Source organism: Periophthalmus magnuspinnatus, chromosome 19 (assembly GCF_009829125.3).
Source record: "Periophthalmus magnuspinnatus isolate fPerMag1 chromosome 19, fPerMag1.2.pri, whole genome shotgun sequence".
Classification (NCBI taxonomy): domain Eukaryota; kingdom Metazoa; phylum Chordata; class Actinopteri; order Gobiiformes; family Gobiidae; genus Periophthalmus; species Periophthalmus magnuspinnatus.
In genome coordinates this window covers 4,816,196-5,097,026 of record NC_047144.1, presented here as the reverse complement: position 1 = coordinate 5,097,026, position 280,831 = coordinate 4,816,196, and the positions used below count along the sequence as shown (strand labels likewise).

At 39.2% G+C, this 280,831-nt stretch overlaps 27 protein-coding genes across 43 annotated transcripts; 13 read left to right on the top strand and 14 right to left on the bottom strand.

The window, feature by feature from the left end:
• The first annotated feature begins 6,366 nt into the window (after positions 1-6,366).
• fscn2b (fascin actin-bundling protein 2b, retinal) lies at positions 6,367-15,057 on the top strand. The gene is made up of 6 exons (XM_033984432.2): positions 6,367-6,459; positions 7,178-7,904; positions 12,820-12,976; positions 13,365-13,486; positions 13,550-13,717; positions 14,779-15,057. Exons 1-6 carry the CDS (start codon positions 6,367-6,369, stop codon positions 14,982-14,984), a joined length of 1,473 nt encoding a protein of 490 aa, XP_033840323.1. The 3' UTR covers positions 14,985-15,057.
• A 1,218-nt stretch (positions 15,058-16,275) lies between these two features.
• faap100 (FA core complex associated protein 100) lies at positions 16,276-21,627 on the bottom strand. Its single transcript, XM_033984441.2, has 8 exons — positions 21,349-21,627; positions 21,149-21,267; positions 20,257-21,077; positions 18,766-18,922; positions 17,717-18,584; positions 17,532-17,642; positions 16,856-16,939; positions 16,276-16,539 (listed from the first exon to the last, which is right to left on the bottom strand). Exons 1-8 carry the CDS (start codon positions 21,502-21,504, stop codon positions 16,408-16,410), a joined length of 2,448 nt encoding a protein of 815 aa, XP_033840332.1. The 5' UTR covers positions 21,505-21,627; the 3' UTR covers positions 16,276-16,407.
• Positions 21,628-21,930: 303 nt separating this feature from the next.
• Positions 21,931-23,308, top strand: birc5a (baculoviral IAP repeat containing 5a). Its single transcript, XM_033984440.2, has 4 exons — positions 21,931-22,097; positions 22,318-22,427; positions 23,017-23,134; positions 23,202-23,308. The coding sequence occupies exons 1-4, from the start codon at positions 21,990-21,992 to the stop codon at positions 23,292-23,294; spliced, it is 429 nt and encodes a 142-aa protein (XP_033840331.1). The 5' UTR covers positions 21,931-21,989; the 3' UTR covers positions 23,295-23,308.
• Positions 23,309-24,317: 1,009 nt separating this feature from the next.
• On the top strand, positions 24,318-28,060 carry tmem235b (transmembrane protein 235b). Of its 2 annotated transcripts, XM_033984438.1 has the most exons (4): positions 24,318-24,495; positions 24,561-24,641; positions 24,773-24,910; positions 27,831-28,060. In XM_033984438.1, the coding sequence occupies exons 1-4, from the start codon at positions 24,318-24,320 to the stop codon at positions 28,058-28,060; spliced, it is 627 nt and encodes a 208-aa protein (XP_033840329.1). The 2 variants fall into 2 exon arrangements, with proteins under 2 accessions (XP_033840329.1, XP_055085642.1); XM_055229667.1 differs by lacking the exon at positions 24,561-24,641.
• Positions 27,504-32,555, bottom strand: LOC117387058 (uncharacterized protein C16orf52 homolog A-like). The gene is made up of 3 exons (XM_033984439.2): positions 31,890-32,555; positions 29,514-29,726; positions 27,504-29,352 (listed from the first exon to the last, which is right to left on the bottom strand). The coding sequence occupies exons 1-3, from the start codon at positions 31,993-31,995 to the stop codon at positions 29,168-29,170; spliced, it is 504 nt and encodes a 167-aa protein (XP_033840330.1). The 5' UTR covers positions 31,996-32,555; the 3' UTR covers positions 27,504-29,167.
• Positions 32,556-32,705: 150 nt separating this feature from the next.
• On the bottom strand, positions 32,706-36,539 carry LOC117387056 (cytochrome b-c1 complex subunit 2, mitochondrial). The gene is made up of 14 exons (XM_033984435.2): positions 36,446-36,539; positions 35,851-35,925; positions 35,628-35,777; positions 35,383-35,447; positions 35,257-35,313; positions 35,009-35,133; positions 34,803-34,900; positions 34,664-34,721; positions 34,487-34,582; positions 34,065-34,264; positions 33,812-33,892; positions 33,358-33,434; positions 33,076-33,229; positions 32,706-33,006 (listed from the first exon to the last, which is right to left on the bottom strand). Exons 1-14 carry the CDS (start codon positions 36,476-36,478, stop codon positions 32,923-32,925), a joined length of 1,353 nt encoding a protein of 450 aa, XP_033840326.1. The 5' UTR covers positions 36,479-36,539; the 3' UTR covers positions 32,706-32,922.
• Positions 36,540-36,788: 249 nt separating this feature from the next.
• Positions 36,789-37,853, top strand: snu13b (SNU13 homolog, small nuclear ribonucleoprotein b (U4/U6.U5)). The gene is made up of 3 exons (XM_033984568.2): positions 36,789-36,982; positions 37,132-37,252; positions 37,413-37,853. Exons 1-3 carry the CDS (start codon positions 36,980-36,982, stop codon positions 37,673-37,675), a joined length of 387 nt encoding a protein of 128 aa, XP_033840459.1. The 5' UTR covers positions 36,789-36,979; the 3' UTR covers positions 37,676-37,853.
• A 933-nt stretch (positions 37,854-38,786) lies between these two features.
• Positions 38,787-41,303, top strand: crym (crystallin, mu). Its single transcript, XM_033984689.2, has 8 exons — positions 38,787-39,009; positions 39,184-39,334; positions 39,411-39,473; positions 39,893-39,994; positions 40,085-40,268; positions 40,843-40,964; positions 41,030-41,114; positions 41,194-41,303. The coding sequence occupies exons 1-8, from the start codon at positions 38,840-38,842 to the stop codon at positions 41,253-41,255; spliced, it is 939 nt and encodes a 312-aa protein (XP_033840580.1). The 5' UTR covers positions 38,787-38,839; the 3' UTR covers positions 41,256-41,303.
• A 79-nt stretch (positions 41,304-41,382) lies between these two features.
• LOC117386818 (ras-related C3 botulinum toxin substrate 1) lies at positions 41,383-45,018 on the bottom strand. Its single transcript, XM_033984180.2, has 6 exons — positions 44,679-45,018; positions 43,691-43,762; positions 43,366-43,483; positions 43,002-43,064; positions 42,762-42,921; positions 41,383-42,681 (listed from the first exon to the last, which is right to left on the bottom strand). The coding sequence occupies exons 1-6, from the start codon at positions 44,711-44,713 to the stop codon at positions 42,551-42,553; spliced, it is 579 nt and encodes a 192-aa protein (XP_033840071.1). The 5' UTR covers positions 44,714-45,018; the 3' UTR covers positions 41,383-42,550.
• A 5,762-nt stretch (positions 45,019-50,780) lies between these two features.
• LOC117387744 (cytohesin-3) lies at positions 50,781-81,453 on the top strand. The gene is made up of 13 exons (XM_033985291.2): positions 50,781-51,107; positions 62,508-62,590; positions 62,793-62,857; positions 63,645-63,711; positions 63,848-63,966; positions 66,893-66,973; positions 67,861-67,973; positions 70,239-70,387; positions 70,517-70,628; positions 74,780-74,856; positions 76,365-76,436; positions 76,512-76,666; positions 80,259-81,453. The coding sequence occupies exons 1-13, from the start codon at positions 51,089-51,091 to the stop codon at positions 80,329-80,331; spliced, it is 1,185 nt and encodes a 394-aa protein (XP_033841182.1). The 5' UTR covers positions 50,781-51,088; the 3' UTR covers positions 80,332-81,453.
• Positions 81,454-81,544: 91 nt separating this feature from the next.
• Positions 81,545-89,616, bottom strand: usp42 (ubiquitin specific peptidase 42). The gene is made up of 18 exons (XM_033985288.2): positions 89,368-89,616; positions 87,698-87,941; positions 86,843-87,049; positions 86,653-86,763; positions 86,411-86,510; positions 86,266-86,333; positions 86,125-86,195; positions 85,966-86,048; positions 85,771-85,882; positions 85,543-85,683; positions 85,343-85,443; positions 84,985-85,144; positions 84,284-84,904; positions 84,132-84,208; positions 83,021-84,058; positions 82,726-82,955; positions 82,588-82,658; positions 81,545-82,515 (listed from the first exon to the last, which is right to left on the bottom strand). Exons 2-18 carry the CDS (start codon positions 87,930-87,932, stop codon positions 82,498-82,500), a joined length of 3,444 nt encoding a protein of 1,147 aa, XP_033841179.1. The 5' UTR covers positions 87,933-87,941; positions 89,368-89,616; the 3' UTR covers positions 81,545-82,497.
• A 107-nt stretch (positions 89,617-89,723) lies between these two features.
• eif2ak1 (eukaryotic translation initiation factor 2-alpha kinase 1) lies at positions 89,724-97,780 on the bottom strand. Of its 3 annotated transcripts, XM_055229856.1 has the most exons (16): positions 97,619-97,780; positions 96,591-96,742; positions 95,619-95,786; positions 95,392-95,528; positions 95,220-95,260; positions 95,040-95,139; positions 94,874-94,954; positions 94,707-94,800; positions 94,579-94,627; positions 94,130-94,502; positions 93,793-93,901; positions 93,592-93,698; positions 90,747-90,861; positions 90,573-90,652; positions 90,172-90,405; positions 89,725-90,003 (listed from the first exon to the last, which is right to left on the bottom strand). In XM_055229856.1, exons 2-16 carry the CDS (start codon positions 96,661-96,663, stop codon positions 89,884-89,886), a joined length of 1,881 nt encoding a protein of 626 aa, XP_055085831.1. In that variant the 5' UTR covers positions 96,664-96,742; positions 97,619-97,780; the 3' UTR covers positions 89,725-89,883. The 3 variants fall into 3 exon arrangements, with proteins under 3 accessions (XP_033841181.1, XP_055085831.1, XP_055085830.1); XM_033985290.2 differs by lacking the exon at positions 97,619-97,780 and having other exon boundaries at positions 89,724-90,003; positions 96,591-96,969; XM_055229855.1 differs by lacking the exons at positions 96,591-96,742; positions 97,619-97,780 and adding an exon at positions 95,900-95,982.
• LOC129457208 (ankyrin repeat domain-containing protein 61-like) lies at positions 91,595-93,920 on the top strand. Of its 3 annotated transcripts, none has more exons than XM_055229859.1 (5): positions 91,595-91,816; positions 92,046-92,140; positions 92,254-92,431; positions 92,643-92,847; positions 92,922-93,571. In XM_055229859.1, exons 1-5 carry the CDS (start codon positions 91,802-91,804, stop codon positions 93,521-93,523), a joined length of 1,095 nt encoding a protein of 364 aa, XP_055085834.1. In that variant the 5' UTR covers positions 91,595-91,801; the 3' UTR covers positions 93,524-93,571. The 3 variants fall into 3 exon arrangements, with proteins under 3 accessions (XP_055085834.1, XP_055085833.1, XP_055085832.1); XM_055229858.1 differs by having other exon boundaries at positions 91,595-91,899; XM_055229857.1 differs by having other exon boundaries at positions 91,635-91,899; positions 92,643-92,843; positions 92,918-93,920.
• Positions 97,374-101,373, top strand: pms2 (PMS1 homolog 2, mismatch repair system component). The gene is made up of 15 exons (XM_033985012.2): positions 97,374-97,595; positions 97,673-97,815; positions 97,902-97,988; positions 98,055-98,157; positions 98,237-98,420; positions 98,520-98,687; positions 98,769-98,866; positions 98,942-99,041; positions 99,111-99,195; positions 99,280-99,432; positions 99,505-100,324; positions 100,394-100,561; positions 100,641-100,741; positions 100,827-100,996; positions 101,068-101,373. The coding sequence occupies exons 1-15, from the start codon at positions 97,582-97,584 to the stop codon at positions 101,209-101,211; spliced, it is 2,538 nt and encodes an 845-aa protein (XP_033840903.1). The 5' UTR covers positions 97,374-97,581; the 3' UTR covers positions 101,212-101,373.
• A 175-nt stretch (positions 101,374-101,548) lies between these two features.
• Positions 101,549-105,531, top strand: rsph10b (radial spoke head 10 homolog B). Its single transcript, XM_055229817.1, has 16 exons — positions 101,549-101,682; positions 101,746-101,821; positions 101,922-101,990; positions 102,059-102,232; positions 102,299-102,384; positions 102,616-102,736; positions 102,807-102,983; positions 103,050-103,146; positions 103,384-103,484; positions 103,559-103,748; positions 104,262-104,379; positions 104,454-104,533; positions 104,603-104,751; positions 104,819-104,923; positions 104,989-105,090; positions 105,421-105,531. Exons 1-16 carry the CDS (start codon positions 101,549-101,551, stop codon positions 105,529-105,531), a joined length of 1,890 nt encoding a protein of 629 aa, XP_055085792.1.
• A 460-nt stretch (positions 105,532-105,991) lies between these two features.
• Positions 105,992-110,850, bottom strand: dlgap5 (discs, large (Drosophila) homolog-associated protein 5). Of its 3 annotated transcripts, none has more exons than XM_055229638.1 (19): positions 110,761-110,850; positions 110,157-110,406; positions 109,884-110,071; positions 109,712-109,786; positions 109,568-109,607; positions 109,417-109,494; positions 109,240-109,338; positions 109,059-109,127; positions 108,941-108,972; positions 108,597-108,844; positions 108,364-108,525; positions 108,208-108,296; positions 107,974-108,134; positions 107,651-107,752; positions 107,337-107,559; positions 106,670-107,265; positions 106,441-106,597; positions 106,246-106,295; positions 105,992-106,144 (listed from the first exon to the last, which is right to left on the bottom strand). In XM_055229638.1, the coding sequence occupies exons 2-19, from the start codon at positions 110,392-110,394 to the stop codon at positions 106,043-106,045; spliced, it is 2,709 nt and encodes a 902-aa protein (XP_055085613.1). In that variant the 5' UTR covers positions 110,395-110,406; positions 110,761-110,850; the 3' UTR covers positions 105,992-106,042. The 3 variants fall into 3 exon arrangements, with proteins under 3 accessions (XP_055085613.1, XP_055085614.1, XP_055085615.1); XM_055229639.1 differs by having other exon boundaries at positions 110,157-110,403; XM_055229640.1 differs by lacking the exon at positions 106,246-106,295 and having other exon boundaries at positions 110,157-110,403.
• A 328-nt stretch (positions 110,851-111,178) lies between these two features.
• On the bottom strand, positions 111,179-118,885 carry ccz1 (CCZ1 homolog, vacuolar protein trafficking and biogenesis associated). Its single transcript, XM_033984966.2, has 17 exons — positions 118,725-118,885; positions 118,103-118,177; positions 117,931-118,027; positions 117,763-117,860; positions 117,560-117,653; positions 117,387-117,467; positions 117,260-117,307; positions 117,081-117,164; positions 116,317-116,492; positions 115,109-115,190; positions 114,967-115,028; positions 114,380-114,491; positions 114,106-114,139; positions 113,906-114,023; positions 112,073-112,231; positions 111,831-111,958; positions 111,179-111,714 (listed from the first exon to the last, which is right to left on the bottom strand). Exons 2-17 carry the CDS (start codon positions 118,114-118,116, stop codon positions 111,659-111,661), a joined length of 1,443 nt encoding a protein of 480 aa, XP_033840857.1. The 5' UTR covers positions 118,117-118,177; positions 118,725-118,885; the 3' UTR covers positions 111,179-111,658.
• A 566-nt stretch (positions 118,886-119,451) lies between these two features.
• pvalb9 (parvalbumin 9) lies at positions 119,452-122,049 on the bottom strand. Of its 3 annotated transcripts, none has more exons than XM_055229554.1 (5): positions 121,817-122,049; positions 120,697-120,764; positions 120,338-120,470; positions 119,940-120,049; positions 119,452-119,712 (listed from the first exon to the last, which is right to left on the bottom strand). In XM_055229554.1, exons 2-5 carry the CDS (start codon positions 120,755-120,757, stop codon positions 119,687-119,689), a joined length of 330 nt encoding a protein of 109 aa, XP_055085529.1. In that variant the 5' UTR covers positions 120,758-120,764; positions 121,817-122,049; the 3' UTR covers positions 119,452-119,686. The 3 variants fall into 3 exon arrangements, with proteins under 3 accessions (XP_055085529.1, XP_033840456.1, XP_055085528.1); XM_033984565.2 differs by lacking the exon at positions 121,817-122,049 and adding an exon at positions 121,203-121,471 and having other exon boundaries at positions 120,697-120,757; XM_055229553.1 differs by lacking the exon at positions 121,817-122,049 and adding an exon at positions 121,219-121,471.
• A 502-nt stretch (positions 122,050-122,551) lies between these two features.
• Positions 122,552-124,392, bottom strand: LOC117387140 (parvalbumin alpha). The gene is made up of 5 exons (XM_033984564.2): positions 124,266-124,392; positions 123,863-123,928; positions 123,340-123,472; positions 122,985-123,094; positions 122,552-122,887 (listed from the first exon to the last, which is right to left on the bottom strand). The coding sequence occupies exons 2-5, from the start codon at positions 123,921-123,923 to the stop codon at positions 122,862-122,864; spliced, it is 330 nt and encodes a 109-aa protein (XP_033840455.1). The 5' UTR covers positions 123,924-123,928; positions 124,266-124,392; the 3' UTR covers positions 122,552-122,861.
• A 2,167-nt stretch (positions 124,393-126,559) lies between these two features.
• On the bottom strand, positions 126,560-127,351 carry LOC117387142 (parvalbumin, thymic-like). The gene is made up of 4 exons (XM_033984566.2): positions 127,254-127,351; positions 127,034-127,166; positions 126,819-126,928; positions 126,560-126,674 (listed from the first exon to the last, which is right to left on the bottom strand). Exons 1-4 carry the CDS (start codon positions 127,312-127,314, stop codon positions 126,646-126,648), a joined length of 333 nt encoding a protein of 110 aa, XP_033840457.1. The 5' UTR covers positions 127,315-127,351; the 3' UTR covers positions 126,560-126,645.
• Positions 127,352-128,554: 1,203 nt separating this feature from the next.
• LOC117387136 (uncharacterized) lies at positions 128,555-138,543 on the top strand. Of its 3 annotated transcripts, none has more exons than XM_055229549.1 (7): positions 128,555-128,716; positions 128,947-129,034; positions 135,469-135,770; positions 135,861-135,960; positions 136,861-137,440; positions 137,738-137,825; positions 138,018-138,543. In XM_055229549.1, exons 3-7 carry the CDS (start codon positions 135,764-135,766, stop codon positions 138,197-138,199), a joined length of 957 nt encoding a protein of 318 aa, XP_055085524.1. In that variant the 5' UTR covers positions 128,555-128,716; positions 128,947-129,034; positions 135,469-135,763; the 3' UTR covers positions 138,200-138,543. The 3 variants fall into 3 exon arrangements, with proteins under 3 accessions (XP_055085524.1, XP_055085523.1, XP_033840452.2); XM_055229548.1 differs by having other exon boundaries at positions 128,555-128,834; XM_033984561.2 differs by lacking the exons at positions 128,555-128,716; positions 128,947-129,034 and having other exon boundaries at positions 135,402-135,587; positions 135,719-135,770.
• Positions 138,544-140,283: 1,740 nt separating this feature from the next.
• On the top strand, positions 140,284-141,611 carry bhlha15 (basic helix-loop-helix family, member a15). The gene is made up of 2 exons (XM_055229551.1): positions 140,284-140,395; positions 140,948-141,611. The coding sequence occupies exon 2, from the start codon at positions 140,978-140,980 to the stop codon at positions 141,530-141,532; it is 555 nt and encodes a 184-aa protein (XP_055085526.1). The 5' UTR covers positions 140,284-140,395; positions 140,948-140,977; the 3' UTR covers positions 141,533-141,611.
• Positions 141,612-142,288: 677 nt separating this feature from the next.
• Positions 142,289-150,637, bottom strand: tecpr1a (tectonin beta-propeller repeat containing 1a). Of its 2 annotated transcripts, none has more exons than XM_033984560.2 (24): positions 150,553-150,637; positions 149,458-149,690; positions 148,968-149,150; positions 148,683-148,805; positions 148,494-148,613; positions 148,066-148,240; positions 147,891-147,991; positions 147,708-147,809; positions 147,470-147,612; positions 146,711-147,303; positions 146,327-146,472; positions 146,072-146,227; positions 145,814-145,963; positions 145,570-145,727; positions 145,257-145,487; positions 144,816-144,912; positions 144,649-144,728; positions 144,491-144,547; positions 144,250-144,424; positions 144,003-144,138; positions 143,807-143,899; positions 143,578-143,684; positions 143,388-143,507; positions 142,289-143,291 (listed from the first exon to the last, which is right to left on the bottom strand). In XM_033984560.2, the coding sequence occupies exons 2-24, from the start codon at positions 149,680-149,682 to the stop codon at positions 143,142-143,144; spliced, it is 3,621 nt and encodes a 1,206-aa protein (XP_033840451.1). In that variant the 5' UTR covers positions 149,683-149,690; positions 150,553-150,637; the 3' UTR covers positions 142,289-143,141. The 2 variants fall into 2 exon arrangements, with proteins under 2 accessions (XP_033840451.1, XP_055085518.1); XM_055229543.1 differs by having other exon boundaries at positions 149,458-149,695; positions 150,553-150,610.
• Positions 150,638-151,567: 930 nt separating this feature from the next.
• baiap2l1a (BAR/IMD domain containing adaptor protein 2 like 1a) lies at positions 151,568-175,913 on the bottom strand. Of its 4 annotated transcripts, none has more exons than XM_055229546.1 (14): positions 175,634-175,894; positions 173,881-173,956; positions 173,713-173,799; positions 163,838-163,899; positions 162,811-162,882; positions 162,152-162,286; positions 159,242-159,394; positions 158,666-158,809; positions 158,018-158,135; positions 157,706-157,922; positions 155,801-155,860; positions 155,306-155,423; positions 153,038-153,078; positions 151,568-152,814 (listed from the first exon to the last, which is right to left on the bottom strand). In XM_055229546.1, exons 1-14 carry the CDS (start codon positions 175,682-175,684, stop codon positions 152,739-152,741), a joined length of 1,410 nt encoding a protein of 469 aa, XP_055085521.1. In that variant the 5' UTR covers positions 175,685-175,894; the 3' UTR covers positions 151,568-152,738. The 4 variants fall into 4 exon arrangements, with proteins under 4 accessions (XP_055085521.1, XP_033840907.1, XP_033840908.1 ...); XM_033985016.2 differs by having other exon boundaries at positions 151,569-152,814; positions 155,306-155,447; positions 175,634-175,913; XM_033985017.2 differs by having other exon boundaries at positions 151,569-152,814; positions 155,306-155,447; positions 157,706-157,919; positions 175,634-175,913.
• A 1,098-nt stretch (positions 175,914-177,011) lies between these two features.
• tmem130 (transmembrane protein 130) lies at positions 177,012-180,136 on the top strand. Its single transcript, XM_033985163.2, has 8 exons — positions 177,012-177,070; positions 177,144-177,220; positions 177,302-177,473; positions 177,547-177,692; positions 178,019-178,103; positions 178,238-178,440; positions 179,522-179,628; positions 179,939-180,136. The coding sequence occupies exons 1-8, from the start codon at positions 177,063-177,065 to the stop codon at positions 180,077-180,079; spliced, it is 939 nt and encodes a 312-aa protein (XP_033841054.1). The 5' UTR covers positions 177,012-177,062; the 3' UTR covers positions 180,080-180,136.
• Positions 180,137-183,803: 3,667 nt separating this feature from the next.
• On the bottom strand, positions 183,804-188,754 carry nptx2b (neuronal pentraxin IIb). The gene is made up of 5 exons (XM_033985162.2): positions 188,159-188,754; positions 187,314-187,533; positions 186,558-186,802; positions 185,934-186,113; positions 183,804-184,741 (listed from the first exon to the last, which is right to left on the bottom strand). The coding sequence occupies exons 1-5, from the start codon at positions 188,594-188,596 to the stop codon at positions 184,511-184,513; spliced, it is 1,314 nt and encodes a 437-aa protein (XP_033841053.2). The 5' UTR covers positions 188,597-188,754; the 3' UTR covers positions 183,804-184,510.
• A 4,349-nt stretch (positions 188,755-193,103) lies between these two features.
• Positions 193,104-263,579, top strand: trrap (transformation/transcription domain-associated protein). 2 transcript variants are annotated; one of them, XM_033985377.2, is made up of 71 exons: positions 193,104-193,149; positions 193,695-193,874; positions 194,164-194,213; positions 194,294-194,404; positions 194,573-194,677; positions 194,762-194,845; positions 195,579-195,635; positions 195,729-195,854; positions 196,154-196,231; positions 196,480-196,568; positions 196,875-196,971; positions 197,351-197,489; positions 197,796-197,874; positions 198,550-198,784; positions 199,051-199,387; positions 199,469-199,761; positions 199,827-200,018; positions 200,093-200,258; positions 200,822-201,078; positions 201,163-201,363; positions 202,481-202,632; positions 203,808-204,007; positions 204,201-204,418; positions 204,530-204,727; positions 204,868-205,128; positions 205,218-205,379; positions 205,457-205,553; positions 205,648-205,769; positions 208,125-208,295; positions 208,377-208,445; positions 210,110-210,229; positions 210,749-210,868; positions 210,968-211,132; positions 211,210-211,391; positions 211,466-211,664; positions 214,396-214,524; positions 215,980-216,246; positions 216,326-216,532; positions 219,641-219,799; positions 220,295-220,432; positions 221,337-221,447; positions 222,241-222,387; positions 224,924-225,137; positions 225,264-225,392; positions 225,943-226,092; positions 227,141-227,340; positions 228,452-228,573; positions 229,774-229,987; positions 230,145-230,324; positions 230,451-230,597; positions 230,692-230,811; positions 232,448-232,735; positions 232,801-232,938; positions 233,100-233,212; positions 233,331-233,466; positions 236,161-236,352; positions 239,157-239,352; positions 239,939-240,057; positions 240,156-240,302; positions 241,480-241,580; positions 243,177-243,378; positions 246,298-246,459; positions 248,819-248,909; positions 249,448-249,653; positions 250,682-250,943; positions 256,787-257,012; positions 257,569-257,786; positions 258,936-259,120; positions 259,237-259,440; positions 261,387-261,581; positions 262,603-263,579. In XM_033985377.2, the coding sequence occupies exons 2-71, from the start codon at positions 193,775-193,777 to the stop codon at positions 262,885-262,887; spliced, it is 11,532 nt and encodes a 3,843-aa protein (XP_033841268.1). In that variant the 5' UTR covers positions 193,104-193,149; positions 193,695-193,774; the 3' UTR covers positions 262,888-263,579. The 2 variants fall into 2 exon arrangements, with proteins under 2 accessions (XP_033841268.1, XP_033841269.1); XM_033985378.2 differs by having other exon boundaries at positions 193,113-193,153.
• Positions 263,580-280,831: the final 17,252 nt, after the last annotated feature.

Sequence of the window (280,831 nt, the reverse complement as noted above, 5' to 3'; positions counted from 1 at the left end):
TGTTAAATCTGGGTCACTCTTACATTTTTCTCTTGAAAAAGATTTGGATCTGCTTTGCTTTAGTCTTACCCGTGTGTGTGTGTGTCTGTGTCGGGGTGTGTGTGTGCGTGTGTATGTGTGTGCGCGTGAGAGAGAGAGGTGAGCAGGTATTTGTCACATTGTAGGGACTAAAGTCTGTACACACTCCATTCATGTGGACATAACTCCCTTACGGGGACAAAAATCAGGTCCTCATGAGGTAAAGCCTCATCATTAGATCAACAACATAATTTCAAATGACGATATGAGTTAAAGAAAATAAGGGTCAGGGTTCAGGTTATGGTTACGTAATTATGGTTAAGGCTACGGTTGTCTATAGATAATGAATGCAAGTCATTGTAATGTCCACACAAGTATGGAAACTCAATGCAAGTGTGTGTGTAAAAATATGTTCTCTGGAGCAGTATTTTATTGATCAAAATTCAATATTTTGAAGTGTAAATATAGAGTAATAAAAAGTGCTGAGATATTGTGTTGCACAATATTACAGAATTTTAAGGAGGTTATTAGTACTGTTAGTTATTTCATGCAAAATATTTGATATATATAAATAAATATATATAGTGTATGTGTATATATATATAAATATGTGTATGTGTATATATATATATAAATATATAATGTGTGTGTGTGTGTGTATATATATATATATATATATATATATATGCACACACACACACATACATTTTTTAAATAATTTATTTAGCCTACATTTTCTAACAATTCACCAAATGTATTTTATTTAATAAAATAAATAATTTAAGGTCTTCTGTGTTTTCACGGGTTTGCTTTCTATAATGCATTTTATCTGCTTGTTTGTTTAAATTTAAAAACTCAATTTAAATTTTAGCAGTAGAAGATTTAGGATTATGAAGAAATCACATCTTACAATTGTAAGCTTGGCTGAATCTTCTGTTTTGTCAACATTATAAATACAGCTTTTATTATTTTCCATTTCCAGACTTTATTTTGTGTTTAGGGTCAACATCTTTGACAATCTTATTGCTGCTTTTTGTGAAAAGCATTGATGAAATGCTTGGACAGCAGAAAGATGGACATGTTTGTCAGGACTGGAGCCAGGGCAGAGCATAACAGAGGTAGCTCACACATGCACTTCAAATTCTGATAGTAGCCAGTGTACTCTTTTTCTCACTGAAGCAACCATAACATTTTAACAGTGCCAATAGAGGCTGTAAACTTTAAGAGCTCGGGGCGTAAGCTTTGCATTAAAAAATACTTTTAGTATAAAATAAGCTACTACCATTGTGGTCCTGCTGTTCTTTCTTTTCTTCTTTACATTTAAGGCATGGCTCAAACTAATAAATGACGCTGTTTGTTTGTTACAAGAAATCTGGGCGAAAAAGGGTAAATGCTTATGTTAGACTAAAAAGCAGTAAATCATGTCCAAAACTATTCATTTCAGCACTCCTTAAATACAGCCCGCACGGTCCTTCACAAAGCTACAGTAAACTGGTGGTGAATGGCTATTTTTCCTTGGGAAAGTGTACGGTGCGTGGAAACATAGTCAGAGGTGTGGGTGGGTGAGGCATGCTGTGTGCAGAGAGCGCAGCGGCGGGACACTTTATAAACGGGACTCAACACACAAATGAGGAAACAAAGATCGACACAACGTGTAGAGGAACCTGGTGCAGAAACAATGAAACCAAATCTGCTTGTCCACAGTCTTAGATGCGGGTTAAATAAGTACTTATCGTATCTCTGGGTTTTGTGTCGCTCAAAGCTTCGCACGGTGCGAAATGTCAGCTCTGTGTTCATGCGCCTCCATTAAATGAAGCAGCGGCGGCAACGCGGCTGCCGCGCGAGCCACGGAGCTCGCGAGAGGGATATTTCCTTTCCTCGCGGACGGAAAAACAAGTGGAGGAAAGAGAGGAGGGGCTGCGCGCGGCAGCTGGGCCAATAAAACCAGCAGCTTCTCAACAGGCGGGTCTTGGCCGAAGGACGCTCAAATGAAGCTCCGCGGCCCCACGTGGGATGTGAGAGCCCAAAGACAACGAGCGGGCTGTGGGCCAATCAGGTTTGAGCAAGGTGTTAATCTTGATCCCGATTGGCTCGTTGTTTTTCACGCTCACTCATCACGTTTAGTCCGTTGTTATTAACTCTTTCCTACCACACAGGAAGGTGCTGCGCTGCCTATAAATCACACACGGCACTGTAATAGTCAAATGTGAATTAATAAATGATTCAGAGGCGGTTTGTTTTTAGAAACACGATACATCAGTTAATCCGGACTGTTTCAAAGAGTCGTTTCAGAGACATTGAAAGAAAAAGAGATGGTAATGCACTGAACTACGTTGGAGCCCACGAGGCGACCAGCGCAGATCCTGCTGCAGCCTTTAAACCCTGCAATGCCCTCATCATAATCAAATCAGCATGCACGGAAACCTATGGGATTAAAAGCACATGAGAGGAGCATGCATGCAGTGAGCTATAACCACATTCACACATCCAGGGACTAAAAGTGTAGGGTCCGAGTGGCTTCTGCCCGTCTCCTCTGAAAGCCACAGAGGCATCTAGGCTCAAATGAAAATTATTATAACACAATGCCCCGCCCGCCGTTTGGAATTTAGTCCCAAGCTTTACAGCTGATAAGACTTTCCTTGTTTGTTGGCGTCATACAGTTTCTCCAAAGCACGGGACATTAAAAGCAGCCATTTTAAATAGCACTAAAGTCCTCCCCTCCTACGCTCTGCAGTCACACAGGCACCAACACTGACACACCAAGCATCAATCTTCTCTCGCTTTTTTTGAACCTCCAAAAAATATATAGGCAGTGTTCATATAAATGAGTTATACAAGAAGGTTAGTACTGCCCCTAAGAGGTGGCTTTCAGAACTGCACATAGCGGCGTTTGGATGGTCCATTCTTTTATGGCGAATAAGCGAATATTTACTATGTTAGCACTAGAGACATAGATCAGTGGACCAAAATATTTTTTCTTTCAGCAAAACTACTTGACAAGCTATATTAAAAAATAAGGATAGATATAATTGTTTTATGGTTAATAATATGTTACAGAACAGTAACCATTTAGACCTCTTTTAAGAACCCCTGGGGACTCTATGTGAAGCTTTTGGGGCTTAAAGTCTGGGTCCCAACCCAGAGGTAGAGAATCACAGATCTGGACAAGAAATACATAAACACTGTCTAAGAAGTAAATGCAGTGCTAAAAAAACAAGGATGAACCACAACCCCAAAGGCACATACCATTTATTCAGTTCACAACCTTTAAATTGAAGCAACTAGATGAGAAGACAAAAGTAAGAACTGAGGTAAAAACATAGCATGGGCCAGAAAACAACCTCCAATCTGTGTGTGTGCGCCAGTGTGTGTGGGAGGGGAGGCTCCCAGAGCAGTGGGGCACTGTGGGGTATGAGGGAGCACCCCGCAGTCCCCAGTAATGGCAGAATAGAACTTAATAGGGTAGAAAAACGCTAGAGGCTGTTAACTTAGAAGCGGTCATTTTGAATTGGCCATTCTTTTCTTCACTCACTTCTTTTCTTTCCCATCCTTTCCCACAAACAGCCACTACATCTTAAACTTCCAGCGTTGTGTCATTTACTATCTCACACTGTCCCTTCCTCGCTACCTTGCTTCCTTTTCTTTCCCTTCCTTTTGCATCCTCCCTATTCATTCCCCCTCTCGCTCCTCCCTCCATGTGTCTCCTTGGAGGAGGTGTAATGATAGCTATTTGAGTGTCATCAGAGAGCGCTGTAATGGCTTCTAAAGCACCATCCCACGGTTGCCACGGTGAACCTGGCATAGTCGCCATCCCAGAATAAGGGAGGGGGGACTAAAACAAGTGGTAGGCTACGGACAGGCATCAGGGTTGAGGCAGCACAGGAATATGAAGTCACTGACGCAGCCCCTGGGGTCTGCAAACAGCAAGCTAATGATGCGTGGGATAGGATACATATGACAACTATAGTAATAGTGATAATAGTAATGAAAATAATAGCAATCATAACCATAACAGTTATGATTTTTTGTTTATAGAGTAATGTGCATGTCCTTGCTTCTCTGCTATTTGGTTGTGTGTGTGTGTATGTGTGTGTCGCTTTTACATGCTCGTATAGCACTGAATGCTATGCATTTATCTTACCAGGATGGCACAAATGGCAAGAACAGACTATTCTTACTGGCAACAACAAAGAAGTTCTTCGTGGTTTTCAGATTCATATTTTCTCATAATATTCATGAAAAAGGAATGGTAAATTGTGAAATGAACAGTTAAATGCATACATGTCACAATCTTTGGCATGTTCAGGTGATTTCTAATTGTTTTAGTGTTTATGTGTTATCAGCCAAGATATACTGTGGGAGAATTTTGAGTGACTTGACAATATTCAGATGTTATTATGGCATCCATCAGAAATGTTCTAAACCATGCCTGTAAACGTCAGGTTCAAGTACTGCACTGAAAGTGAATGGACTGTAAAACACAGATACAGTTTCTGTTCTTTTTTATTTTTAATCAGCTTTTTTGCAACCTTTTCTGAATAATCTTTCAATAAGTTCATATATTTACTACTAGCCTACATGCAAGTCTAAAGACCATATGACCTGCTGAGGATGTTATATTAGCTTAACATTTGCTTAACATTTTGTGCAACCATTCAAATTGCAAGTTTGATTTGATTACAACTGAGCAATATCAGTTTAAGGATTACATCAGTTATCCAAAAGGTCCATCTGCATTTGAGTCTGGCATTTTTTTAATAGCGTTTGTCCGGCAGTTCAAGTCTGGGTCAAGTCAAGTAAATCTTTGGCTGGCTGTTTACGATGAACCTCAGGACCCTTTATTGACCTGCTGTGTGCGCGTGTGCCGTTGACTTAAGTGTTGCTTTGGGTCAGTGATCTTGTGCATGTTTCTACCCTGCGACAACCTTCTATGTTTGTGTATGCGCGTGCGTGTGTGTCAGAAGGCCAGGGGAGGAGTGTGGGGGGTCGTAGCATCGTAGAATAGCCAGGTTGGAATGATTGGGTAGAGAGGATTAGATGGATTCGGGAAGAGACACGTCTGTTTACCTTCCAAAGAAGTCTTATAATAGGCTGATTGGTGGGGCTTGATTACAGACATACACAATCCCCCCCATATGTTGATTGCTTTGTTATTGTTGCCTCTAAAGTCACCTGCCATCTCCGCTGTGTATAAAAGTCGGACTCCCTGGGCTAGCAGACACATTTCCCATTAGGACTGACCCAGAGAGAGCTTGCAATCAGAGAAGATATGTAACCCAAGACGCAGCATAAACAGGTAAGAGGAGCTGAACTGGCCCAGAGGCGCAGGGAGCGATCCGGTTACCTCCCGTGGTAAAGTGTGTGCATTGTAGGGCTTGTATTGTTACCTGTGCTGCAGAAAGAGGCAGGAACGGAGAAAGGCAGGATTATACACATGACGGGTTAGAAAAAGAAGACAAGAAAAGACAGGAGGCGATGGGAGGAAAAAGCGACAGGGAGAGGCTTAAGATTACATACCTTTAGAGTTTGCTTTGGTGGTTCATGTTGACTTGAGCAATTTGCAGGGCAGATGCAGATGCTCACTTATCAAACTGTCATCTGACGGGGCACCAGGCTTGATTCTGGAAAAAGAATAATAAGATATCGTGTGGGAATGATTTTTACCATTCAATAACAAGCAAGAAATGGAGTGAAGCCGGACAAGAGAGTGAGTGAGCGAGTTGGGACAGAATAAAAGGTAAGGCTGGAGAAGTGAAGATAAGCAGTCAACACACAAAATTAGTCTACAGGGAAAAGAAAGCCCCAAAAGTCTGGACTGAGGAGAGATCAAGGCCGACTAGAGTCTTTGCTGCCTCCAACCTGATTAAGGAGAGGAGAGGTGGTGGGGAAGGGGAGCGAGCAGAGCAAGAAGAAGTAGTAAGAGAGAGAAAGAGAGAGAAGAGAATTACAAGAGGACGCCTGGTGAAAGAAGCCTCTTAAATCTGGGAGCTTGGAATTAGAGCCACAGAAAACTGCAAAGAGGAAGCCCACAAAACCACAGTAAGTAAATTAGGAGGCTGTGTGGCTGGAAAAACGTGTAATGAAGCCATAGGTGGGGGAGGGGATTTGCGGTCATTCAAAGTGCTTTATATATTGTACCTTATTGGATTGATTTCCTGTCTGTAAGATCTGTGCATGTCCACATCCTCCATGACCTCACCTGCTTACCTTGGCTTTTCGAAATATGATTTACGTTGGGTTCTCAGTGCTCTGTAAAAAAAAACAAAAAAAAAAACACCAAAAACTCTTTTTCACTTATTTAACAGGAGAGGAGATGTATCTATCTTCTTTTCCCTGTTATAGGTAAAGATGCCTGCAAATGGAAACCTTCCACTGAAGTTGCAGTTTGGTCTGATAAACCACGAGGGTCGCTATCTTACTGCTGAGAGCTTTGGCTTCAAGGTTTGCAATAAACAAAATTAATCTAACTGGCTAGGAGTAATTGTTTTTTTTTGTTTTTGTTTTATTATTATTATCCAGAGGCAATGAAAGGAAACACACAATTAATAAGAAAAACCAACATGACAAAAAGACTCATTTCACTTGATGTAGAACTTAACAGGTTGGAAGAGTGGAAGAGGTTCTAACTCAGCCCACTCTCTTTTTGTGCGAGTTTCTGTCACAATAACCAATTTTCATAACATTTAATTATCAGTTTTGCTAGAAGATTACAATTTAATTATTTCATTAATTATTTGGAAAGGTCGTTATTCACTTCATTTTAATCCCAGAGTGTCAAATAGAAATGTCCTAAACTATGAGACAATCAAATAGAAATGCCCTAAAGTATGAGACAATTGTGTGGCAAAAAGTGTGTACAGTATTCAGTCGCTATCCAAATGTCACCCAAGCAGCACATACTGTTATTTTGTTCCAAGGGCACTTCATGATCATCTACATGACAAAATATGTGGCTGGATGTGACAGGAACACTACCCAGGGTACAAATCTGTCAAAATGCTGTGTAAGGACTGAATAAAATCTAGATATCATTGCCCCCAAAACCTCTTATTACTATGCTTAAACACTATTAAAATCTAGAGACACCATTAAGTAATTCATCCCTTCTCTTGTCAACAGTAGGAGATTTGTGAAAACAGTCCTTTCTGTGTTTGTACAGGTAAATGCATCAGCGCCCAGTCTGAAGAAGAAGCAGGTGTGGACTCTGGAGCAGGACTCCCAGGACTCTCAGGTGGTATACTTGCGCAGTCACCTGGGTCGCTACTTGGCGTCAGATAAGGATGGCAAAGTGAGCTGCGAGGCCGATGGACACAACTCAGACTGCCGCTTCCTCATTGTGGCCCAGTCGGACGGCCGCTGGGCGCTACAATCCGAACCACACCTGCGTTTCTTTGGGGGCTCTCACGACTACCTGTCCGGCTTCGCTCAGTTTATCAGTGACACAGAACTATGGGCTGTGCATTTAGCCTTGCACCCGCAGGCAAACTTGCTGTCCGTAGCACGCAAACGCTATGCCCACCTTTCCATGGAAGATGGGGAGATTGCGGTGGATATGAACATTCCTTGGGGGGTGGCAGCACTCTTGACCTTGGTCTACATGGACGGAAAGTACTGCCTTAAAACCTGCGACGGTCGATTTCTTAGCAACGATGGTAAGCTCTTGAGGCAGAGTGGAAGAGGCACAGCATACACATTAGAGTTTAAGTGTGGGAAGCTGGCTTTTAAAGACTGTGAAGGGAAGTACCTATCTCCCATGGGACCCACGGGTACGCTGAGGTCTGGACGCTGCTCCAAACCCGGCAAAGATGAACTGTTCGACTTGGAGGAGAGCCATCCACAAGTGGTTCTGACAGCCGCCAACGGTCGATTTGTCTCTATAAGACAAGGTAGGAAAAAAAAAGACATCAGTGACAATAAAAATTACTGAAGAAATAACTTGAGTGTTTGGTTAAATGGGTGGAGTGGTCACACCAAGTCTTAGATAATTCAAGTGACCTACACACATACATAATGAAGTATAGGGGTTACTACAGTTACTATGGCACCCACTATCAGGAGGGCTTATGCATAAAGAACTATAGCGTGTACCACAAAAGAAATCTGAGCTAACCATTTACAGGAAGCACAATACCAAAGTGGACATGCTCAAAGAAATTGCCTGCTCTCAGCTGATTACCGTCTGATAACACGGGCATTGTAATTATGGGTAATGTAGTGAATCCAAGTGACATCACGCACTGAGGGGGAGGGTCTTTCATCAAACTCAGCCAAGATAAGAATCAAACGCCTTTCCATATCTCAACTGAAACATGGGAAGTTCTTATATTGCAGACCTTGAAAACTTGAATAAAACGATTATAGATTATATTACATATTAAAAACTGCCTAACAAATTCAGTAAACAGGGTTTCACATGAGTACACTACACTAGTGTATGTCCACAAAAACTGCCCAGACTTTCATCACATAATCAATCATAATGTGGTATCTTAAACACCTTAATTTCCTCACAAGTTGCTCTTAGTGGTTGGTGATAATTCTGTTAACATTCTGAGCCAGTGCCCCTGGGCTCATGGAAACAGCTGCTTGTATCATATATACCACAGAACAATTCTATGTTGATACTATATTATGTATTTACTCGACTGTCTTTTGATGGAGCTGTAGGGGAGCGTTATTTGATCGGCATGCAGGCATGGTGGCACAGTCGCATGCTGATGGATTACACCTGCTACACAGCAGCTTCAAAGTTATTTCTTGCCGACAATAAAAGTACAGCTGGAGTGGACAGTATAAAACATGATCATCTCCACGTGGCAGTTGGTGATCCCTGTAAAATGGAAGGGCTTGCAGAAGTTTCAGTTGGTCAGTAGTTTGCTTTAGTGGTCTGATACGAGACTGGATTTAGGGTAAATTCAGCCACACTAAAGTGCTTGTCAGCATACTTGGCCATGACACCCATCTGTAGGCTGCACATTCTTGTTGGCAGGATCGAGTTACCGGAGCACTAGGTCCTGTAACAGAATCTGTCCTTGCTCATTGTTCCTGGTTAGCACTGGGAGCTGCCGGCACAAACCAAATGATGGGAAACTCGGGGAGATGATTAATTGAATGGACGGAGAGATAAGGCAGAGTTAAATACATAATCTTCCTGATGTACTATAATGTACACATTTAGTGCTCTGACCACACGCAGAGAGCACACCCGGCCTCTTTCTTTCCTCCAGCTTTCTCCCTTTCTCTTTCTCCACTTGTTTGGGGCAAACAAAAGCGTTATCTTTCTTCCACACACTCGCCCACACACAACCGTACTGTCCTGCTGCGGTGAGTGGTGAGGTGAGGTGTGATGAATTATTAATGCAGTTGGCCCCTGTTCCTGGAAGGCTAGGGGGAGTCTGCTTTCAGAAACCCTAGCTGCCTCTCACCTGGGGCCAAAGCGCCTGCCCCGCCGAGTCCCCTAATCTAACCCACTGACTTCAGTCCTATCAAAATGGTGCTGCAAATCAAGAGAACGCACTCAGGGAAATGCAAAAGGTTGAGATAACAGAAAAGTAAAAAATGAGTTTGCGTTTGACATACTTTTTGAACTAACAGGCTAGCTTGCTTTGATAAAGGGGCAATGTGGAAGTAGAGAAAAGGGAGGATAGACTGTAGGATGCATTTCGCTGGGCTATAAGACAGATATATGTGACAACATCGGAAACAGGTGAACATTTTTTCACCCCAAAACTTCTATGTCCTCATAAATTAGTAGTTAGCTGCTTTGCTGGTTAAAACGAGAAAAATAGAGAGGAAGGGACAGAAACCAGGTAAAAGGTTACAGGAGTGAGAGTGTGTTTACCGGTAGATACAATGACACTCACTGCTTCATGTTCGTTGTCTCTTAGGCGCTTTTGTTAGGGTTAGCAGCTCTTCCAGATCTGTCATCACAATTCTCGTCAACTCCCTGTTTTTTTCTTAAGCCCAAGTGCTGCACTCTGCCCTGAAACAGCAAAAGAGCTGATAGTCCCACACAGAAACTTTCCATTAAAGCACATGGGGTGTCACACATGCACACACATACAAGCATTGTGTACAAATAGGATGAATGCATGGGCAGAGGCAGGCAGCCTCAAAAACAGATGAGCGTAAAATGAATAAAAGATTAATGAAAAAAACACCAGCTGTAGTTGTGAAGGGGTGATGGAATTGGTGAAAAGAAAGAAAAGGAAGAAAATGAGGGACAGGGGGATAGTGGCATCAGCTATCCATTAATAATGGATGACAGAGCCATGCATGGTTGATGGATTAGTTAGGCCTGCTCCACTTGCAAGCTGCAGGTAGGACAGCACCAGAAAGTGGAGCTGGTCAGTAGGTCTGCTGCTTTAACTTAACTGTGATTATGGGACAACATCTAACAACATCTGATAACACGTGTTTCACCAACCTGTGTTTCAAAGATGGTCATCAACATGTCCATTGATATCCTTCACATTGTGGGTTTGGGTTTCAGCGTATCCAATCTCTTTCTTTCTGTCATGTGGTGCTTTCTCTTCCTGCGTCCTCCTCTCATCTGTCAGAGCAGGCCGCGGCAGGGTCCCAGCTGAGCCCTGTCTGAACATCATTTCTGGGTTGAATTAGTGTGAAATGGACACGTGGAATAGGTAGACAAAGCATGACATTGAATTGGGATGAGAGAGAATGAGAGTGATAAGCCCCCAGGCATAAGAGCAGGACGAGGGAGACCCAAACGTGCGCTTCAAATGCACAGGAGATCAATGATACTTTAACTAGTCACACAACCTTATGATACCAGTTTATCAGGTGTGAGAAAGAGGTGATTAAAGCAGCCCGCAAGCTTAGTTACCATGACATCTCTGTCACACTTTTGTTTCTTTGACAATTTAACCGAAATGCAGCAGAGGCAACTCAAAGAGAACGACTATGAGGAGATTGCTTTATTTTATCATGATAAGCCTGTTGAAATGAATTTCAAGTTTGCTGCAGGTGGCACATTGCAACTATAAAGGTGATCTTAAAGACTAGGCCTATGTGAACTTGAAAGGAAAAAACACACACTATTAGTGTTTGGGTAGGACTATGCTACTGATCACAATTTAATTGCTATTACAATTATGATTCCAATTAATAACTGTTATGTCAAAATTTGATGGCTGCTCGTTTCTGCCCCTGAAAACCTGGGGTAAAAGGCAATCCAATTTACAAAACATTTTCTTGAAAAAAACATAAAAAACTTTACAACTAAAGGATAATATAACACATTTTCCTCACTACTTAAAACTTTGGCAGTAACAAATATAAATGATTTAAATTAAGACCTAAATAATTGTGATCTTTAGTAACAGCAACTGAAGATTTATTTCTATAATCAAAACACTACTTATTAGCAGTGCAAACAAGGCCTATTCACATTCAAACTATTGAAAGTAAACTAATAAGTAAAAGCAAATTTAATACAGAATTGGTGTCATTTTGCCAGATAGATACTCAAGTTTACTGTACAAGACTGTACACCCCTCCCCACAGACTCAACCCCCCATGGCATGACTGTATTGTTAACCAGTTTCTATAGTAGCACCAAATCTCCTCTCATTTATTCACAGAAGTCCCCTGACAGCCGTGGCCTATAGACCGTTACCATGGCCTGTTCACCCTATCAGTCCTCATTCATGACCACATAAGCTTAAGGTCTGAGAGGGGCGGGTAATTATCTGTACGTCCCGCTAAGTGTGACTACAAAATCCTCAGGTTCTTTCCTGTTTCTTTTTTCTGTCTTTTATTGAGAGGGATTGAAGAATTGGACGGGTAGCACTCACAAGCTGATTATATGTGAGGCCTGCTGTGCAGAGGGCAGATTGGAAGGGCCAGAGGTGGAGCCACTGGGAGCCTGGAGGGCGGGGGTCAGCAGAAGGAAGGAATGTAAAGAAGAACTCGCAAAAAAGAAGAAAAGTGCGTAGTGGATTCCTATGCTGGCGGATTACTGTGGGCTGCATCCAATTTAGATCTCTGGCACTATCTTCCTTCCTGTTCTTTCATTATAATTAGAGATTTTTGTAAACCTCAAGACAAATGAAAAGATATTACCAGAATTGTATATTTAATCAGTAAAAATGTAATCGCCCTAGAGATACCAGTACAATGCCAAGTGCAGATCAAGAGCACAGTATGAGACAAAAGCACTTAAAAAAGACCAAATATCTGTGGATCAGACGTGATTATCAAGTTGTGCATGCTGGGCCAGGCTAAATGCAACTATATGCAACCTCATTAGTGCGCTATTGTCTGTTTGGAGCACAGGATGGAGGAGTTTGCCAAAATATAACAAGATGGTTTCATTTGGCAAAGACAAAATAATAGAGCTGGGTCCCTCAAGATTCGATAAAATACACGGCTCACGATACAATAATGTCACACTACGGCAATACCAGTGATAATAGATATATTGCACATGATAAGCTACAATCTTTTTTTTAAATTGAAAAAAACAAAACAAAAAAAACCAAAAACATTATCAACAGTATTTCTTTGTTAATCCTCTAAATGCACAGTCTGCTAATTAAATTCTTAAAATAATGAATATGCCAAGCACATCCCATAAATATATTTACTTTCTCTAAATAAGCATCTCAATTGTAGCCACTGTGCAGTTTTGTGAAATACTGTATCCACCAAATAAGTATCATGATCACAATTTTTACATCCCTACAAAATACCACCACCACAACAACAAACCTGTTAATTATTGAGTCCAGCACTGTTTAATGCTGTATAATTAATGACAGGATACTTTGCATTTTCTAGGAGTGAGTCTTTCAGCGAACCAGGAAGATGAGACGGACATGGAGACATTTCAGATGGAGATCGAGAAGGAGACTAAAAAGTGTACGTTTCGCACCAGCCAAGGAAACTACTGGGCTCTGGTGGCTCATGGAGGGATCCAGAGCACTGACTCTATTGTGTGAGTAAAATAGACCCCAAGTTTTATCAAGCAATATCTCATTTTATATTAAATATAGAATGCATTTCTTTTTTTCTGAGATACTTTTAAACACATCCTTTTTAAATTCATTCTTCAGATTTTTAAATATTACTAGAACAAAATTAACAAGTTTGTGAATTTATAGAAATGAATTTGTAATTTACTTCTTTTAAGTTACTTCTGGTTTTTGATAGCAGTAATAGCACAAAAATACATATATTTATATATTTCAGTTTATTGTGTTTATCTTCTATTATTTCTTATAAATTACTACGTTTTGCCAGCCTATTTTATAGTTGTTGTTTGTTTTTTTTTACTTTATTGAAATAGATTTTGAGGTATTAATCCATCTCTGATTCCAATAAAGGTCAGCAGATGCAATGTTTTCAGTGGAGTGGCTTGGCCAGAAGGTGGCACTAAAAGCGAGCAATGGAAAATACGTCTGCACTAAGAAGAATGGCCAGCTGCTTGCTGTTAGCGATTCAGTGGGTAAGTTTTGGATTTCCAATGTCACAAGTCTTCAGTTTTAACATTGTTGTTGTTATTGGTCAGGTGAGGATGAACTTCTGTCTATAAAAATGATCAACCGGCCTATGCTGATCTTAAGAGGACAAAATGGTTTCATCTGTCATCATAAGAATTCCAACACTCTGGACGCCAGTAGATCTATATATGACATTTTCACACTACAACACAGCAATGGGGCATATCAGATTAAAGGTAAGGGACATGCAAATTATTAAAGTGCAATGTTAAAGAAGACACGTGTTTGCTTTTTTTTCTTCAGGTATTTAGTATACTTAACTTAAAAGTACAGTATGTAGCTTTCTGGAGGAGGAGTGTCACTTGCATGATTCCATGGAAATAGAAATTAAAACCATACTTCAGAGGTTTATGCCAGACAGTGCCAACATAGACATAGAACATTTTAAACAAGCAGGAAGACGCTCTTCTCAAGACCAAATAAGGGCCAGGTTTGTGGAGATACAAGCAGATTAGGAACGCATGTGTTTTAGATTGCTTTTATTTTAGAAATTTAGTAATTTTTCTTTTAGTAATTTTGTATTTTTTGGCTAAAAAGTTACATATTGTGGCTTTAATGATGGTCAGATCATTATTTTACATTTTGTTCATTATAAACTGCAATATTTATCTAAAAAGCCTTAAGAATGGAAAGAGGTCCATTGACTTGCCTCCTCTTCATAGAGGCATTTCACCATAGCAATCATTTTCTGTTACTTGTTTTTACTGTAGAAAAATGGCTACGTGACATTTTTTAAACCTACATGTATGACTTGATTTTATATTTTTACAAGCACGTACAGAGAAGTGGGTGGAGGTAGGGGATGTAAGGGGAATAAGAGTTGTTCTAACGAGTCCTAGAGTTGTAAAGAGAGGCAGGAGTTTATTTACCATCAGCCCGGGACCCGGTGACTTGAATACTCAACATTGCACGTTAGTATATGCTATTCAAGCCTGACTATCCTTCCACACAATGTTGTTAAAGAAGGACAAATTCTGTAATAGTTGGATGAAGCCATAGGTAACCACAGAGAAATCTCTGCAATGAACTAGAGGTGTCCTAAGACTATGCAGGGGATGCAGAATTCTACAAAGAGAACAAACCTCAAATGTAGGACAATACAGGATTATTAAAACAACCATGAATCAAAAATACTAAGTAAGATGTGGAACCACAGTAACATGGTTGAAAGTCAATTTGACATAATATGTGTCCTTAAATGATTAGTGCAGATTACTCACATAATCATCCCATGCAGGTGTGTCCGGTCAGTACTGGTACGTTAACAGCTCTCTTGTGGTGTGCTCCGATGGTGAGGTCCCTGAGGATTTCTCCATTGAGCTTTTGGAGCGTGGGCGTCTGGCGATCAGGGGCAAAAACGGAAAGTACCTGCGTGGGGACCCAGGAGGACTACTGAAGGGAGATGGACTAACGCTCAACGACTCTGTCCTGTGGGAGTACTAGTCAAAAACAATGGTTAACACATGCATACATGAGGACTGCTTTTTGGATGCTCCTGTGGGGAAAATCAAGGACAAGAATATACCAAGTAGCCAAGACAATGAACTTAAAATGTCAGTATTTTATAAATGAAAATTTGTGAATTTCTTGAGTTTGATAAATCTTCCACCCTTTTGCATGACACAAAGAATAAAGACTGTATGACCATGTCTAATATTTCAAAGCATCATTGTGACTTACAACTATCTTGTTTCCTCTCACCTGGATCATGTCTTACAACAGGTGTAATGACACTCGTCAGTGCTCCAGTCAAACCTACAGTGAAATAGGGTGTCATTTGAGACGCACACAGTTACCAGGACAAGTGAGGTCAGCGTTTAAAAGCATTCATCAGGGTGGTGTGGCTGTCTGAGTACCATTATGGCTACAAAGATGCTTGAGTTACAGGTTGAAACAATAGAAACTTGTTCCAATACTTGCACTTAAATCACCACCATGCAGAGGCTGGACTATGTCTCACTACAACTACAGATTTACATTGTTCCTTGGTGATCATAGACTTGAAAGTAGATGGATATTATTCAGTTCCCAGCCTGGAGTCAAAAATGGGTATATATACATGGCCAGTAAAAATAAAATGACAGGGATAATCAGATAACCCAAAAATTTAATCTGATTATTGGACAAAAGATATCTGTTCATCAAAAAACAGTGGCAGCTAATCAATAGACTTTAAAATAACTTTTGTCTTTGTCACATTAGTTTTCCCTTATTTTTCATAACTTTCCATATCAAAACCTGCACAATCAGATGTGTGAACAATCACAAAAAAATTGGATTACTCACATGTGGGACAAGTCCTTAGCTGCCCTGTTACTTTCAAGGGTTTTCAAGGAAAATGTTTACAGCCTTAAAGGAATAGTTAATACTGCTAAATGCATGTTCTTTTATAGCACTGAGTGAATCATACCTTTTTTTATTTTGCAAACAATTTTAGTGCAAGAACATACTCCGTACTTAATCGTTTAATTGTATTAATTGTACTGTAATTACTGGATTGCAAATCAATGTGCCTCATTATAGAGAATATATGTTAGGAGTAGTTGCTTATTTGTCTACAAAAACTAAGGTCACCTGAGGATTGGCAAGGTCTGAGGTTTTGTGTAGGTAGCACCTGTGGTTCAAAAAACATGTACATACACAAGTTGTATGTCGATGTTCACCTGAAACTAGATCTTATTGGATCATAAAACCTATAATAAAAACCTATATTAACAGAGATAAATATTGCTATATAGTGCAACATCTGATCATTTATTGTTTTACAATGCAACATACATTTATGTTTGCTGAAATGTCAGGTATTAAAGGATAAAAACATTATAACATTGAGCAACACTTAAGAGTCACAAAGTCCTTTGTGGGTTTAAAATATGACCAGAGGATGTTGGCGCAGGTCCTGGTACACCTTCAGAAGTGACTGTGTCACATGGCCTGAAGACACGGTCACACCAACCACCCCAGAGACACGACTGTCCTGGACCTGCTGCAACAAGCGCTGAAAGGGGATATTACATAACACTGAAATAAGAATGGATTATTTAATATGTAAATCAAATAAACAGATGCATACAAAGGATGCATACATCCAGATTGTCACAATTTATAATGATGTTTAAAATAATGATAAAAATTTTTAAAACACTTCTTTATTAAAATTAACATTTAAAATGAACTCTATAAGCTACTTCATGTCAGTGTTAGTCACTGTGTCATCCTCACATTCATAATCCACTAAAGCATGTTTTTTTAATTTGCAGCTATATCAATATAACTGAATAGTGCCGTTTCAGTGGTAGGAATAAAAGTATTACCTCTGCCCGCAGAAATTCTGGTCTTAAGTCTAAGGTTTCTGCTCTCAAAGCAGAAGTAGTCTTGGGTGCCCTCTTCACCAGAGTCTGTAAAACACAATAATATTATAATAATAATAATATATTCAACATGTTTTTAAAGTATTTGTCCTGGCTTGAGGTCTAACCAAGCGTAGCTCAAGATCTACAGGGGCTACTCCTGACAGGTTGCCCCTGCAACACTGAAGAACGAGTCAAATGCAAAGGACAAATTTCCCTATGGGAACAGTAAAAAGAAGCTTATCCTTAACCTGTCGTAGACTTTGTTTGGTCCTGTCCTAGTCCGGCTCTAGTCCCAGGCAAGTCCGGTTTTAGTTCTGAATAAAGATCAATTTTAGTCCCAATTTTGATGTGGTGTATATACACAAGTCGCAACATAAGATAATGCATATATTTGCATATTAAAGACAATCTACCTTGTCATTGGGTGATCTTGTCTGACCTTGTTGCTTTTTGTACAAACAATGTGTAAAATGCACTTTGATTACAAGTAATATACAAGTACAGGTAATACACAAAAAATTGTATATTACTTTTATAGCTAACAGTTTGGAGTTTAAAATGCTTCTTTCAGTTTTATGTTTCGTGTATGTGACATCATTTTCATTGAAAGGGTAAGTGCATAAACACTTTTAAATACCTGTATCCTGTCCAAGATGGCATGGTGTAATCCACACACTGCAGCCAAAAAAAGACTCTCAACCTGGACCTCCACAACTTCCATGGTCTCTGTTCCAACTCCAACATTCACCTACAATAAAGTCAATACTTTGACAAATTTAAATACATAGAGGTTAGAAATAAATAAATATACCGGTAATTCACCTCCTTTGTGATCAGTTTAACCACCTGTCCATTTGGGCCTTGAGCATGAAGCACAGCAGTGTTTGGTGTTCTTTCCCATTGGTGTCCTGTCACTCCTTTGTGCGGCTCAGACAACAGCCAATCCAGAAACGTAGCACAGAGAGTTGGTGATGTCTCCTTATTTGCGTTTTTTGACACAAGAGTATGTATAAGCAAATCCAGCGATATCTTTACACAAGCTGAAAATGGTTTGTTGTCCGCTTTTTTAACCTTACTTTTACCTTTTGACTTTAAAAATCTTTCTACACTGTTCATTGAGGAGTTGACTCTGGTGTGAATAGCTATATTTTTCTCACTGAAAGATGTTGTCAGCTGTAGTGCGTGTAACCAGTCCACTGCCAATGTGTTTAATGGCAAGCTAATGGTACTATTTTGCCCTTTTAATAGACTTGCTAACTGCTTCTCATCAAACAGAGCCTTAAGTGAAAAAACTAACACACAGCTAATTGTTATGGGGAAAAGCTTATCATCTGCTGCAGTTAAAGGCAATGTCACTTCAAATGTCTGTCCCGGATTGAGATTGCAGAACGGGAAAGAATAATTAGTGGATGCGTTTTGCTCTTGTGAGGAATCTGACAGAGGATAGACAGAGAGGTTTAGAGTCCAGCCTTCTTGTAGCAAATAAGGACTATTGTTTTCCAGGATACATGTGAGGTGTAATGAGTCCTTTTGAAGCAACCTGGTCCATTTGGCTGTAGCGAGGCATCTGATTGGCTGCTCCACAGTTCCTTCAGTTTTATTCAACAAGAGAAAGCTGACATTCACTACTTGGTTTAGGTGTCGCAGAATCTGGTTTTTCGATTTAATGGAAGTTTTTAAGTTAGATGCTCTGTTGAAGAAAAAAATATATAATTATTTTTCAAGAGAAGACTTTAAACATTATGGCAGCAATTGTTTAATGTGACCTGGCCATATATTTATGAGATATTAACCATAAACCAAGAAAAAAACATCTACATTTTAAGAGTTTATGGCAAATTCTGACTTATTCTTTTGTTATGATTACATACCTTTCACAAATGTCACCAATTGCAGAGAGGAGGTCCTTCACACTGCGGCCCGCCTGTGTTTGCTGTTGTGTTGATGATTCTCCATCTCCTCCATTTTCAGGAAGTGTAATGCTCTGAAGTTGCCCTTTGGCAGACAAACCGAGCAGTTCAACTTTCCCTGAAAAAGATTTTGAAAAATACACGATAAACTACAAGACGGCTTTTCATGGGTTGCTGTGCCACTGGAAATGTGGATTAAAAATAGAATGCAATAACACCAAATTCAAATAGAGGATTTCAAAGTGAGAAATTCTCCCATTGAAAGAAAAAGAGACCCAATACATGTTGGACTCCACCAGGGCTTTGTCACCGGTTGTGTTCATTATATTTATGGACAGAATTTCTAGACACAGCCAGGGTCCGGAGGGGGGGGTCCGGTTTGGGAACCACAGGATCTCATCTCTGCTGTTTGCAGATGATGATGTCCTGATGGCTTCATTGTGCCAGGACCTGCAGCGGGTACTGAGACGGTTTGCAACCGAGTGTGAAGCGGCTGGAATGACGGTCATGGTTCGACCGGAAAAAGGTGGCTTGCCCTCTCCAGGTGAGTGGAGAGTCCCTGCCTCAAGTGAAGGAGTTCAAGGGTCTCGGGGTCTTGTTCTCGAGTGAGGGAAGGATGTAGCGTGAGATTGACAGGCAGATTGGTGCAGCATCTGCAGTGATGCGGTCACTGTATCGGACTGTAAAGAAGGAGATGAGTCGAAAGGCAAAGCTCTCGATTTACCAGTCAGTCTACGTTCCTACCCTCACCTATCATCATGAGCTTTGGGTAATGATCAAAAGGACAAGATCACAGATACAAGTGAAAGAAATTAGGTTCCTCCACAGGGGGGCTGGGTGCTCCCTTGGAAATAAGGTGAGGAGCTGTCACACAGGGGAAGCTCAGAGTAGAGCCGCTGCTCCTCCACGTCGAGAGCAGACACCTGAGATGGCTTGGGCATCTGTTCTGAAATTCTCCTGGATGCCTCCCTAGGGAGGTGTTCCGGCATGTCCCCCCGGGAGAAGGCCCTGGGGAAGACCCAGGACATACTGGGGGGACTATGTCTCTCGGCTGGCCTGGGAACGCCTTGGGGTGCCACCGGAGGAGCTGGAGGACATTTCTGGGGTGAGGGAAACCTGGGAGTCCTTGCTTAGACTGCTGCCCCTGTGACCCAGCCCCGGGTAAGCGGAAGAAAATGAATGGATGGAAGAAAAAGAGACAGCATCCCTCCACTCAATTAGGAAAGATGTTCTTATGTTTGGAACAATATATGAACAAAATGGGCGCTATTTTGGTTAATGTGTTATTAATCAAGTTATAATCACATCATTTAAAAGTCAATCACTGTTTTTCAAAAAAAAAAAAAAAGCAGAATCATTTTGCCAATTTAACACCTTTCTTTCTGTGATGTAAAATTAAAGAATCAGTTGTCCTTCCACTATTCCACAACTGCTTCATTTTGAATGCATTACCTGCAGTTTTGCATGTAGGTTTTGTAAAAGCAATGACTCTACACACATTCAAACTGGTGGGACTCGGAAGGCTATTGTTGTTCATCCTTGCTCTCTCCTCAATCAATTCTTGACCACTTTTCCCAGTTGACTCCTCTGCCAGGTTGATTGACAGCAGATCAGAACCAGTGCTTAGATACAGACATCTCTTATCCACACAGGCTGACATAACCTTTCCCGGCACACAACCTTCGGTGAAACTAACTTGTCTGGTGTCCTCCTCTGTGGCTCCTTCACATGTCTTTATGACCACCACTCTGCCATGTTCACCCACAGCCATTAAGCTCTGAGCGCACGGTGGTTCCGTTTCCATGACGACAGATTCTCCAATAAATACCACCGGCTCTTCTAGGCTGTGAATGATTCGAATTCCTGGGAGACGCAGAGACAGAGAGCACAAACGTCCATCTGGGAGGCCACATAAAATAACTGGAGATTTGATGAGGGCGGAGTCGATGCCAAATAAAAGTTTGAAAAGTGTAGGCTCCAAGTGGCTTTCTGATAAGGCTGATGAATCGCTCAAATGTACACACTCCATCACAGGTCTTCTCTCATCTGTTCTATCTGAAACTGCCGGTATACTAAATGAACTAAGCATTTCAAGGACACCAGGTTTCTCTCTTGGTTTGTTCACAGTGAAAAACCAGGATGTGTCTCTTCGGGATAGGGTCACCAGTGCTGACCCAACTGTAAGAAGACATAACACTCCCTCTTGTCTTGTAACAAGGTGATCTGAAGTTATTTTGAGCTCAGTTGGGCTTGAAGAGTCAATGGGGGATAATCTGTGTAGATGATAGAAAATATTAAAAGATTACAGGATTTCTAAACAAGTTTGTATATACTTTATACATACCTGAACAGCTCATGAGGTAATTTGATGCCATAAACTGCACTCCTGCAAGCCACAAAGAGATGCTGCTTGTCCTCGCTCTGAATCAAGTCATTAACTGAAGTGGGAAACTGCAAGATGCCCTACAAAATACATTTCTAGTTGTTACATTACAATTCACAGATATGATAGAAACGACTGTTATACTGTTAATTGCAATTTACCGTGAGTTTCTTATCTTTTAGGTTAAATATATAGACCTCCTCAGTTCCAGTGTAGATAAACGCATGCCCTCTAGAGTCCTGCGTAATGCCTGATGTGTTCGGTGTTGCCCAAAAGCCAAACTCCGCCAAAGTCTCAACAACACATCGTCCCGACATGACAATCACGAAACATTAAGTAGACACTTTCACGCGTGAAAAGAACAAGTTAAAATGCACACAGTTAAGCCAATGCTGATTGTTGACACCGCAGCATGGCACGAAAACTTCCGCGCCTCTTCCGGACCAATAATCGTACGGACTACATTTCCCATGATTCAAGGCGTCTCACACGCACGATAAAAAAAAATATCATTGATTAACCGGAGAGACATGATTTCTCTTATGTATTGGTTAAAAAGAGAGTACTCGAAAAAATGTAAATAAAAAATACAATACAAAAATACAATAATACTGGCAGTTTTAGCTTGGTGTCACTGGAGGGCGCACACACAGATGAACTCACATAGTTGTACACGAAGAAGACATTTTGTCCAATCAGAGCAGTCAAAGAAAGTGTCCACAGAAATTTAAAAACGCCGTGTAGCATAGCGAAAAAGCTAAACGTAAACACGATTATCGGCCAAAAATACAACAGCAATACAATGGATATCCGCAGTGACGAAGACCTTAAGATGTACTTTTATGAAAACCGGTTGAAAACTTTTGAAGGATGGCCTTTCGACGAGGATTGTGCGTGCACCCCAGAGAGTGTAAGAAGTATTTAACTTGTGTAACGATTTGTCAGCTAGCTAAATCAGTATTAACGTAACCCGTCCGCATATGAAAGAGACCTCAACTGTACTTAGTTTTATTAGTCATATTTACTTACATCTGGTTTGTAACATTCAAACGCAAAACAATGTTGTGCCTTGGCATGCTTCATCTTCTACAACGATGAAATGAAAATTTTATTATTATTTTTTTTTTCAGATGGCAAACGCAGGTTTCATCCACACTCCTTCAGAAAATAGCCCAGACATTGCTATGTGCTTCTTCTGCCTCAAAGAACTCGAGGGATGGGAGCCAGAGGATGACCCAGAGTAAGGAAGACAATCGTTATGAATATTGGGGAATTGGAGTTTGTCGCTACACAAACTATTCTATGACCAGTGGGCAGATGGCAAATGGTAAAAGAATGCAGCAGTTAAGGATGCAAACTGCTTGACTTGGCGTTCGCACAAAATTATACTGACCCTTTTGTTTGTAATAAACAGTCCTTCATGAAAGGACTGTTTTCTGGCTCATTTTGTAATATACTGCCTTGCACTTGTAATGCGCTTTACAGGCTTGTCAAAGCCTCTCAAAGGCTGTAGTCATTATTCATTGATTCCACATTTGGTGGCGATAAGCAACTAATGTAGCCACAGCTGCCCTAGGGTATACTGACAGAAGCGAGGCTGCTAATCTGCGCTGTCGGCCCCTCCAGCCATCACTCATGCACACACCACATTCGTACTAGGCAAGGTGGGTGAAGTACTTTTAATATTGTTGCAGCTAATGCCAATTTATGTCGCTGTACAATGTGCATCCCAAAACAATCGGCATTGGCTTAATTCACTGACACTTGCTGTTATATAGCAATAAAAAAGTGCAGCATTTATTTAAAGGATTTCAATTTTTGTCTTACAGAAAAGAGCATAAATCTCATTCACCTTCCTGCTACTTCATCTCCTTGAAGAAGAAAATTGAAGACCTTACAGTAGAGGAATTTTTCAAGCTTCAGAGGGAGAGGCGCAAGATTATTATTGTATGCAATCTGATTAACTTTAATGCACTAAACCAAGTTCCATGTTACTGATGTCTTTCTGTCACAGAGCAAAACCTGCAATGAGGCCATCAACAAGTTTGAGGAAGCTTCCAAAAAGCGGAGAGCCGATATCATCAAGACAGCTATGGATGAAGAGTGACCTGCTGTAGAACACTAGTGTCTGATGCTTGTTTTAATGTTTTAATGTGTGAATGTATTTTTATCCATGTCTTTAAATATGTCTGACTTTTTCTGTCCTTTTTGCATTAAATATTTTACAAATAAGTATTTCCTATTTTCTACAGCCTGTGAAAGTCTTGGTTCAAAATAGAACAAAGTCAAACAGTTAACATACTATGTATATATGGGTCTTATTCTTTTTGCAAACACATGTGAAATGAAAGCCAATTCTTGGTACATTACTGCATTTAACTTTTGTTTAAAGTCGTTACATATGATTACAAAAATACTGGTTGTATGGGTCCTAATATTAGGGCAATATCTATGCAGGCCAAAACATTTTTAATAATTAAAGTGGCACTATAACTTTCTGGTGGAGGGCCTACTGTCAAACCCCAGAGATTTCTTGATCTGGGGTGTACCACAACATGACATTAAACTAATCTATCTTTGGAGACGATGCACATGATGCCAATAGTCCAAGTTACAGGTTAGGGATTTCAAAATCCTTTGGCAATAAAGAAAAGAAGAAATGCACCGTGGAGCAATCTCATGCAAAACATGAAGGTGGCAGACCCTCTCCGAGAAAAGTTACATAGTTTAAAATATTTGTGAATCATTAATTAAGAGCCACTGCATTGACAAACAATTTTGAAACCTTACTTTGTTATAATCAACTGCTGTTTAGTCAGTTTATACCCGCATGTCACTAGGCGAGAAATGTATCCTTGTGCGTAAAAGTACGCGCCTTCCGAATGCAAGTCCCTCCTCCCCAAATCAGAGTTCAGTCAGAGTGCTCTCATCCGCGTGGCATCTCCCATTTATTCACTATAGAAGAGTCTGTCCTTTACATATGAACCCTTTTCAGAAATCTCAACGTACGCATTACCTTTATGTTTCTTTATTTTTCGTTTTACCCACCTGGAGCGGCAGACACACGGATTGCCAATTACGCACAAGGGATACAGACCGTTACGCGTGAAGAACTGCGCACACGTCAATTATGAAGGTACCCTTTGGTTATTTGGTAATTGCTGCCGGTGTCTGCGGGGTTCTGAGTTTCACATTCTTAGCCACGGCCCTTGGAACCGACTATTGGTACATTATTGAGATGAATCAAGTCAACACGAGCGACTTGGAGGACATGAGCTCCCACTCTGGGCTTTGGAGCATCAACGAAGGTACCACTTCACTTCTGTCTTTTAAAAAATTCAAATAATGACTATTTTCTCTATTTTTTCGTCAGGTGGTAAAACGCACACGGACTCCATCGACTCTTTCAACACAGACTATTCCAAGTTTTCTGAAGCGGAACTGCAGATGCTTAGTGAGTTTCATCTTGTTGTTAATTTGTGTTGCAACTGTTCTCTCCACTGGTTATGACACTAATTAAGTTGAATTATCAAGACAGACATAACTCCGCAGCTGCCCCATAACCCATATGTTCTCCGCACACAGAGATGCACAGCGCCATCGTGGTGCTCCTGCCTCTCAGCCTGGTTCTGTTGCTGCTCGGGGGCATCTGTGGATTGGTCAGCTCCCTGGCCCGTAGCCCCATCCTTCTCACTGGGACGGCATCCTACTTTTTCATCTGCAGTAAGTCTCAATTCATTTGCACATCCATTACCCAAACTTGTCATGCGGTCACTCTGCACTCAGAGGTGGCGTAATTGGCAACGATGAGCCGGTTATTGCGCACAAATATTAATATACAAACCAAATAGTGATAAAACGCATAGACATAGATGCAAATTATTGTATAGCATGATAGAAAATACCACATATCCACTTTTTTTTTCTCTGTGTGCAATAAGCAAACTAAGAAACTGGTGAAAATATTTTGATGTATTGTGTTAATAAAAATCGAATGAACAAATAAACAGGAGTAGGGGAAAGAAACGACTCCCCGAATCCCTTTCCTCGCCTCAATCAGTATTAAATTAAGCCGGGTCCATTACTAGGTGGCACAGATGAGGATGAAAAAGCCTGGGTACACTCAGACGCTAATTTCTTGCGCATATGGAACTGTACAAAGGGTCTTCTTCACACATATGTATTAGTGACATCAGAAATGCAATGGACATGATTATTAATAGAATTAGAAAAATGCATTATGCAAAAATGTAAAGCAGTAAGACATTTCACAAGGTATAGGGCTAATAATCAAGGTTTTTCCACTTAATAAATGCTTTAATGCTCAATTTTACACTTGATGACATATACAGTATAGGGTATGTAGCATTGGCCTTGGCAGATTTAATGGGACGGAGGCTATGCAGCTGACCTCACTCCCCAATCAACCTCCTGAGTCCAAACAGAATGCGTTTTATCACTAGGCAGGGTTGATTGGCTGTAAGATTGGGCCATATTGGGTAAGTATGCATGAAGGTGCTGTGTGTAGGTGTATTGGTTTTTATGTGTGTTGAGTATGCTTCACCGATCACCACCGCAAAGCTTCATTCCGTGCGCATCAGATGAAAAGTGAGAGTTATTATTGGTTTGATGTGAGGAACAAGCAAGAAGTCAAATTGCTTCCGCCACATTTATCTTTCGTACTCTGCAAACACACAGTTATTGTACAGGAATATCACATTTTAGTAAGATTACTATATTTGCTATGTTGAGCTGTGAGTAGGTGTGTATATAGACTAATGTTGGGGTTCAATCCTGGCCGGCTCACACCATTTAAGAGGGTCACACTACTTATTTTGCTCAAACCCCTGATAATTGAATTATGCATCTTGCAGCAATATTACTTCAAATATTACTTTGAGCTATATTACTCAAAGTTTATTACTTCAAAAACTTATCAGGCCTGACTAAATTCTTGATGTGGGAGAACAAACATGCAGTTTAAACAGTTCCATTTTAGTCTCCCGAATGGACAGAACATTTCCTAATCCCACCTGACACTAGGTTCATTGTTCCCAAACTGCATTAGCAGCAAAAACAAGACTTGACTTACAAGACTGTGATCTTGTCATAAATCTAACTAAATTAACAGTTCAACAGCAGAGAAAAGGTACACTTAACCTGTTTATCTAAATGAAGGGAATGGGCAAACTCAGTTATCAGTGTCACGTCTCGTCTAAAATATAGCTATATCCTCTACTTGTCAGTTTTGCTTTTGAGACAAACCTGGAATCATGAGCATGCTCTAAATACATTTGGAGGACAGCTGTTATACATACTTCCACAGACAGTTAAAATAACAAGTGTAAGTGTCTGTGGTAATGAAATAAGGCATGTGCCTTATGACCTCCTGGTGATTAATAAACACCACTGAACTGACTCTTTTTGGCCTTCCTCTAATGGACAGCACATGGTAATGTGTGCAGTAGGATGAAGGCAATGAATTAGATTGTCATCTTGTGAACTTGTTGACTGTCCAGCTTCTTATTCACTGCCAACTCCGCATGAGTTTTGTTCTTTTCCTCAAGTGTTGTTTGTTTGGCTTTAATTATTGTCAAATTTTTTGTCAATTTTTTTTCTCACTGCCACTGCAAATCATCTTTAAGAATTCAAAAAACCTGACAGAAATTACATTTTAGGTCAGATAATTTAACCTATTTATCAGAGCTTGAGGTCAGTGTAAAGTGTACACTGGTTTGTTAGCTACTGTTGTTGCCATGTTTGTCGATGTTGTTGTATGAATAGTGACTCGTTGCTATTATTAAATCTATGTTGTTAGAACCAATACATCCAATAACACCAATTGGCCACATGTACTATACTCACCCAGGGGTGAGATCATAACAAAATGATTATTAGTTCCGTCACAGCTGCCTCTGAGCACCACTTGAAACTCAGGGCAAGACATCAAAATTAAAAGGTTACCAATGGCAACTGTATGTAGCTGCTGAGTGGAGTGTGGGTTATTGTGTTTTTGTGAATTCTCTGATGGATGTCATGTCGTAATATGCGTCAGTCTCTTCCAGTCTCTTCCAATGTGAAATTTTTCTAGTAATGGCTTTTTAATAAGAAGATCCTGCCTGTGAATATTTCCGCAATGTTATTGCTACAGCAGCACATTTAAGCAACATCATTCTCATTTTAAACTAACAGATTTTCTTGTAAACGCAAATAATGAACAGTTATCTTTACAAACGCTGATGGGATTCTATGCTCCTCTGCACGCTGGAATCTATTGCATTCATCAATAAACATCTTCACCAATTGAATCTTCATTAAATTGGAATAACTTTTATTCATTCCCAAGGGGAAATTCTTTTCATTACAGACATGCAGCCGATCTAAAGAGGCTAAAGAGGTTATGTGGACAGTTGATTTTGTTTGTCATTTTCCGAGATGAGATCTGGATCAGTGTCCGAGACTTTTAAAGGACTCTACCATTTAATGTTAGACAGTCTGTCAAAACACCAGCCTCAAAGATTGAAAAGACTAATTATGATTACTGTGTACAGTTATGTCTATTAGTATTTAGTTTTATAGTATTACAGTAGTTTTTGTAGTTATTTATCACTTAAGATTGTTTGTTTCTCTTGCATCTATGCAGGCTTGCTGACACTGAGTGGAGTGATCTTGTACATAGTGTACTCATACCAGGCGCTGGTAGAGACAGAGAGGCTGGTGGGGCAGGAGGGTCTGTCCTATATACGCACGTCCTTTGGATGGTCTCTGGCTCTGGCCTGGCTCTCCTATAGCTTGGAACTGCTCACAGGGGTCCTGCTCCTGCTCGCCGCACGCACACCCAGACTGAGGCACAGCAGCCCCTCTCTGGCCTGACACAAGGCAGAAAGCTAAGAGGGGACAGGTAAAACACATGTGATCCAAAACAGGAACCACAGCAACTCAGCACAGCCAATGAGGACATTGTAATACACACACACACTCTATTAAGTAACACCGCCCTGTGGTGACTTACAACATGTGCAGAGCTGACTCAGCCTGACTCTGTGCATGTTCTTTAGAACATTTAAAATGTATCACTTTAACTGTTACTTAATATTGACCAACAAAATCCCTGTAGATTAAACTGTATACAATGTAATGTCACATATAGATTTAGTACAGGATATGTCAAAGTAATTTGTTTCTGAGGCCATATACGGTGAGTAATCATCTCACATTATTCACCTGGTTTAGTTTTATCTCTGTTAATCAACATCATGCAGTATCAGCAGCATCGCCTGTACAGCATTTAGAAATACTGCTACAAAAGTTATTGCAGTGGTTCTCTCACCTGCTGAGTATTGAGTCTCTATTTGTTGAATGAGTAAAGTGTATATTCCTAACAAACACAGAATAACCATGAATGTCTGTGACAAAGCCAGATTTGAGAAAATTCAGTTTGACCATAGATTTTCATTTTAATGTGCCAAGGTCATTAAAGTGTCTCCATTAGCATCAGTTTCTGTACAAGTTTACAAACAACTTTTTATGAATATAAGGCTTATAAATCCCATTTATCCTCATGGACCATTCCACACTATAGCCACTCTTCTTTGTCGTCTAAGGTTCTTCTTTGTTTTCTAAGGTTCCATCACTGCCACTCTTCAGAACACCTATGTACATACGTCAGAGCTGTGTCTGTATACATTATGAATCATTTATTGTGAGGCAATTTTGGTCACCACTGCTGATTCATTAATAAAAAAAAATACAGAAAGGAGAAACATTTAAAAAGTAATCTTTTGTTCCATGTTACAACTTAAGTCACTTGTTATGCTCAGATGCAAACCATTTGAATGGTTTGAATGTGTATTCTTGTTTTGAGCAGTAAGTTTAGATACTTCTCAGTTATGCAGTCATTTCAATATCAGCAGTACAAAGGAGTAATCCTGCATTTAGGCTGGTCCTTCTCTCAAAAACAAACAAAAAAGGTGTATGACTTCATCCTGGTAGGCACACCTTTCCAGCAAACAGCAGTCCAACTATGGTGAAAAATATGGACAGGACGAAGAGGACGTAGGAGGAGCCCACTCCAGTGTTGTTGGGAAGTTTGTACGGCTGACCTCCAACCTCACTGATGTAGAAGCCAATGGGGAAAATGAGAGCCGCCATACAGAAGAGCACCACTGTGACAAAAGACAGAAAAATGTGTTTAGTGTCAATTTCAAAACAGAACATCAGTTACTGCTCTGAGTTTTGTTTTGCAGTTTTATAAAATGACCTTGTTTAGCTGAACAGAGGTCTTCAGACTGCTATGATCCTGTAATGTAAAAATGTGTCTTCTTACTTCCTGTGAAAGCGATCCAGCGGGCGTACCGCGTGGCCTCGGGGTGCCAGTGGGACATGACCAGGAGAGTGCAGGTTAGAGTAAGGGAGATGATGCCCATCATGATGAAGAAGAGTGTGGTCAGCCACTCTGGGGGCAGCTCGGGGGGGATGCAGATCCTGTCCCGCCCATGAATGGTCTGGCACTGCCGCGATAGTCCAACAGTTAGTGAACCTGTACAGAAAGGGATACACGTGAGTGAACTCGGGTCTGAAGGAGTAGATAGGCTGCTGTCAACAAGCATTACAAAAATAAACTACTTTTAAAAATACTTTAAGATATAATATTCCAACAAAAATTAACCTCAAGTCCTCTAACTTCAGGTGCTTAGGGAAGGGACATTTTAATTCACTAATTGGTCTCTAGGGTTTTGACTTTTTTTTATCTTCTCAATCTCCCACACACACTTCTAGAGTAGCCTGCCCTTGAGCGCCCATGTGACCATGGCTTGTTCGTGGCAGCCAGTAGGTGTTAAGGAACTTGTTGGTATGGAAACAAAACTGACCTCATGTGTTTTACAGTGATGTGTACCAGGTTCAGAGAGCAGCTAAGAGTGTGCTACTGGCACTGATGATGCCCTAATGGGAAATACGGCTGTATATGTTCCTTACATTTATAAAACCAGCTATTGCACTGCAATTCCACTCTAATCAGGTAATACTAATGAACTAAATTAAATTCCCCACGCATCCTTTTACTCCTTTGTCTGAATGCTTTTATAGAATTATCTTCAGTGGACAGTCAGTCAAGGCTCACCATTTTAGGGATTTATAGAACATAATGGAAGAAATTAAAAACAGTCATAATCACAAAGAGACCTCAAAAAGTAGTAGAGGGACTGAGGATGACTGAGGCTTTAATTAATGAAAACTGATTCAAAATAACTGCATATTACTAATGGGTCCTTGTTTGTACTTGTATGGATGTTCTCAGAAAGATTGTATAATTCTTTTAACCAAATAAAGTCAAATTAGCATTCAGCATTTAAGATGACAGTATACATTATTATCTCTGTAGGGACCTGGCCCAACCTGTCAAGAGCAGTGGGTGAGAGCAGTGAAGCATCCTCTCCAGATCTGAAGGCATAGTTTCAGCCAGGAGTACTTAGCATCGTAGGTGTATTAGATATGTGGGAGCATCCAAGGTCCACATAGAAAAGCCCCATAGTCAAAACTCTGGACCAGTGGATGTTACATCAAAGGAATGGCCGCGTAAGGCCCCATCTCTGGACAATGCTCTAACTCTCCTGAAAGTGAAAGGGCTGACACAGAGACATTGTGGCTTGGGAATCTGTGCTGCCGACAGTTCTGATCAAAACATGTCTGACGAATGCAGAAGAGGGACAGTCACAAACAGACAATGATATAAAGTTGTACTGGTAATAGCCACAGAGAGCAGGATGATATTGGTCACGAACCACATCCTTACTGGACTGCTCTGTCCACCTCCTACGCAGGATATCCTGTTCCCTGCTTACAAGCTTTCATAAGGAGGGTGGGGACAATGTAAATAGTACATCCATTTCCTTGCATATTCCATATCCCTATCTTGTTAGTCCAGCCTTCCCAAAAACCACAGGCACTTACTGATCAACGTCGCCTTTTTGAAGTGTATAAAATGTAGTCTGAGGTGTTACACTTAAGCATGTATTCAGTCTTTTTTGTATATTTTTTGATAGGTAAATATGGTAGTTGTTGTGTGAATAAGTTATTTACTAGTGCGGGGCTGATAAAGTAAAACCCTTCAATAAGTTGTCCTGTGGCGGCTCTGACAAGGTTTAAGTCTCCAGGAGGCAGCCATTACCCTCTCAGGGGCCCAATTACAAGTCACACCTCAGTCTTAAACAACACTTCCTGGCTTAAGGCGATTATTTTCTGGGTAATTAAACACAGACTGTGAGGCTTTTAGTGGATTAATTTCATACTGTTGGTGTTTACAATGTACAAAACAAGGTCATTGATGCTAGAAAAAACATAGGTCAATTCATCTATACCAAGATTATGGGATTTTGGGATATAGGTATTGCCAAATGATGAAAAGAAAAGGGCAAATTCTTGGATCATACATCAAGCATGTGAACTACATGTGAAGCAAGTATTAAACAATATTGTAATATAATAAAAGTTATGAGTAACAATCTAGTTTCGTTTGTGTTTTTTGTTTATTTTGAAGTAAAACCTACAAGTAATTGATATTTGGCAAACAGCCTGGAACTTTTAGACTAGACTTCTATACTACTAGAAAAAACAACTATGTAAAATACTATTCAAGGAGGCATCTGTAAAATTCACAAATAGGCCAAAAAAATAAGAACTGACTCCTGAATTATGGCATTACCCGCAGATTTGCCAGTGTTGATCCAGTCTGGGTTGGCGATGCTTGCGATGGCGAAGATGTCTGCAGCGAGGAAGAGGCATCCTGAAATCACGGTGAGTTTATCCATGACTGTGGCTGCAGGGAAAGTGTCTGATGCCCTGGACGGGACATTGAACCCAGTGTTCCCCTGACGCACTTGTCCCACTACCGTGAACACCTCAACGAAACTCCCAGGTCACTGTTTAGCATCGCTGGCTCGGACATGTTGACATAAAGAGTAAAATGTTCACCCCTTTTAAGTTGTTGTCAAAGCACAGACACAAACAGAGCTGGGAGGCGGTCGAGCAGAGCTGTATTATGCCTGGTGGATTAATTCCCAGCAGATAAGACAGATCTTGCATTTAACAGACTTATTTCCCAAACCTAGAGAATACGCGGAGCATTTTTCAGCACATCAGGCCCGTCATGCTAGCGGCAGAGCACTTTTAGAGTTTTTAATACGTCCGTGTTGCATCGTTTTTTAAAAATGAACCAAAAGCGGAAAGATAAGGTAGAAAAAGTCGCTGAAGTCTTGGAACAGCGCTGATGGTCTTGTTCAGTACAGCTCAGCAGCGCAGTGGAAACTAAACACTGACCAGTCCAGTTCACGCCTCCTCCATCATTGTTCTAGGCAAATCTCGCGAGACTGTGCGCGATTGAAGCGACGTCGAGTTCTCAGAGTTGCCCAGTTTAGTTTTGTTTACATTGTGGCATTAAAAACCTTTGATAGTACCTTGTGGCATAAATACACAGCTGCAGTTTGTATATTACTTGCACCTAAGAAATTTAGCACCAGACTAAGATATAATTTATTTCTTTACATCAGATATACAGTAAATGTGGACAGAGACATGTAAAGAGGAATACATTTGTAGAATACCACAAATAGTGATGTTGAGACATTCCTTTGAATAACAGCACTGCTGGGTATTATGTTTGTAAAACATCTCTATTTTGATGATAACAAAACACAACCTATTAAATTTTAAAGGAGAGGAGATGGACAATGAAACATTTAGAGTTCATCCACAAATGGAGTATTTACAAGGTTGCCACTCGAAGCCATAGTTTTCTTGCCAGAAACAAAGGTCTTTGCAGCCTGAAAAGAAAATCGATTAAGAAACTTGGCTTCAAATACAAATGTGATAAGAAATGTAAGAGGTCTTACGTTGGCAACGTCGGTCAGGGAGACATTGTCGATATTTTTAGAAATTTCCTCAGCAGAGCTGTATGATCCCACTGCCAGTGCCTGTGTTCCAATAGCTTCGAGCAAACCCTCTGAAGTCTCCAGGGACATCAGGAACTGTGCCTTTAGCTGAGCTCTGCAAATAGTATGTGAAGAGATTTTTTTTTCTACATGCTCATATAAACAAAAAACATGAAAAGAATAAGCCCCGTGATTTAAAAAAAAAAATCAAGTTAGTGTTTTCTCTACATTTCAAAGACTTACTTGGCTCGAGTAAGATCTGCAGCTGTGACTCCTCCATCTGCAATAGCCTTGACTTGGCTCACAGCAGCCTTGAGCACCTGCAAGGTGGTAAGTCACATGTCATTCTCATGCATTACAAAATAGGGAGGCAAACAATAAACTTACAATTAATTTCCTTGAGGCTGACCTTAATCATGATTGCATCTTGTGTAATCTTCATTGGCCCATATTTAAACATTTAACTTTAAAATTTTAAATGTTTAAATCAAATCAATACTACCAATAGCCTTTTTTTTTTACATAGCCCTATGTCTGTGTAAAATCCAGTTCTGTCAAGTGGACAAAAAGTTTTAACTCTGTGAATTGAATTTTCTTTTCGTATACCTAGTCCCATAACTGCATACAGATTTTAGTTCCAAAATGTGATAAACACCCATTCACTCAAACATATGCTTAAATTGATAGTGATACTCACATCGCGTACAGCTGCAGGTTGAGAAATGGTGTAAACTCCGAACAAACCAGAGTCTGTGTAGCTCACATTGAATGCACAGACCTGTTGAGGTAAATGATTCAGAATGAATAATGGAACATACTCTGTAATAAAGTCACAGATGATTTTGCATAATGGACAATCATAACTTTATTCCATACAATGCAAATTTCTTGGACAAGGCCCAGTTGTGTAAGCAGTAATATAGATTGAAGGTAAAGATAGAAAATCTCACGTCAAAAGGGTCTGTGGTGGCTTTAGCTACTTCCTGGCACAGTTTGCTCGAGATGTTGGAGCCCCTCTTGACATGAGGTCCTGCTCCCAGTAAATGCTGCAGCACCCCAAAGGACAGTGCATTACTGCCCCCTGCAGCCGCCCCTTCAGTCACCACCACTGAGTGCACCAAGCCACTGGTATTGGGAAGGCGAGCCTCACCTAGTTAATTGATTTAGAGCTGTTAGTAAGGGTGCCACATAGCACCAAAATGCTAAAATGTGTCACAAATTTAAGGATAGGAACATAAATTTAGTCTCAACAGCACTTGTGTCACATCCTGTTCTTAAAAGCCTTAATGATACTAAGACACTTAAATACATCAGAATGTATATAACATTCTAAGATCCATTGCATTTTCATGATAAAGCAATTGACACTCACCCCCGCGATATTGAGCTTTAGCTCCCACTGTCCCTGCACCACTGCGAATGTTCAAGAACTGTTCTCCAACTTGTTTCAGTATACCGTGATCCACACCTGTTGAACATCATTCAAACACAGGAGCCATTGAAGATAAAAACTAAACAGATTCCCAACTCTTTGTGTAAATGATCTTACCAAGTCCAACAAGAGCCATCCTAGCACTTGTGAAATTATTCTGCACAAACTGGTGCAGCTGGTAAAGTAAAAAATAAAAAGATTAATACTATAAATATAATTTATCTCCAGAAGAAAGTTGACATTGCAAATCCCTCACATGGTCAGACTGGATGTTTCCAACCATGTGGTTGGGGCAATACAGGGAGTTACATAGGGCATTCTTGTAGGCAGCATCATGCAGACCTTCAACTACTCCTGTCAACAAAGTCATATGTATTAACACATTAAGCAATATTTGGATTAAATTGATTAAAATGGTCATCTATAATTTGTAAATAAATGCATAAAATAAATAAAGACTACCTATCTGAGGACTGTGCGCAGCTTGAGCCTTGTCCATCTTTACCCTGGAAGTGAGCTCAGACACTTCCCAAGGTCGAAACTCAGGGGCAGTGGTCACATTAATTAAATACTCCATCACAGTGTCACTGCAGAGCGAAACAACTGTTATTAGCAAGTAAAAGGGTGCTTAAGTGGAAATGGTAAAAAATGTCATGTGTCCTGTCAAGCTCCGCAAGCAAAAAAAAACAAAAAACAAAAACATAAATTACATGTCATCTCTCAAGCAGTCGACGGTGTAGATCATATTTTCCCTGGTTGATATGACACTGCAGAAAAACACAATTTTAAATAATAAAGTTTTACTGTATGTAAATAAATTATTATTGTTAACAGACCTTAGACTTCCACCCACTGCTTCAACTCCACAGCATATCTTAAAAGACGATGCTCCTTTTGTAGTCTAAAAAGTAAATGATGGCAAAAAGTATTATGGTAAAATATCTTGCAATGTCCATTTATGAAAAAGAATATGTATAGAATACAATGTAATTTCAGAGAACATTTGTGTGTTAAGGTTTAAACAAATACATTCATTTTCTGTTTCAAACATAAAATTATACAGGACATAGTGATTGTATACCAGACTGGCGGCAAGGCGGAGGAGGTGAGTGACTCCTAAATTGTCCGGAGTTTCATAACGACAGCCAGCTTTGATAAACACTCCAATCTTTGATGCAGGGGAGTAATTCTCTTGTGATGCAATCACCAATCCACTAGGAAGCTTGGTGACCTGAAGAAACAAATAACATATTCACTTATTGTGTTAGTTTCCCCAAACTTGAAATATCCAAGAGTTAACTGACCTGCACATCCTGTGGTTGGAGTTTGACATGTTCAGCCTGAACCTTTCGAGCCGCCTGCGCAGCGTAAAGCCTTGACTGCAAAAATAGCTAAAAGTCATCTCAAAGTATATATTATACATACATTTGATTTGATTTCATTTTTCATTATAATTAATAATAACACTCTATGGATATGGATTAGTTTGTGGCCGTCAAAAGTCTCATAAACACAGTTTTTCACTTATAAAATGAGACTAACGTTATACCCCATACCATATGATAGTGACTGAATTTCCCCACTATCTTAACACTGCTAACGAGCTGCGCAAACACGTATAGTTTGGTCATAGGTGTTTTTTTTATGGATTACATGTGTGTAATTCCTTTCCACGAAAATCGATCATGTCTTTAACCACAAATGTTGCGGCAGTAAGCAATATATATCACGTTTTGTTGAGGCTATGGGGGTTAAGTCAGGTTACGGGTGACCGCTTCCTTGTAGCTCCAGTTATTTGTATAAGCCCTGAATTGGCTACGTTCATATCACCCGCACTCTCAAAGCGTAAAGTAACGTGTTTACTCTTATCCGGACATGCATAAATGTTATAAGTCTTACTGATAACTGCGATATTCCCCGAATCCCCTTCATCTCCCCTCTCTCCTTCACTCAGGACTGTGGAGCAATATGGCCGCTGAAAGTGCCCTACCCAGCATTCTGTGCGCGCATGACGTCATGAACGCTAAACCAAAAATAATGCGCCCTCTAACGGCTTTCCAAAGAATTTTCCACTACCATATGATTAGAAAGTTAAAACCTAATGTAAAAAATCAATAAATAAACTTATAACCGATATATACACTACCAAATGAACTAATACACGTATAAACCAAACACTTTCTGACAAAACTACATTCATGATAGAGCGCGGGACTTCCGTTCCATTTGCGCATGTGCAGTGTCCCACACGTGGGGTAAACGTTTGAACGAACTGCATGCTGCAACAGCAACAGACTTAATCGGGCTTGTGAGAATAAATTGAACATTTTACTATTATCTCGCCTTTTCTTCTTTCCCAGACCGCTTGGAATTAATTAGTCCTCCGTGAAGCATTTCGCCGAGAGGGCCGGAATATCTTGAAGTCGAGTGAAAATGGTAAGTGAAGCTTTGCCTCATCAGCAGCTAAAAGTAACCATACGGAAAAAAGAAATGTGATTAATTTTGGGGAACTATTATATTCCTTTTGTCCCCTTTCTACATTTGTAGTCTTATGCTCTAAAATATCATGTTTTTGTTATATTTAGACTGAAGCCCTAGTGAACCCCAAGGCCTACCCTCTGGCCGACGCTACTCTCACCAAAACCATCCTGGATTTGGTGCAACAAGCTGCAAACTACAAACAGCTCCGAAAAGGTGCTAATGAAGGTGAGCCAACTTTAGCCTAAAACTTGTATGGCTTTATTCCTAGATAACTCGCTGAATAACTTTTGAGTTTGTCAAACAGTTTGTATGCACTATATTTTGCATTAAATGTAACTGTATACATCTCCTCGTGTTCATAAATGTTTTGTTTTTTTATTTTCAGCTACTAAAACCCTGAACAGAGGCATTGCAGAGTTTATCGTGATGGCTGCTGATGCTGAACCACTGGAGATCATCCTCCACCTACCTTTACTGTGCGAGGACAAGAACGTCCCATATGTGTTCGTGCGCTCCAAGCAGGCCTTGGGCCGGGCCTGTGGGGTGTCTCGTCCCGTTATTGCTACCTCTGTGACCATAAAGGAAGGCTCTCAGCTCAAGCCACAGATTCAGTCTGTCCAAACCGCTATTGAGAGACTGCTCGTGTAATTCCTTTTTCCTGTGGATGATGACCACGTCTCTTCTGGAATAAAGAGACAATACCAAAATAGACCTTAAGTTAAATACAGCATATGGCTTGGCATGATGGTCTTTTATGTTGGTGAATCAGGTTTTTACTTTGTGTTTCATTTTGTAGTTTTACTGTTTGATTCACAATAAACATTTTTGTCAACTTGTACAAACCTTTTTAAGTACAGTGTGTAGACATAGAATTACTAGTTTGTATTTTTCAGCACAGTCAAGGGCTCTACTTGGAGACAGACAACTCAGAGTTTCACAAAACAGGTTTAGAGCAGTTAGAAAACTCAGATGGTGAACCTCGAGGTTAGCAGAAGACCCAAGAATTTATCAATGGATCCTAGAAAAGAAGATTCACCATGGCAATTGTAAACCACAGGACCCTTCCATTTTGAGACACAAGAAGTCGTGACTGGATCAGTCAGGTTTATACATGGCTCTATTAAAATAATGGGTTTAATATAAAATAAATATGTAGGGGCACATTGTTTTATCAACTTATTACATTTTAGTAGAAGAAGATTCAAATAATACATAATTTTGCTGCAGCCTACTTGGACAAGTTTATGTGTTGAGTACAATTCATACACAAAGTAATTGAAAGTGCTTTACAGAATAAGGACATTAAAAACACAATACAAACAACAATAATCATCATAAAATTAACATTAAAAGAGTACAGAATAAAATTATTAAACTATTATTATGAAGTTTAGAATTACAGTCTTTATATTCGATTTCAGATTTTAAATTAAATTGGCTACTTACCATTTTTTTTTTTTTTTTTACTTATTTGCTAATCTAAGATATTGAGAGCTGTGTATCTCAGAGTTTTTAAATGTATCCTACATAAAGAAAAAATTATAAGTGTAAATTAATTAAATTGAATAAAGTATGATCCATGAATGATTTGCATTTCCCAACATGCTTTAGTGCAGAAGAAGATGGGTCATTAGAGTAAAATGTGTGTAATTTCAGTCTAAACGCCTGCGCACTGGCTGCTTGTTCAAAAAAAACAAATATTTAGGGAGGTCTACATTTTTGACACATTGCCAGGATAACTGACCATACAGCCAGTGCTTTCAACTTGCGGGAAAACCGGAAGTCTGCTAGAGAATCAATCCCAATAGAAACATGGCCGAAGCTCCACCTGAGATCATTTGGGAACATGAAGTTCGCCGCTTGCTGCACTATGGTGAGCTTATTCCGCGCCTGGAAACGGCTTTGGGCAAATTCTCCAAAAGGAACAGCGCGGAAGTGATCCAGCCCGTGCGCACCACTGTCCCTCTGCAGAAACACAGTGGGTCTGTAGTCCAATGTTGGCATAATATTTCTGCAATGTACAATTACTAGTCTAGTCACTCTTTTTACTCCAGTAAAATGCAAGATATTCGAGATGGACTTTGTTTTGTTCAAACTGCGTTACAGCCTGCAGAAGATCTCACCCGAAGTTAATCAATGTCCAAACACTTGCGCAGGTTTCTCGGAGTGATGCCCTGCTACATGGAGAACGACGGAATCTTGTGTACAAAGTTGGTGAGCTTCTACAAAAGACCGGCTGGGTCCACTTTACCATCAACCCAAGCCACTGTGATGCTCTTGGACCCTGAGTATGGGAATGTGAAGGCAGTTAAGTCTGAGTGCATTCTGTTTGAATCACAATATGCGCCATAATGAATAACTAACCACAGGTTACAATGTGCAGGTTATGGATGGAGAAGTTATCACGTTCATGAGGACAGCCGCAGTCTCAGCAATCTCAGCTAAGGTCTGTCCAGCCAAAATAAAGTAATACAATCCCAGCCAGGGATGTACCCGCGGTACTGCCGTTGATTGGATTATTTGGGTAGGCTCATTGTACTTTATCAATACATCCTTATACATATACCTGTTAGTTAGTTTATTTCTAGCCATAGAACAGTGAGTATGCTATAGTACAAGTATGTAATGTATAATCTATAATAATGACATTTAAACAAACAGCGCCGCGTGCTGACGTCACCGGGCCGTTGTGCAGGTGTGAGCGCGCGCTACACGTGCACAACCGAAACGATTGAAACTGGTCGTATTTTTCATGCAGCCATGTAATTGCACACTGTACTTTTACAATTTGCAGCACAAACTACAAGAGTACAAACTCATTCCACATCTGTACAATACTGTCTTTACTAAATATGTGTTTTGCAGTTGCTGATGCGCCCTGATGCAGAGGTGCTGACAATTTTGGGAACAGGAAAACAAGCCAAGAGTCATTACAATGTTTTCACAGAAATCTTCCAGTTTAAGGAGGTGCATATCTTAAGGCATCGACAAAATTAGTATTTAAAGAACTCTTAAGTTCAAACCTTACTCTTACAGTTATTCCTGTCACCTGCACAGGTGCGTGTGTGGAGTCGCTCAGTGGACAGAGCAGACACCTTTGCTGGCTCTTTAAATGGTCCAGTAACTGTTTGCAAGTCAGTGGAGGAGGCGGTGAAGGGAGCAGATATTATAGTGACCGTCACCAGAAGCACAGAGCCAGTACTGTTCGGTCAGTGGGTGAAACCAGGTGCCCATGTCACAGGTGAGACTGATTATAAAAAGGCCCCAAAACAGGATGCTAAGGCTGGGTTCACTGGGGAGCCTACACACACCCATGTTTACCACGCACTACACACACCCATGTTTACCTGCAACTCCTTATACAGGCTGTAGAAATGTCTTCCAACTGTGTCAAATATTGTCTGATAGCTCAAGAGTTGGCTTAGTGACAAAAACACAATTGCAAACTAGCTGAATGTTTAACCCCTGTACATTTTAGAGTTAAAGTGTGTATCTGCTATTAAATTTTTTTTATTTCTTGTTCATTAAGATTGAGAAATGTCCATGAATTATTTCACGTCTTCAGAATCACTATTGTAGTGCAGCAATAAGGCACGACCAGGGTACTGTTAAGTGTAACTCCTCTTTCCCACTTTGGATACATTCATAAACCTCATTTTTAAGCCTCTTGCCTGGAGTCTCTAGGCATATTCCTCCTATGAGTTACCTTCTTCAGTTAGGCCTTGTATTTTTAACAAGGGTGCAGATTTCATCATTAAATAAAATGAGTGATGATTTTGTATAGCATTCACAATTTTTTTTTTCTTATTGAGTAGCAGTAGGAGCATGTAGACCTGATTGGCGTGAACTGGACGACACATTGATGAAGCAGGCAGTGGTGTATGTGGACAGCCGGGAGAGTGCCATGACGGAGTCTGGAGACATCATCCTCTCTGGGGTACTTGTGCCACTTTGGAAAAACAATGTTTATTTGAAGTTGGGTATTTAACACAATTGTTTTAGGTTGAAATTTTTGCTGAAATTGGAGATGTAATCAATGGAACAAAACCAGCTTGCAGAGAAAAGACCACTGTATTTAAATCCCTAGGTAGGTGGCAAACTAATACAATATAATGAGAATAAAGTGGACTACTACATAATACATAAACCCTTTTCTTTAAAAACAGGTTTGGGGGTTGAAGACGCAGCCTCTGCTCAACTGGTCTATGACAAGTGGAAACAATGTTGATTTATAGCTACACATTGTAACATTAAGCTTAGCAACAAGAAATCTGTATGCAGTTTTTCAAAGTGTCAATGTAATTTGTTGAATTTTCTAATGAACATAATTACAAAATAAAAAAACAATACTGTAGAGAATTTTGAAGACTTTATTTACTTAAAAAGAAATTTCTGCATTATACTATGTGAAAATAAAACCACGTGTAGCAAGAGTAAAACAGAGTGTGAAACACTGTTAAAATGTATTTGGATGTACAGCAGCTCCCCAGAGCACCCACTAACTTTGATCATTGCTCTTCTCAAAAAAAAACGTTCATCGATCTGGACTGCAGAGGTTGTATCGCACATGAAGGGGTTAACATTGGGTGCTAATACACATGGTTCACAGACTGGAAGAATACAGTAATAGATGTGGTCAAAATGACAGGTTACAAATCAGCAATGTGATGATTTAAAATGCTTTCTACATAAGCTCCAAGAATAAAACCGGCATACAAAAACTGAAGAGGCGCCTAACAGACCCACCTCACTTTTACATTGTGTCAGTTCTCTTAACATACAGTAGAATAACATGACAATGGGCACAGAGATAATAATGGCCATAATCAAAGCAGTGGCTACAACACTTCTTATTAGTATTTTTTAAGAATACATATTTTTTTACAAATGGTTAAACTCACTTGACAGAAGATTAAAACTATTAAACACATTAGTGTTTCCCATGGTTACTACAGTGTGGTGACCGCTGACTGAGTTTTGGCATTACATCAGTCTAGTCGAGTGAGAAATGTAAACAAATCATCAGCCAAAGATTAGAGACTGACAACCAAAAAGAGGAGAAATTATATTTTCCTAAAACAAAATAATAAAATAAAACATGTTTCATTAGTAAAATGTCTTCAAGGCAGCAGGAATATCTTAGTGTCAAGGACATTTAAGTACATCAAGGGATCTCCTTAGTTATTTGCAAGTAGAATTTGTAACTTTCTGATTTTAATTATTAAAGATAATTCTTGCTTGTTCTCCCTCTTTTTCCTGCATTAACCTCTAAATCATTTACACACCATAATTTTCACCAGGCCTTATGAAAAGTCACTTAATTACAGTTGTCTGAAAGAACAGGACAGACATAAGCAATCCTTTAGTGTGAGTGCTCAAATCTGTGAAGGTCTTTCAGAGTGTCTAATCTACCACTATGTAAGCAAGGACACCGAGTGTGAACTGAAACAGTGGGAGTTATGTCTTCCCTCTTAATAGGCAAGTTTGACTGCAACTGTGTAGCATACTCCCTGCAATTCTCCATTACAATAAAAGGCACTTTCTCCTCTTCTTCTTCATGGGTGGAGGGCAGAGGACTGCCCTGATGGCTTCATCAAACACTGTCTTAAGGCCACGCTGGGTCAAAGCTGAGCATTCCAGGTACTTGACTGCAGCTGGAAAAAAAACCCAAACAACTAGTTAGTTTAGCTGTTCCATTTAGCACAGACACCTAAAAGTATGATGAAGTACGAACTTATTTCTTTCGCCATAGCCAGGCCCTGGGGATAGGTGATTGGGATGAGTTTCTTCTCCTTAAGCTTATCAATTGTGTCCTTGTCATCTCTCAGATCCAGCTTGGTGCCCACCAAAATGATTGGCGTGTTAGGACAGTGGTGTCTCACTTCAGGATACCACTAGAATTGAAAAAAACGGTCAATATTAGAACCTTGAACCATACAAGTTGGTTACTAATACACATAAGCCCTAGTCTCACCTTGGCACGGACGTTTTCAAAGGAGGCAGGACTGACGACAGAAAAGCAAATCAGGAACACATCCTATAAAAAGATGGGATTACTGAATTACTATTATTGATGTAAACGTCAACTTAAACATGGACAGTAAGTAGCTCCTTGTAAAACACTGAGTGAGTCTAACTGTTGGACATACAGAGTCCAACTTGTGCTGCAGACAAAGGAGGCGAACAAGAGATGCTATTCACTTGCAGACATTGTAAAGGTATTGGGAATACAAGTCATTCACTACTACCCAGTATGAATGCAGTCCACAATTCTTCTGCTCAAGCCAGTGTTGCCAATATTGCCACCCCTAGCACAAAGTATCTTATATTGTATTTACCGTTTGTGGGTAGGACAATGGCCTAAGCCTGTCATAGTCCTCCTGTCCAGCTGTATCCCAAAGGCCAAGATTCACGGGTTTGCCATCAACCATAACATTAGCAGAGTAGTTGTCAAAGCTGTTGACACAAAGAAACTCAATAAGCAAACATAATATCAAATTTAGATTCCAATTTATTCCATTCTGCCTTCATTGCAGATTTTTATTTCCTCTTATGCGTTTTTATTGTAGCACTTTGAGACTGTACCTTGAATTGTGAAGTGTGTTAATAATAATAATACATTTTATTCATAGTATTATAAAATTGCATATTTGTCATTCTTACACTGTGGGGATGTACTCTCCGGGGAACGCATTGGTCGTGTAGCTGATGAGTAGGCAGGTCTTACCCACAGCCCTGAAAGTATGTAACATCAGATTAAAAACAAGAACAAATGACAAAGTTATTCATTTTCATTTCCTCATCCTTGCTCAAGACGTCGGCGAGAAGAACAGGCTTGTCATACTGCTAAGCCTTTGTTATGCCTGCCCCAATGTCAACCGCAGTGAAGACAAACATCTTTATTCATATTTAGCTAGTGCTTCTTCATGTTTACAATGTTTTGTTAAGTTACCATTCAAGGCTGTGAAGGATTTCCGATAAATCGGTCTTAATCTCTCTTCCTGGAGCACGTGAATTGTTTAAACTTTTTTACACTTTATTAATAGATAAATATTTGTGGCGTTGTTTATATACAACTTAATCTAATTAAATAACTTTCCATCCAATGTTATGTATAATTTTGAGGCGAGACATTTCACAACTCTTTCACAAGTGTGTACATTATGCCGTAGATTTATTCAGTTCTTTTGTTACACTAATCCTCATTTTGGCGTTAAATTACATCATCTTGTGCGGCTATGAATTCATGCTATAGGATTAAATAACTTGTCCACATCTGATAAAGAACGGGTAAACTGAGCTCTTCTGTGAACACATCGTGGCCTTTTGGGAAAATTAGTCAAAAAGACGGCTAGTATAGGCGCTTATAAGCGGCCATTACGCCCAAGTCATGTCTGGAAATGACACCCTGTGGCCTTATAGACACACCTCACCCGAAGCATGTCGAGAAATCTGTGTGACCCAGCTGGACTCAAAAGTAGCGACAACAACAGCTGTCGGCATGTTGGCATATTATCTGAGCCTAGTTAGCTGCTAGCCAACTGTTGCTAACTGGGTCAGCGTTTAAAAACCCCGTTGCCCATAAAAGTAAACACATGTGAAGAAATTAAACATGTAAGTGATTAAAGAAATGGTAAACATCTGAACTTACCCGTCCCCCACAACCACACACTTAATGGCCTGCATTGGACGGTTCTTTCGTCGGCTTTATCTCAGCTTTCGTCAATTAGCCACAGTTAGCTAAAGGCGGCTAAAGGACCGCTCCTCTGTCGCCTCAAAAGTACAGCGTGAACAAAGTTCAGAGGCCTCGATGTTTTCGAGATATTTTGGTTATATCTCGCGCAGAAAGTGTTGTGCTTGCCTATAGTTCTTCTGAGAAGCCAAAGCGAAACTTCAAAACTTGTAAATCAGAGGGGCAACACCCAAAAATTGAGGAGTCAAGATTGTGGAAAAACGCCCACAGTAAAGGCTGCAGCGTGAGGACTGTGCAAGTCATATCCGGTCCGAGCAGCGCGGAAAACACGTCCTCCTGCGGCCAATACAGGAATTACAACAAGAATTTTGTCAACGCCGCTCACTCAAACTCAAGTAGATGCGTACTGTTAGTGACAAAAAACATTGTTTAAACCCATATAAAACGCATCCTCAGACCCCAAATACCCACTTAATCAATTCAGGCCTATGAAGCATTATGAATAACACGCACAAGGGCCGTATGAAGCTCATGACTAATTAATGATTATCTATCACGGCTATTCTATCTTGAATTTCATCTTTTGGTGGGGTTGTGATGTTCTTGTTCCTTATGTACACTAGAGGGCAGGCTATCTCTAGTGTTAGGTGACAACAGGCACTGGTTTGAAGCACTGATCTGAAACATTAGTAGCCATACAATGCAAAGATGTCAGTGTAAACCCTCAGTCGTTAGTTTAGTTAGGTATTCACTTCAAAATTTTAGTTCAGTTGACAGAATTCGATTTTCTTTTGCTATACAACAAAGGTTTTTAGATAATATTGTGATTTTAATTCAGCTTTGTCAGGGCTTTTCTAGAACATCCAACAGAGAATACACATTATGCCTCATCTATCTCCTCTGCCCTTCCATGTTCTGATATAAGTTATTGTCCTGTTCTGATATGTCCTGTTTAAATATAAAAAAAAAAATATGTGAATACAGTTTAAGTAGAGAAAGCAATTTTACCCACTGCATTTTTATATCATATCAAAATTACTTTCTGTTTCAGCAATGTATCTACAAATTATTCTTAATTTGCAAATATAATAAAGCATATTCCCATATCTTGTCTCAGAGCTTAATTGTATTCATCCCACAATTTTGCTTAATTTTGATTGACAGTGGTTTCTTTCTTTATTTATTTTTCTATTTCCATTGGTTACATTCACACTGGATTTGACAAAAACTTTCCAGTCAGTATTTGGTCGTGCTACAACACATTGTGACGTTTGCTATGTCCTCCCTCTACAATAGTTTCTCAATAGTTTCCTCTTCCAGTTTTGCTCTTCACTATTGTGGGCGCCGCTCTCACCCATAGTGAGAAAGGAAACATGTCACACTGCTTACACATGTGTTTAGATTAGCAAGTATGTGTGTAGGACTGATCACAGTGTCTACAGGCCTCTTTAGCCTCAGCTGCAACCTGTTTATTTTTAGAGAGGTAAAAGTATTCTTGGAACTGTTTATTTCTACAAGAATGAATCCTACTGAGACGATTACCTCATTATGGGAGAAAGGGTCATTGAGTAGTTTAGTCTTTTCAAAATGCTCCTAGAAGTGATGCAGCTAAATGATGGAATCTAATGACTCACAGATCAGCAAGTGCAGATTCTCACGCTGCCATCTGAGAAATTTGTCATGAATCATGAACCTGTAGGTGAGAAGAGAACACTAGGGACTATGATAATTGAGATAAGCTTTTGCCCTCTGACCATCGATTTCAACTTGAGGCAAAAGAAGAACACGTAACAGAAATCCCAAATGGTCACAGAACCATGGAGGAGCACCACATAAATAGTGTGTAGAGTGTAAACTTATATACTAATGGTAAAGATAGGTTGGCATCTAGTGGAATCTATGGACTATATAACTTTTCTAGTGGGATATGCTGCCTGACTTCATAGAAATGTTATTGTTTTGCTTGGAATGCTGTACTGTATTCCATTAAATTTTGCATTTATTCAATTTGTTCCTATTGCTCAAACATATCTTGACAAAAACATGAATGCCATGAGCTGTGTAACCTCTTCACAGATCTGACCCATCCGTGTATCATTCTTGTCTCCATGGAGATAAATAAATCTCAGGAGTGGAGTATCTCTAAAATACTCCACTCTTCATACAATGGAGCATCCTAGGCAAAGCGATAACATCTCCATGGAGACAAGCAAGTGTAAGACCCTCCACCACAAAAGTTGCACAGTGCACCTTTAAGCATTACGTTTGATTCTACATTCTAAATATTCCATTTTATTCATCTGTATGTCTGTTCTTTGGAACTTCACTTCTCACATCATGACTGAACTTTGTTAAAAGCCTTGTACCCCATGGAGGGAGCCTGGGTTTCCTTGGTAGCAGCTGTAATCAGACTGAGCAACATGAGTATGTCCCTGACCACTCAGCACAGCTCAGGGTGAGCTCAACAGCTCTACACATGGGAGACTATGATTGGACATACCCTTCTCTCAAGCGCTCTGCTCCCAATCAAATGACAACAGGTACCAAAGTGCTGTTTCTGCTGTAAAACTAAACATGCACAGTGGATGGTATATTAATACTTCAGTTGTGGATTTGGAGTTAGAGGAGTGATTATTCAATTCTTCACACCAAGTACCACTTAAGAAAATATTTAGCAATCTAAGTACATCAGGTTTAAAGGATAAACTATGTCTAAAATAGGGGCTAACACAACAACCAACAAGTGTATAAAATAGATTCTAAAATAAACAAAGACAAGACACACAAAGAAGCCACCATCTTAACAAAATCCTGATACAGAAAGAACATGCAAACTCCCCACATGACCCAATCCGAGGATCAAGTCTGTCACCTTCTGGCCGCGATCCAGTAGTGCTAATCACTATGCTACCATTCCACCAAACTATGATATGATTCAATGTGCAAATCCCTGAGCGCTGCACTGTGGAGCGCACTGCTCCTGAAGAGGTGTCCCAGCAGCTGGACAATAAAGTGTAACTTAACCTTAAATTATTGTCCTATGATTTTTGTGAATCAAACTGCTCGGCTTTTAGTATTGTGGGTTCAATTTTTCTTAGGTGTTTTCATTATAGACATTGCGTTATATTAATTAACCACTTCTGAATTGATGGGGGCAGAGGTCTAATTGGTTAATGCCCTCTATATCTCGCTTTATTCTAAAACTACTTAGTTAAAGTTGAACTATAGAGAAGTGTAATTTGTTGCCAGTGCAGCTTTGATAAAGAAAGGTTGCTTGATTTCCCATAGTGACATTGTAAGTCTAAGTAGTTCCAAATGTGGTGCACAGTGGGGTCATTGTATTCTCTTGATGAATTAAGTCTTTTTGTCAGATGAAGGAAAATAATTCAATTCAATTATGGGGCCCTTTCTGGTCTCCACCCTGCCTGGTTCTTTTGAATAAAGTGGAAATGGAGCCCCCTTCCTGTTCTGGTCTACAGCTGATACGGGAACTCTAAAAAAAATATGCTCAATGTTCTAGAAAGTCCTTGTTAACAAATGTAGACGGTGATACTTACTTGTCAACTGTCTGATGGCTTTGGGCATGCCTTTTCTGTTTAATGAGATGAGAGGCAAATGAAACTCAACCAGCATTTTTGTAGAGTCACATTTTGTTTATGCCTAGAGCTTATAAAGAGGCGTTTTAGTTCTAATTTAGGAAAAGGAAAGTTTTCGTTGAAAGCAGAAAGAACTATGAAAACTATATATGAGTTTGAGATGAGCATATTTGATGGCAAAGAATAAAGACTCTAAGCATATACAGCCATGGTACTATGTCTAACCATTATAGCACAGTGTATATATTGTAAAGAATGTACATATGTAAGTGGAAGCATCATGGTGATATATTGGGGGAAGTCCATTTTGGTCAAAGAGGGAGTGAGTTGTGAAAGAGCATGACGATACTGAAGAAGAATTGTTATTTTTGTTTTATTGACTGGGTGATGGGAAATGCTCAATTTATTTTTACATGTTGCTATTTATTGTTTATTGCTGTTTTAATAGTTGCCAAAACAAGTGAATTCCCCCCCTTCCTGAGTAAAAAAAGATCATATACAAACTGCACTGAGCCATTTTATGCTATAATCAACCAAAAAACTGTATACCTTTGGGTAGGCCTGTCACAGTAATTACTATATCACCTTATCATTCAATATATGACAGATGGAACAGTAATATTTGGGGGTCAATATTTATCATGGGTACTTTTTCTTGGAAACTTTGTTATTTTTCCTGTTCTACAACTAGATTTGATTAATTATAGATAACTACTGAAGTGTTTCATTTTGCTATTTATTTAGTGGACTTTATGTTTTTAACCATATTATATATTTAGAATAGATACTTGGTGATAATCCTTCTTTAGGATTATTGTCTCAGTGGTATAAATTACTTTCAGTATTAAAATTTATCGCTTATATTTTGTTTAGCAATATATCGCACTTCAGAATGTGTTATCATGACAGGCCTATACCTTTGGGGCCTATTCATAATGACAAACGTAATGGGAGCCTGTGGCAATGGCTTGATGTAACTTCTCCATCACAGTTTTTTAATGTCCTAAAAGGTAAAAGTGACATAACGTGTGGAGGGTGGAGGAGGAAAATCACCTTACATCACTTCCACTTCCACTGGCGTTCTATTGTTCCCCGTAGTGCTGTTCAAACGGGCCCTTTTGCCCCCTCCCTTCCTGGACTGGATCGCATGCTGGATCCTGCAGTGGGTCAGTCGGCTGTGGCCTGTGCATTCCCGTCAGATACAAGCAAACATGAGTCACACAGGGTAGGGACAAGACGGGACCAATCCAGTGGTTTATTTATCTGAGGAGCAATTCTCGAAGATAACCTCATTTCATTATCACTATAGTAACGGGTATGAGGTAGCTGTGAAAGATATAACTCAAAGGGAAATTAAAGTGATGAGAAGTGACCAGTTACTTAGGCATAATGTCATGGGGAATGCTATTGATATAGGGCAATGACCTTAAAACAACCCTTTTCATTATATAATACTAACATTTAAAAGAAATCATACATTCACTCACTGTTTTGTGACTAACTCTTGTCAATTTTACAATAGGGTGACCAGACGTCCCTACTTACTCGGAACAGTCCCAGTTTGAGCCCTGTGTCCCCTGTTTCAGTAGATTCCTCCAAAACTCAGATTTGTCCAAGTTTTATACAAGAAATGTCACAGATATCTCCCTTTTTGGCCAATCTAATCCCAAAAGTAAAGAGGGGAATATATTGTCATTTGTTTAGCTAAAATACAGAAAACTGTGCTTTAAAATGATCATAAGGCACTGACAGAAGTCCCTCAGATTATAAACTAATCCATATGTGAGTCAAGAATGTACAATGTTACACGCTCATTTCACAACTTTATTTAAACCAACCATCCAACTTGGGTGTGTCCCAGTTTTTAATTTAAAAAATCACCCTAGATTATAACAGTGTAAAATAAAAGTTAATGCTAAATTGCAGTCATAGTAAGCCTGTATAATAATGGCAACAAGTTTGTTTGCACTGTGAATGAATAAATAAAACACATAAAACAGGCCTATTCTGTTTGTTATCCTTGTAAACGTATCTAGGCGAATTATGTGTGGTGTATTTCATCTTATATTACAGTAGTCAACTTTAAAAGCCACTGAAGCACTTCCTCTTTCATAAGTATCAGTACACCCTGGCTTAGCTGGTGGTTACTTGACAACAACTCAAGACCACTAGTATTTTTGAACAGACTTGCACTTTGACTCATCAGACAGCATATGACATTATTTTGGACGTAGACATCTTTGTATTGGGGCTGCGTGCTGTTGCGTAAACGGGCCAATAGTGATTTACTCGGACACGGCGCGCGCGTTCCCTTGACAACACTTAATAAACTTGAAGGTTAACGGTCATCAGCCCCACGTGCGCGCGCCCCCCCCCCCTCCGCCACGTGCGCGTCCCCGGGTGTAGGTGTTGTGGGGGATGTTGTGTTGTGGGCGGGGCTTGGTGACGTCGCCCCTCGTTTGCAGCGTAGCGAGTGTTGAATGCAGACAGAGCGGCGGAGGATGGAGCAGAGGCGCACAGAAGAGAGAGAACAAGCTCTTATCCTCTCTCACACTCACCTCAGACACACATTTATCTCAAGAACTATTTTAACCATATTTTATTTTCATTTTTTGACACTGACATCCGCCCACCGGTCTACTTGAGCACATCCTGTCAAGAGCTGCACACCGGTACCGAGGGGAGGAAAATCATCCAAAACACCTCGCGTAAAAAGCTTTGGAGCGTGGTTTTAAACGGACACGTCCTGTTTCTGTCACTGCTATAATCAAAATGGACGAAGACAATCATGGTAAGGATGTTTCGCTCCTCACCTTCATCTGTAGGTTATTGGTACTTGTGAGATGTGGCACTATAAGCAGGAGGATGGGTGGAGAGAGCGAATTGATGGACGTGTGAGTCAGAAGCTGGAGGTATCAATGTCTGTGGTTTTCACACACCTCTAGTGAAAAGCACCGCAGCTGTTATTAATTTGTTATTATTGCATTATCTAGAAGACACACTGTACCATTTGTATGCATACCTCTCCATTCTGAAGCATTTTGTTGGCACTTCTTATCAACAATTTATTACCTGGCTGCCTGACTCCAAAGTTGGTGCCCCAGTCTATTTGAAGAGTTTGAACAGAAGGCTCCACGTGGATAAGATAAGATAACTAGTGGTAATTTATGTGGGACACACCATATATTAACCAAATACTTTTCACACACATACACACACACACACACCCCCACACACACACACACACACACACACACACACACACACACACACACACACACAAAAACAGGAACTGAGTAACGCAATACCAAGTCTGATAGGATACAACAAGGCAAGGAACCAAGAAAAAAAACAAAACATGTAGGTTAGTAGTGTGGACAAATGTTTAACTAACTGGTATTGTGGATTTTGTTCATGGTAATGCTGAATGTTGACTGTAGTAGTACATGTAGGATTAGGGAACCCATGCCAGCTGCAGAGTGCCTTATCTGTCATTTATGGTGGTCAAACTTATTTGTTGTAAGTTGAAAGAACTGATAATGCAAACCACCCCCTAAGCCTTGAAGCCAGTACAGTGTAAACAACAAGTGGCCATTATCTGATAACCGCTTGTCTGTTAAACTATATTCACTGAAGCCTAGAAGACCCTCACCTCAAGTTCCTCTTCTGACTTCCTCAGAACTAAATCTCAATCTTTGCATAAAAACATGTCATTTTCCTTAACCTTTTTAGTGGTTATATTTTGCTGTCCTACTGACCTTTGAAATAGTGCAAGTATGTGTGATTGTGTAGTCAGAGGAAGTCAAATTTGGTCATTGCTATAGGTTTCACTTTGCTAACACTGATATAGTCTAACAGTAAAGTATGTTTTCAGATCCCTGCTTCATTGAATACAAGTGCAGTGCCACGGGATAGGGCCAGTGACAGGATACTGCCGGTCAGTGTGTAGGTCATGTGACAGGATAGAAAAGGAGCACAGATGAGCGCTATATCAGTATATCTGTAGTGCTTTTATAATGGTGTGAGGAATTAAAATAACTTACCGTAAATGTGCATATAATTGTGCTCTCTGATTGCTTGCTGACACTCATGCATATAACACCTCTCTTAACATACTTGACACAAGCACACCTCGATAAGTAGGCACATATCCACACATTTAAATCAGTCAAAGTAACAACCCAGAGGAGCAGATTTAACCGAGTCTGAGTGATCATTCACCTCATTGCTTTTCATCGTATTCAGAGACAAGATGTACGTTGTAACTGCAAAGTGCCTCTGTGTGCTCCGAATGCATGTACTATCTTCACGCATGGACAAAATGTATTAGTCATGTATACATGCCTGGCTCAGTGCACATTGAGAGCCTATTGGAATTAGTTGTGTGTCAGTGCACTAACTAGAACAGTAGAGATTTCATAATACTACATACTTTTAAACATTATTGGAACTGACAGTCCTTCTATAACTTTAAAGGTGCACTATACATTTTCTGGTGGAGAATACCTATTTGTCTCTGTGGAGGTGCTTTGCCCATAATGTGCCAGTTTTAATTGCTAAAATATCTTGAAAAACATTCATTCTTCTAGTGAGTGGAATTTGGTCACACAGTTCCACAGTTACAGTGCCTAAAGTTAAATTGTATTGTCAAAAAGTCTGGTCTAAGCCACCATTATTCTCAGTCTTCAGGAAGCCTGGCCTAAGCCTAGGCTATTTTTGAACCAGTATAACTTGTAAACACGCTTAATATTTGTTTTAATTGAATGGATTTTAATGTAATAACTGGAATGATGTCAAACTGTCAAAATATGAATATTAAATATTCAGTACAGTTAGGATCAAAGACCATATTTTTCTCATATCATGCATTACTACTACTTCTGTCTTATACTGCCTGCAATGTGCAAACTCCTGCTTAGTGAGTGTGAATGAGTATATGTAAAAATATTCCCATGTCAAACCCACCAAAACTCAGTAGACTCAGAATGGTGGAAAAGCACCTTTGTCCGAGAATAACCTTAATCGCATAGGGCCCATTAATTCTACACTACACCTTCGAATCCAACCGCACACTCTGTCGCACTGCATTGGTATGGCACTCATTAAATTGTGTTTGCAGCTCATACTTGGCGCGTCCCAGCACAGTTTACATGCCACAGAGCAGACAAGTCCCGACCTCAGAGAATGGCAGAAAATCAGCAACAGGCGTAAAATGCAAAGTGTTTTTATTAGTCATGCCTATTTTTAGCGTCTTTCGTTCTATAGCTGGATGGAGAAGTGGAAAGAACACAGGAGCAGTGAGCGCTTCATTGGACGTCTGGAAGGCGGCCACGAAACACTAGGCTTTTCTTGTGTTCTGCGAGACAGAATTAGTTAATGCATATATGTACACTGAGTCATGCATTTAGCTTTTGTTTAAAGTCAACGAAAAGTTGAAAGACATGTACTGTTTGCAACTATTATTATCCACTCGGGTGCTAGAAAAATACAAATTTGGGCCATATTTTGTTTAATTGCAGGTTTTTGGAGGGAGTTGGCTCATATTTTCATATTTTCTTGTCTTAATCATATGTGTGTCCCATTTACTTTAAGCAAGTGTGAAAAAAGTTATTAATTTGAATAAATATATTAAAGGTGCACTATGCAACCTTTCTACTGGAGTGTATGCCACCTCTTGTATCTGTTGAATTAAAGGTGTTTCAATTTCTAAAAACCTGGACCTGGTTTCGTCCCCCTCCACCAGAAAGGTTACATAGTGTGCTTTAAAAAGCACATGACTGATCTATATGCCAAAAGCACGGCCATTCTTTGAACAGCCCATTGAATGTCAAGCTGCTTCAGTAAATCAATTTCACCTTCCAATAAAATTAGGTTAAAAAATTCTTGTCACAAAGTGTCACTTCTATCACCCTTTTGCTCCTTTCCATTGTGGATATGATGAAAAAGAAAACTTCTACCACACTGGCATTGTGTAGGAGTGCTGAGACAGTGCAAGATCTACATTTATTTCATAGAAAGTGAATGGGGTAGTCCCTTGACCTGTCTCTTGCCAGACTGATATGTGCACGCAAAACTGAGTTCTACACATTTGAGGATGAACTCTCACTAAAAGCGATCAGAAAATGCAGAACATCATGAATATTTGAATCTGAGTGGTCGAAGCATCACAATAGCCAAAGCTGAAAAATCAAATTTTTTAAAAATCCAGTTGAGAGAAAAGCACAGACATCTTTCCTGTCCACACATATAGAAATACTTACCTTCTGCACGTTTTCACAAACAAAATAGTCCATATTTCACTAATATAGGCTGATGTACGTCTGTCAGCGTCGCCATTTTTGTTTTGGTTCATTTGGGTGTTTCGCCTTTCTACATAAAGCTCACTCAACTCTTAGCTCTGCTTAACTTTATACTGGAAGTCTCAAGATGCATATAAAACTTATTCTGATTCTGACACAACCTCACACTCAATGTCAATCAGCAATTTTGCTTTTGTGTGACTATGGGAAAAGTGAAATCCCTTTCTCACCAATCTTTGAAATCAAGCACTTTCTATCTGACTAGCTTTATTGTGTGCCTTGAATAGCACCTGTACCTTTATATTCACCTTACATCCAAAGCCATTTACCTAATTACCCTCCTCCAACCTTATAGACATCTAATTGTTGTGTAATTATTTGATATCACCTTTCTCACTGGCAGGCATGAAACCTGAGCTGAGGTGGCGTTTTGGAAAAGCTGAAGGCGTTCTGGGTAATTTCTTCTCTGGTCTTTGCTGCGGTAAATGCGACAGGGATTAGTTGGTATAGGAGGACGTTTAGAGTGATTACAATTCGCTCTTTGTTGTGGTGACAGGATGGGTGCGTGGGTGGACACCAGACAGTCACTTGGGAAGAGCTGGGAGGTAAAGTGGTTGGTGCTAAATGACTCGACAGTACTGAGTTCACGATATAGTCTGCTATGTTAAAATGTATGAATTTGAATGGGCTATAGTTTCATAATGTGAAGATCTGAATGAAAACACTGAGTCAGCTAATTAGGTTTCTGTCTATATTGGTTTATTGATCCAAAGGAATGACATGGTTACTTAAGTTTAGGTGTTCACTGAAATGCCAATCATGTTTTTAGGTATGATTGATGGAATTTTGAAAAGAACAGCACTGATGTGAAGTTATGCTTCATTTTGTTTAGGTTTACGTATTGCTTTGTTATCTTTTCATACAAAACAGAATACTGTACTTATATACTTTACAGCTGGTGGATAGATGCCATATATTAGGACTGAATGATTTGTGAAAAATATCAAATATGTGATATTTGTGATATCTGACAAGCAGGTGTGACAAACTGACAAAAAGACTGATATGAACTGACAAACTAATACAAGAATTATATTTCAGGTAATGTTTGTGCAGATCTAAACTACAGGCGTAGCTGTTTTTATGCAAAATAAGACAGAATATTTGGTTGTTTGTGGGAAAACTGTGGTATTTCTAAGATTTTAGCCTTTGCGATTATGATTTGATAATGATTTATTGTGCCTCCCATATAGCCTACTATTTCAATGACAAAAATGTTCACCAAATTAGTGGTACCAACTCAATCTTGTAGGTGTATATCTTATCTAATTCTATAAAAGTTGAAACCTGACTAGAAAACAATAAAATACTCATTCAGCTACAAAGCCACATTTTTATTGCCCTCGTGGCCCACGGCCATTAACCTTTGACTGCTAACCCCTGACTGCTAACCCCTGACTGCTAACCCCGTGGTTTGCCCTTAGTGTGACTCTCTCCATAACGATAGTGATGAATAAATGCATATGGACATGGTCATACATAGACTTTCATGCAAATACTCTGGTCTGTTTTGTTGATTTTGTGGTTTATATTTTGTTAAAGGGACACTATGTATTTGTATATTGGTTGGGGATCCGAAACAGTATATTCTATATTGAAATGAGACTCTTTTTTTCAACTATAAAACTACCTGTAATTGAATAACTGAATATACTATACTTGGAACATTTCAAGCCTTTTCATGAGGTGATGGTCCCTCCATCAGAAAACAAACATAGTGCCTTTGTTAAGACCTAGCTAAGTCTTAATATAGTCTGATTACTCTTGGTTTACTCTGGTTTCTCAATAAAACACTGTAGAAAATAGCCTAGTGAAGTCTAGACTTTGGAAACCTCTTGTGGAACATAGCCTACTTCTCGTGTTATATTGAAACACCTGGCTGTAATTTGTTCAATCTTGTAGGCACCACTTTAGACAAAACCCCTACTATCTCCATGTTGACATGGAAAACGTGTTAAAATTTACCCACCTGACCCCTCTGGTTGCCTGTGCGTTAAAAGAGGCTTAAAAAGTGATTTGGAACATATTCAGAATTTTTTTTTCTGCCAAGATTATGTGCTTGTGGTACAACATTAGAGGATGTGTAGTGCGTTATTCCACGAGACAATGTTGGCTCATCATTGTACTAGGATCAGCCTGCTGTTGTAAGAAGACAACTTGCCTACATATGGATCTGATTAAGAGACATTCTGGGGAGTCTTACCGGCATGTTCACATCACCATGGTACCATGCTAGTGTGCATCTGTGGGAAAGAACACAGTTTGCAGGCACTGTTTGTTGGAAATGGAGTTAGCGTTTTTGCCTGGAATTATTGCCTAGAGCTGTCGAGAAGGGAGTCTCTTAAAACGTGGGACACAGAGCAGATGGTGTACGAACAGAATGGCAAATGAAATCAGAAGCATTTCGGGAGGAGTCAGGAAGGCTATTAAGCCCAGGAGTGTGTTTGGTAACACACCTGGAAAAGCAAGAAGCCGGCTTGAAACAGACAGGAAATAGTTTGTTTATGAAAGAGTGAGGTAGCTGGGTTGTGTATATTGGCATCAGAGTGAATGGAATTGGACAACTCTCTGGCTTCCATCTTGTTCTCACCTAAAATGTGCAGGCCAATATTTAGTTTCCTGTCCTGCTTCATTTTACTCTTTGAATCTATAGATATTTTTCTTATAGGCCTGCATCTTGTTTTGACTAAAACTTGAGTTACCACCAGGTTACTTGTGCTATACCTTCTATCTTCTTCAAAACATATAGTAAAAGCAGCTCTTAGGGTAAAAATGAGACCACTGTGTGCTCTCTTTATCAGAATTCATCAGGAAATTTGCATTTTGCTCAACTGAAAAAATCAGATACAAACACTTTAATGAACTTACTATGAAGAGACTCGCCTTCCTCAGACTACAAGGTTTCTTGATTTCCGATCAAGGGTTGCTGAGGGAATGGCTTGTTCTGGCAAACTCCTTATATTTCACAGGCGCTTATAGAAATACCCAGAGATTCCACAGACCCTGACAACAAATCTTCCTATCCACACACTCTTGAAGTAACTGCCTCTGATTTTGTCCGCCAATCCTTCATGTCATCTTTCTGCTGATGTTTGCAGTCTGTCAGCCTCTCCAAGTCCCTCATTTGTGTTGCCTGTGTACCAGCACCTGCACCAGAGTCGGAAATTGCTCCCAAGCTAAATATTTGTCCTGTGTTGGTATCAGAGAATATCGAGGCTACACAGTATTACATTCATTGGTGTTTCTGTCAGTCAAAATGAAGCCTGCAGGATCCTTCCAACATGCCTGACAGGAAATAATGCTTCAACAATGTCACCTGTCATATTATTTTATATACTTCTATTCAGCGCACCTGGGAACAGTGTTAATAAAGCTGAGGTTTAAAGTGTAAACCTCTTCAAAATATAGGCATGCGAATGTCAACATAAGAGTGCATCAAAACACTGTAGGTTTTGAGATTATGATATGGTATTATATTATATTATATTAGGCTGCATAAATGTAAATTGGTTTATCTATATTGACCATTATGAATGTGAAATATAGCAATTCCAATCAATTCACAATTTCAACTAGTCTGATGTCCAATAGAGTCTTACAAACCCTTTACATTACAAACATATTCAGTGAGATTCTTCTATTAGTTTAGTATTTCATAATTCAGTGTTCTTTCTTGATAAGTTTAAATTGAATCTTAAATTAGAAAAATGAATACAAAATATAAATAAAACTGCAATATGTTTAAGAGCAATCACAATTAGATATAGCTTTATGACATATTCATACAGTAAAGTCAACCAACTATCTTGAAATGCATTTTGACCTTTTAAAGCCATGAGAGTCAACTTGCTTGGTTTATAACGTGGCTTATCGATCAAGATCTCTGGAAAGACATTCTCATCCCCTGAAAGCCCCTTAACCTGCCTTTATGCCAGAAGAAACAACCTTCTTGTGATTCCTACTAAATCCAGTCCCATCATAGATTACCCTGCGTTTGGGCTCTAGCATATGGCAGTACAAGAGACCCCCTTTCCGATCCTTCATTGAATCAAATATCGACATATAAGCTGTGATGCCCAACAGATGTGTGATAAGGAGGACACTGTACATAGAGACCACCTCCTATGCAAACCCAGAGCTCCACAAATGCATCACAGCAAGAGGTAGCATACCAGAAAACTGCAGATTAACACAGCAATCAGCACCCCCCCCAAGAATTCCCTTTTGCGACAGAAAAGCTGGTTCTACTACCCCAAATCTTTCCTCTCACGCAAAGGGGGCTATATGGCTAAATAATTACTGAGCACAGGCCTTAGTGCTGGGAGTAATGAAGCATTTTACTTTCATATGGATGTTTAGACATGCACCACTTACACTTGCCAAGCTTGTTTCAGCCATTTCTGTGACTTAAATAATTTAGTCAAATAATGCACTGACAGTTTTGCAGTTCACTAACATGTGGGTCAATCTCTTTCATACTTTAGGCTAAATCTTCTACCTGCTAATCTGTGGGATTTACAGATGCCAGGGCAGATGTGATTTGTTGATTTTGTGGTCAGTAATACACCAGAGCTTATTTTTCTTCATGTTAATCATAAGTTTTGATTCGATTTAATGTTTTGTTACTAAAACAAATGAATATAGATTTCAATAATTCCATGGATATAAACAGGACAGACGTTTAATTGTGTCATTTAAAACAAAAATAATAACATTTATTCATCCAAACCACCTGCTTTTACTGATTGTTAATGAGATTTGGCTGTATACCTCTCAATAAAAAATAAAAAATAAAAAACACTAGCTGATCATTAACAATTGTAAGGGGGTCTGGATTCAATTGAAATTAAATTAGCCTTATGTGCAATTTAATACTCTAACTGAAATCCACAAATGTAGTTACCATGATTTAAGTGGACACAGCCAATACTCCCCTTTAGAAAAAGACATTTGTCAAAAATGTTAAAAGACTGAGGACACAACAAGGACAATTTTTTTAAGTGACCTATTGATTTTGAAATTTCACCTCTCACCCACACAATCGTCTCTTTGAAACAAGTAGTTGGTCTACATCTCCATTAGTATAGCTTCAGGATTAGGACATTTCTGCTTCGACATATTAAGAGCTGAAAGATTAGAGTCAGCTATCTTTGTGTGCATGTCTGTCTGTGTTTAAAAACTAGTACTATCAGGATTGGGGACACCGAGCAGCTTTGTAGATTAAACAAACTTTTCCTCTGTTTTAGCTTTCTTACAGTGCATATGTCGCAGCATGAGGGCCACCCAGGGTAAAGGGGTTATCTGTTTTTAAGCTTGTCCACTTTAAAAAGACATTACAGTGGGTTAAGTTGCTACTGCACAAATCCCTAGTCACACATACGCAGCAGAGTGGGTTAAAACCTGGAGTCGAGCCAGTGTTAAGTGAGCATGAGATTTTCAGCCCTCTATAAGTACCTCGCTGGTTTCCTGTATGAATGCAGCCTTTGGGAAGTATTCGAACCACGTGTTTTCAATACCTGGAAAATCTTTGACGTTTTCTGCTAGTAACTTTAACACATGTGCAAAGTAAACAGAGTTATAAAATGAAGGCTTTCTTTGGCCTGTTGTGTGTCTGTAGCCTGTAAAGTGTAGCAGCATTAGCCGTAGCGCTGTTAAAGCCAGGGCTGCAGTGGGTGGCCTGAGGACAGTTGTTAGTTTTGGGTGTGAAGAGCAGCGGGGGATTTGGTCTTAAAAGTAGATTTTCAGGGATTTATTTTCTAGGGGAAAATAGCAATTTTGTTCATACCCATCAAACCCCTTAGACCCGATCAACTTGAGCAGCTTTATACGGTGCATCAGAGATATCCTACATCGGATTTAGTGGGATTTCAGTTTTTGGTAATAAAAGTTTTAGAATTAACTTAAATTTAATCTTCATGGTAAATCGCTTTCAGTTCTATATATGTTGTGCACAAAACAGGTTTAAGGAAAAGAAGATCTGTTTTGGTATGTGAGACATGCCTGATGCAACTGTGTAGATCTAACTGAGGTGGCCTTCGTAAATCCACACAAGATGAATTATTAGCCACCTATCAAAGCTGTAAATTTTTGAGGTATTAATGCATCTTTAGATAGCAGAAACATAGCTAATATTTACTAAAAAGCAATGCGTCAAAGCACCATTGATTTTTGCAGATTGTCATTGAGGTTACAATAGTTTTACACATAGCTTGCTGTGACAAACCCATTTCCTGAATGAGTCAGAGAAGGTTGCTAGGAACAATATGTTAATAATGTTATACATAAGATTACACACCTTTATTAACAGTGATCTCATACAATTTTTGCATCAGATGTGATGGTACTAGATTTGACCGAAGAAGCCTGCATTTGTGGATAATTGCAATACCCAACCATTAGCAGTGATAGGATTTTACTAACGCATCGTCTTTATAATGAATCTAGATAGTAATCATCCAGTCACTCCATTAGCTAATGCATTGCCTCGGGGCTAACAGCATCTCCTTTCAATGATCGTTGCACATGCACATTTTGTATATTATATAATCATGATGTTATGGAGAAAATTGGAAGTAGCCACGTGCCATGACATTTGTCTATATTTACACTGAGGCACTGGAAATGTGGTTACTTCAAGATGAAAATGTGAATGTGAAAGGTCACTAGAGGTCAAGTCTGAACAGAAAATCAATAGCTGCCTTAGCAATGAAGACTATAAATTGTTTATGGTGCTATGCAACGTAGAACTGGCAAATGACTCAATTCTTGCAAATTCTTGAGTGGCAAAACCAATTCTTAATCGGTTCTAAAAGTAAACATTCAAATGACTATTGAACATCTGTATTGATCAATCATTAAAACTGTATGCTTTTTGTAGTTAATGCACACTATGTTAGTTAATCCAAACAATGACTTAAACCAGACATAAAATCAAATTCCTTTTCAAATATCAAATTTGTCTTTGTCTCAGCCTATAGTCTTTTCAAAATGTCAAGACATAGTGGCAAATGTGACTTTATACCATAATTCATTAATTAATTCAGTCACTAACAAGATTGTCTTTTTGTTCAGAGCATTGCCCTCATCCTCTTGCTGCTCTGCTTCCATGAAATGCTCGACTAATTTAATTTTCGTACCATAGTTGTCCCTCTTTCCAAGCCACCCAAGGATTTCATCTCTCTTCAGGGTCGAAGCTAATTGTAGACACTGCTTCTTTCATAAAATATAGGACAAAAACATGAAAAACAACCCAAATGAGAAAGATGTTAGCGGCACAATGTAATAAGCACTTCTTTCAGTCAGCTACAGTAAGCTAAGGAACCAAGCACAATTAATTAGTAGCTAATTTTATACTTGCTCCTAGCATATGTTCCGATTCTAAACTTTCAAAGCAGTGTACACTTTTTTTTTGCTGTTTTTTTTTTTTTTTTTAACAACAGCTACAGTGTAATATTAGCCCTTTAAGTACAAATGTGGGAAAAATGTATAAAATATGTTAAAGATTGGGGAAAAAAACATCCTACATCTATCATTCCCAAGGCTGCTCCCAACCAAGATATTTATAGACTGCATCCAATTACCAAATGTGCATTTAATGAAGGAACATGTAATCAGGATCAGTTTTATTAATAGATTTCCCCAAAGGGCTAATAGAGAAGGAGACGAGGGGTAAAACACTTTCATGTGGAATATGAATACCTCGTACTTGACTTCTCCAGTTAATTAAGGCTTTGGTTGGTTCCCTACTTAACTACTTGCAGTTAACTACTTGCGTCAGCTAATCTATTGGTTCCTTTAATATTTAAAAGCTGTATTTTTATTGTATGTTGCAGTTCCTGAAGACCTGTCCATAGAAGAGAGAGATGAGCTATCAAACATCCGAAGGAGAAAAAGGGAACTACTGGATGATATTGAGGTACGCTTTTAGGATTGCACTTTCCTCATAAACTTTTTACTGCTGTCGTCATTTGCATGTGGAAGTTATGCAAACGATTCCTCCATCCTGCTGTTCAACGTCACAATGTGTTGTTGTTACCGTGTGAATGGCGTCGTTTATGTGTTCATCTTTTTTTGCTGCAATAAATGGAAATTGAGAAAAAGCTTTTGTGAACTTGCAGAGGCTGAAGTTTGAGATTGCTGAAGTGATGACGGAGATCGAGCAGCTTACATGTGTGGGAGAGAGGTAAGGCAGTGACAATGTGCAGTACTTACTACAACACTTAGCTAACTAGAACTAGATAATACAGACAAACATGATTATTTTGTGTGCCTTCATCAGTTTGCTACACTTTATCACTGATATTTCCTGCTTATTTAGAACTTTACATTAGGGCTGATGATGCATGCCCAGTGTGATAACAGCCGGACTGTCAGCATCTGTTTTATGAATGTTAAGGTTCACTAAAATACACTTGTCCTGTTTATTGTACAATGAGAAGATATTTAATTCAAGTTTAGAGGTAAATCTAAGCTTAAGAATTTGTTTTAAATGTCTCTATCTGTGATAATTATGACAGCAGCAAAGCCAAATACCACATTATTTAGCTATGAGGATTTGCAGTGTACAGTGTCTATTAAACCCTCTTTATAAGGAAATACACAATTCTGTTCACAAGTTACAAACATGTCCGCTACCACAAAATTGCTTTTTAGTTGTATTATTTTCTTTACTAACGTTACAAAATCCATATATTTGCCTGCTGGTCTTTTCATAGTCAATCAACAAAGTATGACCTGTGAATCTATCAGCCAGGCTTGTTCTATTGCTGAATCAATGAGCTTACAGTTTGTCACTGGGATTCGCACGTATCAATACAATAATGCATTGTGTGAATAGAAATGTATTTTTAGACCATTATGTACTCAATAGAGAAAGAAATATTGCCAACATATGTGCAATACAATAATGAACATGTTTTAATAGGCCTGTTTTATTATTGGCTTATAACTTTAACTTTTGTATGTTCTAGCAAAACCTCACAGAGAAACAAACAGATTGCTATGGGCAGAAAAAAATTCAACATGGATCCCAAAAAGGTAGAAGCAACTTTTATTACTCCAATAACAGCTATAGTGCATTTTATATTAGCAGCTTTTACAATCTCACAATGAGTCTCTGTCCGTCTTATAACCATTTTCTTGATTGAGATGGATGATTGACTGTCTTCTCCAGGGAATCCAGTTCTTATTGGAGAACGACCTACTTCAGCACACTCCAGAAGACATCGCCCAGTTCCTGTACAAAGGGGAGGGCCTCAACAAGACCGTCATAGGAGACTACTTAGGAGAGAGGTAAGAGATGGAATAGTGGCGATTTAGTCCCCATATGTCATTAGCGAAGGACTTTATGGGCTGGATTTATGTGATAAAGAGGGTGGCTGACCCGCTCCGAACATATATCTGGAAAGACTTGACTCAGAAGACTGGGAAAATGAAGAAGGAGGAGCAGCGTGACTCCATTCGAAAGCTTAGACGTGTAATATACATAGTGTTATATGAATGTGATATGTGGGAGTTTAATGTATTTACAAGGTGAAGGTGAACCAAGGAACAGACACAGCGGGTGAATCAAAAAGAAATAAATGGGAGCGCAAGGTAATTTGCATGAAAGAGTTTATTGTCCAACTGTCAGTACTGGACAGTGGGTAGGCATACTAACTAAGGTGTCTGTGTGGGCTGCTGTCAACCTGGAAAATATGGAAAAATATCAGATTGAGATTAGTTCAGTTCACGGTGCATATTTTAAATGAGCATTAACATTTGAGAGATATGAACTGCTAAGCTAATACAAAATTTACATGCATGTTCGAAAATCATTAGCAGGTTTTGTACATATTGAGACTACATAGAGACATTATATTCTGTTGTCTGTAGAGAACCTTATATTACCCAAATAATTTCTGCCTTTGCGAGGCGTATTGTTTATTGTCTTGAAAGTGAAGCATTAGCAAATCAGTCTAATACGTGGGAAACAAAGATTGAATTCTTGAAAGGTCAAATACCTGACGAACTAAACCCATTTAATCCTACAAAAATATTTGCATCCATGGTGACTGCTCTTAATGCATTTTGCACTTGTTATGTCATAATGCACCCCTACTTTTTTTTTAAATCAAATGAATGAAGAAGTTGATGCAAGGCTTGCCATAATTTAGACTTGCCATAGTAAACATAATACATAAAACAGAAGGTGAGAGCAGCTAAGTCTGTGAATGGATCTGACCGTTGAGGAGGAGCACCCTGGGGACCCATGCTCTGCAATAAGCTTTATTCACAGAGGATCATCAAAGGGGCCACCTACCCTGTGGAAATCACACTAAACACAGGCTCGGGCTTCACTTCAAGTAATTACCACTAATTGAGCTTATGCAAGGACGAGGGAACCCATCATTATGCGGCCGACGAAGAGCGAGATGAAGAGGGAAAAAACAGGGGGCAGTCATAAGCAAAGGAGATAGTGAAGTAAAAAAGAGCGAAAAGGAGGAGGGATGGTTGTGGCCTGAGTGGGCGCTTGACTCTTAAATTACCTCAGCAGACACAGGCCACATGGGGAACATCTGTTTGTCACTTCCTGTTTAATACAAGCAGAGGAACACAGCATCACTAAAGCCTGCTCACATGCATTTGTACTCTTTTTAAAAATTAAAAGAGTGAAATTACTAGGATGCCATAAGTTGCTCTGTATTGATGACACCAAATATAAACAACTTTTAAATAATGTCAAAAGTTTTGGGAATAATTATACACTTCAATTATCATCAGTAATATCAACGTCTGGTTTGAATTGAGGTAATGTTTATGAAACACGTTGCGTTTTAAAGTTACAAATTAATAAGACGAGATTATACTTAATACACTACACAATTGGAAAGTGTTACAAAATGAAAATTACTCACAGCTTGCTCCCACTGACTTAAAACATGTATGTTATTGAACTGGTCAGATATAGCCCTATATATATATATAGATAGATAGATAGATAGACATAAATAAATATTAGTGAATGCTTGTCTTATTACTCCTTACACTGCTTCAAACTGATCATTGTGAGTAGATATCCTTATGAAACTTCCAGACATTTACAAGTTTACATAACACAGAAACATTGGCATAAAGCATCATTCCTTCATCGAGTACACAGCCTAGGTAATGTATACAGTCCACAGAGGAGCGTCGGCCTGAAATTAGCTCCGTGCTGTAGACAAGAAAGAGCAAAGGAATATGAGGAAAATCCCCCAGTGTTGGGCCAAATAATCAAAAGAATGTTATTGCAACTTGAGTCTGCATTCTGTTTGTAGTTAAACAGCACACTTTGTACTTTTTTCCTGAGACTCCTCCAAGTCTTTCCACAAAGTTCTAGGATTGAAAAGTTGTTGTTGACATTGTGCCATTTAAGAGTTGAGTTTTTGCATACAACCAACAGATATGTGACAGCTAAAGCATGCGTGGGTCTGGTCAAGCTGGTTTTGATCAGCACTATTCTCTTGAGCCTCTGGGTGGAGAAACATTGTCCAGCTGTTTAAATGTCTTGCAGGCAGCTCTCCTCCGTGTCCGTCCGGAATGAATAAGAGCGCAAACATGAGAGGAATGCTGGGAAAAGGAATTCAGGTTGAGAAATAGTTGGAATAAAAGGAAACATGCTCTTTAACCTGCACTTTCCCTGAGTGAACGCTGAGTTTTGAGTGATATTTCTGTGTATTTTGCTATTTTAGTGTCTTCCTGTATGATCTTCTACTTCCCTAGCCCAGAATAATAACAATGACTTGAAATGAAACTAAACGACATAAAATAGTTACCATATATCCAGGTGAAGATTGCATTTGCCAATGGGCGTGCTTAAACGATTTTGTTTGCTAATATGCAGAAAAGTTTTAGACCACTATATGCAAATCATATACTTCAGAGGGTCACTGATCAGGCATAGGTTTTAGGCTTAGGCACAGTACAGTGGCATAGCCATAGCTGCCCTCTGCATCTTAAAAGAAAAGAAAGGGTAAAAAAAAAAGTTTGATTGACAAAATGTAACCAGTATTAAAATAACTGTGGAAGAAAAGGGAGAAGTGATTCAATACCACTTCCAGGTTTAGCTGTTAACTACATTGTGTCATGGAAACCTAATAAAAAACTTCTACTGAACCAGCATTTTTGAATTAACCGAAACTAGATGCAGTTCAAATGAATAATCTTGATCAACCAATTGTTTTTATTCTTTCATCAGGGATGACTTCAACATCAAGGTGCTTCAGGCTTTTGTGGAGCTTCACGAGTTTGCTGACCTTAACCTTGTCCAGGCGTTACGGTAAGAGGGAACAGCCATAGCAATTAGGGCTGACAAAAGTATAGAAAATCAGATACTAATTGATACTAAAATGAATATCAAAACTAGATACTCATTTGAGCAAGTATCGATACTAAAAATTCACATTAACAGGACAAAATTTGAGCTTTCCTGAACAGTTTTAGGATGAATTTGACCTGTAAGACCTCATGGTAACATAAAGAAATACTATTATTTCATGTTGAAAGTTACACTCTACAACTAAAAAAGTAGCATTTTAAAAATCTTTTATCGTTATTATCTTTGTTGTTTTTATGCAAATATTGCATAAAAACAATAAAGTGTGGGTACTAGACTGGCCTGCCTGCAGTCCAGACATGTCTCCCATTGAAAATGTGTGGCACATTATGAAGCGCAAAATATGGAGGCCCCGGACTGCTGAGCAACTGAAGTTGTACATTCAGCCAGAATGGGAAAAGATTTCTCCTGCAACGCTTCAACAATTAGTGTCCTCAATTCCCAAACACTTATTAATTGTTGTTAAAAGGAAAGGTGATGTAACACAGTGGTAAACATGCCCCTGTCTCAATTTTATTGGAACGTGTTGCAGGCACCAAATTGAAATTGAATATTTGCATAAACACAATTTAATTTATCAATTTGAACCTTAAATATCATGTCTTTGTAGTTTATTCAGTTCAGTATAGGTTGAAAAGGATTTGCAAATCATTGTATTCTGTAGGTTTTTTTAAGTTTTACACAGCGTCCACACTTCATTGGAATTGGAGTTGTATATACCTGTATTATATTTCAATAGGGAACAATAACCAAACTATTTATATAAAAATAAAAACAGCTGCATCCGTTGTATTACTAATGAAAGTTTCACTTCTATTTCTCACTTCTAGACAGTTCCTGTGGAGCTTCCGTCTGCCTGGAGAAGCACAGAAGATTGACCGAATGATGGAGGCGTTTGCTTCCCGCTACTGCCAGTGTAACCCCGGGGTCTTCCAGTCCACAGGTCAGACACGCTATAGTTAACTGTAATCGGTTATTCATATGAGCTGACCCATTATGGCGGAGCTAAGTCAATACGTTCACTGACTGGAAATCTGATGGCTTGTTTTAATGCACCATAATCATTAAACCATTAGTGTAGAGTGTAACTAAGGCTCAACCAGGATTAACCAGATTACAGTGCAGTACAGTGGATCATATGAAACTAAGAACCACCAACAAACACGATAAATGTATTATTTAGAATAGGCTCACCAAGGATGGGTGTAAAGAAAGTAGGAAGGAACAAGACAAACAATGACAATATAGCTTAATTATTCATATGGGCTGTGTAGGATTGTGTTATGGGTCAGTGGAGAAATGGGCTTTCGATTTGACACATAAAATGTATAAATTATGTAAGAAATTTGATTTTTCTGGGGTGGAATTTCTTAGAGATTTCTTAGTTTGCACACACTGTAACGCAACAATTACACAAACAAGCTTGTAAGCCTATTCATGGGTTTCAGCATTTTGAGGTCTTTTCCCATTCAAAAGATATAATATTTAGTTAATCACTATGGGATTTTTTTTTTCATTCTGAAACGCATTGATGCTGAAATGAGATTTTTGGGGTTATAAGACAATTAAAATGACATGTAAACAGCAAAAATCATCTGGTTTCTGATCATGGTCCATCTGATTACTCACATCAGATTTTGTGGTTTACATGTAATTTATGTAATCTTGAATGCCCAGAAATCAGTTAATAATCAGATTTTGGTGTGCATGTGAACATAGCCAGTGTTGAGTCCATCATATAAATTCAAATACAAAGTTTGATTTCTATAGAAGCACTTATTTGACAGACTGTATTTCCAGGCAAGGGAGTGACATTCTGTACATTTAAGTGTGTTTGATTTAATTCTGGTTGTGTGCCACCATCCAACCGCCGCTCCCTTATATAAACTTCAGTGGAGCAGTTTAATGCAGTCTTTGCTTTTTTGTGGTCTTGTCAGTCCTGGGGTACAATATGCCTTTTTGTTGACTTGAGGGTTTGTGTGACAAGTGGGTGGAGGCTTTACACTGTGCAGCAACTGTCAACTATAAAAACATATAATAACAAAGGTGCTTTAATTGTGGCTCCATTTCTGTGGACAGTATTGTGCTCATCATTTCTTGACTGTTCTGACGTTCCTCCCACAGCCCTTGCATAGCGTAGTTTCTTTTTACAGCGCTGCGAGTTAGGCGGTAGACAATAGGCAGCACAGGACGGCCCGCGCTAAGTGTGTCAGTGAGATGAGGCAGACAGAGCAGAATGAATGATTCATTTACAGGCAGCAGTCGCTGGGCCATGTGTGGGTTAGCATTAGCACATAGCACAGAGTCACACCCCACCCCCACCCGCCACGCTCCCCTGTCACATACAATCATGCATTTTTCAATTACAATAATAGAGAGAAATATATACCGTAATCCAGAAGGTGTAGAGTAAACAAAGGACTATTTAGAGCCATTCTTTAAAAAAATACATTCAGTATGGGGAATTATAAATTAGATATCAGTAAGTAGATGCATATAATTTCTGTATTTATCATTTAATTCCAACCACTTCTTTTTACTTAGCTCAAAAATGTCAAATTATGTTCTTCATTATACAGTATGTTCACAATTGCATTCCCATCTATGCAAAACAATTGTAGGTGAAATATTCAGAAAAACAAACATACCATATATACCATTCATAATTCATTCAGATGTATGATTTAATAAACAACTACGTCTCCCAAGTGCAGAGCAGCAAAATAAAAAATTTGTAGAGACAGTTAAAGTCAGAATATAGTATATGGTGTATATTCATTTATATATATAAAAAAACAACACTAGCTGAGGAACTAAAATAATCTTCAATGGACCAAAATGACAATTTAATAATTTCATTTGTTAACCTTTCACCCTCACTCCAGTCTTGATAAAGCTATGATAGCCTATTACAGGCATGGTGTTTTTCAACACCACAAAAACATAGTTTATTTATGCTTTTTGTGATGTTGAACAGCTGTTTTGTTTTTACTTTCCCAATAGCAGCTTAAAAAGTAATCATCAGAGACAGTCAGTTTCATGAAATTATAGTGGATTCTTGCTATTTACTCTACTGCTAGGAATAGTTACACTGCCTGGATTGGTTGTTTTCAGATTGTAGAATATCTCCATTGACACTTAATTACAATCATTTTACCACAGCTATATCTTTATGTTAAATTATATCGTATATCTCTTTCCTTCACAGATACATGCTACGTGCTGTCATTTGCTGTCATCATGCTGAACACCAGTCTGCACAATCCAAATGTTCGGGACAAGCCCCCTGTGGAGCGCTTTATCTCCATGAACCGGGGCATTAACGAGGGGGGTGACCTGCCGGAGGAGCTGCTCAGGGTGAGGGCCCATTCGCGTAGTGTGTTTGTCTGCCCTGGCCCCTCTGTCACACCTATAGCATTACGAATGAGGTATTTCCCCTGCTGTCCTCCCTGCTAATTAATAGTCTCTCTCTCTTCTTGTGTGCAGAACCTTTACGACAGCATCAAAAACGAGCCGTTCAAAATCCCAGAGGATGATGGGAATGATCTGACGCACACATTCTTCAACCCCGACAGAGAGGGTTGGCTCTTGAAGCTAGGTATGTTCACTGTTGTATAAGTAACATTTATAATATTTATTTATCATAAGCTCACATCTGAAAAAGAGAATCTGTTTGTGCATTTTCAATGAAGTGAGTTTTATTAGTTCCATTAGTGCGGGAATAAAGTATGACAAAATGTCCCCCCTCCTTGGCGTACTTGGACAAGACTAAAGTTCAAAGCAAAAAATATATGGTGCATAAAAAATACCATTATCTGTTAAAAAAAAAGAAAAAAAAAAAGACGTGTAACCCAAAAATTTGTAAGAAAAAAATCCGTGTTTGTGTTAGCTACACCAAAACACCTCATCCTCATTTCAAATTGAAAGCTAATTTTGCGCTCAATCACGCCATCAGTTGAGATTATCTGGAAGAACAAAAATTCTAAAAATAAATGCAATCTTGAATACTCTATGATGTTCTAGTAACAACAGAAACCGCTTTTGATTCAGTGAAATGTAGGACATACAATAATTACAACTGAATCCCCCAACAGTTGAGAATCACGTTGTACATTACTGCTGACTATCCCTAAGACAAGCTTGTTATACCGTCATTGAGAAAATGAAGATCTAATTTGGATTTCCTCTTTCAAAACACCCCACATTCCCTTGATAGCTAATTAGCGATCACCAAATGTTATCATAGACATTCAGGAGCTGTTCTTTCTCACCAGATGTGCGCGAGAGCAGTCGTAATCATCTGTAGCTTTAAATCAAATTATACATGTGTTGAGTGGTGTCTATTTTTGACCCAGAAAATTGTCAGCTCTCAGAAATTTTGCCAAAATCAGTTGCTAGGAGACCTGTGATGCAATAACAGCCTCGTTCTTCTCACTGTGCTTCATTTGTGTAACCTGTTTGATTTGGTGTATGTGATTTCTGTGCTTGTCTTTTGTGTATTTTTGTGTTTCCTGCACCGTGTCTAACTTTTCATACTGTCATCTTGTGTTCTGTTTTGTGATGGCTGTTCCTCCTTATATCTCGCTTTATTAGGAGGTAGGTAACGCTGCTTCCTCCGCATCAGAATACCTTCAGTTCATATTGCATTGGCTGACATTCCTCTACTGAGCACATCATCAACAGCCTACACGTGCAGTTAGCCAGTTTTCTGTGAGTTCATTTTGAGGTGATGGGGATAACATCTTAAAATAAATCCAGAAATGTGCCATCTTGCTTCTTGAAATCAGAAGTCATGCAAGGTTATCACTGGGCATTGTGAACATGTAATTTAATCCAGAATAGAGCATAAACAACAATCTATTGAAACCCACCTTCAAGTGCTTATTTTAATGACCAATGATTAAACAATGGCTTCTGAATGCATGTTCCTTCTGCAATTTCGACACACTTTTTATTAAGGAAATCTCGCCTCACACATCAATAACATGCTGATTTGACTTTTTTGACCGGATGTTCAGTCTTGGGTGTGAAACGTCTTGCCCGGGGACACACAATGGTAACATGTGTTTGTGGAAGATTTGCACCGGCTAGTCAACAGTCTATGGCCGGACACTTACCCATTGTGCCACAGTCAGCCTTTTAAGATCACACAAATCTAATTCAAAAATATTTTCACAAAAATACTATTACTTTTTGTTTATAATATTGACCTGGGTAAAAACACATATTCTAAAACTTCGGATCAGGTTGTTTATGTTCTATTGTCTCAGTTTTTCTGGTCTTAAACTAAAGTATTATGCAGTTGCTCTGTAGTTATTCCGTGGTCAGCTCTTCTCACACTGTGTCTAATCAAAAGACCCCTCCTCCTGACCACATCTCCTGCCTCGATCCACTGTCACACCTCAGCTCCCCTCAATGCCCGGCTTTACTCTGCTTTGTGCCAATGTGAATGGCTTGTACCTACCTGCCTCCTGCTTACTGCTGGGGCCCATAGCTTTCTTTCATTTGACCACCTCCTGATGCTTTTCACTCACCTCCCCGCGTCCTTCTTGCCAGATCAATTGAGACCCTAAACCTTTTCCGATAACCAAACTCTAACTCCTGCTCGATCACAGGGCCATTGACTTAACGAGGGTAAGATTTTTATATTCATTAGTAAGGAGCACTCTGCTGGCAGGTCAGGTAATCGATAAGGGGATGGTAAAGTCATTACGCAGCATTGCTAACAGGACCTGGGGTTTCTGCTAAGACTGCAGTATTAACAATGACCAAGCATCCATTATTAAAACATCACAGTTGGGATTTTCCACAGTTATATGTCTGTATATAGTTTAAAGATATATAGTTTAGTTTAAACCCGTTTGTCTCCATACAGATGTCATTGTATTGCAGAGAATTTTCCATATTATAGCATTAAATGTATCTATCTTGCATTTAATAATATTGGCTCACACTTGTAATGTGCTTTTTCAAAGCCTCTCAAAGCGCTACACTATAGTCATCATTCATTCATTTCCACACTTGGTGATGGTAAGCTACTATTGTAGCCACAGCTGCCCTGGGGCAGACTGACGGAAGCGAGGCTGTCAACCACCACCTATCATTTGTGCACACACCACTTTCATACTAGGCAATGTGGGTGAAGTTTCTTGCCTAAGGACACAACGACAGAACTTGGTCCGAGCGGGACTCAATCCTCCGACCTTCGGGTTGGGGGACCAACACTCTAACCACTGAGCCACTGTCGCCCCATATTCATTTACTTGTGTTTACGTTGCTGAAAAAAAAGTTTAAAAACAGAAGTTCTTAGCGGGCGTCACATGCTTGTCTCCATGGAGAGATGCCATACTTTTGGAACATTCTTCAAAAAGCAATAACATCTTCATGAGACAGGTGGCGGACCCTCCATCAGTGACATAATGACATAATGTACCTTTAAAACGTGTGATATTTTGCACTTGGACATAACTACATGGACCACAATGAGGTCCACAGAGATACAGGAGGGATATGGAGGGTTTATTTTCCCAAGCGATTTCCATTGTACTTAAAAGGACCTGAGACATTGTTTTACATCACAAAACTTGTGTCTGGTATCTACATAAATAATAAATGTGCCAGACTTTTAGGGCATGGTATAGCACAAAAATATGGGTCAAGTAAACATTACATATTGATTACATCAGTAACGGCCCCTGCGCGGTGCACTGTCAGCAGCATGCCCTCATCCAGAACATACTGTGCATTTGGGCTGATTTGATTACACTTAGCTGGATGCTCATTTAAGCTCTAACAGTTGAATTAACCCACCCCACTAATCCCAATAATCTACTTTTATCGGTTGATGAAGTCAGAGGCAGATATGGTGTCATGTTTTTCATAAGAAGATTTCCATGGAGACAATTCTTCATGTGGCTTTACAGATGCAGTTTGTTTATTTGAGCATAAGCATAACAGTATTGCTACATAGATGCATTTGAATGAAAAACAGTTTGCCTCATGCTTTTGCTGAGAGCATTTACCAGTGAGCTGGTTGATATGTTTAGAACTTCATAGTTCTACATCTATTCAACTTTTCTGTCGAGAGGATCCACCACAATGAAGATAATATTGCTTTACTTGAAATGTTTCACAATGTGCCATTACATTTTGTTACATTTATTTGATTAATTACAGGTGTTTTTTATTGTTAAAATACCTTAAAAAACATGCATTCTTCCCTGCGCATGGTCACCTCTCCAGAGATATTGCCTGTAACTTGGTGTCAGCTGGCAAGTTTAATGTCATACTTAGGAACATTCGGGCAAAGCATTTGGCAGACCCACCACCAGAAAAGTTGCATAATGTACCTTTTATATATATTCTTAGTTGCCAGCATTTTAGTTCAATACTTTAATAACATGAGATGACGGCTGACCCTCCCCCATTGGACAGTCCAGCGGAGTGTGTCTTGCTTCACTGAACCATGATACAATACCACTACATGTGCTGGAATTATAAACCCAATTCCTCTGTTTTTCTAAACCGTCCCCCCTCATCCCAGTCCCCTCTACCCAGATGGGGCCAGGCTCCCAGGGGACAGCTGGAGCAGGAGACTGTGATTGAGGTCTAATAACATACGGGGCTGATGATCAGGTCCAGATGTGGCACGTGGGACGGGGGGACTGGGATCTTCTACAGGTCCAAAGTACATGAAATATGCAATACCGTTAATGTGTTTAACTCTATGTACTGTTCATGTGTGTGCAGGTGGCCGAGTCAAGACGTGGAAGAGGAGATGGTTCATTCTCACAGACAACTGCCTCTACTACTTTGAATACACCACAGTAAGTACAGCCCTATTCATGTTGTAATGCTTAATATAAAGACACGGTTGCTGCCATCAATGAGATTTTTTCTTCAATTTTATTTTTATATTCTTAAATTCAAGATTTTTGAAAATTCTTACTATGACCAGAATAATGTGTTTGTGGTTGAGTCGAAAGAGCTTTAATTAAAATTATTTTTGTGTGGCACTTGCTCCTCTAACACTGCTACCAATGCCTTGCTCTTAAAGCTGAACCGTGTATTTTATCTTGTGGAGTACCTGCCACCTGCTTTCAATTTGTGGATATGTTTCTGCTTTGGCTTGAATGTTTCATGGCATTAAATGTATCTATCTCCATGGAGACAAGCAAAGAATGCAATAAGGTCATGTTACAAGTCAGATCTGTAGAGAGTTGACTCACACCTATAGTTCTCTGTATTTTTGGCAAAATAGATACCTTGGATGTCATACTGTGTAACATTCAGTGCAAAGCAGTAACATCTCCATGGAAACAAGCATGTGCCCCTCATGAGAAAGGCACTTTGTATTTGACTATACATGCAATGCAATGCTATACAAATTTAGATGCATATTTTCTAATAAACTTGCAGTAAGGCTAATTTAGAAAACAACATCAAATCTTTATTTTATAGATAATTCATGTTCTATTTTATATTACTTTGAAACCAGTAGTTGTGTGTAAATGGGCATCAGAGCTATAGCCTGAAGCAGCCCTCCTCACCAGGCACAGCCCCTTTGACCCAAATGAACCTCCCTCCACTCGAGCAATTAACATGTGGCATCATGGGAAACATCTGTAAAGTCCGCAACTCACATCTGGCGGCACTAAGCCGTAAGCCAACTGCCTCCCCCGAACAGACATGTGGCATCCCTATTCAACAAGACCCCTGCCCCCTCCCCCATGCAGGCAAACAGGCAGCTATCCCGGGGCATTTCCTCCCCACGTCGCGCCCCCTCATTAGGGTGAAGATGACAGGCGGGACAGGGCCCAAACACCTCTGGAAGGGGCAGACAGCAGAGCGCACACTGCAGGATGGAGAGCGTAGGGTTACACTTCCCTCCAGGTGCAGCTCTGATCTGACTGCCACTGGAACACGGACACAAAGGGCTTTTATGAGGGCAAATCATTCTGTTTACAACACACAGATATCTAATTCATGTTGGTTTTGAGTTATTGTCCAGACTTTGATAATGCCAAAATTTGAGCTGGAATAACACTCTGTAATTTTTATTGAAAACATTAAACTGAAAAATTCCCAAAGACAATTTTTTTTGTTTGAAATTGGGTCCAGAACCTGTAATTGTAAATTGTTGTGTGTCTATGTTTATAGACATTTCTTAGTCTGTTTATGAACTCCAGGTAGCATACACCTATAGTATGTATTAATAAAACACTTTAAATACTGCAACTGTATCAAACTGGATTTAAAAACTGGTTTTGCAAAAAATAGTAATGGGAAATTGCATGTATGTATGGATGCTAATTTGTGATTTCTGTGTTTCCAGGACAAAGAACCTCGAGGAATCATCCCTCTGGAAAACCTCAGCATTAGAGAGGTTGACGAGCCCCGAAAACCTGTAAGAACAATCATTTAAATAATAATAATCTGGGCACATAGGGTAATGCTTAACACCACAAATATTTATTTCCAGAACTGCTTTGAGTTGTACAATCCTAACCACAAAGGCCAAGTGATCAAAGCCTGCAAAACTGAAGCGGACGGGCGGGTCGTCGAGGGCAACCACGTGGTGTACAGGATATCAGCCCCCACGCCGGAAGAGAAGGAGGAGTGGATCAAATCTATCAAGTGAGTCTCAGCCGTGTTAGCGCATCTCCATTTACACTGAGAGGGCACTTAGGCTAACAGTGCTCTGCTCCCCTGTGCCACTCTCTCATGTCTGACCTTGACTCTAAGAATGTGGCACGTACACATGACATTGACTGTTTCTCACACTCTGGCGCTGATAACACGCGGCGGTGACTTCTGTTCTGCTTGATAATCTCACTTCCCTTTTGTTAGGGCTTACTTAGACTTGCTATTTACTTCTCGTTACACTTTTAGGAGTGTGGGATAGGTGTGGGTAGTATTGACAAAAATGTAACATATTTTCTGGACTATAAGTCGCACCAGACTATAAGTCGCACCAGCCAAAAAATGCATAATAATGAAGAAAAAAACATATATAAGTTACAGTGGATAGTTGCATTTTTGGGGGAAACTTATTTTATAAAATCCGAGACCAAGAACAGACATTTAATCTTTAAAGGCAATTTATAGTAACAACAATAAAATCGAGAACAACAGGCTGCATATCAGTACAGCACACTAATGTAACACATTTATATTTATTCAGCTACGTGAAGCAACAACTGAATATGTGTTTGGTTTGTTAATGTAAAATATTAACAGTTAATCAGATAACTAAAGCATAAAAACAAACTAACAGGTTTACTCTGGATCTCACTTTAAATAACTAAATCCATTGAATTCTTCATCCTCGATGTTGCTTCTGCACAACTCCCCCAACTCCGGAGATATCTGAAGCGCCACTTCCGTGCTCCTGTCATACTGGTACACAAGCGTAGAGTGTCCTCGCAGTTAATCTTTTCACATATAAGTCGCATCTGAGTAAGTTGCACCCACTGCCAGACTAAGAAAAAAAACTGCAACTTCTAGTCTGGAAAATACAGTATACAGTGGTCCCTCGTATTATATATAATTTAAAGCTGTAAAACCCTTCACCACACACTTTATACACTTTTCTCAGACAGGCATTAACATTTTCTCACATTTCTCCCTTGTTTAAACACTCTCAAAGTTCAAACCTTCATATATTATATCCCTCTTCCTCGTGATTGCTTTACATTTGTTGTTCACGTGACTCTGCTCCAGCGGTATCCACAGAGGCGCCTCTCCGTGCAGAGAAACACTTTTAACTCTGAAGCGTTTCTGAAATTTGTTGGTGCAGAACATTTCATCGACATTGTGGGAGAAAATTTGCAAACGTACAACACTTCAGAGTCACACTCCGATCCAACATTTATGTAAATTTGTCTGAACACATTCTGTACTGTACAGGAGACACGGCACGGAGGAGACTGATGGACAATGGTCTACAGTCCAACAGCCAATCAGGACGCAGAACACAATGCATGTTCATACACTGTAAAAAAGCACAAAGAAAATCTGCGAAGCAACGAGACCGTGAAAGGTGAACCACGATATAGCAAGGAACCACTGTATCTCAATATTTTTTGCATGATCTTGACAACTGAAGATCGATTTTCATGATCAATGCGGATTTTTATTTTCCCCAAATGATGTCATGAGAATTTACTACAAACTCATCCACTACTGTTTTATAACAAACTGGATAAGAGAGCTGTGTTTTTGCAGTAAGTTCTGTGGACTTAAGTGTTCTAATAAAGGTTTATGCAGCTGGCTGGCCTAAACAAAATATTGGCCACTCTTGGAGATTGAACAACAGTTTTCAAACATTTTTTTTAACAATGCATCAGGAATGTGCTAAAGGCTAAAATGAGTCTTTAAATGTCTTGGTTGAAGTTCAAATCAACTAAGACGTGAATGGACCACAAAATAAACTGCAGAAATTTAACTTTATACTCTTGTTGTTGGAAATCCTACTTTAATTACAGATTATATACTCAATGTTCTAATTTTCTGTATCTCCAACAACTATTGCATTATCTCCCACCTATTATGTGGGGTAGGTTTTTACACGTGCTCAGTCCTTGGTGCAAACACTGTGCTCCCGTGAATTGGACGCAGTGGTAATAGATCAGCCTGTCTATTTGTGAATTGTGAATGAGATCAATATCTAACACAAAATGGTATTACAAAATCCTTCTATGTTCTAATGATGGTCCAAAACTCACTTAGCATTGACAAAGTGGATGCAATTAGTTGACATTATTGGAAAGTATCCAGGTGAAGCTAGCCGATTTTGAAAGAGGAGCAGTGTTCATTCTCTCACTTGGGAAGACAGTTGACCTCGATATGACACCCATCCCGTTTGAGAGTCTGGTGTGAAGCAGAGGAGAGGCCCCATGAGTGCGCTGTGCGGTTACGTGCGTTAAGCCTTTTCCTGTAAATGCGTTGATGGCACAGGCATATCAGACGGAGAAAGACCTTGAGTCAAATGTTGACAATGCTGACTGGCCAGCGGTTCATACAAACATACCAAATTCAATGCAAAGTCAACGTGATCCAATAATAGGACTGCTACATTTAGTGGGTACAGTAACCATACTGCAAGTTATAAAATATTATTCAGATTAAAGTAGTTTTGTCACAACACTAAACTTTCAAACTAAGGAAAATGCTCAGTACTTTTTTGGTACCACAGTAAGTTATATTAAACTTTCTCTTTAGACAATTGAGTGTAATTTTCAAATAAAAAAAATTATTTAATATTATCATGAGGTCTTATACTAAATCATTAGTATCTGGTTACCATTTTTTGACAACTTTCGATAGAAGTAAAAGTAAAAAAAATGTATTCATAAAATTTCTCTCATTTTTTCAACATAATTAAGTATAATGTCACTAACTATAAAATAATAATATCACTAGTCTAGATCTACTCTTAAGTTGAAAGAGTAAAAAATATAAAACAGTTAACTAAAGTTGTTACTCCTGCATATCCCCAGCCACCTCACGATCTGCACTAGTTGTCTCTGATTTTAGTTTTAGTGATGGAATTGCCACATTCAGCACCAGATTTAGACTATAAATAAATACATAAAAATAAAGTTTGTAGCTAGGCTGTCCTGCCTCCACTCAGTTTCCATGTAATAGTCGTCTACACTCTGCTGCTCTCAATCTCAATCTCTGAATGATTTGGCAAGCTTTGACTCTGTAACTTGAGGAAAAAAAACAAAAAGAAAATCTACAGTGACAGACTAGAAGACAGGTGAAAATAACATTTCAGATCAAGTAGGATTGAAACTGAGTTAATTGAGTCAGTAAATGTCAGATTTTGGCATTTAGTAAATAATGCAAATGAGTCGCGATAATGGATTAAAAAAGAATGGACTTGTGCACTACTTCAGCATTAAAATGGCCTTTTTAACTTTGTCAAGCCATAAAGCTTAGAATAAAACTGATCATTTTTATAATATTGCACAAAAATGTTTCTCCTTTGTTTAGACAGTTCCACAGTTTACAGGGTTTTTTATTGGCAAAAAAATCTTAGTTGAATCCCCTGCTTGTCTCCATGGAGATAAATTTCATTACAGGCAAAAACAAGGAAGAAACATGAAGGAATAGGCAGTTTTGGACCCTCCACCTAAAAACTTTTTTATTTTATTTTTGTTAATAATAAAATTATATTCTATATACAAAATAAGTGATTTTTCTTCTTGTCCTCTGTCCACAGAGCCAGCATCAGCAGAGACCCCTTCTATGACATGCTCGCCACCAGGAAAAGGAGGATAGCCAACAAAAAATGATAATCCTTTAATTAACATGTCTGCAACCAGCAAAGCCCCTCCCTGTGTGTGTCTTGTTCTGGGGAGAAACGATGGAACTATGTTTTCTCAAGTGCGAAGGTGTTTGGACATCATTTCTTGAAGGAGCTCTTAAGAATGAGAAATGGACAGAAACAGACTGTTTAATAAGGTGTCAATTGAAGCCGAGCTTATTCTGCCCCCTGCTGGACACAGGCGTACTTGCTTCACTGGAAGAAAGGAAATTTGAGTCCACAATTATCTTCCAAAAAGATATGATGCCAGACATTTTTTACTTTTGCCCTTATCGATTAATTAGAAGTACAAAAGCCTCACGTATGAATCAGCTGGTCTGATTCAATCATCCAATAATGCATATGATTTTAAGTGGCAGCCGTTTTATTGCCAGGTATTGGGCTATTGTTTTAGTATTAAACTGGAAATGTTAAGAGACTTGGAATCTGTCTACAACCATGGAATCTGTCACACCTAGTCCAACCCAACTTTTAAGTAATTTATACTGACCATTGTTCTCCGTGTTCATTTATTTTTGTATTTATTTTTTACCAATTTAACAAAGGGCATAATGCATGTATGGTATATATTGTACATAATGTTTTTTCTTTGTGTTCACGTAGCATGTCTGTCATAATGCCGGAGCCTTTACCCGTTAGCCTTTTTAGTTTCATACAGTCGACAGTCTATGAAGTCTGCCTACACTGTTATACCCAGATCATACATTATATTAAATGGGACGCCCCAGTGTGTCCATCAAACATATGAAGGAAATTGTCTTGTTCATTACACACTTGAAGCCAAACTTAACTGGGTGTTCTCAACATGTGAAAACTAACTGCAAGGCTTTTCTTTAAAAGAAAAAAGGTTGATTCAGCCACATGCTGAAAAATGTTTCATAATAGTGTCAAGGTTGTAAGCAGCTTGATCTCCTTCAGAGTACAATAAATACTATGAAGACTTTTTGTAATAAAAATGTACACATGTAAATGAAGTACTTGTCATTTGGGTAAAACAGTAACAAACCAATCATACCAGGTCTTTGGTTGTCAGAAAAGGGAATTATCGTAAAATTGGTATAGGGACCTGTATACATGAGTCTTATTATATGGAGACCACTATGTACATTTTAAACAATAGTTGGAGACCAGAGTACAATCCATTCATTCAATAATAAACAAATGCAACAGAAGTCCAGAAATGTCAAATCTTCAGGTTTCGCAGTATGCATTGTCCATTCATTTAAATTCAAAAAAACACAAAAGAAATTACAATTTCTGGTTATGACAAGTTCTATTTTTAAGGCTTTAACCTTATCCAATGTAGACATCCTGACATGCCAAAATTAACTTTTAACAGTACTTTTCCAACGTTTAAGTTGAAGACATCTAAAAGAAAAAAATGCACATCATAATCAGTAATTTCCAGAAAGTATGGTCAGAGTGTAGATCTAAAACAAGCCAAAATGAATCAACTACATATAATCCTGATACAGGACTGTTACATATAAAAATAACTGATAATACAGTTCAAAATCAACTTCACAGTATTCTTTATGACGCTAGAAGACACAATCAAACTGTATTTTCATTAAAAAGCAAAGATGTGGTCCACAGCCATGATAACTACTAATAATGCTTCTCTTTGTAAAAGTGGTAAAGTAAATGTGAGAGACTCCACTGTGAGAATCTATAAAACTTTAGAAAAAGAAAAAGCAGGCAATGTCCTCAAGTCTGTCCAGGGTTAACATGGAGGTATCCATGAGTGAGCCTTCCTCCTGCCTCGGCACTTGTGTCATTCCTCCATACAGTTCGTCTTCACCCACAACAACTCTCAGACTCATTAACTCACTATAACTGCACAGATATGGGCCTCAACTTTTCTTTAGTCTCACTTGAAGAGGTTGGACACATGATAGATGTTTCAAGTCCTGAGTACCACTGAGCAGCAGAGATGTTCGAGCTCCAGGTGTTTATACAAGTATATATTATTCAGTCTTTGATTTAAACAAATTGTCATATGATCTTTGTTACTTGAGAATTACAGCAAGTAAATCAAGCTATTAAACAAAAGATTAAACTTTTAAAACACTTGTTGTGGTAAAAATACAATTGAAGAAGCACCACGTTGAAAAATGTTGATGCCGCTCTGGAGTTAAAAAGGTCTGACAGTCTGAAATGAGAGAAAGTGTATAAGTAATCATGCTCATTTCAAATCCTAAACTTTAGAAAAGGTTCAACTTACATTGGTAGATTCTAACGGTAGTGAACAGCTGGAAAATCCATGGGAGTCACTGTTTTGGCTGTAGCCATTCCCTGCAAAACAACAGTTAAGATGGAGAGCCCAGTAAAGTGTAAATAAGTATGGTGAGAGCTGCAGTACCTGTGTGACCGTTTAGGTGGCGCTGAGTCAAACCGTTTGAAGGTGAGGGGCAATGGAGGGAAACTGAATGGTCGTACTCTGTGCGCTGACGTTTCTCTGGTGAACAACCATCATGTTTGTTGTCGTCCCGATGACGCTTACGGCTCTCCCTTTCCTGACTGTCATGTCTCCTCTTTTTCTTCTTTTTTCTTTTTGTTTCAGTGTCTCGATCGGAATCCACACCAGAGCTTCTGGAGGATGACAATAAAGAAGTAAAGGACTCAATCAAAGTAGGAAGCAGAACAGGGACACTTACCCACTATCACGGTGTCTGTCTTTGTCTTTAGATTTCTTCTTCTTGCTCTTCTTGTGTTTTTTACTGTAACCACCATCAGAGCTGCTGTCCCTTTCCTTGGTGACAGGGACATAAGTGCGTCTGTAATTCTGCTCATTTCTGGTGGAGGCGGATGCAGATGCAGAGTGTGCGGCTCTGCTTGGCGAGCCCTTGGATCGACTCTCTGTCCCATTGGTTGAAATTGTGTTGTCCTCTTTAGAATAGTAGTCCCTGTCTCTCCCATTGCTCCTATAGTCTCGACTCTCATGCCACTTCCAGCGGCTCTGATAGTCGTCTCTGTAATGGCCATGCCTGCGGTCTCGGTCCCAGTGATGGCGGTAGTGTGAGTGGTGATAATGATGAGCACACCTGTCTCTGTCTCGCTCCCTCGGGTGGTAAGTCCTCTCCCAGCGTCGCTCCAAATCGGTGTCCCTGTAGGAGCGATCGTAGAAAGGCAGGCGGTCCCTGTATGAGCGATGCTGGTCTCTGTAGTCCCGTCTTGACCTGTATCGGTCTCCATCGCTCTCTCTGTCATTACTGCGGTCTCGGCAGTACTTGTCTCTGCTCCACTCGGAGGCATGCACTCGATCCCGATCTCTGGATCCCTTTCTCTCATGGTTGCTTCTGGAGCTGGTCTTGTAATGATTTGGCTCCTTAGCAGCGGTGCGTCCTTCAGGCGCTACAGACAGGCAATTGGTTTCTACTACGTCTTTGCCATCATTCCCAGCTTTGTGTGAAGGAGCCCCACTGGAGGTGTGAGTGGCATCAGGGGCAGGGGGACATAAGGCAGCAGACTTATTGTGATGTGTGGAGGAGGGAGTTTCTCGGGGTGGGTCTGCATCAGTGTTAGTGGCTTCTGGCACAGAGTTTACAGTAGAGGAGGTGGTGTTCTGCTGGGGGGGTTGTTCACATTGAGGGGACACTGTCTGAGCTCTTGTGTCAGAAGTGGAGACGTGGACACTTTCACCAACAGCATGAACACTCTGAGCAGAAGTGGTTGGTGCATGGTCTATGTCTTTACTGTAGGAAAAAAAAAAGATTTAGTTTTGTATACAATGCGGAGATAATACAGCATATTGATCTCTCATTTTACCTTGTGTGACTGTTGTCATGATTTACTCCATTAGTCGAATTATCAGAGGATAAGCTGCTAGAATTACTGCTCGACATCTAAATAGAAAATAAACAATGATTGAAATTATTTACGTAAAAAGCACAACTGTTACACAAGAGCACAAACTGTACCTGATCAGAACTTCCATGTCCATTGACTTTGTGGTGCCCATTATGATGGCCATTTTGTTTGGAGTTAGAGATACAGTGATTGGCTCCATTTAATCGGTTTCCATTATGAAGCACTTTAGTCTCCCCATTTGTGTTCTGTGAAGCTGCATTAAAACCCTCCCCAGTTCCACTGTTACTGATGACACGAGACTTGCCATTATCTAAAGTGCTGCTGTTCTCCTGATCAGACTCCTCAGAGGACTCTTGACTGTACGGCACCAAGAGAGATGCCCCATTCCCCCCCGTTTGGTGGTCTCCGTTGACACGAGAAGTGCCATTGACGTGGTTTAGCTGGCGTGGAATGAAGCGAACATCTGACGGGGCATCTGAGGTAGACTGTGAGGACGAGCTGGCAGCAGAGGACGGCTGACTGTGAGAGGCGGCCGAGGGTGCGGGCCGGATGGGTTTGCCTTGGCCAATGAAAAATGAAAGTTTTTGCCGTTTGTCCTGGTCTGGGATAGTTGTGGGCCGGCTAATGGAGTGAGAGATGGAGGAAGAGGCAGACGATCCGTGACCACTGCTGCTAGGTTTTGAACTGGGATAATCTCTATGAGATCCATTTCCGTTGACATGAAGTGATCCCTGTATGACAAATGGAAACAAGGAAAATAAAGCCAATCTGTAATTAATATCTCTGGACAGTGTAAACTATTCTGAAATACCTTGTTTGGTGGCAGCTGTGGGCCTATGAAGCCCACATTGTTGCTGTGGACAGCGGTATTTATGCGTGGTATTACAACAGGCCATGGGGAGGACTGACCAGGGACGCCAGTGTTATGGTTCATGTGGTTGTAGTCAGCTGTTTTTTTCACATCATTGTTCCTAGTGACAGCAAAGTAAATATACTATTGTTTGAGCAAGCAACACTCAATGACATATGAAAAGTTTAGACAAAACAATCCAGCTGAGCACATGCAAAACAATTTATTTCAAATGCGACACTACTAGGGTATTTCTGAGGCTTTAAAAAAAGTGGATTGGACCAAAGTGAGATGACTTAAAAAAGAAAGAAAAACTCACCTAATATAAAACAGAACATAGGCTTGTTGGTTCAGAACGGACCGTATATCACTGACTGACACAGAGGAGTCATTCATTTGATACCACTGTCCATTGCTAGCCTGGGAAAAGAAATATGAGAGAGAATTGCGGGTAATTAAAAAAAAAACAACTAATTTGTGGCCCAATGGAAATCCAAAATATGTAGAAATACACAATACCTTCACATAACAGAAGTAGTGCCCTGCATGGCAACTGAACCCTGAATGAACCAGCACAGCATATAGTCCATAGGCCTGAGGCTCTCCCTGTGATAAAGACATGTACGGGCGCAGGTCCAGATATTCCGAATATTTCACATCCTGTTTGTATCACATCATATTCAGTTAACAATTTGTTTCATTATGATCACCATTTGTCGGTTCCTTCATTATACCATGAAAATATACCTTTGTAATTTTTCCTCCAGTGAAATTTGCAAAGCGTTTAAGGGACAGGGTAAGCACATTGGGGTTGCGATGGATAGTAAATCTCTTTGAGGCTGTGACCATTTTCTTGCACCTATTGGGAAAAACACATTTATAACAGTACAGATCAACAGATTAACATGTTTCCCTTTTTGTTTTCTCCAGTAATCATCTTACTTTGTACATTTGTACGCATTTTCTCCATCCAGTTGCTCTGGCTTAACAAACTGCTCTAAAGCCTTTGAGACACTGAGCGCCGTCTGGATTAGAGAAAGATAAACATACTAACTGCAATTAAACTAATACATTAAAAAACAGCTTGTTATTCATTGGTACCTTAATTTCCAGAGGGATATCCAAAAAGGGGTCAAATGTATCAGAAACTGCTTTGCAGTTTAAACATTTTACTATAAAAAGAAAACAAACACTTTATATAGGAAAAAATTGAAATTATCTTAATAATGATTATTATTTTACCTCTGGACCGTAAATACCCGCCAAATACTTGATGGATGAAGGTAGTTGCCTGCGTTTGCCTGTCCAATCTACACACAGACACAGTTGAGGTGAGTTTTATGAAAATATACACATGACGACCGCATACACAACTGACAAAACCTACTTAGTTCCAGGTAAACAGGACTTTTGCATAGCATCCACTGTGTATCGCAGAAACTCATGGGCATCCTCCTGGCTTCCATAGCGGAAGTGCTTTGCAATCCCTTTGGAATAACATACTTATCACTAACAAATATTACCCTCAATCCAGGATGTGATATCAAATATCATATCATTGAAATTATTATACATATTTAAATGATGGCAATGGAATTCATCGACTAAATTATTATTGCAAACACTTACTTTTAAGCTCATTGAGGACACCAATAGGTTTAATAACATTCCCAGAGTTTGCAAAAACTTGTATGATGTGGTTTTGCATGGTGCACATCATACAAAAGCCCGGCTCATGACCTAAAGTTTAAACAAATCCAAAAAATGATTAGTAAGACAACAACCAAAAGTGGATTTACATTTGAGCAAGACAACATACATAGTTTGGAGTGCTCCCGTGTAAGCATATAGTTGGCAAATGGAGGTGTATAGGTGAGACACTGCAGGGCTGAGTTGAGGAAGCATGTGTTCCCCATGTTCTGTAGTCCTGCCCCAATTCGATGGCCCTGGGTCCATTTTAGGTTGAGTCGTTCAGGAGGAAACAAGACCTTCTGTGGTAGATCTATGCCATCTCCACTGCCCATTACTGACACAGAAGACATTACAGAGCAAGCCTCAGTTACTGTACATCGTTTCATTTTCCCACTGTCGATCAACAGGTTAAACAACTATTCCTTAATTTAAGTACCAAAGTCACATGCTCAATGATGGATTTCATAATCGCAAGTGAACATCTACTACATAAACAAACACAATAGTGTACCCGTATGGTCGTAGTAATCCTATTTTAACTATGGGATAGTTAAGTGTGACATCATCACAGTTGTTTGGGTCCCAACGTTTTATTGACACAAAAGTCTGAAGCAGGGACCTCCTGAATGAATGCAAGATATATCAGGAAATTCAGGATCATGTTAAATAATATCGGTGGCTGTAACTATTTTGTTTTAGCTTCTTTTTTTTTTTTTTTTGGACCTTTATTTTACTGGGGGTAAATAATTGTATAACTTATGTTTAAAATGTTTACATTTTGAAACGCCTTTGTTCAAAACTCAGGACCAGGTTAAATCACCAAAATGCCTTTATAGAGAATCTGCAACAGCCCCAGATGTAGCCAAAGTAATGACGGCATCATCCCTTAACAACCCAATAGTGTGGCAATATAAGTGGTTTGAAGACATAGCTTTGACACGTGTACAGAACTGAAGTCAGTAGCTGCAGTTTGTGCTCTTACCTTGCTCCTTGGGCCGATCCACACATGTGCCATTGTAGACCGCAGCACCAGGAGTGGGGCCCAGGCAGCCCCCTTGAGCCTTGAGCCGTGGAGACTCACTGGCCACTGAGGGTCCCACTGCCCAGCTGCTGGAGCAGCTGCTGTCCATGCCCACGTCTCCACTGGTGAATGGGGAGCGCTTACACCCGACTGACTCGTAGTCAGACTGTTCTGAGGATCTGTCAACTATGGTCATTGTTCATTGCTGTAAGACAAACCAATACAACTTTAGGCGACAATAGGCTATTCATGGCTTCCAAAGTGATGAAAGTTGATACCCATGAATTCTTCAGCTTTTCACATAACCTCAGTAAGTTGTGCTTGTATATCAATAGTTCAGTTGTACCATAGACTTATGGTAATTATTAATTATTATTATTATTATAATTATTATATCAACTTCAGGGAAGGTTCTTTGTTCTGTGAGGGAATCTTCACTAATTTTCTTTGCATTACAATGAGATTCGAGCATACAATGAGCATAGAGTTTATATTTAGTATAAACAACTTTCATATAGAATTTAGCAATTCAGTTGCATAGAGTAGGTTCAATACGTTATTGTAATATTTTCTGAAACAATACATCGCTGTTCTTCTGTGTCCAACAACTATAGGCCTATCATGATAAAAAAAAAAAAGTTTCAAGCATAAATGTTTCGTCAAGAGTTTGGTGAGTATGGTGTGTGTGTGGTGAGTATGGTGTGTGTAGTGAGTATGGTGTGTGTAGTGAGTATGGTGTGTGTAGTGAGTATGGTGTGTGTAGTGAGTATGGTGTGTGTAGTGAGTATGGTGTGTGTGTGTGTGTGTGTGTGTGGTGAGTATGGTGTGTGTGTGGTGAGTATGGTGTGTGTGGACTATTTTACCTGTAAAAACGTGTCACTGCAATTCATTCATGAATTAACTTTGTTAACTGTGTTGCGGTTCATTCATGAATATTGTTGAATAATCGTGCTATTTTTGCTACAATAAGCCCGGCAGAGACTTGTGCTGGTCGGAAGCACGTTTACTACAGCAGCTGTTCCCTCCCACCTGCTCCAGCACACCACGGCTCACACGGCTAACAGGCGGCGGGTAGGCCTTTAACACGCAGTGTGAAAAACAACAACATGGAGCGTAACAAAATCTCATTTTGTCGAAGATCGAAGCTGATGTGTTGTCAATTCTGCCAAAACTTTTGTCAATTTGAGGTCAGAAAGAATGTTGAGAGGTAACCAGCTCTAAAACACTGGACTCCATGGAAATGCCGAACGGAACAGAGCTACAGCGCAGCTAACTCAGCGCAGCTAACGCTCAGTGCAGCGACATTGATGCTAGCGCTAGCCTGCTCGGCTTAACGCTTGCTGAATGACAAAGCTGGAAGAAATGCATATTTGGATCAAGTACAAGGGGAGTTTAGCTTTATACTTTAACACAAGAACAACGAATCGCGGTGGACTGAGTAACGGAACAAATTGCAAGAGGTGAAAGGAGGGGCTCAACACCGGTGGCTGTGCATACTGCGCTGGTCTTTCCGACATGACAGAGAACCGGTGTAAGGCTACTACAGCTAATCCCTGCCTCTTAAGCCAACTAAAATCTAATTGATGTATACTTAAGTTTTCACTAAACCGACAAGACAGCCGCACACTCACCTGGTATTTGTTATGAACGCCCTAAAATCAGTTGTAAATCCATTGCTTATTTACAGCGGGTGTCCGGCGGTGAACAATGACGTAGCTAATTGCCCACGGGTACATCCGGGTACCTGTGGTGAAAGCAGCGCTCTGATTGGCTGGTTCTGTCGTTTCCTCGTGTGGAACGTGTTTCGGGAACATCTGTACCATGTAACATAGTACGCACCGACCTTTGTGTGCCGTGCAGGAACACGTACTGAACCGGACTGTGTTCACGTCTTACGCTTCGCTACCTTTTATTCAACAATTTTGATGTCCATATAACTAAGTCACGCTCAGTTTATTTAAGGACATCGCGCATACACGTCTGGAATGACTTACTTACCGTTTATTCTCAGGTAAATTGAGACAAATAATGAAATAAATAACCAATACATTCATCTACACACCATGTTCTGTCACAATAAAACACATACAATTAAACAATAATATACAATGTAGGCTTCTATTACACATCCTGTGAGAGCAAAGGCATTATGTTTCATTTGATTCAGACAAGGAAACGTTAGAGCTTTCAAGTTCACTGATTCTTCTCCTTAACTGCATAATTTCCTTCTCTTGCTCTTCCACTTGTTTCTGCAAACCGTGGATCATCTGTTGGCAGAGAGGTGCACATGAGATGCATCATTCATCATTATTAATGATGATTACAAATTTTCAAACACATTTTGATGTTAATTTCCCAATGCTTTGTTATTTTATATTAACTTCAGTCTTAATTTAATTATTTTAATTCTGGGCCATGATAAAAAATACACATACCTCATCTTTATTACTGAAAAGTTCACTCTGCAGAAGCTCTGTAGCACTGGGTCGTACACTGGGGTCTGGATTGGTTAGTTTCATTATATGTTTGGCAAGGATTGGCCATCTGTTGCAAAAGGAATCAGGGATTTTTCCTTCTCGGAGATCCCCAAGACACCGGACTCTCTCCATTTCTGTCCCAAAAGGCTGGAATAATTCAAAGGCCAGCATACCCACACTGTACATGTCGGACTGTAACAAAAACAAGATGAACAAATGTAGTGTATTTTGATGACAGGAGCAGAGAGTTTGTCTGTGTGTAGATTGTGCAATATTTTTTTGTATTGTACTCATGTTATGTTTGTAATCATCAATAAATGTTGCCATAGTGTTGCAGTTATTTGTTAATAAATATTTACCTTTGAATCATAATGCGAGCCCTCCAGTTGTTCTGGTGACGCATACACAAACGTGCCCACACCTGTGGTATGTGCGGAATCTGCAGAGCATGTCAACACAACAGCGCCATCTACATGTGAGTATGGGACCAACTTTGTCTTGAGATTATTACAAGGAAATATGTGAGATATTACCACTGCAGGGAGAACCTGAGTTTTTACGTCCATCCACAATTAGATCATTACAAGCCAGTCCAAAGTCCCCAATCCTTACATGACAGTCATGGCCATGGAGGAAAATGTTTCTAGGCTGAACGACAGTAACAAAATATGCAGAGGAAATTATACTATATATTGATTTGCAATGTTATATTTAAATCAGCTCTTGTTGCAGCTTTTATATAGTCCATATAATCAATATTTAAATTTAAATCTCCAAAACTAATTATTACAATATTATTCGTTTTTGTTATAGATTGGACTACCCTTTGATTATACTAGCAACAGTGCAATCAGTTATATAGAACCTCTGAGAAACTTGAGCAAGGCTAGATGGAACATGGCTGAAGGTTGGAATTAGTTTGGTCTTTCTTCTGCTGTCATCTTGCAGTTGTCTGTGAGATAACAGAAATGGCTCCTAAAACATCCAAGGGATTCCTTATTGACAGCAATCTCCAAAGAATACAATAATATCTAATTCAACCACTAGATTTGTAAAGGCAAGTATGGATACTAGCTTTACTTTGACACATTTCAGAGTACAACTGTTACCTTCAAAAACACACAAGTAGATTGAGTCCTGGGATGACATTTAACTGGCCCATGCTTGGAGCGGTTTTACCATGTCATAACTTAAACATCATATGTTTAAAATACAGTCAAGAGTGAAATGGTTTCTTCTATAATAATAGTAAGTATTTCAAAGGGTGTGTCATTTTCCCAAACTGGCCCCTTCAGATCAAGTTATCAGTTGGGCCAGGAAGCATATCAAACTTCAGCATGATACACTAACTAGGACACTAAAATGAGCAGCATCACAATTTTTTTTCATTTTAATTTAACTGTCATAGGGCAAATCCAAGTAGGTCCGCCCCCAAACCAGAAGAACGAGCTCTCTAACCACCACACACCTGGGAGAGTAAACATGGTATGCGTTGAAGCCACTCTTAGATATGTAGGACAGTAGGAGCAATGACAGTTGCCGCTACCTTACCAGACTACAACAACCTTTTTTTTTGCTGCTATTATGGATGAAGACACTGAAGGTACAGACGAGCTGTCCTTAACACATGGAAGCAACACCTTGATTGAAATATATCATGTTACGCCAAGGAAGGTTTTCTGGAAAGTAAGCCCAAATTGTCGTAAAAATGCATGCTTTACTAACATTATACATGAATAACAGATAATTTGTAACATTTACAGGATCTATAGTTTTTTTACAAATACTATTAATTTAACCTGTCTTGCCTTGTCTTGCCTTGTCTTGCTTAGGCCCTGTCCACCTACCCCCTTCATCTTGCTGCAATGAACAGAAAGCTGGAGAGCATGAAGAGTTTGTTGGCAATGGGAGCAGACATTGAAAAAAGGTTTACAATAGCAGATGCGCATTTCTCATTTTAGGGAAGCGTTATTAGCATGAATTGAAAAAAGGAACTAAAACACACTCACTGGCTTCATGTTTTTTTTTTGTGTGTTACAGGGACAAACAAGGCAGAACATCACTACACTTAGTAATTATGAGCTGGCCAAGCTTACAGAGTTCAACGAAAAAATCCTCAAATTCTTCTCCTTTCCAAGCGATTTTGATGCGTGTTTGTGAAAAGGTAGAGGCCTGTTTACAACTTCTCTGTGAGCATGGTGCAGACATAAATGCTGAGGTAATCAATTTCCAAGATTGAATTTTAAATTTGACTGATTACTGAAACCAAGTTGGTTCAGACACCTTTGAAATAATGAACAAACATTTCGCTACATGCAAAATGTTTTACAATTTCTTATTTAAAAAAATTCAGTCTCACATCCTAAGTGGTTTTGTAAATCCATGTTGGCTCTTGTTGTGTCATTGTATGTTTTGTGGCTTCTTTCTAGGTGACTGGGGTCAATAAAGAGACAGCCCTTCACATAGCAGTGTCCTACTCAGCCCTACCTGCTGTCAAAACTCTTATCCGCTATGGAGCCAATGTTAATGTAATGGACAGCGCGGGAATGACACCCCTACACAGAGCTGCAGGGATACTCAATAAGGACATACTTTTGCACTTGATCAAGCACGGAGCAGATGTCAATATGGCAAGTGTTTTCTCACTATCATCACAAAATATGACTTTCTCCTTCTGTGGACTAAACATATTGCTATGATTTAGAGAGTGATCCAATCTGGGAATACCCCTCTACATATCGCAGTAAACGTCTGGGCGACAATGATGGCCAAACCTAAAGTAGACAACTTGGAGTGCATCACAGAACTCCTGAAGAATGGTGCAGACCCAAACAAATGCAACTTTCAAGACAGAACTGCTTTACAAGAGGCATGCTTCATGGAGTGCACCGAATTGGTGGACTTGTTTCTCAGCTATGGAGGAGACATCAACAAGCTGAACAAGGATGGAGAAAACTGTCTATTCATGTTCCTAAACAGGGGGGTAAAAGTGACAAACAATGAGCTCCTGTCAAAATTGTTCGGGTTAACCACACCGCTCATCTTTCAGAACAAAAATGGCCACCTGCCCTCTTCTCTGATGCTTCCATGTTCTTCCAGATTCAAGGAGCCAATACTGAGACTTTCACAGGAGCCAAGGTCACTTAAAAGCATCTGCAAAGCTTTTATTTACCTCCACCACAATCATAACAGGACGAAGTGGCAACAATTGCTGCCAGCTGTTCTGTATGAATTTGTTTTTAATGAGTGGGACAGTTTAGATGGACTACTGTTAGATGTGGAGATGAATAATAACAGAGCTTCAAGCTGACACCTTTGGTATGTCCTCACCCCTTGGTGGCGCTAATGTTACAGCATAAAACCTTACTGTAGCCTTACCTTAAGGTCCCTGTGCATGATTCCTCTGGAGTGAATGTATTCTACCCCATCAATAATGTTCTTCAGAATGTTGAGAGTACGTTCACTATCAACGTGTGCAAATGGACCTGGGAGCACAAAAAGTCTGCAATGAGGCCCACAGACACAAATCAAAATTTGAAATTGTTTTGCCAAAAATGAAAAACTAGAACATGTATTTACATTCCAAGCAAGGCTGGAGTTTTGGTTCAGCATTTCTTTCAGAAATCCAGTCTTTTAACGAACGCTCACATAGCTGCATCTGAATGTAGAGCATTAGGTGAAACTGTACCTGCAAAGGCAGAAAATTTAAAAAAAAAAAGAAAAACTTTTGAAACACCATCATCTGGGTGAAATTCACATTGACTGGGTCTTGAGTAGACATGTTTTGTTACACTGAGAGTAGATCAAAGACAACAAGGTTACACAACATTTTTGAGATACTATGCTACACACATGTTGTTCCAAACAATGTGCCTTCCTACTTCTAGTCAAACAACTTTCTGTGATTGTCACTCACCTCTTTAATAGTTTTTGCACATTTGTCCACCCTTTGCTGGCACTCTTTGCTACTGCAGGAGCTGTTGCTCAGTTCATTATTGCTGCTGGAACCCTCTTCAAACATAACAGAACTGTCCAGACCCATAGCTGGACATTTTGACTCCTTGATGGGAGACCGTTGGCCAAGAAAAACACAAGGCACATAGTTCTCAGGGAGCTGATGCTTAGGCTTAGTACACAGCACTTGGTTCTTTACAGGAGAAGAAACTAAAGCCTCAGCTGCCCCATTTGCAGAATGCACTTGGTCACTTAAGGCGACAGACAGTTCGTGAGTAAGACTTTGGAATACGATGGAAGATCCCGTGCTATTGTCATTATGATTCTCATGAGAACTGAAAAAAGTACATAATATACAATTAAATATTGTCAAGGTGTCAGTTTTGTATTTAGCACAGTTTCAAAGTCTACCTGTCATGTTGTTCTGGAGACTCCAACGCAGGTAGGGAAGACTGGGGATCTAACAATGATGAATAATGCTTCTGTTATTTGAGTAAAAATGTTAATATTACACCTACATATTTCTGCAGTGAACTTACATGCAGCTGGTTGAACATGCTCCATCCATGCAGTGTGGTAGCCCACAACATTCACATGTTGCAAACTGGAGAGCACCTTGACTTCTCGAAGAACCTAAAACACCATAATATATGAAAATGTTTACACAGTGTAAATGACTTGGCTCCAATATGGAGACATGCCATACCTTCATACAGTCATCTTTTGAAACCTTTTTAATGAGAATCTTCTTAACAGCATAATACTGTCCATCAAGTTTATTCAAAACCTAAAAAGATGTGTTTTGAATAGCTATATTTTAACAATGATTTTTCACAAAGGGAACCAAAGAAGAAACACTGGTAACATAATACCTTAAAAACATTGCCATAAGATCCTTTTCCAAGTCTGCAAACTTCTTCAAATTCACTGAGATATCTTGAAGTCTGTGCTTGAAAAAGCCCTTCTATCGGTCTGTGGGACATGTGATACACAATTACAACATAATAACACGCATATGTGTTAGGAAAGAAAAGGACTAAAAATAAACTTACTTTACAGTAGAACTATGAGTGTTGGTGCCTAGTATTTGGCTCTGTATCAAAATATACAAACAAGCAAAAAATTACCACAACAACAGTATAATAATGTCCTTTTGACTTGTGGGCTACACTTGTGCAAACTTAAATATAAGACACAACACCACCACCACCATAGAGTAATCACCTGTGGATAGAGAGAGGAGCTGGCAGCATGGAGCAGCTCAGTAAAAGCCCGGTTGTGCTGCAGTCTCACTGTGCTGAACTCATCACTTATTGCCAAAGGTGAAAGGAGATTCATAGCTGCCAGCCGCTGTCCAATGACTTTCACAGGCAATACATGCAAGAATTAGTGTGTATTTAGAGGTATCGTATTGGTGTCAATTAGATTTTCATGGTTAGGGCTGCCAGTACCTTTAAACAGCATCCGCGAACGTGTTGGGTTATTCTCATAAACCAAGCATAGATGCTCCAACAGTGAGCCCAAAAGGAGGTGGTTGGGGATAGCAGAGGCAAACTCTTGAACAGATGAGTAAGATCTTCCAGCCATCAGCACCTCTCTGTCACTGTCCATGTCAGAAGCTTCAAAAAGAGCCACAAAAAGCATCATGCTGTGTTTTTGCTTTCATTAGAATATAACTCAAAATACCCATATTATACCCTACATTTACATTTTGAAATAACAAAACCCTTACCTTCCTCAATAACTTTTGCAATCATCTTAATAATATTTTTCTCCAAGTCCATTTGTCTGGCTTTTTGGTTAAGCATATTCAGAGCTGTATCTTATTCCCATTTGTCCACCCCACAATCTAAAAACAAAACTGATCGTGTTAGCACACTTGGGGCGTGCACAGAAATAAACCTTATCTGAGAGATCCAGCATTGAGAGGCCCTCCACCTAAAGTGTAATCGGATGTTCCAAAATGAAAGGCAGAGGTTACCTCATGTCATTAACTAACCAGTGAATTGTTTAGTATAAGAGAAAATGTTCTGATTATCATATTATCTAAGACTCTAACCAACCAATACACTGCCATGCACTGTAACATATTCAACAGAACAATATAAGTGCCTACAATATAAGGCAAAGCAATAGGAAACCTTGACATTTACGTTAAATTAGATTGATTAAAAAATATAGCCTGCAACACTGACATACAGTAAAGTGTACAGTAGTTAAGCTTGAGTGTAAACTAAAAGTGTTCTGCTCACTAAACCAACCCAGCTGACAGGGGGAGGGGGCGTAATCACGTTGTCAAACATGAGCCAATAATAGGCACTTAACTAGAAACTGTAAAAACAAATACATGTGCTCAAACACTATCAAAACCATCGCATTATATCCATATTAGATCAAAGGGGAATGCAAAGAAAGCTGCTTACTGTCAAACTGTACATCGTCATCTTCACTAGCGGAACTTAACAGGCCCAGCGTGCTCTCCACCTCTTCGCCCATGATCGGTCTCAAGAGCCGGGGTCGCAGGAGAAGCTCCGAGCCGCTACCAGAACATTCTTCCGGCTGTAGCGCTCCACTACTGGATGAACAGCTCATTTCAACGTATGGCAGCGAGATTTAACTAAAACCATCACCATACTACTTCAACGTATAAATACGTGCATCCCCCAACTCATAACAAGTTAGCCCGTACATCTTGAATCAACCGAATTAGCCCACATTTACAACTGTTCAACTCAAACATCAAAAGTTCAACCTCTCACGTTGAGGGCCGCCGCCATGACGGTCACGTAATAGGGACCGTCTGCTGTTACAAGACCAATGAGACCACGCAAAGATATGGATACTAATTGTGCAAGATATATTTATAAAGACTATGCTGAAAACACAGCTTTATTTAAGAGGATAAATGCTATGACGCGACAGTGTTTGTCTCTAACATTAACGTAAGAAGATAAGATTTATTCGTTTCGCACAAACTGGCACATTGTCACATATGCTCTAACTCAAGGTCCAAAACGGACCACAGTCCAACAATGATGAAATATTACCGAATTTTGGGAAATCCCTAAAACATCTCTTGTAAAGTACATTTGTATTTGCTGGTATTGTACTATATTGCGTTTATATCTTTGTAAGACATAGCTAGACCTTAAGTAGCGCACAGAAGCTACTTTGCTTATATTTTCAGTATTGTGCATCTAGGACCTGTGCAGAGATCATACTCCTATGGCGCGGTCCAGCTTCAATTTTGTGTTAACTTCAGTTTCCAGGTTCCAGAGTATTTGCTAAAATGCATTGATGTTATTGATATTTAAAGCAAATATGATATGTTCTATGCCATGAGCTTATTTGTTGCGTTCCTGGAGATTAATAACCAAGTCAGTGAGCTAACTATAGTGGAAAATAGTGGATGAAATGTCTGAAGAATGGTAAGTTAGCTGGAGAGCCATACCTTTTCTCTCTCTTGTAAGTAAACTTATTTAAATAAAATAACCTTCCTCTTCAGCACTACTGAGCCTGCAGGAGCCATCAGGGCCATTGACAAACACTCAGTTCATCAGATCTGCTCAGGCCAGGTGGTGCTGACTTTAGCCACTGCTGTCAAAGAGCTGGTGGAGAATAGTGTGGATGCAGGGGCTACAAATATTGGTGAGCAAAAACATATTTCACATCAAAGGTTTTATACTTTTTGTGTGAGTTGCTATTGTACCATTTTGCCATTGTTCCTGTCATAGAGGTCAGATTGAAGGATTCTGGAGCAGAGCTTGTGGAAGTTTCTGATAATGGCAAAGGAGTAGAGGAAGCTAACTTTGAAGGACTTAGTAAGTGCAGTGGTTATTTTTCCTATATAGCGTTCCCAATTTCTAATTCTTTCTTTATACCTACAGCTCTGAAGCACCATACCTCAAAAATAAGGGACTTTTCAGATCTCATTCATGTGGAAACCTTTGGCTTTAGAGGAGAAGCCCTCAGCTCTCTATGTGCACTGAGGTACATAGTATCACACCGCACACTGTCACACAACACTAAATCTACAATCCATAACCATTTCTTAATCATTATCCTGCAGTGATCTCATGGTGGTTACGTGCCATGAGTCTAGCCAAGTGGGGACCAAGCTGGTGTTTGACCATAAAGGAAACTTGGTTCAAAAGTCACCTCAACCTAGACAGCAAGGCACTACTGTTTCCCTGCAGCAGCTCTTCTACACTCTCCCAGTCAGACACAAGGAGTTCCAACGCAATATTAAAAAGGTAAAGTGAGTATATTAATAAATCTGAATGTGAGAACTGTGTAACTAATCTAACATAAAAGCATAGTAATTACAGTAATCAGGGAATATGCATTTTTAGGAATATGCAAAAATGATCCACGTCCTGCAGTCCTATTGTATAATATCAACCGGAGTGCGCATAACCTGCTCAAACCAAACTGGGCAGGCCAAACGCAGCACAGTCCTCAGCACCAGCGGAAGTCAAAGTATGAGAGATAACATAGGAGCCATATTTGGACCAAAGCAGGTTTGATGTAATACTATAACATCCCAGTAATTAAGCTATAAACATTTTTTTTTAGTACTGATTTCTTTGTTTCTTTTGCAGCTCCAGACACTTTTGCCGTTTCAACAAGTATTTCCTGCTGAAAATGTTATGGATGAATATGGACTGAAGGATACAGACTTACCCAAACATCTCTTTGTGTGAGTTAATACATATAACCACATGTTTCCATTGTTTCATTTCTGAATATATAAAGTATAATTTTCCTCTTACAGCATTACAGGATTTGTCTCACGAGCAGACCATGGAGTTGGAAGAAGTTCCACCGACAGACAATTTTTTTTTATCAACAACCGTCCATGTGATCCTCTGAAGGTATCTTAAATGTTATAAAATTTTAAGAGGTATCAAACACTGGGTTTAAATGAAATTTTTAACTTCCAGGTGGCTAAAATTGTGAATGAAGTTTATCATATGTATAACAGGCATCAGTATCCATTTGTTGCCTTGAGCATAACTGTAGCCTCTGGTAAGAAAAGTGCATCATGTAGTAATAATAATAAGTATCTATGTTTTATATTATTATAAATATCATTATTGTATTCTGTTTCAGAATGTGTGGATGTAAATGTCACCCCCGACAAACGGCAGATTTTCCTTCAAGAAGAAAAGCTCTTGCTCGCAATTATAAAAACATCTCTTATCAACACCTATGAGGCCGGTGTCAATAAAATAAGCTTGAACTTTACACATAAACCAGCAACAAGTAAGTATTGTTTTTTTTTTTTCATTTTGTAGCAGTCAAAAATGTATATTTATAACTTATTTTTTTCATTAGGTGTGCTGTCATCACCTGAACCTCAAGTTGTTCCCTCGGATGGGAACTTGCCAGAGTCTGGAGAGGAGAGTGACTTGGTTATTCAAAGCCCAAAGTCTTCTCTTAATTTGGCTAGTCTAAAGGCTGCGTTTTCCAGTCATCATAGTTCAGCTAAAAGTGCATGTGTTTCAGGCAACATAAACAGTGGCCCAACCCAGAAAACACTTCAATCGTTTCTCAAAAGTGGTGCAAAGTCTGCTGTAGCCAATACAAACATAGTTTCTAATTTAAAGACAAAAAAAGACTATGATAAATGCTCTGTTGTTGGAAGAGGTGTGTTGGACAGTTTCAGGTTTGGTAAAGAACAGGACAGCAGAACTGAAAACTCAGTTCCCAGCTGTGACCCCTCAATATCACATAATGAGACAGTTTCTCAAGTGCTGACTGAAAACATGACAATCAAAGTTGAAGCCTGTGAACAAGAAGCAGAAGAGGAAAACAACACATTTGTGGAATCTAAAGCATGTGTATTAAAAGAATCCTGTCGGCAAAGCCCTAATCCCAAAAGAGCCAAAAGAGATAGTCCTGTGGTTTTGACAAAATCTAATGCTGCCTTTTCAAATGAATCAAAGAGTTCTTCCCCATCAACGGTGGATGCCCCGATCTCTTTACAAAGAAAGACAGTACCTGTACAGTTTTCCTTTCAGCAGCTTGAGTTAAGGATAAAGAAGCTGCAGCAACGGGGAGGAGCCAAGGATGAACCAAAGTACAGACGATTCAGGGCCAAGATCAACCCAGGAGATAACCAGAGTGCAGAAGATGAGCTCAAGAAAGAGATCTGGTATGTTTTTATTAGTTGTAAGGAATTTATTTCTTCTAAGAATCTGTTTTCTTTCTTTGTATGTTATAGTAAGGATATGTTCAAAGAGATGGAGATCATTGGTCAGTTCAACCTGGGCTTTATCATCACCAAACTAAACTCCGACATCTTTATGATTGACCAGCATGCAACTGATGAGAAGTACAACTTTGAAATGCTCCAGCAACACACTGTGCTTCAGGGACAGAGACTTATAGTGTAAATAGTGTATAGTTGAACAGAGTTTTGTAATAATGCATGTCTTGTATTAAATGTTTTTATTGTATCTTTCTTTTAGCCCGCAAAACCTTCATCTTACTGCTGTCAGCGAAAACATATTAATTGAGAATATTGACATTTTTAGAAAGAATGGCTTTGAATTTCTGATAAATGAAGACGGTAAGATTGTACTAACCCTTTTAAACTCATAATTTCTTAAACTTTCAATACGATTAGATGTGATCTTGTTTATTCTTTGTGTCAGCTCAAGTAATGGAGAGGGTAAAGCTGGTATCTCTACCCACTAGTAAGAACTGGACATTTGGTCCCGCTGACATAGAGGAGCTCATATTTATGTTGAGTGATAGCCCAGGTGTCATGTGCCGACCATCCCGTGTGAGGCAGATGTTTGCTTCAAGAGCTTGTCGCAAATCGGTATGTACATTTGATCACTGATCATGATTGGTTCGTTATATTTATTTCATACTTTGTCCTCTATTGTAAAGGTGATGATTGGCACAGCCCTGAGTGTCAGTGAAATGAAAAAGCTTGTGGTTCACATGGGGGAAATTGAACAACCCTGGAACTGTCCTCACGGGAGACCAACTATGAGACACCTGGCTAATCTGGACATTATTTCACAAGACTGAATATTAAACGACACCAAAAAAAAGTTGACAGTATTTTTTATTTTTATTTTTTTACGTTTGTACCTTTGTATTAAGATAGCTTTTTTGTAATAGAAAACTAACTTGTAACTGAGATGAAAAGGTGTGTGTTGTTTATTTCCGAAATAAATTACCTGAAATGTGTCTTGGGGCTTTCCGTAGTTTTCAGCGTCCCTCTCGTTGCCATGGTGAGGAGGATACGTGGGAGAAGGGCAGATTGTTCTAGTGCTGTGGCGAAATGTGCTGTGCTAAAAGAAAGTGAACTAACGTACCAAAAACTCAACTAAACACCTAGCCGTTTATTTTAAACTCGTAAAATATGGCGGCAGCAGAAAATATAGTGGATCTAAAAGAAGCTATGGAGCAGCAAAGCGCTCACTGCACTGATCAAAAACAACCTGACATGAATGCTCCCAACAGAGACACTCTACTTTTAAACTTGGTTATTCAAAGGTACGTTTCTAATCCTGCGAATCGTAATATCCAACACAATCGATACGTTTGTGTCTTTTACAGATATGAAGGTGAAACTTTTGAGAACCAGCCAAGTGGAGAAGGAGTCGCATGTTTTGTTGGAGGTCACGTGTATAAGGTATGAAAAAAAAAGAAAGAAATTGAACTGTGAAATTGCAATTATAGACACATATTTCAGATACGCAGCATATTGAAAGGTCATGTTAATTTTGCTCTAGGGTTCATTTTCCAAGGGACTAATGGAGGGACATGGTGTATTCACATGGGCATGTGGATTAAAATATGAGGTAAATATTTAATGCTAACTTTACCTTAATACACTGGCTATTTACTTAATCCATCATATGTTTTACAGGGGAGTTTTGTCAGCAACATAATGATGGGCCTTGGTACATACACTTGGCCTGATGGAAGCACATACAATGGTGAGGTTCAGTACAGCATAAGACATGGGACTGGATCATACTATTGCTCCAGAAATGGTGTGTTGTACAAAGGTCATTGGCACCAAGGCAAAAGACACGGCAAGGTAAGATATATCAAAATGTCTATTCTGAATATGGTTTAGGTATCCTCCTTTTTTTTTTTTTTCTAGGGTGCCATTTATTACAACCAAGATAAGACCAGCTGGTATAAAGGGGACTGGGTAATGAACAAGATCAAGGGGTATGGAGTGAGAAGGTTTGTTATGATTAATTAAATAATACAACATTGATGTTTGTATTTATTTTATTTTATTTTTATTTTTATTTTTTAATTATTTATTTTTTATTTTTTATATTTATTTATTTTTTAATTATTATTATTTAATTATTATTATTTAATTATTATTATTTAATTATTATTATTTAATTATTATTATTTAATTATTATTATTTAATTATTATTATTTAATTATTATTATTATGTTAGGTATCCCTCTGGCAATATTTACGAAGGTGAATGGATGAGAAACCTAAGACACGGAGAGGGGACAATGAAATGGCTTCTGCACGGACAACAGTATGAGGGAACATGGTATAATGGAGTGCAAGTAAGTTAAGTTCATGCTCTTTAGTGTTGTAAGTTTTCTAACGCATAGTGAAAATGATTGACTCTTGCAGCATGGGCACGGCAAACACACATGGATCATAAAGCGAAAAGATGGATCGCGATATTCCCAAAGTAACCAGTACGTTGGGGATTTTGTATGTGGCCAGAGACAGGGACAAGGAACTTTTTACTATGCCGATGGTGCAGTGTATAAGGGAGAGTGGAGGAACAACAAAAAGCACGGAATGGTATAGAAACTCGGGTTAATTTTAATTTTGACAACTCTACAATAAATGTGTGGTTTTGTTTCACAGGGAAAATTTACATTTAAAAATGGGAAGGTTTTCCAAGGCGAGTTTGTGGATGATCAGATGATACAGTTGAGAAATGACAAACCTCTCCCATTGCTAGGTATTATAATTTTAATTAATCTAATCTCTTTTGGCCCTTATTTACTTATATTTAGATCAGACTAATGTCATTTTAAGCATAATCTGAAGTAAAATTAACATTTCTAATAAGCATTAAACAGTAGGGTCTATGTCTGCAATGTGGTCAAATAGATGCATGGAGTTTTTGGTTAGGATTTAAATCGAATGCGTTTTTTCAATCTTCCATCACTGATTATATTTTTTATCTTATGTGTAGCCTCTGATAGCTCATCTCTGCTAGGACCAGACATGACTCTAAACATTGACATGCTTCTGAAGAGCATCCCTGAGAAAAAACGAGATGCAGAACTCAAAGAAGTCAGTCCCTTTTTTTAAGATGGTGCCACTTAAAAAAGCTGCCCACCTGATATTTCATTGCTTTCGTCCTCTAGGTGGAGTTGGTGGTGTTAAGGCACAGCACTGAACTGAGATCCATCTACAGTTTCTACAGCCGACTTGGACGTGCTCATTCCCCGGACAACACCTTCATGCTGTCCCGGATGCAGCTGTGGCGTTTGCTTAAAGACTGTAAAGTCCATCATCATGACATCACTCTGAGCCAAATTGACTTGCTGACCAGATGTAAGGCAATTTGTTTTATGTCCATTTGTATATGCAAAAATGGACAAACGAACATAATTGTCCTCTAAAATATGTCTTAATTATGCTTAATGCAATGGGAAATAATTTGATGGCTGTCTCAAGTAATTCATGAATGTAAACCTGAAGATGGCAAAAAGCAGAAATGTTACTACTGAAAAATTGCTGAAAATTACTTGTTTAATGTTGAACGGATAATAGCATGGGTAGTAAAATTAGTTTATTGTTTATTGTAAGTTGCAGAGCTAATTTACATGGATTTAGAAGTGGGTGGATCATTGACAAAATAACTATTGAAAATCACTCCTTTTGAATATGTAGAACTCATGAACTGATGGAAAAAGGTGCACAATGTAATGCTTTACAATGTTTTTCTCTTTCTTCTTTTTTTTAGAAAAATGTAGAACTTCTACATGAATAAGCTGAACTGAAAAGAAAATAATTCTGTAGTCAGAAATAGTTTCTTTTCTTGTCAGTTCTTCCCTTTTTTTTTAGGTGCTTTAGAGGGTGTCACCTTAACAGAGGTCCACTCGCCTTTCACTGGGATGCTGTTTTGCAAGCTCCTTTCCTGTCTAGTGGTCATTGCTTATCACATTTATCATAAAGACATGGTGTACGTATTGCATAATTATATAACATGGCTGTACAGATTAATTGTAAATATATTTTCATTTTTTGATCCATCAGTTCACAAAGGGATCTTCTAGCGGCTAGCTTTTCCAAACTGATGACAAACGACATCCTACCTAATGCAAAAAATGTAAAAGGTTTGGAAGCTTACTATTATCATTAAATAAGAAAACATGTGAATCCTTCTAACACATTTGTTATTGCAGGTTTTTTGTTTAGGCAGCAGGAACATACAGAAGTTGCCATGCGATACTGTGGGAAGAGCTGGGAGGTTTACCGGGCTTTCTGCACACTTAAAGACCGTTCACGAGAAGACAAGACAATGACATGTCGAGACCTGCTGTTCATGTTTAAGGTGCAACTAACCTTTATCTGGTGTTTGCAAGAAATTGTAAATAAACCTGTTCTTTTACCTTTGCCAGGAATTTCATTTGCTTGATGACAGACTTACTGCCTTGGAGTTCATGAAGGTCATTTCTCAAGAGAGTCGTGACCCTAGCAACACATCCTGTTTGCTAAATCTAGAGGTTATACAAATTGAGTTATGTACTTTTTTTATTTAGTTTATCTAAATACACTATTCTTTCTGTAGATTACATTTCTGGAGTTTTTTGATGCAGTTCTGGGCTGTGCAGAGGTCAAATGCCAGTTGGATCACAATGAAATAGATCAAGGGTTAACCTCACAGACTTCTGTAAGTTGTATTTTCTTCTATGGTTGTCATTTTATATTTTAACTCTGCACAATATATTGCAAACAATTTTCAAATTATAAAGGGTGCAATTATTTAGGTTTGAAGTTCACATAATTCAAACTTGCTTCCCTGTAGTTTACAAAGTGCCATAGTGCATTGTGTTCATGTTTCTCTCAAACGCTTCTGGACATGTTTCAAATGTGTTGTGTAAATGAATGCTAAACTGAAAGCAAAAATCACTAATCCAATTGAAATACTTGACAAGTGAAATGTTATGCTCTGTTTAGTTGCAATTAGTAAATGTATTACTCACATTGTATTATTTATCAGGTGGATGCCTCAAAAGATGCAGCTCTTATTGAAAGTATGATGGATGGTCTTCAATTGAGAGGTTTGCCTTGTATATTCTATGTATTGTCAAGTGTTGATCCAAATGTGTAAAACTAACATTGTAGAAACATGACGCATATTGTGGCCTTATAATTCTTGTTTGTCAGAGTCAAAAGAAGAAAAGGGAGGGAGAGGACTGTTAAAAGTCAGACAGGACAATCAAAAAGTCTGGGAACAGAAGATTCATCACTTCTTCAACAAATTTTTCTTTAATGCATTTGAACAGCATCAGTTTGTGAAAAAAAATATCAAGGAGAAGAATTTCAGTCTCAAAGCACAAGCGCAGATGGTTCTGGCAAAATCTAAACAGCAAGCCTCGTGATATACGTACTACCGCCACCAGAGGGCAGAAGAGGACTGTTTCGTGGACTTAAATGGCTTCATTCAAAATTGAATTAAAGCTTCTACCCTACACCATTTGCCCTGTCTGTTTTGTCAATTCAGCGTTCTCACAGTCACCTTCAAACAATAAATTTAATAAGCATTGTAGCAAACAAAAATATGGTGCATCTTTTTAAAAGCTATAAAAGAACTATTTAAAACCAATCTTAAAAAGTCATTGCTACAAAGGAGGGGTAAAAACCATGAGGTCAGATGGGCAAACAGACTGCCGTATCCGGTCCTTCAGGTCTGGGGTGAACAGAAGAAGAGCTGACTCCACTGTCTGGGTAAAAAACAAAAACAAAAAAAAAGCTCAGCATACATATTCATACTACACAAAGCAAAACATTGTAGAAGATTAGGTGAAAAGTGAAAAAGGTGAACCTGAGGTGACTGAGAAGAAAGAGTTGGCACCATGGGCAGTGATGTGGAGACTGTGAAAGTTAAACATTAAGGGGATAAATTACATGCCAAAAACAGGCTGTAAAATGTGTCACTGGCATCACTTAAACATACTCTCAGCCATTATTCCCAATGAAATTGAGTTGGAGTGACACTCATGGGAGTCAATAATCATACCTGCGTCTTGTTGAGTCACAGATTCCTCAGGTTGACCTCTGGGACTCTCCAGATCTACATCCATTGCCATTGGTGACTCCATGGGAAATGGCTGCCGTGGTGACAAGCTGTCTCTCAGTGAAGGCTGCAGGTATCGCTCAAAATCGACCCCAATGTCCTGAAAGATAATTGAATTACTGCAAGTGTAATTAACATGAAAGCAGTAATGTAAGGCTGGGTAAATCTTTACCTCAGTAACTGAACTGTCTGGTGTGGCTGCCACAAAATCCTGAGTATGTAGGAGGTTTTGCACAGCTCGTGGGGTACAGCTCACTGCTTGGGAGCCCAACTGTTCAGTGCAGGGAGACAGAGTGAAACTCAGGGACACAGAGGGCACTGGGGCTGCACACTCAACTAGACTTTTACAAAGAGTGTCTGGAAGTTGTGGAGTCTGAATTAACTCTGATTTTAAGTCTTCAGCCAGACCCTTCTGCTCTTCACCATCAATGGAGGGTATGGAGTGTGTAGAGTCAGAAACCATGTCTTTGGATTGTTCTGTGGGGTCTGAAGACACATCTTTTACTGGAGAGAAACACAAAGACACGCTGACTATGCTCTGGGGCTGAGGAATGCCAGGCAAAGATTGTTCCACTGGTGCTGGAGTTTTGGTAACAGAATGTGGGGTGGTGAGAGTGGTCATAGGTTCCTGCATTGTTCTGGTTTGAACAGGGGTCTGTACCAATGCCAGGGAGCGTCGAGTTACTTTCCTGGGTGTAAAACAGTTTGAGGATGGACAAGGCTGGGGTAGAACCCTAGCGCTGAGACGACTGGATCTCCTCACTGAACCTGTGACACATTAGTTAGCTGTAAATAAAGCTTGTCAACATCAGCATATAGTACTAACAGAGAGAAACTACCTTGTGGTTTGGCTGGGCTTGCAACTTGGAAAAAGTCTCCATCACTGTCAGTCCTCTGGGCCACTGGCAGGGTGTCCTGTGAGGTCTGCTCTGTGCTCTCAGGCTTCTCAGACTCTGTCGCTTGCTGTCGGGCTTTCATTGCTGCTTTTGCCGCGGCTAGACGAGACTTTGCAGCTGCCTTTGTTCCTGCAGGTTTAGACGGGGCTGGTGCAGCTGCAGGTTTCTGTTCAATACAAAATGTTTTTGGTCGTCTTTATGTATACGCACATCAATTACAGTGTACTCCATGAAAACAGGACTTTCAGCTATGATACCTTTACTACTTTTCTCTGTCGAGGTAGAGGTTTGTGGTCCTCCATCCAGCCCCGGCCTTCTGCCTCTTTGAGAGCGTCAAACTTTTTGTTTACATCTTCAACCTAAAGTTAAGATGGAAAGTTTTATTAATGTATCTGTTTTATCTATTTCAATATTTTCCAGCCCTATGTTTATCAGAATAAGTTTTGACAAAACTCGCAAACTAGGAAATTACATTGGTGTTATGGTTCAATATAAAACAAAAAGTAAAAACTACTATGAAATCAAAATAAGGGCATACATTAAAATAAGGTAAATAAAAACCAGACTTCTCAAAACCAACCTGGAAATACACCATGTCCCAGAAGCCCTGGAGGTCAGTGCATGTTGTGATTTTCTCGCCTCGGCAAAAGTCACAGTCGTCCACTAAACCACTGAACTGCTTAAAACGCTCCTTCATCAGCAGTCTTGCTTGGCCAACAGCTGTACGCATGCAGTCCCTCACTGAATGCAGACCCGAGTACAAAAATAGTTAACTCAGTAGTTTAGGTTTGCTAGAGAAATATTATTGACTTACTTTCTTCTGGTATGGCCTCATCTTCCACTTTAGACTCCCAGTGTGTGCAGAGAACTGTCAGTCTGTTTGTTTCATTGGCAATTTCTGATCTAATGTACAAAAAAAACTTAAGAAAACAACCAAAGAATTAATATGTGTATACAAAAGATATGCAACCTGAAATATGGCACATCATGCTTTGGTTCCTCTTCTTGAGCATCAGCAATGGTGGTGGGCCCTGAAAGAGGTGAGCAATGAGGGGATTTTGGAGGAGACCCCTCACTCTTCTCAGGTTTCTGTTCATTAAATGTAGGAGCCGGAGGAAGAGTAAAGCTGGAGCTGTATGGCACATGTTAAAAGGTTATGTTAAATCCATTTTAATTAGCAATCAGTTAAAAAGTCTGGCTAACCTTGGTGTGAGAAAGGCTTCTGCAGAGCGAGGGGTCAGAGGCTCAAACTTAATGGATGACAGACCATTAGGCACTTGGAACAGGAATCCTTCAGGGGCAAAAGAAGAGACTTTGGGGAAAGACTTTGGGACCTCATCGTCAAGAGCAGGACCAGGAACTGTCTGATCCACCACCATCTCCTCTTCGTCAGTCTGGAGTGTAGGCCTGGAACATTCTTGTTTTGGTATTTCTTTCTCCATCTCAGGTTTCTAAACAGTTTCAATGAACAAAATAATGAACCATTACACAATAGACTAGAAGGAGTTGTATTTAGCAGCCAAAAATATGGATAGGATTAAACTTACAGAAATGTTTTTCTCTGGAACCGTAGTTTTGACTGAATAAAAAATACACAGCATTAATATTAGTGATCTGCTTCCTGCTGTGTAGACAAATTAACTATGTAAAAAAATAAAAAAATACCATCACATTTCTTTTCTTCAGCTGGAGGTGGGGCCACTTCTACCACTTTGCTTCTTGTTGTCCTCACGTCTAAGGATTACATAACAAGGTGTTTAAACACAGATCTTTTCCGGTGTGGTCTTACAATCCATTGGTCACTGAAACCTAAACAATGACACCTCTGACGGCCAGTGGTACATACCTGCACATTTGTCCTTTGGTTTGTCTTTCATCACAGGAGCTGCTGTAACTGGAGGTTTGTTGACAGATCTAGTAGACAACCCGCGTGTGACCGGCTCCGCTAGAGTCATGACACAGACAAAACTGCCATGGTATCCAGGCCCACCATGAGATGCACAAGAGATTTTTTTTAACTTACCTTTTGTTTTACACAAAGATGGGACTGCTTTATTGGGTGCAACACGGCTTCTGGCAGCCCTTTCTACAGGAGGTTGAGCTTTTAGAAAAGGACAAAATTAATACGATTCAAAATAATAAAATAAAATAATAAAAATTTTGTAACAACTTACATTTCTTTCCAGCTGCATTTACATCCTGCATATTCAGGGGCTGAAAACAATTCAATAAGTAGTACATTATATATAAATTCAAATATAAAATAGATTAAATAGATGAAATGTTTTTGGTGAAAAACAAAACATGAAATACCTCACCTTTTGCACCTGCTGCTGCTGTTTCATAGAGCGAGTCACTCTACTACTCTGGGCTGGAGTTGCATGTATTTTTGTCTGATTGAAAGACAAGGGGTAGTGCAAGTTAAACACTGAGGATCACATCTATGAATACTGTGCGATGTGTAAGGTGGTAATTACACCTGCCGCTCACCTCCTTAGCTCTCCCATGGGCAGCTGGCACAGGAGGCAGAGGGCCAATACGCAGTGCATCTTTAGGATGATACAGGCCAGTCTTAAAAACTCCTTTACGGGATTTTTCTCTCTGTTCCTTCTCTTTTTCAAGGGCCTTACGTTCTTTCCAACGCTGAAGCTGCTTCAGTCTTTCCTCTCCAGCCACATCTTTTAAATATGTTGAAATTCACAATATTAAATATTGTACATGCATGAGTATATCTGTAACTAAAAAAACTGACATATGCTTTACTTTTTTGCAGCTGAGTCTCACTTTTCTTTTTTTCTTGAATAACAGACATGTTTGTCACTGCGATGGAGGCATCCAGCGCGGACATGTCCATCTCCTGGAGGGCCTCGAGCTGTCTGCGGGTGTTGACGATGCGCTCGCGGTTCTCTTTCTGGGACTGAGACCTTCTTCGGGACATTTTGACTCTCAGCATTGAAACACTGTTGTCCCGCTGACGCAGGTGAGCAAAGCGAGACGCCATGTTTACCCTCTGCTGATAGATAAGAAACGTGTTATTCAAACTGTTATACAGTGTTTCACAGCAAATATATTTCTGTAATAACACAAGTACAAACCAAACAGCAATCGAGCAAAACCGACAAAAAGACATAAATCTAACTTAAATTAGTCCAGGTCTGATACATAGTAAAAGACGAAATTAAATCTATCAACTGGACAAATTTTATTTCGACAAAAGATTAAATTAAATCTGTCCAGTTGACAGATTTAATCTTGTCTTTTGCTATAGCTGAAATTAGCTAAATTGTAAAGAAAACAGACTCAGGTAAGTCGAGATAACAGTTTTGAGACATTTGCATACCATTTAGATTCGACTCATTTACTTTACCTTTGTATGCCAGTAGACTCTTAAAAGTGATCTGTCCAATAAAGACTTGCTTCCTAACGTAAAGGCGCACGGACTTGTTCCTCAAAGTTCACAACAATCATGGCGGGTGAGTTTTTGAAACTCTCATTGAATGCGCTGATTGGTCAACAGTCACAAGATACTCTGTGCTGATTGGTTTATACATAGTGACGTAAAACATACTTATAAACACTGCCTCCTTGTGGATATTGATGGTATAGATGTTTAACGATGTATGTAAGGCAAATATAGAGGAAAAAAATAAATTAAAAATACACACACACACACAATTTTGACTTTTTAGCTCAGATCTACATCAAAGAGACATGCAAAAAAGGAGAGCAGCTCATCGCAAACTTTTTTTTCAGTATGTATAAATAAAAAATGAGCAGGCCTTTTTAAAGAATTGTTGAAAGTGATGTAATTCTGCAACAGTGGACATACAATGTAATGTAAAGTATTTCATTGCAATACTAAAAACAGTACAAGTGGAAGAAAATCTATTGATCTTCAAATTGGAAAATATTGTATTGTAATTTATTATTGGTGCAGTAGTTTAGAAACCAGAGAATACAATGCCAATGTCTGTAACATTGTACTACTGTGTCAGTTTTAAATTATTTTAAAAATAATGTTGATTTTATTAAAAGAAAAAACTAAACTTGACAAAACCTGCAACAGTGATCAGTTGGCAACCAACAAAATCCTTCTATGTACAAAGCAATATAAAGGAAACATATACAGTAAAAATCTGCATTTGTACACTTAATTACAAGGCAATATTACAATTTTATATTAAATAAAAGCTGAAGGAAAATTTTAATTTCTGTATTTTACAATGCAATTATTGCATTTCATAGATGAGTCCCCATTCACTCTTTCAGTCCAAGAAGAAAATGTTGTTAAACTGTGTTGCACAAAGTCTCTTCACCTCCTCTGAGAGAGAGAAGACAGAAAAGGTAATCAGCAATATTATCATAAAAGTTAACTGTAAAGTAACAATTAACACATACACAAACTCAAATAGAATATATATCATTGTGTATACATACCATTTACTTCTATTAAATTAGCATTCTTCTGGTTCAGGATCACATAAAGTTCTCTCTGGTCTGACTTCTTGCCCACTACCCAGTAGTCTGTCATAGCTTTTACAATAATTTCTTCATCTTCATCCACTCTGTCAAAGAAATATAATCGGATTTAGTTAATATTCAATAATCAAAATTAAAAAAATGTATTTATAAATTATTGTGGTAGATTTTTTTTAGGTAATGTCATGTAGCCCATGAACCTTGCAAAATCACAGTTGATATCTCCCAGGATCTTCATGAGGTCTGGGTGCACAGAGGTGAGGCAGACGCTGGCAGTCTTTCTCATGTGGATGGTGCTTTTCTCTGCCAGATTCATGTGATTGAAGTAGATAAACTTAAACTGGGGTTCTTTTTCTGTCCTAAGTTGCACAGAGATAGAAAAAAAAATCACATGGTTATAAAGTGCTAGGTCTTTCTTTAACACATACGTTTTCCCACTGCAATGCCAAATCAGGATTTAGCCACTAACATTTGGGACAGCGCCATTTATATGCACCAGCAAGAGACGGGTGATGAATTTCTGTCTCAAACCTGCATAAAGGGCGTTACAGTAATGAATCTAGGTCTGCTGGAGGAATACATTTTTTTTTTATTTTGGCTATAGTACGAATTTGATAAAACTATGATTGGACAGTCTTTGTTATTTGTGAATCAAGGTCAAATTGGGAGTCTAGAATAACACCCAAGTTGCAGACTAATGGCTTTACCAGAGGTTTTATTAAAATTTTGGGTTATGTGAGGTAGACCAAATACAATTATTTCAGCTTTTGACTCATTTAACTGCAAAAAGTTAATGGACATCTACTCTTTTATGTCAGAGAGGCAGCTGTGGAGTTGTGCTAATGAACTGTGGTTATTCCTGCCCAGTGAAAGATACAGTTGTTTAGCATCTGCATACAGATGGTAACTGATCTAGTGCTTTTGAATGGGCGTACAAATGGGAAGCATATATATTGAGAATAAAATGGGGTCAAAAATGGAACCTTGGGGAACAGGAGCTGAAGAGGATTTGAACTCAGTACAACAGAGAAAAATTTTAATGTAGGGTATAATGAGAACCAAGATAAAGCTGTGGTTGAAATGCCAACACAGTGCTGAAGACATTTAAGCAGGATGGCATGGTTAACCGTATCAATGTGGAACTTAAATCAAGCAAAACTAAAATGGAACATAAACCTTGGTCAGCTGATAAAACAAGATAATTTGTAACTCTGATAAGGGCTGTTTCTGTGCTGTGGTTGGATCAAAAGCCAGATTGGAACTTTTCAAAAATATTACTATTGTCCATGTGCCAAGTCAACTGAGTGGCAACACTTTTTCGTTAAAATTTTGGCCAAGAAGGGAAAATTGAAAATAGGCCTCAAATGATTCAGGTCTGAGGGACTGAGTGACAGCTTCTTGACGACTGGTTGAACAACCAGGGAAACAACCAGATGACAGTGAACAGTTCATAATGGATAAAATGGATAAATTGTCAAAATTTTCCTTCATGAAACTGGTTGACATAATATTGAGTTTATAGGTAGGAGGATCAGCATGACCAATAAGATCCCTTAAGTTATTTAATGAGATTGGTTAAAAATGGGACATGGGTCAATACACAGACAATGTAGTGATCCTGCAGTGACTGTCTACATATTGTGGTCAAGAGCACTGTCCAAAACCCCACAGTGGCCTTTACTGCTGTGAGATAGAATAAACAATAGAAATTGCTGCCACAAGGGATCAGCAAATATTTTTTTTGTTTCATTGGCTAATTAAAATTAACCCTCGAACTAGATGTGGCTTGCTTCAAATCTGGATATTATATCATTATATAATTATGATAATAATTACAAGATAGAGCCAATATAATGCAAAGCTTACAGGCTAGAAGCCTTTTTTATCAGTTGAAACTGTACACGAATGGAATCTCCCATCCTGTAGGAATACACAAGATATTGCAAATCTCTCTTTGAGTCACTGCTTTTGTGATGAAATGTGAACTGTGAATAGTGAATGTGAATAATGACAGGGTCTGGATTTGGGCTCACCCTGATATCCTACGATTGATTGTGAACTGCTCACAAATATCAGATGCCAGTAAAGTGAGCTGAGGTCCCACTAGGCTGTCTAGCTGCTCACAAAACTCACGAGTTAGCTCCACGGAAGCTAAAGGACATAAAATATAACAACATAGATGTAGAGCAATGGTAGCAGTATATAACACATTACCAAACAAGTCAGCACTCACCACTTATCATAAAACAGGCAGCCGCACTCATAGCCTGAAAAATAGCACACATTGATAGAGATTAAAAAGAAATTCAAGGTCAAAAGAGGTTGGAAATTATATTAATGTGAATGATAAGGATTGTGGCTTGCTTTTCATCACTATAAAATTCAGCTGCTTAATCCCCCCAAAAAAATCCATAATATTGGTGGACCATCTAAGGGTCAGGTGGTACAATGCATTATGGAAATGATCCTGAAAGATGGAATAACCTGGTGAAAAAAAGCATGTTTACCTTATAAACAATCAGGTGTAGCTCTTCATAGCCATCGTCAGCACTGACAAATATCCTTGGAAACCGGAACTTGGCCTCTGGGTCTTTGAAATTGGTGGGTCCTGTCAAAAATCTTTAAAAAAATGTTTTAAGTTGTAGCCTTTACAAGAAGCATTAGCTTGTAACAAAACCACGTTTGAAGCAAATGCAACAGCTATGTAACGATGAACATATATTTAGTCTTATCCATTTGATCTAGTACAAGTAGTAGTATGGTAAACAAAGAGAACAGTGTTCTAACTGCAAATGGAGGATTCCACAGATTCCTCTTATAATCAAGTGATACAATTTGCACAAAGGGTTGCAACTTTGTTGTAAAGTGTAAGTGTGAACTATTAGCAAGCATTTTGGAGATTACATAATGCATTTCTAAAGGCCAAGCACAGTGCTGCATGATAATTATAAGATACGTGCATTGTGATTTGGTAGCTGACGGCATTACACCCATGTGGTGGTACAAGACAAAGCAGCAATGGAGAAAATGCAGAAGTCTACACCACTTCCATCAAACAAGTTTAATGTCCAACACTGCATGTCAAAGAGCTCACCTCCCATAATGCAATAGATTCCCAGTAACCTCTGGCCTTAGAGGAGAGTCTCTCCCAGCCAGCTACAAACAAATTATGTTAATAATGTTAATGACAACATGAGATTATTTCAGTGAAATATTTAGTACATGTTCTGTCTAACCTCAGGTTCAGAATGTCTGGGGAATAAAGAGGTGGTGAGGTACTTGTACAAAATCCTCATATCATCTTGTTCCAGTCCGCTCCTGCAAGTAACCAGGCAAAGTTTAGTTAACACACTCATGTATGGTGTCAAATGCAATTCACTGTAAGGTGCGGTTTTACTACTACTGTTAGTAGTGCAAAAGAACATGACATTTTTTTATTTAATCAAGCAGCATCAAATTGTACGATCCAACAACATGCAATTAGAGATCACAATGCTTTCAAGTAATTTTAGCAATCATATAATCCCCGGTGCTTTTGCACTGATCAGGGAGGCTCATGTGTAATTAAAGACAGGGGACATGTCACACGCACCAGAAACCACAAAGAGGATTACAGCTTGTACTATGTCTGTTTAACCAGCAGGCTAAGGATGCATTTCCACATGCAAATTTTAGGATTTTGAGGTTTCAAATGTGTGCAGTGACGTACAACTACAGCTTAGATTTAAGAAAGGTATTCTTTTAAGATAAGCAGGGTATGTTATATGGAACTTAACTCTGACAATCAGAATCATTAGTCCTAGACCAAACTATTTAAAATGTGTTGCATGTATTATTTATTTTTTGCACAATAGTTCCACCAAGGTTCAGAATCTCTCTCTCGCTTACATACATATCCACAGGGAGAATATATAACACTGTCTGGGTGAATTAAACCGTGGCTTTCTTACCGTGAGACAAGAGCACTAACCTCTGTACCACCAAGTCTTTTATTTAACCATGGCTCAGTCTCAATTTAGCACTAGTCTTTGCTCATTTCTAGGGATCAAGCTTTTTCAGTTCCGATTCCGATGCTATTTATACTTTGACCTTAAGTATATATCAATACCCAATATTAACCATTAACAGTGTAGGGATGGAATTTCCTTAAAACACAGTTAACTTATTACACAAGAGATACAGTTGTGTTATTATTTATCTTTCTTATAACTACTAAAAAGCTTTGTACAAATAAAAGTTCAAATATTATGTTACTTGATCCAGCTAATTTTTCAGTATTGGTGCTGATAGTATTGGTGCATCCCTATTCTTTTTTAAATGTTTTTATTCATTTTACACTGAACGATGTTTCTTAATAGAATACATTAGTGCAAGCAATGCAAAACCAGATGTTTTTGTAGTTGAAGGGCAGGCCTACAAATAGACAAATAAAGAAGCTTCATACCAAATGAGCTGGTCATTGTAAAGAAAGGCTGTGTATTTGATGAGACTGAGGCTCTCCTCCACTCTGTTCACAAATGACTGTATCTTCAAGTAAGTCATCTTGTCCAGTGGGAAGAAGCTGATGCCTCCAAATACATCCAGCAGATCGCAGGACTGCAAGTGGAGAGTCTGCAGATACTGGAAACCCAAGTATACACATAAGGCAATCACAATCAGAGCAGGCAGGAGACAGACACAGGAGACGGAAAAGGAGAAAGGGGTTAGCTTACATCCATACAAGTGCTTGCTTACAGTGCACCAGAGAAAGCTGAGATAGAAGACTGACTGACATGCCGCAGAGACAATTGCATCACACAAGGCCAAACAAGAAGCTCTGACATTCAACCTCTTGATAGGGACACTGCAATGTCCCTCTTCCTCCCATGGTAAGGTTTCATAGTGGAGAGGGAAACCCAGACTTAACTTAAGAAGGGTGTTCCCTAATTAGAAATGTTTTTTTAATAAGCATATACAGTTTTAATGTCTACGGCTGCATTCCTCAGTGGACAGAATCACATTAGGTATCATTAACATTGCCAAGAATTGAGAATGCAGGTGTGACTGCTAATGGGAATCTACACTGAAAACAGATAATGTTATCCAGGGATGCTTGATACAAAGACCTTGTGAAAACACTAGTATGCGATGAAAGAAAGGTTAATTAACAAAATACGCTTAATGTATGCATGCAGAAGGATAGATGGTAAATGTGCTAAATTCCTTTACCCTGTAGAAGAACTTTTCAAGTTTCTGAATCAGCTGCTCAACTCCACCAACTTCCATTGCTCTCCCAAATGTTCCATTGAATAACTGCAACAAAAATATTATATAAGTACATTTACATAAGTAATAAGTACATTTTAATGAAAATATTAAATGTACAATTCAAGCTACACTAAATTTACCTTGTACATACTGTAGCATTGTCTTACAACTGCACCATATACAGTGTCCTACAGAGAATAAAAATGTTGTTGCATCTGTACCATCAATCAAATTAAAATATTTCAAGGAAATTACTTTGCCACATACAAGTATTTCTTCTTCCTGGTATTCTATTGTTGGAGGTTTACCATCTTTGTTTGGCTTTTCAACCATTGGGTTTCTCACCACCTGAGATACACAAATGGACTCAATAGATAATAAACATAGGAAAAGATCAAATATTAGCATGTTCGGTAAATTACAAATATTATTTTTAATACCATAACTATCCAAAAGTTTTCTTCAGGCTCAAAGAAAAACTGTCTGTTTTTCTGTGTATGCAAGGATTTAGCTGGTTTTGTTGGGCAAAACGTCCTGGAACAGAGAATGACCAAGTTTCATTTGAAAACTATATTTGATTAACACTGACATTTTAAAAAGAATTACATCACGCACAAACTACACTGAAACATGAGTTAAATACCTGGTGAATTGAACAATAGCTTCACATAGGCCCACATTTCGTATCTTTTCATTCTTTTCCACATCACTGGGGTGGTAAAATAAAATCTTCTTTTCCTCCTGAGAATAGGTAAATTCTAATTACTAATTAAATAAATGTGAGACAAAAATATATCTAAAAGATGCACACCTCTCCTTCCCGTGGTCCAAATGTGGGATTGTAAACAAAAAAACTAAGCAGAGATGGAGTGTACTGTTTCTCTTGCATTCCTGAGGCCATTCTGGGACTGGGACAAAGAAAACCTTTTGTAAAATCAAAAACTCTCCAGCCAGGATTTATAATAATTGAAAAAGCGAGTTACCTAATCATCAGCATCAGTGTAACTTGAGTTTGGATTTTCTTTCCTTCAAAGACTGTTTGGTTATCATGCCGCAGCCTGTGGAATAAAGAGAGAACATAGTGGCTAGAGTAGCATAACAAACTGAATACTACACTCGCTGATTCATGAACATTTCAACAGTGGCTTGTATGTTTACTATAGAGCAGCACACAAAATGTCTTCTGAAGGTATTGCCTAACTAAGCATTATCATCTGTAAATCCTAAATTACTAATAATTACTACAGTAAATATACATATAGCTAAACAAATAACTTTTATCTGAGTCCATTGTAAAAGTAGACAACATTAACATTTAAAATGCTAAGGCACTCTTCGCCGGTAAATTTCAAGGAGCCAACTCATTTAAAGATGACAAACTCTCTATTAATGTGTAACTGACATTGACTAACATGTTGGGTACATTATGTTTTGAATTATTACCCTAAGACTTTTTAATATTAAATGATCTGCACTGATGTTGACTAGGCTAAGAGCTAACCATAGATGTGCGGCTAACTAAAGATGCTAACAGGATCTGTATGAGACCACATAAACAGATCGGGTGAAAAGGTGCTAAAAGGATTATATGGAGACAACACCGACCTTACGGTAATCCAACCAAACACGTCCTAGTCCCAGCGACTGTATAGCACATTGATAAAAATGCGATAAGTACAAAAAGGCATCAATGAAAGAGACGCCGTATTACTTAACATTATCGACTTCCTGCTTTTGACAGTGCGGTGTTACACAATTAACAACTCGGGTAAAACACGTATTCAAACCCTTTTTTGAGGGTTCCTAGAAAAAAAATGGTTTGACCTATGAATATTAACTTGATGTACAAAAAATAGCGGTATTGGAGTGCTGCACAAAAACAGGTGCTCATCGGACCAGTAGGTGAAGAAAGAAGGATGGCCTCATCAGAGTGCCTCATTCAGAATGTAACTCTAACTTAAACAAAACCTGCAGTCAGAGGTCCCCATGTAGTTACCAGTACCAGAAGAAAGTCATGTCTACAGCATCTGTGGCACAGTTTGAGTCTTTCAACTGTATTCTTTTCAATTACAGTTATTACAATTATTTTTAACTGCAGCATGTATGTATTTCAAAATATTTGCCATTCATTTTCATTATAGGCCATATTTTATTTGGCTTAACAACTCAAAGCTTTGGTTTACCGGTGTGGAAGCATTATGCCATTTAATATTTTTTTCTTCCACATTTGTGTTAAATTTACCCTTAATGAATAGTAAAGAATCTTTACTAATAAGTTTTGGTTGTGTAACAGCGCTTGAAAAGGTAACAGTTTCACAGACAAACCAAGTAATTTACTTTTTGAAATATTTATTGATTTTGTGTTTTGTCAAAGGTGGAATGTCCACAGACACAAAAAGTGAAACACTGTGTAAAGCTGCCATTTTCAGGTGAAAAGTCAATTAAAAACAATTATTCCATAGTTTTAATAGAAAACAAAAGATATGCATGTGTAATTCATTATGAACCCAGAGACTCCAGTGGTTAAAGAGGATTTGAGGGTCTGGAAATGCCATCACCGATTAAACTCAAGACAGCACCATAGCCTGGAATTCTAAAAAAAGAAGAGGAGAAAAAAATAAATACGACTGCACTAGACCATTGCAAAACATTTAGAAATTTGTCATAAAAGCGGCATAATATCTACCTGTGTACCAAAAACACGGAGCAATCAATAATTCAAAACTTGATAAAATGAATTAAACTCTTTTTGAGCTTTCAACCTTCTAGTGTATAATTTTGCAGAGCTCATGTGTACATTGAGAGAAATCAGACACCAACCCTCAGCTCCAATTCTGCCATCATTGTCATCATCAGCTGCTGAGATAAAGCTCTTGGCCTCTGCATCAGTTAGAGTCCGTGCACTGGGGACAAATCTTTGGAGGAAAAATCTGCAGAAAAGCACATGGGCAGTATTTATGACCTTCACATTTGATACTGTCACACAAAGGTAGTTTATGTAACACGAAAATAAAATACAGCTTTGGCAACAGTGGATTATTGCAAGACGGCTTAATGGTGCCATCGTGTTATTACTACGGATTGAGCTCTAAATCTTTCTTCATATCACACAAATACTGAGCTAAGCCAACATACATCTGGGTCAGAAAGGTATCACAATCTTCAAGAAAACCGAACACATGTTGTGTAGTAGCTTTCTCTTAAATGTTTATACTCACTTAAGTTCTGACTCCTCAATGTAGCCACTGTTGTCTTCATCTAGTATCTGGAAAACATTTTTGATCTCCTGAGGCGTCTTTGAGGACAGGCCACATAGCTTGAAGAACTTTTTGTAGCAGAATGAATCCGGGGCTGAAAACATAAATAATGCAGCTCATATATTTTGAGATAGAGCTGAGACACAAAACATAGATTACACGCAAGGATCATAACTAATCAGACAAGTGGTAAATTTTCTCCAGACATTTCTCCAGAAATATATGAATTATTTGGAATTTGGTATTAATAAATGACAGAAGACAAAATACAACTTTGTAAACTGGTCTGTTGATATAACAACAATGGTATGTGTGTGTACCTTGACATTCCTTGACAGCATTGTCAATGGCCTCAGCAGAAAGGATGGAGGTGAGTGACATGTTGATCCTGTAGGGTAGATAAACGCTCAGTAAATTATTCACATCCACTTTCTAGTCTCTTCACATATCATACATGTCTTGACAATGCACCTTTGCTCATCGCTTTATTAGTCTATTGGATTGTGTATCAACTAATCATTTTCTAATGGACCAAAAATGACCCTTGTAATAATGAGCTTTTTTAAGGATGTGAAAGCAAGCATATTTTTCTGCTGACGTTTTAGTAAGATTTTCGAGATGAACTAACTCAAGAAAAGCGTTTACAACTTGAGTAGAAATTTCAACAGACTAGGCCTAAACAACAAATGAGGTGTTAGAAATGATCAATGATATAATTCTGAATGAGGAATTATAAGCATCTATGCTGTAGCTGAGCCTGTATCCATCTCTCCTCTGTCTCTCACACCAAAGCAGTCCAGTCTCAGCGCTGCACCGGGGGCCACAGCTCGTCCCTGACTCACCGGGGGTCGTAGGTTCCTCACACAGGTCCGGAGCAGCAGGTGTACGGCGGTGTGCAGCCCCTTCCAGCGCGCTCCTGCTTTTATACCCAGAGCCCAGGAGGTGCGTCGAAGGATGCTTGAGTTTCCAACCTGTTCACAGATCAAATTATCCCACGGCTCCTTCTCTGGTTTCCCACCTACACACCTGCCCAATTATCATTTAGCCTACGCCTTATATCCGAGCATGGCGCACTGCTTTCTCTCCGTGCCCGAAGGATACACTGTTTTCTTTTTTCTTTTTTTTTCTTTTTTTTTATCCAATCAACTTTTTCTGCGATACAACGCTCCCCCTCCCGTGTGCCCGTCTCTCACTCATTGGCACGCACGCACGCACAGGCCAGGTGTGCCATAGATTAGGCGCATCTCACAATTTGGATGATAAACCCATCGCCTCGTGCGCAGGAGGGCATCTAGTGTAGACTTAAAATATTGGTCCACTTACTTTGCATGCGCCAGTAGAAAATGCTTAGGCTTGGGAAAGAACGCAGGAACCCACATGTTTTAGGTCTGTACTGCTTTATTATCAGGAGGATGCATTATTAAATAAAACTGCTTTTACCTTGAGCTAATCCTCAGTCCAAGGTGAGCATAGGTGAGTGCAGGTGGACTTTACCTGGTCACTATAGCAACTGTCCACTAAATTGATGAGTTTGTCATGTGCAATTGGAGCCTCTGAAATTATCTGACACAGCAGGGTCTCTGGTGAACCCAGTCAGCACTAATGGCAGTAGAAAGGCAGGAAGGACGCCTGTGTAACGAGAACCTGGGGAATAAAATACATAGTAATTAAACAAGATTTTATAAGTCTATTCTGGGACCCTGGCATCATGACTCAATAAAAAGAAAGAGGTTTTTTCTTCCATTTTTAAAAAAGCTTATTGTATGAACGGTTTACATAGGCTTAACTCTTAAGTCTAGGCTCCAGGTTTGAACACTAACGCCCTCTTGTGGTTATTTCTTTTATTAGTTCACTATTTGTTAATTATTATTTTAGTTAGTAGGCCAATGTTTGTAGGTAATTGTTTTTGTGTATCTATCTTTATACATTCCACAATTCACTAGTGCCATTTATTAAGTGATAGGCCAATATTTGAAATTAAATAAGCCTCCATTATTTTTCTTTGCATTATTAGCTTGTTTTATCCAGTGCATCTGAGCTACTGTGTTCTTTTATTTATTTTCTTTTAAGAATATTGTCAAATTATGCCACTATTACTATTGGTTACTATGTTGACCAAATATTACAACATTTGTACCAGTTGGATGGTTATGAAAGAGCAATGACAAGCTTACATTACTGAAAAAGAGCCTTTAATTTAGTCTCATCGTCCGTCCATTTGTCACAAAGTACATCACCTTAAGACACTCACAGCACGACGACAGAAGTGAGAAAGAGAGAGAGAAAGACAAAAGTCAACCATGCTTTACACTAAATCAGGTACATTCATCATGGCAGCATGAAGGGCAGCAAAACCCAGGGTCAAGGGTCACTTGTATAAAATCTTTTGCTTTGTGAGATGAAGAAAGAGTGTTTGAGAAAAGAGAGAAATAACTCAAGTGGTTCCATTCAGAGAATTAAATCAGCTGATGATCAGAGTCTCCATTTAGGACTTGACCAGGGCAGCGAACTCTGTAAGGAAAAGTAGATTAGCACTTTTTATAGTGACCATTTCTGGTTTTTACTTAAATTTGGAGATAAACAAGTTAAGATAAGTATAGTTCCTCACCATCAACTCCGATCTTGCCATCACCATCAGAGTCACCGGCCTTCAGGAACACCTTGGTCTCACCATCGGTCAGAGCCCTGGCTCCGGCAGAGAAGTTCTGCAGGAACAGCCTGAAACGTATTATAATATCAGTTAGAGACATTCATTAAAATTCTTTGTAAGATTTGTTCTGCAATTGGAAATTCACATAAAAAATACTATTAAAGACAGATGGTGTTTTCAATTCCCATCAGACTTTTTACATGTAGCGCTTTGTGAAAGTGACATCATAATAAATTGGAGCCTACAGAAAGAAGATGCCATTGCTAGGACAACTTTGCCTGAGATGAAATGTAATGTAAGAGGTGGTGCCTACTTCAGCTCATCCTCCTCAATGAAGCCACTCTTGTCCTGGTCAATGACAGCAAAGGCCTTCTTGATGTCATCTGCGCTCTTGCCAGCCAGACCGACCTTGGCAAAGAAGTCCTTGTGCTTGAAGGAGTCGGCAGCTGCAAGGAAGCAAAAGATGTTATTAGCCAAACATGTTTCTGTACAGATCCACAATACTGTGTTCTAAACTGACAGACATGCAGATCAGACTAAGTAGAAAATAATTAGCTTGAGGCTTTTGATAATTAAAAATGAAATACATTGTTAGTTCTTAATATCCATGCTGCCTTTTACAGTATTTAAAGCTTAAACTGCGCAATTTAAGCATATTTATAAATAATAAGGAATTTATAATGATTATCTGCTTATCCTCTCCAAGAAATATATTTTGGAATATTATGGAAAATATTATATGGAGTTTAATCAAATGCATCACAAATTGTTACTCTAATACACAATTGTATTAAATACATTGTAAAATGCCCTGTGTCCTAGGTTTTAGGTTTTACCTGAGCAAGCAGCCAGGGCTGCAGTGATGTCAGCATCATTGAGAATTCCGGCGAAGGCCATTTTTACTGTGGAAGAAAGAAAACAGTTCATCAGTGCAAGTACACATAATGAAGCAGGTTTGAATCATGCATCAAAATGTATAATTTCAAGTCCCCATTACTCATGCCAAATATTTTTAATTCCCTTTTTGATTCTTTCTTCCCAAACAGAAGCGTGGTCATCAAATGTAGTCCATTAGTTTCATTGGCAAAAGATTTTTAAGCATCCTATGCAGCCTTGCTTTGGTTCCATTTAGTTCCTTGGTAATTCCAAAGTCAGAAGTAAGCTCGTGTCCTTGGTAAGGTCCCAAAGCCCTGAACGTAGACGAGGCATGAGGCTGAGCAGCTCCTCTGTGACACTCACCTTAGGGTTAGCTCTATGAACTAAAGTGGAATTTGCTCAGATGAATCTGGTCACTGCAGTAAATGTTCTGGTGGCACCGTCCTGCTTATATACTGGTGGAAATATGATGCATAGGCTATGTAATAGACACTGTGGCAAAGCCGTCATTGCAGTCGGTCAAAAAATGTGTCCAGTAGACAGAGCTGTTCTATTTATATGTACATAAATGAAGATGCTTAAATGGTAGGCTACATAGGCTTATGCAAAAGTGCTTGATATTGCATAGCGCTAATAATATAAGCTGCTGATTTGGATGAAACTTCTTCTGCCCTGCTTCATGGACCAAGAAAGAGGTAAATTTTTTTACATGAAATGTACCTGGGATTTAACTATTTTACTCATATGTAATTATTTAATATACTACAAAAAAGCAGAAAAAAAACACTGGGTTTTCAACGTCTTGGTAATGTTAAAATATTTGCTTTGGCAATACCACCAGGAAGCTCTCCTAGCTTCCTAAAATTATACTGGTAAATCAGCATTTGAGTGTAACAGTAGGTGATTGATGAGGTAATAACAAGCTGACTTTACCTCGTCAAGAGTCATCATTAGCCACTGCGTAAGTGGCATGTTTGAAAGGATTTGGCTGACATTCAAACATTAGTCACTAATCAGTCTAATGCTGGAAGTTCAAGGTTTAGTTTAGAGGGATGCTATTCAGTAAGTTGTGTGGATGTGAAGATTTTGACTTCATATACAAATGCACTGTCCTTACAACTTTGGTTATTTATTGAAATGCTATTTATAAATCAATAATAAATAGACAACTATAAAGATAAGTAGACTAGGCCTTTTGATCTGAAAAAAGATTGATAATTATTTCTTTCCACTGAGAAAAAAATATATATTTGATAGATTGAGCTGTCCATACAGTTATTAAAATTATCTGGCTATTTTTTATCATCACCGAAAGATGATAATAAGAAATTACCACCATGATCACATTGGCACCATGGAGTTATGTAGTTACAATGCAGTAATCTATTATATTAACTCACCTTTGCAACTTGTTATGTCCACATTGCTCTTCAGAGGGCACTGTGAGGTGGGGACAGCACTGGTCTTGTGATTTAATAATCCTCACAAATCCTGATAAGCCTTGATATAAGTGCAGGTGGCATTTAATTAGAAAAGCCCTTACACCCAATAGTGTTGACTTCAGAACTTAAGTCCTACAGGAAGTACAACAAATTTGTTCTGAAAAAGATTCTTATGTGGTAAGAAACATATTTTCTGGTCTCTTTTGTTAGTCAAGTGTTGTTTGAACTGTTTTAATTAAACCTGATTATAGCTAAGGAATCATTATTTGGGCGGTACATCAGTTTAATATGTTGTTGAATCCAAATCCACTTTTATTATGCAGCTAAACCATGTGCTTTAAAAGTTGGCTCTGGTCAAATGAGGTCTGTCACCTCACACGACTCAGCCCTAGATACTGCAACTATTCCTGCCCTTCTTCAATATCAGGTTTATGTTACAAATCTCACAGCGGGATGAGACACATTAGATATGCTATGAAGTTCTGTAATTCAATACAGACAAGTGCAAGCCTTCAAAAAATGTATATCTTCAAGTGTTCTTAATGTGCATTTAATTAGACTAAAAGGCGATAGCTTATCTTAGATTAAGTCACACTAAAAGAAGTGCCCAGATGAATCAGAACTATTTTGTATTACTCATGCACTAGTTAAGTGGACATGAAATATAAAGAAGTTCTATCTCTCATCAGGACAAGTCTTGCAATGTCCTGACAGTGAAACTTTACCCTTTCATCCCTGCTCACAGTTCACCTCAGTTTCACATGTACCAGAAGAGCCTTCCCATGAGTACTCACTGGATCAGCAGCACATAACGCCAAAACCTTGACCCACAATGAGTGCCAAAAACGGGACTAGGGTTGACAGGACAGACCACTGATCATTGACCTAGTTATCAACTTTTGTACAAAGAAATCATTTTTACATTACTGTAGACACCGCAAGGTTAAGTCACAAAAGAGGCCATGAAATTCCCCAAATGACACATAAGTTCAGTGGGAGGCTTCCTTTTCTCTAAATGAGTGAGCCATAAGCCCGCTTCAGCTCCTGGGGAAGACACTCTGATCTTAAAATAGCAGCGCAGCCTGGGACTGTCATATACAGGATTACAGGAATTAACCTGGACTGACAAGGAAATCAAGACATTGTACAGAAATAATTATTTATCATTTATTTGTCATCTCTATCAAAATATGGCAGGGGTTTAACAGTACACTTTTAAATACAGATCATTTTTACATGGCTACTACTCAACGTAACAAGCCCACCCTGAGAAAACCATATCCATAGAGATGATGCCAGTCTTATGATGACTTGACCAGGGCAGAAAACTCTGTAAATAAAATAACATGTATTTAGTGCTGACACAGGATGCAAACCTCAAAACAGCTATTGTGAGTTTATATGTACCTGTCAGTTCATATAATAAGGCTCTTTATTGTTTTATATTTTGTAGCTATGGAAAAGCGGAGCATACCTTCCCAACCAATTTTCCCGTCTCCATCAGAGTCTCCCTCCAGAAGAAAGGCTCTGGTCTCTGCTGCAGTCAGAGTTCTGGCTCCTTTTGAGAAGTTTTGCAGAAATAATCTGTAAGATGCAAACACAGTGAGTGAGAAAACAGATAACAGGCACATAATCTACCATTTTGGAAAGACAAAATAAAAACTGAATGTTTGAAGAGTACTACTTAACTGCAACTCGTCTTGTTCTATAAAGCCACTTTTGTCCTGATCCAAAATCTTGAAGACCCCCTCTATCTCTGATGGCGTTTTCTTGGACAAACCCACAGATTTGAAAAACATCTTGGGGTTGAAGGAGTCCTTTGCTGAAATAGAAAAAAACACGGGCAAGAAGTTCACAATAATGTTTACCTCCTAAAACATTGTAGCCACACACAACAGTTCTACCTCACCTTTGCATGCATTAATTGCTGAATTAATATCAGATGCTGCCAGTAAGTCGGTGATAGCCATGATGCTGGTCGGTGTGATGTTGTGTGACTGGTGACCACAGCCTGTTCATGGCTGTGTCAGACACCACCAGTGTCCTTCTGTCTGCTGTCACCTGCAGCTGACCACTTCACTTCACAGTGTGATTTAAAGAAGACACGCATTCGCACATTTGTTTTCCATTGATCAGGCAACAGAACTGCCTCTTCATGATTTACTGAAAATAAAACAAAACCAAAGTTTTTACTGCTGAACTTGGTGAATGGTTGTTCAGCAGTCGCAGTAGTACGATCCATGCAGTAAACAGAATGCTCTCCCGCTGCAGGCTCATATCAAGACTAGAATGCAGTATTGTTTAATATTGATTTGCAGTATCCTTCACTGTTAAGATCTACCAGGGCAAAAATCTAAATAATGGGCTGTGTTGAGTGAAACCATATTAATGGTTAATATTATTAATAAACTAACTCAAGACTGGCTTCAGACCTAACTTAGTACTTAGTAGGTAATCACACATTACGCTAATAAATTGAAGTGCCTATGTTTTCAATAAAGTGTCCCGAAAAGTGTAGGCTTATGTTAGCCTATTTCTGTGAGTATTTGCCCTCTGTTGACCCACATGACCCTGACCGTAGACCTGTTTCCTGAGAGCCTCATGCTAATTGTTTATCTCCATTATGCTAAACATGATTAATGTCTGTGATGCTAATCACACTTAGCTATTTTTTTATTGTGGTGGAGGTAAATTCTATTAACTTAGATTATATGTATGTACTAAAACCTTTAAAATATATTATTGAGAAAATGACTTTTATTTAAGCCACTTTTCAATGCCGTAGCTAACTGAGGTAAGCTAACTTGTCTTGTCTATCTTAGCTAAGCTAACAATGTCTGAATATTCTAACAATTAGGAACAGATTAATAATGTTTACAATAATATAATGTATTCTTACTACACATTTTTAGAGCATTTCAATTGCTATCTATGCACTGCAGAAGATTAATCCAGAGAAAGTTGAACTGCATTCACTAAAACAGTAGGAAAGCTGCACCTGCACTTTACTATGCTCTGATTTTTCTCTTCAGGACAGTAATGACCTCATGTTAAGGTGTTGGTACTGTCATATCAGTTGTAGTTCTCAAATCTGGCCTTGGGTCAGCCTGTTATATAATGCATTCTACAGCTTACACAATAAAATAATGTATTCTTTGTGTGTTTTCACAGGTTTCTTTGGCCTGCGTGAAAGTTTGGGGATTCACTGCGTCACTGTGGTTCAGTCTGGTTACATGGGGACCAAGGAGCAGTCAGAATGACGTACTGCAGGTTTCCTCAGGATGGACCCCAGTAACCGGCCGGAGGAAAGACAAAAACATCCTCTGCTCCCCTCATGTACATGTGCCCCCCTTGGCCTCGTCCAACTTTATGGTGTGAGCCTTGTTTTCAGGAAGATCATGCTTCCTGCATGATGGGGCTGTGGAGGAGAGGAGGAAGAGGGGGATGGGACAGAGGAAAACCCAATTGGCAAGAGGCAGATGTGCATGAGGTGAAAGCTTTGTTCATGATTTGGTCTTAATAGGTGTTTTATATTCGACTGCAGTGTAATCCATTATACTGATATTAATCTTCTTGGTAACATTTAACTTTTTTTTTCCCAGAAAGTGACATTCATCTAATAGTAACTTTAAGACTGGGCCGCAGGTGTGGCAGCTTGGACCTTTGATTTAACTGGAGTGGATTTTATGGGTGAGTTAAAAGGGAAAAAAGTGCTTAAAACATGAGGTAAGTTTGTTTTTAGCTGATACAAATTAACAATGCATTGAATTAGATGGTGTTTGGTGGTGTACTGACAGCACATTTGATTATACAGATTATCTTTGCTTTATTGAGTTATTACTCAAAATCACCTTTCACAGTGGATTTACACTATATTCTAATAGTACTCCTTTAATATATTGCACATGGTGATGCTCTTAAATTCAACCAAGATGCAGTCTACCCTGTAAGCCCCGCCCACTACACCTCCTTTTCATCTCACAGTTCTTTTATAGCTTTAATCATGGTTATTGATTAACCAATGAATCTAGGCATATCTACTACGCTGTAGCATATCATTACATTTAGGACCCTCTGCACTTCACTGTACTTAATGACTGTGGATGTGTCATGTACAAGGATAGGCCAGCCTAAAGTGGAACAAAAAGCTTCAATAATTGATCCATTAATCCATTTGCTTAGAGGAAAGCCTCTCCTCCACATTACAGTAGGACTCCCTGTCCTTGAATTATTTGTTGATGGTCTGCCTGAAGAAAGTCGATCCTTTTTAGCTTGTTTGGAGCTGTTACAGTATCTTGAATGAGATCAGTGTAGAGTTTTTATCCTTTACTTCGGATGTTACTAAGGGCCTGGCCTGATCAGAGTCATTACATTTTGCACTTAAAACGTACATTTGAAATAGAGCAGGCTGGATGAAGACCAGTTGGCTGAGTGTGCATGTGATACAAGAGAGAAAAGTGAAAGGGGTTAGAGGGATTTGGAAGCAGGGACTCTCTTGAGCATTCGGTTTTAAACTCACACTGAGCTAATGGATGCCGACAAACTAAACTATTGAAGTGAAACCTTTCTCAAAATATATCTTGGTAACAGAGCAGGTGCCATTTAAAACACTAGTCCCACTGGACATTATATAAACGTCAGAGTTTGACGTAAACCATAGAGTGCTGTAGCTTAATGCTATAGCAAGAAGTAGTGTGATATACCCTCATGGGCTGGTCTGATTCACAAATAGATATTTATGTATATTCCACTGCCAAGCCCCGCTGTAAACCTCATCACATTTAAGATTAGCCCCTGAAACGTATCTGCTCTTATCTGATGATAGCGCTGTGTGCTGGTGTGTGAAAATGAGAGCTCTGTCAGCGAGCGCTCAAACCCAGCTATTCCATAAACACGTTAAACTTGTCGTAGAGTCCCTCAGCTGTCCTGCTGCCTTCTGTGCTTGTTTGTGAAGGGGTTAAAAGTCAGGGCCACTCTTTTCAACAACCTTTACCACTGTCTTTCATTCACTACAATGCCCAGACCACTGTATACTCCTTTATCTCTCCTGCTCAGATGTCCCATGCTATACCATGTTTTTTGAGTGTCTCCTAGATGCTCTCTCAGCTACATTTTTGTCATGGATGACTGTTTTCACAAATACCTGGCCTAGTTCAGCTTCAGAAAGTGCAGCTAAAACACAGACTGACAGACAGGAACAAGCCTCTAATAACATTTGTAATACTGTGCCAATATAATGGTTTAGTATTGGGTAGGATAAGCATTCAGATGTCATGCATGATGTTTCTCCCTGGCACTGGACAGTTTACAATTAGTTTTATATTATTTTATAGTTAATGTTTGGTCCGAATTAAAAAAACACACACAAAAAAACACTATCAGCTACACAATACTGACTCCTAGTGGAAAGACACTGTTATGTAGAGGGTAAAATGTGTTTGAAGGGCATAACTAACAAAGAAATAATGTGAACAAAAAGAAAAAAGAAGCAAATTGGAGTAAGCACCTATCTTTAGAAGTAGTATTTTGCAGAACACGTCCTCCAAAATCTAGAATAGATTATATAGCTACAGTATATTTTTTAAGTTATGTTTTTGGTTGAGATTTGACTGCATTGGACTAGCAGACCAAATTAAGTGTTTAAGCGCTACAATTTGTTAACTAGGTGGCGTCTTGTCCTGCGAGCCAGCTGCTGAATGTAAACATGATGCAGTATGTAAATCTGCCTTGGATGGATTTTGTTTGTTGAAAGATGGGAGTAGCTAATGACTGTGGGCAACCCCTGTGCTTATAACAGCGGGAAAGAGTGCTCCGCCTTCTCCAGACTGCCCTCCTACATCTCTCTGTCTTCACACCTTGTCTCTCTCTGGCTCTCTGTGTACCTCACACTTGTCCCAATAAGGCTGTTCCCCTTGGCAGCAGTTGTTGCGAGTTTCGTTGGGCTCTGATCCCAGTCTGGAGGGGACTGTACAGCAGGTGGACCCCTGTCAACATAGCCTCATAAATACACTGCCCACATCTGAGACGTAGACAGCTTTTATGTCGTCATATTATAGGACTCTCTGTCAGCAAACACTTTAAGACCCGGTAATCCCCAACAAAATGAACAGACACCTCCACTGCTGTGTGCTGAATGACAACAAATTAGTCTCTACATGTAAAGCTTTCCTGCTATTTGAACTGTCTTAATGGTAAAGAAAACCACCATCTTACCTCCTTGACTAATGTGTTTTATGACTGTTTAAGCACGCACCTTGAACAAATATGTACACCAGTATGATCTCTGTTATGTTGTTGTTTCAGTGTCACCTTTCACCCCTCAGACCCTGCTGTGTTCGCAAACTGGATATTTCATTTCCCTTCTTCTTACCCAGCGTTCTTTGCTGCTGCCCAGTCCTGTGGCGTGGGACAGTGAGTTGAAACATTTGAGTTCCATGTCCCGCTCCTAGAATAAGCCCGATGTTCTCATGTTACCATCTTGTCACGGATGGGTCAGTATCAGTTTGCCGCCCTCGCCTTGGTACAGTGATTATGTGGTTAGGAGAGTAAAATAGTGTTCATAGTTTTCCCAGAATGCACTGTGCAGGTTACATCTTCATCAGAACAGACAGAAAATCTACTGCTACCCCTGTGATTGTTTTTGGTCCTGCGGGCTCTACTACTCCGGGATGTTATAAACTGGAGGCTATTGCGAGTTGCAAAGTAAATAGATGCTTGTACTTCATTTGTTCATGACTGGAATAATATTTTGCTGCAATAGCAGTGTAGCTCTTCTAAAATTATTTTCAATTAACATTCAATTACAATTATTACTCAGCAACTTTGAATTTAACCTTTCTTAAGTAATACATGTGTTTGCATCACCACAAACCTGACTCTTTGGCCTGGAGAAGGTCCTCCTCCTGTTTGTTTCATGGAAAAGTTTGTCCTTTGGCTATAATATACCACAGTATGGAATAAAAAGTATCTGCCTTCATGGAGAATGTTCAAAAGTAACATTTAAATTTTTGTATTTCCATGGAATCATGGAGTTGACTTTCTGTCTCTAGAAAGTTACATACTATTACTTTAAATGCACTTGTATGAGTACAATTTTCGTTACTGCTCTTACCAGTAATTTCCAGAAGAATTTGCAAACATTTGGATAAAAAATGCACAAATTGTGCAAAGAACTCTTGTCCTTGCATCTCGGTGAAAATGCATATAACTCATCTACTTGATACAGTAGCAGTTAAGCTAATGGAATATGAGAAAGTCACATCAATCATATCAAAATAGAATGCGTAAGAAGCTCACATGTACTGCTGGGCCCAGTGAAAAAAGAGTGGGACACTGAAACGCTGTACTCCCTGAGGCCATCCTACCCTAAGTGACCTGTGGGTGAAGGGATCTTGGGGTGACCGGTAATGACCATTAAAGGGAAATAAGAAGAACTGATCACTGTAAGCAGCACCATCTCTTCATCTCTGTCACATTTGTGTGTGGACAGAGAGGGACTGAATGGTAGGTGGCGCTGTGGCTTTCTGGTAACAACATCTTGATGCTGCCTGGGTGTGTACAGCAGAACTCCAGCATCAGTGATTTTGTTGCCAGGGGGAGAACTGTGTCAGCAGGATCCGGCTTGTAAAAAATATGGTACACATTACAGACTAAACTAATACCCTGAACAATACATTACAATGCACTGAACAATACATTACAATAATACATTGAATAGAATTTGACATAACTCATTAATACATTTTTAAATTTTATGTTCTGAGAGACCTTTTCACTGTGTCCTGTGGTTTACTGACGACATGTTGCAGTTGCTTTCTCAATACTCAAGAGGGAGCAATTGGCAACTCATATGGAACCAACCAATCTACAGTAAAGTACACTTGAGGCACACTTGAGAAGTTTTTTTTCTTCCTTCAAGCATTTTTGACTTATTAAGAGCCATATAATATTCATTTTATTTCGAGCAGATTCATGAACACTCATAATGTACATTTAACATACAGTATTTTTCCTTATTTAAGCTTGAAAAGGAAGAAGAAAACTTACTTTCTTTAGAATATATTTTATTGTACATAATGAGCCTAGCAGTAACTATTTATGGTGATCTCAAAACTTTGTTATAATATTGGTAATTTCTATTCCTTTTTAACCCCAGATGGCATTATTCAGAAGATATTTGGCAGTAAATGTCTGGAGGTTGAGGTTAAGGTTTAACTACCGTAAATTTCGGACTACAGAGCGCACCTGAATAAAAGCCGCACCAGCTAAATTTGAAGAGAAAATCAATTTTGTACATATATAAGCCGCACCTGAATAAAAGCCGCAGGTTTTCATATTGTAACATGAGATATTTACACAGAAAGACGGTGCACTGACACGCTTTTTTTTAAACTGTGCCTGAAAATTGGAACCAACACGACAACAACACGGGATGAACACATCTGCAGGTTTAGAAAATAAAACTGCACCAAAACGGAAAATCTGCTTTTATTTCCTCTGAAAACTTTTGTCGTCTTTTGTCGATTCATTGATGTCGAGCTTACGTGCAGTGGCTCTATTTCAGGAGTCTGCAACCCGCGGCTCCGGAGCCGTATGCGCCTCTTTCAGCCTTATACTGCGGCTCTGCGTGGCTGAAGTGTATTTTATTTGTGTTAGCTCTTTTTTGTTGTAGTTTAAATTGGAAGATTATTATGATCTTAAAATAAAATTATATTTTCTTATTTTTCGTTGCTCAAAATAAGCGTCACACTCGCGGAACAATGTTCAAAACAAACACCGCTCACGTCTCACGTCTCACAGACACAGACACAGACACAGCTCACAGTCCTGCGTAAAGAGCCCTGATTTTCAGACGCTGTGCGCACAGGGGTCAGGAGCAACTTTGGCCCGTCCCTAATGACACACTAATAAGCTCGTCCGTAGATGTATCATGAAAATCCTGCTGGAAATCGCCACAGAAATCTATTTGATGTAGTAGCAAGTATATTATCTGCTCTTGTCTCCGCGGTGACGTATCACGTATAACACATCAGACACGACGCACAAAACTAGAGCCACAAGCGAGTGAAAATGAGCCAAAACAAAAGTCTTTGGGGAGCTTTTAACAAAGGGGAAAAGGACAACTGAGGAGCCAGAAGAGGAGACTACGACCTCCAAGAAAAAGAAAGATAAATTTAACAGACAATGTCTACTTAAAATCTGGGTTTGTCGCTGCAGGTGACTCTCACGCACAGTCCGCTCTGCGTAACATGCGGGAAAAGCAAATAAGGCAATGAAACCTTCAAAACTGCTTTGGCACATGGAGAATAAGCACCTGGGATTAAACGATACGCCTTTAGAGTTTTTTTTTTTTTTTTTTGAAAGAAACTGCGGAGCAGAGTAGACATAATCACATAATCAGCGCAGGGCTCCCTCTGATGCAGCGGTTTGGTGAGTTGTATTTTTTTAATGCACTTAAGTTGTTTTTGCCATATTTATCTGCCACGTGTAGAAGGCTTGTCCGTGAAAATAAAACCCAGGGGCCGTTATCCAGTAAAAAATCCATAAATAAGCCGCACTGCTGTACAAGCCGCAGGGTTCAAAGCGTGGAAAAAAAGTAGCGGCTTATAATCCGAAATTTACGGTAACTGTAAAAACTGTAAATGTAACTACAAAATTGCAGATAAGAATAAGAATTCAGAATATATATATATATAAGAATAAGAATTCAGAATATATATATATATATATATATATATATATATATATATATATATATATATATATATATATATATATATATATATATATATATATATATATATATATATATATAGGTCAGCAGATAAGAGGAGCTTAAGGTATTGATTACTTTCTGAAATATTATATATATATATATATATATATATATATATATATATATATATATATATATATATATATATATATATATATATATATATATATATATATATATATAATATTTCAGAAAGTAATCAATACCTTAAGCTCCTCTTATCTGCTGACCTGCTAAGGAACTAATCATCAAATACACATGTCCAATTTAGAAAGTCCTAAAATGAAATTTCCATAGTTGTCCATAAAAACGTTTGCTACTAAGCGTCACCGTATTGTTTTATATACAGCTCTCCTGCATTGCTCCAATCACGGTGTCAGCTGAGATGCATTCAGACAGCTCAGTTATTGATCACTGCCGTGCTATAGAAAGGCCAGCTGCTGCAGCCTCCTGAGAGCATCCCGTAAGGTGAGCCTCCTGTCCTGGGACGTCCAGCATTTCCGACCTTCACTCCTCTGTCCTCTCTCCCTCCATTGCTCCTTACCCCCTCCAACCTCTTTTACTGTCTATATGCCGTGCTTTATATGTTGCTCTTTCAGTGCCCTGGATACTTGGCCATGCTTTGAAGCCAGTTATCTCTGAGAATGCAAGGTAGGAGTGTCCTTGTCTTCTGTGTTGCAACATATTATGCACCACCATGATGCAGCAAGAAATATTTATTTTGGTTCTTGGTTTTGACAGAGTTGAAGCACTTCAGGGGTGGAGCTTGCTTGGTGATTTCACAGGATGGTCTAGACTCATTTTGTAAGAGGAAATGCACTGATGAGGAGATAACCAAAAGGTAAGATTTAAAGTAATTTATGCAGAAAAGCTTTTACAGTCTTATCCCTTAACCAGTGCACCTGTTAAGTGTTAATTTACTCTCAGATTAGCTACAACAGCCTGTGTGCTCCATGCATTTGCTGTCTGCGTGTCCACTGACATGCTTTACGTCATAATGAAAATGAGTCAGCTCTCTCTTCCTGTCCTGAGTCACTTGTCGACCAGTTGCTTGGTTACCTGTGAGCGTTAAAAGTTTCCTGTTGCGTCATTGTCTGCCTGGATGGTCGAGTCCTCATATTTATTCAAGCGTAACAGCGACAGACAAAGGCTGACAAATAAGATTTAGTGTGTCCTGGGGTTTGATGCACACTAAAGGGCAGACTGTAAATTGGAGTGATAAAAATAGGTGAATACTTGGAGCTGTTTCCAATATGGGATTATCTACAGTTGTGATACTCAGTTGTAAAGGTTTATGACATCATGTTTGATTGATTGAACTTTTTTAGTTCAATGTGGCATACAAGCACAAGCCACATGTTTGCACTACAGTCATTAGGCGCTATGGCCATTACAGGTTTATTGATTTTAATACATGTGATTTGTGCCTTATTCATAGACATAAGTAATACACTTTCAATGTTACCTATTTTTAATGTCCGTATATTGGCCATTAAGCCATTCTCAACCACATAGAAACAAGTAACTAAATGATCAGAGACTAGAAAATCTCAAGTTACTTTGTTTACATGCATGTATTAAGCAGCTTAAGCATGTACTGAAGCTGCTGATTTGTAATGCATACAAACCACTGAGCCACAGAACATGTTTGCCTATTTTTAATAATAATAATATTTAAACTGTGATAATCTAATCAGCTTTAAATCATGTGGGGTTTTTTTTTTTGCATTTCTTTACACAGAGATGGCAGTGTTCAACTGTGGATATCTAAAAACCACATGGTCTCAGATGAAAGCGAGCTGCTGTCTTTCTACAGCCCTCATGACAGTGGGAGCAGTTGGAGCAACAAAGGAAAAAAACAATCCACAGTGTGTCCTCTACCAACTCTGGACTCGTGCAGAAATCATCATGCTTTGACACCACTACCTTTCATAAACTCAACATATGCAGACTTGCCCAGTACCACAGATAATGTCAATTATTTCACAAAGAATTTAAACCGCAACCCAAAGGAGAGGATTGTTATACTTTATAAAGATAATTTTTTAGCAAAACTTATCTCTGATGCCATCTACTGTCGAGATGTCTTGCCCATGGAGATTACTCAACCATATCTTAATACCAATATAGAAGATGCAAACAGGCCCGATATTTTCAAGAAAAATAAAAACAACAACCAGAGTCTAAGTGATAATGTGATTGACAAAGATTACTGTGGCAACTGTATTTGTGATGGAGAACTGGAGAAAAAGTCTGGACCAGGAACTAGGAGGAAGAGTGTGTCCTTTGCTGATGATGTCATAGTGTATCTATATGACAAGGTGATGCTCTTGAAAATATTGTCTACAATACTGTATAATTAAAATATTCACTTCAGAACAGATAGAACAGACCAAATCATGCATGCACCAAAGTAATTAGTAAAGTAGATTATAATACTTAGCAATACACAGTTTTTGTGTGTTAAAAACAATCACAATGCTGTAATTAATTTACTATTTGACCCCGCACAATGACTGTGGCTATGTTTTTGAAAAGGTCTTAGAACAGGATGAGAACTGACATAGTGCAGTGTTTTAATTGTCTGTTTGTAATTAATATTATCTGCATATTCCCAGGACAGTCCTGCTGGCAAGTTGCACCCTGAGCCAGACAACTCCAGATCCTCCACTTTTAATCTCTCAGAAATCTCGTTTGACGACAATGGTAATTTTCCAACAGACTTGCTTTGCATAATTATAGTTCAATTCTTTATTCTCTGTAATTCTTTCCATCTGAGACTGTCAAGGTGGGAACACCACTGTTAGCAAACGCTGATGTTTGCAAGCCTTGCTACACTGGCTCTATTGGCTGTTAGCACTCTATTTGCATTAACTTGTTTGTTTGTTTTACCTGCAGGCCTGGAGTGGGAAGATGATTTTTCAGCCTTGGAGAAGAACTGTCACCCACACAAGTACCCGGAATCTTGTCCCTTCTCTGCATCTCTGCCAACTCAAAAGTGGACTATTCCCAAGCCCAAAAGTTTGCCTCAAAGCTGCCTCTTCCTCACACATGTTAATGAATCGGACCTTGAACCATGAGATAAACTGTTTAGTCCAATAGTGAGTTTTTTCATTAATAACCTTCCCCGTCTAAGGCCATCATGCTGTCACCATGGCCCACACTTCCACTCTTGTTTTCCTCTCAGACAAACAGCCTTGGCATAATGGAAAAAATGGCACTTGTCCTCCCCACTAGCTCATCTCCAACCCTCTTTTATGATGACTCAGGCTTTTTAAGAGTGGCCCCCGCCCTGCTCTCTCCCTCTCTGACCCAAATGGATTTAAAACACCTGCCGCTCTTGACATCACAGTTTTCTAAGAGACAGGATCAGTGCGGGCATAATGGGATGCAAGAAGATGTTACATAACTCTGAGGCCACAAAGGGTCATAGTGATCACATGTGTATGTGATCAAGTTTCTCTGTCAGTTTCTGTTCTGTTGTATGAAGAACAGACGCAGAGGCTCGGGAACCGTTCTGTAGCTCTTTATTGTACAGTTGGGTTAAAAGCAGCGTACAGCAAAGTTTAAAGCAGAATCAAATGCAAAGTCTATGCAGAGTCTAATGCAGAGTCTAACAAATTGAGATCATACCAGTGTTTTAAATCCTCCCAGAGTGGGTGTCACGCACCCTGTATGAAAGAAGCTATTGTGAAGATGTGCGAAATGTGACCAGAACATTTTGTAAGTAACTTGTATATTGTTCACAGTCGCCTGCTGCCCCTCTGTGGTCTAAGCCCCAAGCCTAGATAAATGTAAAATATGCAAATATTCAGATGAGTCTATTCTACTCTTACTTGATGAACCCAAGTAATTTTATTTTATTTTTATTTTTTTTTTACCACATTTCATTTATCTTTGCAATAACAAGCTTGCTTTCTTCCATGTAATAAATTACCTAAATGTTTCACACTTTATTCTGCTTTCGGTTCTATGTAAATGTCTAGTCTGCGTTGATTTGTTCAGCTCACACCAAGTATACTTACTGTGGTGTATTTATATTCGCTCAGAAGTTATCACTAGTTGTGGCTAAATAAACAGTTTAGGGCCTGAGGGCAGCAGAGGCAGAAACTGAACAAACTCACAGTAACAGATAATGTTTCCACTGCCTGCAGCCTGCATCAACGCGCTTTGGTTGATTAGATACAGTGGAGCTGAGGAGAGAGAGGAAAGTTGCCAGCACCATTTGTAGTGTTCACACACACGTTCAAGGACAGTCCACTGGCAACAAGTGGAGCTGGGAGCAAGCACCTGTAACTCTGCTGGTGAGGCTCAGTGTCACTTTAAACTTTGCCCAGTAGCTGTTAAGAAAATATAGAGTGAGCAGATTACATTGAACAATCAGGCTAGTGGTATTAGGAAAAGGTAAATATTCTAAATGTGGCAGGACACTTGCTAAAGGCAGTGTTTCAATACTGGTTAGATTTTAGTCCTGTCTTATTGGGTCCTGACAGCCACTTCTGTTTGCGCCCCAGGTCAAACACACTGTGTTGACTCACTGCAGATCACACTACAAAATCCAACATTAGGATCAACCACAAGTCTTAGATATGGTGTTTACTTTGAATTAGCAGTATTTGTGTTTGAAAAGCATCTGTAGCATAACTGTAGCATATAGGCATACATGCTTTAATTAAGGTGTAACAAACTTGCTGCTACAGGACTGTATTCAAATTAGCCAGAATATGTGATAAACAGCAATGCAAACTATGTAAACTGAAACTTTAATAAAATAGTTGACAATGCAATGCATGCAGGCTAGTATTGCTTAAGTGTGAGTGTAGTAAAAAGATCATTGCCTATTAGGGTGTGTTCTTTTTACACAATTTCTATTAATATGATAGGTTTGTATAGGTGGGTAATATGATAGGATAATATGGGTAGCCACAAAATAAAAGAGTGTATGTTTGTCATTTCAACTCTATTTCTAGGCCTATAGGTTTGTACCCTGTTTTGTTTGTGAATGTACCATGATGTACATGTGGCTGAGTTTTGACGTGAGACAGGTGGGAGGGGCATACAGTGTGAGCGTGTGCTGTGATTGGCTGATGAGCGCAACGTGTTCATCTGTCAGTCTCAGGTAGCGCTCATGTGCCACAGTTATCTGCGTGCGTCTTTTACGTCTGCACAGTGCCGCGCTTTCAGCTTCTCATACAACGTTATTTATACTTTTTAGACCCTGATTAATGTGACGCTTTGCTGGAATTATATCAGAGAAGGACTCTTATTTACAAAAGGTAAGTTGTTTTAACCCAACTGTTGCTCCTACTGTCATAAAGAGTTAAAGTGTGAACCTGACTCTTGCACCATTATTTTGTATCAATTTCGACATTGTCTGTGGTTAAATGATGGAAAAGTGCCATATGCAAACCTTATTCTAATATTTAACTGTAGGTAGGCCTATCTTTTGACAAGTAGGGGACTGCTATCTGAACAATGGCAAACAAATTTTACAAACTAATGCCATTTACATAGCCTAGTACAAATCTGATCAAATTTTAACTCTTTTCTGTCATCATGCCCTTAAGAAAATAAAAATACATTTAAAGTAAAAAGCTTTTGTGCTTGCATTTTGATGTTGTTAAGTGTAACCTTGAAATAGGTCCTATCTGAGAAGCTAGATTACCAGCCAACATCATGGAGTTTTCACACTGCATGGGGCTGATTAGATACAACAGGATGCAGACCTGTTTGAACTGGAAGATGCCATGCTTATTTACCAGATTCTGAGACACATGCACAAATATTATGTAAAATGAGTACGTAACCATTGTTGTATTTTATTTCAGATTTGTGGACTTGTCTTCTAAGGTGCCAGGATGAAGTCCAGAGCAAAAGCAGGAAAGCTGTCCACAAGGCCCTGGTCTGACCCAGAGCCTGAGCTGGAAGTAGACACAGAAGCAGAGGCTGTCTCCAGTGAACCGGAGGGCTCTGAGGACTCCTGGAGGGGTTCCTTGAGAAGTAGCGGACCCAAACGCGGTGCAGGAGGAGGTGGGCGGCGGAGGAAGAGGACACACGGCACCAGCTCCAAAGAACGCAGCATCCGACGACTAGAGAGCAATGAGAGGGAACGCCAGCGCATGCACAAACTCAACAACGCCTTCCAAGCCCTGCGAGAGGCCATCCCACACGTGAAGACAGACAAGAAGCTGTCCAAAATTGAAACCCTCACTTTGGCCAAAAACTACATCAAAGCCCTGACCACAATCATCCTGGACATGTCAGGAGCCTGCTCGCCCAACAGTGCAGCCCAGGCAGAGAGCAACACGGCCAAACTGCTACAGTGTTACCAGCAGCACCTGGAGGAGGAGGGAGAGGACGATCTCACTCAGTACCTCACACAAATACAGGACAGCTTCAGCCAGAACAGCTAACACAACGTAAGAGACTTAAAGGTGTACTATGTAATGACCTTTGTGGATAAGCGTCCACCAGCTTCTCGTCTCTGTGGAGATGTTTTCGTTTTACCTGGAATATTTTAAACTTGTCTATCTACATGAAGACAAGCAGGTCATGTTACAGCCCTGTGGAGAGGTGACCCCACTTTCCAACAATTTCTGACCAAAAAAAACAAGATATGCGTTAAAATGACATACTGTGGAACATTATCACAAAACTAATAACAGGCAGTTACATAGTACACCTTTAACAAAAAAGGGCAATACAGGAAAGGGTGATGGGTGGGCTATATATTGACATATATAGTACTTTACCACCAACATGCATTATTTGTCTGGTATCTGCTTCAGACCCAAAACTTTTCGAGAATAGGACCAACATGGAACCAGAGACTGCAGAATGTTAGCAGATCACACTTTAAGACTATCAAGAATACTTTGGTTAAAAAGCCAGTCATTTTATCTCACTGTTGGTTTTACATTGATGCTGTGAATGGGGAAGGGTTGTTCTCATTTTTTTTCTCCTTGTCATCTATGTGTGCTCAGTTGCGAAACCTGCTACGCATACCCTCTAGATATAACTGCTGATTTTTGGAAGGAAATTATGCACTACATGAACCTTACCTACTGAAAATGTATTTTGCCAAATTACAGTCACATTTCCAAGCTTATTCAAACTTTTACAGATATTCGTTTTATTGTATATTTTTAAAGAAAGAATATTACTTGAGGTTTGTATTAATAAAACATAATTTATTGTCAACAGCTCACGTGTTTGCTGTGCACTTGACACTTAAAATTTAGCTCATATTTTTACCAATAACTTGTTACAGAACACAATTATCACAGTTCACACCCTGTACATTTGGAGTATTTACAAGTAGTTGCATTTTGTTATACATGCAGTTGTATAATTTAAGAAGTTGAATTGATTTGTCATAAGATTCCTCTGAATAACCTCTGTAACAAAAATAGAACTTACTAGTAGTCATGCACATTCTCCTGAGAAACTTAACTTTCTTTGAGCCAATCATTGCACTTTGTCTTTAGTCACACACTCGTATAGCACAATAATTAGACTTTTGCACATAGTTGTAGTGGTTTTCCCATCTCTTCTTAAAGCAGGGGTTTTCCCATATTTACCTAAAATGGGCTTCCAGCAGGACTGAATCCAAACATAACTGGCTGTCCCAAGCAGCATAAAGCACCTGTTTAAGACATACAGCCAAGAGGACGCAAGAACTCAGCTGCCTTTTTCAAATGTTCAACACTGGCACTGCTTTTTGTTTGCATTTTTCTTGCTACAGGTTTGAATAAATAAAAGTGATCAGTGAAATCACACAGTACATTTACAAAATTAATATAAAAGAAATCCTAATGTCACATTTGGAACAGATCCCACCCCAACACATTGCAATGATAAAATATACTATTAAAAGTAAACATTGAGAGTGAAGAGATGAAAGGAGGTCCAGAGTTAGATAAAGTCAAAATAATAAAAGTATGAACATGACCATATGACAACAGCTATATCAATAAGGGAAAAGTCTCATCACAAACATAATGACAGAGGCTTGAGGCATGTTTAACATCCCATTGCATTTCCATTGACCTCTGTGCTCCTGACAGTCTCTGGGCTCCTATTAGCTGAGAAAGACGAGTTAGTTAAAGGTGGCATACGGAAGCGAGGTGGATCCATCGCATTTCCTCTGACTGTGATGTGGTCCCATCCTCCCTATAAGCATGGCATGAAATCCGTGATATAATAGGGACAACATTTCATCTGTCAACTAATAATATCAAAAGTACATTCTGTCATTTAGTGCCTTACCCCAATGCCGTAGTCCCAGGTGTGTCCTTTGGGCTCTGTTGGTTGTACCCCGAGCCTGTGACACACTGTCCCACAGCTCAAACTGTGACTGCCCTGGACTTTATCTGCAATGATCCAAACCTAGGAGACAAACCATTTCTCAGATAGCCCTTAACTGTAAAACATGTAAATGAAAATAAATAACTCATACCTGGTCCAAGGGGCCAACACTGACTTTGCGCACATTATTTGAGATGTGCTCCCAAAAAGAACCCTGAGGATAGCTAGGTGCCACGCTCTGTCTGTACCACAGGTTACCTAAAATATAAAAATGCAGACTATAATTTTTGTTGTCAATATTCTAAACACAAGCCCAGAATTAGTAGTTGAAGCAGTCCGCAGTGGGTTCCATCTTAATAAACATGATCGCAGTGAATTACCGTTTTCATCCACAGCATAGACAGATGTTCTTCCTACAGACACTTGCTTCAGCTTCTGCTTGGCTGGGGAAGGGATATGGTACCAGCTGTCGCCTGCAGAGGGAGACATATGCTTAAGATCATCCAATGGTTTAAATTCATGAGAACCACCATAACCAAAATTGGAAATGTAATTTTAATAGTCGTATAATCTTACCTGCTGGATTCTCAGAAGACACAGCTCCTCTGTAGAAGGCTGATCCATCTCTAGCAATAGCCCAAACCTGACTGACAGCTCCAATGGAAACAGACTTAAAAGGCTGATCAGTACCAACATGAAGCCACGAGGATCCCTACAAGAAGTTATACAAAAAATATACAGTTAAAAAAAAAGTTAATAATTAAAAATTAGTAAGCTTTTCTGACCAAATTATAACAAATGATGAGGTAGTAAAGTGCCGTACCGCTGGCGTGAGAGCAGTGACCCCCAGCCGACACAGCACATCCCCCTTGTTGCTTATGGCCCACAGAGGGACCACCTCCACACTGCTCTGGGCGGCACAGGGCAGGATGGACACATCGCTCAGAGGGATGGGAGGGATCTCCTGCCATGGGCCTGTGGTGGTCAGTTTACACTTTCTGCACAATTAAACATTAATTATATTTTACAATCAGCAATAAGGCAAAGTTTATTTTTAATCGTACCTGGCCCACCGCCTACGCCGCACAAAGTCCTTCATTGTTTTATAGCCATGATATGACCTAAAGGTAGAGCAAATACATCCCTGTATTAGTATGAGGTCATGTTTTACATAATAGTATAAAGTAGTATTAGTAAAAGTATTTAAAAGAAAGACTCTTACGCAGGAAAATCAGCAGCATACTGCCAGCCCTCTTTGTCTGTCCCCCCTGAGACACTGTAATCAATTGCCCAGTCTGACACCTTTGAGAGAAAAAGAAAATACATTTCAAAGTGAAAGAAATACCACATAATAAGTTTGTAATTAATAATGAGTGCAGGTGTGCATACCCATGTCCACTGAGGAGAGGGAGGTTTGGTATTTGTTTTGGTGCACTCGTGTAGTCCTGATGCATCGCTCCACATGTAGCGGTCGGTAGGTAAACCTCTAAAATATAGTATCAAAAAGCAAATTTTAAACCATTACAGCCTACAAATTTAATCACCAATATTTTCTAAAAATCACAAAGTATATTCAAGCTTTCTTTTCACTAATAATTCTACTTTAATTTGTAGCACAGTGGCAACAAGACCAACTTGCAGCGACTTGCAAAAACCTGCAGAAAACTTTCAGACACCATCAGTTGTACAGATTCCCTTAAGATAAAATGCTTCATGTTATGATTTTAAGTTGTGTGTAAACTGTAAAGGAATGAAGTTTGATTATTATTGATTTAGTCTATTTAAAAATGTCTTATAATGTGTATTGTCATGGTCAGTAAACACACTAACCTGCTTGTGTATCCAGTGACAGGATTCCACCTCTGGTTTTCATATATAAACACACTCTTCACATCAGTTTGTGTATAGATATTGTCCGTGCTGCTAGCTAATCCCTGAAGGAAGCCCCCTCCATATCCTCCAGTGTAGGCCCAGGCAGTGTGGTCGTAGCCAATACCCCAAACTATTCCAACACTGTTACACTCCACTGTGCGCAAGTGGCCACCAACCTGCCTCCAGAACCTGCACATAAAACATGTTTAAAAGAGATTAATAAAAGACATTTTATTAAACATTTTAAATGCAGTCAATAGTACAGCCTTACATCTGATCACATGGTGTGGGATAAGGAACGGCCTCCAATGCAGGAGACGGTTCACTCATAAAGATGTCCCCTTTGCAAGTGATAGACCAAATGGCCTGCTTTGAGGGAGCACCATGGATCCCTCTAGAGTCACAGCAAGACACACTCAGTAATGCCAGCTGAGGAGAGATGGGCAGGAGAATAATCAAATCTGTCATTAGATTAGATAGAAATAATATGAAGTTGCAGAAAATATTCAGCTTACCCAGTCGTGCATCTCCAGCTCAGTGGCTGCGGCCAGTCTGATTGGCCACCTCTGTTTGGTTCTTTCAGGAGTGTAGACGGCAAATGTGTGTTTGGAGTCATTCAGTACAGGAACCAGGATGGTCACCTCATTGATAAAGGCATGCAGATACTGGAAGGCGAAACCAGTTAAAATAGAAAAGAATGATACAAGATCATTAAAATCTGTTTGTCTCTTTAGACACTTCATGTACTATAAATATAATCACTTAATTATCACCTTCTTCTCTTCATAAAGGTTGTAATAAATAAACAAGATTCCATCCTTGTTGCCATCTGGTCCAGAGAATTGCTCTAAAGCAAATTGAACATCAATCCACTTGTGAGGTTTCCAATCTCTCCACCACTGCATGGTCCCTTTTTTCACCCAGACAGACTTTTAACAGAAGAAAGAAACAAACAAAAACAGAGGTTAAGTTATAAACATGTAAATCTTCAGATATAAATTCTATTCTCATAATTTATCACATCTGACCTGTTCAACCGCTTGCTCATAGTGTCTGAAATTATCGATTTCTCTTTTTGTCCTCTCATTGAGTTGTTCAAAGATCTGCTTTCGCCAGGCTGCCGTCTGAGCTGGAGTTACAGACAGACTCATCGACTGCACGGATTGAAGTAAAGCTGAGAAAAACAACAAGCAGAAAACACATAAACAAATGATACTGTGCATGTGTTTAACTGTAAAAGAAAAGAAAAGCACTGGGATAACAAGTCACATGCAGTATAGATGTATTACAAAACACAATAAAACAGTTAAACTGATAAGATTTTTTATATTGAATGATTGTCTTTTATTGATCATTATTAAAAATGAATGATGTCCTAAAAGGCAAAGGCCTCATTATCCCATTGCACTCACATGATGTGTTCAAAGAGCAGTTGAACCAGTTGAGTTGGGAATGACAGTCCACATTGCAGGCTCCAGCACTGACCCAGGCCCACAACGGGTGTTCATCATTGGTGTATGGATCCTCCATGGCCAGTGTGTATGTGACTACTGAAGACAGGCTACAAGTGTCAGCAGATTCAGCCACTAGGCTGCTCTGTATCTGTGGGGCCTGCCCTTCCTCCAGGTCCACATTGCTCCACTGAGAGCTAGGAGCGCCAGAGTGCGGACTGGGGGACAGGACAACCTCCGTCAGGCTCTCTTCACTTGGGACTGCCTCCTCCTCCGGGACAGAAGCAGGAGGAGGCTGGGCCTCCTTAGAAATCTTTCCAGGCTCTCGGTCCGACACAAGCTCAGAGATGAAGCTATCACTGGTGACCTTTGGGATACGAGGTTTGGGGGTGTCAAGAGGTAAGTCAGATGGGTTTGTGGTGGCATCAACAAGTGACTCCGGGGCAACTGAGCAGACCAGCCCTGGCCCCTCTGTGAGTGCTCGGTCTGGGTCAGACTCAGCTTCACTTGTAACTGATGGAGCCCGCACTTCACCAGTAAAGAAACAGCCAGCACTGTGGGGCACAGAGATGTCTGTTATGGACCACAGTGAAAACAGGAGCTGCTCTGTGCACTGATGCTGCACTCTAAATTAGATCAGTGAGGCCTAAATGGAAACAGCTTTGACATGACAACAATTTGTCTAGGGCTGCCTTATTGGGTTAAGCAGACATACAGTACCTCTGCAGGCTACTAGCACTGGAGTGGGAGCGCTCTCCTTCTCTGGGAACACTGATGGTTTTCCAGGTTTTACCACTGAGTTCACTAGGAGTCACTCCCTGTCGGAAGTACACTGCCCGGTCTTCAGAGCTGATGCCCCACACCTATCAACAACCAAGATTCAAGTAAAACATTCACAGCTACAATAACTAATCATTTGGGTTGAATTCAAGTTCAAATGCAAAATGGGAATATTAACTTGGTCATTGAGTCCAACGTTGACCATCAACATTTCTCCAACCATGTGGATCCAGCCAGAGCCACAGGGATTATGGGAGTTTACGCCACGTCTGAACCAAACCTTTTAAAAAAATAATGTTGATGCGTTCACACTATGGAAAAAAACAAAGCTCTACTGATTATCCAAAGAACTTATCTTTACCTTATTGTCCTTTGTAACAGCCCACACAACGTTTGCTCCCACAGTCACATGTATGGCCCCCGCATCTGGGCTGGGAGAGTCCACCATAGTCCAGGATGAACCTACAAATAATTTTACTCTAAGAACAATGTAGAAATATAGACAATCACATTTTCCCACCCAATAAAGTGCTTACCTTTAGGACAATCTCGTCCAATGCCCTCCCTCACGATGAACTGTCCCTCCCACAGCACAGCCCACACCAGGTCCCCTGGGCCACAGCTGATCTGGACCACCTCTCCAGGGAGTGCCACCTCCTCCCAGCTCCAGCCCTCGGGGTTATGATGGTAGATTCCCTCTCTGAACCACACCTTGACACAAATGAGTCATTGAATATGACAACATGAAACATGAGTTAGCCCCACAGCAAAAATAGATGACTATCATGACATTGTAGCATGGACAAGAAGAAACATAGTGGTTTGAGAGGGAATGAATGTTAGTAAAGAAACCTGTGTAATAGTATGATTTAATAGCATATTTACTTCTCTACATTCCCTGCAAGACTCCCCCAGCCTATAAAAGATTTTTTGTACTATTGAATTCATAGTACAGGAGTTGTACCTTTCCCTGCAGTGACACAGCCCACAGTGACAGGCGTCCGCGGGGCTCCTCACTGATGTCCCAGCCTCCACAGCTGATGTCATTGAACGGGTCTGGTAAAGTCGTCTGCTGTGAGGGAATCTATCAGGATACAGACAGAGGGAAAATAAAGACAAGTCGTTTCATACAGTATAATTAAGTGCACACTACCTTGGCCCACATGTCCATGGCTTTGTATCTTCTGTAGCGCAGCCAGTGCCTGCGACGGACACAGGAGTTCCACTTCTTATCTTTTGTGTAGTTGGCGGGAAAGTCAATGGCATAGGTCCACCCCTAAAACACAAAAAAAAAATCAAATTGATAATGAACCTGCCAGTGTTACCCATCTTCTCTATTAATATATAACATAATTAAGTAAACTTTGGGTTGTAGTTTTGGAGACTTTCCAGTATGCGTGTTTGTGAAAACTAAAAATAGGATGTTTTTGTTCCAAACCTCTCTCTCTGTGGGCTCTCCCTCAAAGTTCTCGTCCACAAACCAGTCGCCCTCCCATTCCCAGCTGCTGGAGGGCAGCTGGAACCCATCTAGAGGCTGGTGTTGCAGGCCGCTCACATCGCTCCATTGCCAACGGTCACTCGGCAACAGCCTCTCGGAAAAACCATCCACTGGGTTCCACCTCTGTCAAGAGATGCATTCAGAAATGCATTATAGTGTATTCTATGATAGCCCATAGTTAGTGTAAGTACTGTTACGGTTTATTACAACATTTTCAAAAACCCCTGTGTGAACTTATGAGTGAGAGGAAGTGAAACATTGCTGTGACAAAATCAGTGAAAAGCATATGTGTGCTCATATTTTACAACACTATTTAAACATGAGCCTTGTGGCATATCGTGACCAGACACCTGCTTCTAATGTGGTTTTATCAGTCAAACCTATGTAATAGGTACCATAGTATATACAATGGAAACATCAGGTAAAATACTTGATTTTCATAGGTCTCCTCCTGGTAGCGCACAGGCAGGTCAGATGCATGGACATTCAGATAGATGCTGTTGTCACAGGCAATGCCCCAGCAGCACTGCTGGGCTGCAGTCACCCGTTTGAATTCCATTTGGGCATTGCGGCACTGGTCCCACTGCTGCCCCGCGGTGGACAGGCTGTAAACCCTCCCATGCACGTCCACGGCCCATAGTAGGGAGATTGGCATGGCAGCACCTGGACTAAAGACAGGAACAATCAAAAGTGTATTCAAATACTATTTATGTCTTAGGATCTATTCCTTTATAGATGTGAAATCAAAGTGAGAGAATGAAACTGAAAAAACTGTTAATTGGCCCGAGTGTGTCCATCACTCATCCAGTGAGCATCAGGTCACGTGTTTGAATGGCACTGGCCAATACACTGGGTCTGTTTTTGTTTTTACAACCCTAGGCTAGACCTACATGTAGTCTACAGTAATCTCATTTTCAATATCATTCCTGTCATTCTGATAAACATGTGCATTGGGACACAGATCTGATATCTTTAGGCTGTGTGTGTTTCTGTTGCTCTTCATTTGACAACACTGCGTAATTTGCAGAGATGCTGTTGTTGCTCACAGGCGTATTCTCCATCACTACAGAGCGTACAATGTCACTGTGCACAGGACCCTTTCCTGGTTCGTTTCAGTCTTTGAAAACCAATAAACATCAGCAGCACTGGCATTTATCAACATCATAACAACATATTACCATAAAAAGATACTGTCAACACGCTGTTTATTACACAACACATAGTAGTGCCAGGTGGTCCAGCTGTAAACAGTAAATTCAATTAACCCACACCACCTCGAGAAGATACATCTAAAAGATACATCTATAAGATACAACTATAAGATACATCTATAAGATTCATCTATAAGATTCATCTATAAGATACATCTATAAGATAGACATCAAGTGCTGCACAACACAGTACATGGCCTATATAAGTAAGAACATTTTAATGACAGCCCGTGGCTTCTTTTTGGTGCAGGCTTACGGGCTTAGCTCTTGAAATAGATAGAGACACAGAGCGAGTAGCATAAACTAAAACCAACCTTGTGTTTCTTTTCAGAAACAGAGATGCAGCTTCGTTTTCATCGAGCGTCCATTTGCGAGCGGGAGTGAATGAAGCTGGAGAGGGCTGAATGTGGGGATCCCCTCTGATTCTCTCATCACAGATACGCAGCTAAAGCAGGAAGTGAGCGGGCTCTTCTGACATGTCATTGGTCTGTGCGACAGCTCCGACTCGCGGAGTCAGGTGCGTCTGGTGTGTCCTGCCCCGTGTCCAGCAGAGGGCGCTCGACTTCTGCTCATCGTTCAGAACAGAAGAGTCATTTAAAGGTGCACTGTTACTTTTCTGGTGGAGGTCAGCCACCTGTAGGTTTCATGGAACCTGTAATGTTTCACAGTATGGCATTAAAGAATCAGTATGTAGCCTGCGCGCTTAGCTTTAAAAAAGGTTCTACAATCACTAAGCCTGAGTTCCCAGTGTCTTAACCTGCAAATAGAGGACATATATACGTCTTCCTCATTCTCAGTATATGAATCCAGAATTCACTCACTGAGCTGCAGAGGCTGCACTTGCACTGACTCATGATTGGCTGCAGGTGCTGGGGTTTATGTTGTGAGGATTCAAATCAGGGAGTTCTTTTAGATTTAAACCTAAACTGCATTTCAACATTGAAACTGGAAATTCAAATGAAAGACTCATGTGAGCCTCATTCTGATTGGATAATTGTCATGAGACCGAAAGACCAAATTATAACATAAGCTAAATAAAGAATTGTGTCCAAGGTTTTGTCAAGAATCAGTGTTAGAATGTGTATGTGTATCTGAGGACACAGGTACATCAAGTTTATGAAATTTTAAATTAAAACCTTAGATACAGTTCCTTTAAACCTATCTGTCTCCATGGAGACAAGCAGATGATACCACCAGGCCAAATTACAGGTCAGATGTGTGGAAAGACAAGCTCGTTCACAATAAGAGTGCATATTTATTCAAGGTATTTTTTAGCAATGCCAACTAGATGCAATTAATGTCATACTGTGGAACATTCCAGGTAAAGCTATAACAAGGCAGGTGGGGGAACTGCCACCAGAAAGGTTACACAGTGCACTGTTAAACAGCTTACAGGCTAACAACAATAAAGTACAGGTTTGTTCATAAATTTAGATTTTATTGAGAAATGTACAATGGTGAACACAGTAGCAAAGTGTGCAAAGACTGATATAGCATATGGAAACTGTTATATTAAATTTATTATAATATGACTGTGAGTGAGTCCTTACTCTTCTTTTTTTGGCATAAAATTTGCACAAAGTCTTTCTCTCATAAAATACTTTTAAACTCAGTATACACATACAACAGTTCTGGGTACATTTTCATTTTTCTCTGTACAAACAATCAGAATGACTACACAATGAAAACAGGAGTGTAATTATTCCCCTCATCAAATGGCCTTTTGCCCATTAAAACATACGCTAAATTTAAAACCAAAATCAGTGAGAATTTGGTCAAAGCGAGCACAGCAGCTTTTATAAATAAAATCATAGACATGTTTCTTTATCTTCATTAACATGAGAACCTGTGGCCCAAACCTCTCTCCTTCATTCTAACAATGTCTTTGTAAAAGAAACACGATATGTTTAATAAAAATAGTCAGGTCAGGAAGACAGACTGGGTGCTACAGCTAATTGTTTTCATCATCAGTACAATGTTTTTTTCTCGACACAGCCACATGTCTCAAACAAAAAAACTAGACTTCAACCTGAGCATCTTTCAAAACCCTTCAAAATACATCATACAAAATAGGTTAAGACTGTCAAAACAGTAAAATAAACCATACAATGTCATTCAGAACCATTTAAACATTTGTCGCCAAATGGTTTATAATGTGCATCAGGAATATTCCACATATGTGCAGTGTTTAATTTTAACACTTAAAATACAATACAATCATCTTTTTATGTTTTCACTTCTGAACAGACTGAGCTGGTGGTGGGTAGGGACTTTGGACACTTGGTGATAAATAGTCTTAGTAAAGAAGATATATGGTGCATTTCTAATAGTATGCCAACACCACATGTTGGCACACAAACACACGGTTGAAACCCATTTAGTCCAGAGCTGACAGAGCTGAAGAGGAGCAGAAGAGCGTGAGGTCTGCTGAGATGATGATCATGATGATGATGATGATGATGGCAAGGTCTCCTGTGTGTTTGGAGGCTGCAGTCCTCCTCTAGTGAATCTTGGGTGCAGACCGATCATTCGTGACCGTTGGTCTCAGCTTCACTGTTGCAAACGGATTGCCCCCCCTGAAGGAAGTACATGAAGTCAAGACATTTCTGACTGATTTGAAGAAAATGGAGTAAGTTCAGTTTTCTTATCCCGTTCTTAAAGAAATACATCAAAACAAATCTGTAACTTTGACGTTAAACAAGTCAAAGTGAATTTATCTTACATTTATTTGCAGTGCTACATGTACCACATTAATGGAAATAAATGGATGAGTAAAGTTAGTCTTGTTAGGTCACTCACCCAAGAAAAGGTGCTTTGGCTGTCCCATTGACAAGAGTTACCTGTTTTGAGAAAATACACAGAGCCCTGGAAGAATTAGTAACTATCCAACATAAAAGACAGCATAAAAGCACCATTGCCCAGATCCTCCACCACACACACACACACACACACCCACACACACACACACACACACACACACCCCTACGCATGCACACACGCACGCACAAACACACAGTCACACCCGCCACACAGCTAGGACAAAGTCATTGCTGCCAGACAGGTTTGATAAGGTGTCTCATTAATGTCCCCCCTCCTCCTCCGAACGCCGCACTGACATCTTGCACACTCCAACCTCACATCGATGGTTTGGAATCTCAACCGTCAGGAAAGGCAGGTTGAAAAACTCCTCTTCACTCTCAACCAACGCTGATAGTCTTATCACTTTTACAGAGCCAAGTGAGCATGGGACCACAGTTAAGTAACAAAGCTATACTAGAGTCAGTAAGTTCCAAACAGCCATTAAAATGTCTAAAAATAAAGGTAATGATGTTAAAATTGCAGTAAGATGTTAGCTTAAAAAGTAAAAATACTAATGCAAATATTCAATGCAGCCTTTACTGAAAATGTAGAGTTTATTTGAACTATCTTAGAGTGTGATAGTGTAATAACTAGCATGTTTCTGTTTTGAGTGATGATTAAAGTTAGTTTGATAAAAACATAAATAATAAGATAGTTTCTGAATATCTGTAGTGTATATGTAACAGTACTTCATGACAAGTCAGTGGCTATGTTTACATATGTACACTAATCATATGATTTTTGGAGTCAGATAACTGAAATAGCATGTAAAAAGTTACATCTGATATGAGTAATCTAATTTCTTTCTGATTTTTCACTTGTGCAGGTTTTGACCAGGAAAATTATACAAAATAAATGGGGCATAGACAAAAATGAAAAAGAAAATGTTTAAGATTTACGGATTAAAACTGTATTTGCAAATTCATTTGCAAATAAGGTTGAGTAACCTATTGTATTTTTCCAAATACAACAGGTATTTTTGATGATCAGATGTCCTTTGTGCATGTAAAACACACCAAAATCAGATCTAATAATTGGGTTATCTGATTATTCTAGTTACCTTTTTTACTGTGGAAATGTAAATGTACCCACTGAAAACTGCCATTCATTTTGTCTTAATCAGATTATGTGCAATTACGGCATTACTGTATAGGGAAATATTAGGTTGCTCAGAGAATGTAAAACTATATAGTTTGCAAGGTGGATGGCAGTATATATAGACTAGTGAAGTTTATTCAATACCAGTGCCCTGAGGCAGCAGATACAGAGGACACTGAGTGCAGCCAGAGCAGGAAAAGGTGATGATGAGAAAGAGAAGGAAGGAGCGTGTCCGGACTCGTCTGCAGCGGCCAGTCATAGTTCAGTGTTGGTCAGCTGATGCAGTGCAATCAGCCTCAAAATTGTCCCTGTACCTTTTGTCCTCTCATGGTTTGCTCAGCCTGTCTGCTCTCTACTCCTCTGGTGTAACATTTTAATATCACTGCTTATTAATATCCTAATAAACACAGCATACTTCCTTTTACTGTAAAAATGGGGAGTGTTTTATTTGTAGTTTACTAAGCGGGTGTGGAGGCTATGACAGTTCAGCATGAGTTGATAAGGATTTTTGAGGCGTGGGTGGGGCAACTACGACATAAAAAAAAATAAAATATTGATATCTTAATCATACAGACAGTGGGAGCATTTACATGGCCAGTAAAACTCAGATAATTAGAATAATCAGATAAGCAAATAGTGTGTGTTTAAAAATTTCAGTAAAAAAATAAAATAAATTGCACAAATTACATGACATATGTCTGTTATTCAGTGGATTTTTAGAGCAACTGACTTATTTTTAAATTCACTACAACAATCTTCAAAACTTGAATCTTTAACATTTTCTATCTTATCCCTTATTGCATAAGAAGATGAGAACAATCAGAAAGAAATAAGATTACATCAGATGTGACATTCATATTTTCGCTGTGCATGTAAAAATAGCCCGTCTTTCAGTAGAAGTACCTATTAACCTAGTAGTTAATAATAATTATGGCCGTATCACAAGGGACATTGAAGTTGACACAAAGAGACCATAAGATGCAAAGATGTAAAGAATTACATAATTAAAGTATCACACTTGCTGCCATACCAGTATTGAACTGTAAATGTAGTTAAATGTGGAACCTGCATAAGACGTTTATGTGTGGTATGTTAGCAGATGTTACTGACCAGATTCTGTGCAGACTGCGCTGAGGTGATCATTGGCGTGGAGGGCAGCTCGTCACTGTAGTCCGGTGGGGGTAGTAGCATGGGGTCATTTTGTTCAGGCAGGCTGACCACACTCCCTCTATGTACAGGTGTGCTCTGATTACTGTCACCAAACATTTAGAAGGTTTCAGAGAAGGGATGCACAGTTTTGCAATTTTTATCTACAATAAGATTTGTAATACATGTTTAAACTGTAAGATTCTGTCTGTGCGCACATTGTAAACAACTCCAAGAAGCATTGACATTTGAGAGAAGACAAAATTATGAACTGATAAACTAATACAATAATCCAATGAACGGAATGTGTTAATAGAGGTCTAAACTAGTTACAAGATTTTCTATAAAAAATACATTTTATTCTTTGCAGAGGATTTCAATTTGATTGCAATATTTTTGTGTAGCCCCACTTCGAAGAAAATCATTTACATGGTGATTTATGTTTCGGTGTTTACCCACCTGTTAGATATGAGTGACTCAGTGTACGGTCTGCAGTACGAAGAAGGAAACCAGCCCCGCCTATGCCAACACAGAAAAGCCACGTTTATGTACACAGTCACTTAAATGGATTCTTCAGCACAACAACAGGAATTATGTTGAGTACTAGCATTAAAAAGACCAACAAACAATAGCCTCCATCAAGTTCAACTGTTCAGCTTTTGTAAATTACATGTGTGGGAAATGCAAGATTTCCTCTCCTAAGACAGTGGCATTTGGTCAAATTCACGTCTGGAGAAATGGCTTATCAGACCAAAGCAGATTTGTTGCTTGGAAACAGAAAGTGAGTTGATTTACACCAGCGCGTTGGTCTGTTTTTTTCATCACAAACTGTCATGTGCTTTGTTCAAATCAAAAGGAATAATAATTACATGCATATACCTTTTTAATAGCGTCCTTTGTGTATTCATATTGCTAGAGTGGGGGAAATGAATTGCTTGTTATTAGATGAGCAGCACATTTTACTGCTTAGCTACTGCATTGTGTCTTAGCAATCACTGCCTTTTGTTGTAAAAAGAAAAAAAAAAACACTTTAGGACAATTTCTTCTGTTCAAACAGGAAATGCAGGGCTGGCAGGTGCAATTGTTGTTTAGCTGGGGGAGTATTTGTGCCAATCTTAAATTGGTTTTAGGATTATTATCGCTATAACACATTATTAAGTGCCATATATTGATAAAGAAAGTATATAAAAAATATTTTAAACTATTCTCTAATATTTTAAACTATTCTATTTAATTTACAATATTGTGAAAAAAACAAAAAAACAAAAAAAAAACAAAAAAAACCATAAAAATCACATTTAGCAATTATTTATTCAACCTTCTGTAGCACTGAATTTAAATATACAGAAAAATAACAAAGAAATGCCCCACTAGTACAAAGAAAAAGATCCCATAGTAAATACTGACCTAAATATCTATTGTTTGTGCAAGTCAATATAGTAATTATAGTGACAGATTTAGTTGACTCATCTGACCCAAATAATATAATGTAGTGAAATAATTCATAATTGGAGAAGAAGGAAAGTTAAAGCATTTGTTTACAGTTGGAGCTTGACCAGGATATGTTACCATGTTTTGAGTTGTGTTCTTAGGTAAGCAGGAGCACAAGGGTTTATGGCTCTGTGTCATGTCTAAGATAGCTGACATATTTCTAAGCATGATGAATTAGCAGAACAAAATATTAACAAACACAAACGCACAAACTTGTACTGCCAGCTGAGAAATGCCAAATATGCCTCTGTGTCAGTCGCTGCATGCTTCCTGGAATGAAAGTACATCTCCTCTATTGGGCGTGCCAAAACTCAGGTTTGGGTTCAGCTAAATTTGCCATTCATGAACTCTGATACTGGATGTATACAGCTAAACAGATATTTTTCACAAGAAAGGAGCAAAAATGTGACTTTACAACATTTAAAAATTCCTACAATATTCAAATTGGGCTGCGGGACAGGTCAGAATTCTGTGGTGGAACTTGTTGTTTAACAGTCAGATTGCAGATTTGTTGACCTATTTTCATGGTTAATATCTCTGTAATTACTGGACATATCCGCATAAAACAAAAAGTGGCTAAAGTTGGACATCTTCTAAATAAAAGAGAAATATTTCAAGACATAAGATTAATATGGCAAGTTTGTGGAACTAGTCCCTAACAAGTAATGACAAGGTTCAACATTAGTGGATCATAATTTTTGATATTTACCGCAAATCTCTCAATAATTTACATAAACCCCTGCTCTCAAGAATGCAAACCAGTTGTTGTAAATAGAATATAGTGTTCTGACCTGTTACATTTATCTTGCAGCATAGTGTTTACAGTGTGTTACAGGTAAACAATAAATGAAATGAATGGAAAATACCACATACTGTCCAGTCTTCTCCAGCTCCCCATACCGCCAGCCATCCTTCTCTTCTGGGATGAGCAGAATGATGATGTCTCCATCATCAAAGCTGAGCAGTGTTTCGTTATTGCCGGCTGTATGTGGAAAAATGGTCCTCACGCGCGGCTTCTGGGACACGTTGATACCTGATGACTGGGACGTAGATCTGGACAGGTTACATTCCCCGAGGCTGCTCTGGTCTGCTTTACATTACAGTTATATCATATTAATATATAGTTACAGAGTTAATTATTGACATATACAGTACCAAGGATAGAAAGGTAGATTTAGTCAGTACCTGAGTTATGGTCTGGCGAAGATGGCAGGGAAAATATTGGTTCCTGGTTGAACATGTTAGCAAGTGGACTGATCTGAGCTTTTAACTGCGGCGCGGGAGGAGGGATATCCATATTGTTCTGAAATAACACAAAAATATTTCAAAAGATGACAACTGGGAATACAGCACTAAGTATATAATCAGTCCTACCCAGTGAATGAGAACAAATTGAAGGAACACGGTTAAAAGCCTCATTGGGTAGTTATTACACTGGTGTAATGAATTGCAGTGGGAGCCTATAATCTCCCTCCCACACAGCAATAAATAGTCTGAGAAAAGGACCGAAAGTAGGAATGAAAAAAGTCAAGATTTCCGGTGGCATGTAGCCAACTAAAGTCATGCCACAACTTATTGTAGCAAGGCACTTATTGCTACTTATTAAAAGGAGATGATATATTCTAATGTCAATAAGATAGTATTCTAAGTGTTGTTTTGAATTACTGTAAAATTCTAGTGAGTCTTGAACTTCAACTAGGCTTTTAGAAGCACATTTTAGCAATTTTTTGGATTACAAAAAATAAAAATCTCATTATTGTTATCAGGAGACTAAAAACATATCAAGTTATTCAGTGTTGTCAGTTATATCCCACCACCAGGGCTAATACTTACTATGCTGTTGCGTTGCATTACGGGTGTTGCTACTGGTGTAGTGGCCAAATGCTCGATCATGGTTGATACTGTTTCAGGGACCTCGCTGATGTCTGAGCACTTCTCCTGCCAGCTGGGGAAACGGTCCAACAAAATCTCTTTGGCCTGAAACATGACAGAGCGCACTAACTAAGACAAGACACTTTTTTGGGTTTTTTTTGGCCAGTTTGCTCTATCGATATATAAGCTTTCATCTGGAACTTACAAAATTCTCCTGTCTTCACCTAAAGATGTTTGATTATTTAATTTAATCAACTTGTATCTATAGATTTATATCGGACAATGGAACTTCAAAGGTAGTTTTCAAAAAGCGTTTTTCTCAAATTACCTCTTAAAGTAGCTCCTACATACACCAAACCATTCAGTCTTGTACCTAACATGATTTTGATGGATCGTACAGTAGGATTTACAGTTTTTCAGATTTATATGTACAAAATATGTGCTATTTTACACTTAATAATTACTTGTAATGCACTTTTTTCTTATAAGAAGTTTCAGATTACAAGATCACAGTGCTGGGTGGAGACAGCTGGTTACCTTGTCATGGAAGTTGCTCATCTGATAGGAGAACATGCAGTGTTTGTCAGCCAGGAAACAGAATCTTCTCTTCTCCTCCAGCAGGGCCTCTCTACAGCCATCAGCAATAAACTTCTGCATGTCCATCTGGCGTGACGAGATGGTCTCCAAATACTGCACACAAGGTTTAAGCCAAATGTCAAACCCACACACACACAACACTCAGCAATAATGTCAGGCAAAATATGAGTTAATTTGGTGTGTTTTTCAACTGATATTTCCACGCTCTTGTTAGTAGCAGTGCAAGAAATTAGCAGAAAATGCGATTTTAGGCAGAAATGTGAATCCCCAGGGTATCAATTAGAGAAAACAGGATTCGCTTTAGTTAGTGACACAAGTGGATGCGACTGTCGGCGGGTCCCCACTGAGTAAAAACTGATTAGAGCCTAAAGCTTAACACCATGTAAATGATTCTCTTTAACTGTAAAACCTCCAAATACATGACAATAACTTCAAAATAAGCAATAAATATTTACATTATATTCACACAGTGGTAATGAAATAAGCGACATCTAGCTCTTCAGTGACTCTTTGACCAAGTGTCTTTATTGTACACCCACTCCCCCATCCTCCCCAGGTCGTCATGGTGATGATAAAGCAGTCAGTCTCCAAGGGCTCAACCGGAAAACATTCACTACTGTCTGTAGGCTGTTCATATCACATTTATATTTATATTTCAAATCATTTCTTTAGCCAAAACATTTTCAACTGTCTATAGTTTAACTTTGAGGGCAGCTAAGAATTCTGAAGTACCATTTGTTTAGCTTTCAACTGTAAGCTACACTGACACAAACTTGTCATGTATTTTCTGTCAGCACAAATGAACTAAGGCGTTTTTTTTTCCAACAAGCCAAAATTTTCAATCTCAAAAACGTGACCTAGACGGACCTCAATTTCAAATAATAATCTTATAGTTCAACAGTTAGGGATTTTTTTATAGCTTTTATAGTTCAAAAGCTTGCTGCAGTCATACATCGCTTTCTATCTGACATTATGACATCATACTCTATAACGTGAACAAAACCTTATTAGTCCTTATTCATTCTTTTCACAATAGTCAGCTGACAGGTGGTAGCAGTGAGTTTTCAGAGCTCATCTTCCAAGGGTTCTAAGTTATTTATAGTTCGGTTTATCTTGGCTTTAGGTCCCATTTTATCAGATCGTCAAAAGCCATTCACACTTCTGACAGCGGATCTGTTTCAACTCATCTTTACAGCGCGGTTTAGCTCCACCACTGATAAAGACGACCCACTGTGTCTTTAAAAGGTGCCATTCAGGTGCAAAGATACCCAGAGAATTGACATAGCAGGGAACACGTGCTGTGAGGAAAGATGGATTTCTTGAGAGAGTTTACAATTGACAGAAATTTTGATAGAAATAGAATACAACATGGCTTTATCCGCTACAAAAGCACGGATGGGAAAGCAAACGCGTCGTGAGGTGTTATAGTGGCTGATTTGTGTTTTCATTTCCCTGTAATTTACAAATCAAATTAGTTTGACAATGAGACTGCTATTTGGAGAAGACAGCAGAATAACCACACTTTGAAAGTCCACCACACCAAGAACCACCTCAAAAAATCTTTCTCGAGTACCATCAGAACTAAGCCAGGTCTAAAACAGGACTATTCCAGGTCTAAACTAGGTGCCATTCAGGTGCAAAGTTGCATCAAAAAATATGACCACATTATACAAACCCTACAAACACAAAGGAGGACAATTGACTCTAAATTAAAACTGCCCTGTGTAACTTTCTCTAAGTGGCACATCACCGCCATGATCTAAACAGAAAGTTAAAACCAAACTTCAGAACATTCTTCATGGAGATAAATACGTTTTATGCCACACTGTGGGATATTACAACCAAAGGAAGAACATTTCCATGGAAACAAGCAGGAGCAAGCCTCTGCCAGACCAAATAAGAATCAGGTTTGTGAAGATGAGATTCCACTCACAGAAAGGATGCATGTTTCTCAGTTTTTCAGTGCAATAGAAACATCCAAACATGCTTTTATTTTTTGTCTGTTGTTGCCCAAAAAGTTACACAGTGGAAATATTAGCACTGCAGTGGATTATGCACACCACCTGAACCACAGTTTGCAAACCACTAAAGTATAACATATTCACTAGAACCCTCATCTCTATAACACTGGCTTTAGTCGTGGTGTAAACTGGCTCAAAAGAAATATCACTTTGCCAAACAATACTTGGAACAGTTACTTGAAACACAGTAAGACCAGACACTTACAATATAATTTTGGCTCAAATATTTTCGCATGCTCATAATACATTGCATAGTTTAGTCAATACTATTTTGTTATTGTTAAACAAATCTATATTCATAACTCTGAAACTCCCCTTCCAGACTACTAGACCGAATTTGTTTTGTATAGTGCGTCATAGAGGCTCCAAAATCATACCCACGCTTTGTAAACACCACTAGAACTTCAAAGTCTCGCTGTTGTGTACTTGGGTTTTAGTGCACTTTTGTTTTGTTGCTGCAGCATTATATCACATCCCAATGCAAATGAGTTGGTCTTCTGAGGCCACATTTCCTTTTGCACATCTGTAAACAGCCATTACTATTCCGCACGCATTTTATCATCAGGTTTAGAGAGGAGCCAGGCCTGACATCTCATCTGTTCTACTAAAGCTACAATCTGCCTCCTCTTGTGCTTTGGGAGTTGAGGTTTAAACAAGTCTGTCATCAGTGATTTGGCCCTTTTATATGGCACTACACAAAGTCAAAATGTGGAATTGTAGCTTTCACACTTGTGCAAACAGTCGAGTGTGTATCATGTGAACTATTCAAACAGAAATCACATAGTTGTCATAGCATTAAAGCATTTTTGTTTCATAGGGCCAGACCCACCTCGTTTTCTTTAATTTCATATTTGTGCGAGTGCTTTCCTTGGCTTTTCCTCCTCAGCTTCTTCAGGTCAGTCTGTGTGCGCTCTAAGGAGTCCTGCTTCAGCTTGTGTTCCGACTGATAGCGCTTAAACGTGGCCTGAACAAAACATCATATTTTTATTTTTATTAGTTCAAGATATTGTAAGTCAGGATTTAGGTGGCAGGACCTTTCACAATACTATATCCACTTATCATTCAATAAACAGCAGGTGAAAAAATTAACTTTTACTTGCAATGGAGGGAAATTTGGAAAAAAAAAAATAAAAATAAAAAAGAAAGATGAGTATTATTATGAAAATAACCAGATTTGAGGAACTAGATTTCAGCACTTTTGTAGTTAATTAAAACCGCAACTCAGTTATTTACAAGCACATTTCTGATGGATTGCAAAAATTGTTTTGCAGTTATTATAGAGATAACTGCAAAAAATAGTATTATTAAGTCATATGTAAATAAAGATTTTATATTTTGTTATTTTTTTAAATTCTACAGTATTTAATTATTGTTTATTTGTTTATTACTAGATGTATTTATTATAATGTCACATTAATAATTCTTCATTTGTCTATGGCCTATGGTTGTGTTAGAAAGCAACTTTTTTTTCATTTAAGAGTTTCTCACATTCATGTACTTGACATCCATCTCCGTCTTCTTCTCCAGCTCAATGATAATGTCTCGGTGAAACCTCTTCAACTGCAAAGGGCAAAAGCAAGACACAAAGTTCACAAGTTCACAGATTGTCACCACATACAAACATTTAAGCTACACTAAACAAAATGCACTTCTGGGTCACATGGCTCGATGGTAACTCAGCGATAAGTGACCCCAAAGAATGTATGATAACATGTTTCTAAGATGAGGAAAATCCACCTACTCAACATGGCGGCTTATATTGGCCTGTTAAAGTTAAAGATTTACAGCTTCTCCCCCATCACTCTGAATCAGATAAGTTGTAGCTGGTCACAAGGAAACTTTAATCACTGAAATATTTCTTAGCAATTCCTTGAGTGCATGTCAGTTTTTGTTAAATTAAGATAGGCACATTGGAGTTTTCAGATATTTGAAGCATTTTAACCCAAGGCAATTAGGTCAAGAATGATTCTATAGCTTTCTTGACAAACTTCCTTTCTCCTTCACAGTGTTATGATGCATTGAGGTTTAAAAATGAAAGGAGTGGGGTCATTAAGTAGCGAGGGTGATGTGCGGAAAGAAACAATAACTGTACATCTAGGGCAGGGGTGCCAAACACATTTTCACCGAGGGCCACATCAGCAAAATGGCTGCTCTCAAAGGGCCAGATACTTATTACTTATTCAAGTTACAAATATTGCATATGCGTTTGCCTAGATGTAAAAATATGGCTGTGTAACTGCGTATCTCCTGATAAACTGAGATTTTAAGACCATCATACCTTTTAATTTACCCTGTCGAGGGCCACATAAAATGATGTGGAGGGCCGCATTTGGCCCATGGGCCTTGACTTTGACACATGTTATCTAGGGCTATTAGCTAACAACGGCTAATTGTTAGATTCCACAGACTGGGCCCTGGCCATGGTTCGGTGGTGATCTACGACCTTATAAGACATAAATAAAGCATGACGGGCTGCAGATGTTTTTGTTAAATTATTCTAGTGGTGAAGACTCACATTTTCCTCCATTTCATTGTAGATTTTTTGATGAGCTTCAGCGATCTCCATCAAAACTACACCTGCAAAACAAAAAAGAGAGATTATTAAACCTTCATGCAAAAATACCTAGATATCAGTAAAATTAGTATCAAAAATAGATACAAAATCATATAAATAGGACAAAGTTTCCTGACTCATTTTTATAATGTTTTGGTGTATAGCAAAATAAACTTTATCCGTAAAGGTAATATTAAAGAAACTATATTACAAGTGAAATTAAAATGACATTAAAAAGTACATTATTCATCATCACTGTGGCTCTGAATATGGTTTTGAATATCAAGCCTTTTCTTTAGTATTGAAATTTAGTTTGTAATTTCAGTATCGTGACAACACTATTATTATTGCTAGATCAATTTAAAGCGGTACTCTATACACCCTTTTATCAAGCCTTGCCATCTTTTCCAGGTCTGCCGGTCGTTCAATATTTGAACAGCTGTCAATAAGTAATCTAAAAAAAAAGCTTTGGCATTGTGCGGTCAGATACAGAACAGTCTCTATTCAGGCTCACAATATAGTAAATAGCAGCCGCATATGACATGAGACAATGGGAGTGTGTCAATATTGTAAACACTAGTGGACAATTGTAGCGTAGCAGTTTATAACGCTAAAAGTGCACAATGGGGCACTATCTGGACTGGAGGTTTACTACAGGGCAACAGTTCTAGTCAAAGTGTACCTGAAACAGCACTTTATGTATATATGGACATGTGACTGTGGCTTTGCAGGCATGTCAGCGGTATGAAAACATTTTAATAAGGTGTTAAAAGGTTAGCACAAATTTTAACTGCCCATGTCAGCACAGGTGAATATGTGAATTTGAAGTGAATTTCCTTTTTAAGCGTCAGATTTCAGATGTTTGACCTATTTAATGGTTAATATCTCTGTATTTAAACAAATGAAACAAAAACTAGCATCTAGTTCAATATAGTTCTAGCAGAAATGAACATGATGGTAGTCTACTATTTAAAAGTGTCAAATTTGAGGACAAAATTTCTAACAAAAAATGATGAGGTACATTTTTTTGTATTTTTGTTTAGATGTCTCCTTCAAAAACGGTGCATCTCTTATAGACTTGTACACGCCCATGCTCTCCACCTGAAGTTATTACATCAAACTCTAGCGCTACCACACCTGACATTCCTATAGGAGCACACACGAGCATAAACAGAGGTAAAGGAAGGGGCGCTGGTGAGAGAGCAGCTACAACAACATTGCCCTCTGAAGGTCAGCAGAACGTACTGGTAAATGAGCCCATTGTGCAGGGAGAGAGAGGGGGGCTGACTGTTTGGACAACCCCAACAACGTGGGCTGCCTCCACCTGCACACTTCACCTTTGAGGTTAATAAGGTGTGAAGTCTATCCGAAACTAAAGGGCTCTTAAATAATACACTTCGTACTGCTTTATGAGGCTGACATGGAAGATTACACTTAAACAATGACAAATTACAGATAAAAGGTTGACTGTTGAGGACTGGGTTTCTATGTAATGGCAAACAAAACATAAACCATATACATATTAACCATTTATAAATTCAAGAAAACATTATTAAAAAATGTTCTTAAAGCTATCACTTTAAAGGTATGCTGTGAAGTGCTAAAGCAAAGGTATTTTCCAAAACAATATATATATTTTTAAAGAGATATTATGTTCTTTCACACATACCGGTGCATAAAAATTGTACATTTCTTGCAAACTGTCCACATGGTACAGTAAGTGTGAATGCATTACTGTATTAGATGCAGTGACAAATGGTTTAAACAATAGCCTGCTTTGTTTAGTCTTAGTTAGTAGGTAGAAAACATCCAAACAATTTTTATAGGAGCCTAATTACTACACTTGATCGTACTTTAGATGGAAAATATGTTGTTCCCTCCCTACATAGATGACATTTAAATGCAACATACAGGAAAAAAACAGAGTTACTCATGATTCACTGGTCCTGTCATGACTAATTCATCTCAATATTAAGTAACTCTACACTCCCACCTTCTTGTTCGTCTTAACTATACTGTAGCTGGAGGCACAAAACGCATTCTAACACAATCTCAAATCCGTGCCACCTGTGTACACTCTGTCACTTTTTTACCAGAGATCTATGTCTTTAAAATTGTTTGCCAGTGACGCAACTGACTTGCTGAGAAAGCCCTGTGCCAACACAACCATGCCTATTTGAGTCATGATAAGACGCCCGGGCAATATTACTCAGATGCCCCCGACATGTTGGCACCATTCTGTACCTGTGTCTGTATGCAACTACCATTTCAGTCCAGCAGTAGACGTAATCGATGCATGGCAGGAGCCTAAATGTTCTTGCTTGAATATTAAAAGGTTAAATTTGACTCAATTCTGGTATTAAGGAAAAGCTTGATACTCTATATACCAAAATTTCAGTACCACAGTGGAAAAAACACCAATCCTGTGTCTATGCAGTCTCCTTTACTATTTCAATGTAATAATCTCAACTGAATACAATATGATGTAACTTCTAGCACAGTCGATCAGTGTTAAAGTATCATTTTGGTTATGTAACAAAACTTGAATACTATTGTAAAGCACTTTGAACTACTTTGTGTACCAATTGCGCTATACAAATAAACTTCCCTTGCGTTGCCTATTGGTAAAACAATACAGCGGTAAGGTATTATCAAAATCACTTTGTACTATTAAAACTAACATGGATGGCGGCTAACTTAGATTGTGTATATCTTGATGCAAAGATTACCGCACTATGCCACCTTCAAGTTATGTGTTATGAACCAGCATTTGCACTTCCAGGGCTAAATCAGGGCTAAACCAAGACTAGAACAGGACTAAACCAGGATTAAACTAGAACTAAATCAGGATCAAACTAGTTCTACATCATTTGCAACTAAACTGGGGCCAAGTTCAAACATGAGCGTGAATGCAGCCTGACCATCCTCTATGTCTGTAACAATCAATTGCCATAACACCTTCTTTAACACAAATTGATGACCAGCTATCACAAACCATGCATCACATCATTCATAAGGGTGGGTCCATAAAACGTACAAACCAAGCCTAGACTAAACCAATAAATCTCTATTTACTCAGCCTCTACTATGACACCGCGTTTTATGTGAGCAGCAGAATAAACTTTGTCTGAACTTTTATAGGCTGTGCTTCCTGGTGCGCTTATATATATCAGACGTAACTGGTGGTGAGTGGCCATATTAGGGAGGCTTCACATCCAGATCAGACCAATGTACCAATGGATGGAAAGCGGAAAGGGAGTCAGGAAAATAGTACCAAAAAGTTTAAGGTGCAATGGTGGATGTCGAACAAAAAACAAAAGGTAAATGATTGGTAACCTCAGGAGTAGGACTGGGTACTGTTGAAAGTACACTGTGGTACTGAGACAAAAGTACTTGCATTTCAGAACATGTTATGGAAGTCTAAACTGTCCAAAGTATTGAAAATCAAACACTAATTGATACTAGTTTTAGCAGGTTTGAGCAGGTACAAAAAAAAGTCACATTCACAGGACAGAAATGAACCTTTCCTGAAAAACTTTAGAATAATTTTGAACTGTATCAAAACAAATATAAGACACATAGAGTAGTATACGCCCATGGACCACTACAGAACCTACCTGGACCACTGAAATAATATAAAAGCTTTAACAAATTTAATGCTGAAATGATATTTTGTGGTATCGGATTCGGTATCGAGTCTATTCCTTAGTAACTGAAATTTTAAGGTCGTGATACTAGTCTAAACTGGTGACATGTAAAGCCCGTCACACACTACACGGTCATTTGCTTGATTTCTTCCCAACTTCGGATAGACATGACTCGATTTATTATCCTTGCTCCTCATGTGTGTCCGAGCAACTCCGAGATGCTCTGTCATATCATAAATACCTAACTACACATCACCACGGAAACAGCCAATAAACTAGAGCGTCGGGGCAGACGGAGTGACGGACACAGAGGTGCAAGATACAAACTCTGGAAATTAATAAAAACTTTATCACACACCTCTCGTAAAGTCATCCTCCTCCATATTATCCATTAGACTAATAACACCCAGTCCACAAAACAGTGCTGAAATCCAGTTCTGTGCTGTTTAAAGAATTTAAAGGTGAGAGTAGTTCCTCATGTGTGTTTGTTTATATTCACGCAGCGAGGATAGTGGTAAAGCTGCTGCAGATTAACGACTTTACTCCCTGTGTCATTAAGCGCTAGCCTTCTCTGCATTAAAAAGTATTTATCTGAACTACTCCATCACATTTTGCAAATAATTATGAAACAGCTTTGACTTGCATCTAAACTCGAAATGCAATGCTCTAATCTTTTGAACACTTTAGAGCCTCAAAGCGAGTGGTTTTACATTAGACAAGAAACAACTGACGCAAGGTGTGTTCACAACTTTAGCCTTTGGTGTGTGGTCTCTTCGCTGCCATATCCCACTGCAATGTTTGCACTGGGAGATTTAACATCTTATCAGACTCTCTTATTGTCTGTGGTTTGTGCTTTTTGTCACACATATAATAATCATTTAAGACTGAAATATCCTGCAGTGTGTGGCGGGCCTAAGACAGGATCATTTGTTGTTTGCAAAGAAAATTTTGTTAAATAATAGCATTGCTTGCGATTTGTTGATAGTGACTTCAATTTGATTATGATATTTCTTGCAACCCTAGTTATGATGCAAATATTAACTATATTTTTACTGAATTTCTGCAAATGCATACAATGGTTCAAGACAATTTGTAACACAGCATAGCACCTGGAAAAGTATCTGCCAGTATAAATATCAGTATCACAAACAGGTAGCATTTAAGTACTGGAACCCAGCAAAATTTAAAGCTCAGCCCCACTCAGGAGTAAGAAGCCTTTATGAAACTTCTTAGGTTGGGTGCAGTTGTTTATGCTATGAAAGATAAAATGGTGAGCACTAGCGGGGGGTGTCTACAGACTAAATAGCAACAAATAAGTAAGTAAAATGTTTGAAGTGTCACTAACGTATCTGTTCCCAAAAGCAAAGCCCGTTTCAGGAGCCATTTCAGAAACACACATCCCAGCAGGCTCTGTGCTATGAATTTTGATCCTTCAGTAAAAAGTGAGGAACACACTCACTTGTTTCCATAACCATTTTTCTCATGCTGACAAGCTTTACAATTTCAAAAACAATTTCGACAAACAGAGCAGAGAAAAGGTGGAAGGGGTGGGGATGGAGCTATTCTTTCTCCAGTCACATTTTCAGTGTTTCAATACCTGCGGCTTTTCAGAGAGCACTGGCAACTCCCTGCGGAGCCCACTCAGGCCGCTGTGCACAGGAAGCCTCTGATTGTACACCCACAAAAACTGCTCCTGACATTTGCCTAGATGGGACATAGGCTCTATCAGCTGCTGCCGTGCACTGGCCATACAGACACTGGAACAATAGACTATTACTCAAGTACTCATTACTCCTGTCAGGCAGCATGTGGTGGAGACTACTGTATAATGGCCATGGTTTCAGTGAATGTAAACTTGTAGAAAGTTTAAAGTTTTCTAGTTTTTAACGTTTCAAATTTGACATTTCAAGATGGTTCCTTAACTTGAATAATTATAGTTCATTTGAAACTTGATTATAGTACAGCGCATACCACATCACATTATCTTAAAGGGTCGGGAACACTAACCATAATAATGTGTTTGATCATAGCAGATTTTGGATATCACTTCATTTTTTATGCTTTTTTTTAATGCAGTTGTTATTATCAAGTCAATTTCAGAAGAAAGTTGGTAATATGTACAGTACAATTGGGCTGAACAATTTAATAGCCCTTTTTATGACCAAATTTTGTTAAAATCATGAATCCATTGAGACTTGAAGTATGTCCAGTGTTGACATTTGAGAGCAGGATGAAATATAACTGCTTAACAAATAAAATAATCCTCTTGCAGCCTTAATGTACATCCCAGTGGTAGATATTTCAAGCGGAAAAGAGCCACTATCTTAGAAACTTTGTCAAGTCAGTGTAAAGTTTATTTAAATAAGCACAGCAGCAAAGGTGTGTGCATGAAGTGAAGCCTGGAATGAAGTAAAAGCCTCAGGTAACTGTGTGAATTCTTCTGCACCGCTGTGTGACGCAAGAGCCTTTTTGGCCATACTGTTCATTGTGTGAAGAGAAAGCTTTTTATCACTTCAGACACCACTCTTTATATGTGTGTGGGCAGACGCCAAGTTTAAAAGAAGATTGCTCAATTCTGTGAAAAATTAAAATGATGTATTCTTTAGTCAGAGATTGGGAAATACGTTAATGTGCATACAACATTTAATTTCAAAAATATAGTTATCATAAATGTATTTAGGATTTGACTAAAATTATTTTTTCTATTTTTTTTTTTCATTTGAAGTTTATAATTTGACGCTGGAAGCAGATATGACATTTGCTGAGGTAATTCCATAACTGTTACCAATCAACCATAATGTTAACAAAAAAATGCCTTCATTATGCGTACATTGTTCCTCATTGTTGGATAAAATTTTTGGTTTTGATGAAATAGTTAGAGGTTTCTATTTTAAAACTCCATTACTTCCTGTATTTTTTGAACATTCTTCTTCTAAAAAAAAAAAAAAAGTATTACTAATAAACAAAATATTTACCACAGGAACTATCCTACCAAACCAAGTAATAATTATAAACATGAAAACCTGTTATATGCACTTTAAGATTGACTTGAAGAGTGAAAAAAACAAGCTGAACTGTATTTGTGGCCCTAGCCTGAGTTTGAGGATCCAGATGGAGGAGTTGGGGATGAGGTGATCCGTGCGGCCTGGGAAGGTTCCTCTGTTTGTTCAGAATGTTTGCTGCTGAACACTGTGGCGCTTGTGAGAATTCGCACTGTCTTGCTGTCACTTATACTCAGCACTCACAAAATGACTGTCAAGAAAGTTCAAGAATAGGCTTCTTTTTAGTAACAGCTTTTTCACAAAACTACTACATTCTATAGTAGATTCCAAGTATGTCAGAATGGGAGAGATCGGGGGAGGTACAGTATTTGCCAGTGCTGAGGCTGAAGATAAAGGACAAAAACCTAATATTAAAAGATTGAAGATGTGTGAAAATACGACTGGACAATGAATCATATTTTAACTAAGATCAAGAGTCAGTCATGTCTAATTCATTTCATTTATCTTTTTCCTTTCTATTTTTCATGAGGTTCTTTTAAAACATTAAAAACAGGTGCAGGTGTGATTATGAATTATAAAATTTTATCACCACATTATTAAAATGCATTAGTGGCACCAGTGTACCTGGTTTTGCATGTCCTTGAAATGTATTCCATTTTTGGAAAGCAAAATAACCAAAAGATTTTTTTCCTCATTTCAGTTCTTGTAGGGCCAGTTTTTTTTTTAAAAAACCAAGACAATCATGAGATGTTGGATTAAAAGTTCCTGTATCAAAATTCAACAAGTGAAATATTCAGGCTATGTATCAAGTAGTCAATTTCAGTAAATTTAGTAGTAGTAAATGTTATACAGTGTTGTTCTCTTCTGAGAGATAAACATGGCCAACCTGTGTATTGTGATGGGTTTTAAATTGAAAGAGTGTATTAAAAGGTTTCACAGTAGAGGCTGAGGTCTGCATTTATATCATATCTCCAGAATCTAGTATAAAAAGAAACGTTGCTTGAACATTTTCTTTTCTGTAATTCAAAAGGATATAAGATTTGTTTCTATTAAAAAATGATAATTTTGATTTTAAACTGTTACATAATTCTGAGATATGTGACTGTTAAAGGATAGTTTTTTGTCAAGCCAAAACCCAAGGTCTTCATAGGTGTTGACTCTTTCAATCAATGTACCTTTTAGTGTAGTGCTTCCAAAAGTAGGGTGCAAGAACCTTCAACTTCACATAAGATATTTGTTTATATTTCTTTATCTTAGTATTAAGCCCACATGAATGTATTGTGTAATACATATTATCTAAGGAGAAAACATTACATATTCTTTAATATGTAGTGTTAAAGCCGAGTGTGATCTTTGTGTGAGAGGTGGCCAGGACAGAGCAGACTATGGGAATGGTTGATTTAGTGCAGAAAGATTTACAGCTTGCAAATAATTTTTTAGAAAAAAATATATACTTTTATTTGCGTTCATGATAATTAAATTTTTTTGGTGAATTTTGGATTTCACAAAAACCTGATCAGCAGAAGAAGCACTTGCATAAAACAACAGCATAACCTGCATATAAATGTATGAGGCTTTCTCTTAAATTACAACCAATCAAATAATTTCATTAAAGTAGCGTGCCCAAAATTGAGCCTTGGGGCACTCCTTTGCTTAAAGTGAAAAAATCGTGATTTAAACCCAAGCTGAACCCCTGGATAGTCCATTTTGGAACCAGTTACATGCAGCTTTTTCAAGTCCTGTGCTTCAGGCGCGTGTGAGCAATTGTCAATACTTGTTCAATCTTGAACAGTCTCTTTAACAATGCTTTAAAAGCATTTGGTTTGGAACAGAGTTCAGACTTTGCAGGAAGAAAGATATCACCCAGCCCTATTTGAATGGGGATTTAAGTAGTGAATGTTCCCTAATAAAAATAAAATGTAACATTATTTAATCAGTTACTGCCAGTGTTTACGTGAGGGGTGTGGCTGGAGAGACCAGATCATTGTGCACTAATAGCAAGTATGGGAAGCATGAACAGTGATTTTAGACTTTTTCCACACTAAAACTAAAATGACCCTTAATTAAGCTATATATACCTATGTCCATTTTGCATTTTAGCAGGTAACAGCATTCCACCTCAGAAAAATACTAGTTGATTTATATAGTTGAAAAAAATGAGTCTGCTGCAGTAATAAAAGCTTTGTTTTTATAAGGTTTTTCATATTCATTTTATTTTAACCCAATGGGATGGACTTGGCTTGGTTCTTGTTACAGATATGACTCTTCCAACACCTGCTCTGACATTTAATAAAATTCTGTTTATTGCTTGTAATAAGTTATTCAATTCCTTATCCAAGAGTGAAAATGGAAACCCATCAAGTTGAAATTGTCTTTTTCTGACATCTGACAGTGAATAGCAGAGCATTATGTTGCTTTGATTACCTGCTGCCTGTACAGACAATTTATTTTAAAAAAAACAACTGTTTTTCATGGTGGACTGTAAACTGTCAGTGAATTGGAAAAAAGGTGGTTGATGAAGGGAAACTGGGAGATATTTTGGTCAAAATATAGCTGCTTCGATTTTTTAGGTGGTAATATAATAACTGAAGATGAGTCATCGCTTGAAGGAGAGACAACCTGGACAACCCTGATGGTGGGAGGAGGTGAGAGTAATTCTGGGTAAGAGCAGGCAGTGGAAAATATCACATCAAACCACCTTATCTGCAGGTTAATGTAGTAACGACAACTATACCAAAATAAAAGATTTGTGTCCAAAAGTTCATGTTTTGTTTTGGTGTGAAATTGCTATTCAAATGTGAATATATCAATTTCCTAAAGGTCCAATATTATGCAAAATTACTGTTACCTCATCAAAACATTCCTGGAGTGTTGTTTCATGTTTGTGTAACACTTTAGTTATTAGTCTGTCTACACCTCTAAAGCTCAAAATGTCACCTGATGATGAGTAGAGATTGGCAATTCAAGAGCTCAAATTATCAAAATGATTCCAGTGAAGCTGTATGGATCTTAAAAACACATAAGGTGGAACAGAGAGATTAACTCCTAAAGCCTATATACACAAGGTTTGTGTGTCAAATGTGTGAATGAAACAAAACACAACTCAAAACACAAATTTTTGATGATGAAATAACATTATAATTCAGAAAATAGCATAATATGGAACCTTTAAACAAAAAAAACTCACCGAGCTCTCTGGAGGCTGGAGACTTGTGGGCATTCTCTCCGATCTTTGAAACAGCATCAAAATAGGTCTTTCCAGCGATGGTCATTGCTACACAGAAGTACAAAAGTTTCAACAACTTGCAACAATCACAAAGCATTATTTGATTTTCTTTTCTGGTAGTTGGGTTACCTGTGACAGACTTCTCGTAGCTCTTGCCAAGGTTCACCAGGTTTCTAAGACCTGGGTTAAACTGTTCCATAACATTCTGGAAAAAATATTGAAGGCAAATTGTTTAAATAAATTCTACACCATAAACGATAATACCAATGCAGGGATGGGTCGTATCAGTTACATTCACTTAAATAACTTTACAGAAATTGTACTACCCATAATAGTTATCGGACTGCATACTTTTACTTCTAGTTGAGTGAATGTTTTGTTAAATAGTGGTATTCTTACTTGAGAAAGGTTTACAAGTCTTCCTTCTATGAATAAGTTTGCAAGTTTATGTAGACAATTTTAAATGATTTGAACATTTGTGTTTCTTGCACTGCTCCTTTAGATATGATTTAGTTTTTGTGCAGATTTTGTGCATTATTTATGGTTTTGTGAGATACATCCAGACACTTATCCATACAATTACTCTTTTTTGAGTAGTAGTTTCCCTAAATACTTTTTCACACTTACTTGAGTAATTTCTTGGACTTCTGCTATGTACTTCTACTTGAGTAATATTATTTTAAAGTAACTTTCGTCCTATGTGAGTTCTATTTTTGGTAACTCTACCCACATCTGTATCAATCTGTACTCTCTGTATCAATCTGTACTCTCTGTATCAATCTGTACTCTCTGTATCAATCTGTACTCTCTGTATCAATCTGTACTCTCTGTATCAATCTCTACTCTAGCATGTATTATTGTGAGTGCGTGGAGGAAACAAAAAAGTAATTTTCCCCCTTACACTGCTGTACTAATAATATCACCATAGAACAATAAAAGTTTCAATCTTTAACTTGGTCTTTTCACATGTGTTAAACAACTCCCTGAAAAAAGGTCAAAGTCCCTCTCAGTTCTTTATAAAGTTGCAGCTATTTGCAGTATGGGCTATACGAGCACACATGGCCAGCCCACCCCAGCCCCTGTGTGTGTGTACATGTGTGTGTGTGTGTGTGTCTTTCTCTCGCTCCCTCTCTCTCTTTCCCTGTCACTATTGAAATGCCTCAACAATCAAGTGTTGTTCAACCTCCCAGTCTCTATTCCCCTGGCACGCCCTCAATAGAACAATGGTCAGGTACGATTCGCCTGGAGAGAAAAAGACCTGGAAAAAGGTAATACAAGGAAAAACAGGTTCGGGGTATTTATAAGATGCCAGTATCAACTCTACTGCTATCAAATCAATACAAGTAAGAAGCATAATTTAAAGTTTTCCAGCTGGCTCAAAGTCCAAAAACACGAAACTCCTTCCTTCCTTCCTTGGTCTTATCTTAATCTATGTCGTTAAGGGCGCTATCACACTTATGAGGTATAGGGGCGTGAAACTGATTAGATTAAAATCAACAAAACACATTGCTATGACTACTATGAAACCAGCTGTTTAAAATACACTGCCAGGGTTGTGAACTGTTGACAACTTTCCTCCCACTTTAAATACTGTACTTATGTATGTTGTAACAAGTAAATAACAGGGTATTGACACGGGGTACATTGTGTTTTAACTTCTAGAAACTACATAAAGCAATAAAGTTTCAGTAGCTCAATTAGGCTGCATCATATTTACAATGGGAAGATTTTTCAAACTAAATGAATAACTAATGTAAATTTTGAGTTATGCAAGAAGTGTGATGTAAAATGCCTAAGCAAAAGTTGTAAGAAAATTTGACAAACTTGGGGGACGTCATAAATAATAAATGTGTATTAAATAGTCTGATTGCACTGGACTCACCTTGTATGTACTTTCTGTGAGCTTGCTTACATCATCTGGACCTCGAGACATGTTGGCAGGTGAATTGGCTGCTCCAACAAGTAGACTGGTGAAAAATGGTTAAAAAAAATATATAGTCTGTGTATAATCCACTTGTTTTTCACTCAAAGTATTTCCCCTGAGCGCCGGTCCTCCTCGTGTGCAGCCTCTCTCCGTGCATGTGGACAGCCTGGCGCACTCTCTCAGACTGGGACTCCCCCGGTGCTTCCACTATCAGCGCATGTTTCCAGCAGATTTAACCGAAAGGAGTCGCGCGGAGGGGTGGGCATAAAAGGCACGAGAGGGGCGGGGGAGGAGGAGGGGGTGTGCCCGGTCTGACGTCACCGCGCACAGGTTACGTCCCAATCACAGGTGCCTCATTTGTGCGCAATGCAAATCAAACATGCTTTTACAGTGATGAGGAGTGTAAATGATTAAACATATGGGGAGACTTTGAAGTAGGTATTCCTGTGATTTGATCATTAACTGGGACATTATGACGCCACCTAGTCTATGGCCATGAGAGGGAGCTGTTTGTAAAGGTTTGTACTGTTTGAAAGTGATAATAAATTAGCCCAAGACGTGTCAGTCAGGTTAGTTTTGAATATACCATTTGGGAGATTTTTCCCTTTGCATTTTATTTATTGATTTAAATATTAAAAAGATGCTAAGGTGATGTAAAATTAAATTTAATATTCAAATAGGCAACAAGAGGGCGGGACAACTTTATTTATAGAGCACGATTATTTTTTATTTATTTATTTATTTATTTTTTGGCTTTACAGAATATAAAATACATTAAAAAGACAATACAAATTGATAAATAAAATACAAAAAATTAAATCATAAAAAAGAGTTCAGATAAAATCCTTCATAACTCTATAACTGCTTTACGCCGGGAACTCAAGCTTTAGATACTAGATAAGGTCTTATAAATAAATGCATTAAGGCTATTTAAGACATAAATTGAAAGATTTTATCACACACATTTTATAAAACACAAAAACTAAACGGTATCCCTGTCGTTCCTGAAGATATCCACAGCCTAAGCCACTGACAGACTCCTGGCGCATAATTCATGAGACAATTGCTCCCTCTTGTGGATTATTTCAGTACCACACTACACATATCTCTTGTATCCAAAGTAGGGCAAACTCTTACATGCGTGTTTCTATCTTTATCAATCTGCACCGTGTCGGTTTGGGTCAGAATTTGATCCAGTATAAAGCAGAGCACTCAAAAGCTGAGAGCTGACCACATGATTGAAACGCATGGTAACAATTTCAAGCCTTTTGAGCTCAGTTTCTCACAGACCAATCAGGAGGCCTCATCACCAATTACTCCCTTGTTCTGTCTCTTTGCTTATACAAGATTGACTTGAATTTCTGCTTTGGTTTGAAGAAAAGCAGATATGGCAAGGTAAAAAAAAAAGTGTTTTCAACCAAACTAGCCAACCAGTGGAATTATTATTTACCTGCTTCTAAATTTGCAGAAATGGTGGTTGGAGTCTGATGCCTGTTTTGCTGTTTATGGGTGTGGCAGATGCAATGGACCCTTTGACAGAATTGGGTATGTAAATTTATAATATTTTTACTATTTTTGTATGAGAAATGCAGATGTTTAACTTTACATATCATTCATACAATACAGAAAACATTGCAGGAAAGCTGGTATTCTATCAAATGGATGGAAATGCTACTTATGTGAGAGACACAGGAGAGCTGGCTTCATATATTCCCACCGAAACCATGTTTGAACTGTTTGATCCTCAGAAGAATTTCACTAACGCCAAGTTTTCCTACACATGGGACTTAGGAAATGGGTAAAGTGATGATTTTTTTGCAAAGTCAAGTTACAATATTTCTTTATAAACGTTTGTTTTGGTTCTGTTGCAGAGAAGTGATTCAGGGGACAGAGCCAGTTGTGAGATATCATTATGCAGCATCAGGAAACTACACACTTAAGCTTAAAGTTGGAGTCAGTGCAAACCAAACTGCACCACAAGTGACAGGGGTCTATTCAATGGATGTGACAGTTCTTGGTATGTAACATCTACTTATGTGTTGTCATCAATCCTATGTATATGTATGTATCTTACACCTCTTAGACACTAGGCATTAGGCAGTGTATGCGAATTAGGCAATGTTTATCTATTCTTTAAAAAAGCTTAGCCTTTTATAGATTATTCACTGTGAGTGACACAAATTGAAATTAGGCCTTTTGAAGTTGCACACTTATGACATAAGCCTATGAAGAAATAATACAATGGGGCTATATTTTAAAATATACAAACTCCAACTAAACATTTACATTTATAATGGAAATTTGAGAATGAAATCATCAGTTGCACTTTTGATTTGTTTCTAGATGCCATCAAACATATTGAGCTGAAGGGACCTTCTGACTATGAAGTTTCTCAGAACAGCAGTTTGGCTGTTCATGTGGATGGGAGGTAGGCAGCAACTGTGAATGCTAATATTAACCTATTTTCTACAAAAGAAACATTTTTGGTTCACTTAACTCATTGTGCTTTTGATTGACCCACATGAATTACACTAACATTGAATGCGATTGCTTTCTTTATAGTCCTCCCATGTGGGTGTGTTGGCGCTTCCTGCCTAACTGTGTGCCTGACCCATACGGGGGTTGCACCCTGACCATGCTGTATGAGAACACACTTTGGCTCAACCACACCTTCACCTCCACCGGGGTGCACTGCCTGGACATCAGTGTCCGCAATGACATCAGCAAACTGCAGACCTCCTTCAGCCTGTTTGTCAAGAGGAACAGTGAGTGTGACGCTCTGCACTTCAGGCACTTTTACTGAGGAGGAAGATGAAAAGAGAAGGATAGAAAAGAAAGCACATGATGGTTACGGCATTCACACCATATTAATTATGCTTAAATACCAAATTTCAATCATTAGACCCGAATGACCACAGGGATTTGTAGAATGAAACTACTTTGAAAATAAGTTATATCAAGTTTACAAAACATGTAAAAAAAAAAACAAGTAGTACATAATATTGTAATATCTGTAATCATCCCGAAAGGCAGCCTCTTCAAACTAAACATTTCTCCCGTGACAACTAGGTATTATTTCAACTGAGAAAATATAGCTATTTTAATTTTAACTGAGAAAATATAGCTATTTTTATTTTAACTGAGAAAATATAGCTATTTTTAGAGTTCACCAGAATAAGATGAATTCACATCTACAGCATGACATAAAATGTGATCATATCTAAGGTAACTCCCAGGTGTTAAGTGACAACAGTATCAATAGTTTGTTTATCTTATGTATGGTATCCCTGAAAGTGATAGTTTTAGAGAAATCTGTTCATGCAGCATTTAAAAATGTTAGTTCCACTTCAGTCTAAGTAAACAGTGAAAATTAAAGCATTCAGCCGTGTCTGAGACCAGGAGGCTGACTGGACTGAGTGTTGCTGTGCTCAATTGATTGCACTCAGCCCATGTGAGATATTGTTCAACACTCTGGACATGGGTTAGTTTCATTGCATATTTGTTCTGTTATGGTGTAAAATGGCTTAAGAAGAGTAAAAAATATTTAAAACTTTAAAATTAGATTTACAAACCAAGTGAAAGTGTCCCTTTCACTTACAACTACTACAGGTCATGTGATGTGTGTCACACAGTATCCAAAATAAACCTTCACAGAAGGTTTGACTAGGATGAGCCGATGGCCTCATTACCCCAAATCACCTTTTATGTATAAGGCTTATTCTTCTCATTAGAGCTGTGCCCACTAAGAGAAAATCCAATCAGCTATCACAACAGAACACAAAGCCTCTTTGACTGTGCTTTCAAATGTTCAAACTAAGGCTAGATATGTTTAATGTGTCTTTGCAGGTAATGCTCACATGATATTTATCATGGCCTGTGCTGCTGTTCTCGTGGCTACTTTTTCTTTCATCGCGGTCATCGCTTGTCGCCCTCGTCGTCTCAGCAGAACACCGGTAACATTTACAAGCTGTATAAATCTGTGTGTTAGCCTTTTACAATACAGTTTAGCTTAGTCTAATATAATTGTTAATATAATCATTTAGACTATTCAAAAGTCTACTTAGAGAAGGAAGATCTTGCAAAATAGAAAATAATATTTATGAAATATGAAATGAAACACTTATTCATAACCACTAAGTTCTGATCTGCATATACTGTACATGAGAATATTATATCAGATTTATTCATAGTATTTTTAATAGTTTTATCTGATTATTTTCATTACATTCAAAATGTATGCAGCAACTTTGTGTGTTTTTGCAGCTGGCGGCCTCCAGTAATGCCATCTTCCTGAAGAGTCAGGAGTCTGAGACTCACAGCCGGATCATGTTCAACTTCTTCAACACGGGCAAAGAGGAGAAACAGCCTCTGCTTTTCCAGTGTGGATCCCAGTACACCTCATAGGTTTAAGATACACCGGTATGGCACAAATGTATCATATTATAGTACTACCATAATATGTCTTCCAAATATTAGAATATTTGATCTATTTATCTAACTGCTAATTGTCATATTGTAAACGATGTGTTAAGTGTTGTTAATACTGTTGCAGGGGATTTAAAGCTACACTATCTAACTTTTCTGGTGCACCACTTGGGTCTCTATGGAGATATTATTGTATTGACTGGAATGTTTCACAGTACAGCATTAAAGTTATCTATCTCCATGAAGACAAGTGACAAGCAAAATGATGCCACTACTAGGCCAAGTTACGGGTCAGGACTGTGGAGAGGCGACCATACTTACAGTAAGAATACACATTTTTTAAGGTAATATTAAGCACCAACAACTGAATAAACGCAAGACTGGTAAGTTTAATGCCACACTGTGAAACATTTCAAGCAGGAGGTGTACCAACTTGCTAGAAAAGTTACATACTGTTCCTTTCAGCCAACTGCAATCAATGTAACTGCAATCAATAAATAAATGACTAAGATCCGTCTGACATTCAAATGCACTCATAATAAATTCATAGTCTCAGTGAAGGTCACATTTAAAACAATGAGTGTCAACACAAGCTCGCAGTGAGGAGGCTGTTGACTTATTTATGATCATTAACAATCATATGGCATCTCAGGTCGAGGTGCTGTGTCTTTGCTGAGTTAAAGGTGAACTATGTAACTTTTCTAGTGAGGGATCTTGCCTGATGTTGCTTTGCCTGAAATGTTCCATGGAGATAGGTTTTCAAGGTATGTCTTTTATCAATACTTTATAATAAGACACCTGCAACTGGATAAATTGAAGATAGATCAGCTCAGTGCGATAGTAGAACATTCAAGACAAAAGCAACAACATCTCTATGGAGACAATAACCACAAAAGTTGCATAGTGCACCTTTAAATGATATGTACTTTTTTATTTGTGTTTTTACTTCTTTTACTTCATTTTTCTAAATATGTTACCAATACAGTATATGAATATTTGCTCACTATTTGTACTTAACTCCATAGAAACACAGAAAACACCTTTATACAAGTAATAATATTGATAAATAAATAAATATACTTGAATACAGCCAACATTATGATACATATTTGTCTCTTTATAACACAAAGTAAAATGTAAACGTTTCAAGTTAGACATCTTTTAATTAATATGTTAAACTTTAAAAAGGCCCTAATGTCTCTGCGCTGTCACCTTGAATTTGTCACCAGTGCGTGTGTGTATACGGCGCGTGTTCAGATCATTAAAGACAGCCTGTGCTCTGTTTGAGATGCCACAGTGTTATTAATATTGGTTTGTCATGAGTTAGTAGATGAATAGCAGCTGTCACATAGGCAGTGGGGAGTGGGCTCTGCTAAAGGAAGAGCAATGACCTTGGACTCCATCTTAAGAATCCTGCACTGAAACTGAAAATAATAACACGTACCTTAGCTTATATAGAGTATGTTGAAATGATGTATGAATTAAATGTTTTTATTTGCTGTATCTTATATAAAAAATAAACAAAAGACACAATTATATCCTCGTTAAATAGCACTTCTCAAATTAGTTTTTTGACATTATACTTAAACTCCTACTTGAGTAATGCATTTTACAGTGTCAGTTTTCTTACTTGAGTAAAGGTTTTGGTTACTATAAGTAAATCTACAAGTGGCAAAAATGTTTACAATGCTAAATGATTTGAACATTTATGTTTCCTTCAGTTTATATTTTTTTGTGGTTTATCATTTGAATATTATTACGTTTATTCATATTTTGTCCTTCAAATTACATTAGCTTTAAATTATAAGTAGTTTCACAAAGTATTTTTTCATTCTTTTTTTTATTTTTTTATTTTTTGGGCCACGACTTATTTTGAAGTAACTTAATTCTTACTTGGCCTTTCCATCTCTGTCTGCACATAATGGGTTTCTTTCATTCATGGCTGTACCTGTAGCTTTTACACATTGCCTATATTACAAAGATGAGAAGATTTCTCATCTTCTGAAAATAAATAGTATAAAAAGCCCAACAGAAATGTGTGCTCAGGAAAGTGATGTGTTATTCCTGACTTGTAAAATGCTATGTATTGGTTCACTCGGGAGAGCAGCAGCCAGCCAAGGTCTTATTTCCACATTGAATTGGTTTCCTGCAGCCAGAAACACTTTATTTCAGTCCCATTTTTATCTGTCAAATATACAATTTGTACTAAAACATGTAGCTGACATTTTTACATTTTAGCGTCACAAAAATGACTGTTTCAGCTTGCAGCTTGGTTAAGATTATTATTGTGATAACAATATACAAATAAAATATTTAAAGGGAGACAAAAGTTGTATGTATATAAGTATATATATATATATATATATATATATATATATATATATATATATATATATATATATATATATATATATATATATATATATATATATATATATATGTGTGTGTGTGTGTGTGTGTGTGTGTGTGTGTGTGGGGGGGTGTGGGGGTGTGTGTGTGTGTGTGTGTGTGTGTGTGTACATATATGTGTGTGTAAGAGATTTTCACTACATATACGTTTTACTGCACTGAAATACATTAGCAATCTAACTGAATATATAGTTGGATGAATCATGTTAGGAGGTGTCAGTCTGAAGGCGTATGTGTGATGTCACGGGCAACCTTTGACCTCTCAGATCTGCTAAGCGTTGCTAATGCTGCCCTGGACACCTGTTGTGTTGCTCTGCACTGTGTCCAGTCTAAACGCTCCTGTCGCTCACCTCAGCGCCCCTACGAGTGCGAGACAGTCCACCATATGCCCACAGCCTGAGCAGCTATGGTAAAACTATCCCATATCTGAAATCCAATCTAAAATGAATACAATATTAAATCAGTACATAGCAGCACATATTGTTTATTGGCGGTACATTTTATTCACATTTCAGGGCACTTAAATGTACTTAAGAAGGCCACAAAAAAGACATTTGCAATAAAAAATAGATCACATTAAGTTAAGACAAGCCTTGTCAAATTCACACAATTTACACCACTATGCTAGGGAATGTACTTTTATCTTAATATATACAAAAATAACATATAGAATTGCAACTGCACATCCAGTATTGCTTTATGCACAGTAGATTATCTGAGTATTCTGTGTTAACTTCTTCATCAATTAGAACGCACTGTGCTTATTGGCCCATGCAGCCATTTCATGTGGACGTCACACTTGGTCCATTATTGCACTTTCTCTTTTCGCCTGCCATGATAGTATAATCAGTTGTATATACTTTCACATTCTGTGGTCATGCCCGTTCTATGTACATTTATATGTCAGTGTTTCCAAATAATATATAAAATGATTTAGTGCTGAGACCATTTGTGAGCCATAGTTTTAAGCAGTATCACCACAATGTTACAGCTGACATTTTTCCACGTGTGTCCATGTCGCAAAGGCAAAGCACAAACACTTACAAAATAAAATAGCCTGTGATAAACGGATGTCTTGCTCCCTCTTAAAAAGGTGCATGGTGTTACTTTTCATTTTCTTCCTCTATCTCCATGGACACAAGCAGATGAATCACAGTTTAGGTCTGTGGAGAGGAGACCCCGCTCACATAAGAAAGCGTGTTCATAAGGTATTGTTGTTGTGTTGCTAGAAGGATGCAATTAATGCCATTCTGTAGAACATCCCTTTTAAAGAAATAACATCTCCATGGAGACAAGCAGGTGATGGTCCGCTCACCATAAACTCACATTGTGCCGCTTTAAAGGGTTATTTGTTAAATCAAGATAGGGCCCCTGATTGTTATTGGCATTAATCCCATTTACCATTAAGATAGATCCATAACATTAGTGCAGACCTATAATCTTTTCCTCCCACACAACACGCAGCAGCGCATCACGTGTCCACTACTGTCTGAGGAGGAGCGTGCAGACAGACAGAGGGCCTCTGAGTGGGTGGGCTCTGGACAAGGTGAGTGCTTTATCCTTGAGGGGCTTAAAGGGTAGTTCTTTTCTCAAATAAAACCTATTATAATTGTCAACCTTCGTCTGGCAGTTTGCACTTGGGTGTCCAGACTCTCCTAAGGCAAATGAGAACTACAGCAAAATGTTTGAACATTGAACTACTGCGCAATCTGCTAATATTAGAACCCATTCATGTGAGCAAAGGTGTTTGAAAAAAAGGTTTTTCTTATTCTTTTAAATTCTGTAATTGAATTAATGGGAAAAAGTTATAACAATACAAAATTTTGACATTGGGACAAAAAAAAAAAAAAAAAAAAAAAAATCAGTTATACAGAAAAAACTATCAAGAATCAGTCAGGAAAATGACCTATCCTTGAGGTTCAGAATGATGAAAAATTAGGACAACAACTGACCATAGATTCAGCGTATAGTACCAATATTAGCGGCACGTATTGGGTCACTTTAAGAATTGGGAAGTCTCTCCTGACACATCTCCAGAGGTCTTTTGAATGCCCCCCTCCCAAACACCTCGACATTACTGGCCAACCACGGGATGATGTTCCCAGGCAGGTAGGTGCTGCAGTTGGCCATACACTGGATCTCGGAGGGCTTAAGAACTCGGTCCCAGATATTGACTTGACTCAGCTCCCCCACAAAGGCCTGTCCAGCATCGAACCGGCCCCCCACCACATCCTACAAGTGGATAATAAAAAGGTGAGTTATGCAATATTAGAAGATAGTACAAAAAAGAATAATTTTTACAAGGTTATGACCAGTTGCGTACTCCTAAGAAATGTTATAATTCATGCAGGGTTATAGTTATCAAAAGTGTTACTGTTACTTTAAAATAATATTTAATAGTGAGGCAAAAAAAAAAAAAAAAAAAAAATTTACTCAAGAAAATGTATAAAGTAGGTCCATGGAATATTATTCAAGAATAAAATAAATATTTGGAGGAGCTATTATTAGGAGATATTATGTACACAGAGTAACCAAATCCTTCACTCAAGTAAGAACAGTGTTACATGGTCAGATATAGGGAGGTGTCTGAAAACAGTGCTGCCACCACTTGTTATAGTACACTTAAGTGCACATTTGACCTGTAATTGCTATTAATTCCTTACAGACATTTAGCTGGAAAGTGGTGTAAACACAATGAACTGTCTAATACTGAGCTTATTTATAGCACCATGTCTCTGTCTCATTGCCTGTTCTGTTCAATATAACATATACTGGAAATATAACATATACGCTCAAATTTCAAATTGAGTAATTCATCTGTATCTTAAGTATGCATCATTATGAGAATATGTTTGCCACACAACCATTTTAATGGAAGCAGTGGCTTAGTTTTTAATAAGGCTCTGCCACCCTCTTATTACTGTTCTAGTTGAATTTCTCATCTGGATATCAAGGTGTTCCATAAATAACACGGCTTATTACAGAAAAGAACTACTTGACATGGCAGTCTGAAGTGTTGGGCTTCAGAGCAAGTCAACAAAATCTGTTCAGAGCAGATTTACATTTCACATTACTGAATATATTACTGAGTTTTAGAATGTAAAAGAACCATTATCACAAAATGTATTACATGTGGTTGAGGTAAATCGCTTGCTTCTATTACTACTACTACTACGTATATATTTCAATTGTGACTACTATAATAACTGCAAGTGTTACTACTACTAAGAAGTATTTGCTGCTATTTGTACCTCTGCAACTGTAATGTCAATCCCTATGTCACAACCAATATTTAAAGTTTCATTTTAGTGCAGCCATTAGCAAATACTACCACTTTTTAACAAAATTACTACTACTTTCTTCTACTATTACTACTACTCTACAACTATATATAAAACCACAGTGTCATATTCGTTTGACAGACCTGCTCTTGCCCAAGGATGATGACTCCTCCAGGTTTGATGGGATGCCAGGCTGCCAGATTGTCTCCTGTCCCAAGCTTCTCTCCATCCTGGTAAGCGTCCCACTGGCCGTCCCGCGTGGTCCAGGAGACACAGATGTGGTGCCACCTTCCATCCCTCACCTCTATGGGCAACTGGGCCACCTGCAGACCAAATAAGGTTACAATATTATTGCAGTGTCTCAAGCAGAGAAAGTATTGTTACTGAAGTGGATGATAATTATAATTCAATTTTTCGCAATCCTCCCTTGTGCGACTGTTGCAAGTGTCGCACTAAATCTACTACAATACTACTACCACTAATGCAAGTGCTGTCTGTTACACAAGGTTGTGATGATTTGAGGTGGTGAAATTTTCTTCTACTGAATACTGAAAATTAGCAAAAAAAACCAATGATTTTTTTCCTCATATTGATCAGTCAGGATTTTCACTACGATTTTCTTTTTTCTTATTAAAAAATAAATGTCTCTCAACTCTAACTTCTTGAAAATTCCTCCAAAGTCAGAATTCCAAATCAAAAGCTTTTACCCCAAGATGGAAACTGATTAAAATGTGATTACACAGCCTAATAAAATAGTGTATACTTGCCTTGTCATTTATCAGCAGCTCTATGGGGTTGTTGCCCCACTCGATAAGCACTATTTCATTGGCCTGCCCGGGCACACCATAGGAGAAGGGCGTGCCAATGCCTGGGCTAGCGCTGGACTTGATCCACATGCACAGAGTGAAGGCATACATCTCTGGAAGGCTTTTGGTAATGCGTCCGTAAAGGTAGTTGGTGCGCTGGGGGAGGGACAACTTAAACTGTTCTGGGGACTTGAAGTCTCCGCCTCCTGGGGGAAAACAATTTCCCCATAGTTATAGTATTGTTCAAATGTTCATGCCTTACAGTAGAACTAACATGAAAAATAAAATTAAACAGATTCCAGCATCCAAACATAATCTTTCATTTACACAAAGCAACAACATCTCCATGGAAAACAAAAGGTTTTGTACCTTCCACCTAAAGACCTATATGGTATCCCTTTAACACATTTTTTTTTTTTACTGAATTAAAAAAAACAAAAAACAAAACAGCATGCATGTTTGTCAGATGTAGACTCTTCTATCCAAGTCATTTAGCTAATTTCTGTGAGTGCTTTTTCTTAGATCCAGTCCATTAAGGAATGGGCCACTTACAGTAGATGCATCTCACACAGTCATCATAAGCCCCTTTTATTTTTTCTGAATGTACTTCTCTCCTGTGACCATCCTTTCATCTTTCCCCACCACTCTAATCATGTCATCCCTGTCAGATGAATACACACTTCATAATTGCACATGTGTTTCAACCACTTCTTGTACCTTTCTCTAGCTCGCTGATCCTCTCCACCAGGGCGTTGAGGGTGCTCTCTGTCTTCTGCCTGTATGCGGCCGTAGCGTTGGATAGCATGCTCTTCTCCTGCTCCAAACTGCTCACTTTTTTCAGCAGCTGTTTCTCCAGCTCTCCCAGTCTTCTCTGCAACAGGTCCCGCAACTCACTGGGGAAAGAGGTTCCGGAAATGTTGGCCCGCTGCTGCTGTTGCTATTTAGAATAGAGACAAGGATGGTGTTAAAAATGTAATAAAATCTTTTGGAATAGAAAACTCAAAAACTCAAAATGGGACATGTATTAATTTAATAGATGCTTTATTGATCAGATTAATTGTACATGAGAAAATACACTCGGTACAAGAATAGACTGCACTTTCTTGTGATAAAAATAAATGATTCAACAGGATATTTCTTTATTTTATGTCATTATGTTTATGTTATCATATAAACAACAACAACCTATGGTCAGATTATTAATAGATTTGGACATGCATTTACAAAAGTATATATAGCCTAATTATTTTGTAAAATGTGTGAATCCTAATTCAATACGTACGAGATTCTGTAAATGTTAAATCAATATTAAAATAGCATTGTGACAAATAGCCATTTGTAGGTCAGTTGCGCGTCCACGTTATGCATAACAGGAATGTTCTAGCTGGACCAAACATTTAATCCCTGTGTAGTACACTAAAACCTGACGTGTAGATCTATTTCACCATTTTCAGAACTGCCTTTGAGTCAGTGATAAGAGCATTTTTTTTTTTTTTTAGAAATCCTCTTAATTTGCAATCAGTTTGACCTTTACGCACAGAGGCACAACTTTACGCACTTACCTCCAGGTTTTCCAGCCTGTCTTTGAGTCCTTGCATAGTTTTCCCCAGACTATCTATGGTGTCATTTGGATCTCTAGGAACATCTCCCATAGTATTTTGCTTTTCTTTGCCCCATCCTCCCCCTTTAGAGTTCTTTCTCTCGTCCGTAGCGGTACCGCAAAGAGACAGCTTGGTATTCAACTCGCTTATCGTGCCGACCTGTTTGGTAATTGTTTCCTTTTGTTGAAGTATAGTCTCTCGTAGTTGCATGACCGTGTTTCTTAGCTCTTCCTCTTGACTTCCCTGGCTTAACTCCGGCAACAGTGTCACCGGACAGGTGCTATCGCCTGTCAGAGGTACGGCTCGGCAAATGTACCGCTTTCCATCATCTGGCTGTCCAATTGTCAAATACCTACTCCAGAAAACGGACAAGCAAAGAATTCTACAAAGTAAAAACATTTCTCCTCACTTCTTACACGTCAATCCAGAAAACAGAATTGTTGCATAAAAGTGTGCCATGCGTTTACAAAAAAGAAGTACATATTTACGCGTAAAAATGAAAAGCGTCAATCACATTCGGTGCTACTCTGCTTAAGCCTGGTTAATGTGACTATTCCTGTCACAGTGGAGGAAAGAAGACCTCACCGGACAGCTCCACTCAGTAAAGAGGATTACCAAAAAAGGTATCTGCACGCCGCCCCTGATTGGCTGTAGTACACCTGCGTCATTGGGCACCTGCACGTTTTCGACGATAACAGCTCTCAAAATCACCAAAACGTTTTTCCCTTTATGTTTTCCAATTATTTGTAATGTTATTACCCCTGCCATGTAGTTGCATTTCAAGTAGCATTCAAAAATAACTCACTTAAGCCTATTTGCTATTAAATGTTAAATGCACTGACTTGGGATAAATTGAAGAAGATGATAAACAATTAGCCTGAGCTACAGCTGTTGAAGCTATAATGAAAGGTCAATAAAGCCTGGTGTGACTTACCACTGCGCTTTGAACAGGGCATCCTGCAGGCAGTCACGATCAGGCTGGTAAAATGTACATACACAGACCTCTGTTTTCCATTGACGGCCTTAAATGTGGAAATAAAGTGCATGGATGAGCCTTTCATTTTGCACGAAACTGTAAATTAAGTTTTGTATTATGACATGAAGCATGATATTGTTATCCCAAATGGTCAAATTAGAGAACTTCTCTGATTTTAATTATGATTAAAGCATCTTGTGCACACAGTTACTGATTTTGTGGCAGCTTTTAAGAAGTACTCCAACTAAGCAATGGGAGCAAAACAATCTAATGTGTTTTTAATGGGATTTCAGTTATATTTTTATTGTATGATTGTAAATTGTTGATAGGAGTGCAATTAAAGGGGATATCAACAAAGTAAGGCAAGGTAATACCAAAGTTAAGCTTTTTAATGAGATTTTTGTTATTAACATTTATTATTCATAATTCATTGTGAATGAGTTATTACTTTACTATTTTTATCTGCATGTTGTGGCAAGAAAGTAAACACCTGAAGACAATAAAAAGGTGAATCTTGTAAAAGGTGTTTCTGGCATAAAATCACAAACACTCCAGTTTCATCCCTGGTGGCAGTTTTCCCGGAACTCTCCCTGAAAATAGGTGCGATGTTAGGAGAGATTTTCCTAAGAAAGCTATCTGCCTGACAGATCTTAAAACATTGTGAAATCATTGAGGAATAAAACTATCAGAAAGTGTGGACAGGAACCAATTTAGTATACTAAATATATCTGTATCTTCTGTGTATGTTTGTTAAAATTGTAGTGTAATGAGCTGTAAAGGTGATTGTAGTAGTTGATTAGTATCAGTACAAGACAAAGTGGGAGACATTTTGTCAAAGGTTGCCCAGTGTTTACCACCTCACTCACTTTAACCCCTTGCTCACATTTTACATAAGCTCAAAATGGTAGATGTTTTAATCCATTGCATGAATAGATTTTTCAGGGCATTATGGTGATTCAGAATCTCAAGGAAAGTGCACTCCTCTTTTTTTTCCTCTCTCTCCCATATGAGAAATATAATGCAGGGTTCTCATCGTGAGGCCAGCCAGCACTGAAAAAGACAAATCTAATGGACACATGAGTGGTTGTGTGAAGCAGCACCAGTGTGTGTCATATGGGGGTAAAAAAATAAATAAAACCTGGTCAGAAAAGAGAAGCACTAATGAAACGGACAGGGCAATAAGCATGAGACAAATATCTTTTAGCGGATCATTATTACTGTGGTAACAAAACGCTCTAAGGAGAATGAATATGTCATTTTGAGCATCGAATTATGTATTAAGTTCAATGTGACACCAAGTGAAAAGAAAGATCTCATTTGAACCAGTGAATTTACATTCTGTGAAGCCTGTAAAAAGACAAAGACGATTATGAATTAGAGGCTATTAGGGAAACATGTGGGTAGCGGGCAGGCTTATAAATTTAGGCAGATAAATTAGGACTTTCAACATAATTACCGTAAATTTCGGACTACAGAGCGCACCTTGATATAAGCCGCACCAGCTAAATTTGAAGAGAAAATCAATTTTGTACATATATAAGCCGCACCTGAATAAAAGCCGCAGGTTTTCATATTGTAACATGAGATATTTACACAGAAAGACGGTGCACCGACACGCTTTTTTTAAACTGTGCCTGAAAATTGGCACCAACACGACATCAACACGGGATGAACACATCTGCAGGTTTAGAAAATAAAGCTGCACCAACACGGAAAATCTGCTTTTATTTCCTCTGAAAACTTTTGTCGTCTTTTTACATTGACCAAGTTGGATTCATTGATGTCGAGCTTACGTGCAGTGGCTCTATTTCAGGGGTCGGCAACTCGCGGCTCCGGAGCCGTATGCGCCTCTTTCCGCCTCATACTGCGGCTCTGCGTGGCTTGGGAACTGACAGACACAGCTCACAGTCCTGCGTAAAGAGCCCTGATTTTCAGACGCTGTGCGCACAGGGGTCAGGAGCAACTTTGGCCCGTCCCTAATGACACACTAATAAGCTCGTCCGTAGATGTATCATGAAAATCCTGCTGGAAATCGCCACAGAAATCTATTTGATGTAGTAGCAAAAGTACATTATCTGCTCTTGTCTCCGCGGTGACGTATCACGTATAACACATCAGACATGTCGCCCAAAAGTAGAGCCACAAGCGAGTGAAAATGAGCCAAAACAAAAGTCTTTGGAGATCTTTTTAACAAAGGGGAAAAGGACAACTGAGGAGCCAGAAGAGGAGACTACGACCTCCAAGAAAAAGAAAGATAAATTTAACAGACAATGCCTACTTAAAACCTGGGTTTGTAGCTGCAGGTGACTCTCACGCACAGTCCGCTCTGCGTAACATACGGGAAAAGCAAATAAGGCAATGAAACCTTCAAAACTGCTTTGGCACATGGAGAATAAGCACCTGGGATTAAACGATACGCTACGAGTTTTTTTGTTGTTGTTTTTTTAAAGAAACTGCGGAGTAGAGTAGACATAATCACATAATCAGCGCGATGCATGATGCAGCGGTTTGGTGAGTTGTATTTTTTTTATGCACTTAAGTTGTTTTTGCCATATTTATCTGCCACGTGTAGAAGGCTTGTCCGTGAAAGTAAAACCTACATTATTCCGTTACATTATTGTTGTTATTATACAGTGTTATCTTCATTTTAGATGTCAAAAAGTATTTGCGGCTCCCAGTGTTTTATTTTATGTGGAAAGTGGGTCCAAATGGCTCTTTGCGTGTTAAAGGCCGACCCCTGCTCTGTTTCCTTTCTGTTTCTTTATCTTAAAAACTGCATCATATCCATTTCATGATGCGCAAAATGATCGTTCAAAATCAAAACTAGTGAATTCTTCAGAGCAGAATCTTTCCCCACGTCTGTCTCACTTTTACGTTTACAGCTAGAGAGCGCCCCCCAGGGGCCGTTATCCAGTAAAATTCCATATATAAGCCGCACTGCTGTAAAAGCCGCAGGGTTCAAAGCGTGGAAAAAAAGTAGCGGCTTATAATCCGAAATTTACGGTATATTAGTTTTATAGCTATTTAAATACACATTATGAACCTATAACATTTGGAACATATGCCAGACATACATCTTTACAGTGGAGCCATTCAAGCACATGAAGTCAATGCAGTCAGACCATCAGTTGCAGGCCTATTTAATGCAAACATGTCAAACAGAGCAGCTTATATCCAGCATAAGTTTACAGAAAATAGGATGTGTTACTTTGTCAGTTTCAATACATTTCCATATAGCCTAATGATGAACTTAGGAAAGTGGTGGACAAAAGACTAGACTAGGCATTTTCAAACTTTTTGAAGCTAGGGTCCCCTTATCGGTCTGAAAATATCTGAAGTAATATCATATCATTTTTGGGGTACCCCCAGCAAATGTCCTCTGACCCCACTTTGAGACCCACTGGTGTAGACTATATGACTACTGAAGAATATGCTGAGGCAAAACAGAAGATGACAACAGCTCAGTTGATACTGAACATGGAAAATATCCAATTTGAACATGTGTATTTAATATTAGGACACATTTTAACTACTACTACATTAAAATACAAAAAAAATAAATAAAAAATAAATAAATAAATAAATAAATTAGGTTACATTCACTTAATTAGACTGTTTAGTTGGACCATTCACATTTGTATAAACTGAAGCAGAGTTTTCGGGCGGGCGGTGTTACACAGACCGGGCCAGAGCAGCAAGACCATCGAAATGGATGGTCTTAGAGCTCACTACGTCTTTTCAGTATTCATCCGCGGTAACTAGAATGCATTCTTTGCATCAAAAATACACAGGAATAATTTTCAGACCCAGATGTGTGTTTATGTTTACACTAATTATATATTTTATAAGTTGATAAACAATCATATTGTTTAATATTGAATATTTTAAACCCAGTACGCGGATGAATATTACACCGCCTGCGTCCTGTGTCAGAGAGCAGCGCGGCGGATACAGAGCGGCAGTTTCCTGTCTGGCGGTAGGTAAGCATACTTTACCTTTAATAATATTTTCTATGTTTAATGCACTTTTTCATGGGCAGTTGTCGGAAGGAATTTTATTATAAGCAAACAAAAGTATTAATCAATTAGTAAACTGACAGCGATGTGTTGTATATAACGGGTGAAGTTTACTGATGGGGATGCTCATTCTTTCTTTGAGAGAGCTAGCGTGGTTAGCTCATCCGGAGCTAAAGTGATGATTGAAATGGCTTTATACGAACTTAAGGCTTCAATGTATGTGCGTATTGATGCAAATAGTGCGAATAAAATCCGTGCAGAGGCATAGGGGTGTTGTTTTACAGTCATTTGTGTTTTCAGTTTAGTTTTTTGATGCTGAACTTAACTGATACCGAAAAGTGACGTCGTATTTGTGCGCCCACATGGTTTGTTTTTGCATATTTAGCGATATTTTAGTGTTAAAAACGAGTCTTGGTCATTACATGTAAACTAGAGCATTTGTTGATGTATTATTACAACACCAGGGATTCCACCATCATTTATATGCATGTTTTCTTTTTTGCAGTGTGTGTGAAATCACACTAGGAGCTGGGCAGACCTCTGTCTGCGCTCTTTCTTTCTAAGTGGCCGATCCCAGCCACAATCATGGCTTTCGTACCTGCCCCTAGCCCCACAGTAGTGGACCAGACCACCCTGATGAAAAAATACCTGCAGTTTGTTGCAGCTCTTACAGACACCAACACCCGTAGGTTTTTTTTTAAAAATCATTTGTTTCCTAACTGTTTTAATGTTGTGTTTTGGCCTGAGCGATGTGATGAGAGCGATCTGCTTTAGTCCAGTCAAAGGTACTTGTATGTGTGCTTGTGTGTGTGAGAGAGTGTTTGTGTGAATATGTTTTCTGAGTACCTATTGAACACACTGGATGCTGAAAGTAAAACTGATAAGATCTGAGAATCTCTGCTGAGCACAACTGATGTGAGCAAAGAATATATGGAAGCATCTATTTTCTTTTGCAATAATCTTTGATCTTTTAGCGGATGAAACCAAACTGAAGATGATGCAGGAGGTCAGCGAGAACTTTGAGGTATATTTGCATTTGTATAAGTTCAAAGTATTGGTATCATGGTATGTCTATTTTGTAACTACAGTTTTTTTCTGTTTCAGAATGTGACATCGTCACCTCAGTATTCTACTTTCTTGGAGCACATCATCCCCCGCTTCCTCACATTTCTTCAGGATGGAGAAGTGCAATTCCTTCAAGAAAAACCTACTCAGGTACAGTAAGAAAGTCCTGTACCATGTTTTTGATGTCTAGGCAATTAATTTACAAAATGGAGAAAAACATGTTGAGAGCACCATAAACATGTAATATACTTGCCAGCACAATATTAGATGACATTCAGTCTTGCATTAATTACCACTTTGCTTCTCTTTTCTCTTTAGCAATTAAGAAAATTGGTGTTAGAAATAATTCACCGCATTCCAACAAATGAACATCTTCGTCCACACATCAAGAACATTCTGTCAGTGATGTTCCGGTTTTTAGAGGTTTGAGTCTTTACAAATCATAATTCTGGAGTATGTTTTTAATGTCACATGGTTTCCTTTCACAACAAATTTGTTTCTTTGCAGATTGAAAGTGAGGAGAATGTGTTAATCTGTCTACGTATTATAATTGAGCTGCATAAACAGTTTCGTCCTCCAATCTCTCAAGAGGTGAGTATTCTTCTCATTACATTATTATTATTTGCAAGCATGTAAATGAAATGTGCACATTGTCCTTCATTTACTAACATTGCAGTGAAAACTGTGTATATTTGTGCATATGCCAGGGTCGCATGGTATTTATGAACCTGTGCACTGAGCTTCGATCCTGCCGTACGCACGAGTTGTTGGCAGTTGGTGATAAATGTGACGGATGAAACCAGCGTCATTTAAATTAAATGCCCCAAAATATTCATTTTTCAAATGACCTCACCCACGGGGTTTGTGGTATGAAGTTGTGGAATATAGTAATTGCTGAGTTTATCTGAAGAGGAAATTGTAAAGAATTACATAAAAAAGAAGAAATATGATGCATTGGCTCATAGTAAAATGCCAGTTACGTTGCAGTTAAGTTTGAAAAGAGTAGCCTCAACAATAGTAATCAAGAAAACACACTCAACTGATTCTAAAATCATGTTGAGGGACAATATGTTACATGCAGTTAAAAGTTTTCCTGTGTAGTTTGTCGTATGTTTGAAATTGGTGTATATGGTGTGCCACCTCCAGACCTGCCGTACAATTTGTGAGCACCGTGCACTTACGTCAATTTTGGTAAATCCCAGAGAGCACCTCATTTTGGTCATTCACCAAATATATGCACCGATTTCACAGGGCAGAAGTTTCAAAAACGAGGGCTAAATATATGAATGAACATTGATTAATTATAATTTTTTTCTTTTCCAAGATTCATCACTTTTTGGACTTTGTAAAGCAAATTTATAAAGACCTTTCAAAAGTAGTGGTATGTACATTCACCTTAACACACATGTTCAAATCTACTACATGCTCACTTAAAAGAGAAAAAATAAAGAAAACTCTTTTCTGCATCCCCAAGGCTCGCTACTTTGAGAATCCTCAAGTGATAGCGGAAAACACAGTTCCTTCTCCAGAAATGGTGGGAATGATCACATCTGTGTTGGTTAAAACAGCTCCAGACAGAGAGGACAGTGAAACAAGAACAGTAAGTCAACCACACAGGTCTAATACAGCTTACCTATACTGTTCATATGTTGGATTGGATATCTTGCTGAACTCATTTTAACCACTTGATGGCAGTAGTGCACTCTTGCTAGCGATATACACCAAGCATCCTTTTTCAAGCATCCTTTTTTAGGTCTGTTTCCCATTGGGATTATCTACTTTTTATTTTCCTGTAAAAACTAATTTTTTCAATATTTATAGAACAATTACACGTTCTAATGTACTAATATTCTAAAGTATTTTTTGAATAAAACCACGCTCTGCTACTTTTGTCCTTAGCACACCATCATCCCCCGGGGCTCACTGTCTCTGAAGGTGTTGGCAGAGCTGCCCATTATAGTGGTGCTTATGTATCAGGTGAGTGAACAACTCATTTCACAACTTTGACGTGAAATAAATGCAATCTTTTGCTCATGTTGGCCTTTTTGAAGAAAATAGTGTACATGTGTTATTTGTGTTGGAAATTATTCTATTATATTATGGACTAGAATTATATTATGATAGGCTCATCACCTTGCAGTTTCAATAATTTTAATTCTTTGCACATATGTTACATACCAGAGTGCATCAGAATTTCCATAAAACATTTTCTTCTGTCCTTATAGTTGTACAAGCTCAACATTCACAACGTGGTGTCAGAGTTTGTGCCTCTCATCATGAATACCATCATGCTGCAGGTGTCTCCACAAGCCAGGTAAACAGTTTAATTGAGGGATTATGCTACTATGTTTTTGTTTTAATAAAGTATTGAGAGTAGCCAGCCCATTTAATCCAGTGATAATATGTCAGTTTTCTCCGGCACTGTAACTCTGATCCCCCTAATGTGCAGTAACATCTGTGTCTCAAACAAATAAGTCACCCATGTAGAACTCTCTCCCATATGTAGACCCACAATCTTTGCCTCTAATTACCACACTCTGCAGGTATACAACATCATTAATGTCACTGATGACACCCACTTAATGTCTTTTGTATGTTAATTGTGCTATTTCTATTCCAGGCAACACAAACTCTTTAACAAGGAGCTGTATGCAGACTTCATTGCAGCACAGATCAAGACTCTGTCATTTCTTGCCTACATCATCCGCATATACCAGGTACACTCCATCTGTTTAATGGCTCAACCTGACACCAGGGCGCACTGCACTTTAATAGCTGTCCATCAGTATCTAATTTAAATCTTTACAAGTCTGTTAATTACTAAAACTGAACTGATATTTGTTACCTCTAAGAGTAATATTTCTTTATTGTTCAAGTGTTTTGCTAAGGGTGTTTTGGAATTAGGAAGATATACTAATGACTAAAGGCTACACGACACAATCGGTTAGAGCTGGTTCACTTTGTAAAATGAATTGTTTGTTGTAAATAAGACCATATTCTGTTGATATGATTAAAATTATGATAGGTGATGCTATATATATCTGTGCGTAAAAAAAAATACATTTCCTAAATTTATCCCTGATTTTCCAATTTTAGGACCTTGTGGGGAAATACTCTCAGCAGATGGTAAAGGGTATGCTGCAGCTGTTGTCGAACTGCCCCTCCGAGACAGCACACCTCCGCAAAGAGCTCCTTATAGCAGCCAAGCACATCCTCACCACCGACCTACGGAGCCGTACGTACCATATACTGTTAATTTACTCTGATTATTTTAAATCCAAGAGGCTTTAGATGTTGCCGTTGGATAGTGTTTGTGTAAATCAAATTTAATCACAAGAATGTCCAGACTTCTATCAATAAAGGCTTGTGACAGCAAAGCACATTTTGCATGATTTTCCACATTATCCCATGTTACTTCTGCTTAAATAGCTCAAACCATTTGCAGTTAATGTTCTGAAAGAAATCATACATTTTGTAAAGAAAATTTTGCATATTGTATAAACTGACTACATCTTTTAAACTCTATTTTCTTGTATTTCAGAGTTCATTCCCTGTATGGACAAACTTTTTGACGAGTCCATCCTGATTGGCTCTGGCTACACTGCCCGTGAGACTCTGAGGTGAGTGTGTACAGTGATTTGATCCTTCATTGTCAGCACCCTTTCTGCTGTGGTACTCTGCTCGTCCAGGTGCATGCAGGATGTCTAAGCATATTAATCAGGCTGGTCTCAAAGGCTGCAGAGATTCTCGGGTTAACAGCCTGCAACACTGCGCTGTCAGATTGTCATGTACACCTGCATCTCCGGAGGGCATGCTGCCTACAATCCATCCCCTAGGTCCATTTCAATACCTCTTTGACCCTCTGAGTTGCCAAGGCGGCTCACCTCATCAACAAAATGGCTGTCGGTTCACATTAGAAGTGTGCAGGAAGTGCAAGGCTGGATAAGAACTGGCAGGGCTATCAGTGTCACTCATTAGCTCCTCTGTCTTCCTCCTCTCGCATATGCCAAGCTCTGGTGCATCATCACCTATTCTGAATTCTACCGAGGACAGTAATTAGATCCTGTTCAAGAGTCTTTTAGCTTTTGTTTCTACTCTTCACCCTGTTCAATTTACCCCGCCTACAAGAGGAACGTCGTTTATTCAGTTTCAGCTTCTTGGTCCTCACTGATTATCACTTTTTTACATTTGCACAAAATGCCAGGTAGTTGAGTGTAGCCTTTTAGCATTCACTACAAATCAGCCCTGAAATTCTTCTCCAAATGTCACAGTTACTCTGCCTTTTTACTTCTCAGACCCCTGGCTTACAGCACACTGGCAGACCTGGTGCACCACGTTCGGCAGAATCTACCCCTGACAGATTTGTCCCTGGCTGTCCAACTGTTCGCTAAGAACATCGATGACGAGTCGCTCCCCAGTAACATACAGACCATGTCCTGTAAGCTGCTCCTGAACCTGGTCGACTGCATCCGCTCAAAGTCTGAGCAGGAGAACGGCAATGGAAGAGACATTCTCATGAGGATGTTGGAGGTTAGCAATCCTTAAAAGATATGATTGTATAAAAAGTGGTAACTGGTGGTTCATAACTAGTTATGGGGATATATGTGGCGAGGAATATAAAAATGGGTTTGCATGACTGTCAGTTTAGGTGGGTCGGTTTTTTTCTATGTTTTTATGTTAAGTTGTTGCCCTGCTGCTAGTTAAATAAGTCTTTATAACAGCATGGTGTTTTACTTAAACACAGAAGTTTAAGGAAAAGTTGTTTAATATAATTTACGTTTCTCCTCCTAAATCAGGTATTTGTGCTGAAGTTCCACACCATTGCACGGTACCAGCTTGTGTCGATATTCAAGAAGTGCAAGCCTCAGTCCGAGATGGGAGTGGTCGATCCTGGCGCCTTACCCGGAGTACCAGCCACCCCTACCCCATCCACTACGCCTGCCCTCCCCCCACCGGCTCCCCCCACGCCAGTCGCTGCCCCTCCCCAGCCTCCCGTCACCCCCTTCGACCGGGCCGGGGATAAGGAAGACAAGCAGACCTTTCAGGTGTCTGACTGTCGCAGTTTGGTCAAGACTCTGGTGTGTGGAGTCAAGACGATTACATGGGGAATCACCTCTTGTAAAGCCCCAGGAGGTGAGAGAAGAAGTATATTCTAAAAAATTAGAATAGATGGTGACGCAGAACAGCCATACAAACTATTTATTTTGTTCACAGAGGCGCAGTTTATTCCTAACAAGCAACTTCAACCAAAAGAGACGCAAATCTACATCAAGCTGGTGAAATATGCCATGCAAGCCTTGGATATCTACCAGGTGCAAGTAGCCAATAATCAGCAGACATACATCAGAGTGGCCAATTGCCAAACTGTTCGAATGAAGGAGGAGAAGGAGGTGCTGGAGCACTTTGCTGGAGTCTTCACTATGATGAATCCACTCACATTTAAAGAAATCTTCCAGACTACTGTGCCCTACATGGTGGAGAGGATATCAAAGAACTATGCACTTCAGGTAAGGGCCTTAAAGTGACTTGCAAATAACTTTGAAAAATAATTGTTCTACTGTATTTTTTTCAGATTGTAGCGAACTCATTCCTCGCCAACCTGTCCACGTCGGCCCTGTTTGCCACCATCTTAGTGGAGTATCTTTTGGAGAGACTTCCAGAAATGGGATCCAATGTTGAGCTCTCAAATCTCTACCTTAAACTCTTTAAACTTGTGTTTGGATCAGTGTCACTCTTTGCTGCTGAGAATGAGCAGATGCTTAAAGTAAGTGGACAGAATAGTGTATGGAGTACAATTTATATATATATATTTGATTGCTGGATGCTTGTTTTTATCAGCCTCACCTCCACAAAATAGTGAACAGTTCTATGGAGCTGGCCCAGTCGGCAAAAGAACCTTACAACTACTTTCTACTTCTCCGTGCCCTCTTTCGTTCCATTGGTGGAGGCAGCCACGACCTGCTCTATCAGGAATTTCTACCTTTGTTACCAAATCTTCTGCAAGGTAAAGCCATATGAAGCATTGACATGGTTAGAATAATATGCTAGTAAAGTAGGCACTAAATCAAGACGAAACAATAATTTGAGAACTGAACCATTTTACATCAAAAGTCTCTAATCCATAAACACTAAACTAGTCTATTCAGAATAACATTTAGGACTATTACTTAAATAAGATGTATAATGGATTTTGGTATTTAGTATTGCTTAACCCTACATGTGATTATTCAAAAAGTTCAGACTCATTACACACAGACTTCATTCATACATACAAGCCAGTACAGGAAAAGTAGGCAAAGATGGGGGGCGGTGGAAATGGGAATTTTCTGAGCACTCAAGCCACAGATATAAGATAATACAAGATCACTCAAACAAGCATGAAGTACAACTTTGACTAAGCTCATGCTGAGGAAACGTCATAACATGGCTAAAAGCTTATAAAAGTCAATTTTTACATAAGATGTCCCCTTTAGCCAGGTCTGAACCAGGACAAAACCAGATTTCCCAGTCCACTGTTCAAACTGCTGTACCACATCATACATTGAGCTGTTAATTACTCGTCTGTAGGTCTAAACATGCTGCAGAGTGGTCTTCACAAGCAGCACATGAAGGACCTGTTTGTGGAGCTGTGTTTGACCGTCCCGGTGCGTCTGAGCTCGCTCCTACCCTACCTGCCCATGCTCATGGATCCACTAGTGTCTGCCCTCAATGGCTCCCAGACTCTGGTCAGTCAAGGCCTCCGTACTCTGGAGTTATGTGTGGACAACCTGCAGCCTGACTTTCTCTATGACCACATTCAACCTGTGAGAGCAGAGCTAATGCAGGTAAAACAATAGCTGCATGTGCCTTTTGATATACGCTTTCCATTTGTTTTAAATCTAGTTATATTATGTTTTATAATCTTTTAGGCGTTGTGGCGTACTCTTCGCAACCCAGCTGAAAGTATATCACACGTGGCTTACCGGGTTCTAGGCAAGTTTGGAGGCAGCAACAGGAAGATGCTGAAAGAATCGCAAAGACTACTGTACATTGTCACTGAAGTTCAAGGTCCAAGTATTAAGGCAGAGTTTACTGACTGCAAAGCATCTATACAGCTGCCTATGGAAAAGGTAAGGCCACTGCCAAGTGAAATTCCAACAAAACAGTGAATGGCTAAGTCCATTGTCTTTTTAAGTTCTGGCAGAAAAGATGAAACTTAAAAGAGACCTTTGTAATCCTCATTATTACTCTGCACAGTGGGCAATATGTCCTTGTCAGAGGTGTGTGTGTGTGTGTGAGTGTGTGAGTGATAAGATGTATGTGTCCTCCAGGTAATTAAATTCATCTCCTTTTCCTCCTCCTCATCCTCAGTCAGTAATCATCCATCTAGCGCGGGCCACCATGACGGCATTATTTACTCTCTCTAATGGCCACTGCTTCTCTCTAAGCTGTTCACTGCATTCACAAAATAATGCAGAATGGTCTGGGTAGTGGTTTAAAACAGGACTGCTTAATGTTATGTGTTAGGTTAACATGTCATTATTAAATGTATAACCAATGACACTGATATATGTATTACATATGGATCAATTTTATCTATATCTGTATGTTTCTGATTACACTACTAGAATCTTAATTGAACCATTTTCAATTGCTACTACCATTATTGTATTTTTAAAGTTTTATTTATTTTTTTAAGTAATTATACTCTTAGTCACTGACAAACCAAATATTTTATTGTTCTCAAAATCATTCATCAGCTGTGAATGTCCCTCCATCTTGAACAAAAATCCTGATGTGATTTCTCAAAATATTTACTTTTAAATGTACTACTCTCATTGTTTTTTTATTTGGAATGGCACTGCTTTTCAGTTTTGACAGGAATAGGCTAATATCCCATTATTCTGACAGGTCTACGATTCAATTAAGCAGCACCCTCTTCTCCTTTTCAACCTCTATTTTTTTCCATAGTCATCACTTCCTGGTTTTGTGTTCTGAGTGGCATTAATTACTTTAATTTTCTCCCTCTTTCAATCCCTGGCCGCGGTGGCATGTCTGCTCATAATGTAGAAAATTGCATTGACCTTTGCAATGGCCAGATGGCTCTCCGTGTTTCTTTGTAAATTAAACTCATAAAGCCACATATTGGTGTTTTTATATCAAAGCAATACATTTGTAACTGAAAATCTAATACATGTAGTCTTGGGGGATGTTAAATGTCATGTTTTGTTTTTGCTCCTTTCTTAGGCAATTGAAACTGCTCTGGACTGCCTCAAGAGCGCCAACACAGAACCGTACTATCGTCGACAAGCATGGGAGGTCATCAAGTGCTTCCTGGTGGCCATGACCAGCCTGGATGACAATAAGCTTACTCTCTACCAGCTGCTGTCTCATCCCAAGTAGGTTTTGTCTATATACTTACCCTTTGTTGATGTTTTTTATTAGAGAACTCTAGCTCACATAAAATTGTTTACTTTGCACAATATCTTTCATTTGGTCATTTTAACCTTCACCAGTTTTGACCTGTACCCCAGCCATCGCATTAACCCTGTCTGCGTTATCTCCAGCACCTCTGCCGCGAGCCCCTATACCCCGTTATCCCTGTCCCAACACATAGGGCCTGATAAACTCTGACACCAGAGTAGCATTTGCTAATTACAGTGGCCTTTCCTCTTACCCTGGTGGGCTCCGTTCCCAAGTGGAGACGTTTACATGAACAGACAAACAGGAAGGGAGCAACTTGTTGGAAGGCTAGTCACATTACCATCATTGATCCCCAGGCATGAGTTAATTGACTTTCCACTGTCTGTTTATGCAGCAGTATGTCCCAGACACTTAGCTGTCATCTTGCACTAATGCAAACACACATGTGCATAGTCTGATGGTGTTACTGACTTCACTGTGGCAGGCAGGATATCAGGCTGCACCTGCTGTTTGCTCAAGTTTAATATTTTCAATATCTATTAGCTAATGCACATTTAAATTGCCTTTGTTTTAATCTGTTATCTAAGCCCCTTATTTTTCCTTCCCTTTGGTCACTGTAAATATAGCCTCTCAGGGAAAAGGAAAAGACACCTAAAGCGATTCTGAAAATGCCAAGTGAGGAGAATGGTGCAGCCCTGGAGTGACAGGCCCCTGAATCAGTAAAGGGCAATTAATCTGACATTCTGTCAACTGTCAGCCCTGCCCACCTTCCCCGCTAGATCCCTGCTTGCCTCTTCCCTCACTAGCATTCCCTCCCCCACTCCCCCCTCCTCCTTGTTCAAAGAGCAGTCTTTTAAATGGCAATAATGAAATGAAGCGATCCATCAGGTCTGCCCCTGGCGTGTGGCATTATAAAACACAAGCTCAAGCATGGAGAAAACAGCTGCTCGATCACTGTGTGGCCCAGTTGCCTTGAGCTGCAGTAAATAACAAAAATACCAACAGGGCACGACGAGGGAGGCACTGCAGTTTTAGTCTGAAGAAAATATTAAGCCTGAATAGAAAAAAGAGATAGACAGAGGGGCTGGCTACATTTTAATGCCAGGGTTGTGGAATATTAATGTCACCAAATCTGTGTGTTCTCCATAAGCTTCACAGAGAAGTGGATCCCCAATGTCATCATCTCCCATCGCTACAAAGCACAAGACACACCGGCCCGCAGGACGTTTGAGCAGGCCCTGACCGGGGCATTCATGTCAGCTGTGATAAAGGACCTGAGGCCCAGCGCGCTGCCCTTCGTAGCCAGCCTTATACGCCATTACACTATGGTCGCCGTGGCCCAGCAGTGTGGTAAGGGACTCTACAGCTAATATTAGCTTAAGGCTTAACCCAGGGATTAGCCTTTTAATATAACAAAAACATTCAAATGTGACTCATGTTAACATAAAAAATTTATTATCAAGAAGGAGGAGACGCATAGTTAATAAAGATGTATAATATAGTAGTACTGCTTTGTTGATTTAAGTGTTTTCCCCTGCCACAGGTCCATTCTTGCTGCCTTGCTACCAGCTTGGCAGCCAGCCCAGCACAGCCATGTTTCACAGTGAAGAGAATGGATCAAAGGGCATGGATCCACTTGTCCTCATTGATGCCATAGCCATCTGTATGGCCTATGAAGAGAAGGAGCTCTGCAAGATTGGAGAGGTGGCTCTTGCGGTCATCTTTGATGTGGCTAGCATCATCCTGGGCTCCAAAGAGAGGGTACCTTATTTCCAATAAGACATGTTTTCTTTGTCCTTTCTCAGTTCTTCTTACAACTTAATGTTTTTGGTCAATATCAAATATTGATCATACACTCATTCCTACCCATAGGCTTGCCAGCTGCCCCTTTTCTCTTACATAGTGGAGCGCCTGTGTGCCTGCTGCTATGAGCAGGCCTGGTATGCCAAGCTCGGTGGTGTGGTATCCATCAAGTTCCTGATGGAGAGACTGCCTCTAGTCTGGGTCTTACAGAATCAGCTGACTTTCCTCAAAGCTTTGCTCTTTGTCATGATGGACCTTACAGGAGAGGTAAGAGTACATTATAGGACAACTATATCTTCACCACCATTTTGACAGTGTACATGATACCAGCTATAAATCTCCTTTGCTGTTCCACTTAAGTCTGCTTTATGACACTGTACTTTATAACTTTATTGGTTTTCATGCAGGTCTCAAATGGAGCTGTAGCTATGGCCAAAACCACACTAGAACAGCTGCTGGTGCGCTGTGCCACCCCTCTGAAGGATGAAGAGAAGAGCGAGGAATTGCTGGCTGCTCAGGATAAGTCTTTCCACATGGTGACCCATGACCTGGTGCGGGAGGTCACCTCCCCCAACTCCACTGTGAGGAAACAAGCCATGCACTCACTGCAGGTGCTGGCCCAGGTCACGGGCAAGAGTGTCACTGTCATCATGGAGCCACATAAAGAGGTAATTAACCATCATACATTTCATGACACGATTTGCAAATAGTTTTTAATATTGATGTATATTGATGTGAGTCCTTTTTTCTTCTTCAGGTTTTGCAAGACATGGTTCCTCCAAAGAAACATCTTCTCCGTCACCAGCCTGCTAATGCTCAAATTGGTCTGATGGAAGGTAACACGTTCTGCACCACTCTTCAGCCACGTCTTTTCACTATGGACCTAAATGTCATGGAGCACAAGGTCTTTTACACTGAGGTAAGTATGACAAAAGCTTTGATATTATATCGGACAAAAGTCACAAAATTCACAAATTGTGTATACATTTTTCTCAGTTGTTAAACTTGTGTGAGGCTGAGGATGCTGCTTTGATGAAACTTCCCTGTTACAAGAGCCTTCCATCTCTCGTGCCTTTGCGCATTGCTGCTCTTAGTGAGTTGGGCTAGTTTAATAATAAGCACATCTTCTAACCATTTTTTTTCAGCAAAAATGTAATAAAATTCTTATTGTTTCCCCCCCTTTTTAGATGCCTTGGCTGCTTGTAATTACCTGCCACAGTCCAGAGAAAAGATCATTGCGGCTCTGTTCAAGGCCCTCAACTCCACCAATAATGAGCTTCAGGAGGCTGGAGAGGCGTGCATGAGGAAGGTCAGGGTAACATCTACTGGCATTTCCCACAGACACTGCATGTGAATATATATTCTGTTATTAGAAGTTAACGCCTTTACATTTGAACAAAATGAAGGGCTGTACCCAAGTATTTTCATGTTATAAAATATGTTTTGTCCCAGTACAGATATATTGTCAGGGCTCCTGAGTGCGGCCAATTTGGGCACACATGCGCCTTACATTTTCCTTGGGTGCATGTATCCTCGCTCCTCATTATAAGCATGGATTAAATCATATAGAACACACTTAAATTATTGTTTTAATTGACAACTACAAGAAGAAAGCATTTATTCACTCGCCTCACTGCTTACGAGACCTATAACGCCAGTCCGAGTGTCAGAAGCCAATGCACTTAGGTTGCGCTCTGATGCACAGTTTAATATGCACTGCAGGTCTTACAAGTTTGACTTTTTTCATCCATCTGTGAATGAGACACAGTATTTACCTTTAAAGAGCAGTATGGAAAATGCAGATCCTCCACAGTATGCTTTGTTCAAAAAATAAAACTAGACGGCAAAAGATGTCAAAGATCAACTATTGAAAGTAAGAGGTCTCACTCTGCACGTGCTATAGCAAACTGTAAAGATCCTTAAAAGCACAGCCCGCTCACACAAATTTGAACAAAGTCCATATTTATTTCATAGCTTTTTATTAAACTTAAGATCCTAACTAATTAAGTTTTAACTTAAAAGGTAATTCTTAATGCTATTTGATTAAAAAAAACAAAAAACAAAACAACAACTTGAATATATGAAACCATAGTCATTAATTTAAATATTACGTTTAGTTTTTTTTTTCTTTAATAAGTATAGACTATAGTGTAGTATAGAGAACAAACTACACCCAAGTGAAAGTATCAGCCCTCATTGTTGAGGCAGTTTAAGGATGACATATTAAGATGGCTTAAATAAGTAGTGGGCTTTGGTGCACTCAAATGGAAATTTTAGGCGCACCGGAGCAGCCAACTCAAATAGTTACTCTAGAGCCCTGATTGTAAAAGTAGCTGTTAGGGTCTAAATAAGACTGCTGTGCACTGTCTGCATCTAATTCTGTATTTTCTTGTCTGTACATTAGGAAGTGCGCTGTCAGCATACTAGTTGTTGTTAGCATTACAATGACCCTCAAACTCCCCTGAGGCCTCTGAAAGTTGTAAAAAGTGCTAATTAATCTCATGATGGCGAATGATGAATAATAAGTCAGGAACGTTAGTCCTACAAAAATTAGATACACTGCCTTTTTAATATTATAATTTCTGTAATGTTGAGCTGAAATATTAATCTTTACACTTTTTCTATCCCATTTATCGTTTCGTAGATTTTTCTTTGTACTTAATCATAGCCATCCTGGACCAGCCTTGTATCTAATGACCAGAGCATCCATATTTTCTTCAGCCAATACCAATCCACCTCGAGCTCTTTATCCACCTCCCATTTTTGTGTCCTTCATTTTCTTTCTTTAGCACCATTACTCCTCCTCACTATTCTATCCTAAGCCGTTTTTTTCTTTCCTTTCTCCCATTCTCTCCCTCTCTGCCCTGCTAGCACTAATGAGCATTGCCACGGCCCGATCGATACAGGATGGAGTGTTTGTTCCCGGCGTTGAGAAGAAAATGAATGTGGCTGCCATGCATCATTCGCTCCTGTCTGTGAGGGGGGCGTGCTCCTGTGTCAGCTGTGTTTTGGTCCAGGCATATATGCGTTCGCTTGTTTACACTGTACCTCCAACCATGCTCCTGTTTTAACTGGCCTTTAGTTTTCTAATAGAGACACCCATGTAAGAACTAGGACACTGCCAAGTACAGGGCTTGTAGTCTTGTGTAGACATAATTTGTTTATCGATGCACACTGGAGGCTGGAGTCGATTGTTCAGGTCGCAGCAGTACACTAGTCTCTATTGAAGACTAACATTTCTTTGTATTTTGTTAGTAATGTATGGATTTGAGATGGTGTTTTAATGGCTGCATGGTGATAGTCAGCGAGGGTAGTTTGGTTAGATCATTGGACTTCATATTTTTGACTTGAGCAGAAGAGGAATGATGATTATTATGGTTAGAGGAGTGCTGTAGCAGATGGCCCAATGGTAGAAATAAGGGAATATTTTATTTAGTGAAATAAGACCTGACGTTTTGAATTTGAAATGAGCAAAAGGGATTCAAGGAATTGAGTTTCCAATGTACCTTTCTCTACTAAATCCAAGTTTAGAGTCAGTTCCTCTCCTTGTCAAAGAGGATCGTTGTACACACTACATTTACTGTTCTGGCAGATGGCAATTTAAAATGTGTCAGAAACACCTTCTCCTTATCTAAGTTTACATACTATCTTTGCACTATTGTAGTTCCTTGAAGGTGCCACCATTGAAGTGGACCAGATCCACACTCACATGCGCCCCCTGCTGATGATGCTGGGAGACTATCGCAGTTTGACCCTCAACGTGGTGAACCGACTGACCTCCGTGACACGCCTTTTTCCCAATTCATTCAATGACAAATTCTGTGACCAGATGATGGTAAGTGATGTGTTAATGAATTTGTCATTTATTAGCATTTATTAGTCACAACCTTGACTTATCAAATTATTGTTTTGTCAGCAACACCTGAGGAAGTGGATGGAGGTGGTGGTAATAACGCACAAGGGAGGCCAGCGCAGTGATGGCAGTGTGAGTATAAACTTGAATTCTGTTTGTCCTGCTAGTAGAGATAGTTTTTTAAAGTATAATTTGAAGTTTACAATCTGATGTGGAATTTGGTTAAAAGAAGAACATAACAGTTCTACAGTTCTATGAAACTTTGATGGCCCTCTGGCGGTCAGTATGGATGAACTAACTTTGAATTCCCCTGGCCATCGATCTATTATTTGCATTTAGAAAATGTACATTCCTCTTACAATGTCTAATTAAAAGTAACCTTGTATAGTACCCCTCAAGCTCCTCCCTATATTTCTGACTTGGTCAATAACGCAGGCTTTGTACAAAGAGGGGACATAAGGAGGCTGTAGTTTTTACCTGGTCTCTGTTCTGCTGACACCAAAGGGACAGAATGGCCTTCTAAGCACACAAAGCCACAGTTGCATGTAGTCCACACCTTTGTTCTGCTGTGTGGTCTCCTCCCAAATGATTTGAGCGGCCATATTACAAACATTGATTAATTAGGCGCCGGACAGGCGGTGCTGGGCCCTGTGCTGCTCTTCCTCATTATCCACCGACAGATAACCTTGTGAAGATGTAGAAAAAGGTGATGAAAGGGAAAAACAGGATACCTCTTACTTACGGTAGTGCTGCCTTTTTACAAGTTGATCCCACTAAAAATGATCTATTTAATAAGATTTAAATTTACCCTCTACCAAGCTTTTCTGCTCTTTATGGTTTTGTGTAAAAAATATTATTATTATTATTATTGCTATTATTTGTATCATATTGTCTAGCTTGACCCAAGTTTCAAAAGCAGTGTGTGTGTGTGTATATATATATATATATATATATATATATATATATATATATATATATATATATATAAAATATGGATTTGTCCCTCAAGCCAAATGCAAGAAAGCTCATCCTTGATATTTCATAACACTGAATATATCAACACAAAAAGGAAATTGAAGAACTAAAAGAATTGGAAGTTACAAATGTCACAGTCTGTATTCAGCACTTTATCTATTGTGAAGTTATCAAAAAGACTTTCTCCTCTAAATGTCAAGGATGCTGCGGCTAACATTTCTGAACACGCTCCGTCCGGGTTATCAAACACTTCTGCAAACCTCCCAAAATAACACCTCTCTAAAGTCCTGTTGTCGTTTGGCCCCTTTTTATCTCCTCGTCTTTCCCATGAAACTACACACCTCCACACAATATGCTCTGCTGACTCTGCTCATTGTCTCCCCATTCTGGTACAGCCTGCGATGGAGGGTGTTGAGGTGAGATGTAACCTGGTGTTGCGCCCTCTGTTGGTGATTCTCTGTCAGTGAAGTAAAGCTTAATTGAGCCAATGTTGTGTTGGTCAGTCAGACTAATGTTGTGAAGTTGCTCCGTATTTTCTTGTCCTTGTGTCTGTGAATGTCTTCAAAAAAAGTGGTCTTACATTCAATGTTTTGTCTAGAATGTCCTAAAAATGGAAAACATCCGTATTTCTGTAACACGTTTGTATCTTTACTGTCAAAAGTTGTATCTAGTAGGTGTTAGTTCTCTCGTGAGAATCGTCATGTCTTCCCACAGTGGCTGTCCATCAAAACAGTCCTAGATTATGTCCGTTCCGTGTCATTTGCGGTCTCAGTCTCTCACCTGGTGTCCTCTTCCTCCATTTTGCCATTTTGTGTTTGTAGGAGATGAAGATCTGCTCGGCGATCATTAACCTCTTCCACCTGATCCCAGCCGCCCCCCAGACCCTGGTGAAGCCGCTGCTGGAGGTGGTGATGAAGACGGAGCGAGCCATGCTTATAGAGGTGCCACACAATACTATAAACGTGTCTTTTCCCATACTTGCAAAGCTGGGGAATATTGGCAGTAATATGGATAAAAGATATAATATCAAACCATAATAATCTTAATAATTGTAAGCCTCTTTACAGCAGCATTGCATGAAAGAAAATGCAAGTTCAAGCTATGTTATTATAAGAAAAATAATGAACATTTTAAGTAAAACTGTATTCTAATCTTTTTGCAATTGCATGTATAATTTGTAAGGAGACTTTTTTACAATAGTTTCAGCCTACAAAATCCCATGATGTTACATCCTTTCAGCTTCCAATTTTTACAATTGATAAATTGTTGAATGAAGATGTCAAACTCATGATGACTCTGCATTACTGAGACTAACAATAACACTGATGAGCTATGGAAATAATGCTGCGAAAACTGCTAAATTATAGCAGTGTTCACAGCATTATTTCCTTAGCCCAGGTCATCTTGCTATACGTGCTGCCTCCCCTCACTGTCTGCGCTGCCGTTTGTCTTTGCCATAGGCTGGCAGTCCGTTTAGGGAGCCTTTGATCAAGTTCCTGACGCGGCACCCGTCTCAGACCGTGGAGCTCTTCATGATGGAGGCCACGCTCAACGACCCTCAATGGAGCCGCATGTTTATGGTCAGCCCACACCCTTGCCTCACCATGCACACTTTGATTTGGGTTTGCAATAATGAGTTATAGCTTAATACTCCATTCTTATCATCTTATCTTATCCAGAGTTTCCTCAAACACAAAGATGCCAAGCCACTGAGAGATGTGTTGGCATCTAACGCGAACCGATTTGTCCCCCTCCTGGTTCCTGCTGGTACTGCGGCCACAGTTCGTCCTGGATCTCCTTCTACCACCACTGCCCGATTGGATCTGCAGTTCCAGGCTATCAAGGTACTTTTTGATAAGCAGTTTGATGGATGCATATGTGTATGCCTTTTTAAGCACTTTGTTATTAACTCTTTGTTCAGATCATCAGCATAATTGTAAAGAATGATGAAGGGTGGCTGGCAGGCCAACACTCTCTGGTCAGCCAGCTCAGACGGGTCTGGGTGAGCGAAGCCTTTCAGGAGAGACACCGCAAAGACAATATGGCTGCCACCAATTGGAAAGAGCCAAAGCTTCTGGCCTATTGCCTTCTTAGTTACTGCAAGTATGTATTCAGATACAATTTTGCTATTCAATTATTTTTTCAATGTTACTGAAAATTGTTGTCCTTTTTTGAAGGAGAAACTACTCTGAGATTGAGTTGCTGTTCCAGCTGTTGCGGGCCTTCACAGGACGTTTCTTGTGCAACATGACTTTCCTAAAGGAGTACATGGAAGAGGAAATTCCCAAGAAATACTCCATCACCCAGAAACGAGCCCTCTTCTTCCGCTTTGTTGAATTTAGTGACCCTCACTTCAATGATGAGCTCAAAGCAAAGGTATCCTCTATGCACTCTAACAATCAGAGCAGAGAAATTAAATTAAAACACTGCACCACAGGGATTTGGAGATTTGACAATGACTTTCATAGTTTAGCCTTTAGAGTTGACACTCCCAGGGCTGCTTCTCTGCCAAATGTAGTCTGTTTTAAGTGAGCTGGCATAAATACAGTGCCTTTTCTTTGGCATTTTATGTGAGTTTGCTGAGCTGAGCCTGTGATGAGTTGATTATTAAATAGGTACGTGCATATGTTCAGGGAGCTGTCTGGTCGGTGTGTTTTGTAGCAGAAGTTGTTTGATTGAGCCTGTAAGGTCGTGGGTTTCTGGTTGTAGCCCCTTAGAGGCTCACAGATGAATGCCTCTGTCCTCTTTACCTGACCTGCTGTAGTAAGCATCACAATCATTCAAGCTGCTTTTTAATTAAGCTCATGGTCCCACATGCTTACGCACTTTCACACACAGACATTCACATTTAAAAACATACTCTGTGCACAGCTGTACCAGGACCAACACATGCCTGAGAGCAGTGGCTGCACTCATGCTTAACACAATGGGTAAGTGGGGGAGGCATGGCCCAGCACTGGAGCACATCCTCAGATGGCATTGTTGCAAACACTCTCAATTACTCACACATACACGGCACTGGCATATCACCAAAACTATCTAACCAAGGTGAGTCACTATGTTAAAACCACTGCTCCACCCTCAAGAACAGTCTGCAAAATATACAGTAGTCTAAATAAATGGAGAGATCTACAGTGGGTTGTAAATGTATAGCTGTTTTTCTAACATTTTATTTTCTGCCACACATATCCCCTATCATTGTTTCAGTCTTAATGAACTCCTCCGCGCACAGTGGTTCTGCTTGTTAGGCTGTGTGCTGGATAAGATAATGCACTGTGCCATTGTCTGTGACATTATTTATTTCACTAGTTGTAACAAAATCATCCTGGAGGTGTTTGTATTTCTAATAATGATCTTTCCAGTTAGAGTAAACATAATGTAGAATTGTAATCAGTAGACATCTGCATAAAATTCATATGTAGCACAATGTCTGCTCTGGAGGTTATCTTTTTCCTCCCACATTTTTCTTTTTAAACATCTGTGAGCTGCCCCCTCACTCCATCATCCAGTCTGAGTCTATTTGTCTTATAATATTCATATTTTATTGTCATGCCGTAACAAAGCTATGTTCCTACACATTTTCTGCATCGTTTACCAAAAAAAACACTTGCTTTGGTGTAACTCCCAATGCTTGTATGGAACAGCAGAGGGACTATTTCATGTTGAAAAGAGGAAGATGGAGAAGGAGAGGGACTGTGTAGGAAAGCGGCAATGAATCACTGCCTGACCTCATGCTGCTTCTCAACAGGTCTTGCACAAAACTCTTCTGGTGCGGCTAAAGCATTTCACTATTGGCAGGATTATATTTCAGGCGGATAAACAAACAAACCAGCCGATAAAACTTAGGAGGCACCCAGCACGCCGATTTCCCATTCTGCCCCACTTCATCCTTTGTTCCCAACATGACACAGAGCGAGACAGAGCGCTCCAACACGCTGTGCTAGCATCATTTTCTCTGAGGTGGCGCGAATCAAACTACTGTGTTAAACTAAAACAAGCAAATGTATTTCAGTCGGATTGTGAACCTGCCAGATTCCACTGCAGGGGTACACGTGTAAACAAAACTTCTCCACATGATCCCCCACTGCTGCTTTGGATGTGGCTTTTATTATTATAATATTACTAATACTGAAAATGAACTAGTAAAAAAGATATAATGACTGTAGTATCAATGTGACACATGTTTTTCATTCTACATATAGCATTGATAGTATGAATGGTACAAATAAGAAGTAACATAACATTTTTGCATACATAGTGACTCCCAATGTAGGAAATTCTGCTTTAAACATGATAGGAATGCATTAGAGGTCTGCAATGTAATCAAATCAAAATCAAAATTAAAATGGACGCAATTACCAAATCTCAAAGGCTACAATTTTTGAAGTACCATAGTTTCCTCCACAAACTAAAATGATCCTGTCTCGTTCTGCATAAAAGCTGCTAACCCTGTAGTTTAATACAAGAATCACATCTAGTTTCTCAGTTAATATTTCAGTCTTTCTGTCAATTCTTCTGGACATTTTTTAAATGTGAACTTTGAACAGAATGCCATTACTAAAGCATAAATCTGATCACAATGCTTGTAAAAATCACCGTTTGATTTTTTTTTTTTTTCCCCCAAATTGCTCAGCCCTAATATGTATCTTATACTTTTAATTAGTTAGCCAGTCATTTTATAAAATAATAGTATTTATAATCCAAAGGCAACTTTCTATGCTGTTTCTGGTTAATGTTCCAATGTTTATAATGCCATATGAATATATTATGGTTCAAACAACTCTTTAAGCTTGGGTTGCTTTCTCTACTCTTGCCCTCACTTTACACAATCTAAAGTTGTTATCAGATGAACGCAAAGGACCGTCCAATTCAGAAAATCTAACCACTTCATCACATAATTATTCCCATGAAGGTGCCAGACTGCAGGTTCCTTTAATGTACCTTTTGAAAGACCACACCTGGTGATTTCTCTGATTAGCGCCTTCATAAAAGCACCGTCAGACATTCTTTGTGGGAACTTTAAGCAGGAAAAGTTGCTTGCCCGGCCTAAATTGACTTTTTATCCGAAGACTAATTGAAGATTTAAACATTTTTTTTCCGTCTCCAGGTTCTGCAGCACATCCTGAACCCCGCATTCCTGCACAGTTTTGAGAAAGGGGAAGGTGAGCAGCTGCTTGGACCACCCAACCCCGAAGGAGACAACCCAGAGAGCATCACCAGTGTCTTCATCACCAAGGTACATTGAATTAAAACACACCATTTAGACCTTTGTTTTTGTATGAGAATGTTATTATAGTTACTACAACTGCACAATATCTCACTCAAATATTATAATCCAAAGTCTCCAGTTATTTAAATAATAGAATGTCCTTTGCAGAGAACAAATGATCTTGTCTTTTATAGAATAATCTTGTTGCACCTGTAGTTATATTTCTACAAACAAGTTCTGAAATTGAAAGGATTCTTATATTAGTTTGTCAGTTCATATTTCAGTCTTCTCTCAAATGCTCCTGGAGTTATTTACAATGTCCACTCTGAACAGAATGCTACTTAAAAACATACATCCAATGACAAATCTAATCTTTTTTTTGGTTGCTGTAAGTTCAGATGTTACTGCGAACATCTAGTCTCCTTTCTGGTTTGATTTTCGCTTCTGTTCATTAGTCAACAGCTTTGTCGCCGCATCTATGTGATTTCATTACCTGCAGCATTTCCTCTCATAATGTCCTATCAGACCTCCATCTCTCCCCCTGTCAGTCTTCATCAGCCACACTGCACACAGCATGGTGCCATTTCCCCAACAGCACCTAACCGTTTCTACATGATTTAATTGTTGTCATTCGCGTTGCTTCCACGCGGACCCCATCTTTCGTTCATCCGCCCACTCCTAGCCTTTTCCTCCATCACGCCGCATCTATCAGACAGAGTAATGTCTGGTGTAAATGTCGCTGTGTGACCATGCGAAAGGTCAGTGTGTTTGTTTGCTGTGGCAGATCTCATCACTGACTAACAGCAGTGCTAATGGGTGCTAATGGCTCTTCTACACTCGGGTTAAAACCTATTTCCTCACATGCTCTCTGCTGTCTGCTCTTTCCAGTGGTCTATGTTGTCTTTGAAATATTTTACTACTACTACTTGTTTCAGGCTTTGAGAACTTGGTTGGGTTATTTAGTAATTTTATAGCATTATTTCATTTGAAACCAATGAGAATACTTGAATCGATTTCAATATGGTAATAATTATATGGTAAGAATGATTATTATTATTATTTTTATTTTATTGATTTTTTTTTTTTTACACCATATTCATCTTTTTCAGCACAAAATATTAGTTTGTTACCTTGTGGTCTTATACTGGTTTTGTAAAGCCCAAAGTCATTCTAAAACTGTTCAGGAAAGATGAAACTATTTATGTGAGGGGTTTTTTTCTGAAATTGTTATCTAGTTTTAATATTGATTACTTCTGAAAATCCTATGTGCATCTAAAGAAAAAGGATGATGAGAAAGTTAAAATTTTAAATGGCACAATTTGATTCTAGATAATAGCATATGTCTTGCCTAACTCTGAATAAAATCATGTTTAAATGTTTATTAAAACTGGTCCGACCTACCTTTTGAGTGTTTATCTGGTAGAGCATGTCCAATTCGATCTGTGTAATTTGAACAACCTAACCCTGCTTGTCTTCTCTCAGGTTTTGGACCCAGAAAAGCAGGCCGATCTGCTCGACTCACTCCGGATATGTCTGCTGCAGTTCTCCACTCTACTGGTGGAGCATGCACCGCACCACATCCATGACAATAATAAGTCACGCAACAGCAAACTGCGCCGCCTCATGACCTTCGCCTGGCCGTGTCTGCTGCCCAAAGCCTGCGTAGACCCAGCCTGCAAATACAGTGGTCACTTACTACTGGCCCACATTATTGCCAAGTTTGCCATTCATAAGAAAATTGTTCTACAGGTACGAATTATATCACTTTAAATCTCCTTTTAAAAACAAATATCCTCCTAATTTACAAATGTTCCTCTTATTTTCTCAGGTCTTCCACAGCTTGTTGAAGGCTCATACCATGGAGGCTAGGGCCATTGTTCGTCAGGCCATGGCCATCTTAACTCCGGCCGTACCTGCTCGGATGGAAGACGGACATCAGATGTTGACCCACTGGACACGCAAGATTATAGTAGAAGAGGGACACACTGTACCACAGCTGGTGCACATTCTTCACCTCATCGTGCAGCACTTCAGGGTAAGGAAGTTCGACCCAAGTTAGGATGTCTGTTTTCAAAGGGTTGGTGCGTAGGTTGCTTTGTTGGTCTGTTGACAAGATTTTGGATATCGTTTTTCAAAAGGGATGCAGTTTGTATAACTGTGGAATACTATTAAATCCAGAACAATCTCTATTCAATCTCATTGTGGGCCAATGTTTTAGTTTTCTTTAGAACACCTGAAGTATTCTGTACAGGCATTGACAAGACAAAAAATAAACAAAAAAGCAGGACTGATCGAACTTATTTTCTGAATTTAATCTACTTTAAAGTAAAATCAAAAATCATCATGGAGTTATAAGGGACTAATAAAGAGATGGAGGATTGCATTTGCTTCCAATATTTATGGTATATTTAATGTAACACTTCCAAATACTTGCTGAAGAAAAAATTCTGTTATGGCCATGTATACTTATAAACTGTGCTCTAAGTAGTAACAGATAATGATATCCAAATAGGAACATCATTCAAAGCTGTGTTATTTTTATGGCTGTCTGATGAGCTGTGTAATATATCTATTAGCAACACCTCATTTCATATTGACAGTTGCGACTCCTATTTGGTCTATTGTTGCTTCACTATTACCAGACATTGTTAGTCATATTTATTTTATAATCTAAGCTGCGTCCTTCACTCAAATGACCAGAGATCATCAGTTTTCTGCCCAAGTCACTACACTGCACATCCATCGCCGAGTTGAGAGATATTTTCTGGGGCAGCCTTGTCAGTAAAGTCTGCAAGCGTTTCTTAGCACTAGACTTGCGTTTCCTCAGCTCCCCTGTCTATATCGCTCCCTCTCTCTCTGTATCTCGCTGACAGGCTGCTCGCACTGGGCCAGATGACTAATCTAATGTAATCACATCAGCATAATTACACTGGGGAGGAGATAATGACAGACAGATGAGAGACTGGTGCGTGCGTTGGATATAGAAACGCGGGCAGAAATGTGTGTGTTTGTGTGTGCGGCCGCGTGATGGACAGGGCTAAACCGCCACGTCATTAAGGCCGTATGAAGTCCTGTTCCATCCGCTGTAATTACCCTCAAAGTGAGAAGGTTTAATATTCTTTGACACTGGCAACAGCCTTCAGATAGACATCTTGTCTCTTGCTCTTTTGTCTCTGTGCGTTTTAGAGTGCTCCACAGTCCCAGTTCAGATTGTGATGAAGCCAAGTGCCTCTGGAGTGTGAACGCTCCGGGCCAAGTGCGCTTCGTCATGTCCTTGAGATTAAGGAGCAGTGCCACTTTTGAGAACTTGCTAATTTAGTGGCCCCAAAGTGAATGCACAAGTCATATAAGTACACATACACAGGCTATGGTGGGTAATTGGGACAGTACAGTATGATGGAATATTTGAAAGGTGCATTAGCAGAAAAAAGCATGGATGAATGGTGGTTTTGGATACAGAAAAGATACAGACAGAGCAATAAAATGTAGATCAAAGACAAATAAGTTTAGTCAACATATCAACAGTTAAAAATGTAAAACTGTTTTTTGTTCTGGTGGGGGGTCTTCCACCGGCTTGTCTCCATTGAGATGTTACTACTTTACCTGGAATGTTTTACTATATGACATGGAACTAATCTGTCTTGGATTTATTCAGTACAAGCATTCTTGCTGTGAGACTCTCCACCTCTCTACACTCTAGTGTTGCCACAATACTAAAATTTCATATTCAATTTTGATATTAAGGAATTCACTCAATAACGATTACGATACTACAACAAACATAAAAAATGCTCCTTTTTTAGTAATGAAATAAAATTTTCATATAGAAAATAATAGTACTTTCTGAGGTCTTGGAGTTCTGATAAAGCTCAAAATCAAATTAAAACTGTTCTTTAAAGCTCAATTTTTTCTTTTAATATGATATTTTTGCAGTTTCGATACCTGCTAACATGCTCAAATGATACCTAGCTTTGATACTAGTTTTAGTATTGGTAGATTTTTCATAGTTTTGACAACCCTACTACACACTTGACCTGTTACTTGGCACTGTGGTGTCACCAGTTTGTTTTGTTGAAGATGGATACATACATAATGCTATTATGGGGTAAAGTTTTTACATTGTACTAATCCAAACATGGGCAAACTATGGCCCGGGGGCCACACACTGCCTTACACTGGGTTTATTAATCCGGCCCACCAAACGTGACCAAATTATATGAAAATAGGTAAGGGTAAACTTTGTTTTAAGTTTTTCTGCTGTGTTTATTTAACTGAAAGTTAATAAAATAATTATGACTTTAATGAATGCATTTGGAAAACAATTTGTACAATGAGCCTTGTGCATTCATGCTTTGCTACCTGTTACAGGCCAAATCTCGAATGTTAATATATGTATATGTATGTATATATATATATATATATATATATATATCTCCATCCGGGCCCGGGCCCCTCTGTCAAATTTTAAAACCCATTGTGGCCCGTGTGTCAAAAAGTTTGCCCACCCCTGTACTAATCTGACTCAACTCATGATATTCTGTCCTTTTTTAACTTTTTGGTATGAGAGTTCTTTATTTTACCATTTCAAAAGTTCACTGCACGGCTGGTCATCATTGGGCTGTTTCTTTTATATATCCATTTTGTGCCTTCTGAGATTGAGGTTATTTGATGTCTAGATAAAACAGCAGAGCAGAGAGTGCCTACAGCAGGCTCCCAGCTACACGGACTTTGTGACTGGTTCTGTGTAGGTGCTGCTCTGTCGCCTGTGCGCCCATCCTTCTTGTGAACTGCTGCAGTTTATTTTCAACTCGGCCATTGGCATTGAACACCATCTGCCACTCCTACTTTGGGAAATCAAAATGCAGCACTGTCCCGAATTCTGTGTGTGGAATATCAACCGGTCATTGAAACTCTGAGGAACATTCTATTCTGTCTATAGTCTGGTTAGTTTGAGGTCAATGATTATTTAGTTAGTTGTTCCCATTATCAAATATCCAAGTATTTTTATTAAACTTGTAAATCTGAATCTTTTGTCCAGTTTTGGGCAGCATTTCTTTTAATGATTTTTTTTTGTTCCAGGTGAAGGTCTTTGCAAACCTTGTAGTACTAGTTATTGATATTTATATGGTTGTATCCTTTTCAGGTGTACTATCCAGTGCGCCACCATCTGGTCCAGCACATGATCAGTGCCATGCAACGTCTTGGTTTCACTCCCAGTGTGACCATAGAGCAGAGGAAACTGGCTGTTGACTTGGCAGAAGTGGTCATCAAGTGGGAACTGCAGAGGATCAAAGACCAACAGGTATCAACCAATCACTCCCCAGTCAGCAATTGGAATACTTTTTTGTTTTTGTCCTACCTTGAGAAGTAACAGAACAGAACTATTGTTGTTTTCAATACAAAACTCCAAGGGTTGTATACAAATCTGTTTTATGATAATTCTAATTATTTTGTGCACCAAGTCTATTGACAACTATTGACTACTGATTCCAACAAACAATTTATATATTTTTTCAATATTTTTTATCCAAACTCTGATGTTTTGAAATTTATTCCAACTAGTTATTTTTAGCAGCAGGATAATTGTATTTTTTTAAGAGAACTGGGCATATTATCATAATCTGAGAAAGATTTTTGTGATGCCAACAGCTCTAAAATCTTCTTGAACCACAGATGGAGCACTTCAGAAGTTAGTTGGGACCTCCAAAACGCCCACATAAAGTTACCTAGTTACTATAGATTTTATCAGAGGTGCCAGTAACAGATGGCACTGTAAATCTCTCCTTTTATGTGACAGCCGGAGACTGAGGCTGAGGCGGGTGCAGGCGGAGAGGGGACCAGTGGTGTCGGGGTGAAGAGGGGGCTGACAGGGGACGCCGCAGCAACTGGACAAGACGTCAAGAGGTTCCGCACTGCCACAGGAGCTGCCTCCACGGTGAGCTCTGGCAGCCGTCACTCAAAAAGCAGAGTGTGGTGCATAATGGGGCTCCACAAAAAGCCACAATTACACATCATGTCAGCTCTGGTTAGAAAGTCATGCCATTGTCAAAGTATGCTCTAGAGGTTCAGAAAAGAATGGAAAAATGAAAAATATGAAGTTAAGAAATACTGCCTTTTTTACTGAATGTGCACAAGTGCAGTTCACATTTATGTATAGAGCACTTTACAACACAGAGATGCCTAAAGTTCTTAACAGCTGTAAGAACATATCAAAAACACAGTAAATTATCAAATAGAATAGATATACACACTGCACATTGTGTATATATTATTTTTTTCACGATATCCCACATTAATGTTGCATTCCAAGCAACTGGGAGGCCTGATTTTTCCCAGTTAAACATATCGAGTTCTGACCTCCAGCTGAATTGGCTCATATATAAACAATATGGCTAGTGCTAAACCACAGGCTAAAGAAATGTAAATCTTAAGCAAATTTCTGTAATTTGGATTACAGAATATTGTCAGATTTAACATATATCAGATTAAACTTTCTGTATATTCTTTAGGCAGCTGATTACCCCAAACCAAAGATCGGCCATTTTTCAAGTCAGAGGTGGAAAATATTCCAGTTACCAGTGCCTGGAAATCTTCATAATTATCCAGTTATTTGCGTTCTAAGCATATCAGTTTTACATTTCACACTATAAATACCAGCATTTATATAATTTGATTTTTTTTTAACTGATGAATAATATCTTGGAATCATACTTCCTTACACTTGGGTTGTTTTTTGTGTTTGAATTTACTGCAGTTTCTTTCATTTAAGTCTTTCATTACATTTTTGCATCTGTCATAATATATCCATAATATGTGTTTGTATATTTTCCATGTTTCAGGTATTTGGTCGCAGTCAGTCCCTGCCTGGCACAGAGACCATGCTCACTAAACCCGTGGAAAAGCAACATACGGACACTGTGGTCAACTTCCTTATAAGGATCGCGTGCCAGGTACCCCAACAGTCATTATCACCCGGCGAATCCACGCTTAACACACAGCAGCTCGCGCACAGCTCTTCCATGCATAGCGCCTGCAAGGTAGGACGTTCCCGACTCCTCAGTGAAGGTTGGACACACCTGGTGGCTCTCCAGAACATATCACTAGACACGACACGTTGCATTCCCCTCTGTGTCACCTCCACACATGTCTCCTGGTCCAATGACAGCGCTAACCTTGGTCAGAAGCCGCAAATAGACCAGGAAGGTTTAACTCACCTTGACTTTTCTGCTTATTTTTGGATGGGCTCCATTGTTACAGATCACCCAACCGTCCCTTTCCAATGAGCCAAGGGAAAACTACAGAAATGTACCAGGAAAAATACCTAATGGGTCTCCTATTTAAAATCTATATCTTTAGATTGCCAAAAATTCACAGTTTAATGAAAATGCATAGAAAAAAAAAACTTATAACAATTAATGCCCATAATTTCTAAATGGTGGGTCACAAACTCATTAGTTAGCGGTGAGCGTTGTGCCAAAAAAAAACAAAAAACCACGCATTACACGTTTCCGTTTTGGTCAAGATTCATTTTCACTTGTCATGGACCTACACAAACTTCCAGCCCTGCTTTCAATTCTACATTCTGAAATATGGATTCTTGAACCAATGAGCACGACATCAGAAGACATCCATGTTATTCTCCTTTCACACCCATCCTCACTTGTAACACCTGTCCTCTCCATGTCCATAAAGGGCACTTGACTCTTTCCCCATAATGATATTAACCCTTCTTGCCCTGTCTAGGTGAATGACAGCACCAATGTGGCTGGGTCGCCTGGGGAACTGCTGTCTCGCCGCTGTGTCAGCCTGATGAAGACTGCCCTCAGGCCTGACATGTGGCCCCGCGCCGAACTCAAGCTGCAGTGGTTTGACAAGCTGCTCATGACAGTGGTAAGATCCTGGCATATGCTCTCAGTAATGATCTCCTCCATTCTCTGGCTCCATTGTTTTTTCAATAATTGTTTGTACAGTATTTGCATTTGTGCTTTATTCAGCTTAGTGTAACAAACATTCAATTAAAAGTTATTAAATGGAAGTACAGACATGAATGGATATACATGTGAGAGAAAATATACTACAAAAGTTTTCTAGGACTCTAAGGCTGATTAAGGTGCAGTGTGTGCATTTGATAAAGAGGGGGTATTATACAAAATAAATTTTTTGGGGTTGCTTTCTACCATGTTATAAGGTTGTTCCTTCATCGAAAACATGCCTAAAGAGGTTTTAAATGCCATCCATGCATGTTTGAGTATTGTAGCGATCACTGCTGGGCCCTATTCAAACCCTCCTTACAGTTAGCTGTAAGATTCTGTGCAATGCTCAGCCCACAAGCCTACATTCTCCATTAATTCTCCATAAATGTACAAAAACTTGATACAAAACTGTACACAGCAACCTGACAAACGTAATGCAATGTGCAGTAGTTGCTTTAGTGGGATGCATGCTGATTGTGTTGTAATAGCGTTTTGAAGGGAGAGTGACTTAACACAGAGGGCAAAGGGAGGGGGAACTTAAAGTGTCAAAAACAAATTTGAAACTTGCAAAATATATTGATACGTTGTTTCCGCTGAATATAGCATTTTCTAAACAGTAAAAGGTAACATGGTGATCTAAATATGATATATGTTGGCAGTTAATACTCAATAGAAGTGAAATAAAACCTCTTTAATAAATTTCAAGGAAAGACTCAATTCATAATGAACAAAGTTTATTAAGAATGACTCTAGCTCAGGAAATATGGAACGGGTTAAGAGTTGGGGTTAGGGTGTTAATCAGGTAGTTACTAAGCCTGAATCATTCTTTATAAACTACATTTTCATTTTGAATTAAGTCTTTCTTCTACCTTCATAATAACTATACCTAATAAGCCTTAAAAAGTGTTATCACAAAAATTATGCAAGTGAAACATCAATAACTGCAATAATCTAAACAAATTTTGAAGCTATAATTTTCAAGTAAAAAATATTGCAATGGCTATACTACATTTTTATGTTGTTATTTTTGTTCCAACTACACAGCCTGGATCTTACAATGTGCTTTTATTTGAAAGAGTTTTCAGCCCTGCTTATGCTCCGACTCAGTATTTGCTCTTACGAGGCTGAGTCCTTTGTCTGTTATCGGAAATACATGAAGAGCGGCGCCAACTGCCATAATGACAAAATAATGACAGCACCGCGATAAGGCCGGTCTCTCCGCTTTGGCCCGTGCCTCCCTGCTCTGCCCCCACACCCCTCTCCATTCTGAACTCCTCATCCTTAGCTCCACTATCACCCCACTGCGCCTCTGCATCTCCCACTGCCTCCTGCCTGCACTTCCGCCCCTCTCTCTCTCTCTCCCCCTCTCTCTGTCTCTGTTATCGCGGTCTCTTTTTCTTTTCTTTTTATCCGTGCCCCCCCCATCCCAACCCTCGTTCCTCCCCCGTCTCATCTCTTCGGTCTGAATCCTACGCCGCTGCAGAGACAAGGTTATCACGGAGCGCTCGCAATTGTCACGTCCTACCCTTGTTCCCTTTTGGGGATCGCTGTGTCGGCCTGGGCCTTCTTCCTCAGACATGAACACGCACACCCCCAATCAACCCTATGCAGATCTCAAGGGACTGCCCCGACTAGACTTTCTGTAGCTCCTATGCAGATACACAAGCAGCCTCACCCACCATCTCACTCGGGCTAATGAACAACGCTCCAAATCGGATTGCGTTTTATTATCTGGCATGGCAGTGATTAGGAGGCACGAGAGGCTATGTCAAAGGGCCACAAAACATGTTGTAGGCATAGACAATACACATGCATGGAGTTGACACGCTGCCATTGTGTTAATGCCACGCTGAATCAATATGACCTCATGTCTACCTTGGCCCTTATCACACAGAGTCACCTTGTTCATTAGACGAGATTACTGGAACAAGTCTTGCCAAGATTATCCTCTTGGTCTTTCCATTGTCATAAAACATAATTGCAATGGAGACTAAATTAGGGCCCCCATGTACTTTTTTATTGATTTTTGCTTTATTAGTGATCCAATTGAATTGTGTAGATTGTCTGTATCTATTTGTTCATTCAAGATTTTATAATGTTGATGATGTGGATATCAATATTGTAAAATTGATGGCAAGGCACACAAACTGTAGTACCCTTAACTAACAATAAAATGTATTCTCACTGATATAATGTAATGCATTTTTTATTATATTCATTCCATAGACATATAGTTTTACTTCTATTTATATTAAAATTATTGGCCCAGAACATTAGGACATTTAACAGATATGAAAACGTATTAATTCTTTGGCAAGCTTAAAAAAAACAAGAATGCTATGTTTTGTGTCCTTGATTTTCGGCTTTAAAAAGTATTGATTTAATTTTTACTTGGTCTGTAATATTTTATTAAACAGTTATTTCTCAAATATATCTTTCATCCTTGTGTGTAGGAACAACCAGCACAAGCCAATATTTCCAACATTTGCACTGGGCTGGAGATCCTGTGCTTCCTTCTGTCTGTGCTGCAGTCTCCCGCCATCTTGGCCCACTTCAAGCCTCTCCAGAGGGGCATTGCCGCGTGCATGACCTGTACCAATACTAAAGTGCTTCGGGCGGTCCACTCCCTCCTCTCTCGCCTCATGAGTATCTTCCCCACTGAGCCAAGTAAGTTGGTTTTAATAAATTTGGGTCTGTTAATTTCTGACCGCAATTTTTCTGGTTTTGTCTCTTGATACTAAATTTTGTTCAGTTGTAAAATATGTGTGATTTAAATTCATATTTGTTGCACAGGCACATCGACCGTGGCGTCAAAGTATGAGGAACTGGAGTGCCTGTATGCTGCTGTGGGCAAAGTTATCTACGAGGGACTTACTAACTATGAAAAAGCCACAAGCAATACAAACCCCACACAACTTTTCGGTAAAATGTGCTCTGTTTTTAACATGGGATTTTTTGCTTCTTTTTTCACATTGGGCAATTAGCATATGTAGTTAAAACTCCAGCCAACAGGGTCTAGTGCTTGAGCTAACAGCTGGACGGTAAAAATGGCCAGAACCCAACGATTTGTGAAAGGATATCTTTGGGAGTGTTTAACTTTACTTTATGCCCCTAAAATATTATGGTTGTGTTGAAAATGATCCCCCATTTTCAATAACTGTGTGTCTTTGGAGGAACATTGTTAAGATAATAGAGTTAGATACAGCTCCCTGATAGGCAGTTGTGGTCAGTAAAGCTTTGGGTGTCCCTGCGTTGGAGGGCTTGCGGATGTGCTGTGACTGTTCGGCCAAAGCATGACATTTTAACATTTGTCCTCCCACGGGGACCCACCACTGGGAGGACCATTACTCATCCCAATCCGTTTCCTTGGTAACATTGTGAACCCTGTATTTCGTGTAAAAGCTGCTCTTTAACATGCTGAGACTGTGTGTGTCCTCACTATTGTCCTCTGTGTGTATCTCTATTTGACCAGGAACACTTATGATTCTGAAGTCAGCCTGCAGTTACAATGCCAGCTACATCGACAGGCTTATCTCGGTGTTCATGCGCTCGCTGCAGAAGATGGTTCGGGAACACCTGAGCCCCCAACAGGCCAATCCCGGGGTCACGGAGACTAGCACAGGTACAGCTCACGAGTAATGGCCATTGTGTCAGGCATACACCATTACAAATGTTCGGTATCTATTTTAGTAATCTGAGTTTTAAAAAAAATAAAAGGAGTAAAAGAAATGTATAATATATTGAATACATATCATTGTGATGTGCCAATCCCTAGGGGCTCATAAGTCATATACTTTTTGTGGCCTTAAAATGCCTGGGCAATGTCATATAGGTAGAGATGAGTTTATAACCCAATAACGATCACATTTATTCTTTTAGATATTGCTTATTAAAGGCGCTATACCTGATTTTTACAGTCTTAAAAAAACACTTATCTAGCATCCTGATTATTCATCAAGATAAGGCCATTTCACAACTTTCAGAGGTCTGAGTGGAGTTTTGCCATCGTGCTATTGCTAACAACAACTAGCATGCTTACAGTGCTACTTCCTGGCTTGCTTCCAATAAAACCACTTAAATATAAGATGTAGTCTCACTTTGACCCTCACTTTTGAACCTACAATATATCTACACTGGGGCAAAACAGATTTTATTTTATTACATGAAAAAATCTGGTACAGCCCCAACAGTTGTATCAAAAGAGATGCACATCCTTTCTATATTCCATATTATAGTACTGACTTGTATTTGCGTCTCCAGCTAAAGTTGACTTGCTGTGCTGCCTTGCCCAAGCTTTGTTTTATTCTCACAGCACAAACTCTTTGATTTATTGTAATGCTCACAACATGCACTGGCAACATGATCTTCCTTTGATTCCTGATTACATTTGAGATATCTCTATGGCGCCAACTTCTTCAAAAGACTCAATCACATATCCTGTACTCAGACCTTCATTCATGATCACAAATGCTTCCAGTCTTGGGTTAGATGCCCTTCTCTGATCTCCTGCTTTCACTGGGAGTGTGCTCTCCTCTAGTTCCAAGCTGAGAGATCAAGTTGTTTTGTTTCTCTTATGTAAAACACACAGAGATACACCAGCACAGCACAAGTGAAATGGAAATAATGGAAATCTAATGTTAAAAATAATTTTAACATTTTTGCTCTTTCAGTGACAAGTGAGCTGGTTATGTTGAGTCTGGATCTGGTGAAGACTCGTCTTTCTGTGATGAGTATGGAAATGAGGAAGAACTTTATCCAGGTTATTCTAACCTCTCTCATCGAGAAGTCACCTGACCCTAAAATCCTCCGGGCTGTGGTCAAAATCGTTGAGGAGTGGGTGAAAAACAATTCACCAATGGCTGCCAATCAGGTGAGATTAAGTTTTTTTTTTTTTTTAAATCTGTCATAACCGTAGATGTTATATATATATATATATATATATATATATATATATATATATATATATATATATATATATATATATATATATATATATATATATATATATATATATATATATATATATATATATATATATATATATATATATATATATATATATATAAATGAACATGGCTAACCTGCTAGCTTCCACGTTCCAAATAGGAGGTGAGCATGGGCGCGCTTCTGCCTCCACCGGCGCCAATTCACTTTACACTGTTGTCCCTCTCACAGTAAATGCTGCTGCCAGGCTGATCATTTTGGTCTTAAAATGTTTTTAAACCCCTCTACGTGAATCTATTTTTATTTCGCTATTGTGCCTGTAACTCAAGATATGAACATTAATAAGAGACAAATCAGTAGAGCTCATTGCCCAAGCTCCCACTGGCATTACTAACAGGTTTGATTAACAGCATTGCTAAGCGCCCCCTCTCTGCTAAACCAGCGGTGTGGGCAGGGACGTTACCTTTAACAGCCTCGCTTCAGATTTGCTCTTTGGTTGCTACGATACTCGAAGTTGGAACTCCTAATATGGAACTTGGTTCCAAATTTGCCCCTGTAACTGCTAGCCTTGACAAGCTTCTTTTGACTGGACCTGACCGCTATGGGTGACGTCACACTCACTTAGTCCACTTCTTTGTGTGTTGCTAACGTTTTAATTTAAATAAATATACTAACAATTTCTTAGAAACTGTTTACATTCAGATATGTTAAAGGTGCACTATGGAACTTTTCTTGTAGAGGGTTCGCCACCTGCTTGTTTCTGCTTGAGAAAGCTTGGTTTTTCTGGGACATTTCAGAGACAAGCGGGTGAGCACAGATCTGACTAGTAATTTAGCCTGATACGGAGAGGGGATCCCACTCACAATATGAATTCCTTATAGCAATAAAAACCTGTTATTGAATAAATGTAAGATATACCAGTTTAATGCCATAATGTGGAACAGACAATGGCATCTTCACTGAGTCAGAAAATGGTGCAGTTTAGACTCTGTTATATATTGTACTGATTGTTTAACTTTTTGCCAAATTACTCTCAGATGCCTAACATGCGTGAGAAGTCCATCTTGCTGGTGAAGATGATGACCTACATCGAGAAGCGCTTCCCCGATGAGCTGGAGTTAAACGCTCAGTTCTTGGACCTCGTTAATTACGTCTACAGGTAATTACCGCCATTTATCACATGACCAAATGGCCAAACCACGGATGCTACGTCGCCCTTGTCTCCCACCCTAACAAGAAGGATGAAGGTCGAGGTGGGAAGAGATGTGGTATTAGAATCTCTTTTGGATTTTAAGTAAGATTTATTTATTTTTTGCTTAGAAAAAGAGATGAACTTTAAATTGATGTATTATTTATTTAAAGCTGGAATTTATCACTCGAAGTTATCTGCAGACAGGCATTATAAATCAGAGGTCATGGTACAGCTGGAGGTAGTGGAGGGAGCGTGCCAGGTGGCTTTAGTGGTGTCAGGACTCAGCTTACACCTGACAGACCCCCCAGTGGGTGCAGGGCAGAGGGCGCAGTTGCCTCCAATGCCCGCTATTCATCAAACTCAGTTCTTTGTCTTCTTGTCTCACACACATACACATACAATCAGCCAAATGTACACCGCATCCCTTCGCCCCATCTGCTGTTTTTTTCATACAATACAGTAAGGTGGTGATGGACAGTCTGTAATGATAATGAAATGATAAAGCAGCTGTGCCTAGACAATGTGTCATTAAGAGAATTGGGCTAATGTTGGGCTGGAAGGAGTGCCTTTGTTGTCCTATCTCTCTACCACCTCTCCTCTCGCCTCCTGTTACGTGAATTACACCCACGAGGCCCATTCATACGGCTGGGTGGGGAGAAAAGGAGGGTTTAGCATATAATACATGGCTTTATTATCACAGCAGTCTCCACCTCTCACATTTTACAATAGATTCTGTAATTCTGTGCCCCCTCATAACACATCAGTGCATAGCATGACATGTCTTTACTGTATTATGCAGTTGATGACTTTTTTTATTCTGAAAATTTGGGTGATTCTTAACTAGTATTTAGTAGTTGATGTGCTAAGTAAAAAAAATAAATACAATAAACGACAAATAAAACATAAAAAATATATATAATAAATGATACATGATGAATGATCAATATTTGCCAGTACAATATATGGGGAAAATAATTTATCATCAAACACAGTAACAAGACAAATATCAGCTATTGATAATGGCTCAAAAAAAAAAAAAAAAAAAAAAAAAAAAACTTGGCCCAATATTTTTTTTTGTACTGTAAAGGAGAAACGCTACAAATAAAGAAGTCAATAGTGAATGAATAACATAAACATAAGCCCTCTATAATGTCTTTATTTGTTTAGGGATGAGAGTCTCTCAGGGAGTGACATAACATCCAAACTGGAGCCGGCCTTCCTCTCAGGGCTGCGCTGCTCTCAGCCCCTGATCAGAGCCAAGTTCTTTGAGGTGTTTGATGCCTCCATGAAGAGACGGGTCTATGAAAGACTACTGTACATTTGCTGCTCTCAGAACTGGGAGGCCATGGGCAGCCACTTCTGGATCAAACAGTGCATTGAGGTACACAATGGAATGTCTTTTATTATCCATTGTTATAAAATTCTGAAAATTGAGTCAAAATAAGCATGTCTATTTTAGTCAGTTTAAGGTGGCCTGCTGTCAGTCTTGTCACTGTCACTCACGGTTTGTTTTGCATCTGTGCGACTTTGTTTGCTAGCTACTGTTGGCGGTGTGTGAGCGGAACACCATCATAGGCACCAGCTGTCAGGGATCAATGCTACCTTCTATTACAAATGTCATCAACCTGGCTGACAGCCATGACCGAGCTGCCTTCGCCATGGCAACACGCATCAAGCAGGAACCACGTGAGCGGGAGAACAGCGAGACCAAGGAGGAGGTGAAGACGCAGACACAATATTTAACTAATAAATATTTTAGTTTCTGCTTTAATAACTGATACAAAAGACATATTTTTGACTGCATATAAGTAATGAACTGTTACAATGTTTTGATTTTATTTCAGGATGTAGAAATAGACATAGAGTTGGCACCGGGTGACCAGACAGCCATTCCCAAAACTAAGGAACAGGCTGAGAGAGATGCCGGAAACCAACTGCACATGCTTACCAACCGTCATGACAAGTTCCTCGACTCACTGCGCGAGGTTAAGGTATGGAAGTAAAAAATCTCAAGCTCAATAGTTTATTAAATGTCCTCTCCCATTTCTCCTATTTGGCATTATTTAAAACATTCCTTTATTGTAGACTGGGGCTCTGCTGAATGCTCTGGTCCAGCTTTGCCACATTTCCACACCATTGGCTGAGAGGAGCTGGGTTCAACTCTTCCCTCGCCTCTGGAAGATCCTCTCTGATCGCCAGCAGCACGTGAGTATTGCCTACACTAGGTGTATAGGAGCTAGCTGGCCTGAAATGTAGTATGGATTAAAATGCTGGTAGGCTTAGTCAGTCAATACATTTTTAATTGCTTTGATAGTGATTTTTTTTGTGACATTTACATGTAAAACTAAATACACTGGTAAGATTGCCAACTAGAAGAAATAGGGTTCTTTTATTGAAAATATTATACAGGTCAAAGTTATTATGAAAAACACGATTCTCTTGTCTTGATGTGTTTATCTTCACATTTTATCAGTGATGTTGGCAGTACTGTAACTAAGACCCCTGGATACCTAATTTGTGCGAGCAAATATGCAATTTGCACCTAATTAGCCATTCAGTTTTTTCTCAATATGAAAATGAGAGGCAAAAGAAAGGAAGCTGTGATGAGTGTAATGAACCAGATGCATATAGAAGATTTGGAGACTTTTTCAATGGTTTTGATTTGGATTGAAGCTGTGAAATGTTAGAAGTTCACTAATGAAAAACATTAAGCGTTGTGACTCTTATGTGACAGACTCTCATGGCTGATTAAAGTGACCATCAAATGTCAGTTTACAAGACTGTCTGGCAGAGTGGTAAATTAGTTTCATTCTTGAACCTGCTTTACATTTCTTTAAATTATTTTTGAGTATGTGAGGAGATAATCTTGCTGTCAGAAGCAGAGAGTAGAGTTTTCTGAAAAATGTGTTAGCATTTTTTAAGAAATGGAAATGATCCTAACTATGGTTGAACTATTATAAATACATTTGTAAATTTATAGTTACCGTATTTTCTGGACTATAAGTCCCTCTGGGGACCACACCAGCGAAGAAATGCATAATAATGAAGAAAAAAGAAGAAAAAAATACATAAGTCGCACTGGAATATACGTCGCTTTTTTGGGGAATTACAAAATCCAAGACCAAGAACAGACATTTTATCTTTAAAGGCAAGTTATAATAATAACAATAAAATGGAGAACAACAGGCTGAATAGCAGTACAGCAGCTGCATGAGGCATAAACAGAACTGAATACATGTCTGGTATGTTAACGTAAGATATTAACAGTTAATCAGATAACTAAAGCTTAAAAACAAACAAGTTTACCAAACTCCAAATCACTAAATCCACCTGCTTCGAGACTAGATGAAGCTCCGCTTCCGCTTGGCTGTCATACTTGTACAGAAGCCTAGAGTGCCCTCGTGCGGTTGTCAGTGTGACAATAAAGAAGATGTAAAATTATATATTTTAATAATTTCACATACAAGTCACACTCTCGGACAAACTATGAAAAAACGTGTGACTTATAGTACGGAAAATAATAATAATAATAATATAAAGTGCATATTTTAAACCTGTCGAGGAGAATTGACTGACAGACTGAAATATTAACTAACAAACTAATACAAAAGTCACATTCTGCAGAATAAGAGAGAATATTTTGCCATTTGTGCGGGAAATGAATTGCATTCATTGTGATGTGCCAATTGTGTCCATTGAAATTGCAGTTCTAATTCAAATTTTAAACCCCTAGTATTTGCCAGGAAACACTGTGGTTCTATGTAATTTCTTTCATATACTAGACTGTACTTAAGTTGCCAAACTACAGCCTACACTATTCTATACTGTTGTTGTTGTCCAGGCTCTCTCGGGGGAGATGAGTCCGTTCCTGTGCAGTGGCAGTCACCAGGCTCAGAGGGACTGTCAGCCCAGCGCCCTCAACTGTTTTGTAGAGGCCATGTCCCAATGCGTGCCTCCTATCCCTATCCGGCCCTGTGTGCTAAAATACCTAGGCAAGACTCACAACCTGTGGCTGCGCTCCACTCTGATGCTGGAGCAGCAGGCCTTTGAGAAGGGCCTGAGTATTCACAGCAAGCCCAAACAGAGCACAGAGTTCTATGAGCAGGAGAGCATCACTCCTCCACAACAGGTGAGCTGCCCTTATGATTTTCTAAACTTAACTAAACTTAACTTTATTTGTTTTGTTTTCTCAAGGAGATTTTGGACTCCTTGGCAGAACTCTACTCCCTGCTTCAGGAGGAGGACATGTGGGCTGGCCTGTGGCAAAAGAGATGCAAATTTCCTGAGACAGCCACTGCCATTGCCTATGAGCAACATGGCTTCTTTGAGCAGGTAAGGGATAGTTAACTGATGATTATAAGAAAGTTGTAAGCATTAAGAATTATCCTGTAGTTTCTCCATCTTCTATTACATGCAGAGGCAATAGTTTTTTTCTTGCTGTACTAAAATATTTAAATCCCAGCTTAATTTTGTCCTAAAAATATTCTGTTTAGGCTCAGGAAAGCTATGAAAAAGCAATGGAGAAGGCTAGAAAAGAGCATGAGAGGAGCAACGTGTCACCCGCCATATTCCCTGAGTACCAGCTCTGGGAGGACCACTGGATACGGTAATTTATATCATAAAAAAGACCAAATGCTAATTTAGTAACATTCTGCATGCACAGTATACCACACATTGCTTTTAAACTCATCCTAGCATTTTATATCTCTGCTTTTTATGTTTAGCTGTTCTAAGGAATTGAACCAGTGGGAGCCATTGACAGAATATGGACAATCTAAAGGACACTCCAACCCTTATCTAGTGCTGGAGTGTGCCTGGAGAGTTTCCAATTGGGCTGCCATGAAGGAAGCTCTGGTACAGGTGAGTAGTGCCCAGTCATCAGATATGGAGGTACGGATGTCTGATCACCATTTACACTCTCCAGGAAGCTATAACTCTTAATGGGGAAAAAGAAAATATAGGCACAAGTTTTTAGACTCTGTGGAGCCTGGCGAGGCAAAGAATGGACTATATATTAAATCGCAGTGTTCCAGTACAGTGCTGTATATTAAGCCTTAGTCCCATGTCACTGTAAAGTATTGTAACTTGATATGGGAATTCTACTTGTAGTCTCTTGTGGTACTTCCCCCAGGAGAATAAGACAAGGGACCATAAAACTGAAGAAATGCAGTTCAGCTGTTTGTTCTGTTAATTTATTGGCCTCATGTTTCTTAAAACAAAGTGTGGACTGGTGGGCGGCCTGTGATAGCACCTGACGTATAACAAATAACTCCTGCTTTGCTCTTTCAAGGAGACTTGGAACCAATCCATTGAGCCATTCTGTCCTAAGGTGACACCTAATTAAATTGTCTGGACGGCCACACCACAAGTCCCTTTATCCCAGCTTCAGTCCTCTACTCCTCTATCCAGCCATTTCTCTTCTTTTGTCGAATACTTCCACAACTTCAGAAAGACTTTACTTTGTTCGAACTACCAACATTATTTTCATTTAGACTACTGCTGCTGAATATTACATATTTTCTGCTAGTTTAGTTTACACCAAAAATAGACTGAAAAAACATACATTCTTACTGTGGGCTTGCATGTCCACAAAGCTGACTTTTTTTTGGCCTGGAGGAGGGCCTCCACCTTCTTGTTTCGATGGAAGTGTTTATTATTTGGATAAAATATATATCCACACTAGAGCTTAGAGCCTGTGGAGAAAGTGCCACCTTTGGATAGTTTTGACTATTGCAGATTCCAAAACTCAATGTTTTGGAGCAAATCCTCTTCATTACAGGCGGTTCTTAAAAATTTACTCTAAGAAAACCTAATCAGTTTTTCTTGCTGTTTAAACTTTTTTGATAATGTGGATAATTCCTTCAGATTTTCTCAGTAGTGTGTAGAGCCCCCTCTCCTAGCCTTGCCCCCACAGCTCCAGTTTTAGCGGCTAATATTTACGACAGCTGTGCGCGTGAGCAATTACCAGGCATCTGCTGCAGGGTGATTTGTTTTATGGTGAGGAGAAGAGTGAGGGTTTCTGTTTTCCCGAATGCACACTGCCTGCCCCCTCCGCACGCACGCGCGCACACACACACACACGCACACACAGGCACGCAGCCACAGTCTAGTGCCGAAGTCCAAATGTCCCCCGCTTTCAATTAAAGCTGCCTCTTGATAAGGGCGGTCCTGTCTCGAGGATATTCATCAAGTGTCAGGTCTGATAAATGTGCTCTGACCGATCACTGTAATTTTCTCCAACATTGGGCGACACAAATACACACCTGTGCGTTTGCTCTCACATTCTATTTTCATTCCCATTCTTTCTCCCTTTTCCATGACTTCATGAAGCAAACGAGAAAAGTTGTGGGCATTTTAACACCTCATTTAGTACATTTCTGTGATTTAACGTTGTACAGTCAATTCATTTTTTTATGCAATACTTGAAAATAAGACATTTACACCTTTGGCACTTACCTGTATGACTGTTATATTGAAAAAAAAAAAAAAAAGTATCATTTTTGGGATGATCCTAATTACAAAATTCAGATAAAATAGTTGCATTTAATCAGAAATGTGCTAAAACATACCTTCACATGAATTGGTTGAATATGGCACAAGATGTGAATGATATTGATGACAAAAATGCAGAAAAATCTGTTCTGTTATATATAGTTTTATTGTGGACATACTACATTTTCTGACTTTGAATATTTCCTAAATTGAGATCTTAACAACTTAACTACTTACTTTAATCACAGTAGTAGCATTTTTTCACAGTGTTTTTTAAATGACTTTTAGCATGGATCCAGATTTAGATTTGTAGTGTTATGTGTGATCCGTATTTTTCTTGAGTGGACAGCAGAAACGCATTGATATGACTGCTCCCTGGGCTATTGTTTGTGTGGCGTTAATGCACTCTGAGTTTTAATCAATAGCTGGGCCTTTTCCACTTTCCGCCTCTGTGTCAGACTCGTCAGCCTGATTAGTCATTAGCACAAAAGTCCTGTTGAAGCCATTCACAAAATGAGCAGGGAAACAGTTCTGCACTGTATTTATCTGGGTACTAAATTATGCACAAAGTGTCATAGTCCCTCTCCCCTTGGATGTTTTAATTTAATTAGAACAGCGCCGCCCAAGACGATAATAAAGAGTGTTTGTTGTTGTGCTGCGCATTTGATTATCTAGGACAAATACTGTACGATAAAACTGGATAGAGGGAGTATTGGGCTAACTAAAACTGAACATCACAAAACACATTTTTTCACCATATGTTAATCACACTATTAATAGATATTGATGAAGCTGGAGTACCTGACTTTTTCTTAAAAATAAGAGTGAATTTACTAGAGTATTCTGTTAAAGCCTCACTTTTCCACCCTATATGAATTTGGTCTGCTAAAAATATCATGTTTAACTTGTGATTAATGTATTTTCATGTCATTTAAAAACCTGTATACTATGTAAATGTTCATTTCTATAGTGCGTTTCACTGTTAAATAAATCCAGAATAAGGTTGAGTAAATTCCCATCATTTGACTCATAACTCATTCTGATTTCCTTATTGTGTTTCAGGTGGAGCTGAGCTGTCCCAAAGAGATGGCCTGGAAGGTGAACATGCACCGCGGGTACCTGGCCATCTGTCACCCAGAGGAGCAGCAGCTCAATTTCATCGAGCGCCTGGTGGAAATGGCCTCTAGCCTGGCCATCCGCGAATGGCGAAGACTACCTCACATTGTGTCACATGTGCACACTCCACTGCTGCAGGTGAGCTCATAATAGGCCTCAAATGAACCCGAAAAACATTTACATTTTTTTACAATTGTATTTTATCAAAACGTATCAATATCAGTTTTAATTTCTTTTTTGCATGTTTATACTTGTTCCTAGATGTGGGAGATGTATCCAAAATTTGTTGTTTTGGGGAATTGGCGAAATTAGAATATTGTGTGTATTGCCTATAATTAAATCTATTGAAAATCACTTCAAGAGACTGAAACATCTAGTGTAATCTTCCAGATAAGGTTATAAAGTGATATTTCTACACATTGATATTTCTAATGAATTTTATAGATCATTCACATTTTTGTGCTTGACTTGAACTTCAACCCAGACATTTTAGCACATTCCTGATGCATTGTCAAACTATCTTCTGAATATCTTTTTCTAAATAATGCAAATAATTATCAAGATAGATTTTTTTATGTCAATATCGCCCACCTCTACATGCCCTTTCCATTTAAAACTTGAGATTGTAATGAAAGCTTATTTATAACTATACAGTGCTGCTGGCCTTTTTGTGATAAGCTCTATATTGTGAGATCCATGTCAAGAGATCATCAACCACCTGGAGACACTGCCTTGTTGAGTCCTCAGATAGCTGCCTTTATCTACTCTCTCTTCCAAAACTCATTTTGTAAAATTGAGATAGATTATTTAAAAAAAAGAAACATCTAAAATATTTTAAGCCTCTTTGGTTCCACAATGAGAGATTACATTGGACCGGAACAATGATTAAAAGTGCATAAAAAAAGAAGACAGGTGATGGGAATTAAAAAGGTGATGAGTTAACACAATGGGGAAGAGTACAAGTGGAGACGAAGAAGAGAAGAAGAGAATACAGAGTTAGTTTAGAACGGCTGTAATTACTTTGCCCGCCATCAGATACCATTTGATTAAATACCTGGCGCAGAATTACATTTACATGATGAATGGGACTCTCTGAATGAAGGTTAGAAATGGGCTATCAGCTGATATGAACAGATAATTGTGAAAAATATTGCATTGTCTAATTTATTTTGTTTCGGGAGTACTTCCATATAATACATTTGCTACATTTATCTTTCCATTTAAATTGTGTTCGCTTATTTGTGAGTTTCGCTCTTACATATGTGCTGTCCAATTATTTACCCTAGCAGAGGGAAAACAAGCTATTTATTCCCCTGGCCAGCCAAGCGCCGTGTTGTAAATCTCTATTCCAGACTCTATAACTGCCATTCACAACTCCATAAGCTACAGTGAATGGGAATTTTCGCCAATACAGTGAGGTTCACATATACTAGAAATCAAGTTATTATAAGGTCCCAGCTCCCAAGTCTCCAAATGACTATCTATGGATTATCAGCCCCAATATTGATCAGTGGGACGGAGATTAATATTGATTGATGAGCGGTCATAATGGAATGATTGATTCTATGTTTGCAGAGAGGCTTTAGAACAATCGATAAGTCTTCTTTTCACACAATGAGACTGAGCCCTCACTTATCAATTTCACATTTTTACCCCATTCCTGGAACATTTACAGTGACAGATCTAGGGTGGATTTTGATTACCTATAGAAGCAATCTTGAGAGTCTTAGATTTTTGAGCTAATATTTGAATGGGCCTAAAATGACCTGCTTTTTTCCAACAAAATCAAAATAATCTAGTCTTGTCACGTGTTTACCAAGTTTGGATAAATATGCATAAGAAAAGGACTTCTGACAGAAAATGCCTACCACAAGCAAAACTACACATGAAAAAAGAGGCAAATTGCTTTCTGGTCCAGCAAGAATAGCAATACTGAAATATATGTTCAGAATTGATTGATCTGTAGCACACGAGGACACTTCAATTTTTTGCATTATAATTCTCTCCACATCTGATGATGGTAAAGATCTACTGTAATAAGATGTTAGAAAGCTTTATTTTGAGGGACTGTGTCAGAGAAGTGCTGGTATACTGTTCTTTAAGCTAACTTACTTTGGGCACTCTGATCCATCTAATCTGTGAAGATTTTCTGCTTTTAGGATGCAGAGTTTAAACCTGAAGTCACTGACCTGCTGACACTGTTTTTTGTTGTTGTTTTGCTTTGTTTTTTATCCTTAATCCAACCAACTAGACCTTTCATTGACTCCTTTTTGTTACAAAAACAGAGATGACAATATACTTAACAGCAAGGCTATGACATAACATTTATTTTTCGTGCTCTGATCCTATGGTTATGGCTTGACTTAATTTCAATTGATATTATATTGTATTAAATTGTGTCAAAATTCAGAGGCCAGTGAAAGTTCAGAATCACGTGTAACTGGTATAATACCAAACGGAAGTTGCATATGTAAGTACAGTTCTATAAATCCCTGCACATATGCAAACGGGACATTCAGTGCTTTCAGCACCGCCCTCTGCTGGTCAGAAAGGATGAAATGGAACAGATTTGACATGTTGTATACTTTTGTTTTTATTCTCTAACAAAACTAGTAAGATTAAGTGTCGCTGCTATGCCAGGTCTGGACCAAGATTTTGAAGCGGGCTGCCAGCTATACCAAACAAGTCCAAAAAACACACAATTCTAACTGTAAACACAAATGTCGCTTTTGGCTAGGGGAGATTGACTAATATTGGCTTTGGATACTAAATCTTGTGTGAGAATGGTGAATTTTTGCCAGTCTATGTTAGGAAGTGGTATCCTTCCGACAACCACTGTGAACCAACCAGTTTCAAGCCCAAAGTGGCAAATTAGAAAATATTTTTAAAAGTCTATTAAAACCAGAAACACTAAGAACATTTGCATTTGTAATCCCCTCCAGGCTGCACAACAGATCATCGAGCTCCAGGAAGCCGCCCAAATCAATGCCGGACTCCAGCCAACTAACTTGGGCCGCAACACCAGCCTCCATGACATGAAAACTGTGGTGAAGACCTGGAGGAACCGCCTGCCCATAGTGTCCGACGACCTGTCACACTGGAGCAGTATCTTCATGTGGCGCCAGCATCATTACCAAGGTAACACTCTCCACAGCCCTACCACACCTGTTGACTTTGTATTGACTTTCATGCAGTCTTAACCTGTGCTGAAAGGGACAGTTGTACAATGTCCTGTCATATAACATTGTCAAAGCTTCTGAAGCTCCGTGCTGCTAGTTCTTGGAAGATGTCTTTTTTAGAGGCTAGAACACCTACTGGGTCTCTGCATTTTCAAATGTCAACTCTTTTCTCCCTGTAGAATAAACCATACATAGCCACACACACATTCAAACTTTTTTTTAACTTCATTCGTTCCCACTGTGGCTTTGAAGCTATTCTGGATGACCAGCATGGCAAAATGTGTTGTTTCAAGTTGATTCATGCTGTGAACCGCAGATATGATGATACTTAGATAAAGTTGCGTTCATTCACACAGCAGCCCTTCAAACTTAAAGTGAATTTTTCTTGATGGAAATTATTGCCATGGTCCATTTACTGTTCAATACCTGCTGCCCTCCCCTGTGTTATAATGACAGGGCTGTCACAGAGGTAGAGGATTGACAAATTAATCTCGTTATGCTCTGTTTGTCAGATTGAGTCATTTTTGTCTCCCCTTTCTCTACAGCAATAGTGACTGCATATGAGACCAACACACAACATGATCCCAATAACAACAATGCGATGTTGGGAGTACATGCGTCAGCCTCTGCTATCATTCAGTATGGCAAAATTGGTCGTAAACAGGTACAGAGATCAATTGACATTCTCAATAGTAACTCTCATGAATTGTGTTATGTTATTATGTTATATTTCATTTATATATGTTTTTTTTTTTTAAATAGGGATTGGTAAATGTAGCACTGGACATCCTGAGCCGTATCCACACAATCCCTACAGTGCCCATTGTGGACTGCTTTCAGAAGATCAGACAGCAGGTCAAATGCTACTTGCAGTTAGCAGGAGTCATGGGCAAGAATGAGTGTATGCAGGTAAGGCTCTAGTTTGCTTAGGACAGTATGGTGATATATGGTGTATGTTTAAGTTGTCTAATTTACTCTTAACTATTAATAGCCAAATTTGAAGTTTGCATCATTTCTTGACCATTGCAAGATGGGGTCAATACTATGGTTGTCAAAAAATTAATAATCAGATAATAAAAGATACTAAAAGTAGTAACAAAACTAGACACACTTTTGAGCAGACATTGATACTAAAAGTCTTTACAGGAAAAAATTTAACCTTTCATAAATAGCTTTAGAATGATCTTGAGCTGTGTCAGGACATAGAAGTGTAAGACCGCATAGACTAGTATACGCCCATGGACCTGGATGACTGCGGGATTACACAAATATAAGACTAATAATATTTGGTAAAAGAAAGTACTATTGTTTAATGTTGAAAATTGCATTCTATTGTCTATCATGATATCTGAACTGAGTATTGAGTCTATTCCTATGTAATGAAATCGAGTTCGAAATTTCATTATCATGACAACGCTAGTCACTACTATGAAGGTAAACTGCAAATTCACACACTTTTTGTAGCATATCCAAGATATATATTTTTAGTCAAACGAAAACAAAAAGGTGAATCTAGTTGACCATGATTGTGGCAATTAAAATATGCTTGGTTAACATGAATACAATTGACTAAGGAAAGTACTAAAAGTGTCCAAAGTGGCTTTAGGAGATAGCAGTAAGACTTAGTGAGCAGTGTAACTATGGAGATGTTCCTTAAGCCTATGAAGTGCCCTGATTAATAGAAGTGGTTCAGCACACCACAAGTCATTAAAAGTGCCAGTAGACACTCCTCTCCCTCTCTCTCTCCCTCTCTTGCTTTCTCACACTTTCTCACCTCTATCTCATCTCCTCTGGCTCTCTCTGCCCCCCACTCGTCCCCTCCACATCCTCACCCCTCCTCTCCCCCTTCTCTCCCTCTGCACATCGTTTGTCACAGCTGCACATGGGGGACACCTAATCAGAGCCTCACCATAATGGAAGTCTAGTTCCCCTAACGCCTCTTTTTCTTATTTCTTAATGAACACTGCGCCATTTGTTTGTTTTTCACCTGTGATTATTGCCCTGTCTCGACACCAAATATCTCCTAACTTATTTTCAAAGTTTATTTGTCACTAATTAAGTTCAAAATTGACTGTTGCCTTTTTAGGGATTGGAAGTGATTGAGTCAACTAATTTGAAATATTTCACCAAAGAGATGACAGCTGAGTTCTACGCACTCAAGGGCATGTTTTTGGCTCAGATCAACAAGTAAGTCTTTGATATTACAATGTCACCATTTAACCTATTTTAAAAAAAACCACAAAGTTTGTCCCGAGTCTCTTCATTATCACTTGCCTTTTATACATGATTATATTGTCACTACATTGCATTTAAAATCTTGCCACTAGCAGAGCATTCAGAGATTTAGTTGACATCTCTTTAGAAGTGAATACTCTTGTAGTTTGTCAACAATTTGTTAGGCATTTACCTGCAGGGGTTGCCCATAGAGCAAATAGCTATGACCTTGCAGCTTGACTAGGCTGTGTATATCCACTCTGCCCCCATCTCGTCATATCCAACATGACACTGCGTCCTCAGGGTGGGAAGATGAATTGCGGGTGCCTTATTAAATGTATATGCAGCTCAATAATTAACTCCAGGCAATTTACTGGGAATCTCCGGGATCAGCAGAAGTTGCCTCCACCTCGGCAGGGTTTTTATTGCCGTCATTAAAGTTCCCCTGTACGTCGGGGGGAGAATTAACGGCAGAGCAGGGGGCCAGAGAGGGGCTATAAGTGCGCGCGGTAGTGCTGGGGATTTTTGGGATCATTCAATTAAACGGCTGTCGGAGGTTTTGACAGTCTACCGGGTGCCGCTGCTGCTACCGCTCCTATCGGCTCGACTGGTAGCAAAAGTAGCCGAGGCAACCCTATTAAGTATTACTGAGGGGTCTACGGCTCTTGCTCCCATAGCAATCAAGCTCCCATTTCTTCATCACATGCCAAAATGCCTTTTATAATGGCACATTTTAATTGATTGACTTGGGAGACATTTTACTTGCAGTGTATGGGAGAGCAGTCTTGGGAGTGGTCCTAATGTGGAAGTATATAAAAGTCCTGTTTTTTTTCATTGACGCACCTCTCTTTTTGTTTTGAATGCGAGGTGAACGTTCCAGGGTGCCACTCGTATCTTATTTTCTGTAAAACAAAAAAAAAAAAGATTCTTCAAATGTGAAAATAGCTGATGGTTCAGAATTTATTGCCTTGTCAGCGTAAATGAGGCAAAGAAACCCATGTCTCCTGCCACCACTTACCTGTCTATTTCCTCCCACTATGTTACAATTTCTAAATCCAAAAGTGTAAGAATTGCTTTGCCGAGGTTAAAAAAAAATATCCCAAAGATTTTCAAGTTTATCCCCTCGAAGGTTTCTTTAAGCTCCTGCAGTGCTCTTCACGCTCAGAGTATTTGTGTACAGATAAATATAGCTATTCCCATTTTTTTTAACCTTGCTGTGGCGCTGTCAGTTCAGATGAAATGAGAAGATGTTAAGCTCATACGCCATGTCAGATGGTATTAAATGAATTGATCTGCGCAGTATGATAGGGCGGGTTCAAATCATATTACTTTACAACAAAATGGCTGATCCCTTGGTGACATTTATTCATAGTGGATTAAATGCTTTCTCGAGGGGCTTGAACACCACAGTAATGAAATGTGGTGCTTGTTGATGTTTAGTGCATAATTTCCAAAATTATCATCATCTGTTTCTCACGCTTGTGATCCTCCTCCTCCTCTCTGTTGTCCTGTACTGTAATGTCTCCCCCATTATACCTTTTAGTCTCACATTTATTATTGTGGCCACAGGTCAGAGGAGGCGAACAAGGCCTTCTCCGCAGCTGTGCAGATGCATGATGTCCTGGTGAAGGCCTGGGCCATGTGGGGAGATTATTTGGAAAATATCTTTGTCAAAGATCGACAGCTACACCTGGGTGTGTCAGCCATCACCTGCTACCTCCACGCCTGTCGCCACCAGAATGAGAGCAAGTCACGCAAGTACTTGGCCAAGGTGAGGTTAAAACCAAAGTGTTTATTATGGTTTATTATGGTTTATTGTGAGTTAAAAATGACACACGTATCTGCCCAGTAAAAGTATGTCACAGGGACAGTCTGTTTTGATGGTGACGAATCTGAGGTTTCCATAACTAGTTATTAGGTGTCACCAAATCATTATAAGGCCAAGTGTTCTACCAACTCCAACCACGCTGGATCATTAAAAGAACAAATTACACTAAAGGTATTTGTTACTCAGCAATTACCGGTATGTCTTGGAACCAAGAACCTCATGTACTTGAGCGAGTTCAATAATTATTCTATTCTATTATTTTTATTTTGCTATTTACCATATTTTCCACACTATAAGGTGCACCTTCAATGAATGGCCTATTTTAAAACAGTTTTCATATATAGGGCGCACCGCATTATAAGGCGCATAGAATATAAGCTACTGTAGTAGCTGGGGTTGTGTTATGCATCCACGAGATGGAGCAGCGCTAAAGGGAATGTCAACAAAACCGATAAGTGAGTCAGTCAAACTTTATTAATAGAATATAAAAAAAATTTTCTGAAAACTTCGTTCACTCACAAAACAAGTTAATGCATTCACAATATAGTAACTCTCGAAATAGTGCAAAGCAGTAACAATAACTCAACATTGTCCAAACGTTAATGTCCATATTCACAATATCTCCCAGCCTTGTTTAGTTGTAAACATGTAAAAGAAACACGTAAAGCCTCACTTTTTCAGTTCATTCCTCATTCACAAATCCCTCGAATTCTTCCTCTTCAGTGTCTGAGTTGAACAGTTGGGCGAGCTCGACATTCAAAGTGCCCGATTCCGTCTCGTCAAAATCACCATTATCCGTGTCGCTGCTGTTGTCTGGCAGTTCAGTGACAATTCCTGCGTGAAAAGCTCGGACGTCAGCTCGGATCACAGTTGAGACTGATATATCAGCCCAGGCATCCGCAATCCATTGGCAGATTGTGGCGTATGTCGCCCGGTGCTGACTCCTCGTTATTACTGCTATTACTTTGGCGACGCCTCCTGACTACGGGTGTCATAATTGACCAATATTGATCCATATATAAGGCGCATCGGATTATAAGGCGCACTGTGGGTTTTTGAGAAAATTAAAGGCTTTTAGGTGCGCCTTATTGTGCGGAAAATACGGTACTATTATTTTATACTGTGTGCTAAGAGGCAGTATAGTATAGAAAGCCACCTTACCAGCATCAGTTAGTAACCTGTATTCGGTACCACTCGCTCCATCTTAGTTTCCTCTTCCTCACAGGGTCACTGTTGATTCCTCAGTGCCTTGGCCCCATTCACTTCATACATTATTGTTGCTGAGGAGAAGGAAAGGCCATCTTTTCTCCTTCTGTCTGCCATTCCCAAACACACAGTTGTAATTTGATCGATTAGTGTGCGGCGGTGGTCTGTGGACGGGTTCCCACGCCGAATCAATGGTGGAGTGAAGGCCGTCCGCTGGCAGAGAGGTTAACAGACTAATGGCCTCCCTTGACGCCACTATCTCACGACCCTTCGCATGCCCTGACCTTTTTGCTGCAGTTACTGTGATGCAACTGTACCTCCCATTTCAGTAAGACTGCTGGGGGTAAAGGAGCGCTGTGTCCTAACAAGCACTTCACCATTTTACCCAGACACTTCTATAAATAGGTGTTTCATCTGTGGCCTTGAGAGCACCTGAAAACCCAGCACCAGTGTTTTATAATTGAAGATCAGTATTCACCAGGGCTACTGTTCTATTCTATCTGTTCTATTTCAGTTCTATTTGTTGATGGTCTTTTCTCTTTAACAGTAGTACAGGGAATTGTGCAGTGTTTTATTTAAGCTGAAATGTAAAAGCCAAAGTTAAATCTGTCAACTGGACAAAGAGTTGTAGGAGTGAAAACGTGTCGTTGCTCATTCAAGCTGCTTCTTCAGTTCTGGTCAGATAAATGGTGGACACTGCCTTATATCTATCTGAAGGGAGGAGTTAACTACACTGAACAAACAGTTAACAACTGTAAACAGCTATTGTTTACAGATTCTGTTTACAGGCTAGATCTACAGAAATGGACTCTCTACATTCTAAATCTCTCAGAATCCACACTCAAATAATTGATGTTAAGTTGGCAAGCATGTCTCTATTATTATTTTTTATTTTTAAAAATTTTTAGTAGATCTGTTTCTATTATTGGAAGCGCTGTATGAAGCATCTATAGTTGTGGCTTCTACAGGAGTCATGTAATTAAACTACGTGTTTGGAATACAACAGAATAGGTGCTAAAAAGTTCTCTTGAATTCAATTGATAACATTTTGTACATTGTTTTCTTAAAAATATAGCTACTGGATGATAGAGAATATAGAAGCATGTAATAAATTGGACAGGTGTCGACATGAGCCATGGTACGTTCTAATATCCACAGTCACTGGTACTACATCCCAATTAGATCGCAAAAGAAAAAAATCAATTCTGTCAACTGGACAAATGTTTTTAGGCTGGGCAAGTTTTTGCACTCAAACTTTTGTCCACTTGTCAGAATTGAATTTTTCTTTTCCTATGGATCATACCTAGATATCTGAGGGATTACACAGACATCTCAATTAGATGTTTTGGTGAACTCTATTACTGTGCCGCCAAGCTAGTTTGGCACTGCAGTGTCCTGATGGATGAAATGAGATGACCAGTCATTATCAGTAATTATACGCAATCTGTGTAGCCTGGTTTGGCCCGCTGCTAGAAACCTGCAGGGTTGAATTGGGTTAATATCTTCCTCATAATGGAGAGGCACAGACAAGTGGAATGTAACTGTTACGTTTGCCAAGATGCACCTTATATCTATTCTTATCTTAAATAATGTGTTTTATGTGTATTTATCAATATCATTGTCTTTTTTGTCTAACCACTTTTTTGTGCTCCACAGGTGTTATGGCTATTAAGCTTCGATGACAAGAACACCCTGGCAGATGCTGTGGATAAATACTGCATTGGAGTCCCGCCCATTCAGTGGCTGGCCTGGATCCCACAGCTCCTCACCTGTTTAGTGGGTTCAGAAGGAAAACCTCTGCTCAATCTGATCAGTCAGGTATGGTTATTAAAACTTTCTGTATCCAATTTTATAGTCTATAAGTCTAATTGCATTAACCGCTCATCTTTTATTCGGCTATAATTTCAGTAAAGTGCACCTGTCTGGCATGCGTCACTAATCAGCATAAATGAATAGCCTTCTTCTTGCCTTCTATTTACCAAATGAAACACTCTGATTCTCTCCTATCCCCTTCCCAGCTCTTTATTGGAGTTTTCACAAGGCTCAGCCGAATTGGTTTTTAAATTATTTGTTCAAGAAATGATTATAAAGTTAATATTGTATGCATCCACACTGCAGGAACCGAGCTAGTAATTAAACCAAGGACTAATTTGCTTTGCCTAATGGAGTATTATTTCCACACAATTTGAAGAGGGTGATCTTCAAAGAGTAGTCTGCTGTGACAAACCGCCTTCCTCTGCAAAGACCACTATTGTACTGAGGCTCTGCAGAGCTGGATATGGAGAGAGTAGAAATCTTTTAACATAAGGAGGCAAGGGAAGAATACAGTACTCAGAAAAATAAAAAAAATTGAAAATGTTTTAAAAATGAAATATTTTATGATCAAATTAAATGTTTTCTATATAGACACACACAAAAGTGTAAGTAATTAAATATAGAACAACAATGCTATGGATATTTAAAGATGGGGAATTATGCAACAACAACTTCACAAACCTGATGTAATGTGCAATAGTTTCATTAGCTGTATCCTCATCGAATGTGTTGTGATAGTTTTCTAAAGGGGCTTCTCTTTATGACTCTCTTCTCTTTATGGAGGGCGAAGGGAAGGGAGACTCAAAGCTTCAAAAACAAAATTGAAACTTATAAAACATGTTCATAAAATTTAGCATGGTGATCTAAATATGTCACATGTTAGCAGTAAATACCCCATAGAAATAAAATACCTCCTCTTTTAAAGTTAATGGTACTGTTGATTAAAAAATTAAACTTCTGACCATCACTGTATGTAAAAGAAAAACAGAATCAGATTCCCATTTACAGATAGGCCACCTTAAGTTGTTTTGTATCTTATCTACCCTTGTTTCCCTGTATATGTCTAATTGGGACTTGCTTCCATTCCTAACTATGAACGTATGAGCCAGCGATGAAAGTGACATTTTCAGGCCATCCATCCTCTCCCCTTCATTTTTGTGCTAATTAAGCCATACTTGTTTCACCGCACTTGCATGCACTTGCTTAGCTGTGCTGCTTACATTAATGTACCCCAAAAAGCAGCCCAGGATATTTATAATCACTTTGTACTTCTAACACTAATATTTAAGAATCCACTACTTATTTTAAAATGAAGTCTTTTTTTTCTCCCAACCCTTTTACGTAAAGGGTAGAGCCACATTTCGATGCATGGCAGGGTTTCTCTCCTTTTCTGGCCTTGAATTATTTAGTGCTTCTCTGTGGCGGCGGGATGTTTAAAAAACGTATCCTGAAATATTGATGAAGGTGCACAGAAGAGCGCCCGGGGAACGACGGCAAGATGAATCAGAAGTTAACACACAATCTTCACCACCTCCGTGTTGACGTTCGGACACCTCTCTCCCCTCTCCTTGTCTAGCGCTTGCCCTCTCCCCCTTCTCTCTCCCTCTCTCTCTCCATTGCTTTCTATGTCCCTCTATCTTGTTCTCTCAAGACACTTTTTTTCCCATTACCATGCTGATCTTTGGTGGATTCGCTTCCTCTTTGCCTTTTATTCCTCTTTCATCTTTAATGTGGCTTTTAGTTTTCGCTTAAAATTACAATTTCCAGTTACCTCTGAATCCAGTGACTTGCTATTGCATAAGGCTTTTTTCCTATAACTAAAGGTATTCAATAAGGGATGGGTTTGTATGTTCAAATTGTGTTTAATTATGGCAAATGGAATTGACACTTACATTTTCAGGTCAATTTTAATTACAATGTTTTTTTAAAACAGGCCTTCTTACACAGACATTCCTTCATAACTTTTGTACAGTATCAGATTTCACCCTTTATCAGAGTCTGCGGACTTTTTGGGTAACTTCAAACCTGACTTCAACCGTTAAGCCCCCCCAGTGATCCTTGTGACTTCTGGTGAAAAGTCTTGAGGGCACTTTCATCATCAGTCACATTCAGTAAAGTAATTCAGCCATGACATGTTTTAAACTCGCCTCAGTCCCTGGACTCAAAGCTTCAAACATGGAGTCTGTTTGAGCCCAGGTCTTTGGCTGTATCACAGAAATCTCTCTCTTTTTGCCTCTGTCTCTCTCTCCTTACCTCTCTCTCTCTCTCTCTCTCTCTCTCTGTTGCCTCTCACTACTCCCCCTTTTGCACTCCTGAGGGGAAGTCTTTGAAATGTAATCGGTGACCCTCTTTTATCTGCTAGGTGGGACGAGTGTACCCCCAGGCGGTGTACTTCCCCATACGCACTCTGTACCTGACGCTGAAGATTGAGCAGAGGGAGCGCTACAAGAGTGGTGAGTAAATATGACGGCATGGACAGGTTGATTCTTGACCGTTCTCTAAAATAACAAATCTTTTTCTTTGTTGTTTAAGGGTTAAAATGTTCAAAACCAACTCTACTAGAATCCATGCACCTTCTTTTATTTTCCGTAGAACACCTAAACTGTTGTAGCTTTTCTGTGTAGAGAGCTCATTTACCAATACAACATCGTAAGCTCCAAGGTTAATAATAATATAATGCTAAAAAAAATAAAGTTAGCCCAGTTTCAGTTTCATTCTGTAAATGGTGAATGACTCGTTGGAGGTGAGAATTATTTAAAACAAAAGGCTTCAATATTTGATTCATTGTGCAGTTGGGATTTGGGGAACTTTTGCACATCACTCCCTCTACACTCAATTAATTTGATTTTCTTGAATTTCCATCTATTGGAAGCTGCTTTAATATATTATAATTTAAATGTATTCAGTGCATATTTATGTGAAGCATTCAAAGTGTTCTTCTCAGTATACTCCCTATGTGCTAATGCCTTGTCCTTACCCGCTCTTTTTCAGATGCCTCTGGGCAGCAGCAGCCAAGTTCGGTGGGAGCTCAGCCCCACACCGGAGGCTCTGACCCTGGGCCCATCAGAGCCACGGCCCCCATGTGGCGCTGCAGCCGCATTATGCACATGCAGAGGGAGCTGCACCCCACCCTGCTCTCCTCTCTGGAGGGCATTGTGGACCAGATGGTGTGGTTCAGGGAGAACTGGCATGAAGAGGTGAGGGGACACAGTCGTTGTCCTGGTGTGTGCACTTAACATGGGGAGACAATAATACATTGGCCATGTGGGTTTACGCATCTATGTGTGTCTGAAACCACGTACAAATCACGGAGGTGTGTGTGAGGCCACCTTCTGTCCACATGACCAGTGCTGGCACAGCCTGTCTGCCCTGTACATCTGTGCAAGTTAAAATACTTTCTCTGTGAATAGCATTATTTAGTCCATGTGAATACAAGCAATCAGTCTTATTCTGACTACAGTGAGCCAGGTGTCTGAATTTTAATTTACACCTGAATAGGAGAGGATCATGGTGAAACTAAATCTGAGCTGAATTACCTCTATTGTATTTGACAGCTCTTGTTTCATCTTGGTGAGAATTAGGCCTGACATTCTCATTTAGGCAGGTGCTTCAGATAGTTTTAGCCAGGCTCTGCAGTCTCTCACAGTGTAACTCTGAGACTGTGGGTGGAAGGAAACTGGCTGAAATGGAGGCAGCGCGAGGCGAAAACCCGACAGCTGATGGATGGGTGCGGTGAGCGTGTAGGATGGGCCCAGGGATTAAGCTCCTGGAGTTTGTTGGTGTGTGTGAGACTCTGTGATTATCTGTGATAGTTGGGGCCACTCTCAGCAGCTGCAGGCTCTATGCTCCGTTCCACTGGGCAGACAAGGCCAGGCGCACACTGGGTCTTTATCTTTTTCCATTTCTCATCAAGCACAGTACAGGCTATAGGTAGTACTGACAGTATTTTACATTAACACTAATATGGCATGACAGGCCTTATGTTTCAAAACATCTTTTCAAAACCATATAATGTTTTGTATTTTTCCTTTCCTTTGATTCATTAATACATCATGTAAACAAACATCATTCATGAACATGTGATCGACCTTGCTAGAATATTCTTATCCTTTACCGTTGATTAACTATTATTTAATTAATACCATCACAATTAATACAAGCCACAACAAAAATTCAACATTTAAATAAATATGCCCCTCTGCTCTTTTTTTTCCTTCTTCTACAGGTTTTGAGGCAGCTTCAGCAAGGCCTGGCTAAGTGCTACTCTGTCGCCTTTGAGAAAAGCGGAGCAGTGTCTGACGCCAAGATCACGCCGCACACACTGAACTTTGTGAAGAAGCTGGTGAGCACTTTCGGCGTTGGCCTAGAGAACGTGTCCAACGTGTCCACCATGTTCTCCAGCGCCGCATCTGAGTCACTAGCACGACGTGCCCAGGCAACTGCACAGGACCCAGTCTTCCAGAAGATGAAGGGACAATTCACTACAGGTTAGTTACTGATTTTGATTATGACAGTATAGATGTTAATGTACTAAAGTGTAAATGTACTAAAGCTAAAGTGATCAAATTATCAAATTTCAAAGTTGGACAATTACATGAAAAATTGCAGTGAAAATGCATATGATGTTTACGTCAAAATCAAAGTTAAAATCATTATATTTAAGGTTATTATTATTATTTTTTATTCAATTTTTTTCTTTATTTTGATGAAGTTACCTCCTGATTGGTCATGGGCAGTAGATATGACACATGTACAGGTAATTTTACAGCCAAGTTACCTAGCAACCGTACTGTAAACAAGGACCAATGTCATTTACTTTTATTAGTCTAATCATTGCACTTTTGTGCTTTGTACTAATGTGCAATTTAGACAACGCTTTTATTTTGTTGAATGAAGGTTTAAACAGAGGGCAAAAAGGTTTCTTGTGTGCATTTTGGAGAGAATTGATGTCAAGCAGATGAAGGTATTCTGTTTTAGAACTGCACTTTGTTAAATGTTCATAAAGAGAGAGCCAAAAAAATGCAGTTACCAATGGATATGGTATGTGGTTTTGTCCCTTCTTTACTTTGCAAATCAAAACTGGCTCCAAGTTTGAGTATTGGACACAGTGTCAAGGTGAGACTAGTGTAGACATTTTGCTAGTGACACCTTTAACCCTCCAGTCAATAAAGTCTCACGTGACATAAGACAACAGTTTAAATACCGAAACATTATGTTAGCTGAAACACATTTAGAGAAGGCACTGTACTCTAGAGGAATAATGTTGTGCAATGTAATTTAGGTTTGAAGCAATTGATTTAATTTGGTGTGGCATGTTGGTGCAGTTCATTGGGCAGATACAATAGTTTTGCTCGCCTCTGTTCCATTGGGATCTCTTTTTGTGTGGTTGGTAGATTAACAAATTAGATGTTACTTGGTTGGGATGTTATGTGGCTCTCAGGTCTGGCCCAAGACCCCATTGTGTTGAATATGAAGGCTTGTACGTTGTCTACAACATTACGTGAAGGATCGTCCTTAGTGGTCACTGCCTTGCTCCACAGGCTGCACATGCATGTTCTGTAAATTACAATCACAGTTAACAGCCTGGTTTGTCCTGTTCATTGCTTTTTCTACATAGCACTTACTCCTCCCTCCCGTCGCCCTGCCGCCTTGCCTGTGCTTTTCCTCTTCATTGGTTTTGAAAGTGGCCTATAGAGCTAATGTGTTTGGCCCTGGGACAGAGAAGGACAAGGAGAGGGAATGAAAAGCAGCTAGGGAGAAAATTATCCACTCACTTACAGAGAAAATATAGGCAATAATGAACAGTCAGAAGTGAAAACATAAAGTCATACAAAAGCATGAAGGAACCTGTACATTTAGCACTGCAAAACAATAAACTGGAGGCAGGTGTTATGGTATTAGTAATCAAAGCCCATGCGTGGCGTGGCATGCAGTCTGGCTGAGTTAACAACGTAAACAACAGTTTTTGAGACTTTGAGCTCCGCACTGATGAATCTCCGCAGATGTGGATGTGCCAGCTGTGTGCTGCAGCCGAGTGGCCCCAGGCGGGTGTTGTGGGTGCGGTGTGTTAGGCCCACCACTGTCCCCTCTGCGACACCGGACTGTGCAGACGGAGACCAAACCACACAAGGCTCCCCGAGCGGAACAAACATGGTTTACAGAGCTGCTGAGCAGCCAAGCTCCACTCACGCTCCACGTTAGCGCTCACTCGCTTTCACAGGGTTTGTGGGCCGGAAAATATGGGTTTATGTGTGCACATATAACATTTGGCAGCAGGGAGGCATTCAAATCCAATTACAGCCAATGCTATTTGCATGAGTTACTGTTTTAGCAATGGATCTGTTCCAGACACTTTTGTCACAAGTGTGTCTTTGACTTTCAGTAATATGTATCAATTTAAATGCCATTTCTCATTTCAATGCATTTCCTTTGACATATTTTCCTATCATAACCTTTAAATGTGAACCTTAACAGTTGAAGCCATTATGCTCTGTATCCCATTCATTCTGCTAAAGTAACCCTGGAAAGTCCGACCGTGCTCCTACTCACAAACATAGTTCCGGGACAGTCCATGGGGGAATAGTGGTCCTCTAAAGTGCCCCACTGGCTGAAGCATCATTTAGAGCTGCAGTGCCCCACTCCCCTCCTCCTGTCAGTGGAGCAGGTAGGCCACGAGAATAACTCCGAGTTTCACACAGGTCACAGAGCAGCTAAACTATTTTCCACACATTTTCTCTCTGTAACTAGCAGAGGAATGAGGATACAGGGTAGGGGTCAGAGATGAGAATTTCAGAGCAACTCCAAATAACTCTGGCTTCACAGCAGTCACTTTACAAAGCTGTTAGACTCTGCTACTATAAACACCACAGGCGCAAATCAATAGTTTCTGATGCCGTCTCTTTTTTGTTGCCTTGACAGTGCAAAAGATTGAAAGAAGCCAGTCTTTAAACGTATTGCATATTTATGTTTAAAGTATGCGATAATATTACCACATTCAGTCATGGTTTATACTAAGCAAAACGTGTACCACTCGTTCTATTTGGGGGCACTATACTTTTTAATGTTGTTGAATTGTTCTTTGGTTGCAATTCCCCCGCACAGTTTCAATTTCCACCCCCTGCTCTACCGGGTCAGGTGAACTGCAGACGGACTGACAGCGAAATAGGGCCACTCGGCAAAGAACATTGGCTGTTTTAAAGGGCTTATTTAAAGTATTAGGAGGTCTCATGGCAGAAGAAATTGAACAGCTTTGAAATGGCAGGACCTCGCAGGTTCCTGGATTCATTCTTTGAGGTGGTACAATAGAGCACATTGTAGTGATAGAGTTAGGCGTTTGTGTGTGCATGTTACAGATACCCAGGGGCAGAAAAGGGTTTTTGTTTTGCTCTCCTTCAGCTGTTATTGCTCTGCTCATCACAATATGTTTGCCGCAATATTAGTTGTGACTTGTAACAGGGATTTAATACTTGACGGCTTCCTGCTGTACCACTAATTGAATTGGTTCACCCTGGGAGTTAAACGTCCAAAAGTTTTCTAATTGTGCTGTGAATAACTTTATTGAAATTATGAATGTCTTGCTCATGGGCAAACTTAAATGAAATTCATTTTCATTTAAAATTGAGTGCATGGTGAGTGAAGCTTTCTGCCCAAAAGCAGAATGACTGGTTAAGCTGGATTTGAAGCGCCAGCCAATTGCTGGGTATCAGATGACATCACAGCATTCTAAAGGGCAATAATTAATACAGATGTGGCAGCTAAAATGAATATTGTTAAAATTACATTTGCTGTAATGTAACAATTTCAAATACTTGGTCACTGATAGATGTGATCAGGTTCAATATATGTGAATTTACCTTTTAGATATTTTGTATGCAATACACATATACAAAATTTACTCTTATGAGCTTTTAACAATGTAATGTTCCCTCACCAAAAACATGCCTGGAGTTGTATTTTGCTTCATTCACACACTTTCATTAATCCAGTTTACAAGGTCCTCTTAATCTGAGCCCCAGAAATCAGTTCATCTAAAGTCCATAGATCATTAACAGACTCGACCATTTATGCCATGCTTATTCTATTTTGACTCTTATACATGTGACATGTTTGGCCACATAAGTCTATCTCAGATGTATTTTTTTTACTACTTAACAAGTCATGACTGTCCAAACAAGCTGCTGTTTGCTTTTTCTTTGTGTACACACCCAAAGATGCAACTAACTGTCCCTCTCTTAAATTAATATTACCTTTTTGTGTTCTCAGGTTTCTTCTGCTCAAAATGCAATGTTATGTATGTAACTCAGGTTCTGTCAATTCTGGATGACCACCAGAGTGCGGTGCTTTACACCTGAATATCTAAATGTGTGGACAGGACACATGTTGAATGAATACCAACAAAGTCACATTGTAGATGTCGGTGACGTGAGAAAACCCATACATACCTGACGCACCATTTACACTTTGCCAGAGTTTCCCGTTGGGGTTGTTGAATGTGCATTTCGAAAGCGGCCATCTTGAAGTCATAGAACCTCAGTTATGTGTAAATCTTGATTTATTTAATTCCTTCTTACCAGAGGGCCGTGCTTTGCACCTGGATGACTTGATAACAACACTTTTTACGAGGAGTCTGCACTTGCCAAGATCAATTGCAGATGGTAGATGGTAAAGACAACTGGAGCCACTGAATGAGGCGCAGCAACATTTGCTCTGTAGAAGCAGGTGAAGGTACAGGAGGAAGTCCGTGTAGTTGTAGCACAGCTGTCATTCAGTGGCACAAGCTGCTGTTAAAACCATATGTTAAAACCAGCACATAGCACAACTTAACAGTTGAGATTTAGCCGGTTGCTGGAGTTGAAAGCATTGACAAGGCACAGACTCACATATACGACTAAACTGTTAAATTGGCGGTGTGCACTAGTTCAACTCTGATAAATGTACTAGCTTAATTCAATAGTAATAGAGTAATAAAGCTAGATGTATAGACTGCCCTGGATATGCAAGGCTAGCTTGTTAATAGTAGCTGTTGAACACGCAGCATATGGTAAGGTATATTTAATGCTGGCAATAGTAGCAAAATATACTCACTGTAGGCGATGGTAAATTTTTGTTGGAAAAACAGATTGGTTGCCTACCATCTCACAGCCTCTGGAGGATGCAGTGCGCCACTCCAATATGTGAGGCTCCGAGCAAAACGGGCAAAAAATCTGCAGTCCAATGGCAACTTCAACCTACTGCTGATGCGAGGACTGTACAAAGAAAAGTGTAATGGATGTGTCAAATATATATGGATTTTTGTTTGGTATTTATTCCTTGACCTACGTGCTGTGCACACATGTAGATATCCAGGTGCAAACCACCGCTCTCTGGCAGTCAGAAGGAATGAAATGGAACTACTTACAACTTACAAATGTAGATTTTTTTTTAAATTTGTTTTATATATAGTCTTTCAGTTATTTTTGAGTTTCTGTTTGAGCTGCACTCATGTTTACTGGCTGTCTGTCTTTTTGCCCCCATGGCAGATTTCATTTGGCAAGGTTACTAAGAGTCAGTATTTATAGCTCTTGGGGAGGTGAGACATTGTACTCTAAAACACGCCTGGGAGCCGCCCCTGTGTTACGGTCTTGTACTTTTGGTTGATGCCTTGCTCAAGGGCATTTCGAAAGCAGATGAAAAAATAACACATCGGCCTCTACTGTATATTTCAGTTTTTACTACTTGCATCTGTTTTTGCTATGAGCTTGTGAGAAGTAGAGAAAACAATCATACCAAATGTTGCCTTGCTGCAATAACAACATGCCAAAGGATGATATTATAGTGATAATATAGTCAACTGTCACAAACTATTGATTTTAGTACACACCATGATACGCTTCATAATACTTTCCCTTCACTCTGACCAATATTGGCAAATAATATGCATAATTTGTAAAACGGCTTCCTTTATCATTTTGCTAATTAAACAAATGAGCAAATTAGAGTTGAACTTTTAAACTCTATTTCAAGACTAGCAATACTCAGTACAGATACCACCCTATTATTAAGAACAAAATGCCCTCAAGCTTTCATTTTCAGCACAGCATAACAGTACTTTGTTTTAGTATCGATACTTGCTCACTTGAGTATCTAGCATCGATACTAGTTTTAGTATTGAGTAGTATCTGATTTTTCTGATTCTTAAGATCTATTATAAACAGTTTTCTCATAATATAGAAATAATCTGGATGATGATGATTATCTGTATTTCCTCCTTTAGGTTTAAGCACAAACACTAGATTGATAGTCTAAGTGAAGTACTATGTTGATGATTAATACTAATCCTCTCGGTTACCAGACTTCGACTTCAGCGTTCCCGGCTCCATGAAGCTTCACAACCTCATTTCCAAACTTAAGAAGTGGATCAAAATCCTAGAGGCCAAGACCAAGCAGCTGCCCAAGTTCTTCCTCATCGAAGAGAAATGCCGCTTCCTCAGCAACTTCTCTGCGCAGACAGCCGAGGTGGAGATCCCCGGGGAGTTCCTCATGCCCAAACCTACGCACTACTACATCAAAATTGCCAGGTATGGTCTTTGCACACACTGCCTTAGTAAGCAGGATGAGAAATTAGAGCATGCTATGATCTGCAAGCTGCCAGGCAAGTGCGCTATGACAGAAAAAAGAGAGGTCTTAAGGTAGATAATTTTATCCAAGTGGGTTTTGCTTGTCTATAAACAGATGATGTTCAGTTCATATTGTTTATTTGAGCCGTTTCTCAGTTTTGAAAATGTGTCAGTTTTTTTCTTATTTATTTCTTCTACAGATATTATTAAAAATGACATAGTTGAGGGGATTTGCTCTAGAAGGGACTGAGTAATGTTTTTATTGCACTAAAATTGATTCAGCTTTCAAAAACACTTTTTTCAAATGGCATCTCTTTTTAAATAAGTTTCTTCAAATTAATTATTGAAATACTCCTGAATGCTTACTCCCCCCTATAATGTGAGCGTAGGAGAGTTGATGGTCTGCTCCATGCCACACAGAGTCAACATTATGAAGCTGAGATGTTATGTTAAATGATTGTGACAAAACAGTTCACAGGAATACATCGCCCCTCATAATTTTTCTTTTCGTCTCCAGGTTCATGCCTAGAGTAGAGATTGTGCAAAAACACAACACCGCAGCACGCCGTCTCTATATCCGTGGCCACAACGGAAAGATCTACCCATATCTGGTGATGAATGATGCCTGCCTGACAGAGTCTCGCAGAGAAGAGAGGGTTCTACAGCTCCTTCGTCTCCTCAACCCCTGCCTCGAGAAGAGGAAGGAAACTACCAAGAGACATCTCTTCTTCACTGGTGAGGGAATACAGTTTTGTAACTGCACTTTAATTATTCTCTATAAAGCATAAACAAAGACTTAATTCATAATGAGCAAATAGTTTACTAAGAATGAGTCGTGCTTAGTAACTACTTGATTAATACCTAACCCCATTAATCAGGTAGCTACTAATCCTGAAGCATTCTTAACTATTTGTTCATTATGCATTAAGTGTATAAGTTGTTAATTCGTAATGCTTTATGAAGGCTAAGTAGTTATTACACAGTGATTACCAAAATTTTGACATTCAAAAACTGGACAAGGCCCTCAGTGCCTTGTTTTAGGCACAGTTCATATATAATTAGTTTGATTCTAATTTTATTTTGCCTGTAGACCAGATTTAGGCCATTAAGTTTGGTCATTTAGTGTTGGTTTAAACATTGCTCTTGTTCATACCTGTTAAGGCATTTATGGGGGTTTCATTTTTTTAATCTTTTTTATTGTATTTTGAGGTATATCAGCGGAGTAATGACACATTATGACTCCTTTTTAGGGTGGGCCATTGGCTACCAACACTCCCTTTTATTCCCACACTATGTCCCTAATGCCCACTGTAAATTTCTATTGGCTTTTAAGCACAATTTTCTCTCCCAGATGTTTGCCCACTCTACATTACATACTTGATTGGTTTGTTTAAAAGGAAATATGGCTAGGGAATTCCATAGTCCCCTCCAGCTCATTTATGCCCTCCTGGAATAGCTGTGTTAGATTGGGTTTCAGGTGTCAGTGTATGTAAATGTGGGTGTTCATTATAGGAATTTATCTGTAGGACATTAATTAAAACTCATGTTCTGTAACAAAATCTTTATTATATTGGCTTTTATTTTGCTGGTACATACAGTTGTGTTTATATAACCATTCAATGTATACCTATGTTCACGCTGTTTTGAATTCCTTTGGATTTCTCTGACAGTTTGCTGAATATCTCTTCCCTCTCTTCACCCCACTTCAGAAAGGATAGAAAATCATAAATGAAAAAAAAACAAAACATTGTAAATCAAAATTTTAAAAGGACAAAGAGCAGAGCAATGACTTTTATTTTTTTATGGTTAGTAACTGTGTTCCATTGTTGTTTGGGTTCCTGGCACATTTTATATCTTCTCTCCTCCATCTCCTTCCCCCTACAGTGCCCCGTGTGGTAGCAGTGTCACCTCAGATGCGGCTAGTGGAGGACAACCCTTCCTCTTTGTCATTGGTGGAAATCTACAAACAGCGCTGTGCCAAGAAGGGGATCGAGCACGACAACCCCATTTCCAGATATTACGACCGTCTGGCTACTGTGCAGGCCAGGGGCACGCAGGCAAGCCACCAGGTACATCTCTCCACACAAGCATTATACGGCTTGAATGCCATTTCACTGTAGCATATCCAACTGTGAAACCTTTCTTACTGTTAAACACAATTGAATATTAAATTGTTTCCCTCCAGGTCTTGCGAGATATCCTCAAGGAGGTCCAAGGAAACATGGTGCCGCGGAGCATGCTGAAGGAGTGGGCTCTTCACACCTTCCCCAACGCAACAGATTACTGGACCTTCCGTAAGATGTTCACCATCCAGCTGGCTCTCATCGGTCTGGCTGAGTTCATGCTCCACCTCAACAGGCTGAACCCAGAGATGCTGCAGATCGCACAGGTAACACCCACCAAACAGCCGGTGTCAAGGTCAAGTGGGAGCTCTGAGGCGATGGCTGATCCAATAGATATCCACACTCATAGATGCATTAAGAGATCACCATTACCACTCCATATCTGCTCATATGAATTACCATTCTCCCCATGACATTCACGCATGGCCTATCAGTCAGCAGCCCCTGTCAATGCCAAGGATGTTTTGAGAGAACATTATATTCAGTGCCGCCACTCAACAGCTATCAAAGACATTTCAATTTGAAGACTACGCATTCGTGTGAGTGCCTCTGCCTCTCTGTCTGGTGCTCGAGGTCTAGAGACGGCTTTCTCAAAGTCATTATTAAAGATGATTGTGTCAGTTGGACACCCCTCCCCTCTGATCCTAATCGGCCTTTGCTGACAGGCGTTCCTCTGGGCAGCTAAGCGCTGGTATTAAGCCCCCTCTCTGCCTGTTCCACACTGCAGATCCCATTAGACACAGGAGGATTATGGAGCGAGATGTGTACACACTAAACCACACTCACAAATATGGTACAAGGACAGGACATCACAGCTGGAACACCATAACTCACCTTCACAAATGTATACCTTGAATCTAACCATGAATAGTTAACTTAAGAAGCACTACTTTCTTTCTTTACTGTTACTGTTACATATTTGTTGCTTAATGCCGTCTCAGTGATGAGAGGAATACTTGAAGAAGTAGATGTATTTAGTTACAGAATACTGAAAACCTGCATTAAAATGTATTTTGTAACATATTCCATTACATGGGCCAGTCAGAGTGCTTTATTCTGAATATTTAGAATACTTTTACATTGAGTTACATTTAAATTGGTCTAAAAACACAATATAGAAAATGCATAACCAACGTGAAATAAACATAAAGCTGTTTTTAATTCTATCTCTGATTAGACAAGGACAAATATGCACATGTAGTCACCACAACAGCGGTGTCTATTTTTCTCACTAATTCTGTGCAGTTTGAAGTCTAAATTGTGGGATCAAAGACCATAATGTATTCCCCTGATTTTAGGAAAGTAACTGTATTCCGGTACAGTTACCTTTTCATTTGGTGGTGTTCAGAATACAGTTAATCAAAATTAGTATTCTGAATATGCATTTTCTGTTCATGTATTCAGTTACTTCCCAACACTGCTCAGTCTTGACATCTCCAGAGATATTTCTTCTACATGAAATTGCCTCCGTATCTTTAACATGTTGCTTGACACTAGTTCTGAAAATTACCCAGTTTGTGACATTTGTCACTGTGTGCTGTCACTTAAATGTGACACCCTAATGTAGCAGATGTATACCAGCTCCCAAAATAAGACCCTGGTTGGTCACTAGCCTATTATCATTCAGAGTGCTGCCTCTGCAGCCTACTGTCTGTGGGCTTATCACAACCTCTAGGGGCTGCCAATGTCCCAGCCCGCTGCCTAGCAGCTCTCCTCTGGGGCCTGAGGAGCAAACGACAGCACAGAGCCTGGGGAAAAGAGATGGAGGAGGAGGAAGAAGAAGAAGAAGAGGAGGTAAAGGAGGCGAGACTGAGGAGAAAAAGCAGCTCTTGCGGGAATGAAATTCGCAGCTATAAAGCTGTCACAGCCACTCACCTTTTCATATAGGGAAGCTTATCTCCCTGGATTGGCTACTCATGTAGCGGTCCTCACACACATAAATGCAGGCTTAAAGATGAAAACTTGGCGGTATATATTTAAGTCAGCAGGGAGCGCAGGCCCAGAGAGCAGTGCATTGAGGATTATAGATGTTCTTCTGCTGATAGTTTGATGTGTTACTGTGTCTGACCAGGCAGATCAATAACAGCAGCATTTCTTTGGTCTTGGCTTGATTTAGTACCTCCTTTATATCTCTGAATGAGTTAAAAGGAATGCAAAATAAACCAACACATTTCTCATTTACATTTCTTTTATTTCTGTATGTTGCTTCTAGGACACTGGCAAGCTGAATGTCTCCTACTTTCGCTTTGACATAAATGATGCCACTGGGGACCTGGATGCTAACCGGCCTGTTCCTTTCCGCCTCACTCCAAACATCTCTGAGTTTTTGACCACTATCGGAGTCTCTGGGCCCCTCACCGCCTCCATGATTGCTGTGGCACGCTGCTTTGCACAACCAAACTTCAAGGTATTTTGTCTGTTAATTTCCAAAAAATTATTTATCATTTCTTTTCGGTATAAACTTTTGAAACATAAGTGTTGAGAAGCTGCCAAACAATACAGTGAAAACAAATCTGCATCATAGCCATAATCACAGGCGTGTGATATATATTTATGTATAGGTACTGTAGTCCCACATGTGGACCAAAATGCAGTTCTTAAGAGGCAAATAAACAAAGCACACTGTGTGAACTAATTCAGGCCAAAATCCCACAAGCCAGATTTTTTTCTTGTGGTCCAAAGGAAATGGACGTTTCCAGGGAACGAAAACAACACAACAAACACCTAACAATCATCCACTCAAATATAGTGAAACCCTTGACCATAAAACGTTTAGTGCTGTCTCAAATTCCAACTCTCAAGGTAAGGGTGGGAACAGTTTGTACCTAGTTAGGTGATGATTGCTAGTGTTGGTCCCATCCTGTTTTTTCATGGTCATGTATTTAAGTTCACTGTCGCCATAATGAGCTCCTAACAACTTGGCTACGTTCCCCTAAAGAGAACTGACCTGCCCTGAATTGGACTTAACAGCTCAGCTTTAACTGTACATTAAACCTAAGATTGCCAATGACCTTTGCAGGGGAGTTGATAAGGGAAGGGGGCAAAGGAGTCCGTTGTCCCGGGCCTGGGGTCTTAGGGTTCCAGTATTGGACCCTCTTCCTATTTATTTATATTGGAGGGGTGCCCAAGTGAGGCTTCTTGCTCCGGTTCCCCAAATTTCTGTCGACAGTCCTGGACTCGTCTGGAAGGCAGTTGTTTTCTCAACTCATTGAGGAATTCTCAGTTCAAGTTCTATACAGTGCAGATTATACAGTGTACTTTAGATTTTATGAACCAAATTCATTCAATTGCTACAAATGAACAAATATCTCTTGACAATAGGACCTAGATTAAGATTTGTTTGTTTTATTCAATTTAATAAAACAATATAACACATAATATAGGTATTGATTGACCCTTTAATCTAATTTTTTTTCTGCATCTTACAGGTTGATGGTATTCTGAAAGCAGTCCTCCGAGACGAGATCATCGCTTGGCACAAGAAAACACAGGAAGACACCTCTATGCCTCTATCTCCAGCTGGCCAACCAGAGAACATGGACTCACAGCAGCTCGTCTCATTGGTCCAGAAAGCTGTCACTGCCATCATGACCCGCCTCCATAACCTGGCGCAGTTCGAGGGGGGCGAGAGTAAGGTCAACACCCTGGTCGCCGCCGCCAACAGCCTCGATAACCTGTGCCGCATGGACCCCGCATGGCACCCTTGGCTCTGAGAAGAACGCAAGAACCCGTGGAAAAACATGTAGAAAGATCTGATTACATACTGGAGATAGGCTCGTCTGTAGATATAAGGCACTGACATGTTTAATGGATTGAAACTGAAGCTCGGGCATTAAGGAAAAGATTATCTGGAGTCAAGTTGAAAGCCTTTCACTGTCATGATATGAACAGTCAAATTAGAAGGCAACTTACCAGGATGCTAAATACAATGAAATACAAAGGATATTTTATTGAACGTTTTGTGTTCCAGTTTATATTTATTTTTCTACATTAACCGGGGTTTAAATAATGTGAATAATGCAAAAAATGTTCTGTCTGTAATGTTAAATCTTTTTTTACAAGAAACAATTGTATATTGCCCTATTGGTGAAAAAAAAAACGTGTGGAAATGTGAATAGATGATGCTCTTTTTTTACACAATGCCAACCTAAAATTAAACTGACCTAATATTAAAAAAGTGTGCATCTTCATGTCTTTTCCCCTCTCAATTTGTCAGTCAGGTATTAAAACAAGCCAAGGCTTTAGGACAGGTTTGGCTCTGTAATACAACAGCTGTGATGCAAATTTGTCACTCCCAAGTTGGTTATGTAAGCATTACCCTTTTTTAAGGTACATCCCTTTGTGCAGGTGTTATCTATTCTCCCTTGTAAACGGGCATTTTGTTTTAATAAAATGCTATTTTTTTTATACCGCATCAGTGTGCTTTTATGTTGCAACCTCCTGTGGACTTTTTTACAGAACAGTACATATAAAAATACGAGTTTTCCCTGAAATTACCATAGAAACAAGCTTACAACAAATAAAAAACATCTGCACTCACATCTGCCACAATAGTGTTAAAGATTTGTCTGAATTATTCCACGATACAGTGATCTATCTCTGTTCCTGAAAATGTACCCAACAAAAGAAGAAACATGGCATGGATTTGTTTTGGTGGTAACTTGTGGTCATCCTTGGCACAGAAAAAGCAGCATCACTTGATGAATGCATACCAGTAGATCTCTGAGTGGGCTGGGCTCCACTGACTTACATGCACTGTCAACTGGCTCTCCTCAGCTCATAAACTAAGGTTATATCTCTGTTGGCCCAGAGTCCACACAGATCAGCCTTTGAACATGTTAGCACACATTTTCCATCATTTCACAGTCACATGTAGCCTAATCTTTATAATGCAGTGACGGAGTTTTGCCAAGTCCAATGAGTTTGAATATGACAAGTTGGTATTTATTTTCACTGGGGATGAACATGTTTTATTAGCCTATAATGCCACAGAATAATATTATTCATGGATACAAAATTTTATATATCCACATTCACACCTCAATACATATTGAAACACTCAGGCGTTGGTTTGCTTCCCAAATCTTCTCTTTTTGATCTGATATTTACAAAGTAGCCATGGATCTCGAAGTAACTCATAACAGAAGTCACAAAAGAAGATGGTGAAAAGAATCATGAAAGTATAATAAGATCCTATTATAGATGCAGGGTTGTACTGTACATAAGGAGATGCACATAAGAGTTATGGTCCCCATGGATCTATTCTATGCCATGACCGGACTCACACTCTTGCTGAAAGTGTTTACTAAGTTACCTTAAACATAGTTGAACAGTACTGCAAATGAATGACTTTTACAAGTAACTAGTAGCCAAAAACATAATAGTAGTAATTGTAATTATAAGTCAGAATGGTCAGAAATAATTATACATGTGTTTTTGTGGGACTTAGCTGTCGTTAATTAGCCACTTAGCAAAACCCTAAAGGGTGTAATTAAAATGTTGTTTTCAATAAAGCGTGCAAGTGTAATTAAATTGTAACCAAATAACAACATGTTAGCACAGACAATGCTAAATTGCACATTTTACATAAAACTGCACTTGCACTTGCACTTAAAGTCTAAACTTAATACACCATGTGCCAGTGTCAAGGCCAAGGCACTGGCACATGTGACTGCAGAGCTCATCTGCCTTCAACTCCATTCTTCAGAACAAACTGTACATGGAGACTTCATCTAATACAAATGCAGTTTGTTTATTATGCAAGTTTTATTAATAACACTGAACATATTTTGTTTGCTTTATTAATCTGTATTTGTTGTGTTTTTCTTGAGCAGATGCTGCATTTTCTGACAATAATCCAAAAGGAAACATGACACTATTCATTCAAGACGAGATGCAGAGAAAGAGGAAACCCACACGTGTGCTAATGAAAGTGGACAAACATAGCTCCAGTTTTTTAGATTGTGTTTGACGTTCTGGGTGCCCTCTGTCAGGACATCCATCCATTTCACGCCTCAGGTGCCTTTTCAGATTCCAGTGAGATTGTCTGAAATATCAAATCCACAACAGCAAAACACATGTGCCCCAAACACTCACATACACACACACACACACACACACAGAACACACAAAATAAAAACATTTGCCATGTGTCAAAGATGCGACAGTGCTTACCTGCTGTGTGGGGTCTTCACTGCACCGTAACACCAGCATTGACCTTACCTTCGTTGTTTTTGTTTTTCTTTTAGATTTAAGAAAGAAAAAAAAAAACTCCCTCCCTCCTCCTGCAGCCGCTGAGGTGTACAAAGGTGATTGATGTGCTCCAATGGAAGAGGGAGGTGCAGAGCTGGGATCATCATCAGCTCTGGCACCGCTCACCAATCTCCGAGGGACCCACCAAAGCAAGAATAGATCCTGGCAGGAACGAATGATGAAATCTCCCTCATCACTGATCCAGGTGGTCCCCCGTGGAGATGTGGTAAGGGAGGCAAACGTAAGAGACAGCCTGAGGAGGAGGATAGCCTTGTTTTAGTTTGATTTATGCGTGATCTCTCTGACAAGAAGACAAACAGTAGGCCTGTGAGTGGGAAGCGCTGAAAGTCATGTAGTGAAGTCGTGAATAAAGCTGTTGTGTAAAGAAAACAAGAAGGCCAAAAAGTGCTTTATCAACTCCCTAATCCACTCGTCTCTCGCGTTCCCATTTATCATTCAACTCGAGCTCTCTTCTTTTGTTTCCTACATCCAGCATCCAATTATACATCACATTGTATCAAGGCTTTTGGCGCAGCGGGGAGAGGCTTTTTAGTATGTTCATGTAAACAAACAGTATTAATCAAATAAGCATTGTGTGGATCTCTAGTCAGGGAGGCACATCTCATCTGGAGCAGCTCAACATTTGTTTTGTGGGTGAGAGAAGGGGGGCCATTAGGACTTCTAATGGCATTTGTGCTCAGAGGAGTTGAGCTCATTAGTTTAGTGTCTGAAATCTGCTATTATGATTTTAATTGCTCAGACTCTACATGGTGGTATGTGGTGAATCAAAGTAACTTTTTAAACAGACATTTTTGAATTGGCTTGTCACCTGAGGGTGCAAAAAAAAAAAAAAAAAAAGCACTTGCACAATGCGATGGATAGGAAAGTGACCTTGATGGTTAAAATGAGTTTTCAGAATTCACTCACTGAGCTGCAGCGGCTGCATTAGCACTGATGAATGGTTTTCTTATGTAATTAAAATCTAAATCTTGCTTACGATTCCTTGAAGCTTTAAAAAATATAAGCAAAATATTTAAAATTACAACTACTCAAATTTACAACACAACTAATATAAAGGTGTTTTTATATTAATGTAAACAGACAAAAAGAGTCAGATATACTACATAGTTTTTACCGTGACTGATGGTAAACATGCCCAGTTTCTCACCGCCTCACCACCGGTTTACTGCAGAAAGACATTTCCACAGTTTAGTCTTGTCAAAGTCAAAGTTAGAAACACACCTGCATAATGAGCCCCATTAATGTCTGGCACAGCTTTTGTTTTAGAACTCTGGCTCTCATAAAGACAGCTCACTGGAAACGGGCACAATTGATTTGAATAGAGCCATTGTTAACGTTATTTCTAACACCTGTGCTTTTGTTACTGAATAACTATCCCATGTGTTTAACTATCCCATATGAGCTGTTTCTTATTGACTCCACTCACAATCTCAATACAAAACCCACTATATTTGCTTAAGAGGAAGACATCCAGACTCATAGAAAGTTATTGTTTCTTGCATAATATACATACAGAACTTCACAGGATCAGCCTGGATCAATGGATCATGAAGTTTGCTGTAAAACCTATTCTAAACTAACATAGTAAAGCACTTGTTATAATCTCCACCACTCTGTTTTATAGGCAGTAATTTGGGTGGGACTGTGTTTTAAGATTCTCATCCCATCACAGTTGTCCTCTTTTTTTTTTTTTTTTTTTTTTTATCTTTTTATCTGAAAGCAAAGGCTCATAATCACAATTTGGCTATTCTCTTTTCTGTATTTAGTGCATATGACAGTTTAGACTCATTTCACAAACATATAGTGAACATAATTATATTTAAGATGTTTTTTTTTTTCAAATATACACTTTTACAGGACATTGTCAGCAGATGTTACAGTAATACAATAACTGCTTCCTAGTGACAACAGGCAGAGGTATTCTGTTTTAAAACTCACTGCTTCATCCTTATTTTTGTGCTTTTCTCCTCAACTTTCTTCCACTAACCACCTGAGTGATAAACAGGAGCGGGACGAGACACGTGGTAGAGTCTGCGAGAACAAGATTTTGAAATAATTTATTGAAATAATCAGATCAATCAATCCACAATTTAGGTCACAAGATTTTTAATGTGTTTATTTGTTTATATATTGTGTCACGACTGTCTTATTACGTGTTGATATAAAGTTATAAAAATGATCAAGTTAAGTCATTTTTATATGATTTTAATAATATAACTGCATTTAGGCTTTAAACAGACTTCAGTCAGTATTTATTTATTTAACTTTAGTGTTAATTTAAACACTAAGACCAATTTTACAGTGTGAAAAATGCACAACCACAGTTTATGGAAATATACTCAATGTCCAATATGTCGAGTCACTTCATTTGTATTATTCAAATGATTAGTTTTATGTCAGAGTTTAGCTACAGCTGCTCAAAGATTTGCAACTTTCCAGAACCTGAGTGAGGGTAACCCTTTCATACCTGAGCCGAATGTAAAGACAGAGGATAAAGTGTTTTCTCTCATGTTCGTCTTGTTTCAGTTTGATCTTGTGAGAATCCTCGTGAGATCCTTAGTGTTAAATATTTACCACAGATGCAACCCCACTAAACAAAGTAACAATGAGAAAAACCTGAAAAGCTGTCAAACGCACTGTAAATGAACCCGTCTGTTACCATTTCTAAGAACATATTTTTTTGTAAATTCTCGCCAAATGCAATGCACAGAGTTGCAGTGGCCTGATAATATCTCTGTGCTGTGGCCAATAATGCTGTAGGTCTGTCCCAGCAGAGCCATGCTGAGAGCTGGCCACTCTCCACATCTGTGGGCTAAGTCTATATTACTCCAAAAGATTTATGGACTCGAGGTGCCCTACTCTCTACTCTGGTATTAGAAATTCCCCCTGAAGTTTCTTACTGTTCCTTATTGTGTTCAGATTGACAACACCTCCAAGTACAAAGCTGATGCGTGCAGGTAATAATTATGAAAAAGACTTGATTGTGATACTTGACTGAAACAATGTTAATGTCCATACTGTATGAATGTTGTAACTTGTACAGTTTGTCAGTTTTCATGGTCACAAAGAGAGACAGAATTGGTTGCCATAGTTATCAGTATGAAAGAAAGTAGTTTTACAGAATAACAAATGACTGCTTTTATGTGGTAATTCATGTGGAGAATTGGATGTTTGTTTATGTTCAGACCAGTGGACTGGGTATATACTGTTCTTTGAGTTTGTTTTGCTCTTTCAAAAAGCCATGATTTCAGTAAGATAATTATATTCTTTTGGCTGCCATAGCAAAGTGTAGTCAAAGTATTACTGTTTATGATATTCAACATCAAACAAGGTTATAGACTTTTTCCTTCAATTAATATTAAGTAATATATTCTCTATTACATCATTAAAACGTCAAACTACTCCTGTTTAATGGTTTCACTCTCTAACATACACATACAGAGCATTTTGAAAGGCTCGTGTCTTTCAGATTTTACACCTCTTCTCATGTCTTCCTGGACCATGTAGTTGTTTCACATTGTGAGATTCGTTCTAGTACATTGGCTATACATTATTCTATAAAACATTGTGAGTAAAAATAAACAGATCCAGTGGAGCAGCCTCTATGGCTACATTTCAGTTGGTAGATGTTGTCTCAGTGTTTGTGGTTGTTCTTCTTCTGCCAACAGCTCCTGCGGTGTGCCTCCTCACCTCAGATAAGCTCTTTAATTGCCAGCCATCATGGCACGGTCATGGACATGGCCAGCAGTGAGAAAACAGGCTTCCTCCTTCTTCTGCCTTCATCCAGAGCCAATTAACCACTCTCCTGCTCGGATGTCCTGATCAGACCAGGCACAGCGCTCCCTCTCTCTCCTCTGCTGCCATCCTCCCCAGCATCCTCAGCACTCGCGCTCCTCTGCACCCAAACGGCTGATTTAATTTGTTTGGTAATATCAGGATTGGCATGTTCAGCCCAGCTTCACTCCAAAGTGAAATTGGACAAGGGCATTGGAGCCTCACCATGTAAAAGCGCTTCACCTTGACAGCTGCTTGAGTGGGCAGCAGGGGATGAGGGGGGAGGATGTACCTGAGTGGAAGGCAGACACCAATTCACTTCTCTCTTTTTCCTCAGGGAGTTATGTGTCAGGACTAGCGCCAGCGCTGAAGACGGAGCCTGTTTAAAGGGGAGACAAAGCACCAGGTGCTGCTGGGGACCAATCTGCTGCTCAACAATACGCTGGAGCCTGTCCAATCTGTCCAATCAGCTTCCAGCGAGACCACGGCAGGACAGCGGCGCTCTGTGATACCGCACGGCATTTTTATTGTTTTATTTTATGTGACTATTTAATGCTTAGCCAAATATGATCTGAGTCACAACTCAAAGTAAAAGTTCATACCGAAAGCTGGGACACTAAATTTGACAGACTGAGTGAGATCCAGCCTGATATAATGTGAAGTGCTGTCTCAGTGATTTAAATGGTTAAATGTGAGGATGGAGACCTTGCTGAGACAGCCAGGAGACATATTCAGATGAGTTTTGTCAAAGTGATGGGAGGCAGGTGGTCATTATTTGCGACTTTGTCACTTTGTCAAGGCCTCTGTTGTTCCAGATAAGTCACGACTGCTTGATGGACAGTGCTGTGTATCGCTGACTTCGCGCTTCCCTTTTCCCCATCTTCGCCGTCAGCACAGTGAGGGATCTGAAAATCAAAGGTAAAGGCTAAAATCATTGGGCAGATGATGTGAGTGGTTAGAAAAGTTCTGGCTGAGTGCATCCTGACACCCACATATATGAGCACCCCCACACCCTCACGTCAGGAGCACTGACATGGGGCGTGTGGGTGTCAGGAGGAACAGACAAGAGCAGGATCTGAGCCCACATTCATTTCCACCTTCACTGGAGTGAGACCACCTCTTTAGCCTGTCTGAGGGGCCACGCCACGGGGACGATAACAGATCACAGCCCATAAATTGCATGACTCACATCTCACCACATCTCCCGGAACACAACTCACGACTGCGTTTCATGAACTTCCATTTCCATATGATTAGACCTGTCTGCTTTAGTACAAATCAGTGTTAGCTCCTTGAATAGGCCGCAAAATGTAACCAACAACAGCTGTCACAACACCCACGCTTTGACTTTTGTAACACTGAAGTATACTTTTACTCACTCAGGCTTGTAATTTATCAATACTTTAATGCCAAAGATAATGTGCTAATATTCATCTCCGTTTAGCAGCCGAAAGAATGAGGGAGGAGCCCAAATCTTCTGTCTTCGCACCTCATTACCCACACCTGGATCAGACTACAGGGAATCCTAATTTAAGTCACTCGTTAGCAGCGTCCTAATGCGTTCTGACAGCACCAACAGGAGAGGATGAAAGAGAGGTGAGGCCCGATCGAAGCAGGGGAAAGGGAAAGGGAGATGGAACCCAATTGTCTTGACAATCGCAGGGGTGGGGGGGAATGCACAGGCAGGCAGCTGTGTTACTCTAACTCTTCTTATTTCTTGCTTTGATTTCCATAAAATGAGCATCATCCTAAATCATCTCGGCTCTCCGCTGTTGGCCCCGTATGCATAAACCATTAGACCGCCATTGCCAATGCACGAAAACTAATGAACACAATATCGCTTTTTCTGCTACTGTATTGTACCGCGCAACAGGAAATCAAATAAAAACGTGTTGACTAAATAAATTCTCTCGTGTCTGTTAGCTCTGCCTCCGGATGATTGTATATTTTTAAGCTGCACAGCGTCGACAAACAGCACAACAACGGCATGCTGGGTAATGGATCGGAAGAAATTATCAAGGGAGTTGAAGTAAATTTGACTTGTGCGAGCGAAGCGAGGGGAATTTGCACCTTCAAATGGGCTCGGAACAAGGTCGGAAAGATTTTCGATGTAAGTAAATCCCTTTGTCTACCTGATGTGTTGAGGGATATATCCTCTATTACCTCTGAATGGTGAGAAACAATGTCGACAGCAACCGCAAATCCCATTTCACCGGCCCTGGTAAAAGGCTTTACGAGATTTCCATATTAGGCCACTCATGTCCCATGTTTTGGTAAGTGAAAGTCAATGAATGTCCTTTTCCTGATAAAAGACAGTTATTGTGTCCGATATTTGAAGGAGGGAGCGTTCAAAATGGGGCCAATGTAACCTTGATCAAGTTTGAATAGTGGACTTTTAAAATATATTCTTGCTATCAAATAATTTTTCCCTTTTTTTTGTTTTTTTTAGAGAAAATATAAACAAAAAACAAGTTGCTGTTATGAATCATCTCGATAACGTTTGGCATATTTGTTCCACTTATACCAATGACGGGCAGATGGAAGTATGTTTATTTTCAAATTAACTATATTTTAAAGGCCGAAATGTCCATTATTATTTGTGTAGGTCCTGACATTTGATAAAGGTCCTATACTACACATATTAGTTACGCTTTATTATTAGTCTATCTACATCTCCAAAGCTCAAAGTGCTCAAAGTTTTACCTTTATACCCTTTGTTCAATAATGATTGGATATTTCAGGGCTAAAATGATCCAGATGATTCTAGTGAAAGTGTATGGAGTTTAAAAACAGAGCGGAGCACGTCCTGCATCACAAAGTGGAACAGAACTAAATGTGCAGGATTTGTATATTAAACGTTTGAATGAAAGAAAACACACCTCCTGGTATGTTTTTGATGAAGAAGCAACTTTATAACATAGATCCAACAATAGCAGAATACGGGCCCTTTAATTCTGTGTCGTCCGTTTCATTGTGTGTTTTTTTCCTGCTGCCCGAAGTCCATCCTACCCATCTATTGTTGGTAGTATATTCTTAGATAGTGGTTATTTGTCAACTAGCTGCAAACTGTCGGAGTCACGTCTGCAGTTTGAGTACGAGCCAGGCCGACCACATTATAACCACAAATCCCTCTAAAACCCCAAACAACTAAGTGAATAAGAGAGGAGGCAGAGGAGGCCCGGGATCAGCAGGTTCATTTCGATAAATATGTGAGACGTTCCAAACCCACTCATTAGCCTTGACCTACTGTATAATTCTGGCTTGGCAGGCTGTCGGAGCGGCGCGCTGAGAGGCACACAAAAAGACATGATAGGGGAAGAAAGAACAGCTGGTGACAATACGCTTCACATTGGCATTTGCAGATGAAAAGAGGACCTGTGACTTTGTAGACGCCCAAAAAATGTGTCACAAGAAAAGGCGAGAGGGATAATGAAGTCAGTATTCAGGCACCGGCACAGTAATAATATAATATACATCCAGGTTCTGTTCATTTAGAAAGGGCACTGCCTCTTACCTTCAGAGATGCAGTCAGATCGGCTTGTACCTATTCATTTTAGATGAATGGGTCTCGTGTCCCTTCCCCTCGCAGTATTTTACATCATGAATATCCCAGCAAGACACTGTTGATTACTGTTGGACAATTAGACTTTGTTACTGTTACGGTTGGTCTCCGAATGAGCCTTAAGACAGCTGCAGTACATCCAGAATACTGCTGCTCAGGTCCTGACTAGAACCAGGAAGTACTTCACACATGTGTCCTGTGGCTCAGAGAATAGACTTTAAAGCAGCTCCTCTGTGTGAACAAGTCTCTCCATGGACCAGCACCAAAGACGATCTCCCACATGTTAGAGCCACATGAACCATCTCACACTCTGAGGACTTCAGGCACCGGCCTCCTACTGGTCCCAGAGTCAGGACTAAACATGGAGGATCAGAGTTTCAGTTTTATGCAGCTAAAACCTGGAACAGTCTTTCTGAAGATGTGAGACAGGCCTCTACTTTGACAAATCTAAGCTCAAAATGATTCTGCGTAGCTGTGCAAATGACTGAAAGGTTTGTATTCTACACTTTGTATTCTCTTTTAATGTTAATTTTATGATGATTATTTATGTTATTTATTTGTTTGTGTTGTGATTTTAATGTCTTTCTTATTCTGTAAAAGCATTTTGAATTACGTTGTGTACGAATTGTGCTATACATATAAACTTGCCTTGCCTTACTCTTAGTTTATAAAGTTTAGATAGGTAAATAGATAAATAGATAGATAGACAGATGTAAGTAGATAGATACATTTAGTCGTTGACAGGTCAAACAGTGGCAGACCGGGGTGGTGGTCCCTCTGTATAAGAAGGGGGACCGGAGGGTGTGTTCCAATTACAGGGGAATCACACTCCTCAGCCTTCCCGGTAAGGTCTATTCCAGGGTACTGGAGAGGAGAATCCGACCGATAGTCGAACCTCGGATTCAGGAGGAGCAGTGTGGTTTTCGTCCTGGTCGTGGAACACTGGACCAGCTCTATACTCTTCATCGGGTCCTCGAGGGCTCATGGGAGTATGCCCAACCAGTCCACATGTGTTTTGTGGATCTGGAGAAGGCATTCGACCGTGTCCTTCGTGGTGTCCTTTGGGGGGTGCTCTGGGAGTATGGGGTCCGGGGCTCTTTGCTAAGGGCTGTCCGGTTCCTGTATGACCGGAGCAGGAGCTGTGTTCGCATTGCCGGCAGTAAGTCAGACCTGTTCCCGGTGCATGTTGGACTCCGCCAGGGCTGCCCTTTGTCACCGGTTCTGTTCATTATATTTATGGACAGAATTTCTAGGCACAGCCAGGGGCCGGAGGGGGCCTGGTTTGGGAACCACAGGATTTCATCTCTGCTGTTTGCAGATGATGTTGTCCTGATGGCTTCTTCGAGCCAGGACCTGCAGCAGGCACTGGGGCGGTTTGCAGCCGAGTGTGAAGCGGCTGGGATGAGAATCAGCTCCTCCAAATCCGAGGCCATGGTTCTCGACCGGAAAAAGGTGGTTTGCTCTCTCTGGGTGGGTGGTGAGTCTCTGCCCCAAGTGGAGGAGTTCAAGTATCTCGGGGTCTTGTTCACGAGTGAGGGAAGGATGGAGCGTGAGATTGACAGGCGGATCGGTGCAGCGTCTGCAGTGATGCGGTCGCTGTATCGGTCCGTTGTGGTAAAGAAGGAGCTGAGCCGGAAGGCGAAGCTCTCGATTTACCGGTCAATCTACGTTCCTACCCTCACCTATGGTCATGAGCTTTGGGTAATGACCGAAAGGACAAGATCGCGGATACAAGCGGCTGAAATGGGCTTCCTCCGCAGAGTGGCCGGGCGCACCCTTAGGGATAGGGTGAGGAGCTCGGTCACACGGGAGGAGCTCGGAGTAGAGCCGCTGCTCCTACACGTTGAGAGGAACCAGCTGAGGTGGCTCGGGCATCTGCTCAGGATGCCTCCTGGACGCCTCCCTAGGGAGGTGTTCTGGACATGTCCCACCGGGAGGAGGCCCCGGGGAAGACCCAGGACACGCTGGAGGGACTATGTCTCTCGGCTGTCCTGGGAACGCCTTGGGGTCCCACCGGAGGAGCTGGAGGACGTGTCCGGGGTGCGGGAAGTCTGGGAGTCCCTGCTTAGACTGCTGCCCCCGCGACCCGGCCCCGGATGAGCGGAAGAAAATGGATGGATGGATGGATGGATGGGTCAAACAGTTATTTCTCTTGTACATCGAGATTTTTCAAATACATTTCTAACCAAAGAAAAAGCTTTAAATATGATGTAGACTTCTAGAGAATAATAGAAAATCTGAATGATAGAAGTCTGAATTGTTGCTGTTTTTCGACACGCTACTTCCTTTTTTTGGGGGAGATATTTTAGAGTCTGTGTAGTCCAAAATAATGATAATAATTATCAAAATATGGGTATAATTATTTTAATTTAGAGTCAATTATTCCAATGAGTCGTTGCAGCGCTCATGTTAAAATAAAAACAATGCTTCTTTTAATAGAGGCCAGTAAAGAAAAATAAAGTTTTCTATTATGTACATTGTAAACTAGGAGATCCACTGCTACAGTAGTGACTCGGAGAGGGACAGAACCTTAATACAGCTCTTCTCACAACTGTCACATTGCTTTTTAAGAAATAATTTATCCTGAATGTGTGATTATTTTATATAGTGCTTCTGTATAAGATCTACAAGCAAATTTGTGACTTCAGTTGTAGTTTATGTTGTAGAGGTTCCACAACGCAATCATATATTTCTTGAAATGAAAAATGGTATAAGTACAGTATATAAGGCTAATACTTCTTTGTGTGTCTTATTTCCAGGCTATAAAAACGAAACCTCTGCATCTGCCTGCGTGGATCCTGGCAGGTGGGAGGTATTTATATGAATATGCAGTAAGAAATAACCATGCAATTAATATTTATCTTGTCCTTACTGTACCCTCTCATGCTGCTAATGTAGTCCCAGAACATACAAATAGAACAGGCCACTAGTCACACACAAGCCTGAATAATTCACTCCCTGATTGGAAATAATATTAGCCAGCCTGGAGCATAAAGATATGACTTTTAATTTGGTTTGCTGATGCATTCCGAGGGATAAACAAATAGATAGCTTCGTGATCTTAGACAGGCAGAGATGGATTTTCTGGTTACTTTTTACGGTTGGCTTTGTGGGTGTAGCGCGAGGTAACACAGTGGTAATGAGATTTCTAAGTTGAAATTACAGTGTGGGGGAGGAGACGCTGAGGTAATGGTCATAAATAAAGTGCAGTTTAAGTTGTTTGTGCTTAAGTCCAGCGACAGAAAAGTTTATCTCATTCGCTTAAAGCTCAATTTCAGGTTCAAGTTTTAGGTTTGGCATGGAAAATACTTGTTGTTAATGGCCAGAATCTGCAGTTGATTGCGTCTGGCTTGGAGAAAGGCTGTTTTTAATGCCACAAGAAGCTGAGTTTTGCTGTTGGAAAAAGGAAGAGAAACAAACATGAAAAATTATAAGGAAACAGCTTTACATTTGTGGTCATTTAAGGGTCTGTTCTAAGCATCCAAAGCACTCCCAAATGTATAAAAAGTATATTTCATTATGTTAAAGGCGCTGTAGCTGATTTTTACTGTCTTAAAAATCTAATCTAAGTTAATTTTATACGGTCCTCGCTTACCTTTGCATTCGGAGCATCCTAATTATTCACTGCGATTAGTTTATGAGCGCTTTTCACAACTTCACAGTAAAGGTAAGGTGGTGTCTGGGGCGAGGGAAGTCCGGGAGCCCCTGCTTAGACTGCTGCCCCCGCGACTCGGCCCGAATAAGCAGAAGAAAATGGATGGATGGTAATGGTGCGAACAACTAACATGCTAACTGCGCAATTCCTGATTCTCGGACAGTATAACTCTTTAAAATTAGATGCAGATGGTACACAGCTGACTTATTTTGACTTCAAGAGCTGCTTATACGACCATACTGGTGCAAGACAAACCCTATCCATGCGTTTCAGAATAAACCCATGGATAGGGTTTGAAAAATGAGGATGGTTGCCATAGCAATCAACAATTAAAAACATATTATTACATCTTTTGAATGTGAAAAAGTCTTAAAAATGTAGCATATAAGAGCGAGCTGGAACCATGAATATGCAAATAAAGAAATCAAGGATGCACCGATACAATACTGGTATCGATTATCGGTGCCGATCCTGAAAAAATGTGTTGGATATTGGCTTACAAATATCGGTTCAGCCATTGTTCTGGTTGTGGATATAAAGTGATGTAATGAAACTATTTACTGGTCATAGTGGGCCCAGAAAGTCTCATAATGCTTGGAAGTTGTTCTGCAGTTACTTGACAGATAAATAACAGCTACATAACATGTTTGGATCAGTTTTGTCTTACGTTGATTAAAAGCCGTTGTCAGTCTGTGAGCCGGTATCGTTTGATCTCGGGTACCAGCAGATATTTAAAGTATAGGATCAAAAGCAGTATCGGAACTGAAAAAACTGTATCGATGAAACTAACACGAATGGTATGAAACTAAACAACCTACACTGCACTTGTGATGCGACATTGTTATAATGTTTCCTCTTCTCTCAAAAGTCAATGGCTTGGCCCACTTTGAGTTCTGTCCTTGTGCACTGTTCCAGAGCACACTTCGGCTGGTTGACCTCTCCCTCTGCTTAGAAGGCACTTTCCAGCTATTAGGCTAATTTGTTCTGAGCTCCCGCTGTCCGGCACCACTAGCTGTGTGCTCTTTTGAGAATCTCTTCTCACACTGGGGTTGTAATTAGCCGCCATTCTCCGGACTACTGCCTCTTCACGTGGACTGATTTTTTTTCAATGATAAACCAGCGTGTATTTAAGTGTACATTGTGAAACTGGAAACAGGAAGCACCGGAGAGCTGACATTCGGCGTTACTGAGGGATATACATGTGAGCTTGTGGGAGAACACTTAACCTTTTCATTTAACCCCTTAATGTGTTTCCTGTATCCCGTCCGGCTGAGGGCCAATTCAAAGGAGGGTCAGCCCTTGACATTCAGCTGCTGTAATGGCGTCCGTATCTCACCAGGACGACTCGTGCATGTTACCGCGGCACGTGGATTAAAATGAGAGCGCCTACATGTGTGTTGTGTGTGCGTCGCAAGAGGGTGGTCAATGTCACGGGAGCACAGGAAATAGCCCTCTTATCTACTCGCTGAAGCCATCCAACTTGACACAATAGAAGAATGCCAAATGAATCAAAGTTTAAGGCTCCCTGCCACAACAAATAACCCCATTACCTTTGTGCGGCAGTGAGTGATGGCTCCCACCGACTTTTCACTGTTAATAATTAAAGGACTGGGCCCCTGTCAGCATTTCATGAATCACATTTTATAGGAGAGAGTATCCTGGAGTAGTGTGGCTTTATATTTAGTGGAACAAAAATGACTTGGTTGTCTTCACTTATATTGTTGTGTGTTTACAAGTCACAATTATAGTAACGGGGGTTTGTTTTATTAGCGCATTGGATAAGAAAGATTTATCTGTGTTGGGTTTTTTAATCTAAAATCAGCTGTTGAAGTTTACTGGATATTTTTGTTAAGGGTGGTGATACTTGGCAGCAAAGGATGAGGATTATACAATGGTAGAAATGTACTATTTGGTTTTGGAGCACTAATCTTAGCTGTCCAAAAAGTTTTGTTCAATTAGAATGCAAATGATAACTAATAAAGAGTAAAATACTATGTGAATTGTAAGTCAGCAGTTGGCCTTGGTGCATTATGTCTCTCCTCCTCTGTCCATACATTTCAGAAAATAGAGCCTCTATGGACAGAAAATTGTTATTGTCTAGACTAAGATGTAAAATCTGCAAAAGCAAAAGCATAAACATGCCACAAAACCTTAATAATTGCTCTGAGGCATGTAGAGGTTACCTGAATATAGTTTGATTATGAATAATTCTCAGTTTTGGTATGCTGCTTACAAACATGGATGTAATTGGAGTTCCGTATGGCTCTGATACACAGCTGTAGAACTATTCAGTGGCACAGAGATAATTTGTATAATTGTTTTTTATGCTAATGATGCATAGCACAAAGATGAAAGTGGTTTGTTTACCTGCCAAATGAAAACGAATACAATTTAAAAAAAACACACGTTATTTATAGAAACTCATTTGCTGGCCACTCCACAGACAATCCAGTAAATGAATTACTTGAAGTGGCTCTAAAAAAGTCATTCAGAAGAATCTTCATCACAGCTCAGATAATGAATGTTGTTACACAGAGAGTGCTAAAAACTACAACATAGTCTGTTTCAAGTACTAAGTAATATTACACAGGTAAAAGGAAACTGTAATTGTAGTATATTATATTAAATACTTGGCTAACCTGAGTGATATGTGTAGCACTCATGGACTGCTTATAACTACCAGCACCACACTTTAATGTTGACAAACATTACTTTAAAAAAAATAAAATTATACTATACAAATCTTTTGAGATTTTGAAAACTAAGCACAGATTAGCAGCTTTACTTCCACCTCTCTTACCCTCACGAGGTGTAAACAATCACCAAGTAAAGAAAATTATATTGAATTCTTTAAGGAAAATAGATCATTTTATTTATTTGAGCTTTACATACCAGTGATACCCTCCTTTCTTAGATCTGTGACCTTTTCCACAGTAAGAGTTCATTTTTTCTTACACTGCAGCTCTCCCATCATGCACTGGTGCTGGCCTGTCTCCTGTTTGTTACCATAGCTTCCCTCTGAGCAGGACTCCCATGAGACCAGGGTGATAAACTGTTGACAACCTGCTGTAATTACAGATCTGCCCCTGATAAGTCGAGTCTGTAAGTCCAACCAGACGCAGGGAGCCAAAGATTGTTTGTGTCTCACACTCTGTCATAGTGATAAAGAGATTGTCCCATTTGATCATCTACAAGTCTGTGCAGATAATTCATATTCTTGTTGTCTTGTTGTGAAAGGAGTGCAGCATTACTTCTGCTAACTTCAACTTTCCTCTTCATCTGACTCTTGTTTCTTTGACTCAGTTATAATGGCTATGAGATAGAAATAGATTAAAATAATGAATTGACGGCGCATGTTCTCACGCAAGGCTCCCAGTGGCTGCACCGCGCCTGATGGCATTTAGATCGTATTTGTGTTGCTCTGCGGGTGACCCATGTCAAAGAGCAAATCTTCTGCTTTTCATCTGGCTCAGTGTCTAATTACAGTGCAGTGAATCTTGTTATTTCCTCCCATTGATACGTCTTCTCACTGAGTCATTCAGCAGCCCATCTCTACTGCACAAGGAGGAGGAAATCAACCAAATTGTCCACATCTGAGGTCTTTGGATGTCGCCTTTCTCGTGCCATCTGTTTGTATTATGCAATTGGGTGTGTTTTTTTACCACGGCTATTTTGGTGAAGTTTGATAATTGCACACCGCGCAGTGGAAAGCAATTTAAAAATGCAAAATGAATGTTTTTGTGATGCAATGCTAAATTAATGTATGAAAAGATGCTACGCAGTTTGATAGAAATGTTCATCAACCTTAGTATCTTAATTGAAGCGTTGTTTTGATTGTTGAGTGCGTTACAGAGGTATGGGCAGAGCATAGATGAGTTGCTTGTTGGATAATAGCTTTGTAGGAAGAAATATATGTTTATGTAAATGTGCTTTTCTATGTACAGAATGGAAATCAGGCTTTAGCTTTCAACTTCAACACATTTTACAAATTACATTATTGAATTGCTTTATTTTAGACTTTAAAATATTGTAAGCCCTTATAGATGGTATACTTGTAGTGTTTAAAGGGACATAAGTTAAATCAACTCTTAAGAGCTTTTAACCATGTTTTATTGCATTGCCTTGAGTGCTCAGAAATTTCCTGGATTCACCTAATCCCTGTCTCCACGATTTTTCAAGAAATTCAGACTTCAGGTCACATGTGTAGGGTTGAAAAATGCCATTTTTCATGAATAAAAACATGTGAAGCTGAAATGTCACTGAGGCGGGCCTATCAGTTCTGCATTTTGCAGTTTAGAATGGGGAAGTTATTAAATTGTTACTTTTGTTATAGTTTAATACTAAATATCCAAAAAAAAGCACAATGTGTCTCATTTAAAACAGACATTATTTC

Coding starts and splice junctions, on each gene's coding strand:
- usp42 (XM_033985288.2), bottom strand. CDS start 87,932: ATGACCATAGTTGACAGATCCTCAGAACAGTCTGACTACGAGTCAGTC. Junction 85,883..85,965: donor AATGCGTACAAATGTACAAA/GTAAGATGATTA, acceptor TTTTCCCAATAG/GTGCAAGAAAATGGTCACAG. Junction 82,956..83,020: donor GACAGACACCGTGATAGTGG/GTAAGTGTCCCT, acceptor GTCATCCTCCAG/AAGCTCTGGTGTGGATTCCG.
- trrap (XM_033985377.2), top strand. CDS start 193,775: ATGGCTTTCGTACCTGCCCCTAGCCCCACAGTAGTGGACCAGACCACC. Junction 198,785..199,050: donor TTCTCATGAGGATGTTGGAG/GTTAGCAATCCT, acceptor CTCCTAAATCAG/GTATTTGTGCTGAAGTTCCA. Junction 232,736..232,800: donor GCATCACTCCTCCACAACAG/GTGAGCTGCCCT, acceptor TGTTTTCTCAAG/GAGATTTTGGACTCCTTGGC.
- LOC117387058 (XM_033984439.2), bottom strand. CDS start 31,995: ATGGATAAACTCACCGTGATTTCAGGATGCCTCTTCCTCGCTGCAGAC. Junction 29,727..31,889: donor CAACACTGGCAAATCTGCGG/GTAATGCCATAA, acceptor CTTTCTGTACAG/GTTCACTAACTGTTGGACTA. Junction 29,353..29,513: donor CTGGATCGCTTTCACAGGAA/GTAAGAAGACAC, acceptor CTTTTGTCACAG/TGGTGCTCTTCTGTATGGCG.
- tmem235b (XM_033984438.1), top strand. CDS start 24,318: ATGAAGGTACCCTTTGGTTATTTGGTAATTGCTGCCGGTGTCTGCGGG. Junction 24,642..24,772: donor AGCGGAACTGCAGATGCTTA/GTGAGTTTCATC, acceptor CTCCGCACACAG/AGATGCACAGCGCCATCGTG. Junction 24,911..27,830: donor ATCCTACTTTTTCATCTGCA/GTAAGTCTCAAT, acceptor GCATCTATGCAG/GCTTGCTGACACTGAGTGGA.
- LOC117387140 (XM_033984564.2), bottom strand. CDS start 123,923: ATGGCCTTCGCCGGAATTCTCAATGATGCTGACATCACTGCAGCCCTG. Junction 123,473..123,862: donor AGCCCTGGCTGCTTGCTCAG/GTAAAACCTAAA, acceptor GCTTCCTTGCAG/CTGCCGACTCCTTCAAGCAC. Junction 122,888..122,984: donor TGGCAAGATCGGAGTTGATG/GTGAGGAACTAT, acceptor TTTTCCTTACAG/AGTTCGCTGCCCTGGTCAAG.
- LOC117386818 (XM_033984180.2), bottom strand. CDS start 44,713: ATGCAGGCCATTAAGTGTGTGGTTGTGGGGGACGG. Junction 43,763..44,678: donor TGTGTGGTTGTGGGGGACGG/GTAAGTTCAGAT, acceptor ACATACTTTCAG/GGCTGTGGGTAAGACCTGCC. Junction 43,065..43,365: donor CATTGTCCTACCCACAAACG/GTAAATACAATA, acceptor ATCTTTTTATAG/GATGTGTTCCTGATTTGCTT.
- birc5a (XM_033984440.2), top strand. CDS start 21,990: ATGGATATCCGCAGTGACGAAGACCTTAAGATGTACTTTTATGAAAAC. Junction 22,098..22,317: donor GTGCGTGCACCCCAGAGAGT/GTAAGAAGTATT, acceptor TTTTTTTTTCAG/ATGGCAAACGCAGGTTTCAT. Junction 22,428..23,016: donor GAGCCAGAGGATGACCCAGA/GTAAGGAAGACA, acceptor TTTGTCTTACAG/AAAAGAGCATAAATCTCATT.
- pms2 (XM_033985012.2), top strand. Junction 98,688..98,768: donor CCATATTTGGACCAAAGCAG/GTTTGATGTAAT, acceptor TTTCTTTTGCAG/CTCCAGACACTTTTGCCGTT. Junction 100,325..100,393: donor GAGCTCAAGAAAGAGATCTG/GTATGTTTTTAT, acceptor TGTATGTTATAG/TAAGGATATGTTCAAAGAGA.
- LOC129457208 (XM_055229857.1), top strand. CDS start 91,798: ATGGATGAAGACACTGAAGGTACAGACGAGCTGTCCTTAACACATGGA. Junction 92,141..92,253: donor GGAGCAGACATTGAAAAAAG/GTTTACAATAGC, acceptor TGTGTGTTACAG/GGACAAACAAGGCAGAACAT. Junction 92,432..92,642: donor GTGCAGACATAAATGCTGAG/GTAATCAATTTC, acceptor GCTTCTTTCTAG/GTGACTGGGGTCAATAAAGA.
- rsph10b (XM_055229817.1), top strand. CDS start 101,549: ATGGCGGCAGCAGAAAATATAGTGGATCTAAAAGAAGCTATGGAGCAG. Junction 101,991..102,058: donor CATGTGGATTAAAATATGAG/GTAAATATTTAA, acceptor TATGTTTTACAG/GGGAGTTTTGTCAGCAACAT. Junction 103,147..103,383: donor CAAACCTCTCCCATTGCTAG/GTATTATAATTT, acceptor TCTTATGTGTAG/CCTCTGATAGCTCATCTCTG.
- baiap2l1a (XM_033985016.2), bottom strand. CDS start 175,684: ATGTCTCGAGGTCCAGATGATGTAAGCAAGCTCACAGAAAGTACATAC. Junction 162,883..163,837: donor ACAATGAAATGGAGGAAAAT/GTGAGTCTTCAC, acceptor TGCCCTTTGCAG/TTGAAGAGGTTTCACCGAGA. Junction 152,815..153,037: donor GCCAAAGCACCTTTTCTTGG/GTGAGTGACCTA, acceptor TACTTCCTTCAG/GGGGGGCAATCCGTTTGCAA.
- snu13b (XM_033984568.2), top strand. Junction 37,253..37,412: donor CCGAAAAGGTGCTAATGAAG/GTGAGCCAACTT, acceptor TTTTATTTTCAG/CTACTAAAACCCTGAACAGA.
- ccz1 (XM_033984966.2), bottom strand. Junction 117,861..117,930: donor TTGGACCACGGGAAGGAGAG/GTGTGCATCTTT, acceptor ACCTATTCTCAG/GAGGAAAAGAAGATTTTATT. Junction 115,029..115,108: donor CCAGACATTCTGAACCTGAG/GTTAGACAGAAC, acceptor ATTTGTTTGTAG/CTGGCTGGGAGAGACTCTCC.
- tmem130 (XM_033985163.2), top strand. Junction 178,104..178,237: donor GCTGTTCATGTGGATGGGAG/GTAGGCAGCAAC, acceptor CTTTCTTTATAG/TCCTCCCATGTGGGTGTGTT. Junction 179,629..179,938: donor GTCGTCTCAGCAGAACACCG/GTAACATTTACA, acceptor GTGTTTTTGCAG/CTGGCGGCCTCCAGTAATGC.
- nptx2b (XM_033985162.2), bottom strand. CDS start 188,596: ATGTTTTTACTTTGTAGAATTCTTTGCTTGTCCGTTTTCTGGAGTAGG. Junction 187,534..188,158: donor ACAGGCTGGAAAACCTGGAG/GTAAGTGCGTAA, acceptor TATTCTAAATAG/CAACAGCAGCAGCGGGCCAA. Junction 186,114..186,557: donor AGCTGCTGATAAATGACAAG/GCAAGTATACAC, acceptor TTTGGTCTGCAG/GTGGCCCAGTTGCCCATAGA.
- eif2ak1 (XM_033985290.2), bottom strand. CDS start 96,759: ATGAGCTGTTCATCCAGTAGTGGAGCGCTACAGCCGGAAGAATGTTCT. Junction 95,140..95,219: donor ACTCATAGTTCTACTGTAAA/GTAAGTTTATTT, acceptor CATGTCCCACAG/ACCGATAGAAGGGCTTTTTC. Junction 90,862..93,591: donor TCATGCACAGGGACCTTAAG/GTAAGGCTACAG, acceptor ACTGTCGTTCAG/CCTAGAAACATTTTCCTCCA.
- pvalb9 (XM_055229554.1), bottom strand. CDS start 120,757: ATGTCACTCACCTCCATCCTTTCTGCTGAGGCCATTGACAATGCTGTC. Junction 120,471..120,696: donor TGCTGTCAAGGAATGTCAAG/GTACACACACAT, acceptor TTATGTTTTCAG/CCCCGGATTCATTCTGCTAC. Junction 119,713..119,939: donor TGGCAGAATTGGAGCTGAGG/GTTGGTGTCTGA, acceptor TTCTTTTTTTAG/AATTCCAGGCTATGGTGCTG.
- dlgap5 (XM_055229638.1), bottom strand. CDS start 110,394: ATGGCGTCTCGCTTTGCTCACCTGCGTCAGCGGGACAACAGTGTTTCA. Junction 108,845..108,940: donor TTCCAGAGAAAAACATTTCT/GTAAGTTTAATC, acceptor GAAACTGTTTAG/AAACCTGAGATGGAGAAAGA. Junction 107,266..107,336: donor AAGCCCAGCCAAACCACAAG/GTAGTTTCTCTC, acceptor AATGTGTCACAG/GTTCAGTGAGGAGATCCAGT.
- crym (XM_033984689.2), top strand. CDS start 38,840: ATGGCCGAAGCTCCACCTGAGATCATTTGGGAACATGAAGTTCGCCGC. Junction 39,474..39,892: donor TCTCAGCAATCTCAGCTAAG/GTCTGTCCAGCC, acceptor TGTGTTTTGCAG/TTGCTGATGCGCCCTGATGC. Junction 39,995..40,084: donor AAATCTTCCAGTTTAAGGAG/GTGCATATCTTA, acceptor TCACCTGCACAG/GTGCGTGTGTGGAGTCGCTC.
- LOC117387056 (XM_033984435.2), bottom strand. CDS start 36,478: ATGAAGGGGATTCGGGGAATATCGCAGTTATCA. Junction 34,901..35,008: donor TGCGCACAGTCCTCAGATAG/GTAGTCTTTATT, acceptor CTTTGTTGACAG/GAGTAGTTGAAGGTCTGCAT. Junction 33,435..33,811: donor AACCTGCAGCTGTACGCGAT/GTGAGTATCACT, acceptor ACCACCTTGCAG/GTGCTCAAGGCTGCTGTGAG.
- LOC117387142 (XM_033984566.2), bottom strand. CDS start 127,314: ATGGCTATCACCGACTTACTGGCAGCATCTGATATTAATTCAGCAATT. Junction 127,167..127,253: donor AGCAATTAATGCATGCAAAG/GTGAGGTAGAAC, acceptor TTTCTATTTCAG/CAAAGGACTCCTTCAACCCC. Junction 126,929..127,033: donor ATAGAACAAGACGAGTTGCA/GTTAAGTAGTAC, acceptor TGCATCTTACAG/ATTATTTCTGCAAAACTTCT.
- fscn2b (XM_033984432.2), top strand. CDS start 6,367: ATGCCTGCAAATGGAAACCTTCCACTGAAGTTGCAGTTTGGTCTGATA. Junction 6,460..7,177: donor CTGAGAGCTTTGGCTTCAAG/GTTTGCAATAAA, acceptor GTGTTTGTACAG/GTAAATGCATCAGCGCCCAG. Junction 13,718..14,778: donor TGGGGCATATCAGATTAAAG/GTAAGGGACATG, acceptor CATCCCATGCAG/GTGTGTCCGGTCAGTACTGG.
- tecpr1a (XM_033984560.2), bottom strand. CDS start 149,682: ATGCCAATCTCCCTACTATGGGCCGTGGACGTGCATGGGAGGGTTTAC. Junction 148,806..148,967: donor GAGAGCCCACAGAGAGAGAG/GTTTGGAACAAA, acceptor TTTGTGTTTTAG/GGGTGGACCTATGCCATTGA. Junction 144,425..144,490: donor CGGCGTAGGCGGTGGGCCAG/GTACGATTAAAA, acceptor TTAATTGTGCAG/AAAGTGTAAACTGACCACCA.
- LOC117387136 (XM_055229549.1), top strand. Junction 135,961..136,860: donor GATGAGGAGATAACCAAAAG/GTAAGATTTAAA, acceptor TTCTTTACACAG/AGATGGCAGTGTTCAACTGT. Junction 137,826..138,017: donor AATCTCGTTTGACGACAATG/GTAATTTTCCAA, acceptor TTTTACCTGCAG/GCCTGGAGTGGGAAGATGAT.
- faap100 (XM_033984441.2), bottom strand. CDS start 21,504: ATGTCGGGACGATGTGTTGTTGAGACTTTGGCGGAGTTTGGCTTTTGG. Junction 18,585..18,765: donor ATTGGTGACATTTGTGAAAG/GTATGTAATCAT, acceptor TTTCTTCAACAG/AGCATCTAACTTAAAAACTT. Junction 16,940..17,531: donor CCATCTTGGACAGGATACAG/GTATTTAAAAGT, acceptor TGTGTTTTACAG/ACTCTGGTGAAGAGGGCACC.
- bhlha15 (XM_055229551.1), top strand. CDS start 140,978: ATGAAGTCCAGAGCAAAAGCAGGAAAGCTGTCCACAAGGCCCTGGTCT.
- LOC117387744 (XM_033985291.2), top strand. Junction 70,388..70,516: donor TGCCGGAGGAGCTGCTCAGG/GTGAGGGCCCAT, acceptor TCTTGTGTGCAG/AACCTTTACGACAGCATCAA. Junction 70,629..74,779: donor GGGTTGGCTCTTGAAGCTAG/GTATGTTCACTG, acceptor ATGTGTGTGCAG/GTGGCCGAGTCAAGACGTGG.